This window comes from Phytophthora cinnamomi (assembly GCF_018691715.1).
Source record: "Phytophthora cinnamomi strain GKB4 chromosome Unknown Contig10, whole genome shotgun sequence".
In the NCBI taxonomy this organism is placed as follows: domain Eukaryota; phylum Oomycota; class Peronosporomycetes; order Peronosporales; family Peronosporaceae; genus Phytophthora; species Phytophthora cinnamomi.
In genome coordinates, this window is record NW_027150943.1 from 1,185,845 (window position 1) to 1,450,766 (window position 264,922).

General features: G+C 54.5%; 80 protein-coding genes across 85 annotated transcripts; 51 read left to right on the forward strand and 29 right to left on the reverse strand.

The window, feature by feature from the left end:
* Positions 1-12,175: 12,175 nt before the first annotated feature.
* On the reverse strand, positions 12,176-15,796 carry IUM83_05796 (Major Facilitator Superfamily (MFS); the record flags this gene model as incomplete). Its single annotated transcript, XM_067929953.1, has 2 exons — positions 12,176-12,653; positions 12,717-15,796. 2 exons carry the CDS (start codon positions 15,794-15,796, stop codon positions 12,176-12,178), a joined length of 3,558 nt encoding a protein of 1,185 aa, XP_067798185.1.
* A 759-nt stretch (positions 15,797-16,555) lies between these two features.
* Positions 16,556-19,336, forward strand: IUM83_05797 (anoctamin-like protein; the record flags this gene model as incomplete). The annotated part of the gene is made up of 1 exon (XM_067929954.1): positions 16,556-19,336. The coding sequence occupies one exon, from the start codon at positions 16,556-16,558 to the stop codon at positions 19,334-19,336; it is 2,781 nt and encodes a 926-aa protein (XP_067798184.1).
* A 174-nt stretch (positions 19,337-19,510) lies between these two features.
* Positions 19,511-24,611, reverse strand: IUM83_05798 (ULK/ULK protein Kinase; the record flags this gene model as incomplete). The annotated part of the gene is made up of 12 exons (XM_067929955.1): positions 19,511-19,793; positions 19,868-19,944; positions 20,021-20,182; positions 23,057-23,171; positions 23,244-23,348; positions 23,418-23,527; positions 23,595-23,669; positions 23,807-23,816; positions 23,895-23,947; positions 24,022-24,132; positions 24,209-24,379; positions 24,486-24,611. 12 exons carry the CDS (start codon positions 24,609-24,611, stop codon positions 19,511-19,513), a joined length of 1,398 nt encoding a protein of 465 aa, XP_067798187.1.
* Positions 24,612-25,020: 409 nt separating this feature from the next.
* Positions 25,021-25,972, forward strand: IUM83_05799 (GTP-binding protein YPTC4; the record flags this gene model as incomplete). The annotated part of the gene is made up of 5 exons (XM_067929956.1): positions 25,021-25,066; positions 25,162-25,301; positions 25,376-25,663; positions 25,742-25,810; positions 25,883-25,972. The coding sequence occupies 5 exons, from the start codon at positions 25,021-25,023 to the stop codon at positions 25,970-25,972; spliced, it is 633 nt and encodes a 210-aa protein (XP_067798186.1).
* A 264-nt stretch (positions 25,973-26,236) lies between these two features.
* On the forward strand, positions 26,237-27,944 carry IUM83_05800 (RING finger protein B; the record flags this gene model as incomplete). The annotated part of the gene is made up of 4 exons (XM_067929957.1): positions 26,237-27,209; positions 27,270-27,339; positions 27,419-27,458; positions 27,528-27,944. The coding sequence occupies 4 exons, from the start codon at positions 26,237-26,239 to the stop codon at positions 27,942-27,944; spliced, it is 1,500 nt and encodes a 499-aa protein (XP_067798164.1).
* Positions 27,945-28,163: 219 nt separating this feature from the next.
* On the forward strand, positions 28,164-28,472 carry IUM83_05801 (dna topoisomerase i; the record flags this gene model as incomplete). Its single annotated transcript, XM_067929958.1, has 2 exons — positions 28,164-28,255; positions 28,313-28,472. The coding sequence occupies 2 exons, from the start codon at positions 28,164-28,166 to the stop codon at positions 28,470-28,472; spliced, it is 252 nt and encodes an 83-aa protein (XP_067798163.1).
* A 120-nt stretch (positions 28,473-28,592) lies between these two features.
* On the reverse strand, positions 28,593-32,618 carry IUM83_05802 (Glutathione S-transferase T2; the record flags this gene model as incomplete). Its single annotated transcript, XM_067929959.1, has 3 exons — positions 28,593-29,412; positions 29,548-29,764; positions 31,709-32,618. 3 exons carry the CDS (start codon positions 32,616-32,618, stop codon positions 28,593-28,595), a joined length of 1,947 nt encoding a protein of 648 aa, XP_067798098.1.
* Positions 32,619-32,798: 180 nt separating this feature from the next.
* On the forward strand, positions 32,799-34,101 carry IUM83_05803 (uncharacterized protein; the record flags this gene model as incomplete). Its single annotated transcript, XM_067929960.1, has 2 exons — positions 32,799-34,006; positions 34,092-34,101. 2 exons carry the CDS (start codon positions 32,799-32,801, stop codon positions 34,099-34,101), a joined length of 1,218 nt encoding a protein of 405 aa, XP_067798165.1.
* A 344-nt stretch (positions 34,102-34,445) lies between these two features.
* Positions 34,446-35,794, forward strand: IUM83_05804 (uncharacterized protein; the record flags this gene model as incomplete). Its single annotated transcript, XM_067929961.1, has 4 exons — positions 34,446-35,020; positions 35,240-35,465; positions 35,531-35,589; positions 35,656-35,794. The coding sequence occupies 4 exons, from the start codon at positions 34,446-34,448 to the stop codon at positions 35,792-35,794; spliced, it is 999 nt and encodes a 332-aa protein (XP_067798101.1).
* A 7,643-nt stretch (positions 35,795-43,437) lies between these two features.
* On the forward strand, positions 43,438-46,227 carry IUM83_05805 (anoctamin-like protein; the record flags this gene model as incomplete). 2 transcript variants are annotated; one of them, XM_067929962.1, is made up of 1 exon in its annotated part: positions 43,438-46,227. In XM_067929962.1, the coding sequence occupies one exon, from the start codon at positions 43,438-43,440 to the stop codon at positions 46,225-46,227; it is 2,790 nt and encodes a 929-aa protein (XP_067798099.1). The 2 variants fall into 2 exon arrangements, with proteins under 2 accessions (XP_067798099.1, XP_067798100.1); XM_067929963.1 differs by having other exon boundaries at positions 44,746-46,227.
* A 1,259-nt stretch (positions 46,228-47,486) lies between these two features.
* On the reverse strand, positions 47,487-48,615 carry IUM83_05806 (uncharacterized protein; the record flags this gene model as incomplete). Its single annotated transcript, XM_067929964.1, has 2 exons — positions 47,487-47,495; positions 47,584-48,615. The coding sequence occupies 2 exons, from the start codon at positions 48,613-48,615 to the stop codon at positions 47,487-47,489; spliced, it is 1,041 nt and encodes a 346-aa protein (XP_067798167.1).
* A 121-nt stretch (positions 48,616-48,736) lies between these two features.
* On the forward strand, positions 48,737-49,385 carry IUM83_05807 (uncharacterized protein; the record flags this gene model as incomplete). The annotated part of the gene is made up of 3 exons (XM_067929965.1): positions 48,737-48,914; positions 48,983-49,151; positions 49,229-49,385. The coding sequence occupies 3 exons, from the start codon at positions 48,737-48,739 to the stop codon at positions 49,383-49,385; spliced, it is 504 nt and encodes a 167-aa protein (XP_067798166.1).
* Positions 49,386-49,553: 168 nt separating this feature from the next.
* Positions 49,554-51,548, reverse strand: IUM83_05808 (Nucleolar GTP-binding protein 1; the record flags this gene model as incomplete). The annotated part of the gene is made up of 1 exon (XM_067929966.1): positions 49,554-51,548. The coding sequence occupies one exon, from the start codon at positions 51,546-51,548 to the stop codon at positions 49,554-49,556; it is 1,995 nt and encodes a 664-aa protein (XP_067798162.1).
* A 385-nt stretch (positions 51,549-51,933) lies between these two features.
* On the forward strand, positions 51,934-55,605 carry IUM83_05809 (myosin-like protein; the record flags this gene model as incomplete). The annotated part of the gene is made up of 1 exon (XM_067929967.1): positions 51,934-55,605. The coding sequence occupies one exon, from the start codon at positions 51,934-51,936 to the stop codon at positions 55,603-55,605; it is 3,672 nt and encodes a 1,223-aa protein (XP_067798161.1).
* A 256-nt stretch (positions 55,606-55,861) lies between these two features.
* IUM83_05810 (Tubulin polyglutamylase) lies at positions 55,862-56,639 on the forward strand (the record flags this gene model as incomplete). The annotated part of the gene is made up of 2 exons (XM_067929968.1): positions 55,862-55,912; positions 55,980-56,639. 2 exons carry the CDS (start codon positions 55,862-55,864, stop codon positions 56,637-56,639), a joined length of 711 nt encoding a protein of 236 aa, XP_067798134.1.
* Positions 56,640-56,644: 5 nt separating this feature from the next.
* On the reverse strand, positions 56,645-61,667 carry IUM83_05811 (Gem-associated protein 5; the record flags this gene model as incomplete). Its single annotated transcript, XM_067929969.1, has 6 exons — positions 56,645-57,012; positions 60,434-60,810; positions 60,885-61,028; positions 61,100-61,284; positions 61,378-61,455; positions 61,542-61,667. 6 exons carry the CDS (start codon positions 61,665-61,667, stop codon positions 56,645-56,647), a joined length of 1,278 nt encoding a protein of 425 aa, XP_067798135.1.
* A 338-nt stretch (positions 61,668-62,005) lies between these two features.
* Positions 62,006-65,772, forward strand: IUM83_05812 (putative premRNAsplicing factor SYF1; the record flags this gene model as incomplete). The annotated part of the gene is made up of 5 exons (XM_067929970.1): positions 62,006-62,233; positions 62,308-63,029; positions 63,108-63,528; positions 63,612-63,747; positions 63,827-65,772. The coding sequence occupies 5 exons, from the start codon at positions 62,006-62,008 to the stop codon at positions 65,770-65,772; spliced, it is 3,453 nt and encodes a 1,150-aa protein (XP_067798337.1).
* A 181-nt stretch (positions 65,773-65,953) lies between these two features.
* On the reverse strand, positions 65,954-67,544 carry IUM83_05813 (Acinus (induces apoptotic chromatin condensation); the record flags this gene model as incomplete). Its single annotated transcript, XM_067929971.1, has 8 exons — positions 65,954-66,141; positions 66,212-66,293; positions 66,358-66,453; positions 66,535-66,630; positions 66,703-66,772; positions 66,873-67,252; positions 67,315-67,410; positions 67,482-67,544. The coding sequence occupies 8 exons, from the start codon at positions 67,542-67,544 to the stop codon at positions 65,954-65,956; spliced, it is 1,071 nt and encodes a 356-aa protein (XP_067798123.1).
* Positions 67,545-67,809: 265 nt separating this feature from the next.
* IUM83_05814 (Armadillo-type fold) lies at positions 67,810-69,222 on the forward strand (the record flags this gene model as incomplete). Its single annotated transcript, XM_067929972.1, has 1 exon — positions 67,810-69,222. One exon carries the CDS (start codon positions 67,810-67,812, stop codon positions 69,220-69,222), a length of 1,413 nt encoding a protein of 470 aa, XP_067798335.1.
* Positions 69,223-69,870: 648 nt separating this feature from the next.
* Positions 69,871-71,472, reverse strand: IUM83_05815 (phosphoenolpyruvate carboxykinase (ATP); the record flags this gene model as incomplete). The annotated part of the gene is made up of 1 exon (XM_067929973.1): positions 69,871-71,472. One exon carries the CDS (start codon positions 71,470-71,472, stop codon positions 69,871-69,873), a length of 1,602 nt encoding a protein of 533 aa, XP_067798336.1.
* Positions 71,473-72,696: 1,224 nt separating this feature from the next.
* IUM83_05816 (phosphoenolpyruvate carboxykinase (ATP)) lies at positions 72,697-74,298 on the reverse strand (the record flags this gene model as incomplete). The annotated part of the gene is made up of 1 exon (XM_067929974.1): positions 72,697-74,298. One exon carries the CDS (start codon positions 74,296-74,298, stop codon positions 72,697-72,699), a length of 1,602 nt encoding a protein of 533 aa, XP_067798133.1.
* A 912-nt stretch (positions 74,299-75,210) lies between these two features.
* IUM83_05817 (uncharacterized protein) lies at positions 75,211-76,671 on the forward strand (the record flags this gene model as incomplete). The annotated part of the gene is made up of 1 exon (XM_067929975.1): positions 75,211-76,671. One exon carries the CDS (start codon positions 75,211-75,213, stop codon positions 76,669-76,671), a length of 1,461 nt encoding a protein of 486 aa, XP_067798334.1.
* A 301-nt stretch (positions 76,672-76,972) lies between these two features.
* Positions 76,973-78,574, forward strand: IUM83_05818 (phosphoenolpyruvate carboxykinase (ATP); the record flags this gene model as incomplete). Its single annotated transcript, XM_067929976.1, has 1 exon — positions 76,973-78,574. The coding sequence occupies one exon, from the start codon at positions 76,973-76,975 to the stop codon at positions 78,572-78,574; it is 1,602 nt and encodes a 533-aa protein (XP_067798332.1).
* Positions 78,575-81,423: 2,849 nt separating this feature from the next.
* IUM83_05819 (phosphoenolpyruvate carboxykinase (ATP)) lies at positions 81,424-83,025 on the forward strand (the record flags this gene model as incomplete). Its single annotated transcript, XM_067929977.1, has 1 exon — positions 81,424-83,025. One exon carries the CDS (start codon positions 81,424-81,426, stop codon positions 83,023-83,025), a length of 1,602 nt encoding a protein of 533 aa, XP_067798333.1.
* Positions 83,026-84,040: 1,015 nt separating this feature from the next.
* IUM83_05820 (Crinkler (CRN) family protein) lies at positions 84,041-84,952 on the forward strand (the record flags this gene model as incomplete). Its single annotated transcript, XM_067929978.1, has 1 exon — positions 84,041-84,952. One exon carries the CDS (start codon positions 84,041-84,043, stop codon positions 84,950-84,952), a length of 912 nt encoding a protein of 303 aa, XP_067798159.1.
* A 1,054-nt stretch (positions 84,953-86,006) lies between these two features.
* Positions 86,007-87,608, forward strand: IUM83_05821 (phosphoenolpyruvate carboxykinase (ATP); the record flags this gene model as incomplete). Its single annotated transcript, XM_067929979.1, has 1 exon — positions 86,007-87,608. One exon carries the CDS (start codon positions 86,007-86,009, stop codon positions 87,606-87,608), a length of 1,602 nt encoding a protein of 533 aa, XP_067798158.1.
* Positions 87,609-88,622: 1,014 nt separating this feature from the next.
* Positions 88,623-89,540, forward strand: IUM83_05822 (Crinkler (CRN) family protein; the record flags this gene model as incomplete). Its single annotated transcript, XM_067929980.1, has 1 exon — positions 88,623-89,540. The coding sequence occupies one exon, from the start codon at positions 88,623-88,625 to the stop codon at positions 89,538-89,540; it is 918 nt and encodes a 305-aa protein (XP_067798157.1).
* Positions 89,541-90,593: 1,053 nt separating this feature from the next.
* On the forward strand, positions 90,594-92,195 carry IUM83_05823 (phosphoenolpyruvate carboxykinase (ATP); the record flags this gene model as incomplete). Its single annotated transcript, XM_067929981.1, has 1 exon — positions 90,594-92,195. The coding sequence occupies one exon, from the start codon at positions 90,594-90,596 to the stop codon at positions 92,193-92,195; it is 1,602 nt and encodes a 533-aa protein (XP_067798156.1).
* A 1,019-nt stretch (positions 92,196-93,214) lies between these two features.
* IUM83_05824 (Crinkler (CRN) family protein) lies at positions 93,215-94,132 on the forward strand (the record flags this gene model as incomplete). Its single annotated transcript, XM_067929982.1, has 1 exon — positions 93,215-94,132. One exon carries the CDS (start codon positions 93,215-93,217, stop codon positions 94,130-94,132), a length of 918 nt encoding a protein of 305 aa, XP_067798151.1.
* Positions 94,133-95,174: 1,042 nt separating this feature from the next.
* IUM83_05825 (phosphoenolpyruvate carboxykinase (ATP)) lies at positions 95,175-96,776 on the forward strand (the record flags this gene model as incomplete). Its single annotated transcript, XM_067929983.1, has 1 exon — positions 95,175-96,776. One exon carries the CDS (start codon positions 95,175-95,177, stop codon positions 96,774-96,776), a length of 1,602 nt encoding a protein of 533 aa, XP_067798363.1.
* Positions 96,777-97,791: 1,015 nt separating this feature from the next.
* Positions 97,792-99,075, forward strand: IUM83_05826 (Crinkler (CRN) family protein; the record flags this gene model as incomplete). The annotated part of the gene is made up of 1 exon (XM_067929984.1): positions 97,792-99,075. The coding sequence occupies one exon, from the start codon at positions 97,792-97,794 to the stop codon at positions 99,073-99,075; it is 1,284 nt and encodes a 427-aa protein (XP_067798155.1).
* Positions 99,076-99,752: 677 nt separating this feature from the next.
* On the forward strand, positions 99,753-101,354 carry IUM83_05827 (phosphoenolpyruvate carboxykinase (ATP); the record flags this gene model as incomplete). The annotated part of the gene is made up of 2 exons (XM_067929985.1): positions 99,753-101,065; positions 101,135-101,354. The coding sequence occupies 2 exons, from the start codon at positions 99,753-99,755 to the stop codon at positions 101,352-101,354; spliced, it is 1,533 nt and encodes a 510-aa protein (XP_067798154.1).
* Positions 101,355-104,322: 2,968 nt separating this feature from the next.
* Positions 104,323-105,924, forward strand: IUM83_05828 (phosphoenolpyruvate carboxykinase (ATP); the record flags this gene model as incomplete). The annotated part of the gene is made up of 1 exon (XM_067929986.1): positions 104,323-105,924. One exon carries the CDS (start codon positions 104,323-104,325, stop codon positions 105,922-105,924), a length of 1,602 nt encoding a protein of 533 aa, XP_067798152.1.
* A 535-nt stretch (positions 105,925-106,459) lies between these two features.
* IUM83_05829 (uncharacterized protein) lies at positions 106,460-108,177 on the reverse strand (the record flags this gene model as incomplete). The annotated part of the gene is made up of 2 exons (XM_067929987.1): positions 106,460-106,783; positions 106,873-108,177. The coding sequence occupies 2 exons, from the start codon at positions 108,175-108,177 to the stop codon at positions 106,460-106,462; spliced, it is 1,629 nt and encodes a 542-aa protein (XP_067798050.1).
* Positions 108,178-108,347: 170 nt separating this feature from the next.
* IUM83_05830 (Malate synthase A) lies at positions 108,348-110,657 on the forward strand (the record flags this gene model as incomplete). Its single annotated transcript, XM_067929988.1, has 9 exons — positions 108,348-108,545; positions 108,633-108,842; positions 108,916-109,089; positions 109,169-109,236; positions 109,314-109,365; positions 109,443-109,517; positions 109,600-109,808; positions 109,882-110,397; positions 110,474-110,657. The coding sequence occupies 9 exons, from the start codon at positions 108,348-108,350 to the stop codon at positions 110,655-110,657; spliced, it is 1,686 nt and encodes a 561-aa protein (XP_067798323.1).
* Positions 110,658-110,769: 112 nt separating this feature from the next.
* Positions 110,770-113,037, reverse strand: IUM83_05831 (swi snf matrix actin dependent regulator of subfamily a; the record flags this gene model as incomplete). The annotated part of the gene is made up of 1 exon (XM_067929989.1): positions 110,770-113,037. The coding sequence occupies one exon, from the start codon at positions 113,035-113,037 to the stop codon at positions 110,770-110,772; it is 2,268 nt and encodes a 755-aa protein (XP_067798324.1).
* Positions 113,038-113,268: 231 nt separating this feature from the next.
* Positions 113,269-113,721, forward strand: IUM83_05832 (uncharacterized protein; the record flags this gene model as incomplete). Its single annotated transcript, XM_067929990.1, has 2 exons — positions 113,269-113,469; positions 113,536-113,721. The coding sequence occupies 2 exons, from the start codon at positions 113,269-113,271 to the stop codon at positions 113,719-113,721; spliced, it is 387 nt and encodes a 128-aa protein (XP_067798325.1).
* A 1,197-nt stretch (positions 113,722-114,918) lies between these two features.
* On the reverse strand, positions 114,919-116,147 carry IUM83_05833 (uncharacterized protein; the record flags this gene model as incomplete). Its single annotated transcript, XM_067929991.1, has 2 exons — positions 114,919-114,926; positions 115,061-116,147. The coding sequence occupies 2 exons, from the start codon at positions 116,145-116,147 to the stop codon at positions 114,919-114,921; spliced, it is 1,095 nt and encodes a 364-aa protein (XP_067798326.1).
* Positions 116,148-117,455: 1,308 nt separating this feature from the next.
* On the forward strand, positions 117,456-119,560 carry IUM83_05834 (uncharacterized protein; the record flags this gene model as incomplete). Its single annotated transcript, XM_067929992.1, has 6 exons — positions 117,456-117,806; positions 117,905-118,047; positions 118,163-118,238; positions 118,318-119,048; positions 119,134-119,164; positions 119,240-119,560. The coding sequence occupies 6 exons, from the start codon at positions 117,456-117,458 to the stop codon at positions 119,558-119,560; spliced, it is 1,653 nt and encodes a 550-aa protein (XP_067798318.1).
* Positions 119,561-122,643: 3,083 nt separating this feature from the next.
* On the forward strand, positions 122,644-124,854 carry IUM83_05835 (Pleckstrin homology-like domain; the record flags this gene model as incomplete). The annotated part of the gene is made up of 1 exon (XM_067929993.1): positions 122,644-124,854. One exon carries the CDS (start codon positions 122,644-122,646, stop codon positions 124,852-124,854), a length of 2,211 nt encoding a protein of 736 aa, XP_067798172.1.
* Positions 124,855-125,200: 346 nt separating this feature from the next.
* On the reverse strand, positions 125,201-126,860 carry IUM83_05836 (uncharacterized protein; the record flags this gene model as incomplete). Its single annotated transcript, XM_067929994.1, has 3 exons — positions 125,201-125,683; positions 125,764-126,540; positions 126,591-126,860. 3 exons carry the CDS (start codon positions 126,858-126,860, stop codon positions 125,201-125,203), a joined length of 1,530 nt encoding a protein of 509 aa, XP_067798319.1.
* Positions 126,861-127,023: 163 nt separating this feature from the next.
* IUM83_05837 (uncharacterized protein) lies at positions 127,024-128,757 on the reverse strand (the record flags this gene model as incomplete). Of its 3 annotated transcripts, none has more annotated exons than XM_067929997.1 (6): positions 127,024-127,671; positions 127,753-127,794; positions 127,861-127,932; positions 128,024-128,168; positions 128,247-128,468; positions 128,537-128,757. In XM_067929997.1, the coding sequence occupies 6 exons, from the start codon at positions 128,755-128,757 to the stop codon at positions 127,024-127,026; spliced, it is 1,350 nt and encodes a 449-aa protein (XP_067798321.1). The 3 variants fall into 3 exon arrangements, with proteins under 3 accessions (XP_067798321.1, XP_067798322.1, XP_067798320.1); XM_067929996.1 differs by having other exon boundaries at positions 127,753-127,798; positions 127,865-127,932; positions 128,537-128,745; XM_067929995.1 differs by lacking the exons at positions 127,753-127,794; positions 127,861-127,932 and having other exon boundaries at positions 128,537-128,703.
* A 638-nt stretch (positions 128,758-129,395) lies between these two features.
* IUM83_05838 (rna-binding protein) lies at positions 129,396-131,680 on the reverse strand (the record flags this gene model as incomplete). The annotated part of the gene is made up of 7 exons (XM_067929998.1): positions 129,396-129,928; positions 130,007-130,097; positions 130,165-130,279; positions 130,356-130,438; positions 130,520-131,027; positions 131,111-131,228; positions 131,326-131,680. The coding sequence occupies 7 exons, from the start codon at positions 131,678-131,680 to the stop codon at positions 129,396-129,398; spliced, it is 1,803 nt and encodes a 600-aa protein (XP_067798327.1).
* Positions 131,681-131,865: 185 nt separating this feature from the next.
* On the forward strand, positions 131,866-132,488 carry IUM83_05839 (Molybdenum cofactor synthesis protein 2 large subunit; the record flags this gene model as incomplete). The annotated part of the gene is made up of 2 exons (XM_067929999.1): positions 131,866-132,028; positions 132,115-132,488. The coding sequence occupies 2 exons, from the start codon at positions 131,866-131,868 to the stop codon at positions 132,486-132,488; spliced, it is 537 nt and encodes a 178-aa protein (XP_067798328.1).
* A 109-nt stretch (positions 132,489-132,597) lies between these two features.
* On the forward strand, positions 132,598-133,245 carry IUM83_05840 (molybdenum cofactor synthesis protein 2 large subunit; the record flags this gene model as incomplete). Its single annotated transcript, XM_067930000.1, has 3 exons — positions 132,598-132,759; positions 132,849-132,932; positions 133,000-133,245. The coding sequence occupies 3 exons, from the start codon at positions 132,598-132,600 to the stop codon at positions 133,243-133,245; spliced, it is 492 nt and encodes a 163-aa protein (XP_067798148.1).
* A 160-nt stretch (positions 133,246-133,405) lies between these two features.
* IUM83_05841 (Uncharacterized protein family UPF0642) lies at positions 133,406-133,853 on the reverse strand (the record flags this gene model as incomplete). Its single annotated transcript, XM_067930001.1, has 2 exons — positions 133,406-133,647; positions 133,721-133,853. 2 exons carry the CDS (start codon positions 133,851-133,853, stop codon positions 133,406-133,408), a joined length of 375 nt encoding a protein of 124 aa, XP_067798147.1.
* Positions 133,854-139,879: 6,026 nt separating this feature from the next.
* Positions 139,880-141,495, forward strand: IUM83_05842 (2-oxoisovalerate dehydrogenase alpha subunit, mitochondrial precursor; the record flags this gene model as incomplete). Its single annotated transcript, XM_067930002.1, has 6 exons — positions 139,880-140,033; positions 140,112-140,209; positions 140,293-140,598; positions 140,670-141,131; positions 141,197-141,352; positions 141,430-141,495. 6 exons carry the CDS (start codon positions 139,880-139,882, stop codon positions 141,493-141,495), a joined length of 1,242 nt encoding a protein of 413 aa, XP_067798150.1.
* Positions 141,496-143,813: 2,318 nt separating this feature from the next.
* IUM83_05843 (Histone-binding protein RBBP7) lies at positions 143,814-145,333 on the reverse strand (the record flags this gene model as incomplete). Its single annotated transcript, XM_067930003.1, has 4 exons — positions 143,814-143,885; positions 144,091-144,138; positions 144,195-144,405; positions 144,591-145,333. The coding sequence occupies 4 exons, from the start codon at positions 145,331-145,333 to the stop codon at positions 143,814-143,816; spliced, it is 1,074 nt and encodes a 357-aa protein (XP_067798149.1).
* Positions 145,334-145,642: 309 nt separating this feature from the next.
* On the reverse strand, positions 145,643-147,343 carry IUM83_05844 (histone-binding protein rbbp4; the record flags this gene model as incomplete). Its single annotated transcript, XM_067930004.1, has 5 exons — positions 145,643-145,876; positions 145,963-146,248; positions 146,320-146,761; positions 146,842-146,987; positions 147,081-147,343. The coding sequence occupies 5 exons, from the start codon at positions 147,341-147,343 to the stop codon at positions 145,643-145,645; spliced, it is 1,371 nt and encodes a 456-aa protein (XP_067798143.1).
* Positions 147,344-147,591: 248 nt separating this feature from the next.
* On the reverse strand, positions 147,592-149,201 carry IUM83_05845 (Histone-binding protein RBBP4; the record flags this gene model as incomplete). The annotated part of the gene is made up of 4 exons (XM_067930005.1): positions 147,592-147,828; positions 147,900-148,185; positions 148,258-148,848; positions 148,966-149,201. The coding sequence occupies 4 exons, from the start codon at positions 149,199-149,201 to the stop codon at positions 147,592-147,594; spliced, it is 1,350 nt and encodes a 449-aa protein (XP_067798142.1).
* A 185-nt stretch (positions 149,202-149,386) lies between these two features.
* IUM83_05846 (Vacuolar protein sorting 55) lies at positions 149,387-150,038 on the forward strand (the record flags this gene model as incomplete). 2 transcript variants are annotated; one of them, XM_067930007.1, is made up of 5 exons in its annotated part: positions 149,387-149,402; positions 149,472-149,570; positions 149,651-149,720; positions 149,792-149,879; positions 149,949-150,038. In XM_067930007.1, 5 exons carry the CDS (start codon positions 149,387-149,389, stop codon positions 150,036-150,038), a joined length of 363 nt encoding a protein of 120 aa, XP_067798146.1. The 2 variants fall into 2 exon arrangements, with proteins under 2 accessions (XP_067798146.1, XP_067798145.1); XM_067930006.1 differs by having other exon boundaries at positions 149,387-149,396.
* Positions 150,039-152,251: 2,213 nt separating this feature from the next.
* On the forward strand, positions 152,252-152,458 carry IUM83_05847 (uncharacterized protein; the record flags this gene model as incomplete). The annotated part of the gene is made up of 1 exon (XM_067930008.1): positions 152,252-152,458. The coding sequence occupies one exon, from the start codon at positions 152,252-152,254 to the stop codon at positions 152,456-152,458; it is 207 nt and encodes a 68-aa protein (XP_067798144.1).
* A 1,901-nt stretch (positions 152,459-154,359) lies between these two features.
* On the forward strand, positions 154,360-155,721 carry IUM83_05848 (Sorting nexin; the record flags this gene model as incomplete). The annotated part of the gene is made up of 1 exon (XM_067930009.1): positions 154,360-155,721. One exon carries the CDS (start codon positions 154,360-154,362, stop codon positions 155,719-155,721), a length of 1,362 nt encoding a protein of 453 aa, XP_067798141.1.
* A 938-nt stretch (positions 155,722-156,659) lies between these two features.
* IUM83_05849 (Phospholipid-transporting ATPase) lies at positions 156,660-160,693 on the reverse strand (the record flags this gene model as incomplete). Its single annotated transcript, XM_067930010.1, has 5 exons — positions 156,660-156,907; positions 157,064-157,203; positions 157,287-157,355; positions 157,437-158,221; positions 158,297-160,693. 5 exons carry the CDS (start codon positions 160,691-160,693, stop codon positions 156,660-156,662), a joined length of 3,639 nt encoding a protein of 1,212 aa, XP_067798140.1.
* A 519-nt stretch (positions 160,694-161,212) lies between these two features.
* Positions 161,213-163,910, forward strand: IUM83_05850 (pre-mRNA-splicing factor SYF1-like protein; the record flags this gene model as incomplete). Its single annotated transcript, XM_067930011.1, has 2 exons — positions 161,213-161,254; positions 161,328-163,910. The coding sequence occupies 2 exons, from the start codon at positions 161,213-161,215 to the stop codon at positions 163,908-163,910; spliced, it is 2,625 nt and encodes an 874-aa protein (XP_067798310.1).
* Positions 163,911-165,758: 1,848 nt separating this feature from the next.
* On the forward strand, positions 165,759-166,254 carry IUM83_05851 (uncharacterized protein; the record flags this gene model as incomplete). The annotated part of the gene is made up of 2 exons (XM_067930012.1): positions 165,759-165,845; positions 165,916-166,254. 2 exons carry the CDS (start codon positions 165,759-165,761, stop codon positions 166,252-166,254), a joined length of 426 nt encoding a protein of 141 aa, XP_067798311.1.
* A 274-nt stretch (positions 166,255-166,528) lies between these two features.
* IUM83_05852 (myotubularin-like protein) lies at positions 166,529-169,634 on the forward strand (the record flags this gene model as incomplete). Its single annotated transcript, XM_067930013.1, has 4 exons — positions 166,529-166,545; positions 166,631-168,624; positions 168,697-168,938; positions 169,116-169,634. The coding sequence occupies 4 exons, from the start codon at positions 166,529-166,531 to the stop codon at positions 169,632-169,634; spliced, it is 2,772 nt and encodes a 923-aa protein (XP_067798308.1).
* A 99-nt stretch (positions 169,635-169,733) lies between these two features.
* Positions 169,734-171,329, reverse strand: IUM83_05853 (Rhodanese-like domain; the record flags this gene model as incomplete). Its single annotated transcript, XM_067930014.1, has 5 exons — positions 169,734-169,803; positions 169,882-169,996; positions 170,115-170,186; positions 170,247-170,304; positions 171,234-171,329. 5 exons carry the CDS (start codon positions 171,327-171,329, stop codon positions 169,734-169,736), a joined length of 411 nt encoding a protein of 136 aa, XP_067798309.1.
* A 114-nt stretch (positions 171,330-171,443) lies between these two features.
* Positions 171,444-172,774, reverse strand: IUM83_05854 (Rhodanese-like domain; the record flags this gene model as incomplete). The annotated part of the gene is made up of 2 exons (XM_067930015.1): positions 171,444-171,939; positions 172,029-172,774. 2 exons carry the CDS (start codon positions 172,772-172,774, stop codon positions 171,444-171,446), a joined length of 1,242 nt encoding a protein of 413 aa, XP_067798314.1.
* A 149-nt stretch (positions 172,775-172,923) lies between these two features.
* Positions 172,924-175,173, forward strand: IUM83_05855 (DOWNSTREAM NEIGHBOR OF SON; the record flags this gene model as incomplete). The annotated part of the gene is made up of 7 exons (XM_067930016.1): positions 172,924-173,061; positions 173,141-173,241; positions 173,303-173,570; positions 173,635-173,717; positions 173,783-173,797; positions 173,963-174,594; positions 174,671-175,173. The coding sequence occupies 7 exons, from the start codon at positions 172,924-172,926 to the stop codon at positions 175,171-175,173; spliced, it is 1,740 nt and encodes a 579-aa protein (XP_067798315.1).
* Positions 175,174-176,883: 1,710 nt separating this feature from the next.
* IUM83_05856 (uncharacterized protein) lies at positions 176,884-177,996 on the forward strand (the record flags this gene model as incomplete). The annotated part of the gene is made up of 1 exon (XM_067930017.1): positions 176,884-177,996. One exon carries the CDS (start codon positions 176,884-176,886, stop codon positions 177,994-177,996), a length of 1,113 nt encoding a protein of 370 aa, XP_067798312.1.
* A 990-nt stretch (positions 177,997-178,986) lies between these two features.
* On the forward strand, positions 178,987-180,525 carry IUM83_05857 (Myosin-I heavy chain; the record flags this gene model as incomplete). Its single annotated transcript, XM_067930018.1, has 1 exon — positions 178,987-180,525. One exon carries the CDS (start codon positions 178,987-178,989, stop codon positions 180,523-180,525), a length of 1,539 nt encoding a protein of 512 aa, XP_067798313.1.
* A 236-nt stretch (positions 180,526-180,761) lies between these two features.
* On the reverse strand, positions 180,762-182,559 carry IUM83_05858 (uncharacterized protein; the record flags this gene model as incomplete). Its single annotated transcript, XM_067930019.1, has 6 exons — positions 180,762-180,828; positions 180,893-180,984; positions 181,061-181,198; positions 181,282-181,950; positions 182,046-182,257; positions 182,328-182,559. The coding sequence occupies 6 exons, from the start codon at positions 182,557-182,559 to the stop codon at positions 180,762-180,764; spliced, it is 1,410 nt and encodes a 469-aa protein (XP_067798316.1).
* A 149-nt stretch (positions 182,560-182,708) lies between these two features.
* IUM83_05859 (uncharacterized protein) lies at positions 182,709-185,474 on the forward strand (the record flags this gene model as incomplete). Its single annotated transcript, XM_067930020.1, has 1 exon — positions 182,709-185,474. The coding sequence occupies one exon, from the start codon at positions 182,709-182,711 to the stop codon at positions 185,472-185,474; it is 2,766 nt and encodes a 921-aa protein (XP_067798317.1).
* A 136-nt stretch (positions 185,475-185,610) lies between these two features.
* Positions 185,611-187,234, reverse strand: IUM83_05860 (Ubiquitin-specific protease; the record flags this gene model as incomplete). Its single annotated transcript, XM_067930021.1, has 4 exons — positions 185,611-186,282; positions 186,358-186,774; positions 186,862-186,968; positions 187,033-187,234. 4 exons carry the CDS (start codon positions 187,232-187,234, stop codon positions 185,611-185,613), a joined length of 1,398 nt encoding a protein of 465 aa, XP_067798131.1.
* A 1,341-nt stretch (positions 187,235-188,575) lies between these two features.
* IUM83_05861 (AP-1 complex subunit gamma-1) lies at positions 188,576-191,556 on the forward strand (the record flags this gene model as incomplete). 2 transcript variants are annotated; one of them, XM_067930023.1, is made up of 6 exons in its annotated part: positions 188,576-188,910; positions 188,987-189,053; positions 189,131-189,877; positions 189,968-190,043; positions 190,124-191,382; positions 191,461-191,556. In XM_067930023.1, the coding sequence occupies 6 exons, from the start codon at positions 188,576-188,578 to the stop codon at positions 191,554-191,556; spliced, it is 2,580 nt and encodes an 859-aa protein (XP_067798129.1). The 2 variants fall into 2 exon arrangements, with proteins under 2 accessions (XP_067798129.1, XP_067798130.1); XM_067930022.1 differs by having other exon boundaries at positions 188,576-188,895.
* A 345-nt stretch (positions 191,557-191,901) lies between these two features.
* Positions 191,902-194,229, reverse strand: IUM83_05862 (protein farnesyltransferase/geranylgeranyltransferase type-1 subunit alpha; the record flags this gene model as incomplete). Its single annotated transcript, XM_067930024.1, has 3 exons — positions 191,902-192,704; positions 192,786-192,918; positions 193,579-194,229. The coding sequence occupies 3 exons, from the start codon at positions 194,227-194,229 to the stop codon at positions 191,902-191,904; spliced, it is 1,587 nt and encodes a 528-aa protein (XP_067798124.1).
* Positions 194,230-195,417: 1,188 nt separating this feature from the next.
* Positions 195,418-195,969, reverse strand: IUM83_05863 (putative protein farnesyltransferase/geranylgeranyltransferase; the record flags this gene model as incomplete). Its single annotated transcript, XM_067930025.1, has 1 exon — positions 195,418-195,969. One exon carries the CDS (start codon positions 195,967-195,969, stop codon positions 195,418-195,420), a length of 552 nt encoding a protein of 183 aa, XP_067798235.1.
* Positions 195,970-196,202: 233 nt separating this feature from the next.
* On the forward strand, positions 196,203-196,880 carry IUM83_05864 (Mitochondrial Protein Translocase (MPT) Family; the record flags this gene model as incomplete). Its single annotated transcript, XM_067930026.1, has 1 exon — positions 196,203-196,880. The coding sequence occupies one exon, from the start codon at positions 196,203-196,205 to the stop codon at positions 196,878-196,880; it is 678 nt and encodes a 225-aa protein (XP_067798238.1).
* A 1,417-nt stretch (positions 196,881-198,297) lies between these two features.
* IUM83_05865 (Calcium-translocating P-type ATPase, PMCA-type) lies at positions 198,298-201,501 on the reverse strand (the record flags this gene model as incomplete). The annotated part of the gene is made up of 1 exon (XM_067930027.1): positions 198,298-201,501. The coding sequence occupies one exon, from the start codon at positions 201,499-201,501 to the stop codon at positions 198,298-198,300; it is 3,204 nt and encodes a 1,067-aa protein (XP_067798237.1).
* Positions 201,502-207,233: 5,732 nt separating this feature from the next.
* IUM83_05866 (putative sodium-dependent phosphate transporter) lies at positions 207,234-208,784 on the forward strand (the record flags this gene model as incomplete). The annotated part of the gene is made up of 1 exon (XM_067930028.1): positions 207,234-208,784. One exon carries the CDS (start codon positions 207,234-207,236, stop codon positions 208,782-208,784), a length of 1,551 nt encoding a protein of 516 aa, XP_067798132.1.
* A 3,623-nt stretch (positions 208,785-212,407) lies between these two features.
* IUM83_05867 (Calcium-translocating P-type ATPase, PMCA-type) lies at positions 212,408-215,614 on the forward strand (the record flags this gene model as incomplete). Its single annotated transcript, XM_067930029.1, has 1 exon — positions 212,408-215,614. One exon carries the CDS (start codon positions 212,408-212,410, stop codon positions 215,612-215,614), a length of 3,207 nt encoding a protein of 1,068 aa, XP_067798236.1.
* A 651-nt stretch (positions 215,615-216,265) lies between these two features.
* Positions 216,266-218,534, forward strand: IUM83_05868 (putative fumarate reductase flavoprotein subunit; the record flags this gene model as incomplete). The annotated part of the gene is made up of 8 exons (XM_067930030.1): positions 216,266-216,320; positions 216,385-216,402; positions 216,475-216,523; positions 216,680-216,777; positions 216,869-217,083; positions 217,187-218,126; positions 218,199-218,381; positions 218,509-218,534. The coding sequence occupies 8 exons, from the start codon at positions 216,266-216,268 to the stop codon at positions 218,532-218,534; spliced, it is 1,584 nt and encodes a 527-aa protein (XP_067798128.1).
* Positions 218,535-219,588: 1,054 nt separating this feature from the next.
* On the forward strand, positions 219,589-221,888 carry IUM83_05869 (uncharacterized protein; the record flags this gene model as incomplete). Its single annotated transcript, XM_067930031.1, has 5 exons — positions 219,589-220,207; positions 220,279-220,454; positions 220,542-220,894; positions 220,986-221,382; positions 221,469-221,888. 5 exons carry the CDS (start codon positions 219,589-219,591, stop codon positions 221,886-221,888), a joined length of 1,965 nt encoding a protein of 654 aa, XP_067798118.1.
* A 97-nt stretch (positions 221,889-221,985) lies between these two features.
* On the reverse strand, positions 221,986-222,587 carry IUM83_05870 (Apoptosis-inducing TAF9-like domain 1 family protein; the record flags this gene model as incomplete). The annotated part of the gene is made up of 4 exons (XM_067930032.1): positions 221,986-222,087; positions 222,164-222,261; positions 222,345-222,443; positions 222,509-222,587. The coding sequence occupies 4 exons, from the start codon at positions 222,585-222,587 to the stop codon at positions 221,986-221,988; spliced, it is 378 nt and encodes a 125-aa protein (XP_067798299.1).
* Positions 222,588-224,537: 1,950 nt separating this feature from the next.
* Positions 224,538-226,239, forward strand: IUM83_05871 (THO complex subunit 5 B; the record flags this gene model as incomplete). Its single annotated transcript, XM_067930033.1, has 4 exons — positions 224,538-224,562; positions 224,640-225,064; positions 225,139-225,938; positions 226,026-226,239. The coding sequence occupies 4 exons, from the start codon at positions 224,538-224,540 to the stop codon at positions 226,237-226,239; spliced, it is 1,464 nt and encodes a 487-aa protein (XP_067798300.1).
* A 4,276-nt stretch (positions 226,240-230,515) lies between these two features.
* On the forward strand, positions 230,516-232,198 carry IUM83_05872 (uncharacterized protein; the record flags this gene model as incomplete). Its single annotated transcript, XM_067930034.1, has 4 exons — positions 230,516-230,594; positions 230,681-231,039; positions 231,113-231,918; positions 231,994-232,198. The coding sequence occupies 4 exons, from the start codon at positions 230,516-230,518 to the stop codon at positions 232,196-232,198; spliced, it is 1,449 nt and encodes a 482-aa protein (XP_067798269.1).
* Positions 232,199-232,362: 164 nt separating this feature from the next.
* IUM83_05873 (uncharacterized protein) lies at positions 232,363-234,175 on the forward strand (the record flags this gene model as incomplete). Its single annotated transcript, XM_067930035.1, has 4 exons — positions 232,363-232,486; positions 232,550-233,022; positions 233,101-233,906; positions 233,983-234,175. The coding sequence occupies 4 exons, from the start codon at positions 232,363-232,365 to the stop codon at positions 234,173-234,175; spliced, it is 1,596 nt and encodes a 531-aa protein (XP_067798301.1).
* A 158-nt stretch (positions 234,176-234,333) lies between these two features.
* On the forward strand, positions 234,334-236,165 carry IUM83_05874 (uncharacterized protein; the record flags this gene model as incomplete). The annotated part of the gene is made up of 4 exons (XM_067930036.1): positions 234,334-234,457; positions 234,529-235,001; positions 235,096-235,901; positions 235,967-236,165. The coding sequence occupies 4 exons, from the start codon at positions 234,334-234,336 to the stop codon at positions 236,163-236,165; spliced, it is 1,602 nt and encodes a 533-aa protein (XP_067798302.1).
* A 25,805-nt stretch (positions 236,166-261,970) lies between these two features.
* On the reverse strand, positions 261,971-264,016 carry IUM83_05875 (uncharacterized protein; the record flags this gene model as incomplete). Its single annotated transcript, XM_067930037.1, has 5 exons — positions 261,971-261,980; positions 262,058-262,181; positions 262,262-262,545; positions 263,480-263,529; positions 263,903-264,016. 5 exons carry the CDS (start codon positions 264,014-264,016, stop codon positions 261,971-261,973), a joined length of 582 nt encoding a protein of 193 aa, XP_067798303.1.
* Positions 264,017-264,922: the final 906 nt, after the last annotated feature.

Sequence of the window (264,922 nt, forward strand, 5' to 3'; positions counted from 1 at the left end):
CTGTTGCCTCTGTCACCGATGCCGACATCATGGAAGTCGCGGAGGCACGCTGTCGTACCCTCAAGAATGAGTTTGTACCCGACGTCTCGTCCTTGTTCCATGCGAGCTTAAGGATGGACCTGACGATCGATGACTGTGACCCGCGGATTTTCCGCTACTATGAGGACTTCAATGGGGTCGTAGAGGACAACGGTCTACAAGGGCTGGTGGGAGCAGATGACAAGGAAGATGCCAACTACAAGAACAGGATGAAGGCTCACTGCCGCATTCTGGCCGAAAACTTGCAGCCCACTATCCTCAAGGCCCAGATCGATCGACTTATTGAGTTAGAGAGGCGTGACTGTAAGTCAGATGATGTTTCCCTCTTTGATTTGATACTGGAACATGCGAAAGTCCAGCAGCGCTTCCATCGGATGTCGCACGACAACGCTGGAAAGACTGACGCCAAGGCGGCCAAGACCGACCGCAAGCCGCCTCGAACCACGGGCTCCAAGCCAGCGCCTTGCCCTGCAACTTCGGCACCACGAGCTCCAGGGGCCGTTGCACCGACCACGCGGTCTCCCCGCGCTCCCCCTCGTGATGGTTGTCTAGTGTGGAAGGGATCGCATTGGCTCAACGACTGCCCAACGGCAACGAAAGCGCAGCGAGCTGAAGCGTTGAAGAAGTTCCGTGAAGACAAGGAGCACCGCGCCAGTACCTCGAGATCTAAGGCTGCCCGGTACCTGGCCCCTGCTGGATCTGTTCGTGTCAATGGACTGCTGGAGGTTAAATACCTGCCTGATACTGGCGCTGATAAAAGTGTGGTTCCACGAAGCATCGTGGACTCACTCATCACTGCACAGTCAACGCTACAAGTGACCCCGCTCAACCCCCATGTGGAATTGGAAATGGCTGATGGACGCCGCTTGGTGTGTGTCCATGAAGTGCTGCTGGATCTCAAGCTATCTACCATTGCAGGATCCGTCTCTATGCGATCTGTGCCGTGCCTAATACTGGCAGGTGGACGCGATGAATTGCTGCTCGGGCGGGATGCTTTGAAAGAGCTCGGTATTAATGTTGAGCGCCAATTAGCACAACTTGCCGGCCCGCTAACTCCCTCTGTTGAAGATGATGAATTTCCGGTAGGCGATGGACTGGAGACGGACCAAGCAGTGGAGGAGCCAATCACGACACTGGACCAATTAATTGAACGTGCCGTCTCTAATGGTCTCCCTCAGGAGCACGCTGCTGTCGTAAATGACATGCTGTCCCAGTTCCCATATCTGGTGTGATGCCGTCAGTTCGGACCCGCCAGCCCGTGTGAAGCTTCTCCAAGTGACGCTGAAAAGCGGAGCGGTCCCACATCGCACGACGCCGAGGAAATACGCGCCACTACAGGCACAGTTTATTTGCGAGTATGTTAAATCACTCGTGGATAACAACCTGGTGGAGAAAAATAACGCCTCGCGATGGGCCTGCGCGGTTGTGCCAGTGCACAAGCCAGGCTCACAAGACAAGTTTCGCCTCACGATAGATTACCGACCAGTTAATCGTGTCACCATCCCAATCACTGGGGCCATCCCATCAACAACGACAATGGCCGAGGCCTTGGAGGGCGAGAAGGTGTTCGGGAACATGGATTTCACGCACGGGTTCTGGCAACTTCCTCTTGCCAAGGAAAGTCGTGAGATTTTCTCTTTATCACCGAAGATGGCGTCTTCATTCCCACCCGCGTCCCTCAAGGAGCCATGGACTCCGCCCTCCATTTTCAAGGCGAGATGCAACGAGTGCTAGCGCCGCTCATCCCTCACTCTGCGCTCGTGTGGGTCGATGATGTCATCCTGTACGCGCATACGGTACAGGAATTTGTTGGCGTGCTCAAAGAATTGTCTTCGCTAGTGGCTGCCGCCAATCTGAAACTGAACATGAGCAAATGCTCACTTTTTCTCTGGAGGTGCTATTGTGTGGACGACTCATTAGTGGAGTAGGCATTCGGCATGACCCCAACCCCGCGCAAGCGCTGTCCACGCTCCCGCTGCCGGTTACAGTTGCTGACTTGCCGTATTTCGTGTGCGCTACTACGTGGTTACAAGTCTCGCTGCCTGACTACTCTCGCATGATCGCACCCCTCCAAGAAAAACTTGTTGCCGAGAAGAAACGCGTTTGTGGCCGCAGCCGGAACGCGCTCAATGTGGCCACCGCGTGGTCTGCGTCTGAGGATGCAGCGTACCAGTCGATGTTAGCCCTGGTCCGTGACTCCGCCCTGATGGCTACCCCGGACCCCGAGGCAGAGCTCCTGGTTTTCACCGACGCCAGCTTCACGGGATACTCGATTATTGTGACTCAAGTCTCTGAATGAAAGCCGAATGTCCCGGTTGCACAGCAGCAGCATCAATTGATTATCTGCAAGGGCGGTACTTTCAAGCACAACGAGCTAAACTGGACTATCGTGGGAAAGGAGGCATACCCGATTGTCAAAGCCTGCCACGAACTGGAGTACTTGCTGCTCCGTCCCAATGGATTTCGCCTTTACTGCGACCACGCCAACTTAATCTACATATTTGCGCCCCATGACGAACTGAAGTAGCACGTTCGCGATCGCCTTCAACGCTGGGCGATGCGGCTGTGTGGGCTGCATTATGTCATTGAGCACATATCGGGCGAAAACAATGTCTGGGTAGATATTATTTCTCGCTGGCACGCCAGTGAAGTGGTCAAACTCGCTGCGGTGCAAACTCGCAGCCGCCGCACGCCGCCAATGACGGAAATCTCGCAGTTGAGACCGCTTGCGGACGATGCGTTTCAGATCCCCACTCTCGATGACATTCGGCAAGCGCAACAGAGCGCCGGCCGGGAGCAGTCTAAGCTACGAGTCGCTTTGGAGGAGGTGGATAGAGTGGTCACGGTCGACGGTCGCCCGTGGATCCCTAACGGAGCGAAGGAGCTCCTCGCACGCTTATTTGTGGTTGCACATGCCGGATCTCATGGCCACCGAGGCCAAGAACCGATGCGGGCCATCCTGCAAGAACGCTTTTGGATTGCTCGTGTCGGAGAGAAAACCGAAAAGTTTGTTCGAGAATGCTTGCTTTGCAAGCATATCAAGGGACCTCGGATCATTCCTCGGCCACACTGACGGTGAACAAGCGGAATGAATCTCTCCACTACGACGTTTTGTACCTGGGAAGTGGCTACCGGGACACGTCTTATCTCCTGGTCATGAAGGACCAACTGACTCAATTCTGTGAGTTGTTCCGGTGTGCCACGCCCACCGCGTTCGTAGCTGCCGAAGCACTAGCGTTCTGGTGCGCGCGCTACGGAGTGCCTGAAATGCTGGTATCTGATCAAGGGAATCACTTCCGCAACGAAACAATCAAGCATCTGTGTGCGAGGATGAAATTCCAACAAGAATTTTCCCCAGTGTGTTCCCCATGGCTGAATGGAACCGTGGAGCGGCTGAACAAGGACGTCCTTCAAGTGGTGAGAGCGCTTCTTCCGGAGTACAACCTGGACCTGCATGAATCGCCCTGTCTACTTCCGGTACTGCAGTCAAATTTGAATCACACCCCGGTACGGACGCTCGAACAGCATTCGCCCGTTGTTCTGTTCATGGGACTGCCAGCTGCGTCACCACTGGATGCGATCGTCGGACGCCGCGATGACGCTGATCATTTTGTGGTCGTTGACCTGGATAGTGTGGGTGAACAGCTGGAGTCCCTGCGTCGATCTCTCCAAGAGATGCACAAGGAAGTGGTCGAGTCCAAGGAACGTCGCCAGCTGCAGGACATAGCCGCTCACAAGGGCACTCCTGCGAATTTCGATGTGGGTGATTTTGTATTGTGGTTTGTGTTGACCAAAGACTCCCCACCAACAAGCTGCTGGGCCAGTGGGTCGGCCCCTTCAAGGGGGTTGAAGCGAAGCAACCCTCCTTCCTGATCAAGCACCTCATCACTGGACGAGAGTATGACGTGCATGCTTCCAGACTGCTGTTCTACTGCGATGGGAATCTCAACCAATCGGCTGAACTGCTAGAGCTTGTCTCCAGCCAGGGCATCATGCTAGGAGTTGAAGCGATTCCCGATCACCGCTACAACCAAACTCTAGGCCGTTGGGAACTACTGGTCACCTGGGTTGGTCTCCAAGCGATTGAAGATTCCTGGGAACCATGTGCTACGCTGTTGCAAGACGTTCCGACGAAGGTTAACGAGTATGTCGCCACCACGGACCCCGATGACGAGCTTCGTGACCAAGTCGACTAGCTCAACTCGGCTGCCGCATCCAATCTTTGGGAGGCTATGTCGGCAAGCGTACGGCACCGCTTCAAGCTTTGGTCGCGTCAGCACACAATGGGTCTAAGCCCACGACCAATGCAGGCGCTGGGGATGGCGAGGCACGTGCCTCGCTCCATCCCTATCAGCGAAGGAGAGGCTTACGCCACGGCGCTGGATTGGATCAGGGGCACACTGCACGGACGCCAAGTGGGCGTTGACGCACGCCCACGATTGCATGACTGCTGGGCCTGCATGAAGACACAGGAGAGGTTAGCTCATCTCAGATTGCCTGTTTGCATTTCAATCATTAATAAACTTTCCTCTTTGGAATCAAGCCCCGGGTAAACGCGACAGCCACAAACACTTTGGAAGCGTTCATGACGCAACACATTGAAGCCAACACTGCATACAAGTCCAATTCCCTAGGGTCATTGTTCAGGAGTTTCTGCAGTCCATCCAGACACAAGACGACCGTCATGTTCGTGACGTCAGTCATCTCCAGATCGGCCAGCAACTGGATAACCGTACCAATCGACAATGGGAGATGTCCATATCTTCGTTTCACGTCAGCACAAAACGCTGGCCAGTCTATTCTGTCTTTCGTGAGCTGGTAGAGCATTCGGTAGCTGACGTCGTAATCCGGGTATTCGGGATTGATCAACGATCCGTGTGCTGCTGTCCCATTCTCAAACGTCACATGGAATGTATACACCTTCTGCATCCTCCTGACTAACTCTTGGCTTCCAGATAGTTCAGCAGCTCTGAGCAGAATGCCATCCATCTCATCCAGCATGCGGGACTTCCCCGTGCCCGGTCCACTCAACACGAGGTTGATCGCGTGAGTCTGCTTGTCGTCGTTCCCATCTTTCCACGCGTTGAAATGGTCGACGAGTGGGCCCGCGACAGTAGCCGCAATCTTCTCTCTCCCTTGATACGGCCAGGCCTTTCCGAAAGTGTTACAAAGTGGATTTGGCTGCCTCCACTCCAGTGAATTCTGTAACTCCACCATGTCGCCGTCTTTCCTCACTAGCACGTGAATAGGGTCATACTGCGGAACTTCTTCAAAAACAGCACCAATTTGTGCATCTGGGTCGATTTCTTTCGTCAACATCCCCTTTATTTGCGCTGGAATGTCCCCAGTTCGCATTTGGAGCACAGCAGAGCCATTGCTCGCCAGCCACTCACCGTCTGGCTTCGCCAGGAAGAGCTGCAGGGCGTCGGCGTCGACTTCTTTCAACCTGTTCGGCTTCTTCTTCCAGATCAATTCCTTCTGCTTGCTCACCTTCGCATCATCGTCGATTTCCACATCGAACGAGCTTCCCACCTGACCCACTCGCGCAGTGTAGTGACAGTAGCACCATCTTTCCTGTAGGCGGAAGATTCTAGAATGAGCCTCTTACTATGCAACTCCTAAACTTCTCTTGCGGTTCGAAAACTGGAAGGACACCCGTGTAAGCGTTGATTTTGGTTTAGCAATTCGCGTAATTTACGAGCCAATCAACTCTTTGCAAAGCGGATTGGTAATTTGCCAAACTAAACCATTAAGCGTGATCAAAACCCGCAACGCAAGCATTGAAAGTGCAACCATAGCTGTTTTTGGGTGTAGAATAAAATTATCTGACGAATAACCCGGACAATCTTGGATCATCGTACAGCTCGAGCGAGCCAACTGGAAGATTATTAAACGGGTCTTTTGCGGGTCTGGTCTGGTGTCAGGTCGGGTATGTGTATATGGCTGGTCTGGCGCTGGTCAGGCAGACTTGCACCAGACCTGAAAAGTAGAACACAGAGTAATATAGAGTATAGCACTCATATACTATTTAAATGATTAATATTTCTTGATAGAACTCTGGATGATGTCTCAAGAACCTGCGATTATAAGCGTGCCTTTTCGCAATATAGTATAAGAGGTAGCGTCGTACTTGCTTTCGTGGCAAGTATCCCGGCTGGTTCTCGGAGCCGCAACCTCTACGCTAACTCGTGGTTTCCGTGCGTTGAAAGACCAAGAAATCAAGTACATACGGCAAGAGCGATAACCGACGTAGTGGTTGGATAGCGATTGCCCATTAAAGTGGATAGGCTATAGGCGAGGGGCTTAGTTACCTAGAAAAAGGATCGTTCATTCAAAAATGAGCGACGTCTAAGAACTATGCCCCTACAAGATAATCATGCATTGGAAGGCTACGCGTATACGATAGTGTACGCAAGACTATCGCGGTACCATGTGCAAGGCCAGTGTCGACGTCATGGCAGATGGCTCTTACCAGCATGTCATTCCCCATACGTGTGGTAAAACCACCAACGCGACCGCCACGAGTACGACGGAAGACGGTCTCGCTGGCGCTATCGAAGACGTCGTTGACAGCATGAAAGCTGAGGTGGATGAGCTCGCTTTGAAGAACATTATTTTGGTGCTAAGCAAGATTTGAGAGTTGATGAGAGAGGGGCCCACGACGATAAAGGTTATCCGCGGTCTCACCCGCGAGCAAGTTACCAATCGTGTGTACCGCACACGCAACCTTCACTTTGGCTCCACCATCTACGGGCATGTCAATGTACCGCCGCTCTCAATGACCAAGGACAGTGATATAGCATTCTTCCAGTTCCACTACTCTTATGTAGACAGTGGTGAAGCCCAGCAGGTAGTTGGTTGGGGACACCCTGTGTTGATTCGTCTGCTGTCCTATAACTAGATGGCCATCTACATTGTTGGGACATTCCATTGCGTGCCGAGTCCTTTCCACCAGTGGATTGTCGTGAAGGTTAACTATCGTGGATCCCAGTGTTTTGTGCCCTGCCTGTACGTCTTACTAACTAATAAGAACGAGTGAGTGTACAGGCACACGCTCCACTGTGTTCAATCTATGACGGAGATGACCATAGATGTGGGCGCCATCTCGTGCGACTTGGAGCGTGGTCTCATCATTGCGGTTTGGCGATCAGTTCCCGGAAGCCAACACAATGGGGTGCCTGGTTCATTTCAAGAAAGCCGTTCGACACAAGATAATCAACCTTCCGATTCCGAAGGGACAGATATCCGGCATGATGCAGCGAGGTTTTCTCGATGCGCTGACCGTGCTTCCTCACGATTACATCGACCCCCGTGGGATCGACATCGGCATCATCAAGTTCAAGCAGCATCAGTTCATGCATTCATAATTTTCACCGCAATAAATGAGATCTCCACGAAACAGAAGACACTCGCCAGCGTAAAGAACCCGCAACAAAGCCCTCGGCGGATCCACATTCGTAAAGCAGCCGTCCAAAACCTTCAGGGATGTTCCTGCCCCAAGCGCAACAACCATGCTGCAAGGGATAGTCTGAAGGCATTTCTTCACCGCTTTTGGAATCGCGTCTCGCGTGTAGTCTTGACGCAGAGGTTGAATGCGTCCATTTGAAGTTTGTCTCCATCTTTACCACCAACTTCTTTGAAGACAGGAACATAGCTACGGGCCTTTGCTTCCTAGTAACGCAGTTACAGTCTCAACAAAAAGTTTAGGGCGAAAGCGTTGTCAACCCTGTGGCGGAAGTGCATGGTACTAGCTTGTCATCGTGGAGGCCGTTTCCGAAATGCGGAGACGCGGCACAAAAGGTCTGGGATGCGGCCCAACAAACGATAATCCAACATAGTAATTTTCCCGTAGTAGTTCTATTAATACAGCAGTTCTCCTTTGGGTATATTAGTACAGTAGTTATTAATATTAATTATCGGATGTTCGTTACGGTCTCCCAGGTTGCTAATGACTATTTGGTGGGTCTGGGTCTGGGGCGGGCATGGAGGCATATTCGTGGGTCTGGTGCTGGTCGGACTGACCAGGAACCATACCAGACCCGGAGTAGACCTGTTTAAAATGTAACCAGCCAACTCATCAGTATAATTGCAATAACAAACCCCATACTTCGTACAACGAAGTACATACTTAGTGCAAGTATGCATGACAGTAGATATTCCAGGCTTACTTGATAAAATTGTATCTATGCGAAATTTCTCTGGTCGATTGGTTACCGATTTCTACAAATTTGGTCGGGATTCACAAATCAAAATTAGTTTAGTAGAAGTTCTCCGAATGAACAAATAAATCTAAATGTGATATAGTATGAAAGCAGTACTAAGCACGAATCTACCGCTAAGCGGTCTGCAAGTTGCAATCCAGAGCTGTTCCGGGCGAAGTACGGCTTCGTTTGTTCTTATCGCAAAGAATAGTGAGACGCCTTCATCGCATCTTCATCTCCGTGAGATTCTTCTCATTTTATGGCGCATCCACACAGTCATTGTGTTCTATGGCGTCTCCTAAACGATATCTATTTCCACGGTGTGCGTGCGATCAGCCCCAAACATTCCCCGTTTAAGCTGCTCGTTTCGGCAACACTACCAGCACCTCGCCGATCAACCAGGTTTAATGCTGATACTGTAGTGACGAGATCAGGACAGTTTTGGGCCACCTGAGGTCCCTCGAACCTGGTGATGACGACGTTCAACTCGCAGTTACGCGAGTGTGGATACCTCAGCCTTATGTTCGATTTAGGCTGCGCTTAGCCAGAACTAGAAGTCTACTAAAATCAACTTCTCCATAACATCTTCATTTCCGTTCAGGTACGACAGCGAATTCTCCACTTCCCGTCTTCCTCCAGAATTCGCCGCCTCGAGGAAAGATGGTGCTAGTGTCACTACACTGCGCGAGTGGGTCAGGTGGGAAGCTCGTTCGATGTGGCTTGTGGGTCAGGTGGGAAGCTCGTTCGATGTGGAAATCGACGATGATGCGAAGGTGAGCAAGCAGAAGGAATTGATCTGGAAGAAGAAGCCGAACAGGTTGAAAGAAGTCGACGCCGACGCCCTGCAGCTCTTCCTGGCGAAGCCAGACGGTGAGTGGCTGGCGAGCAATGGCTCTGCTGTGCTCCAAATGCGAACTGGGGACATTCCAGCGCAAATAAAGGGGATGTTGACGAAAGAAATCGACCCAGATGCACAAATTGGTGCTGTTTTTGAAGAAGTTCCGCAGTATGACCCTATTCACGTGCTAGTGAGGAAAGACGGCGACATGGTGGAGTTACAGAATTCACTGGAGTGGAGGCAGCCAAATCCACTTTGTAACACTTTCGGAAAGGCCTGGCCGTATCAAGGGAGAGAGAAGATTGCGGCTACTGTCGCGGGCCCACTCGTCGACCATTTCAACGCGTGGAAAGATGGGAACGACGACAAGCAGACTCACGCGATCAACCTCGTGTTGAGTGGACCGGGCACGGGGAAGTCCCGCATGCTGGATGAGATGGATGGCATTCTGCTCAGAGCTGCTGAACTATCTGGAAGCCAAGAGTTAGTCAGGAGGATGCAGAAGGTGTATACATTCCATGTGACGTTTGAGAATGGGACAGCAGCACACGGATCGTTGATCAATCCCGAATACCCGGATTACGACGTCAGCTACCGAATGCTCTACCAGCTCACGAAAGACAGAATAGACTGGCCAGCGTTTTGTGCTGACGTGAAACGAAGATATGGACATCTCCCATTGTCGATTGGTACGGTTATCCAGTTGCTGGCCGATCTGGAGATGACTGACGTCACGAACATGACGGTCGTCTTGTGTCTGGATGGACTGCAGAAACTCCTGAACAATGACCCTAGGGAATTGGACTTGTATGCAGTGTTGGCTTCAATGTGTTGCGTCATGAACGCTTCCAAAGTGTTTGTGGCTTGCGTTTGCTCGGCAACAGCTCAAACTCCTGTCAGAGATGCACTGTCAGGTTCATCGCAGAGGCGTGTGTTTCTAGTTCCACCAGCCATAACTAGTGACGTCTTGGGGGCAAGAACGCCATTGGAGAGACAGTTGGTGGAGGACATGGGGGCCATGGTCGAGCTCTTGAGATATTACATAAAGTGTTGGGCAAGTACTCGAGAGAAAATTTGGAAGAACTGGATCCAGTTGGCCTCGTTGACGAAGTGTGGCTTGTTCTGCACTAGTCCTACGATAACTTCTTGAACTACGGTTTTTTTTATTTCGTCAGCGAACTGCCAACAACTGGTCACCGCTATACCCTCTCGCCGCAGCTACACGATAGGATACCGTTTTGATGGTGAAGGGTACAGCCTCACAGTAGATGGTCTTCGAAGTTTGGGGTTATTTCGACTAACTACCGAGGGCTATGTGGAATGCGCCTTTATTGTTCTTCTGAAGTTAATAAGTACAGTCGCCGAGTAGCTAAGCGGAGAAGCCAACGTCGACGAGCATCTCACGCGCTTCGCGATGACATGGCAGCCATTTGAGAAGTTCGTGGCGTTCTACCGGTGCGTGAAATCAATCGCTTACTGTGAAGCTCCAGTTGATCTGTGTACGTTTCACGCTGGCGCCCGCTTTGGTCCCACCGGCGGCATTGGGATTGCAGAGACTAAGGCACGCAAGGTTGTCGGGTCTATAAAACAATATCCTACAAATTCCAGTGCGATTGCTGGCGGGAATAGCGTGGCGATTTCTACTGACGACGGAGTTGTTGAGATTTCAAAGATGGACGCCGTTGTCATCAACGCCCCTGCAGGTGTCATATTATCGCTTGTGCAACTCGTCATCGGCAAGCAGCCAATAGTCCGGTTGTGCAACGAAGTTCTTCAGTGCAAACTGCTGCAGTCGAAACGGAAGATAAGCGCGAAAATATACGACGAAGAGAGGGAGAAAGCCGTGGACCAGAACGTGGATGTGTTCTTGTTCATTACGATTGCTGAAGCAGACGATTCCCTCTTCCTCCGCGCTGCGGGCTGGTGTCAAGAAGCGAGTTTACCGACTATTTCGGACTATTCGCAAGTCGTGCGTACCGCGGTTTCTTGGAGGCACCGAACAACATCAATACCGCTTCGCAGTGCGAGTTATATCAGGTTGAAAGCACGGAGGTCACAGCTAAGAAAACTGTCAACGAGTAGATCCCCACCAGTTTCAAGCATTGACGACGCAATTGCACGCTCGTAACGAGAAGGGCGAAATCAGCTTGAGAGCGATGCATTGCGATCACATGGAAACTGGGTTTTAGATCGATTTGCCATTGATCCTTCGGACTTTCAATACCACTGCCTCGTTTTGAAGGTAGTTGCCTTTCCCTTCGACGTGAATGTATTCGATCGATCTGCTCGTGTATTTGTCCTCCATCGGAGCTGGCTAGCACTAACAACGGCTACCCATTCTCTGGATTTTATCTAGAGTCCACCACTGTGCCATTATTCTTCTATGCAATACCCTGCGGAATATGCTTCGACTTATAGGTTCAATACCCGTTTGGTTTGATATATCTGTTATTTTTAGTACCCTGTTCGTTTTTCAGTTTATGATGAATGTTTAATAACTTGCAATCGAGTGTAGTACCTATGATAGATGCTTTATCTGATCCTTCGAGCGATATCAGTCGGATTTTTCCTTGTTCAACAACATGCAGATCTGACGACTAAGTGGGGGTGGTCGCTTCCGCTCAATAATTTCAAGCTTTGGTTTACGCAGGACAGTAATTTTTAACACAAGATGGCTTATCAGTAAGAGACGCAACCTACAGCGAATGTGGGAATCTCTATCTAGTAAACGTCAAACTCATTTTCTACGGATTCAAAATGGCATGTGATATCATCTTAACGTTTAAACACCTTTTTTTTCACTGTACCGCGATGGCCTCGCCCGTGATCGTGTTTGGGTTCTCCTGCTTAATCGCCTCCTTCAATTGCCACACCTGCAGGGCAGTGTCGATCTTGACACCGAACGAGACTCCCGGCTCAACAACAACTACGCAGAAGCGCGACCATCTTTCCTGTAGACAGCGGATTCTGGAATTGCTAATTTGGTGCCGTAAGGATTGATGTTGCCAATCCATTGACACAAACTTCACAGCGTTAGTGCGAACTCAGTTTGCACACCCAATGAATCTCCTCACAACTCTTCGTGTTTGTTTATCCCTTACCACTCATTCAGCATATCACTGTTGTTGGCGCCAATATCTACAGTCCAAACAGTGTCCGGCTTCACTAACTTCGTCAGCGCGCTACGGTCTGTCTTGCCCGTCAACGGTTGCTTGCTCGGATACGCCAAAATGCTGATTTGCGAAGGCGCCACATGAGCCACCTCCTCGACATCATACAAGAACATAGCGCACTTCCACTTCACTTCGTCGAGACCTCCACTGATGGCGTCCAGGTTGAGCTCCATTTTCCGCACCTCCTCGCCTGATTGCCCTTTTCGTCGGAGGCATACGAATCGCGGACGATGCCTCGAGCTGGCAAAGGAAAAGCGGTCCTGGAACTTCTTCATCAGTCCACCGTTGCTACTGCCACTACCCGAGAGGTTCTGGCTCCGTGTCCGACTATCCCCAGCACTTGACACCGTCTCGGAGTCGCTCCCGCTACTGTGTCCCGTGTGGTCACTCCCTTCAGACCCCCTTTCATCTCCGCTATTTGCTCCACGCGGCCCAGTTGCAGAGTCGTCATGGCTGTTGGCGAACGAGAATCGGGCCAGTTTCTGAACGGAGGCACCAGTCGGAGTATCGGCCCCTGCGTGATCGGCTTTGTTGTCATTGCCGGCGCTCCCGGGGCCGTGTGTTCCTGCAGCACTTCCGCCGCGCGATAGCAAGTGACGCGTCGTGGAAAATAAGGACCCACCACGCGAAGTTGCTTGCTGCTGCGCAGCCTGCTCTGCGATCTTGGCCTTGGCCGACAGTGCAGCCTGCTTGGCTATCCGCATCATCGCGTCGTTCACGGAAGTGTGGAACAATGCATCTTGCAGCTCCTTGAGGGCAGCGCGCATGCGGTCGGCGTCCCCCGAAGCAGCAAACCCCACATACATCTCGTGCCTTTCAGAGCCGTGCGGGAAGATGCCATTTTGCCTGGAGGCTTCCTGTATCTTCTCAGACAACACATACTTTAAATATTTTGAAGCGCGAGTAGTCTTCCTGCCCAATCGCACGCGTTCTCCACCTTCGTTTACTTCCGATGCAGAAGACAACGAACCCGATGAAGACGAAGACTGCCGTCCTGTTGCTGCGACAATGGAGATGTACTCCTCCCACATACTCCGAAAAACGTATTGAATGAATTCCGATGATGGTTCTTGGACAATATCCATCTCATTCTCATCTAGACTCTCAGGCTGGTCATCCGGGATAGATGGGAGAGACTGCGTTGGAAATGCTGCGTTGAAAAAGGTCGACAACTCATTTTTTGAGAATGACGGGATAGGAACTGCTGGAGGAGTCGATGTAACTGAAGTAGTAGGGGCGACAGTAGGAGCAAAATCTCCGAAGTTATCGCCATTTTCAGCAAACGCGCCTGAATTTGACTTCTGGAAATCATCAAATTCGTCCGCTCCATGTGCTGAGCTCTGCGTAAAGTCTCCAAAGTCACCGAAGTCATCACCTCCACTAGTCTCACCGCTTTGTGCAAAATCGCCAAACCCATCATCGTCAAATGCAACTGATGGCGAGCTGGCGACGGCACTTGACGGCACAGGCTCCCCAAAGTCGCCGAAGGAATCATCATCCTCTTCAACTGCCATACTTGGCACTGGGGTTGGTGAAGGAAATGATCCCAAGGCAGCTGAAACATTCGGGGTGATAGTTGCACTTGCTGCAGGCACACCAGCTTCGAAGTGACCGAAATCTCCAAAATCGTCACCACCATCCGTTTCGCCAAGCTGCTCTTGGCTGTCCTTCTTGGCTTCCACCCCAAAACCATCGTCAAACTTGGCAGTGTCAGTTACTAGCTCGGCAGCAGCAGTAGGTGAAGCACTCATCACAACATGTTCAGCCGAAGTAGACGCACCAGAGAACATGTTTCTACCAGCTGAATCAGAGCTTCCGAAATCCACGTCTGTCACGGGTGCAGAAAAACCAAATGCGTCGCCTTGCTGTTCAATGCGGTCATTTGCCTCCGCCGAGCTTTGTTCCGACGGCCACACAACCTCATCACCAGACACCTCACCCTCGTCACTGCCAGATTCGTCGTCATCAAACGCGCCGTCTTGAATGCCAAGAGCATGAACCTCGTCATCGTTCTCCTCGATCAGATTTACTAGACCAGGTTTACTTTCGTTACTCTCGATACTCGTACCATGGTCCGCTGAGTCAGTGAATTGCATGAAGGAAAGTTCATCGGCTTTTCCTGAGTGGTTTGTACTTGCAGGAGACTCAACCGCGGCAACGTCGGTTGACTCTAACTCGGTAGCAAACTTGCCAGCGGTCATTTCTTCGTCATTGTTTGGCGATGAATTTGACGTGGCGGCACTAACATCTTGCCAACCGTCTAGAAGAGTTGTTGACTCGGGGTTCGCTGGCGGTGCCTGGTTAATAGCTGAAAAAACGTCAACACTTTCCGCCGAAGCAATCACACCTCCTTGGTCGTCGCTCGCACTTGTCTCCTTTTCATCAACAGCTTCATCAACAGCTTCCTCGCCAGCCTGTTCGTCGTCACTCCCCTTTCCGTCATCCGCATCAGCCGAGGAGCTCCACGCAGCGAGAGCCTCCGCCAAGGGCACCTCCTCGGGAGCAGCAAGTCCCGCTTCAGCGAACGGGTCCATCTCGTCCGAGTCATCGTCAGCAGCAGAAGCGAACCCCAGGAACCCATCCGTCATCTTGAACGAGCTGTGCAGCGACGGCGGGGCCGACGACGGTGACGGTGATGGCGTCACACTGGAGCTCTCCATTCCAACCGCACTAGTCCTCGTCGTAGCCGCCGCAAACGCTCCGAATCCGTCCTGCTCGTCCCCGTTCGCCCCCGCACTCACAAACGACGCGTTCAACGAGCCGAACGACCGCGTCGTGCGTTCTGCAAACGGGTCCCGCGGGGTCGTCACCCCCACGACCTCCCCGGGGGGCCTCACGGCCTCATGCAGCGATGCAAACGACGCTCGCAGCGACGTCGGCGCCGACGAGGGCGTCACCGACTGGGGCGTCGTCGCCGTCAACGTGAACAGCTCGTCGTCGCCAAACGCCGTCGCTGACGCCGCTGCTTCTCCCTCAGCTGCAATGCCAAAGAACGGGTCGCTCGGGGCCGCAGCCTGCACCGGAGAAAAGGACAGCAGGTCCGTCGTCTCCTTCTCCTTCTGCACTGCAGCAGTAGGAGACGGGAACGACGCGAACTTGGTCGCCGTCGGCGGCAGCGGCAGCGTCAAGCCGCTAGGACTGGACGCCGTCCTGCTGCGGCCTGAGGCACTGCCCACCGACGCTGCCAGGGGGTTCGTCTCCGTCTCGTGGCTGCTGCTGGCCCACACGAGGTCCAGGATCGCCGCTCTGGCCGCCGCGGGGGTTGCAACAGCCTTCTCCTGCTCCGTCTGCGGCGGCTGAGCGGCCCCCAGGCCCGCCGTGATGTCCGCGAAGGGGTCCGCCTCGCCGCTGATGGACGGCAGCAGCGCGGGCGGGAAACTCATGAGCGACGAGCTGTCGGCGGCCGCGGACGCACCGAAGTCCGCGTCCGCGCCGTACACGTCGCCGAAGGGGTCGGACAGCCGCTCGGCCGCCGCGAAGGAGCCGAACTCGTCGTCGTTGCTGGCCGCGTCGCCCGCCGCCGTGAAGCCCGAGGACGCCGCCATCGCCTGGAGGGAGTCAAGTGCCGTAGTACGTGGCGTCTATCTCGCTTCGCTCCCCTCTGCCCCCTTAACGGTAGTGACGCATAGTGAGGCCAAGTGACGCGGAAAATACTATGACACGGCATAAAACGGGGGAGGAGAATGGGTTAAGAAACTGTGGCGTGGCATACTGGACGAGAAGTCGGGATGATGGGGGAGAGGGACAGTTACCGGTACCTTAGTCGCTGACTAAAAATGAAACGGCAACTGCAACTTGGGGGTAAAGTATCTGCTGCTGCTTGTGGCGACGATGAATGGGGGGTATTGTCTGTGGAGATCTCGCCTTGGCGCTCTTTTGACCTTCGACCTCTGTCCGTTTGCAACAATGGCACAACGTGGAGCGCTTCGCCCTTGAACCCGGTGTCACGTCGTTGTCAGATCCGCTCCGGACTCTTCGACCGCGCAACTTGTCCGTCCACCGAAGTGTCTCTCTCCAGCACTGCCAGCGAGCACAAGACGTCCTCCTCCTCGCCATCAGCTCTCGCTGCATTCTCCAGCCTCGCGTCTTCCTCTCCATCGCAGCTGATTGATTGATTACCATCCATCTCCATCCTGGGCAGCTATCGATCTCGCAGTTCTTGGGCCTCTTGAGCGCGTGCACCTTCTTCGCCTGGCCAGCGCGTTACATCGCAACGCTCAATCAGCGGCGACATTCGTATGTATCATGGTACCGCAGCCCTCGCCGTGAGTCACTTTCAGATTTGCCTCGTGGGGCTCAAGTCGATGCCGAGCCAGCGCGGCGCCCAGAAGGACGCGTACGACGCGTTCGCGTCCCCCGCGGGGGCGGCGACGACCCACGCCGCCATCGACATGGAGTACAGCTCCATGCAGAGCGCGCAGTCGTCCGTGCTCAAGTCGTCGGCGTCGGACAAGACGCTGTACGACCACGACCTGGTCATGGTCTTCCCTCGGCGCGAGGGCGGCGAGCTCAAGAAGCCCGACGACTTCACGCCGCGCGCCTTCGTGCAGCTCCTGATGGGCAAAGACCCGGAGCGCAGCCAGCGCGCCAACTGCATCGTGGTGGACCCGTTCGCACGCGTGCTGCGCACGTCGCGCTGCTTCCTGGACGACCACGGCGTGGACGTGGTTATGGACACGAGCAACGACCACAGCGACTCGGGCGAGCAGCGCCGCCTCGAGACGCAGCAGCAGCTGCTCAAGAACGAGTACCAGGCCTTCGTGGGCTCGCTGGAGGCCACGACCGAGACGAGGTTCTGCGAGCTCGTGGCCACGGCCGTCGCGCGCCGCGTGCAGCTCGCGTGCGGCCTCACCACGCGCATGTTCCTGAGCTGCGACGCCGACGAGATCATCATGACCATCAAGGCCGACAACGACGACCTGCGCGTCGAGGCCGACCGCACCGACTACCGGCTGCAGATCAGCAACAAGCCGTTCGACACGAGTCTGCACGGCGAGAAGCTGCAGGCGCTGCGCCGCGAGCTGGGCGAGCAGGAGTGGCAGAGCTCTGTCGACCACCTGCGCCGCACACGCGGCTGCGCCGACGAGCGCGCCGAGCACCCGGAGACGGACCCGCTGCTGGTGTCACGTGGAGACGAGTTCCACCCGGAGCTGCGCAAGGCGCTGGACCTCTGGGGACACACGGAGGAGGCCGACGGACTGTTCATCGACGACGAGAGCTGCCGACGCGTGCAGGGCAACCACTGGGACCGCTTCTGGACGTCCATCTTCGCGCTGCCCTACGACCCCATGACGTACTTCGCGCCGTTCGCCGACTACCGCCACGAGGACAAGTACCAGCCGTACTACCGACGCTACCCGATCAAGTGGGGCAGGAAGAAGGAGGAGACGCTGTTCACGCAGAAGGACCGCATTCGCCTGGCCGAGGGCATTGTGGACAGGCATATCAACACGGACGCACTGGAGGCGGCGGGGTATTTGCAGGGCCAGATGTTCGCGCTTCATGACGCGGAGGCGCTCCACGACCTGCGCCACTCGTGGGCGCTGCACTGGACGATGCTGTACCAACCGCTGCACAAGATCCGATACTACTTTGGAGAGAAAATTGCGCTGTACTTCGCGTGGCTGGAATTCTACACCAAGATGCTCGTCTTCCCGACTATTGCTGGCATTATCACGTTCAGCTACATTGAAGCTCGTCAAGCTGTGACGGGGACTAACCAGCAAGGCTACATCCTGATTGCGTTCGCCGTCTTCGTCGTGATCTGGTCGTCCATGTTCTCCGAGCTCTGGAAGCGCAAGAACGGTCTGCTTGATTCGCTGTGGGGACTCAGCGGGTTGCACGAGTCATTCCGTTACCGTCCTCAGTTCCGCGGAACCAAGAGCTACCACCCGACGACGGATGCGGAGGAGGTGACGTACGAAAGCAAGACAAAGCGCCGCCGTGCATTCGTCGTGTCCATCATGGTCGTGACCTTCATGGTCGGAATCGTGGTCGTCGCACTGTTTGGTCTGTTCGTGTTGAAGCATTGGATCAACAACAGCGACAACCTGGAAAACCACCACATTAGTGCCAAGTACCAGTCTTCACTGACGTTTGGTGTGACCGTGGCCAACGCTGTCCAGATTCTGGTGCTCAATATGGTCTATCGACTCATAGCCCAAAAGCTGAACGACCTCGAGAATCACCGAACTGATGCCGAGTACGAAAACTACTTGGTCATCAAGGTGTTCCTGTTCCAGTTCTGTAACTCGTTCGCGTCATTCTTCTACATTGCTTTCGTAAAGCGCTGGGCCGAAGGCTCCTGCCTCTATGAAGACGATTGCATGCGCGAGTTGCGTGACCAGTTGCTGACTCTGTTCTTGATCCGAATTGTGGTGGGCAACACTACGGAAGTGGCTATCCCATACTTGAAGTATCGTTACCAGCTCTTCGCAGAGCGAAAGGCTGCCAACGGGGACGCCAACGGTGTCGCCAAGGAGACCGGCGAGGAGAAGGGTGGCCACAACTACATCGAAGAGCAAGCCAAGCTTGTGCCCTACGAGAGCAACGAAGCGTTCGAGGACTACAACGAGATGGTTATCCAGTACGGATTCATCAACTTGTTCGTGGTGGCGTTCCCTCTGACGCCATTGCTCGCTCTGGCCAACAACATGCTAGAGGTTCATGTTGATGCGGTGAAGCTCTGTTTTGTGCATCGTCGACCGTTCCCCCACCCAGCCAAGGATATCGGCGTGTGGTTTTACATCCTGCGGTTTATGACGTACATCGCACTTGGAACCAACTCGGCCCTCATTTTGTGGACGTCAAACTTGTTCGAAGACCAGGATGGAACAGTCAAGGCCTTCAGCTTCGTGGTTGCGTGTCAGATTTGCTTGGTTTTGGCAGTACTCGTCGAGCGTGCGGTTCCTGATACCCCTCACGAACTCAAGCTGATTATGGAGCGCTTCGAGCACGTCGTGAACGTGGTCTTTAAGGGATTGTTTGAGGGTGATTCTTCCAACCTCAACGAGGTTGCCGAGCGGTTGGACCTGGAAATCTACCCGAACAGTCAGTGGGAAGAACCGAAGGTCCACTACACGTAAACCATCAACATAACCAAACCAGTGAGTCGCACGGAGCAACCCGATGAATATCCAAAGACTCCGTTCACAAGCGAAGACATAGTTTAAACGTGGTTGGTGGCGCAGAATAAACAACTTTGTAATAAGCGCATCGCGCATTGGCAGTATCAAACTTCTTGTTTTGCTTCCATGAACTCACGATCGACACAGACGCACGATCGCTGCGGATGTCCTTGATATCTGCTCTCCAAGCGAAGGACCACTAGATTTATCGCTCTCGTTCTCCAATCGAACGTTTTGACCTTGCGACGCTAATACTTTTACAGCTTTGAGTACACGACTATGATCGGTCATCCAGTGGCTCACGTGGGCATTATTGCCTTCGCAGCGCAGGCAGTTCTTCAGCGTAAGCAGCACACGCAGCATAACCACTCCATCGATATTCAAGTCATTTTCTTGCAGGCACAACAGAAGCAAACTGCGCGTGTACAATGGATCCAGCGAATTAGTCACATCGACCAAGTAGAAGAAAACCGTTATCATGGTGCCTACCTTGACACCGATTCGTTCGGTGGTACAGACTCCTTGTTGCTGAGAAATACCGCTTCATTCAGCTGGTCGCCGAAAATCTACACAAACCCCACAAGTGCATTGAAATGTTTAGTCAGACCTTCTGCGGCGAACTTTTGCTAAGGCAGTATTTACCTGGGATAGAAACACGAGACATCTAGATGCTAGATCCGCAACTTTATCCTCAACGTTAGTTTTTTCGCGTGGCGAAAGATCGCTATCGATATCATCTTCCTCCGGTGATAGATCTTCAAGTCGACCGTGCACCTTTCTCTTAGTTTCAGCACCAGCACACAACTGTATCATCAATGACCCACAGCGGATCAGCTCATTAAAACCTTGTGGAGCTGATGCTAAGCTTTGTTCGCGCATTTTTTCGTATTGTTGATGAAGCAGATGCAGCAGAACTACCAACAAGTCCACCAAACTGTTGTCTAGTACCTTCCGCCTTGTAGCGAATACTAACCCAGAGACCATGCTTTCAGCGATTCCCGACTCATATAGGACGTATAACTGCCCCTTATACGAATCGACCAGCACATTCAGAAGTTGTGATGCATGCGAAGGCGGCGCCTGGAATTTGGGCGATACAGACACCAAACCCAAAATTGCGGACACCACTTGAAGTTCCTTTGCCTCACCAAGAAGTGATGAATCACTCGAGATTAAGCCAAATAGAAGCTCACTGGTAAGACTCCAAATACTTTCTACTTTAACACGTCCTCCATTTAGCATGGAATTAAGAGAGGGAAGCAGCGTCGATCGAATGAAGTGGTCGTATATCTCGTACTCACCATTGTCGTCCTCGTAGTCAAAATCCAGAAGCACAACGTGAAGGATCTTGAGGCAGTTCAGCTCAAGAGCATTATCCTTTGTTCCGAGGCTACCATAAGTTAATCCCTCGGTCGTAAAAATACGCTCAATCACTGCAGGTAACAAATGCGTAAATAGGACTTGCTTCTCCACTAGAACAATGTCGTTGGCCTCCCTGGCTGAAAATTCGAAGAGGTCCAACAAGATTTTGGATACGTACAAAGCGACTGTTGTCGTGTCTGAAACTTCAGACATGTTTAGTTCTTCATTGGGGAATGCGTTAAGCAGCTTTGCCATCAAGCGTAAGAAAAACGTGTACTGTTTGTTGTCATTGGCCACGAAATAATTTAGAAGCTGAAGTCGACACGTAGGGTTTCGTAGCAAGCCGTTAAACAGCTCAAACGGCACGGGTGATATCCTAGCAGAACGGTGGTCTGCGTTATTGTTGTTTGCACTGTCAGTAGCACTATGCTCATGCGACGAGAAGCAATCGGCTCCTAGCTTTAGTGCCATTCGAATTGCAAGCTTGCACAGATTCAGAGCGCTTTGCGAGAGGTATAATTCAAATGCCGACAGCTTTGATTCCGGGGATATTGAGCCAGGTTTGTCGTCATCTTCGTATAAATGTTCTGCGATTGGAAACAAAACCTGTTCCACGAGCTTGAGCGCATCACTTTGCACAAAAGATTGCAGAAAACCAGAATTCGACTGCATGCCCAAATGGAGCAGTATGAGACCTTTTGCTCGTAGAATCGTCGAGTTGTCATTCCCCTTGCCATCATCCCCACCACTCGTAGTTCCTCCGAGCTGCAGCAACTTCCGAATTCCAGAAAAAGTCACAACCCGATCGAGCAACAACTCACGACTAGCTTTTATAGCAGAATATTCCGCTTCTCTGTCAGCCCCGACCTTGATATCCAAATACGCGTTAATGATGTTTAGCGACGCAATAGCCAATTCAATTGCTCCTATTCCGTTCTGGACACCTCGCCAGACTGCATTCAAAACCTCGGGTTTCGCGAAAAAAAGTAACACTGACCGTTTTAATCGTGATGGTAGGTTCGCCACTGATGATGACGTGCGAAGGTGCCTTAATACTTGAGCGAGCGCCTCAGTTGTTGTAGTACGCAACGCAAGATGAGTGTGTGACGCCTCCCAGTCATTTTCTCCACCAGGATTTGGCTCAGCGTATTGCAGAAGACCTCGAGTAAGACTAAACACAATTTGCTCACTCATCAACTTTGGAAGCAAGGCATCTGTGCAATGAATGAGCATGTTGCCGAGAGTTCGGACAGCGTAGTAGCGAACACCAATATCCGGATCATTCACGCAGGCCAGCACGCCTTCCACACCCTCCATAGGAAGTTCCCACTCCTGTTGCGTAGATATATAAAATAACAATTCTCCCAGGCAGGCCAGCGCTAGCGGGCGAGATTCCAATCCATTTTCCCCAGCTATGTTCTTCTTAGTTGTCTCGTCCAAAGGGTCGTCCAGAACTTGCAAGAGTGTTGTCACCAGTTGGCGAAGTTGATCGGGAGAAGACGGCGCTATAAAAGTTGCAAACCGGAAGAGAACTCCAAGAACGAGGCACAGCATTGGTAGCAGTATTCTGTCCGATAACGCCAATCGAGATTCGTGAGCCAACATCCTGATCAGCAGCTTAAGGATCGAGCTGTTAACAATCACATGGGCTAGTCGAGCGTGGCAGCTAAGAGAAAATAAGTACGCCAAGACGCTGAGCTTTTCTGTGTCGTCAGCCTGCGAAGACTTGAGACTGATGTAGATTTCCTTAAGCTGGTTTTCCAATGCATCCGTTGTGCATGAGAGAAGATCTTGAGGTGTTGTTGGTTCAAAACGAAGATGTTCCGCACGTATACGTGGTAAGTCCCCGATCTGGATATCTTTGTTCCCGATGATTGACTTTACTCTGCAGTCAGCCGCAGTGAATATGAGTTTTGAGACTTTGCGCAAGCCACCTCCCGGTACACCGTCGCGATCAAACAGGCTATGAAGCTGTATTCGCCGCCGAGGAGCATTGCTGATCGCTGGAGGTGCGGAGTGAGGGGCGTTGGCAGCTCGCCATTGATGCCTCATATCAACATCCAACGGGATAGATCCAATGTGCTGGTCCTCTATAGCATCTGTCTCTTCGTCCAAAATCTCGTTATCACTCGTAGCCGTACGCATTCGTGAGCTCGGCGCACTCACCGGGCGTTTTACATCGAGACCCCTAAGCAAGCCGTTCGTCATTTCCTCCGAACTAGAATCCCCTGACTCTGAAAGTGCAGCCTGATCATCATCCGCTGTGCTACCAATTGTAGGGATATTTTCGATTGACTGCGGTTGGACAGGACCCACAGTAGTAGCGACAGCATCATTGACTTCGTTGTCTTTGTGTTGATTATCTTTTCGATCGGGCGAGCAATCTCCACAGCCGACGGAGTCGGTCGATTCAGCGCTGGTGTTTGGATACCTGCTCAAAACTACATGTGAAAACCACGATTTACATACGAACAAGACCACTTGCACTTCTATGATGCATTACCTGTATGTTGTAGGCGCTGCGGCATCAAAAATGTCTTGTGCAGGCATCACAACTTTCTCGAGGTGAGGTAAATCGGCCCAAAACGGGTGGTCGACTAGTTCATTCCTGGTTGTGATTCCCCGTCAGACACACTTTTCCGTTACTAACCTTGAACCTCGACAATGCACAACGCACCACGTGATTCGCTGGTAAGGGTCTTTCACTAGCAGCCGCGCGAGGAGGTTGCAAAACACCGGAGACATCTCATATCCAGGGACTGGAAGGGCAACGGTCTCTGTTTGAATCTTCCTCCACGCCGAGACCACGTTAGAATCCGGACAAGGAGCTTTTGAACAAACCACGTGGACGCACCATTCGCGCTAATTCGGAAAAGTTGGTATGTGTAAACGGTTGTCGACCTGTCCTCAGCTCGTACAACACGCATCCCTGAACAAGACATCCTTAGCGCGCCGGAGCATTTCTACAAGCTTGGAACTTTGACCGTACCAAAGCCCAAAAGTCCGACGCAAAGCTATGTACCGCTGGCTGCTGGAACAACTCCGGCGCCATGTAGTGCGGGGAACCTGGAGCAAGCTGCACACAAGAAAACACTTCTATCAGTTTTTTTATCCATGGTTGTATCATTCAAAGAATGCCAACAGGCGCTCATACTGGTCGTGTGGGTGCCGTGTCACTCCCAGGAATGCGTCGTGCAAGTCCGAAATCTGCCAGCTGAAAAAAAAAACATAAAATGTCAGATTTTATTGCCTGCGTGCAGTCTCACCACCACCCAGCGCACCTTTAGCGACCCAAACTCGTCAATGAGCACGTTCGCAGGCTTCAGGTCACAGTACAAGATGCTGTTGGCGTGCAGATATTGCAGTCCCGCCACCAGTTCGATCCCGAACGACTGCAAAAACCAAAGAAGATTATCAGCTACTCTTGCTATAGATCTAACAACTGCATTGCATTGCTGCATGCCGCACCTTGACGGCCGACTCGGGCAGCTGCTTGTCCTGCGTGATGAGGTTGAGCAGGTCCCCGCCCATGCAGTACTCGAGGATGAGCCAGATGTGGTTGGACGACTCGTACCAGTCGAAGAACTTGAGCACGTGGCGGCTGTCCAGCTTGTGCAGGAACGGCACCTCGTTCAATATCTGCAGCAGCAACAAAACAACACAAAACAACAACAAAAAACAGCATTCATTTCCATAAAATTAAATAAAATTAAAGAAAAAAGACACTATTATATGAGCTCCGCACCTTGTCCATGCGGCTCTTGGCCGTGGACTTGACGGCCACGTACTCGATGCTGCGCTTGCGCCGCGCCTTGTACACGAACGAGTGCGTGCCGCGCCCGATCTCGTCGTAGATGTTGTAGTTCTCCATCGCCTTTGGATAAATGGTAAATGGGTAAATGCGCCTTTTGGCGGAAAAAAGGATCTGGTGTGGCGCACACCACAACCCGCTGAGAATCATGTGGTCTCGTTCTTCTTCCTTCCCTTTCTTTTTTTCTCGCAGAGCCAAATATACAGCCAAGAGCGCACTTGCCTGCTTGCTGCTGTCCGTCGCCGCCTTCTCCGCCGTCCAGCGCCGCCGCCAGCCACCACCAGACCGCGACCAGGAGGTGCGTGCATGCACTGAGGGATTGTCTTGCATCCCGTGCCGGTTACACGCCTCAGCGACGTCTGCAGGCCGCGGGATATCTGATTGAAGCTCCATATCATGCCATTTTTTTATTTACTTAAAAACTTATTGTTTTTTACGGTTGTTTGCTAGTTATAACTAGGGGTCCAGGATGTCGTACGCGTACCTGTTCAAGTACATCATCATCGGCGACACCGGTACGCCACCAGTAGCGGAGGAGGCTCTGCCTGCCGTCGGATCAGAAAGATTCGGCGCTAAATTTCATTTTTTAATTTCTATTTTGCTGCTGCAGGCGTGGGCAAGTCGTGTCTGCTGCTGCAGTTCACGGACAAGCGCTTCCAGCCGGTGCACGACCTCACGATCGGCGTCGAGTTCGGCGCGCGCATGATCAACATCGAGAACAAGCAGATCAAGCTGCAGATCTGGGATACGGTGCGCTCTCGTCGGGCAGTTTGTTGATTGGGTTGAACTGGGGGCTGAGTGCGGGTGTATGCGTGTTGCTGCAGGCCGGCCAAGAGTCGTTCCGATCCATCACGCGCTCGTACTACCGCGGAGCCGCTGGCGCGCTGCTGGTGTACGACATCACGAGACGAGAGACGTTCAACCACCTGACGAGGTGGCTCGAGGAGGCGCGCCAGAACTCCAACTCGAACATGGCCATCATGCTCATTGGCAACAAGAGCGACCTGGAGCACCGCCGCGCCGTGAGCTTCAAGGAGGGCGAGCAGTTCGCCAAGGAGAACGGCCTCATCTTCCTCGAGACGTCGGCCAAGACCGCCGCCAACGTTGAAGACGTACGTGACGAACAGCTGTGTACTGCAATGATAGCCTATTGACGTGCGTGACTTGCTAATTGGTGTGCATGTGTGCAGGCCTTCGTCAAGACGGCGTCCAAGATCTACTCGAACATCCAGTCGGGTGTCTGCGACGTCACCAACGAGGTTGGTCCAGCACGCGCTCTCTGTGTTTGCTGCAACGGATTGAGAAGCTGACTATTCGTGTATTTGACGCAGGCACATGGCATCAAAGTGGGCATGACGGGCGCCCCTGGCCCTGGCGGCTTCGGCAACTCAAACCCTCCGGCCAACCGGGGTTGCTGCTAAAGGCGCTGCTAGCCGTTGCACGGGTCAAGTGACGTAGGACTCGCACACGAAGAGTCTCAGTAAGAGCCGAGAAAGCCGTTCAGACAGACCTAACTAATAGCTTTCCCTTCACAGACTTGCACTAAAAACAAGACTCAACTCACTCTTCCACTTCACGGATAATTAGCCCTCGACTACCACAAAATCAGATCGTACTTTGCATGACTCATGTCTCCACACATATTGTACATCAAAACCATTATCAGGTCGATAAGCTCGATCACCATGGCTCCATCGGCGCTCGTGGAGCTCTCGGCCGAGATCCTGGAGGTGCTGGAGCCTCTTCTGGACGTAGAGGCGTTGGTTCATCTGTCTATTACCTGTCGTTTCCACCTGGAGGCGCTACGGGCCCTCACAGAGGCGCGGTGTAAGCGCGAGTGCTTCACTACCTACTTGTACCCGACCGTGGCTTCCTACCGCATGCAGGCGGCGGTGCCAGCCACTTGGAGGCAGCTGTACGCAGCCTTCAGCAGCCTCAGAGGCCTCCGCTGGGAGGTCTGCAAGGCCGACGGCGCGTCGTCGTCGCTGCGCGCGCTCAAGTCCGACAACCAGGAGTACGAGTCCGACACGACCGCCTCGTTCCTCGTGCGCAGCGGCGGCCACTACTGGTTCAGTGTGTTGCAGGCCAGAATCGCTGGGGTGACGCTGGGTGGAGAGCAGCAGCAACGAGAAAACTCTGAAGCAATGAAGTCTAGCCGACTGGAGGCGCTGCCGTTCCTGCAGTCGCCGCAGCAGATAACCATGGGCAAGTGGGAGAAGATCCGAGCCGCGGGGAAAGGCCCGTGTCCACGACGCAACCACTCCATGACATGCTTGACCAATGCACGGTGTGCTAGGAAGTTGTTGATGAAAGCGGATGCTGCTGGGCACGGGACTGGTGAAGCTGTCGTAGATGAGGAGGAATCGGTCGTGAACGTTCGACGGATTATTTTCTTCGGAGGACAGTCGGAGGGCATTCCGTTTGAGGCTTTTGGCGACCTTTACTTGCTGTGTATTGAGGACGTGGCTGCAGGCAGCGAGAAGAAGGCTAAGGCTGCGTGGATCGAGCCGAATGTGGTGGGAAAAGTGCCGTCACCTAGATGCGGCCACACCGCGACGTTATTGTGTCCTGAACTGCTGATGATCACGGGTGGGAGCATGGGAGTGTCGCCTATTTTGACGTTGGATGTATTCCTGCTGCACATTAGCGGGTGCTCGGGTAAGTACTGCGTATAGTGAAAGTGTTCTTTGAGCTAACTGCGGGATTTTCTTGTGGCAGACTTCCGCTGGTCGACGCCATCATGCAGCTCGAGAATACCAACAGGTCGATCATTGCACGATGTTTATAGGTAAGGCACACGCTTAGCTTGCCAGCCTCTGCGTCAGCATGCAGCACTGATTGCTCAGTCTTGACACCCCCGATTTCAGAGTATCGGACAGTGAAGTGATCATTTTCGGTGGCCGTCAGGTGAGTATATTATGATCAAAGGCTTCATTGAGGCCTCATAACTTGAGCTAACTTCGATTTTGTGGATAGATTCGGCAATCGAACGGTCTGCTAGACGTCCACAGACTGCAGGTCACAACAGAGCATGACGATTTGGGCGACACCGCCTACTCGATCGAGTGGTCGGAACCTCGGTTGTCTGGTTCGCTGCCGTGCTCACGACGAGGCCACAGCACGAACACGATCGGCCCTCGCATGCTGCTTTTCGGAGGCCAAGACGAGTCCACCGGTCAGCTCCAGAACGACGTGCGGGTGCTCAACATCGCGCAGCAGAGGTGGCAGCGCCTGGATGTGCCCGGCGAGGCCCCGTGCCCTCGGCGCGGCTTCAAGAACCAGTATTTCGGGACGACGCTCGTCATCTCTAGCGGCTTCGTGCGCTCCACACAGGCAGGCAAAGTCGATCACCAGCTCCCAGATAGTGACGTCCACGTATTGTCCTTACTGTGAATGAATTTTGGCCCTGCGCAACGATGGAGCGGTTCGCATGTTGAAGTTGCTGAGTAGCACAGCGACCGTTTGGTCCTTGCTGGTTACGTATCCATCAAATAAGGAATAATTATGAAAGTAAACTTAATAAAGAACCTGTATAAGTATCGGATTGGTTTCGAACCGAGTTCTCACTCGGCATAAAAGTGCGAATACGCCCGGAAGACCAAGAGATCCCGGATGGTGAACACGAAGCTGTACAAGTTGTCGCCGTCGCTGAGCAACTTGCTGGGCAAGAACGAGCTTACACGCCCGGCCGCCATTAAGGAGTTGTACGTAATCTCTTGTGTCTAAAGAAGGATCCCAGCGTGTCCTTATTGCACGTGCAGTTGGGCTTACGTGAAGGAGCACAAGCTGCAGGACCCCAAGGACGGGCGCGTCATCCACCCCAACCAGGCGATGATCGACGTCTTCAGTGTGAAAGAGATCGGCTTCACGCAGGTCATGGGGCTGCTGTCCAAGCACTTGGAGAAGAAGCCCGACCCGTGAAGAGCCTCGGACCTGCCCATGGAGGCGAAGGCACCTGTGTACTGCGCACTCGGCTGCTGGTGCCCGTGCGTGTTCAGTTGATTTCTCGATAATATCACTGCTATCTGTCGCCCACTCTCGTTAAATCTCGGTAGTGAGCACTCCCTCATCGTTCAGATACGTCTCCGGGCCGACGCGGTTACTGTCGTCTTCGTCGTTTGTCGGGTGCTCGTGGCCGGTGGCTTCGGCAGTGATATCTTCAGGGCGACGTTCCGCTGCGAGCTGCATCTCTCGATTCACTTCAGCCATCATGCGATCCATGAAGCGCTGGCTTTCCTCCGTCGACAAGCTCCGTCCACTGAGGAGGTCGTCAGGAGGCATCAGGTAATGCTGGTGCTGATGCGGTTGAAGCGTAGTGGGCGGAGGCAGTGGCTGGTGGGCCACAGCATTGGCATTCTCCTCTGCTGCCACGCTCTCGATAGCCGGCACTGACGCACTGAACACGGGAGGCGTGGTCCTCCTCTTCACCTTCTGAGACCGCAGAGTTCGGCCACAAAACTGAGCTGCGAATAGCTCAAACGCCTCGGTAGATATCTGCGCCATGTTCTGCATAAACTCGTCCAGCGCCCGAGAGTACTGCATGTTCTGCTTGCCAACACCACGGCGCTCCTTGTCCTTTATCTCCACCATGCTTTTCATCAGTCCTTCAAACACAGGGTGCGATTTGAAGTGCCCGAACACGCCCATCCGAGCAAAGCGCAGCCAGAAGTATATTCGCTTGAGTCGCTCACCAGCAACTTCACTGCTTTCGCTTGGTCCTGGTGCTGCCAGGCGCTTGACAGTTTGGTAGAGTCCGCGAAATGCCGCGTTCTTGGATAGTTTACGCAGGAACGGGTCGCTTTCAGTGTACACACTAGGCACGTACTTGATGTTTTCAAGTTTCTTGGGCACCTTCGAGCGGCTAAGCACACTGCGAAAGTTTGGCACAGTGCGTAAATCGCGGCAAGCACGGCACACACCTTGGTATTGCGGGTTCGCACGGTCATGGTTGTCCGAAACTGGAACAAAGCGCTTGCAACGCAGACTTCGAACGCACCGGCCTTCCTTGTCCACGCGCCAGAGGCACTCGCTAAACACGGCATCCTGCAGTACTAGCCTTTGCTCGTCGTCTAGCTTGTCCACTATACGCACTTTCTTGTCGTTACCAAACACCCGCGGGAAGAGCTCGCGAGCAATAACGTAGCGAGGCCGGCTACCTCCGACAATTTGGACGGCGTTGGCAACGTAGGCCTGCACGTTTTCATCACGAAGTCCTGTGCATGGCACATGATCGCTTGGCATTACCACATCATAAGTTTTGCTGGCGTCGTTGTCCTCTGGAGGTGCCAACTCGGACAGAAATGCCACAGCAGCGGGATCACTTTCCATTTGTCCTTCTGCGTCAGCGTCCTTAGATTCATCCACGCCGTCATCGTGGTCATGTTCGCCTCCAGTAACGACAGCTTCAGAGCTGGGGACTCCTGTAATTGCATCTGCAACGCCATCGGTGCGGCACTCAGGCTCCTTGCGCGATACTGGCAACTGGTAAGAATCGGCCGCAAGTGTCGAGTCAGCCTCAATAGACGACGTAGTTGTCATTAATGTGTTGCTGGTGTGATGACTTTGCATCCCCGAAGAGGTAGGAAACGAACTCAAGTCAACATCTTGAATGTCGCCAATTGATAAATTGGGCATCCCGAGACCAACGACAGAAGGATCCAACAAGCTTACAAAGCCATCTTCGCTGGCGACACGTCCTGTGGCCGTTGAGTTGGAAACACCATCGTACAGTGAATCATTCGACTGTTGAACTTGAACACCTCTTAGCGTATGGCCGGTTGGGGGCAGCAGCTTACGCTTGCTAGGCAATAGAGATCTCGATGTTGCCGTTAGCAATTGACGTTGTTTGCGTCCACCTAAACATTTTTGAAAGAGCTCGCATGCTTCTGGTGAAAGATCAGCGAGCGAACGCATAAATGTGTCGAGAAGGTCACTGTATGTCATGTTCTGCAGCCCCACACCGCGTTGTTCTTTGTCCTTTAACCGCACCATCGCTTCGGTCAGACCAAGCAGTGCTGGGTGAGTATCAAAATCGCCTGCGAGTCCCATCGTAGCCATTTCCATCCATGTGTTGAGCGCACTGGGGATATCTGCAAGTGCCAGATCACGAAGCACACGTGCGTAAGGTTCTCGCATATCAAACTCGGCCTCAAGCAGCGAGCACACACGCCCTGAACAAAATTTCCGGTTAATTGGGTTGCGTGGAGGCCCAGGACGGGTCGCCATCTTATATTTTGTCGCGGCTGCTGTTCTCAACGCCGCATTGGTTCGAAGAGCAGTGCACGACGCACATCGGGTTTCACCTTTCCCTGCTTCAATGATTCCCAGGCAATCCAGACTGCGCACAGAGTTGCCATCTTTGTCGACGAACCAGAGAGCCTCGCCCTCGATTACATCATGCAGCAACATCTTTTCGGCTTCGAGAAGCTGTTGCTGAAGCTTAGGCTGACGCTTCTTCGAGGGGCCTTGTGTACTGCGGTGCTCCATATCGCTCTCTTTGCTTTCTTCGTCCGTGTGATCGTACTCCGAGTTATCAGGAAAGAGATGCGGAAACAACTCTCGAGCAATTTTCTGTCGTTGCCGTGCACCTCCTGTGAGTTGTACTGTGGACGTCACGAATGTGTTCATTCGTTCATCGCGCAGTCCAGGGCAAGGGAGCAGGCCACGTGCTCGAGCAATGTCCCATCGAATTTCACGTGGGAAACTTCTTTTAGCTTTGTGGGCTTGTAACAACGCATTTGCAGAGGTGGGTGGTCTCATCAGCACTCCGGCAGAAATCATAGTTCTTGCTGTAGGTGACGGTGATATGGCTGCCGGAGATAATCTCTTCTTTTTCCACCGCTCAGTTGTCGTTGCTGGAGAAGTAGCTTTCGCCCGCTTCTTTGGTTTCTGCTTGTCTGCTACGTGTATCAAAAACTGTCCGGGCTGCCATGGTCCGCTTAGCAGCACGATCCGCGAGCATTTGCACTCCGCAAAGCGCCCATCAGGGGTAATGCGCGTGAAATGAGCACTCTCGCGCAGTGTCATTGCACCTTTGAACATCCGGATACGGTCAGCAGGGGCATCTGTAGGAGGAGGAATAACTTCCTTCCGACCGTCTTGCACCACCCCAAACTCCCGCCGTAATATTACATCCACCGACTGCAGACAGTACTCACCACTCTCATCCGTGCCCTCCTCCTCGCCATCCTCCTGATCAGCTTCAGTTTCCACCTCGCCTTCGCCAGTAGTTCGCTCCTGACTCTGCGGGTGCTCTTGTCCAGCCCCTGAATCTGCCCCTGCCCCAGTCTCTTCCCCGCCATCTTGTCGTCGTTCACTACCAGCACCGCTTTCCTTCTCTCCTCCTGCGAGTTGCACGCCGCTGTCACTCCCAGTGTCACCTGCTCCTGTCCCCGTCATCTCCTTCCTCTTCCTCTTCTTGGAGCTGGGTCTGCTCTGCCGCAGGAACGTGCAGTTCCTGCTGGCCACGTGCTGCTCAAACTTGAGGATGTACCACGGCGGGTTGAGCCGCACGTTGCGGCCGCACTTGCAGCCCACGGTGCGGCCGTCCGCGGCCACGGACGCCACCGCCGGGTGCTCCTGCAGCGCGCGCACCTTGTCCTCGCGCCTCGAGTAGTGCACCGTGCCGTTGTGCATCTCCTCGTAGGCGCTGAGCTTTGGCGTCTGCTGCTGCTGCTGCTGCGGCCTCGGGACTTCCTGGCGCTGCGCCGCAGCGGCAGCAAACGCGCCGCCGCTCTCGCTCTGGGCCTCGCTGCGCGCCAGGAACGCGCGGATCTGCAGCGCGTTGAGCTCCAGACTCATGTCCATGCCGCCCATGGCCATGTCCGCGAAGGCCTCGGCGCCCAGGTCGTGCTCGTCGCCCTCCTCGATGATGCTGAGCGCGGCGGCCGCCGAGTCGTCGCGCTCCAGCGGGTAGAACATGCTCATGGAGGGCGGCGCCGGGGCAGCAGACGAAGAGAGCGACGCAGAATCTGTCGGCGAGTCATTGGGAGGCGCGGCGGGCGCGGCGGAGCCGGCAGACGCCGGCGCCGCGCTGGCTGAGGCCGCCGCCTTCCGCTGGTCGGCCATTCGGCACTTGACGCAGTTAATGGTGTGGTATGGTGTATTTTGTGTACGGTTTGTGTAGACGGCGAGGGACCACCAAAAGGAATACTTAAGTACATGGATATGTGTAAATTACCGACAAGCAAATAAATTACGACGTCTCTTCAAGATCGAGCACCTGCACTGCTGTTCATCTGCGTTGCCATGACGCTGCGCGTGTCGGGCGTCCGCGAGGAAATGCTGGGGATGAACGATCAAGTGAACATGGAGGCGCTGGGCTCGAGCTCGTCGTCGCTGCAGGGCGACCCGAACTGGACCCCCAGCCACGTGCGCCTGCTGTACCTGCTGTCGCGGTTCGCGCAGCACCCCAAGTCGACGGACGAGGAGGAGAAGTGGCTGCGCAGCCTGCCGCTGCAGGTGATGGTGTTCGAAGCCATCGTGCACGGGCTGCTGGCCTTCGACTACTCGCCTGTGTGCACGAGCATCGTCAAGGACGGCCAGTCGCGCAGGCTCTGGCTCAACATGAGCCACGACGCCCGCGCGGCCCTCGACGACCTGCGCGAGCACGAGCTGGTGAAGGCGCTCAAGACCTGCAGCGAGGACTTCCAGCCGTCCACGGCCTTCCAAGTCACGGAGAAGGGCATGAAGGTGCTGCTCACGCTGCTGCCGGCTCGAGACAAGATGCGGTTCGACGACTTCCTCGCCTCCCCCGGCGAGACGAACACGACCGTGTCGGTGCATGTGGAGTCGCCGAGGGCGTTAATCTCCGCGGTGACGTCCCCGTCCGGGCTCGTCCTGGTCGAAAACGCACTGCTCAAGATCACGTACGACCCGGACAAGGGTCACTTTCGGATTCGACGAGGTGACGGCAGTGTCTACATCTCGCGCGTGACGGACATCGAGGAGGTCTCGTACGTGTCGAGCCCGTACTTGCCGTCGTGTTTGATGAAGAACGGCACTGCGAACTTCTCGTCCAACGCCTGGCAGGTGGACAAGTGCCGCGAGGCCGCGGCGAACGCTAGGAGCAGCATCCAGGATGCAGACTTGTCATTCGCCATCGTGTTGGAAAATGTGCGGCTGATGGTAGGTGAGTGGATTCCGTTCGGACCAAACCAGATCGTGCTGCTCAATGATCGTCTGGGAGCGCTCGAGCGCTGTCAAGGTGGACTGTTCACGTCAGAGCTGGACGATGCGCCGACGTCTACCTCGTTATTCATCGCACCGGGACTCACAAAGATTGCGATCGTGGACTTTGACTTCGACAGCTTCACGAATTTCGAGGCAGACATCTACACGCCAATCGAGGATGGAATTATTCAGATCGAGAGCTTCGGCATGCATCTGAATGGAGATGGCTCCATCATGTACGGGATGGAGATTGACGCTACGATGGACCGTTCGGCCGATTTCGTGTGCGTCGATCATCTTGCTCGATTGCTCGTCGACGTCGATTTGGATTCCTCCAAGATTATTAACGACTTGTTGTCACCTCATCAGCGCGCACTAATGGACATACTATTCATGGGTGACGCCCGATCTCGAAACAAATTTGCGTTGCTGACTGCAAGCGGCATCTCGCCGAAGCTACCGGCGCGAGCGTACCTGGATCGTGGCGAGAAAGAGAACGAGCTGAAGCAGGTCCTGGGTGAGCTCCATTCCGTTCACGATATCGGTCTAGATGATAAGTTGTTGGTTGGTCACGACGGTATGCTGCTTGCTGGTCCAAACGCCAACAAACACGAGCCGTTGCTAGTGGCACACTTAGCACTGCTGTCACGGGAATTGGTCGTGCGATTTTTCTTTAAGCGCACCTTCATCTTGGGCGATGTATTGGCTCGAGCACGGAACTACATGACAAGCTATGAGATGAACCCTGAAGCAATGGACGATATGCGTGATAGAGTTAGTCGCTGTGCGCACGACCTGGTCCTACTGGAGGAAATTCTCGAACTTTTGAGAGAGTCACTCCATGGCTTGGCGCATACGATTCCCGCGCGCCCCACGCCTGCAAATGACGACCCCACTGGAGGAGGTGCCGCCTTGTACGATCACTTACAACTGCGAAAAACTCACAAGGACTTGGACCTGCGCTGTAAGGACCTGGCAAAGCTGTTACGGGGCTTCCGTGCCAAGCTGAAGCAAGTGCAGAGCCAGAATGGCACTATGGCAAAGACTATGCTTGAAGGACTCGTTCTTGGTGTCGAACGCAACGTTGGAGTACTCGCCGAGGCCACTCGTGCTAATCAGCGCTCGCTGACGGACTCTTTCGACGTACTGCTGTTCCTGTTTGCTGGTATTCTGGCCTTTGAGCTGATGGATCGGATCACGGATGGCCGTCTTCTTGGAATGGATGAAGATACCGCACCATCGCTTCACTGGATAAAGGACATGATCGTTGAGAACTTCATCAACTACCCGGCCCTGTGGTTTGTGGCGGATTTTTCTTGGTTGATCATCGTTGTAGTGATACTCCAAGCAGCGATACGCATTGCTTCTCGTCGCCTTGCTCGCACCCAAAGAAGGGTTTTCGCTGATTCCCCTCGCCGCATTAACGTAGCAGCTCTGGAGCAATTTATACGTACCCCGATCGATGAAGTAACTGCAGCTGTACCGGTCGCGGCACCAGCGACTCGGGGGTGTTGCAGTCGCCGCCGAAATCGGGCAATCGAGTCGAGGAAAGCCAGCGTGAGGGGTACGATTCGTGTTGTAAAGGTGCTGTGGAGTGAGCCAGCAATTCGGCCAAAATGCCAGACATGGATGGAGTTTCTTATGCGCGTGCGTCAGAACTGGGAGCAGTTTATCGCGCCACCCGTCCGCACTCAACTCACGTACGATGCTACCAACGGCTTCCTCATCGATGTCATCATTCATGTAAGTTGGACAAAATGCCGTCGAATTCATCCGAGCTAAAGCTTATCGTTTCCTTATCGTTGCAGGCGGGTCTGACAACGAATTGCGCGGAAGTGTATGAGCAGCTCGTGCGTCAAATGGAAAGGTGCGTTGCTCCATCGGAACCGACAGTGTATCATACATTTTTACTAACATCCGTGGCGAATTCCAGTGCTGGGTGTTTCGCCGAGCATTTCTCGCCGCCGACCGTGGTCAAGTCGGAGGTCTCTTCTCCACGCTCTCGGCAATGGTTTCTACCTCGCTCGTTTGCGCGGTGGAATGCCCCCGTGCACCCAACTCAAGGAACGTAGAAAGCTTCGCCTCAACACCTGCGTGTCCGTGCAGCGAATGCTGTACAACCCAAATGGTTAACTCGATCCACCCAGCTCCACAGGCAGTTCCATGATATGCATCGCCAAATACTCGCCGAATTGTCCAACATCAGCATGACTGAGCTCGACTGAGCTCGTGACAAACGACGAAGCCAACTGGAACCTTCGCTAAAGCCGGACCGTTACGCGGAAAAAAGTGTAAGGTTGCTCCAGGCGCGATATGCAAGGATTGAGGTTTTCGTGTCGTAGACTATATACCGGATAGGGAAGTCTATTGTTCAAAGTCCGAACCCATTCAAATCAAAAATCATCGGGCCATGCTGACCATGCCGCGTCGCAAACCATCTCCAGGTTGCCACATCATGCCGCCGTTGTGACACGGACTCGCTCTATCGTGTGCAGTTGTTCGCTGCGAACGCTAAGGTGCGAAGCCGAAGACGACGTTACGGTCGAGAACATTGAAACGAACCCGGCGCCGCTTGAACCCTGTGCGTCGTGGCCTCGCCATCAGTTTTCTTCACTTCACGTTTCCCTGCTTGTCGGCCGTCTCCTCGGTTGCGGGGCGTCATTTCGTGACGCCACCGCAGACTCGAAGCCGTCATGTTGGACAAGGGCAAGTCGACTCGCCGAGCTTCGCAGCCGGTGGCCATGACGCCGCCGATGTCGAACCAGGAATCGCTGCCCCGGTCCTCGAGCTTCCTGCTGGCGGGGCTCAAAGCGTTTCGGGAGTCACTAACCAACCGAGCGAATGGCGAGACTGTGGGTAAAGCGCGACGCAATAGCAGCACGTACTCAACGAGACGCATCAGCACAGGCTTAGGGTCAAGCGACGATGAAAACGATGCGGTACAGGTTCTCTCAATCCGGACCAGGGGTTGGAACCAAGGCGACAACAACCGTACTCGTGACGACACCGTCGATTCGGAAATGTCATCGAGTAGCAAGCGTTCGCTGTTGTGGCAGCTTCTAGCGCCAAAGGTCAAAACCGAAACGAACCAGGCCACCGTCATGTACTCCATCTCGTTCTACCCGTGGAAGATGGAGCCTCACGGCTACTATTCACATCCAGAAGCTGCAGCCAACTGGGTCCCCGATACGGCCAGTGCGCGCTGTCAAATTTGCCTCTCATCGTTCACCCTGACTCGCCGACGCCATCACTGCCGCCTGTGCGGCCATCTTGTGTGTGCCAACTGCTCTCACGATCGAACGTATTTGCCTTTTGCCGGCTCAGCACCCAGCCAACATCGCCTTATCAAGGACGGAGCTCCTCAGCGTACATGTAGCTCCTGTGCAAGTACGCTGCGTAACATGGCAGGACAAGACGATCCTCGCGTGAAGCGCTTTACGGTGGCTGTTTCTTCGACTAGGAGGCGCAAATCCACTACTTCAGCGACATCGATTTCGATGTCTGCGTCGCGGTCGGTGGTTGAGGTGGAGGTGGAACGTCCGTCCCCATGGTTGAGGCGTACTGGCATGGCTCTCACAGACAGCGACATCGAAGACGAAGAGTTTTTTATTGAGTCCACGAAAGCGTTGCAGCTTGACCAGCGTTCTCGCGGAACTACACACCATTTCCCCCTTCGTCTCTCAGTTACTAGAGCGGAAGAGCTTGATGAGATTCTGAGCGCGCGAGCGTGCTCTCGAGTGCGGTCAGCGGTGGATCAGGGCGAGAATCTTGGCAGTCGACAATTCGTCATCAGCTCAGCGTGGCTCGACCAGTGGTTGCAGTACGTACGAGTGGACTCGGCTAGTGCTGAAGCCGCATCGAATGCATTCTCTAAGGGCCAGCGTGGCAATCCAAGTACGAAATGCCGTATGGCGAGACCTCCACGACCGGGACCAGTTACGAATTATACGCTGCTAGATTTTGTGAACGGTGAGCTGGTGCCCAAGCCCAATCTGCAGAGAAGTAAAGGAAGTCACGGTGGAGGCGACTATCGTGTTGTCAGTCAGGAGGTCTGGGTCACCTTTTTGGAGCTCTACGGCGGGGGACCTAGCATCCAAGTGCCGCTCAATAACGATGTCGATGCTAACAACACTGCGATAGTCTCCGGGAACCGAGCCCGATCACCAGTACGACGTGCCAACCTACTGCAATGGATCATCTCGGAATTGGATGACTCGGCACCAATATTGGCAGCCTCTCCACCGATCGAGAAATACTCCGCAGCTACCAGAAAGGGGGCTAGTCGTGGTCTCGGAAACCAAGCTAACTGCAAGGCCGTCCAGCATCATTCGACAAGCTCCTCGAGGCCTGCGACAACAACTCATTCGACCTCTAGAAAACGCCTTGTGTCAGCGGCATCCATGTCTTCTCTCGTCAAAAAGACAACGGGACGCTTTGCACTGCGTTGTGAGTCTCCGCGATCAAACTCATCCAGTCGATGGAAGCTGTTCGAAGAGGGGAGTTCGCGAGTTCGAGCAGAGACGATGATGTGTGAACGAACCGCTGGCCTAGAAGAAGGTAACAAAGCTGCTGACAACAGTACCGATGCCGCGTCACGCAGCACTACGGGAGATGCCGGCTCCACTTTTGCTGCTGTGTCAGCTTTCGCTAATGCTGCTACGCTGGCTCGCAAGCGCTCGGCCATTTCTCTCACTCGCCATTCTGCAGTGATTTCGAGCCGAACGAATGGCTCCATGCTGGAAACGCAGTGAAACTTTCCACTCGCATCAATGCACTAGATTAGTATCTGCAGATGCGATAGTATGTATCGCCACTAAAGGACGATAATACTAGGCATGCGATGGCGAGCTGATATTTCATGCAAGAGTCCCGATACCTTTACACAACAGACTCAATTTCTTCAGCAGTCGCCGGGATCTCGAGGAGTTCCAATATCTCCTCATCGCTAAGGACACCTTCTAGTAAGATATCTAGTGGGGACGAGCACAATGGTTCGTTAATTGCTGTCTTCACGTTTTTCGCGCTCGACTGCAGCCCGTCTTCAAGTTTCGTATCTCCATCGACGACAACCGTGATACGTTGCTGATCGCTGCATCGGCAAGTATTGAGCCCTCGATCCGAGTCACCACGCGAGATCCACTGGGTAAAGACACAACAGTCCGAGCCTCTAGGATGATGCCAAGCCCTGGGCTCTCGGTTCTTCATCGATCCAGCATTTCTATCAGCTACTGGGTGAGTCATCGATGCCAAGAGAAGCTCTTCGGGTGTTAGCTTCCGCATTTTTGCTGGTGGCATGTGGCTAGAAGCGCTTAGTACAGAAGGTGCGGTAGGCCGTAAACTTGCTACATCGACGCTTGATGGGATTTTCACAGTTTGGTGACGTTTCTTGCGCTCCTCAGCTCGTTTTTCCTTTACCCGAATGCTCTGTGCGTGACTCATAACTTGACGTTCTGTTCGTGAGCCAACATGTCCTGCAATTTGCTTCCATGACCCGAATCGGTAGATCTCAAGCGCTTCACAGTATCGTTCGTGCTCGTCGCTACTCCAAACCCCGGACTTCTGCGAAATACCGTGACTTGGCGCAACTGGAGAAGTCTTTCTTGGTTTCTCTTCGCACCATTCAATCTCTTGGGCAGCTAGCCGCGCGCTTCGCATGTTCAAGTCGTCGTCATCATCGTAAAGCACACTCGGAGGGGCGTGACGTTCATAAAGCGTGAGACCTTCCGGAATAACGTGTCGTGAGAGCCTGAGGGAAGGAGACAAGTCCAAAGGCTCCTTCGCACGCGCGAGTTGTCTTTCAAGTTCGACTTCCATGTGACGAGAAGCTGCCTGCTCGATGTTCACGGCGTTCGGACGAACTTCGCTTGGTACCGATCGATCGCATTCAGCAGGTTTAGTCTTCGTAGCATTTGCAGTGCCGTTCGTGCTGCCATCATGGGCGGTGTGCCCAACCACAGGACTTTGCAGTGGTACATAATCCAAAGAGAACGAGTCACCCCGCTCGTTTGAGGAGATTGTCGGCTTGCTATCTAGCACCGGGCCTCCTTGACAAGTTGTATAGGATTCCGAGTGTCTCTGTTGTCGTAGGCAGCAAAGTGACAACGCCTTGACGCACCACTGGAAACTCGACTTGAGCCACATGTTGAATTGATTCCGCTTCACAGGAGCGGCCCCTGTGTCTCCGAGTCTAGGTGGCATTGAAGAGGGCTCCTTGGTCTTGACTGTCACGACTAGGTTGGGCAGCCTCTGAGGCTCAATCTTCGGGTCGCTAGCAAAGCGAGCAACGACGGAGTTGAACGTTTGCACGCTCGGGGTCGACGATGTCAGGTCATCTGGCCTTGACCTTCTTCCGTGGCTGGGCTGGAGGTAAGTGTTTCTAATGCTACTCATGGCGATGTTGGCCAAGTTGAAAAGTGAGCTGGGTATCAGCAGGCGGCGGTCGATGGCTACATGCATCGACTGCATTGAAAGTGGCACGCTGTACCCGTTGAACCCATGAACCCTGCCAGAAGAGCGCAATGCTGTAACGCTACTAGGATTTTCCCACGTCGAGAAAGATATGATATCTCGACCTCTTCACCTTCAAATTGAAGTCTTAAATGCGAGTAAGACGCCGCAAATGGGAACATGCATGTGCGGCAATAAGCAATTTTGGCTGTGTATATCGTCGTAGAGCTAGCGCCTGTCTTATGTGTGTAGGCATTCATCGTTCACTACAATACGGTGGCTGTGCGGTATATCGACTATCTTTTTGGGGCCGACAAACCAAACCTGCATAACTTGCCAACTCGTTACGTCGCTTGTGTAGGCGGGATATCCAGGAGATCGAGCAAGCTTTCATTGCTGAGGCCACTTTCCCGCAAAATATCAAGTGGCGGTGAGCACAACGGCGAGTCGGGATCGACACCAGCCTTTGGCTTTGGACGCTTCTCGGGCTGTGATACTGGGATTGAGGCATTGCCTCTGCCTTTCCGGAACGCACTTTGGACACCCGCGCGGTCTTCATCTCCATCGCCACAATACGGAAAATCGACGCCGAGCCTTATCTCTCCAGGCGTGGAATTTGCGTCAGGGTGGTTAGCCATGATAGTCGGGACACTTTCGCTATGGCCCGAATTGCTGCGTGTTGGCACCGGGGGATTAGCCAGCGACGCCACCAGGAGCTCTTCTAGCGTTGGATTTCGTACTTCTGCTGGTGAACTGCGTTCTGGGGCATTTGAAGTAATCCTTGTGTTCTTGTTGGACTTCAATGGGTCTCGATTTTCAGCCCGTTTCCTCTTGGCACGAATACTCTGAGCGTGGCTCATTACTTGACGCTCGGTTCTGGTTCCCACGTGATCCGCGATGAGCTTCCACGACCCATACCGATATTTTTCCAGTCCTGCATAGTATCGCTCCTGTTCGTCTTTGCTCCACACTCCACTGTTTTGCTTCGAAACTCGGTTTGCTGGCTCGGGCTCCGTCACTTTGTCGTACCACTCAATTTCTGCAGCAGCTTGGCGAGCAGATCTCATACACGAATCGTCATCTTCGTCTGCATCTAGAGCCTCAAAATCAGTTAAAGAACGTTCTGGTGGTGCACTACTTGTGTATCCTCGTGCTGCTCGAGAATATACCGGTGGTGCTCGATGTTGCTCTTGAGGGTATCGACGTGCTTCATAAAGAGGTGGCGCTTGTTGAAATGCACCTCTTGATCGGCTGAAGGAGGCTTTACCCGTAGAAAATTCTGGCGCGGCAGTAGTAGCGCATCGTTGATACATTGGCCCTTGTATCGGCACAGGCGCAAAGCGGTAACATGCCATGCCCACGTGCTGGCTTGTCGCCGGGGTCGCTTGGTTGTCTGGTAGATCAACTCCGAGCACTGTTTCCGCACCATAGTACCGCTGTCGGCGTAAGCATCGGAACGCCAGTGCCTCGATACACCACCTGAACGTCGCTCTCAGCCACTTCCTCAATCGATGCGGCTTCACAGCAGGCTCCACGCTCATAGAACTCATTGGAGAGGATTGTTCAATTTTCACTTCGTCGTTTGGCTGTATAACGTCAGATTCGGGAAGATTAACGCTTGTTCTTGACGCAAATTCACGAGTTTCGTGCTCCGCTTGCTGTCGTCTCGCAAGGACGCGTTGATACTTTTCACTTTCCCAGCACTTGCGTCCGTAGCTCTCGACTTCTGCCGCCGTTTTTGTCGGTATGTACTCCGCCACCCACTCGTACGATCCTCTCGGATACATTCGCAGCCTCCTCTCGAAGGATTCGTGCTCTTGCACAGTCCACGACGTGTCGATCGAAGACGAGTACGGCCGATTCATCTCCAGCGCCTCCAGAATGTCGACCATGTCGGGTGCCGCCACTTTCGCTGGCTCACGCTGCATTAGCGGCACCCATGTTCCATCGCTCCCCCGTCTCCAGGTGTTATTTTTTCTGTGGTCCTTCATAGCGTCGGCCTAAGAATTTCAGGACTGAACGGCTCCCGGTCAGCTCAGTGAACCCATTGAACAACCATCAATGCACGCTGTCTCTAATGCTGCCTTACAGTAGTTATTGTTCCCGCGATCCAACGTGCACACGTGATCTACAACAACAGACTCGGATAAGCGAAAACGAACAGGAAAAATGTTGTAGCCAATGTTTGCAGTGTATTATCCGTAAAAATCTTCACTCTGGCGGCCCCTCTCTTCGCGTACTTATGCATCTCAGCTCATTCATTTCTTCTCGTTCTCTTGGCGGTTGAATGTCATAGAATCTCTCGTACTCTCCAAGCCGACAACCTCAACAGAAGGCTTTGATATCGCCTGGTTATCTCCATTGGAAGCCACACGCGGGCTGTATTACGAACCAAAGTCGAAAACGATGGACTCCATCGACTCATTCTGCTTGCCGAAGATGTGTAAGGAAGATAGTGTACAGGGTCTCGCTACGTCATGAGACTCTCCCGACAAGTGCCTCGTCCTATTTCAAATGATGATATCCAAGACGCACAACATGAACGCGGAAGGGGTCCCACCTGTTAGACTAGCCAGGACTTCAGGAGAGCGTGGTAAACGCACCATGACGAGCTACAATAGTGTTCATCGTATTGAAAGAACGAATAGATAGCTTCGATCGACGCCAGCAAAACCCAGAATGTCCAAAGCATTACTGGCATCGGACAACGCACCGCTGAAACCTTGGCAACGTACGATATCAGCACGATAGCACTAGAGGAGGCTATTGCATCGCAAGGATCGATAATTCGCGATGGTGCGTGGGATCGAGTCATATTTAGAGACAAATGTAGGAAATCACGATAAGCCGCTTTTGCGCTAGATTTGGCAGACGTCCATTGTCTCGGCTAGACGAGAAAGGTGAACGCGATCCGGTACGCTGCATATGTAAATGCAGTGGTAAAGATTCCTCAATATGTTAGCGTATCAAACCAGCGCTATCGGCGCTGGGTCAGAAAAAAATGAGAATTCAAGCGATTGTTGTTAGCATGCTCGTCAATGATCTACTCTGAAGTAGGGATGACATTTTCTATCAAATGTTGGTGTCGGAAAATCGATGGTTTTTCACAGGAGGTGTGATTGGGAAGGTACTGTACACGTCGAATGACCATGCTACTATTTTCGTTCCCTGAGATTATGCTCTTCAGACAGCAACAAAGCTGGCGCTGGCCCATTCTTCAAACCGCTCCATCAAGCGATCAAGCGTCTTGGACGACCCTGCTTGAAACATGGAAGGAGGAGTTGAGGCGGTGGATGAACATGCTATCCAAGTCGACCTTCCGTCGAGGAACAAGCCCGGGTCAATTTTTTACAAGTACGGAGGAGTGTCGGATGCGTACGAAAACACCATGTACGAGAACGACTTGGTGTTGATTTTCCCATTGCGCGATGGTGGCGAAGCCAAGAAACCCGAGGCGTTTACGATGCAGGCATTCGTGGACTTGCTTTTGGGTAAGGACACGAAGCACAGTCGTCATCCGTTTCAACGCGTACTACGAACCCCACGCTGCTTTCTGGACGAGCACGGGAATGACATGGTCGAAGCTATCAGACCACGGAAAAGTGGTGCCGGAGATTCGAGCATTGAGATCGAGCGCCAACTACTCGAAGCCGAGTACGAGAAGTTTGTCCGCTCACCAGAGCCTACGACGGAAGCTACATTTTGCAAGCTGGTAGCCACAGCTATTTCGCGTCGAGTGCAACTAGCTTGTGGCCTCACCGCGCGAATGTTTATCAGTTGCGATGGTGACGAAATCATCATGACAGTGAAGTCAGAGAATGACGATCTGCGCGTGGAAGCAGACCGAACAAACTATCGCCTCCAGCTCAGCAACAAGCCATTCGACGACATGCTTCACCGAGACAAAATCCTCGACCTGAAACGCGAAATTGGTGCTGATGAGTGGCAAAAGTCTCTCGACCACCTACGAACGAAGCGTGGCACTGCAAGTGATACCTCCGACATCCCGGAGATGGATCCTCTCCTCATCTCGCGTGGTGACGAGTACCACCCCTTAACTCGTAAGGCTCTTCGCCGCTGGGGTCACCGAGAAGAAGCTGACGGCATGTTCTCGGACGACGACAATCATAATCAGACTGCATGGGATCGGTTCTGGACGTCGATTTTCTCGATCCACCACGACTCCATGACGTACTTCGCACCATTTGCCGACTACCGTCACGAACCGGAGTTCCAGCCATACTTTCGCCGCTACCCGTTAAACTGGGGTGGCAAGAAGGAGCAAACATTGTTCACCCAGAAAGATCGTATACGCCTCGCTTCAGGCATCGTGGATCGCCACATTAACCTGGATGCACTGCAGGACGCTGGGTTCCTCAAGACCCCAATGTTCGCACTCCATGACGAGGCTGCGCTGGCCGAATTGCGTACCACGTGGGCCAAAAACATGAGGATGCTGTACCAGCCACTTCATAAAATCCGCTTCTATTTCGGAGAGAAAATCGCCCTTTACTTTGCGTGGCTCGAGTTCTACACCAAGATGCTGATTTTCCCAGCAATTGCAGGCATTGCCACGATGATCTACGTCGAGCAACACGACGAGAAGAAAGATAACAACAACCGCGGCTACTTCCTGATTGCCTTCGCAATCTTCGTGGTGATTTGGTCGTCGACGTTTTCCGAGTTTTGGAAGCGAAAGAATGGGCTCTTTAGTTCGCTTTGGGGATGTCACGGCTTCAACGAAGTTTTCCGCTATCGCCCACAGTTCCGAGGAACCAAAAGCTATCACCCGATCACCGATGCGGAAGAGCTGACATATGAAAGTCGAGCAAAACGCCACCGTTGGTTCGCCGTGTCGGTCACCGTCGTGACCGTAATGGTTGGAATTGTCATTGTGGCTCTTGTTGGCTTGTTTGTACTGAAGCACTACATCAACGATGGCAACAACCTCCGGAACGTAGATATCAAGTATCGGACTCCACTGACGCTGGCTGTGACCGTCGCAAACGCCATCCAGATTATTATTCTCAACATGGTCTACAGACGTGTGGCAGGTAAACTGAACGATCTCGAGAATCACCGCACAGACGCCGAGTATGAAAACTATCTGGTGATCAAGGTGTTCTTGTTCCAGTTCTGCAACTCGTTCGCTTCTTTCTTCTACATCGCATTTATTAAACGCGAGGTAGAAGGTTCCTGCTTGTACGATGACAACTGCATCAAGGAATTGCGTGACCAGCTTCTTGTTCTGTTCATTGTCCGCATTGTGGTGGGCAACACGACCGAGGTAGCGATCCCCTATTTGAAGTACCGTTTCCAGTTGTACGCCGAGGACAAAGCGCAGGGAGACAAAAAGAAGCGAGGACACAATTTAATCGAAAACCAAGCGAAGCTGGCGCCGTACGGAAGCAACGAAGCATTCGAGGACTACAACGAGCTGGCGATCCAATTCGGCTTCCACAACCTTTTCGTGGTGGCGTTCCCACTGACACCGCTGCTAGCACTGGTGAATAACATCGTTGAAGTGCACGTGGATGCATCCAAGCTATGTTTTAGCTGCCGTCGCCCGTTCCCCCATCCAGCAAAAAGCATCGGTGTGTGGTTTTACATCTTCCGCTTCATGACTTATATGACCGTGGGAACGAACGCGGCGCTAATTCTGTGGACGTCGAACTTATTTGAAAACTACACTGGCACCGTGAAGGCGTTCAGTTTCGTCGTTGTTTGGCAAGTGGGCATGGCTATTTCGCTCTTCATCGAGCGAACCGTACCCGACTTGCCTCACCATCTTGACGCGCTCCGGGAACGCTATGACCACATTGTAAACGTTGTTTTCAAGAACCTGTCGGAGGGCGATGCCTCGCACCTCAACGAAGTTGCGGAGAACCCAGACTTGACGATATACCCGAATGATCAGTGGGAAGATCAGAGTGGCAAGGTAAAAGCGGTGGTTGGGATGCGTGACCACGAGAACGAGGTGAGAGCAGCCGGCTACCCTCATCACACACTTGAGACGGTGGCTGAATCAACTCGAAATATTGAGGAACCAGCAGGTTAGGTTCCATGCATACCTACATATGCACGCGTGTATACCTTTCTTAGGCGCACGCCTCCTCAAACGACACTGGCTGCGAACGTAGCTGTCAGCATTGAGTAGAGGGTAGTACATTTTTAATTCATTGGTTGCGATGCCCACTACATCGCCGCGATTTTCCCTTTTGTCTCAACATCGAAAGCAGGCTAGGAAACGATAATCCTGAGCTTGTAATATAGCCTCGAGCGCAAAGTCGGTAAGAGATTGTGAAAGCGGAATCTTCTGCCAGTTAACCAAGGAAAACTCCAAGTCTGTCGAGCGTTGAGTTGCCACAGCTGCTAAAGCGCCGCAAAACGAGCGGAGATTCTCGTAGTCCACACCAGCACATATTCCTACTTGCCAAACTTCAGTAAAAGAGTCGGAGTCCAGTTGCATATCAATTTCTTCGCGAATTTGGTTTTCTAGCAAATAAGAATTTCGTAAAGCACGATGTTGTGATTCAACTTTCTCCATTATCTCTGTCGAAAACATTTTCTCCAAACGCATTCTCTGCTCCTGCATAGTCTTCACAAAATCTTGATGCCGCATGCTGCACAGAGCATTCGGAAGAAAAGGTGGGAGATACTTTTGAGCCGAGTCCCCACTATCTTCATCGGTTTCATCTTTGTCTTCGGAGATAATTTGGTTGAGTTTAGTAAGCACTGCTAGTACGAATGTACTCGTCGCATCGACTAATACCTGGTATGTTTCAGCCGACACTGAATTAACCGCAGCATTTGCAAAATTACCCTGGGCTTTAAGGAACGTAGCAGTCGCAACAGGATTTATGGAGAACGAACCGATCACGATGTCCTCACAGGAAATCGAGAGGAACTCGGAAGCGAGGAAAGGGCCCTCCGCGCCCGTCATCATCGCGAGGTGGTTCATCAGAACCTCGATATGTTGAAGATCATGCGATAGCGCTTTGCCAGCCCGCACTTGCCGCAATAGATTATTTACACGGCCTGCCACGTTCGTAACAACAAGCGCACTCACCCACCACTCTGGCCCCGGCGTGCCAAAGTACCCGTGTTTCTCAATAAACTGGATCACAGACGTTTGATTCGCCAAAAGCCACTGAAGCGACTTTACTGCTGATTTCCAAGACCCTTCAACCAGTTTGGGACACACGAGCGCATCGGGGATATGCAAGTTGTGACGGCGTAAATGGCTCAACAGTGCCACCAAGGTGTTCATGAAGTCAGCGGTGAATACCGTTCTACACGCTTCGCTCATAAGTTGACTCAGTTTGCCTGCCAGTCCACGATCACCAAATATCGGGGATTCACACTCTTCCGCCAATCGGTTTGTAATCTCCCGTGTGCACGCGCGCGCCTTCACTCCCCCTTCATTCGCGTAGCCAACTCCTATCAACTTCGTTTTCCAGCTCGGCACAACAACGTCAAGGTATCTCAACACCAGCTCGCCACTCTCCTCGGCAACGTCCGCATCCTGAATCACGATCCCAACCAAGTGCACACTATGAATCTCGCCTCCGTGCTCGAACTGCACGCGCACGTCCAGAAACGGCGACCCAGCCGTCTTACTATACTCCATCACGACCGCGAACGCCCACACGCCCCCACCCGCCAGCAGATCCTTCAACCTCTGCAGATTCACCGCGCACAGCACTCTGCACAAGCTCCTCACGCGCTTCTCCGTCATGGCTCCATGGGTCTGGTCCAGCCCTGCCATCCCACGAAACAGCTGCGCCGCCTGCCTGAAGGCCACGCCGCCCGCCAAGAACTTGACGCACGTGTCCATCTCCAGCCTCGAGTCCACCGTGACGACATACCTGGCGTCGTTCTCGTCCACGTCCAGCTCCAGGTCCTCGTCGTCCGAGTCGAGCTCGATTCTCTGCATCTCGAAGGCCGAGAACTCGGCGTCGTCAGCTCCACGGGGGCCCAGAGCGCGCAGCAGGTCGTCCACAATGTCCCTGTCCACTTGGAACGTCCCTGTCTTCTTCACTGAAGCTGTAGGAGGCGCGTGCGGCTCCGCCACGGGCTGCAGGACGCACATCTGCGTCCTGGTCTCCATTGAGCCGGCGCGCGGCCGCGTGGAGATGGCCACGTCGGCCGGGAAGAAGGCGCGCTTGCCCTCGTCGCTCAGCTCCTTGTACTGCGCCCAGCGCAGCGCGTGCTGCTGCTCCAGGTGGCGCCGCATGTTGTCGGGCCGCCAGGGCGGCGAGAAGCAGTGCACCTTGGTCTTGGGCTTGCGGCGCTTGGCGCCCTCCGTCTCGTCGCGCGTGAAGGCGCGGCACATTAGACACACGGCTCGAGCGGGCAGGCCCGACTGCGGGTCCCGCTCGGCCACCGCCAGCGCGTACTGCAGCGCCCAATGCGGCCGGAACGTGCGCGATCGGCCGCCTGCCATGACGGACGATGGTGATGAAATGGAAGTGTGTACAGTTGGTGTACAGAGTTGTGTAAACGTTGTGTAAGTTTGAAGTTGAAGTTGATTAAAAAGGTGTCCGTTGGCGACTTTCTAGCGGCGGATGAAGAGTGCGGGGAAGGTGGCGCTGCTGCTTGCGGGCGGAGCGGCGTACTGTGCGCCGCTGAGAGGATTGGGTGGGATGGGCGATGTGGACGAGGTGCTGGTGCTCAGGACGTGGCTGACGCTCGCGGCGTCGGTGCTGGCGCTGACAGGGGTGGTGTCCACGCAGTTGCTTGTTGGTAGGAACGATGCTGGCGAAGGGATACATGAGGAGTGAGCGCTGACTTGGTGGTGGTGGTGGTGGTAGCGTCTTGTGTGCATGGAGCTCTGCACTTCCTCCGTTCGGTGATGCCGCAGTGGGTCGAGGGAAGCTCCTTGGGACTGGAATGGGCCACGGTGTTGGCGTTCCTGTGTGTGCTGAGGTACACGCTGTTCCCGCCGATGGAGTCCGTGCTCGTCAAGTTCCAGATGCACAGGTAAAGTTATGCGGTTCGACTACTGTGAGCTGTCAATCTCGCCACTCACACTAATGCCTTCTACTTATGTGTACCAGACGGCAACTGCGCGGGTTCTTCGACCGCCACGACAAGCAGTACGTTCCGATCGTAGACAACCTGCTGGAAGACTACGCTGGGCGTGAGCGCCTGCTGTACGCGAGAATTCGACGAGCATACCGCGACAGACTTGAGCAGTCAACTCGATCGGCGTGAAGGGACAGCTAAAAAAGATCGATATGAATGGAGTCGTCTAAAGGCAATTGTATTAGAAAGGGAAACGGAGAAATACATGGCACAAGAGAGGAAGAATTGATCTCCGTCCTCTCTGTCTCTCCACCACCATACGGCGCAATGAGGCAAAAAGCGAACCTAGGTCTAAGCTTAACGGGAGTGCGTGTTGCCCTGGCCACGCTTGCCCGAGTTCTGCCACTTCGCCAGCTTGGGAACCGATATCCGATCGGCCTCGCCTGCACGGCCCATCTTGGCGGCCTTGCGCTGCGTGAACCGAGTGGCGCGCTTGGCGGCAGCCATGTCGGCCTCGGTACCGAAACCGGACTGGTCGCGCGGGGCGACAAGGGACGCTGAGCGGTTCTTGGACTTGGAGCGCATCTGAGACTTGGCACGAGCGCGCACACGCAGATCCGAGCTCTCGGTAGCATCTTCCATATCCACGTCCATGTCCTCGCGTTCGCGCTTGCGGCCACGGCTCTCCTCGCCAGCCTTCCGCTTCGCCACGACAGCCTCAGCGTGCTTCATGCGGCTAGTATCCACGCCAAGAGCCTCCAGCTCCTTCTTCGTCTCCGTGAGCGTGCGAAGCTTAGCACGCACCTTCCGCGACACGGTAGCGTGGTTCTTGTTCTTGTTCTGACGGTGCTCGGCAACCATGATAGCCTTCTTCTCGCGGATGCGAGCGAGCTTGTCCTGCTGTTCGTCATCAAGGTCGCTCATCTCCTCGTCCTCATCCATAGGAGCGTTGTTGGCCATAGCCTCGTCCTCCTCCTGCTCCAGAGCCTCGAGGCGCTTAAGAATATCCGGGTCAACGAAGTCGGCAATGTTCTTGCCGTTCCAGATCTCGGGAATCGCGTCCTGCGTCCAGTCGTCGTTGCGGAGCATGCCCTTGTAGTGCTCCTTGAAGTCGTACGAGTACACGCCAGCACCACCGTTAGCGTTCATCTTGTCCTTCAGCAGCACGCGCGGCGCCACACCGTTCGGGTTCTCGCGGGCAGCAATGACGCTGGCCGGGATCGTGATCTCGCGCTTCACATCGTCACGAGCCACGGGCATGGCAACACTAAGGCGGTTCAGCACGTCCGCCACCTTGTTTCCCTTCACCTTCGAGTTGACGCGATGAGCCAGCAGCTCATCACAAGCATAGTTCCTAACATCCATGACGTTCTCCTCCGAGTGGTTCGACATGGTGAAGAACTTGGCCTTGGTCTCCTCCACGGCCGTGTTGATCATGCTCTGGTGGTTCTCCGACAGCGCCTCGAAGCGCATCTGATCAATCTTGTTGCACACGAGCACGAGCGGCTTGTTGGCGAACAGCGGGCGGATGTTCTCGAACAGACTCAGCTGCTGCTCGATGGTGAAGCCGCACTGCTCGGAGATGTCCATGAAGAACAGGATCGACGCCTGCAAGTGGGCCAGCGCCGTCACGGCCTGCATCTCGATGGTGTTGCGGTCCTCCAGCGCGTGGTCCAGAATACCGGGCGTATCGATGACCTGCCAGCGCAGGTACTTGTAGTCCAGGTGGCCCACGTACAGCGCCTTGGTGGTGAAGGCGTAGGGCTGCACGTCCACGTCGGCGCGCGTGACCTTGTTCATGAAGCTCGACTTGCCCACGTTGGGGAAGCCCGTGACCAGCAGCGTGCGCGTGTTGGGGTCGATGGACGGGAGGCGCGACAGGTGCTTGCGCACCTCCTCGAGGTACTCGAGCGAGGCCTTCTGCTTCTTGAGCAGCGTGCACATGCGGCCGAGCGCGGCGCGCTTGAGCTGCTTGCAGCGGTAGAGCGAGTCGCCGTACTTGATCATGCGCACGTAGTCCTTGGCGATGTTGTCGATGAGCGCGCGCGCCGTGTTGACCTGGCCGAGCGCCAGCTTGTAGTGGTCGCGGTCGTACAGGATGTTGATGAGGTCGGCGTAGAACGGGTGCAGGTCGTCCAGGCGCGGGAAGTCGTCGATGATCTGGCTCAGCTTCTCCTGGCACGTCTGCTGCGTGAACTTGACCTTGCGCATGTAGAAGGCGCGGATGCGCGAGATGGCGTACGTCGGGTGGATCACCGTCGGCGTCTTGCGCTGCGTGCGCGTGAGCACGATGTCGATGAAGTCATTGGCCGTGGGCACCGTCTGGATCTTCTTGAAGTTGTACACCACCATCTCGACCGGCCAAGGCAAGCGACAGAGAGACAAGAGAGACAAGAGAGGCGAGAAGACACGAGAGAGAGAGAGACGAGCTCTTCGGAGACCGGTGGCAATGGGCGAGTGACAGCCTTTCACGCACGGCGTTTGGTTTGGTTGGTTCTCGGTCCTGCCGCCCTAATTCATGTGCACGTGCCACACCAAACTATTCTTGTACCCATGTGCCGCGTTTCCGGTACAGTCTGGTTTTCGCGTGCGCCACACCAGAATCAGCCCGAAACCGCCGCTGGGCGCTATACAAACTCCAAGTGACCCGCAGTCCCGTCGTGTAAAGGGGGCGCTCGCTGTTCATCATTACACGCACGCGTCCGAAGGAAGGCCGCACTTGACCCCCCGCCCGCCCATGTGGACCGTGCTCTTCGGCGACCAGGAGGATGGCGCGCCCGCGCAGACGCAGCCTCTCCCCGTCGGCAAGACGCGCGCGGCCGCGCCGTCCCCGCAGCACTCGACGCCGCCCGTGACGCCGTCGCCCCTCGAGGACGCGCGGCCGCTGACGCCGCCTCAGACGCCGACTCAGACTCAGACTCAGATGCCCAGCAACATTAGCAGCAACCAGAGCAGCAGCAACTCTAGCGCGTCCGAGGACACGCCCATGGCCATGCTGCTCAAGCGGCTCAACCACCTCATGATCAAGGTGGGCGAGCACGAGTTCGAGAAGAAGACGCTGGTGGACCAGATGGAGAAGGAGCGGCAGCGGCTCAGCAGGCAGATCGCCGCGCTGGAGCGCCAGCTCGAGGACCTGAAGGACCAGAACGTGCAGCTGCAGTACAAGGTCGAGTACACGTCCGAGCCCATGCTGCTGGAGCGCGTGCAGGACGTCACGGACATGCGCGACGCGCTGGCCGCCGTCAAGAAGCAGCTGGAGGCCGAGCTGCAGGACAAGGAGCAGCAACTCAAGGCGCTGCAGACGGCGCTGGACGCCAAGGACAAGCAGCTGGCCGCTCTCCGCGAGGAGACCGAGCAGCAGGTCCAGGAGCTGTCCACGCAGTGCCACGCGGCCAAGCAGGAGGCTGCTGACGCACTCCGCGTGGCCAGTGAAGCTGCTGCGGAGAAGTACGAGCAGCAGCTGAGCGCCAAGGACGCGGCGCTCCTGGCGGTGACGGGGGAGAAGGACTCGCTGGAGCAGACTCTGGCGGAGAAGCAGCAGGCTCTGGATGACGCTGGAGCTGCGACGGCGGAGGCGCAGAGGAGCCTGGAGCAACTGCAGGCTCGAAGTGAGGCGGATGCGAAGGCGCTCGAGCAGCTGCGACTGGAGGTGGACGAGGCTGCTCGGGAGCATGAGCAGAAGCTGCAGCAAGTGAGGGGTGAGCACCAGCAGAAGCTGGAAGCTCTGGAGAAACACGCCCAGGAGCAGGAGGCTTTTGCGGCGGAAAAGACTCAGGAGCTGGAGGACTACAAGCACGACTGTGTGGAGTTGTGGAAGATCAACGAGGACCTGAAGCAGCAAATCGCCCTCACGTCCGCTGAGACGATGCTGAAGCAGGCGGAGCTTCGAGAGAACGCGCTGTCTGGTCAAAGTGTGCTCCAGGATAAGGTGACGGAACTGGAGAATCAGCTGGAGGAGCTGCAGGAGCAGCTGAACCGGAAGGCGCAGGAAATCGTGGAACTGCAAGCTGAAGCTGAAAGTCGTGCCATGGTTGATGAAGAAGCCTCGGGAGAGGATGAGGACAAGTTCGTGGTGGTCGGAGGCGACGATGATGCCATCAGTATTCTGACGGAGCAGGTCGCTACCGCTCAGCGCGAGCTGACGGAGGCTATGGAACTGAATCTGCACTTGAACAACCGCAACGCTTGGCTAGAGGAGCAGTACCAGATGCTCTCGTCTGTCCAGTCTGAGGGTGACGATGACCAGGACGACTCTGGAGACGCTAGACCCTCACTGGAGGAGCAAATCTCAGTACTGGAACAAGAGCTTCAGGAGGCTCAGCGTAATGCGAACGAAAAGGCCGAGCACGTGTCGAATCTAGAGCAGAATTACAGTGCTCTCTCGACTGAGTTTGACCGCCTGCGCTCTGCGCACAACGGTTTGATCGAATCAAAGCAGACGGATGATGCTACACTGAACGATCTGAGACGCGAAGTTGAGTCTCTTCGCGCTTCTCAGGCAAACGCTTCGGACAAAGATCAAGCCTTGTACGCGAAGGATCAGGAACTGGCTCAGCTTCGGACAACTAACTCTACGCTAGTTGGTGATGTTGACCGCTTGCGTGATGTCGAAACCCAACTGCAGCACGAACTTGACGAGTTGAGAAATATCTCTGCTGCTGCCTCGAAGACCGACGAACACTTGGCTGCAATCCAGCGTGAGCTTGAGCAGGTTCAATTTGAAAAGAGCTCCCTTGCTACGGAGCTTGCCCAGGCCCAGGCTTCTGTCCATGAGATGCAGCTAAAACTGCAGGAACTGGAAGGTATTGTGAACAACCAGCACTCTGAAAAGAAATCGCTGGAGCAGCAGTTGCAAAACTTGCAGGAGATGGCACAGGAGAACATGGAAGGCTCCTACGAGCTTCAAGCTAACCTGGAGTCCACGATGGAGGAGTTGGAACAGACTCAAGCCCAACTGCGAGCTGAGAAACAGAAGTGCGGAAGCTTACAGCAGTCTGTCGAAGATGCAAAGCAGTCGTCCATCCCTCGTGAAGAGCTGGAGCGCGCTCAAGGTGAAATTGCAAACTTGGAACAGCAAGTTCGTCACTTCCGTGGCTTGGAGCAGTCGCTGAACCAACAGTTGCAGGAGGCGGTGCGATCCAAGGATTCGCTGATTGCGGACGTGCAGGCCGCTCGCACGGAGCGCGTCACAGCTGAGAATGAGTTGAAAAACATCAAGGTATCGTACGAGCAAGCAACGGCACAACTCGCGTCGGTGCAGTCTTCGACCAATGAGCTTCAACGCACGAACGATGATCTGTCGAACTCTCTGGAGCAAACTCGCGCCAAGGCGATGCAAGCAGAGCAACAGATTAGCGCAATGCGTGTTGAGCATACCGATGCACAGAAGCAGGTCGAGTCCCTGACGAAGAAGAATCTTTCACTTGTGTCAGAAATCCAAAGCTTGCGCGATGAAGTTGACAAGCAGCAGCAGATTGCACGCGGTCAGCTTGAGCAGCTTAAGGTGGCGCATGCTGATGTTCAACGCCAGCTGGCAGAGGCGTCGCAGGCTCTTCAAGGCAAGGATGCCGAGGTAGCTGCGGCAACCCAGCGCAGCCAAGCCAACGTGGCGCAGCTTGAAGACCTGATCAGCCGTTACAAGGCCGAAAAAGAGTTATCGGACGTGCGGCTGGCACAGCTCAATGCGGAGTGTGAACATCTTCGTCAGGCCCAGAATGAAGCCACGGCTATTGTGGAGCGCTCACAGCGTGAGTTGGAACAAGTGCGCACGCAGGTGAACGCTACCCAGCAGGAGAAGGCTGCCCTTGCAACTGAGGTTGGCCAGCTGCGTGGCTTGAATGATGAAAAGTCCCACCTGCTGCAGGAAGTTGATGAGCAGAAGCGTGTGAACCAGCGATTGGAGGAAACGAACCGTGAGCTTGAAGGCTTGCTGCAGAAGTCCAAGGCGTACTGCGAGTCGCTGTCGCGTGACAGCGAGGACAAGGTTAGTCGTGTCCAGGAGTTTGCGCGTCACGTGGAGCAGGAAGCACGCGATGAGATCGACCGTATCGCACACGAAAATGGTGTGCTGCGGGACGAGCTGGAGCAGCTAGCTCAGGCTCGCTTCGAGGAGACAAACGCCCACGATGAGCTCCGTGTCAAGCTTGCCGAGCTGCAGGCCGAGAACAACGTGTTGTCAGCGCGTGCGCACCGCCTCACGCAGCAGCTATCGCAGTACACGGACCTTCCTGAGGACGACGAGCTGGGTGCTTCAGGGCAAGGCCAGACGCCCGATCTGTGGGAGTTGCTGTCCTCGGGAATGGAGCAGCTCAAGGCTGACTTGGAGCTTGCTAGCAAGTATGCGGCCAGCATTGATGCTAGTAGCGTAGACGGTGGCATTGGGGATGAGTCTTTCACTGTTGCAAACTAGTGGGGGTCGAATGTACATGCCAGGATTTTGACGTTAAAGAGGGTCAGGTGTATAAAGTTCATTTCGTAGAGAAAAAGTTGGCAAGATCGTCGTCGTCTTATCAGGCCAAATTTACTCGGATCAGTCCATGATGCTCATGGAAACACAGCCAAAATTATCCCATGCAATGCTGCTGTTCTCTTCGAGGCGACCTCGTTCTTCACTTGAGTACCGACCCCACTTCAATCAAACCGGTGCTAGTGTTGCTCAAAGAAATATGGCAGACACCATGGAGATCCCTAAAAGCCGACTCATCGAGGCTAAACAGGTAAATACAGCACCTCGTCCGCGATAACTATTCTGTTCTTGAGTATTGACACTTGACTTGCGCTCAGAGACGACAGGAGGCATCGAAAGATGCGTTGCTGCTGAAAAACCGCATCACTTTGCTCAAGGCTGAGGAAGACAAGGCGTGGAAGAAGATTGAGCAAACTCGTCGTCGGGCTGCTGAGCTCCTGAAGCTCCGAGAAGATAATGGTCGAGCTCACGCCATGCTGAAAGAATTGGCGATGGAGGTCGAACGCGAGACTCAGGCGTCGATCCAGATCAAACGGGAGCTCGTGCTGAGTATCGACAGCATCCCGAAGAAAAAGGAGATCAGCATGCAGATCACCGAAGCGCGCAGGAGCGAAGCACTGCAACTCAAGGAAGACAAACAACGCTGGAAGGAGATCATGGACCGACAGAAGCGCGACGAGTTAATTGACGCCATTCGCCGCAAAGAAGAGATCGAGAGTCAAAAGGAAGCCCTGCGCGTCAAGAAGATTCTGCACAAGCAGGACGTCGACAAACACAACCGTGAGCGAGCGTTAGAGAAGATCCGATCTGAGGAAGACCAAGCTCGGCGACACGAGGCAGAAGTGCAGGAAATGGAACGGCAGGAACTGGAGCTCATTCAGCGGCTGCGAAACACGCAGCACCTGCAGAAGCAAGCGTTCGAAGAGCTAGAAGCTGCCCTCAGTGGCGGGGGTGGAGTTGCTGCCAAGATCTATTAGGAATGTTACTTGACGCCGTCCTCGCTCCACGTAAGACACGACCGCAGATCGTCCGTGTCATTTATAAGGGCTTGCTTTCTCGACACGCACTTCTTGCTTTCGTCGTCTTGTTCGACTTCACCAGCTGAGCTATCCACGTTTTGAACTTGCGAGGTCGATGGTCCGTCCGGCAGCAGCTGTGAGGCTACCACCATCTCATTTAGCAATGTTTGTAGCTGAGACTGGTTCTCAGCATCCTTCAAACCTTCGCATAACTCTTGTCCGAGGAATGAAACGCGAAGTAGGTGTAGCAATGACCGGACCAGCGACTCCAGACTCTGTGCCACGTCCTCCGTAGAGCTGTTCTTCGCAGTCAATACGGCTGTTGCTAGGACTATACGACATTGCAAGAGCAATATCGAACTCCACAGCACGAGCGTGTCGAGCTGCTCGTCTGCGAGTTCACCGCATTGTGGTAGCACTTTTGGGGACGCAAACCCGCACGGAAACAGCAGTGTCATCACCGTGAGGCATAATTCACCAACTCCTGGAGCCGATGGTGTGTCGGAGGCTGAGTTGGTGTAATCAGCACGATCCATATCCCCGCTCTGTGCTAAAAGCCTGAACGTTTCTCGCATGTGCTCAAGAGCGCCAATAAAGCTTCCGCTCATAACGTCAATCATAAAGCGCAGCAGAGTCTGGGCGACTTGCAATAACAAACTAATTGAGCGGTCGGGCTGTTCAGTAGTTGCAGCGTCAACGGCCTTCTCAATGTCACCCAAGCAGTTAGCTTCCACTAACAAGTCCTGCGCTTCTTGAACACGGACATTTCCCACACCATCGAACCAGTAGCCACCTCCTCGACAAACGCTCAATATTTGAATCCAGAAATGATCGGCACGACCTGTTCTCGATGACTTCATTGACTTCCCTTCAATTTGGGTTTCTCCAGCAAACTCGTCAAGCACGCGAGAATACAGGATGTCGGCACTGCTTTCTTCTCTGTGTTGATGCGGACTAGTCAAGAACTCGAAAAACTCGCTGATACCTGGTGGGGAGTCGGGTTCTAGCAAGTCTCCGAGTTGGAGGCCTAACAACCCGTCGTTGTCATGAGAAATTTTATGTTCATCAATTGCTCTTACGATACCGAGTAGGCACCACGTCAAGCGGTGCAATGGTGAGGACGAAGCCCCCACCAGTGGAGATTGAAGCAACCGTGCTGCTGTTTCAGCGACGTCAAAGCGGGATTTTACAAGAGCTTGACCTGCGATAGAGATGAAAAGGCTCGCCGGAAATGAAAGTTCTTCATCACCATTTTCAAAATTCTCTCCGTGATGGTTGATCTTCGTCGGTGAATCGACTGCCGCCAGCAGAACGTCGAGAGCAGCTTTAACATAGATCATGTCACTTGTGTTCACGAGCATGTGAATTGCCCGGGTCGTTGCTTTTACTGAACCAATGCTCAAAAGTGCTAAAGCTGCCTCTCCATGCCGACAGCGCTTAACAAGAAACTGCGAGTATTTCTGCAAGGTGTCGAGAAGGAGTGGGTCATTGGGTCCCAACCTCGATCGAATGAGAGCAAGAGCTTCCTTGTAAGCGTCGCCACTCACCAAGCAAGTGACAGCCGACCGAACTTTCGCGATGCTGAGGAAATGCAACGCTAATCCAAAAGAATCAGTAGCATAACAGTATGGTGATGTCAGTCACGATGAGGTAATCAACCGGAACAAACAAAAACAAACCTGCAGCTTTCTTGTCTCCTTGCGCATCGAGCTGGTGGGCATACAAGTTCGTCATCTCCCGCCATACATCCATACCAGCCATAGGAGCATACGAAAGCCAGGCTGGCGATAGAGCTCCTTCTTTTGCAACGATACCTAGAGCCTCTATGACATTTCCCTGAAGCACTAGCGTGTTAGCAAGATTTTCCCATTCACGTTCCTCTCGAAAGCGCTTGGCTTCACTGGCGAAAAAATCCCGAAGTTGCACGCGGTCAGTATTCGTGAGAAGCGCGGCTTCTGCTGGTTTCATGCCGACAGCTACCTCGATGCTGTCGTTTGCTTTCTCCACACCAGATATCTGGCGACACGCAATAGCGACTTCAATTGGAGTAAGCTTGGTCTCCGGGTGGAAAATCGTCATCGCCTTCTTTTTGGTTTTGCTCGGTGCTATAGTCTTGCTCCTGTCAGCTGAAGAAGGCCCGAGCACGATATCCGTGGTGTTCGCCTCTACTTGCGTTTGCTGTGATCCATCGAATTGCTCGGGTAAAGCCGTAATTACTTCAACTTCCTGGGGCTGTTTCACCTTGCCAGGCTTCTTTAGCTTCGATGGTGGGTCTTGGGGCTGCTCTCTGCGATCCCAGAGACGAAGCGTTTGATCCTCACCTCCAGTAACAAGAGTGTATGGTGACACCCATTCCAGCGATAAAACCCGGCCCACATGATGGTTGAAGTACACTTTCCTCTGCAGAGATGTCGCATCCCAAATTTGAACACTTCCATCTGAAGAGCATGAGGCTAAGCATCCCTGAGCTAGGTCGGGGCACCACTTTAAGCCTGTGATTTTGTTCGAATGGGCTGCGATGCTACTGAGAACACGACTATCTTGACCGTGTTCAGCTGTGTCTGGTGCTTCCGGTGTATTAGCATTCCCACAACTGTACACAAATATTTTACCGTCTTCACCACCGGATGCCAGTAAGCCAGCGTCACTCCACGCCATGCATGTTACTCCCTCCAAATGTTCGTGAAAGCGAAGCTTGGCACGGCTCGTATCGATACCTTCGTCCCATTTCAATACTTCCGCGACGCCGTTCGAGCGCCCGATGGCTAGTAACTCGCGTTGTTCGTCCCAATCAAACGAAACACAACCAGACACAACTTCACGGGATTTTTGGTCGCTTGCATCAGCGTTTGATTCCAACAATGTACCACCAGTGTCGCAGCTCCATAGCAATACCCTCATGCCATCTCCATCGCGGGTCTTACCTGCCTGTTTTTCCTGTGCAGTTAGCACCTCCTCCAGACTCAGGCCCTTTGCTTGTGCAGCTTCCAGTTGCTTGATGCTCTCGAGAAACGAGCTTTCTCCATCATCAGCATTGTTACTCTTCTTTGGTTGCAGTACTATCCATTGGAGCTGCTGAACGTCGCGGTCGTGACTGGTAAGGAAATGACTGTACTTGTTGGTTTGAGTGTCGTAAACCCCAATTCGGCCGTCTTCCGTGCCATAAGCCAGCAATGAGTGCTGGAAGGGATGCCACCGAACGCAAGTAACCTTGCTTTGCAGGCCCTTCCAAAGCAGGTCGCACTGGTAGTCACTTGGCACTGAGGCAGCATCGGCACCCAAATTCCACAGCCGGATCGTCTGATCTCCAACCCCAGCAGCAACAATCCCAGTTGCTGCGTTGTAGGAAACACTATACCCATGTCCGCCCAACCCAGTCAGCTTTTCCACACATGTTGCAGCTGGTGCTGATTTAGAGGACGGGTTCTCCCTCCAAATTCGTAGTTCTCGATCCAGTGATACAGTCAACATCGACGCTGCACCATCTTCAGGTAGCGTAGTACCTCGTGGAGGTGTCATCACAATGCTGAAAAGCATTCGATTATGACCGCCTTTAAAGGCTACAGGCTTGCACGGAACGCGTTTCTTGCCTTTCTTCCCCTGGCCTTCTGATTTACCAGCACTCCATTCCCAACGAAGCAGGCTACCGTCGAATGACCCCGACCAAAGACAATGTCTACCTAGTCTATCGTTGTCATTGACGCTCCACGCCACGGGTAGCCACAATTGTTTTGTTTGGGTGAACGACATACCCTGTTTTCCTGTTGGAAGCCGCAGCAGCTGCTCCAAGACAGGTTCTTCAGCTGAATCCGATGCAAGTTTCCACAACTTGATAGTCTTATCTCGAGACGACGATGCAAGCCATACATCTCGCTCGGCACTGCCGGACTCAGCACCTTCCTCGTCTTCTGCTACGGAATGGTTGCTCTTGTCTGTCGCCTTCCACGCAACGCATTGAACTTCCTGGTCGTGGCCAGCAAGACGGTAACGTACTGTGCCTTGAGCAGCGTCCACCAGACATAGCACTCCACTGCGATATCCCACAGCTATCAGCGTTTTATCGTGCGGAGACACCGCCATCGAGTGGATACCGTCGCCTGAGATCGGCATGAAGACCGACACTTTTCCTCTGCAATCCACGCACAACAAAGTCAGGTTGAAAGTACAGGGAAAAAAGCATCACTAACTCAATCGTGCACTTACGCGTCCCGTTCCCACGCGCTGATGCGTCCCTGTCGATCGCCTGCCACAACAAAATTCGCGTCCAGCAAGCCGGACACCGTGACCGCCATCACTTCAGCCTTGTGTTTTCTGTGCTGCTCGATCATCGTCAACGTCGCCACATCCCTACCAGTCCACCATCACCACCCACACCTATCAGCACCCCGTCACACTCAGCGGTATTGTCACCCACCCACCAGATCTGCACGCTGCCTTCCTCTCCGCCACACACCAGACGCAGCTCGCCCGTCGTGTCCGTCAGGAATTGCACCGCAGTCACGCGTCGGTCGCGCTTCCCACGCACCAGCTGCGCGAAGAACGAGAGCTTCACTGCATCTCCACCAGAGCTGGAGTCTTCTCCTCCTCCACCTCCACCTGCCACCTAGCTCAAGCAGGTATGTACAGTACCATTGACACATCCGTCAAAACATCACTGTACTGTACCACCTCGCCTCCGTGCAACCCCGCAGCACACCTGGTAGATGAAGACGCTGTTCTTGGCTCCAAAGGCGAGCAGCAGCCCGACGTCGTCACTCCGACCCCAGTCGCAGATCTACCAACAAGTGAAAAATAAATAAATTACCCGGCCAACCTAATGACACATTACGCTCCGAGCGCCCTAACTCCGCAACCACTGACCTTGGCGCAGTACCAATTGGCAGACGGCGGAAGCAGACGCAGGTGGTCCTTGCCGTGTCGGATTCCGCTCCACACGCGCTCCCCTCGCCGCGTTCTGTCGCCGCGAAGCTGCTCGTCCGCCTCCATCTTCCGGTTCAAAACCTGCTCACCAACGCAGCGCGACACTGCGTCGTGGCATATGCCGCAACATAGGATAGCCAATCACAGCCGCGCATCCGGGTACCTTTCGTAGCTGCTCGCGCCATACCATGAGAAGCGGCGGCGCCAGTCTCTCCGCTGCCTAAACTCCTCCAGGACCGCGTGCAGCTCCGTCGTGGGACGCGACGCAGAAGCCGCCGTTAGCGCTCGTAAACCCCCGCGAAAAGCGCGCTCCAACGCGGCCCCAGGGGCCCAAGAACTCGCGTTTCAAGTCCGTCAGTCGGCCGCTGTCTGTCACATTGGCACATTCGCCCTTCAGTCGCGTCCTGTTGCCCATTGCGGCCATTGCGGCCATGAGCTCCGGCAGCCTGGGCACGTCGCCGTCCGCCGGGTGGACGCTGAGCATGCAGCGCCGCGACCGCAAGCTCTGGACGGCCATCGCCGAGCGGCTGCAGGCCGACGTGGCCGTGCTGCAGCTCACGCTCGTGGAGCTGGAGGAGATGCTGCGGCAGCTGCTGGCCGTGGCGCTGCCCAACCCACGCATCCGAGGAGACGTACGTGGAGTTAGAGAGAGAGAGGAGGAGGTGTACTGTACTGTAGTGACCGTTAGTTGGTTGTGCGTTCGTAGGAGATCGCGGCGCTGCTGACGGCGCTGGCGCAGATCCTGCCGCTGAGCTCCGGGCTGCTGTGCTCCGAGTACACGCGCTTGGTGCAGAAGTGCTGCGGTAAGGAGCGCGTGCTGCTGTCGAGCGAGCAGCTGCGCGTGGTCGTGACGTTCTTCCTCCAGTTCATCAAGACGTGTCCGAGCTGGTACACGGCCAACTCGATCCGCGCGCTGGGCCAGGTGCTGCACGACAACGCCGACCGCGCCAGCGGCGAGTTCGAGCTGCTGTTCGCGGTGCTGCTGAAGCACCTGGACCCGGCGGGCGTGGACATCGAGGCGCGCTACGCCGCCACGAGCTGCGTGTCCAACATCTGCACGCAGGCGGGCAAGACGCCCGAGGTGTACCACTACTTTTCGTCGTTACTGCGGATGGTGGTGGAGAACTTCCGGCAGCAAGCACAGAGCCTGACCAAGGGCCAGAACGACCGCATCCTCGTCAAGGCCTGCACGTGCAGCATGAAGTGCGTGTTCACGATCATCAACTCGAACTTTGACCGCTTGAACGACCGCATTGCTGCGACGCTGCCCAGTCTGCTGGCCTCGATGCGGCAAGTCGTGGGGTACGGGCTTGTGCTCAAGAACGAGCACAACGACGTGGTCTTCTCATGTCAGGAAGAACTACACCCCTCCGATTCCGACTCGTCCGTGTGCGGCTCTGACGGTGGTGGAGGACGTCAAGTCGGAGAGTAAGTTTTCGTGTTCTTACTTATCAACGTGGTGGTCGGTGCTAATTGGGTTCCATTGATTTTTTGTTTCTCTCGCAGCGGCTTGCTAGCGCGACTGCGTATCACCGTGCTATACACGCTGGAAACGATTGCGCAGCATTTCCCTAAAACGATCACGTCGTCGATGGGCTTATACCTGCCGGAACAGACGACTCCGTACATGACGCTTTTCAACAATTCTCCTTCTGTTCTCACTCTGCTGATCGCGGATCCGAGTGAAAAGGCTCGCATGACGGCAGCCAAGTTTTTGGATGCATTCTGGGAGAAGATTCCACTCAAGCTGTATTTCCGGCGCCCGTCTGGGGTCAGCGGGGCCACAACAGTAGCGGCAACTACGTCGTCGATGTCATTCGCCTCTATGCCCAAACGCATTTCGCTAATGCTCTATCAAGTTCACGTCACACTGGTGTACTGCATTCAGCATGAGAAAGAGTCCGCGCCGCTTGCGCAGATACTGAAGGTGAGCAGATGCGCCTGCGGGGATTGTTGTTCGAGTATCCCTTGTGGTTGCTAATATGCTTTTGGATGTTTGCTACATTGTAGAGTACAGCATCGGTGATTCAACATTTCCCGTACGGAAGTGTGGCTACGATTCTTGACCAAATGGAGCTGTCACCAACTTTGGGCGATATTTTGAAGGCCCTCGCCTCGAGTCTGTATGTGGCAGCCGCGTCAACTGGTAGGTTCATAGTAAAACATATCTTATCAGCTTGCGGGGTCGTGGACTAATGAACGTGGGCTAAATACTTTTGTTGTAGATCACGGTGTTCGAATGGCAAGTTTGTCGTGTATGTCCGCACTACTCAATATACAGGAAACTCTCCCAGCCATCTTGGAGTGGATGGTGCACACAAGTGATACTGATCGTGTGATTGAGGTGGCTCATATAACAATCGCGTGTGGCACGTGGTTACTGCGACGCCGGTCGTTCGTGGAGGAACTTCTATTGATGGCATCCCGTCCAGACGATTCATCGCGCACCCTGCTGCGCTTGGAGGCGATGTCACTCTTATCCAAGATTGCAAAGAACTACTCGCCAGCATTGAGTGCAAACTGGAAGAAACTGGCAGAGTTCATGTTGGCAGCTTTTCAAGACCTGGACTCGGGTGTTCGCTTGCAAGCGGTGAAGATATTGGAAAACTACATTAAGGGGGAAAATGGGAGTGCTGATAGCGCTTTGTCTGGTAGTCCGGACGCTCATGATGCTTGTCGCGTGGACTGTTTGGAGTTTATGGCAACGCATTTGGTGAGAGCATTCTATGACACCTCTCATCACGTCCGCGCTAGTGTCTGCGCCTGTTTTACACTATTGTCTGCTCATGACTGGTCGTGGCTTGGTGAAAGGAAACAACCTCGGCGTCTTCCAGTGTTGGCGGCTAAGAGTGGTGGCAATGGAGGAGGCCCAAACGTTTCGTGCTTGGATTCATACACGCGCATTTTCTTGCAAACGCCAAAAGACAGCTCGCCCGTCGTGCGCGCAGCGGGATTTCGATTGCTTGGGTCCTTGTGTCTAGCCCCAACATTCAAGACTCGCGCTTTTGCCAGTAGTGTGGTGGGTCTGGCTTTGGATGCGCTGAGCGACTCCACTTTAAACGTTCGCGTTCGCGCCGCGTGGGCGCTAGGCAATGTCTGCACTACCCCGGGTCCAGAGTCGATTGTCGAGAGTGATGCGCCTCCACTGCCCCCACCTGCGCCTCCGTCCTCGTTCATTGCCAAGCCCGAGACATCACAGGCGTATCCACCGCTTCCCCCCCAGGTGCTATACGAGCTTCTGCCAGCGTACCAGTTACGATTGGTCATTGAGAAGATGCTCGTTTACATCAACGACAACGACAAGGTGGCATCAAGTGTGGCTCGTACGCTGGGGCTTGTATGCCGCTGGATTAGCTTCCCGCCTTTCCGGCGCACTCTGAGCGCGCAGAAGGATCGTTCATGGCTGGACGATTTATTGGGCCAATCCATGGTTGTGCTGGCTGGAAAAATTAATGCGGGCTCGCCCAAGGTCCGGTGGAATGCATGTCACGCCATCGCCAAGGTGCTATTGTGCCCTAGCTTGCCACTTGCATCGGTAACCTGGGCACCGTCCGTCTTCCAAGCCCTATTGACTGCTGTGGCGCAGCAAGAAAATTTCAAAGTCCGGATCAGTGCTGCTACCGCGCTACGAGTCTCTCAAACGCGTAGTGCGTTTGGGTCTTTTTTCCAATCGGCGCTTCGAGCCACGGTGGATGCGTTAGAGACGGCGTCTGACCTGAAGGATGTGACTGAGTTTCGTTACAAGGAGCAGTTGGAGACGCAGCTATCGTTCACGTTGGTGCACTTGATTCATATCGCGACGGAGGAAGATGACCCACTAATACTGCAGGCGTTGAAGGCCAAGCCACGCGGATTTCTCTACGACTGGCTACTGCACAATCTCCATCGCATGGTCGCAGCCATTGAGCGCGAAAGCGAAGCGGTTGCTGGTACGAGCACGGTTGGAGACCTTGATGATGGCCGTGCAGGGGGGACTGGTGATGCTCATGACGTGAATCCCATCAAGAAAGAAGAATTGTTGTCGGCAGTGCGCTCGCTGTTGCGCATATTGGATCACCTTAACACGGACAAGGCGTACGCGACCAGCTGCGTGTCGCTCCTGTACGACACGAAGATCACACTCGAGCATGATGTACTATATTCAAACGAGGATATCCCCTTTGAGCTCTGAGAGGGTTATGCACTTATCGTCATCAGTAGCAGTAAGTATCAGCACATAGCGAACGATAAGAGCAAGGCCTGCGACGGATGGCCCCAGCAGACAGCTAGTGGTTCAATGGCAAGCAAGATTTCTTTAGTCGTCAATTTTCATCTTGCCGTCCTCGTGGTTGAGGCTGCTCGGGTTGTTGATACTAACGTCGCTGGAAACGACCACGTCTGTTCCTTTTGCGACCGCCGCGATGGCGGCGTTTGCGAGGTTGGGCTTCCGGTTGCTGGCTCTGCTGGCCCTTCCTTTCCTTAACTTGCTCCTCCGTAAGCGGCAAGTAGTACAGCACAGGCTTTGTCTCGGTCTTCTGGAAAAACTCGTCGATTGTTACCTCTGCACCAGCAACACAAAGCGAGTTAGTCCTAACTCGTTTCACCCAACAAGCACCGTCTTAGCTTCTCACTCTGGCGTTGGGTAGATTGTGTGCTGGTATCGCCTTTGCTCTTCGGCCGACTTGGTAAGTTTGCCTCGCCGAACTTCGACACCTGCCGTACCAAGAGTGTCAGCCTTTACGCATTTGGCATTACACGACAGCCACCACGCACATACCTCCATCGCTGTATGATCTACGAGCACTACTTTGAGCGACCGTCCATTCTCCGGAGGCCATACCTTGCCGCTCAGAGCAGACCTCGTCTTCTCCGCCTGTAGCATGCCGCACGAATATTCCAGTCAGCTAAATCGGAGATGTGCAACAATCAAAAGACCGACAAGAAAATCACGCACGATCTCGGAGCTCGGATACGTCACGAAGCAGTGGGTCTTGATTGCATCCATCCAGAAGCCGTCCTCCACGAAGTCGCCAAATTCTTGCACTAGGGCCTGCAAACACCACAGCATCTTGGTCAGCTCCAGGTCAGCTTGTGCCCTCTCCGAAAGCGCAAGGACGCGAACCTTGACGGCATTCAGCGTAAATGGCCGAACGAAGTTGTCAATTCGGAGCGTTAACCTCTGCTCTGTTTCACTGCCGGTCACACACAAGCACGCACCACCAATCCCGCACAAAACATTACATCAATTCGCTCCAGCATCGCGAAAACTTCCAAAAACCCGAAGCCACTTACGTCGACTCAGTAGCTCCATCCCCAGACTGTCCACCGCCCGTAGCATCAACAGCAGCGTCACCGTCCGCATCGGACGACGCTGGCTTGCCGCCATCATCATCTTCTGGCTGCGGACTGGCGCCGTCTTCATCTTCCGAGACTTTGACTTTCTTTGCGTCTGGCACGTCCTCCTCCTCCTCCTCCTCTGCTCTCTCAACTGCATCTGCGCCTCGCTTCACGCCTGCCGTTCTCTCCAGCGTCTCTCCATTCTCAGCACCGTCAGCTGCAGCTTCTTCCTCCGCCGCGTCTGCCTCTGTCGAAGTCCCTTCTTTCTTCTGATCCTTCTCCTTCTCTTTCTCTTTCTCCTTCTCCTTCTCCTGCTCAGCGTCTGCTGCCTCCTCCTGTCGGCAGAGCCAGTCAGTATTAAGCTCTCCACCAGCCCGCGCTCAGACTCCGCGCCAACCTGCTGCAGCTGCGCCTTCAGCCGCTCCAGCAGCGCCGCCTTCAGGCCGCCCGTGTCCAGCCCGCGCTTCTTGAGCTCGCGCTGCAGATCCTTCACCTGCCGCCAGCACGCGCGCGTTAGAGAGCAGTGGGCGGAGAGAAAGATGCCTCTGCAGCACACACACGGACCTTCAGGCTGCCCAGCGCGGCCACGTCCAGCGTCATCTCCGAGGCGTCCGAGTGCTCCAGCAGTTCCTGGACTCGGATCGGGGTCGGCGTAGCTTGTCGTGGGCGGTGCTAGATCCCAGAAAAAAGTGAACTCAAACCTAAATAGAGATCCAAAATAGATTTATTCTGCGTTTTATGCGAAAATGACGCAATCAGGAGCCATTGCCAAAACCCGTGCAAATTTCACAGAAATGACGCAATCAGGATAAATTCTCAACACCAGTACAATAACCAGAATCCGTATGCCCACACATCCCATTTTGCCAAAAGCAGGAGGTTAGAGCTCTTGATGGACGTCGCCGCAGCCGTGGCTGCGCTGGACGCCGCCGCGCTGGAGCGTTTGCTCGCCGATGCCTGTACACAACCACAGGAGCTCCAGCTCGTCGAGAATCTAGCGGCGGCGCTGCCGCAGGCGGCGGCCTCGGAGCTGCAGCGGCTGCTGCCGGACGTGGTCCGCGCCGTCAAGTCGCTCAGCCGCCTGGCCGTCAAGTGCGTGGCGGCGACCGCGGGGGACACACAGAACGCGGCGAAGCTGGTGGCGCTGGACGGCAAGTTGCTGCCGCTTCTGCGCGTGCTGCACGCGCTCGTGGGCCGCCTCAGAGCCCGAGAACTGCGCGAAAGCGTGTGCGACGCCGAGCAGCTGCGGCGCTGGCTGCCGTTCGTGCTCACGGCCTGCTGCAGCCTGGAGGCGGCGGAGCTGCCGGGCGCAGACCTGATGCAGAGCGTCGCGCTGGCCGCCGAGACGCTGGACGCCTGCGTGCAGCTGGCGCAGGCGGACGGCAGGGCGGCGTTGCTGGCGACATACGTCGCCCAGATCGTGGCGCTGTGCTCGCAAGACGTGAGCAAGGAGCAGTGGGTGGCTGCTGCGAGCGTCAACAAGAGGGTCATGCTGTACGTGGTGCTGCAGGTGCCGTTCCCGCACCTGGGCGGAGATCTGCTGGGCCGCCTGCTGGCGCTCACGTTCCCGCTCGTGGACGACCTGACGGACGCCACGCAGCTTGTTGGCGCGCGTCTGCTGCGCCATATTGTGCGGAACGTCACGCCGACGGAGCTGCGGTGGTACTCGGACGTCCTGCTCGAGGTGCTGCACACCGCCATGGTATCTCGTAAGCCAGCGACGCTTGACGTGCTGCTCGACTGCCTCGTGGAATCGCTGGACAAGGTGTCGCCCCCTGGCGAACTGAAACATTACGACCGATTTACGCCGCGGATGCTCAGCGACACGAGCCTGTGCAGCGATGTTGCTGTCCGAGTGGTCTTCGTCCGGCATCTACGGGCCCTTGTGGTCCGACAGGGTGCGCCTCACAGCCTCAATGTGATCCGCTACCTCCAGCCGCTGCTGAAGGTATTGATTGCAGGCTTCGAGAGTGTCAACGTTTCTCTACTGGAGGAGACACTCGAAACATTGCGAGCTACCATCCTCGCTGCGTGGCCCCGCGTCGCACCGCACACTGAGCAGATTCTGGTTGGCGTGCTACGTGCCGTGGCCTTCTGTGAGTTATTCGAATCCGGAGCAGATTTTACGCCGTCTCCAAAGGAAAAGGATCAACTCCTTGCACTTTGCGAGGATAACATCGACCTGTTACACCAAGTTAACGCTGAAAACCCCGTCGTTAGTGATATGCTAGCAACTGTGGGTAACCAGAGCCCGAAGCTATCGCCATTTTGCGATCGTATGCAACTGAAGTGGACACCGCGGTAGCGAGCAAGGAATCATACAGCCTGAGCGGCAAAATAGACTTTAACCTAAATTCTTGAACGTAAGCCGGTTGCTTGCCAAAGTGAACAATACCTGTAAATTGTGTGACACCGTAGCGCGGCGAAAGATCAAATGCTGGGTGCACTGCACCTTGATAGGCTTACCAATAGAAAACGATACTTCGAAATACATATTTTTTAGCTTTTCCTCCAAAGAATATCATCGCAGCAACGTTTTGGCGGCCAGAGTTGCCGCCGGATGAGGGATTACCAAACAACCCTTTCTATTTGCTAAAACTTCAGCCAATCACCACCCAAATTCACACTAACTTCAACTTGCCGACAGTCTTAGTTGAAGCGGGCAGTAGCAATGGTGCCATCGCTGACAGGAAAATCGTCGGTACGAAAAGCACTCCCGCATGCCATGTAGGTCAGCATGGCATCGACTCTAACTTCCACTGTACCATTCCAGCAGCATTCGCACCGGTTGTCATCGAAGAACTGCTATCCTCACTCAAAGTTCAAATGCAGGCCGATGGTGGTGCAAAAGACCATGCGTATGATGCTTTGTGTTTCTACGATATTCCTTCATGTGTGTTTATTTATTCGAGTTTGATGAAAGAGTACATGCACAACTAGATACGATGCCCACTTACACGCTCGGGCCGAACACCGACAGGTCGTTCTCCGGCAGGATGAACTGCTTGAAGTTCTCCTTGAACGACTTGGCCAGCTTCAGCGCCGTCTCGTCGAACGCCGCCTTGTCCGTCCACGAGTCCTTCGGGTTCAGGATCTCCGACGGCACGCCCGCCACCGCCGTCGGGATCTCGAAGCCAAACAGCGGGTCCTTCACGAACGTCGCCTCGTTGATGCTGCCGTCCAGCACCGCGTCCACGCACTTGCGCGTGTACGGCAGCTTCATGCGCTTGCCCACGCCGTACACGCCGCCCGTCCAGCCCGTGTTGATCAGGTACACGTGCGTGTTGTGCTCCTGCAGCTTCTTCTTCAGCAGGTCCGCGTACTTGGTCGGGTGCAGCGTCATGAACGCCGCGCCGAAGCACGTCGAGAACGTCGCCTGCGGCTCCGTGATGCCGCGCTCCGTGCCCGCCACCTTGGCCGTGTAGCCCGACAGGAAGTGGTACTGCGCCTGGCCCGCCGACAGCTTCGACACCGGAGGCAGCACGCCGTACGCGTCGCACGTGAGGAAGATCACGGCATTCGGGTGGTTGCCGCGCGAGTTCGGCTGGTGGTGCGGGATGTGGTAGATCGGGTACGACACGCGGCCGTTCTCCGTCTTGCTCGAGTTGAAGTAGTCGGGCTCGTTGTTCGCGTCGATCCAGACGTTCTCCAGCATGGCGTTCGGACGGATGGCGTTGAAAATGTCCGGCTCGTTCTCCTTGCTCAGGTCGATGGTCTTGGCGTAGCAGCCGCCCTCGAAGTTGAACACGCCCTCGTCGTCCCAGCCGTGCTCGTCGTCGCCGATCAGCTCGCGCTTCGGGTCGGCCGACAGCGTCGTCTTGCCCGTTCCCGACAGACCGAAGAAGATGGCCGTGTCGCCCGCCTTGCCGATGTTGGCCGACGCGTGCATGGCCATCACGCCGTTCAGCGGCAGGTAGTAGTTCATCATGCTGAAGATGCCCTTCTTCATCTCGCCGCCGTAGAACGTGCCGCCGATGATGGCCATGTGCTTCTCGATGTTGAAGATCACGAACACCTCCGAGTGCAGGCCGTGCGCCTCCCAGTCCTCGTCCACGATGTTGCACGCGTTGATGACCGTGAAGTCGGCCTGGAAGTTCTCGGCCACGCTCGAGAACTCCGGCCGGATGAACATGTTGGTCACGAAGTGGTGCTGCCACGCCAGCTCCGTGATGATGCGCACGTTCAGGCGGGACTTCTCGTTCACGCCGCAGTGGCCGTCGAACACGTACATGCGGTCCACGGTGCTGAAGTGCTTGGAGGCCTTGGCGTACAGCGCGTCGAACACCTCGGGCGTCGTGGGCTGGTTGATCGAGCCCCACCACACGTTGTCCTGCGACGGCGCCTGCTTCACGATGAACTTGTCCTTGGGCGAGCGGCCCGTGAACTTGCCCGTGTCCACGGCGAACGTGCCGTTGGCCACGAACGAGCCCTCGTTGAACTTCTTCTCGTGGTCCGCGAGCTGCTCGTACGTCAGGTTGTGGAACACCTTGCAGTCGTTCTGGATGCCGAGCTCGCCCAGCTTGAGCGCCGCGGTCGTGGTCTCGTGCTGCGCCATTCTGAAGTAGTTACTGGGTTCTTGACTTGCTGGAGCTCGGGGTGCTCGGGACGGTGCCAATTGGAAAGTGAGCTCCGGAGACCGGAGAGCAATGACAACCAAACCAAGCTCGGTGCTTCTCCGAGAGGGGTGCGTGAGGAGGTGTGAGCATTGAGGCAGGGCACGACAACCGTTTGTCGGCCCCCGATGTGAAGCACACTTGCATTTCGAGCGGAACCCTACCGGTTTGGCGCAACAAAGAGGCGCCGCCGACACGCCCTCGTCGACGCCGTTCGGTGGTCTTTTTCGGCCAATAAGCGGTCGGTTTGGAGACGCCTCGTCTCTGGCGACACCTAGGGCATACGCTGAGCAAGTGGGTCGGCGCTCTCGGCTAAGTTGCCGTGCTGACGAGACGCGCCAGCGACGGGCCAGGTCGCGCCTGCGTGACGTGTTCGGCGGTGCGTAGAGAGGCCATTCCATTTCCGCTGGTCACTCGTGAGACTCTCGACGTGGTGCTTGGTTTGAAGGTCATGTTCACAAACGGACCTCGGACTCGCGGCCATCTCCGTCTTTAGCCCACGTCTTGCGTTTCTCCCGGTTTTCGGCGTTTAATCCCATCTGTCGGCGCGGCCTCCGTCACAGGTTTCGAGTGGAGCCCTTCAACTGAACGTGAAATATGTACTCTTGCGGCGTTCAACCATCTGGGAGGCACGACGGCAACCCTGCTTTCCACGCTCACGACCGACGTCGAGATCCCAGGGCAGAGAAGTACCGGTAAAATCAGACCCTAGGGAGCTAACAACAAAGTGCTGTGTCAAGGCAGCAACTCGTCACTGAAGCAAACAGAGAGGCAAGCATAGCCGACTGACCAGGTGTTGAATGTACAACTTGCGCTCCGAGACCCTCAATACAGTGATGCAGTGTACCGATTTCTGCCCTACATGTACTACATGCAGCAATCTCCTCGCCACGGTGGCCGGTCCAAACGGCGGCAACAACCAACGCACCACGCCTGCCCTCGCTACGTACAGACTGCATTACCATCCAAACAAAGCTCCCCGGCTTCCATTCGTGGAGCTGCTAGCCAATCACCACCCTAATTCACGCAAACTTCAACTTACAGACAGTCTCAGATGCACTGGGGCAAGAGCAATAGAGTTTTGTAATTCTACGGATTTCCTTCATGTATGTATATTTATTCGAGTTTGATGAAAGAGTACATGCACAACTAGATACGACGCCCACTTACACGCTCGGGCCGAACACCGACAGGTCGTTGCCCGGCAGGATGAACTGCTTGAAGTTCTCCTTGAACGACTTGGCCAGCTTCAGCGCCGTCTCGTCGAACGCCGCCTTGTCCGTCCACGAGTCCTTCGGGTTCAGGATCTCCGACGGCACGCCCGCCACCGCCGTCGGGATCTCGAAGCCAAACAGCGGGTCCTTCACGAACGTCGCCTCGTTGATGCTGCCGTCCAGCACCGCGTCCACGCACTTGCGCGTGTACGGCAGCTTCATGCGCTTGCCCACGCCGTACACGCCGCCCGTCCAGCCCGTGTTGATCAGGTACACGTGCGTGTTGTGCTCCTGCAGCTTCTTCTTCAGCAGGTCCGCGTACTTGGTCGGGTGCAGCGTCATGAACGCCGCGCCGAAGCACGTCGAGAACGTCGCCTGCGGCTCCGTGATGCCGCGCTCCGTGCCCGCCACCTTGGCCGTGTAGCCCGACAGGAAGTGGTACTGCGCCTGGCCCGCCGACAGCTTCGACACCGGAGGCAGCACGCCGTACGCGTCGCACGTGAGGAAGATCACGGCATTCGGGTGGTTGCCGCGCGAGTTCGGCTGGTGGTGCGGGATGTGGTAGATCGGGTACGACACGCGGCCGTTCTCCGTCTTGCTCGAGTTGAAGTAGTCGGGCTCGTTGTTCGCGTCGATCCAGACGTTCTCCAGCATGGCGTTCGGACGGATGGCGTTGAAAATGTCCGGCTCGTTCTCCTTGCTCAGGTCGATGGTCTTGGCGTAGCAGCCGCCCTCGAAGTTGAACACGCCCTCGTCGTCCCAGCCGTGCTCGTCGTCGCCGATCAGCTCGCGCTTCGGGTCGGCCGACAGCGTCGTCTTGCCCGTTCCCGACAGACCGAAGAAGATGGCCGTGTCGCCCGCCTTGCCGATGTTGGCCGACGCGTGCATGGCCATCACGCCGTTCAGCGGCAGGTAGTAGTTCATCATGCTGAAGATGCCCTTCTTCATCTCGCCGCCGTAGAACGTGCCGCCGATGATGGCCATGTGCTTCTCGATGTTGAAGATCACGAACACCTCCGAGTGCAGGCCGTGCGCCTCCCAGTCCTCGTCCACGATGTTGCACGCGTTGATGACCGTGAAGTCGGCCTGGAAGTTCTCGGCCACGCTCGAGAACTCCGGCCGGATGAACATGTTGGTCACGAAGTGGTGCTGCCACGCCAGCTCCGTGATGATGCGCACGTTCAGGCGGGACTTCTCGTTCACGCCGCAGTGGCCGTCGAACACGTACATGCGGTCCACGGTGCTGAAGTGCTTGGAGGCCTTGGCGTACAGCGCGTCGAACACCTCGGGCGTCGTGGGCTGGTTGATCGAGCCCCACCACACGTTGTCCTGCGACGGCGCCTGCTTCACGATGAACTTGTCCTTGGGCGAGCGGCCCGTGAACTTGCCCGTGTCCACGGCGAACGTGCCGTTGGCCACGAACGAGCCCTCGTTGAACTTCTTCTCGTGGTCCGCGAGCTGCTCGTACGTCAGGTTGTGGAACACCTTGCAGTCGTTCTGGATGCCGAGCTCGCCCAGCTTGAGCGCCGCGGTCGTGGTCTCGTGCTGCGCCATTCTGAAGTAGTTACTGGGTTCTTGACTTGCTGGAGCTCGGGGTGCTCGGGACGGTGCCAATTGGAAAGTGAGCTCCGGAGACCGGAGAGCAATGACAACCAAACCAAGCTCGGTGCTTCTCCGAGAGGGGTGCGTGAGGAGGTGTGAGCATTGAGGCAGGGCACGACAACCGTTTGTCGGCCCCCGATGTGAAGCACACTTGCATTTCGAGCGGAACCCTACCGGTTTGGCGCAACAAAGAGGCGCCGCCGACACGCCCTCGTCGACGCCGTTCGGTGGTCTTTTTCGGCCAATAAGCGGTCGGTTTGGAGACGCCTCGTCTCTGGCGACACCTAGGGCATACGCCGAGCAAGTGGGTCGGCGCTCTCGGCTAAGTTGCCGTGCTGACGAGATGCGCCAGCGACGGGCCAGGTCGCGCTGCGGTGACGTGTTCGGCGATGCGTAGAGAGCCATTTCCGCCGATCGCTCGTGAGACTCGCGACGTGGTGCTTGGCTTTGGGGGCCGGTTCAGACAGCAGCTTACGCTGCTTTTTTCTGAAGGTGTGTCTACGATTACTGGTAGTGTTTTTGCTGTTTTACGCCACCGTGCCAAAAACGAGTCATCTGATAATCTCAACTTACCACCGGTACATTACCGGTTATTACCGGTTACACTCTGTGCTATTCTTGCTTTGCTCGTCGCCACCGCGATGTTCTCCCCGCTTTACGTGTTGCTTACTTGCGGTCAAGCCGTCCTTGATGACTATCTGTCCCTTATCAAGTTCCACTAAGAAGTAAAATCTCAAGTAAAACGCGAGAGTGTTTGCGTCACTTCAAGTACCGTCACTCCTGTTAATCTATTTCGAGGCTCGCTTGCTAGGAAGGTGGGCAGCTCTGGCCTGGTCTGGGAGCGCTGATTGCTACGCTGTCTCGATGAGCGGCTACGACGGACGCACCAAGGGCAAGCGAATCCGCAAGCCTCAAGCCGGCAACTCCAACTCGAAGGCCAGGTGGAAGTACCTGAGTGCAGACGTCACGGATGTCGTCGACAAGCCAGCGACCAAGCTCCGGGCAAACGCCCGTAGGAAGTCCAGCGTCAAGACAGGTGCAACGGGAAAGGGAGCGCTAAAGCTTGGCTATGACATCGATGGCGACGGCTTCGTGGACGTCCGCGAAATGCGCCTCGCGAAGTTCTTGGACGCGATGCTGCTCGATCGACGTAAAGACGTCGTCGATGAGGGCCCCGAACCGACCGAAGACGAGTTGCTAGCAATGCGCCAAGGCGCTGGACGGCTTCTAATTGCAAAAGAGTTCGTGGAGCGCAACCGCGACCGGCTTTGGCGATATGGCTCCATTTTCACTGGCATGAACGACGAGCAGGCTGCCCAGTTCATCGCGACCCACAAAAACTTCAAGAAACTCGTGCCATTCCTCGAGAGTACGGAACGCAACCGCACGGTGCGTTCATCGCATCAAATGCGCTCGTGCATCCACGGCGACATTGCTGTAGGCGCGTTGCCGACCTCAAACTCGTCTGCCGAGCGGCGGACGTGGGTGGAGACGACTCGAAAGCTGCGCAGCCCGTCGTTCACGAAGCACCCCTTACCAGACTTGCAGCCCAAGAAGAAGTTCGTGTCACCGGCGCTTGATCCGAATCAACTCGAAGCCTTTGAGACCAATCTAGCTACCAGCGCTAGTAGCCCAGAAGTGTTCTCTAACGACTACGGTGCCATCGACATCGACGGAGACGGCATCGTGGACGATGACGAAATGAAGATGCATCTTCGCCTGCAGGAGGCCACGGGTAGTGGCAGCAATAACCGCGACGAGATGAACGCGCGCCACTTCCAGCAGCTCGAAGGGCGCAAGATGATGGTGGCGGACTTTGTGCAGCGCAACGCCGGCCAGATGTGGCTCTACGACGAGAGCTTCCGGTACAAGTCCACGGAGCAGATCGTGAACGAGATAGCAAGTGGCGCCGGATTTGCCGCGGAATTCAACCGGCTGCGCGCCAAGGAGAGGCTTGTGAAGCTCAAGTCCTCTCTGGGCGTGTCTGGCTGCATCGTGCAGTTGCCACCGACAGAGCTGCCCATGGATCCGTCCAACGCGCTCGAGTTCCGCCGCGTGCGAGATCGCTCGGAGCTGCTCATGGCGCGCAAGGAGCTGCTGAAGCCGCTGCAGCAGCGCCGAGGCCTCGCCATGCCCGGCGGCGGCGATTCCGCCGGGCCGCTGCGCTACCGTCCACGAGGCATCCGTGAGGAACAGGGCGACATGGGCCGCTCCAAGAGCGATGGCAGCTTACTCATCGGCCTGCCGCGGATCTACGACGCCCCCGTGAAAATTGAGCCCGTCGGCACATTTTCCGTTACCAAGTGGCGCCTCGATGCTAATTAAAATCCTAACTTCAACATCAACTGTAGAAACGCGAAACACGCTTGGTCCCATCGTTCAGGATCGACTTCGTAAACGAATGCGTAGCATTGTTCGCTGAAATGCAAGGGGGTACGTCGCCAATCTTTTCTCCGAAAGGGGTCGCTTACTCGGCCCACGTGCCCGCGCGCTACTCTGCCCCACTCCGCATTGCTCAAACTAAACCGCGCGGTGGTCACCCCACCTCACTTTCCAATTGGCATTGGGCCAAGCACAAGATCCAACAAACCAAGAGACCAACAACTGCAAGCCAAGCGCTGAAGGCATGGCGCAGCACGAGACCACGACCGCGGCGCTCAAGCTGGGCGAGCTCGGCATCCAGAACGACTGCAAGGTGTTCCACAACCTGACGTACGAGCAGCTCGCGGACCACGAGAAGAAGTTCAACGAGGGCTCGTTCGTGGCCAACGGCACGTTCGCCGTGGACACGGGCAAGTTCACGGGCCGCTCGCCCAAGGACAAGTTCATCGTGAAGCAGGCGCCGTCGCAGGACAACGTGTGGTGGGGCTCGATCAACCAGCCCACGACGCCCGAGGTGTTCGACGCGCTGTACGCCAAGGCCTCCAAGCACTTCAGCACCGTGGACCGCATGTACGTGTTCGACGGCCACTGCGGCGTGAACGAGAAGTCCCGCCTGAACGTGCGCATCATCACGGAGCTGGCGTGGCAGCACCACTTCGTGACCAACATGTTCATCCGGCCGGAGTTCTCGAGCGTGGCCGAGAACTTCCAGGCCGACTTCACGGTCATCAACGCGTGCAACATCGTGGACGAGGACTGGGAGGCGCACGGCCTGCACTCGGAGGTGTTCGTGATCTTCAACATCGAGAAGCACATGGCCATCATCGGCGGCACGTTCTACGGCGGCGAGATGAAGAAGGGCATCTTCAGCATGATGAACTACTACCTGCCGCTGAACGGCGTGATGGCCATGCACGCGTCGGCCAACATCGGCAAGGCGGGCGACACGGCCATCTTCTTCGGTCTGTCGGGAACGGGCAAGACGACGCTGTCGGCCGACCCGAAGCGCGAGCTGATCGGCGACGACGAGCACGGCTGGGACGACGAGGGCGTGTTCAACTTCGAGGGCGGCTGCTACGCCAAGACCATCGACCTGAGCAAGGAGAACGAGCCGGACATTTTCAACGCCATCCGTCCGAACGCCATGCTGGAGAACGTCTGGATCGACGCGAACAACGAGCCCGACTACTTCAACTCGAGCAAGACGGAGAACGGCCGCGTGTCGTACCCGATCTACCACATCCCGCACCACCAGCCGAACTCGCGCGGCAACCACCCGAATGCCGTGATCTTCCTCACGTGCGACGCGTACGGCGTGCTGCCTCCGGTATCGAAGCTGTCGGCGGGCCAGACGCAGTACCACTTCCTGTCGGGCTACACGGCCAAGGTGGCGGGCACGGAGCGCGGCATCACGGAGCCGCAGGCGACGTTCTCGACGTGCTTCGGCGCGGCGTTCATGACGCTGCACCCGACCAAGTACGCGGACCTGCTGAAGAAGAAGCTGCAGGAGCACAACACGCACGTGTACCTGATCAACACGGGCTGGACGGGCGGCGTGTACGGCGTGGGCAAGCGCATGAAACTGCCGTACACGCGCAAGTGCGTGGACGCGGTGCTGGACGGCAGCATCAACGAGGCGACGTTCGTGAAGGACCCGCTGTTCGGCTTCGAGATCCCGACGGCGGTGGCGGGCGTGCCGTCGGAGATCCTGAACCCGAAGGACTCGTGGACGGACAAGGCGGCGTTCGACGAGACGGCGCTGAAGCTGGCCAAGTCGTTCAAGGAGAACTTCAAGCAGTTCATCCTGCCGGGCAACGACATGTCGGTGTTCGGACCGAGTGTGTAAGGCGGAAGTGTTGTGATGGTCATTGCAGCCGCAATATGCGGCTGGTAGCTTCCGCTTAGGCTTTTTCTAGCTAGTAGCGTCGTTTGTATGTACTCTTCTTCATCAAACATGAATCAATATATAAGCAAACTTGCCTTTTAACGTTAGTGTATTGAGATTATATCGTTGTAGTTCGTTTGCCTATCCGAGCACGCGCAGCCATGTCAGCGTTCTATCGACAACGGATGACGTTGGCTGCTGACGACACCAACGACTTTTGCTGCCGTTGCAACTTGAAGTGAGTGAGTATTCAGGCGGCGATTGGCTGGTATTTCCACGAATGGAAGCGTTAGTTTAGTTCACGGAATAATTGTATTTTGTGTTAATATTTTAAGCAGTGAGGTAATTGTATTTAACGGATATTACCGAACAATATACATGTACACGAAAGTGAGCCACACAACGACTTGGACTCCTGTTTCCAGCCGCGTTGATCCAGTAGTGCACCTCCTACTTTTTCTCAATGAAATAGCGTTGCATCTCAACACTATTTCCGAAATGTTACAGTAGTGCTGTTTTGGATCTGATACAGTCCCCGAAGACTTTGGGAATCAGGACACTTTTAAGCATTCTTCAAAATTAATGAGAGAAGAGCGATTTAAGACACGAAATTTTTTTGAATTTGAATATATTTGCAGCATAATTTCATCTGAAACCGTTTTTATTTGATAGATGGTTTTTATACAATGAGGACAGTTTTAGCTGGCTGAACAGCCTAACCAATATTATTTCATTGGCGGGGCCTTTAATTCGAGAATGTCGCTTGAGTCCATAGGTCACAGACTGCAGCTAACGCAACACAAACATACGTGTGGATGTGATGGCCGATGGCTTCCTGAATGTTACCCGTCTTCACACCTCGAAATTGTCAACCAACTGCTCGGAGCTCCACCATCATCATGCTGCCAAGAAGGCTTCCTCAAGTAGCCCACATTCTTCAAGCAGCAGGTCAAGCAGCGGTGGAATAGCTACACTTTCAAGGCGCCACTCGCGATGGCTTTCGGAGAGAAAGGGCCACACATCGCCTTGCCTCACGCGTCGTGATCATGCGACCCTCCAACGTCGGGGTGTTCTCTACTGATCTAACTGTTTGAGATGCAATGTATGATGTGTAGAAGACGAGTTTGAAGACTTGGGTAGGAAAGCGTGACGGACCGCTTGGGGCCGTCCTATCATGCGGCATCAGTCAAGGTCGTGCACGATTACTCTTTCTGCTCTAATTTGGTCAAGGTCAGACACGATTGATCTTGCTATGGCTACTCTCTCTGCTCTAAGTTACTTCTCTTGCTACTCTTTAAGGCCAGACAAGTCTACACTTTCTTCTTTATTCATTTGTACGCGATGACCAGATGTGCTGATCTTCTTACTCTAACGATGATTGCTGCTTCCTATAACACGTAGGTACAGATATGGCGTGTTCTTGACCACCACAGCCGCTCCGTAGGTGTAATGCATCCCAAGAATACTACTACAAGGAAACCAGGCAGCAAAACCCGCTAACAAATAATTAACTATAACAACTTCAAAGTGTCGCGATCCAAATCCTCGCTTCGCCACTATGACGTATCAAGGTTCGTCAACCGAGCATTGCTCTCCATGACGTTGAGTATCTTGTGTAGAAATAATTCACGGTTGACAATGTGGAAAGTAAACCCTTTCCCACTTTTGCGAATGGAGTATTGTGATAACTCCTCATGTTGCTACCCAAACAACCTATACTAACTAGATATACACACAATGTCCTCCCAGACTAAAGCTTCGCCTCTAGTTTTTCGACCATGGACCACCGGGCTTTTGATAAATACAGGGTTTGCGTTCCGTAAAATTCGTTTTTACTAAATATTTCATTGTGGAGTGACAATGGATACATTAGTACATCGTCTACACGACTATCGCTGCTCGACATAGTCCTAATGGCTACCCGTTTACCTTTATCAGACACCGCGGGGGAATCAAATCAGCATATTTAACTCCATGATCCCCCGATGATCTTGGTTCGAGGTTCGCATTCCGGGCCCAGTACTAGACAGCCTGTGCACAATGACTAAAGTTTGTTTCTCTCACTCTTCACTCCACAATAGCGTGTTCTAGTTTTCAACTTCTTTTGGACCTCAGATACCTACGCGATTTGCGTTGCTGTGCCAGTCTGGCACAGATATCTCACGTACAGTTGAAGCGCTCCACTCGAAACCTGTGACGGAGGCCGCGCCGACAGATGAGATTAAACGCCGAAAACCGGGAGAAACGCAAGACGTGGGCTAAAGACGGAGATGGCCGCGAGTCCGAGGTCCGTTTGTGAACATGACCTTCAAACCAAGCACCACGTCGAGAGTCAAGAGTGACCAGCGGAAATGGAATGGCCTCTCTACGCACTGCCGAACACGTCACGCAGGCGCGACCTGGCCCGTCGCTGGCGCATCTCGTCAGCACGGCAACTTAGCCGAGAGCGCCGACCCACTTGCTCAGCGTATGCCCTAGGTGTCGCCAGAGACGAGGCGTCTCCAAACCGACCGCTTATTGGCCGAAAAAGACCACCGAACGGCGTCGACGAGGGCGTGTCGGCGGCGCCTCTTTGTTGCGCCAAACCGGTAGGGTTCCGCTCGAAATGCAAGTGTGCTTCACATCGGGGGCCGACAAACGGTTGTCGTGCCCTGCCTCAATGCTCACACCTCCTCACGCACCCCTCTCGGAGAAGCACCGAGCTTGGTTTGGTTGTCATTGCTCTCCGGTCTCCGGAGCTCACTTTCCAATTGGCACCGTCCCGAGCACCCCGAGCTCCAGCAAGTCAAGAACCCAGTAACTACTTCAGAATGGCGCAGCACGAGACCACGACCGCGGCGCTCAAGCTGGGCGAGCTCGGCATCCAGAACGACTGCAAGGTGTTCCACAACCTGACGTACGAGCAGCTCGCGGACCACGAGAAGAAGTTCAACGAGGGCTCGTTCGTGGCCAACGGCACGTTCGCCGTGGACACGGGCAAGTTCACGGGCCGCTCGCCCAAGGACAAGTTCATCGTGAAGCAGGCGCCGTCGCAGGACAACGTGTGGTGGGGCTCGATCAACCAGCCCACGACGCCCGAGGTGTTCGACACGCTGTACGCCAAGGCCTCCAAGCACTTCAGCACCGTGGACCGCATGTACGTGTTCGACGGCCACTGCGGCGTGAACGAGAAGTCCCGCCTGAACGTGCGCATCATCACGGAGCTGGCGTGGCAGCACCACTTCGTGACCAACATGTTCATCCGGCCGGAGTTCTCGAGCGTGGCCGAGAACTTCCAGGCCGACTTCACGGTCATCAACGCGTGCAACATCGTGGACGAGGACTGGGAGGCGCACGGCCTGCACTCGGAGGTGTTCGTGATCTTCAACATCGAGAAGCACATGGCCATCATCGGCGGCACGTTCTACGGCGGCGAGATGAAGAAGGGAATCTTCAGCATGATGAACTACTACCTGCCGCTGAACGGCGTGATGGCCATGCACGCGTCGGCCAACATCGGCAAGGCGGGCGACACGGCCATCTTCTTCGGTCTGTCGGGAACGGGCAAGACGACGCTGTCGGCCGACCCGAAGCGCGAGCTGATCGGCGACGACGAGCACGGCTGGGACGACGAGGGCGTGTTCAACTTCGAGGGCGGCTGCTACGCCAAGACCATCGACCTGAGCAAGGAGAACGAGCCGGACATTTTCAACGCCATCCGTCCGAACGCCATGCTGGAGAACGTCTGGATCGACGCGAACAACGAGCCCGACTACTTCAACTCGAGCAAGACGGAGAACGGCCGCGTGTCGTACCCGATCTACCACATCCCGCACCACCAGCCGAACTCGCGCGGCAACCACCCGAATGCCGTGATCTTCCTCACGTGCGACGCGTACGGCGTGCTGCCTCCGGTATCGAAGCTGTCGGCGGGCCAGGCGCAGTACCACTTCCTGTCGGGCTACACGGCCAAGGTGGCGGGCACGGAGCGCGGCATCACGGAGCCGCAGGCGACGTTCTCGACGTGCTTCGGCGCGGCGTTCATGACGCTGCACCCGACCAAGTACGCGGACCTGCTGAAGAAGAAGCTGCAGGAGCACAACACGCACGTGTACCTGATCAACACGGGCTGGACGGGCGGCGTGTACGGCGTGGGCAAGCGCATGAAGCTGCCGTACACGCGCAAGTGCGTGGACGCGGTGCTGGACGGCAGCATCAACGAGGCGACGTTCGTGAAGGACCCGCTGTTCGGCTTCGAGATCCCGACGGCGGTGGCGGGCGTGCCGTCGGAGATCCTGAACCCGAAGGACTCGTGGACGGACAAGGCGGCGTTCGACGAGACGGCGCTGAAGCTGGCCAAGTCGTTCAAGGAGAACTTCAAGCAGTTCATCCTGCCGGGCAACGACCTGTCGGTGTTCGGCCCGAGCGTGTAAGTGGGCATCGTATCTAGTTGTGCATGTACTCTTTCATCAAACTCGAATAAATATACATACATGAAGGAAATCCGTAGAATTACAAAGCTCTATTGCTCTTGCCCCAGTGCATCTGAGACTGTAAGTTGAAGTTTGCGTGAATTAGGGTGGTGATTGGCTAGCAGCTCCACGAATGGAAGCTGGGGAGCTTTGTTTGGATGGTAATGTAGTCTGTACGTAGCGAGGGCAGGCGTTTGTTGCCGCCGTTTGGACCGGCCACCGTGGCGAGGAGATTGTGTAGTAACGGAAATTCCCGATTAATACCCTCTACCCAAATAGTACCCTCTCAGAGTAACCCGGTAGTAACCCTACAGTAACTCACGTACCCTACCCTGCTCTGATGACCAGTCATCTTGTTACACCTCACTTCACTATAGAACGCAGCCCCAGCCATTCACTAGCGCTGCCTGCACACGTTCGCAGGAGGAGAGCGACAAGGTCGAGTACACTCGCTTCGGCAACCCGCGCATGCCGGCGGTGGCTGTGGTTTGTGAGTGGGTAAGGAAGGCATGGCGCGACACTGACAGCAACACTGTCATTAACTCAGTCTCTGCTGCTGGGTTTGCAGACAGCTACCTGGACTGGCACGTTGCGAAGCACGACGTGTATGGTGAGCAATTCTGTACAAGCTGGGAAGCCGCTGACGAGGACCACGAGGATATGGACGACTTTAACCTGGACGAGCTGCACGACGCTCTTGATGATGCTGCACTGATCGACGAGTAAGCTAAGATAGCGATGTATTATTATTTTAATAACCTTTTGGTAATACAGAGTAACCTTTCGAGATTTTGTGAGGGGTACTATTAAATAGTGCCCGGGGTATTATTCCGTAATTTCCGTTAGTTCACCCTCACCGCCATTGGTTGGAAGAAAGTGTAACACGTCGTCATCACATCTTCATTTCCGATTAGGTACGATGGCGAATTCTCTCCCCCCTTCTCCCTCATTCCAGAATCCGCCGCCTCGAGGAAAGATGGTGAAGCTCTTCTGTGCGATCGTTGGCGTGGCGGGAAGCGCGTTCCCTGTGGACATCGACGCGGCCCAGACGGTAGGAGACTTGAAGAAGATGATCAAGAGAGACAAGCCAGACACCATCAAGGGCGAGGCCGACAAGTTGCAGCTCTTCCTGGCGAAGACGGAGGGCGGCGAGTGGCTGGCAGACGACGACCAAGCTGCGCTGGGTCTGGAGGACGGAAAGGTTCATGAGGACATTCAAGCGTGGATCGATGGGGAGAAGATGAAGGCGACGAAGACTTTGCAGCACTGGTTGTTCGAGAAGAACAAAATGCCTCAACCATCAACGGACCAGATTCACGTGCTGGCGGTGGTTCCGGAGGGGGCTGGATCGCAAGCTGGTGTGACTGCTTCAATCGAAGAGCTTGGAGAAATAGTGGAGACACGGGTCAACAAAGTGTTTGAGGACCGAGACAAGAAGCGGTCGGTCTACTCGCTGTCGGATCTTCATACGGAGCATCGCGATAAAATGGCGAAGAAGATGCGACTCGCTGACGACTACATCACTTTTGTAGAGCCCAGTCCCTCGCCTAATACGCGTATTTTGCCGTATACTTGGCTGGACGTCCCGGAAGGTGCTGACAATCAGCGGGCTGAATACATGACGTACCTGAAGACGCATCTCAAGACTGTACTGGAGGAGAAGGACCTATCTCTGCTGGATGTCGCCAAGAACCAGACAGTCTTGTCAATCACCGACCCTCGATTGCCATTCGGCATGAGAGGGACGACTGATGTGCTACTTGTCGACCGCAGATCAATTCAACACCGTGAGCCGCTAGCAGGTGTACGCATGGTTGTTGAGCTGAAGAAAAAGTGGAGCAGCACCATAAACCCCAAGCTTTTGGAGAACTGGTATCTGCCAGTTTGAAAGCACCCCTGAATTGCACTCCAATTGCGTTGTTGACGGATTTGAACGACCAATGGCACTTCTCGTGGTTCAATGAGAAGAAAGTATTGACGCATATCAGCATCGCGCACCCGGAGAACGCGTTTGACTTCATTGCGGCAGCTGTTGCTGATCCTGCAAGCTCAAAACCATTCAGCGTACCATTCATCGGTCGAGAGTTGACAAAGTTCAAGATCGACGACTTTCTGCCTATGCCTGATGATGGTGCAGACGAAATGATGGAGAGGTACGAGTTGATGGCCGATGTAGTGGAGCCAGAGTTTCTTATGGCAAGGCGGATGGAGTACGCAAGGCAATTGGTCCAGTCGATGCCCATGTATGCTCACATGTATACATAGTTCTTCGTTCCAGTTTAGAATTTAATCTAATCATGAACGAACTATCATTCAATGCTGTCTATCAAAATTGTGTAATGACCTTGCACCAGTTAAGAAACTAGCAGCCCACAACTGTTAAATGTTCATCCTGATAATATAAAGTTACTAATATACAACGATGGCGTACTCTCCTGAGCAATACCAAGCTAGTCGAGAGTCTCAAGAGTGACCAGCGGAAATGGAATGGCCTCTCTACGCACCGCCGAACACGTCACCGCAGGCGCGACCTGGCCCGTCGCTGGCGCGTCTTGTCAGCACGGCAACTTAGCCGAGAGCGCCGACCCACTTGCTCAGCGTATGCCCTAGGTGTCGCCAGAGACAAGGCGTCTCCAAACCGACCGCTTATTGGCCGAAAACGACCACCGAACGGCGTCGACGAGGGCGTGTCGGCGGCGCCTCTTTGTTGCGCCAAACCGGTAGGGTTCCGCTCGAAATGCAAGTGTGCTTCACATCGGGGGCCGACAAACGGTTGTCGTGCCCTGCCTCAATGCTCACACCTCCTCACGCACCCCTCTCGGAGAAGCACCGAGCTTGGTTTGGTTGTCATTGCTCTCCGGTCTCCGGAGCTCACTTTCCAATTGGCACCGTCCCGAGCACCCCGAGCTCCAGCAAGTCAAGAACCCAGTAACTACTTCAGAATGGCGCAGCACGAGACCACGACCGCGGCGCTCAAGCTGGGCGAGCTCGGCATCCAGAACGACTGCAAGGTGTTCCACAACCTGACGTACGAGCAGCTCGCGGACCACGAGAAGAAGTTCAACGAGGGCTCGTTCGTGGCCAACGGCACGTTCGCCGTGGACACGGGCAAGTTCACGGGCCGCTCGCCCAAGGACAAGTTCATCGTGAAGCAGGCGCCGTCGCAGGACAACGTGTGGTGGGGCTCGATCAACCAGCCCACGACGCCCGAGGTGTTCGACGCGCTGTACGCCAAGGCCTCCAAGCACTTCAGCACCGTGGACCGCATGTACGTGTTCGACGGCCACTGCGGCGTGAACGAGAAGTCCCGCCTGAACGTGCGCATCATCACGGAGCTGGCGTGGCAGCACCACTTCGTGACCAACATGTTCATCCGGCCGGAGTTCTCGAGCGTGGCCGAGAACTTCCAGGCCGACTTCACGGTCATCAACGCGTGCAACATCGTGGACGAGGACTGGGAGGCGCACGGCCTGCACTCGGAGGTGTTCGTGATCTTCAACATCGAGAAGCACATGGCCATCATCGGCGGCACGTTCTACGGCGGCGAGATGAAGAAGGGAATCTTCAGCATGATGAACTACTACCTGCCGCTGAACGGCGTGATGGCCATGCACGCGTCGGCCAACATCGGCAAGGCGGGCGACACGGCCATCTTCTTCGGTCTGTCGGGAACGGGCAAGACGACGCTGTCGGCCGACCCGAAGCGCGAGCTGATCGGCGACGACGAGCACGGCTGGGACGACGAGGGCGTGTTCAACTTCGAGGGCGGCTGCTACGCCAAGACCATCGACCTGAGCAAGGAGAACGAGCCGGACATTTTCAACGCCATCCGTCCGAACGCCATGCTGGAGAACGTCTGGATCGACGCGAACAACGAGCCCGACTACTTCAACTCGAGCAAGACGGAGAACGGCCGCGTGTCGTACCCGATCTACCACATCCCGCACCACCAGCCGAACTCGCGCGGCAACCACCCGAATGCCGTGATCTTCCTCACGTGCGACGCGTACGGCGTGCTGCCTCCGGTGTCGAAGCTGTCGGCGGGCCAGGCGCAGTACCACTTCCTGTCGGGCTACACGGCCAAGGTGGCGGGCACGGAGCGCGGCATCACGGAGCCGCAGGCGACGTTCTCGACGTGCTTCGGCGCGGCGTTCATGACGCTGCACCCGACCAAGTACGCGGACCTGCTGAAGAAGAAGCTGCAGGAGCACAACACGCACGTGTACCTGATCAACACGGGCTGGACGGGCGGCGTGTACGGCGTGGGCAAGCGCATGAAGCTGCCGTACACGCGCAAGTGCGTGGACGCGGTGCTGGACGGCAGCATCAACGAGGCGACGTTCGTGAAGGACCCGCTGTTCGGCTTCGAGATCCCGACGGCGGTGGCGGGCGTGCCGTCGGAGATCCTGAACCCGAAGGACTCGTGGACGGACAAGGCGGCGTTCGACGAGACGGCGCTGAAGCTGGCCAAGTCGTTCAAGGAGAACTTCAAGCAGTTCATCCTGCCGGGCAACGACCTGTCGGTGTTCGGCCCGAGCGTGTAAGTGGGCATCGTATCTAGTTGTGCATGTACTCTTTCATCAAACTCGAATAAATATACATACATGAAGGAAATCCGTAGAATTACAAAGCTCTATTGCTCTTGCCCCAGTGCATCTGAGACTGTAAGTTGAAGTTTGCGTGAATTAGGGTGGTGATTGGCTAGCAGCTCCACGAATGGAAGCTGGGGAGCTTTGTTTGGATGGTAATGTAGTCTGTACGTAGCGAGGGCAGGCGTTTGTTGCCGCCGTTTGGACCGGCCACCGTGGCGAGGAGATTGTGTAGTAACGGAAATTCCCGATTAATACCCTCTACCCAAATAGTACCCTCTCAGAGTAACCCGGTAGTAACCCTACAGTAACTCACGTACCCTACCCTGCTCTGATGACCAGTCATCTTGTTACACCTCACTTCACTATAGAACGCAGCCCCAGCCATTCACTAGCGCTGCCTGCACACGTTCGCAGGAGGAGAGCGACAAGGTCGAGTACACTCGCTTCGGCAACCCGCGCATGCCGGCGGTGGCTGTGGTTTGTGAGTGGGTAAGGAAGGCATGGCGCGACACTGACAGCAACACTGTCATTAACTCAGTCTCTGCTGCTGGGTTTGCAGACAGCTACCTGGACTGGCACGTTGCGAAGCACGACGTGTATGGTGAGCAATTCTGTACAAGCTGGGAAGCCGCTGACGAGGACCACGAGGATATGGACGACTTTAACCTGGACGAGCTGCACGACGCTCTTGATGATGCTGCACTGATCGACGAGTAAGCTAAGATAGCGATGTATTATTATTTTAATAACCTTTTGGTAATACAGAGTAACCTTTCGAGATTTTGTGAGGGGTACTATTAAATAGTGCCCGGGGTATTATTCCGTAATTTCCGTTAGTTCACCCTCACCGCCATTGGTTGGAAGAAAGTGTAACACGTCGTCATCACATCTTCATTTCCGATTAGGTACGATGGCGAATTCTCTCCCCCTTCTCCCTCATTCCAGAATCCGCCGCCTCGAGGAAAGATGGTGCTGCTGTCGTTGCAGTGCGCGATTGTGGGTCAGGTGGGAAGTTCGTTCGACGTGGAGATCGATGATGGTGCGAAGGTGAGCAAGTTGAAGAAGATGATCAAGAGAGACAAGCCAGACACCATCAAGGGCGAGGCCGACAAGTTGCAGCTCTTCCTGGCGAAGACGGAGGGCGGCGAGTGGCTGGCAGACGACGACCAAGCTGCGCTGGGTCTGGAGGACGGAAAGGTTCATGAGGACATTCAAGCGTGGATCGATGGGGAGAAGATGAAGGCGACGAAGACTTTGCAGCACTGGTTGTTCGAGAAGAACAAAATGCCTCAACCATCAACGGACCAGATTCACGTGCTGGTGGTGGTTCCGGAGGGGGCTGGATCGCAAGCTGGTGTGACTGCTTCAATCGAAGAGCTTGGAGAAATAGTGGAGACACGGGTCAACAAAGTGTTTGAGGACCGAGACAAGAAGCGGTCGGTCTACTCGCTGTCGGATCTTCATACGGAGCATCGCGATAAAATGGCGAAGAAGATGCGACTCGCTGACGACTACATCACTTTTGTAGAGCCCAGTCCCTCGCCTAATACGCGTATTTTGCCGTATACTTGGCTGGACGTCCCGGAAGGTGCTGACAATCAGCGGGCTGAATACATGACGTACCTGAAGACGCATCTCAAGACTGTACTGGAGGAGAAGGACCTATCTCTGCTGGATGTCGCCAAGAACCAGACAGTCTTGTCAATCACCGACCCTCGATTGCCATTCGGCATGAGAGGGACGACTGATGTGCTACTTGTCGACCGCAGATCAATTCAACACCGTGAGCCGCTAGCAGGTGTACGCATGGTTGTTGAGCTGAAGAAAAAGTGGAGCAGCACCATAAACCCCAAGCTTTTGGAGAACTGGTATCTGCCAGTTTGAAAGCACCCTGAATTGCACTCCAATTGCGTTGTTGACGGATTTGAACGACCAATGGCACTTCTCGTGGTTCAATGAGAAGAAAGTATTGACGCATATCAGCATCGCGCACCCGGAGAACGCGTTTGACTTCATTGCGGCAGCTGTTGCTGATCCTGCAAGCTCAAAACCATTCAGCGTACCATTCATCGGTCGAGAGTTGACAAAGTTCAAGATCGACGACTTTCTGCCTATGCCTGATGATGGTGCAGACGAAATGATGGAGAGGTACGAGTTGATGGCCGATGTAGTGGAGCCAGAGTTTCTTATGGCAAGGCGGATGGAGTACGCAAGGCAATTGGTCCAGTCGATGCCCATGTATGCTCACATGTATACATAGTTCTTCGTTCCAGTTTAGAATTTAATCTAATCATGAACGAACTATCATTCAATGCTGTCTATCAAAATTGTGTAATGACCTTGCACCAGTTAAGAAACTAGCAGCCCACAACTGTTAAATGTTCATCCTGATAATATAAAGTTACTAATATACAACGATGGCGTACTCTCCTGAGCAATACCAAGCTAGTCGAGAGTCTCAAGAGTGACCAGCGGAAATGGAATGGCCTCTCTACGCACCGCCGAACACGTCACCGCAGGCGCGACCTGGCCCGTCGCTGGCGCGTCTTGTCAGCACGGCAACTTAGCCGAGAGCGCCGACCCACTTGCTCAGCGTATGCCCTAGGTGTCGCCAGAGACAAGGCGTCTCCAAACCGACCGCTTATTGGCCGAAAACGACCACCGAACGGCGTCGACGAGGGCGTGTCGGCGGCGCCTCTTTGTTGCGCCAAACCGGTAGGGTTCCGCTCGAAATGCAAGTGTGCTTCACATCGGGGGCCGACAAACGGTTGTCGTGCCCTGCCTCAATGCTCACACCTCCTCACGCACCCCTCTCGGAGAAGCACCGAGCTTGGTTTGGTTGTCATTGCTCTCCGGTCTCCGGAGCTCACTTTCCAATTGGCACCGTCCCGAGCACCCCGAGCTCCAGCAAGTCAAGAACCCAGTAACTACTTCAGAATGGCGCAGCACGAGACCACGACCGCGGCGCTCAAGCTGGGCGAGCTCGGCATCCAGAACGACTGCAAGGTGTTCCACAACCTGACGTACGAGCAGCTCGCGGACCACGAGAAGAAGTTCAACGAGGGCTCGTTCGTGGCCAACGGCACGTTCGCCGTGGACACGGGCAAGTTCACGGGCCGCTCGCCCAAGGACAAGTTCATCGTGAAGCAGGCGCCGTCGCAGGACAACGTGTGGTGGGGCTCGATCAACCAGCCCACGACGCCCGAGGTGTTCGACGCGCTGTACGCCAAGGCCTCCAAGCACTTCAGCACCGTGGACCGCATGTACGTGTTCGACGGCCACTGCGGCGTGAACGAGAAGTCCCGCCTGAACGTGCGCATCATCACGGAGCTGGCGTGGCAGCACCACTTCGTGACCAACATGTTCATCCGGCCGGAGTTCTCGAGCGTGGCCGAGAACTTCCAGGCCGACTTCACGGTCATCAACGCGTGCAACATCGTGGACGAGGACTGGGAGGCGCACGGCCTGCACTCGGAGGTGTTCGTGATCTTCAACATCGAGAAGCACATGGCCATCATCGGCGGCACGTTCTACGGCGGCGAGATGAAGAAGGGAATCTTCAGCATGATGAACTACTACCTGCCGCTGAACGGCGTGATGGCCATGCACGCGTCGGCCAACATCGGCAAGGCGGGCGACACGGCCATCTTCTTCGGTCTGTCGGGAACGGGCAAGACGACGCTGTCGGCCGACCCGAAGCGCGAGCTGATCGGCGACGACGAGCACGGCTGGGACGACGAGGGCGTGTTCAACTTCGAGGGCGGCTGCTACGCCAAGACCATCGACCTGAGCAAGGAGAACGAGCCGGACATTTTCAACGCCATCCGTCCGAACGCCATGCTGGAGAACGTCTGGATCGACGCGAACAACGAGCCCGACTACTTCAACTCGAGCAAGACGGAGAACGGCCGCGTGTCGTACCCGATCTACCACATCCCGCACCACCAGCCGAACTCGCGCGGCAACCACCCGAATGCCGTGATCTTCCTCACGTGCGACGCGTACGGCGTGCTGCCTCCGGTGTCGAAGCTGTCGGCGGGCCAGGCGCAGTACCACTTCCTGTCGGGCTACACGGCCAAGGTGGCGGGCACGGAGCGCGGCATCACGGAGCCGCAGGCGACGTTCTCGACGTGCTTCGGCGCGGCGTTCATGACGCTGCACCCGACCAAGTACGCGGACCTGCTGAAGAAGAAGCTGCAGGAGCACAACACGCACGTGTACCTGATCAACACGGGCTGGACGGGCGGCGTGTACGGCGTGGGCAAGCGCATGAAGCTGCCGTACACGCGCAAGTGCGTGGACGCGGTGCTGGACGGCAGCATCAACGAGGCGACGTTCGTGAAGGACCCGCTGTTCGGCTTCGAGATCCCGACGGCGGTGGCGGGCGTGCCGTCGGAGATCCTGAACCCGAAGGACTCGTGGACGGACAAGGCGGCGTTCGACGAGACGGCGCTGAAGCTGGCCAAGTCGTTCAAGGAGAACTTCAAGCAGTTCATCCTGCCGGGCAACGACCTGTCGGTGTTCGGCCCGAGCGTGTAAGTGGGCATCGTATCTAGTTGTGCATGTACTCTTTCATCAAACTCGAATAAATATACATACATGAAGGAAATCCGTAGAATTACAAAGCTCTATTGCTCTTGCCCCAGTGCATCTGAGACTGTCTGTAAGTTGAAGTTTGCGTGAATTAGGGTGGTGATTGGCTAGCAGCTCCACGAATGGAAGCTGGGGAGCTTTGTTTGGATGGTAATGTAGTCTGTACGTAGCGAGGGCAGGCGTTTGTTGCCGCCGTTTGGACCGGCCACCGTGGCGAGGAGATTGTGTAGTAACGGAAATTCCCGATTAATACCCTCTACCCAAATAGTACCCTCTCAGAGTAACCCGGTAGTAACCCTACAGTAACTCACGTACCCTACCCTGCTCTGATGACCAGTCATCTTGTTACACCTCACTTCACTATAGAACGCAGCCCCAGCCATTCACTAGCGCTGCCTGCACACGTTCGCAGGAGGAGAGCGACAAGGTCGAGTACACTCGCTTCGGCAACCCGCGCATGCCGGCGGTGGCTGTGGTTTGTGAGTGGGTAAGGAAGGCATGGCGCGACACTGACAGCAACACTGTCATTAACTCAGTCTCTGCTGCTGGGTTTGCAGACAGCTACCTGGACTGGCACGTTGCGAAGCACGACGTGTATGGTGAGCAATTCTGTACAAGCTGGGAAGCCGCTGACGAGGACCACGAGGATATGGACGACTTTAACCTGGACGAGCTGCACGACGCTCTTGATGATGCTGCACTGATCGACGAGTAAGCTAAGATAGCGATGTATTATTATTTTAATAACCTTTTGGTAATACAGAGTAACCTTTCGAGATTTTGTGAGGGGTACTATTAAATAGTGCCCGGGGTATTATTCCGTAATTTCCGTTAGTTCACCCTCACCGCCATTGGTTGGAAGAAAGTGTAACACGTCGTCATCACATCTTCATTTCCGATTAGGTACGATGGCGAATTCTCTCCCCCCTTCTCCCTCATTCCAGAATCCGCCGCCTCGAGGAAAGATGGTGAAGCTCTTCTGTGCGATCGTTGGCGTGGCGGGAAGCGCGTTCCCTGTGGACATCGACGCGGCCCAGACGGTAGGAGACTTGAAGAAGGCGATCGCGGAGGATCAGAAGTATGACTTCGCAGCAAGCAAGCTGCAGCTCTTCCTGGCGAAGACGGAGGGCGGCGAGTGGCTGGCAGACGACGACCAAGCTGCGCTGGGTCTGGAGGACGGAAAGGTTCATGAGGACATTCAAGCGTGGATCGATGGGGAGAAGATGAAGGCGACGAAGACTTTGCAGCACTGGTTGTTCGAGAAGAACAAAATGCCTCAACCATCAACGGACCAGATTCACGTGCTGGCGGTGGTTCCGGAGGGGGCTGGATCGCAAGCTGGTGTGACTGCTTCAATCGAAGAGCTTGGAGAAATAGTGGAGACACGGGTCAACAAAGTGTTTGAGGACCGAGACAAGAAGCGGTCGGTCTACTCGCTGTCGGATCTTCATACGGAGCATCGCGATAAAATGGCGAAGAAGATGCGACTCGCTGACGACTACATCACTTTTGTAGAGCCCAGTCCCTCGCCTAATACGCGTATTTTGCCGTATACTTGGCTGGACGTCCCGGAAGGTGCTGACAATCAGCGGGCTGAATACATGACGTACCTGAAGACGCATCTCAAGACTGTACTGGAGGAGAAGGACCTATCTCTGCTGGATGTCGCCAAGAACCAGACAGTCTTGTCAATCACCGACCCTCGATTGCCATTCGGCATGAGAGGGACGACTGATGTGCTACTTGTCGACCGCAGATCAATTCAACACCGTGAGCCGCTAGCAGGTGTACGCATGGTTGTTGAGCTGAAGAAAAAAGTGGAGCAGCACCATAAACCCCAAGCTTTTGGAGAACTGGTATCTGCCAGTTTGAAAGCACCCTGAATTGCACTCCAATTGCGTTGTTGACGGATTTGAACGACCAATGGCACTTCTCGTGGTTCAATGAGAAGAAAGTATTGACGCATATCAGCATCGCGCACCCGGAGAACGCGTTTGACTTCATTGCGGCAGCTGTTGCTGATCCTGCAAGCTCAAAACCATTCAGCGTACCATTCATCGGTCGAGAGTTGACAAAGTTCAAGATCGACGACTTTCTGCCTATGCCTGATGATGGTGCAGACGAAATGATGGAGAGGTACGAGTTGATGGCCGATGTAGTGGAGCCAGAGTTTCTTATGGCAAGGCGGATGGAGTACGCAAGGCAATTGGTCCAGTCGATGCCCATGTATGCTCACATGTATACATAGTTCTTCGTTCCAGTTTAGAATTTAATCTAATCATGAACGAACTATCATTCAATGCTGTCTATCAAAATTGTGTAATGACCTTGCACCAGTTAAGAAACTAGCAGCCCACAACTGTTAAATGTTCATCCTGATAATATAAAGTTACTAATATACAACGATGGCGTACTCTCCTGAGCAATACCAAGCTAGTCGAGAGTCTCAAGAGTGACCAGCGGAAATGGAATGGCCTCTCTACGCACCGCCGAACACGTCACCGCAGGCGCGACCTGGCCCGTCGCTGGCGCGTCTTGTCAGCACGGCAACTTAGCCGAGAGCGCCGACCCACTTGCTCAGCGTATGCCCTAGGTGTCGCCAGAGACAAGGCGTCTCCAAACCGACCGCTTATTGGCCGAAAACGACCACCGAACGGCGTCGACGAGGGCGTGTCGGCGGCGCCTCTTTGTTGCGCCAAACCGGTAGGGTTCCGCTCGAAATGCAAGTGTGCTTCACATCGGGGGCCGACAAACGGTTGTCGTGCCCTGCCTCAATGCTCACACCTCCTCACGCACCCCTCTCGGAGAAGCACCGAGCTTGGTTTGGTTGTCATTGCTCTCCGGTCTCCGGAGCTCACTTTCCAATTGGCACCGTCCCGAGCACCCCGAGCTCCAGCAAGTCAAGAACCCAGTAACTACTTCAGAATGGCGCAGCACGAGACCACGACCGCGGCGCTCAAGCTGGGCGAGCTCGGCATCCAGAACGACTGCAAGGTGTTCCACAACCTGACGTACGAGCAGCTCGCGGACCACGAGAAGAAGTTCAACGAGGGCTCGTTCGTGGCCAACGGCACGTTCGCCGTGGACACGGGCAAGTTCACGGGCCGCTCGCCCAAGGACAAGTTCATCGTGAAGCAGGCACCGTCGCAGGACAACGTGTGGTGGGGCTCGATCAACCAGCCCACGACGCCCGAGGTGTTCGACGCGCTGTACGCCAAGGCCTCCAAGCACTTCAGCACCGTGGACCGCATGTACGTGTTCGACGGCCACTGCGGCGTGAACGAGAAGTCCCGCCTGAACGTGCGCATCATCACGGAGCTGGCGTGGCAGCACCACTTCGTGACCAACATGTTCATCCGGCCGGAGTTCTCGAGCGTGGCCGAGAACTTCCAGGCCGACTTCACGGTCATCAACGCGTGCAACATCGTGGACGAGGACTGGGAGGCGCACGGCCTGCACTCGGAGGTGTTCGTGATCTTCAACATCGAGAAGCACATGGCCATCATCGGCGGCACGTTCTACGGCGGCGAGATGAAGAAGGGAATCTTCAGCATGATGAACTACTACCTGCCGCTGAACGGCGTGATGGCCATGCACGCGTCGGCCAACATCGGCAAGGCGGGCGACACGGCCATCTTCTTCGGTCTGTCGGGAACGGGCAAGACGACGCTGTCGGCCGACCCGAAGCGCGAGCTGATCGGCGACGACGAGCACGGCTGGGACGACGAGGGCGTGTTCAACTTCGAGGGCGGCTGCTACGCCAAGACCATCGACCTGAGCAAGGAGAACGAGCCGGACATTTTCAACGCCATCCGTCCGAACGCCATGCTGGAGAACGTCTGGATCGACGCGAACAACGAGCCCGACTACTTCAACTCGAGCAAGACGGAGAACGGCCGCGTGTCGTACCCGATCTACCACATCCCGCACCACCAGCCGAACTCGCGCGGCAACCACCCGAATGCCGTGATCTTCCTCACGTGCGACGCGTACGGCGTGCTGCCTCCGGTGTCGAAGCTGTCGGCGGGCCAGGCGCAGTACCACTTCCTGTCGGGCTACACGGCCAAGGTGGCGGGCACGGAGCGCGGCATCACGGAGCCGCAGGCGACGTTCTCGACGTGCTTCGGCGCGGCGTTCATGACGCTGCACCCGACCAAGTACGCGGACCTGCTGAAGAAGAAGCTGCAGGAGCACAACACGCACGTGTACCTGATCAACACGGGCTGGACGGGCGGCGTGTACGGCGTGGGCAAGCGCATGAAGCTGCCGTACACGCGCAAGTGCGTGGACGCGGTGCTGGACGGCAGCATCAACGAGGCGACGTTCGTGAAGGACCCGCTGTTCGGCTTCGAGATCCCGACGGCGGTGGCGGGCGTGCCGTCGGAGATCCTGAACCCGAAGGACTCGTGGACGGACAAGGCGGCGTTCGACGAGACGGCGCTGAAGCTGGCCAAGTCGTTCAAGGAGAACTTCAAGCAGTTCATCCTGCCGGGCAACGACCTGTCGGTGTTCGGCCCGAGCGTGTAAGTGGGCATCGTATCTAGTTGTGCATGTACTCTTTCATCAAACTCGAATAAATATACATACATGAAGGAAATCCGTAGAATTACAAAGCTCTATTGCTCTTGCCCCAGTGCATCTGAGACTGTAAGTTGAAGTTTGCGTGAATTAGGGTGGTGATTGGCTAGCAGCTCCACGAATGGAAGCTGGGGAGCTTTGTTTGGATGGTAATGTAGTCTGTACGTAGCGAGGGCAGGCGTTTGTTGCCGCCGTTTGGACCGGCCACCGTGGCGAGGAGATTGTGTAGTAACGGAAATTCCCGATTAATACCCTCTACCCAAATAGTACCCTCTCAGAGTAACCCGGTAGTAACCCTACAGTAACTCACGTACCCTACCCTGCTCTGATGACCAGTCATCTTGTTACACCTCACTTCACTATAGAACGCAGCCCCAGCCATTCACTAGCGCTGCCTGCACACGTTCGCAGGAGGAGAGCGACAAGGTCGAGTACACTCGCTTCGGCAACCCGCGCATGCCGGCGGTGGCTGTGGTTTGTGAGTGGGTAAGGAAGGCATGGCGCGACACTGACAGCAACACTGTCATTAACTCAGTCTCTGCTGCTGGGTTTGCAGACAGCTACCTGGACTGGCACGTTGCGAAGCACGACGTGTATGGTGAGCAATTCTGTACAAGCTGGGAAGCCGCTGACGAGGACCACGAGGATATGGACGACTTTAACCTGGACGAGCTGCACGACGCTCTTGATGATGCTGCACTGATCGACGAGTAAGCTAAGATAGCGATGTATTATTATTTTAATAACCTTTTGGTAATACAGAGTAACCTTTCGAGATTTTGTGAGGGGTACTATTAAATAGTGCCCGGGGTATTATTCCGTAATTTCCGTTAGTTCACCCTCACCGCCATTGGTTGGAAGAAAGTGTAACACGTCGTCATCACATCTTCATTTCCGATTAGGTACGATGGCGAATTCTCTCCCCCCTTCTCCCTCATTCCAGAATCCGCCGCCTCGAGGAAAGATGGTGCTGCTGTCGTTGCAGTGCGCGATTGTGGGTCAGGTGGGAAGTTCGTTCGACGTGGAGATCGATGATGGTGCGAAGGTGAGCAAGTTGAAGAAGGCGATCGCGGAGGATCAGAAGTATGACTTCGCAGCAAGCAAGCTGCAGCTCTTCCTGGCGAAGACGGAGGGCGGCGCGTGGCTCGAGTCCGACTCAGAAGATGTGAAGAAGCTGAAGAAGGGCGAGAAGACTGTTGCAGTTGAGGCTTTAACAAGCGAAGAGAAGGATCTGCAGGGGGAATCTGGCCTGCAGAAAGTGTTGACGGGTATGCCGAAGCCATCCACGGACCAAATTCACGTGCTGGTGGTGGTTCCGGAGGGGGCTGGATCGCAAGCTGGTGTGACTGCTTCAATCGAAGAGCTTGGAGAAATAGTGGAGACACGGGTCAACAAAGTGTTTGAGGACCGAGACAAGAAGCGGTCGGTCTACTCGCTGTCGGATCTTCATACGGAGCATCGCGATAAAATGGCGAAGAAGATGCGACTCGCTGACGACTACATCACTTTTGTAGAGCCCAGTCCCTCGCCTAATACGCGTATTTTGCCGTATACTTGGCTGGACGTCCCGGAAGGTGCTGACAATCAGCGGGCTGAATACATGACGTACCTGAAGACGCATCTCAAGACTGTACTGGAGGAGAAGGACCTATCTCTGCTGGATGTCGCCAAGAACCAGACAGTCTTGTCAATCACCGACCCTCGATTGCCATTCGGCATGAGAGGGACGACTGATGTGCTACTTGTCGACCGCAGATCAATTCAACACCGTGAGCCGCTAGCAGGTGTACGCATGGTTGTTGAGCTGAAGAAAAAAGTGGAGCAGCACCATAAACCCCAAGCTTTTGGAGAACTGGTATCTGCCAGTTTGAAAGCACCCCTGAATTGCACTCCAATTGCGTTGTTGACGGATTTGAACGACCAATGGCACTTCTCGTGGTTCAATGAGAAGAAAGTATTGACGCATATCAGCATCGCGCACCCGGAGAACGCGTTTGACTTCATTGCGGCAGCTGTTGCTGATCCTGCAAGCTCAAAACCATTCAGCGTACCATTCATCGGTCGAGAGTTGACAAAGTTCAAGATCGACGACTTTCTGCCTATGCCTGATGATGGTGCAGACGAAATGATGGAGAGGTACGAGTTGATGGCCGATGTAGTGGAGCCAGAGTTTCTTATGGCAAGGCGGATGGAGTACGCAAGGCAATTGGTCCAGTCGATGCCCATGTATGCTCACATGTATACATAGTTCTTCGTTCCAGTTTAGAATTTAATCTAATCATGAACGAACTATCATTCAATGCTGTCTATCAAAATTGTGTAATGACCTTGCACCAGTTAAGAAACTAGCAGCCCACAACTGTTAAATGTTCATCCTGATAATATAAAGTTACTAATATACAACGATGGCGTACTCTCCTGAGCAATACCAAGCTAGTCGAGAGTCTCAAGAGTGACCAGCGGAAATGGAATGGCCTCTCTACGCACCGCCGAACACGTCACCGCAGGCGCGACCTGGCCCGTCGCTGGCGCGTCTTGTCAGCACGGCAACTTAGCCGAGAGCGCCGACCCACTTGCTCAGCGTATGCCCTAGGTGTCGCCAGAGACAAGGCGTCTCCAAACCGACCGCTTATTGGCCGAAAACGACCACCGAACGGCGTCGACGAGGGCGTGTCGGCGGCGCCTCTTTGTTGCGCCAAACCGGTAGGGTTCCGCTCGAAATGCAAGTGTGCTTCACATCGGGGGCCGACAAACGGTTGTCGTGCCCTGCCTCAATGCTCACACCTCCTCACGCACCCCTCTCGGAGAAGCACCGAGCTTGGTTTGGTTGTCATTGCTCTCCGGTCTCCGGAGCTCACTTTCCAATTGGCACCGTCCCGAGCACCCCGAGCTCCAGCAAGTCAAGAACCCAGTAACTACTTCAGAATGGCGCAGCACGAGACCACGACCGCGGCGCTCAAGCTGGGCGAGCTCGGCATCCAGAACGACTGCAAGGTGTTCCACAACCTGACGTACGAGCAGCTCGCGGACCACGAGAAGAAGTTCAACGAGGGCTCGTTCGTGGCCAACGGCACGTTCGCCGTGGACACGGGCAAGTTCACGGGCCGCTCGCCCAAGGACAAGTTCATCGTGAAGCAGGCACCGTCGCAGGACAACGTGTGGTGGGGCTCGATCAACCAGCCCACGACGCCCGAGGTGTTCGACGCGCTGTACGCCAAGGCCTCCAAGCACTTCAGCACCGTGGACCGCATGTACGTGTTCGACGGCCACTGCGGCGTGAACGAGAAGTCCCGCCTGAACGTGCGCATCATCACGGAGCTGGCGTGGCAGCACCACTTCGTGACCAACATGTTCATCCGGCCGGAGTTCTCGAGCGTGGCCGAGAACTTCCAGGCCGACTTCACGGTCATCAACGCGTGCAACATCGTGGACGAGGACTGGGAGGCGCACGGCCTGCACTCGGAGGTGTTCGTGATCTTCAACATCGAGAAGCACATGACCATCATCGGCGGCACGTTCTACGGCGGCGAGATGAAGAAGGGAATCTTCAGCATGATGAACTACTACCTGCCGCTGAACGGCGTGATGGCCATGCACGCGTCGGCCAACATCGGCAAGGCGGGCGACACGGCCATCTTCTTCGGTCTGTCGGGAACGGGCAAGACGACGCTGTCGGCCGACCCGAAGCGCGAGCTGATCGGCGACGACGAGCACGGCTGGGACGACGAGGGCGTGTTCAACTTCGAGGGCGGCTGCTACGCCAAGACCATCGACCTGAGCAAGGAGAACGAGCCGGACATTTTCAACGCCATCCGTCCGAACGCCATGCTGGAGAACGTCTGGATCGACGCGAACAACGAGCCCGACTACTTCAACTCGAGCAAGACGGAGAACGGCCGCGTGTCGTACCCGATCTACCACATCCCGCACCACCAGCCGAACTCGCGCGGCAACCACCCGAATGCCGTGATCTTCCTCACGTGCGACGCGTACGGCGTGCTGCCTCCGGTGTCGAAGCTGTCGGCGGGCCAGGCGCAGTACCACTTCCTGTCGGGCTACACGGCCAAGGTGGCGGGCACGGAGCGCGGCATCACGGAGCCGCAGGCGACGTTCTCGACGTGCTTCGGCGCGGCGTTCATGACGCTGCACCCGACCAAGTACGCGGACCTGCTGAAGAAGAAGCTGCAGGAGCACAACACGCACGTGTACCTGATCAACACGGGCTGGACGGGCGGCGTGTACGGCGTGGGCAAGCGCATGAAGCTGCCGTACACGCGCAAGTGCGTGGACGCGGTGCTGGACGGCAGCATCAACGAGGCGACGTTCGTGAAGGACCCGCTGTTCGGCTTCGAGATCCCGACGGCGGTGGCGGGCGTGCCGTCGGAGATCCTGAACCCGAAGGACTCGTGGACGGACAAGGCGGCGTTCGACGAGACGGCGCTGAAGCTGGCCAAGTCGTTCAAGGAGAACTTCAAGCAGTTCATCCTGCCGGGCAACGACCTGTCGGTGTTCGGCCCGAGCGTGTAAGTGGGCATCGTATCTAGTTGTGCATGTACTCTTTCATCAAACTCGAATAAATATACATACATGAAGGAAATCCGTAGAATTACAAAGCTCTATTGCTCTTGCCCCAGTGCATCTGAGACTGTCTGTAAGTTGAAGTTTGCGTGAATTAGGGTGGTGATTGGCTAGCAGCTCCACGAATGGAAGCTGGGGAGCTTTGTTTGGATGGTAATGTAGTCTGTACGTAGCGAGGGCAGGCGTTTGTTGCCGCCGTTTGGACCGGCCACCGTGGCGAGGAGATTGTGTAGTAACGGAAATTCCCGATTAATACCCTCTACCCAAATAGTACCCTCTCAGAGTAACCCGGTAGTAACCCTACAGTAACTCACGTACCCTACCCTGCTCTGATGACCAGTCATCTTGTTACACCTCACTTCACTATAGAACGCAGCCCCAGCCATTCACTAGCGCTGCCTGCACACGTTCGCAGGAGGAGAGCGACAAGGTCGAGTACACTCGCTTCGGCAACCCGCGCATGCCGGCGGTGGCTGTGGTTTGTGAGTGGGTAAGGAAGGCATGGCGCGACACTGACAGCAACACTGTCATTAACTCAGTCTCTGCTGCTGGGTTTGCAGACAGCTACCTGGACTGGCACGTTGCGAAGCACGACGTGTATGGTGAGCAATTCTGTACAAGCTGGGAAGCCGCTGACGAGGACCACGAGGATATGGACGACTTTAACCTGGACGAGCTGCACGACGCTCTTGATGATGCTGCACTGATCGACGAGTAAGCTAAGATAGCGATGTATTATTATTTTAATAACCTTTTGGTAATACAGAGTAACCTTTCGAGATTTTGTGAGGGGTACTATTAAATAGTGCCCGGGGTATTATTCCGTAATTTCCGTTAGTTCACCCTCACCGCCATTGGTTGGAAGAAAGTGTAACACGTCGTCATCACATCTTCATTTCCGATTAGGTACGATGGCGAATTCTCTCCCCCCTTCTCCCTCATTCCAGAATCCGCCGCCTCGAGGAAAGATGGTGCTGCTGTCATTGCAGTGCGCGATTGTGGGTCAGGTGGGAAGTTCGTTCGACGTGGAGATCGATGATGGTGCGAAGGTGAGCAAGTTGAAGAAGGCGATCGCGGAGGATCAGAAGTATGACTTCGCAGCAAACAAGTTGCAGCTCTTCCTGGCGAAGGCGGAGGGCGGCGCGTGGCTCGAGTCGAAGGACCCTGATGTGATTTCTATGCGAAGTGGAGGTATTCCTGAACAAGTGAAGATACTGCTGAACGGGGAAATGGACCCAGCAGACGAGATTGGCGACGTGTTTGGAGGTGCTCCGACGAAGAGGACGATTCACGTGCTGGCGGTGGTTCCGGAGGGGGCTGGATCGCAAGCTGGTGTGACTGCTTCAATCGAAGAGCTTGGAGAAATAGTGGAGACACGGGTCAACAAAGTGTTTGAGGACCGAGACAAGAAGCGGTCGGTCTACTCGCTGTCGGATCTTCATACGGAGCATCGCGATAAAATGGCGAAGAAGATGCGACTCGCTGACGACTACATCACTTTTGTAGAGCCCAGTCCCTCGCCTAATACGCGTATTTTGCCGTATACTTGGCTGGACGTCCCGGAAGGTGCTGACAATCAGCGGGCTGAATACATGACGTACCTGAAGACGCATCTCAAGACTGTACTGGAGGAGAAGGACCTATCTCTGCTGGATGTCGCCAAGAACCAGACAGTCTTGTCAATCACCGACCCTCGATTGCCATTCGGCATGAGAGGGACGACTGATGTGCTACTTGTCGACCGCAGATCAATTCAACACCGTGAGCCGCTAGCAGGTGTACGCATGGTTGTTGAGCTGAAGAAAAAAGTGGAGCAGCACCATAAACCCCAAGCTTTTGGAGAACTGGTATCTGCCAGTTTGAAAGCACCCCTGAATTGCACTCCAATTGCGTTGTTGACGGATTTGAACGACCAATGGCACTTCTCGTGGTTCAATGAGAAGAAAGTATTGACGCATATCAGCATCGCGCACCCGGAGAACGCGTTTGACTTCATTGCGGCAGCTGTTGCTGATCCTGCAAGCTCAAAACCATTCAGCGTACCATTCATCGGTCGAGAGTTGACAAAGTTCAAGATCGACGACTTTCTGCCTATGCCTGATGATGGTGCAGACGAAATGATGGAGAGGTACGAGTTGATGGCCGATGTAGTGGAGCCAGAGTTTCTTATGGCAAGGCGGATGGAGTACGCAAGGCAATTGGTCCAGTCGATGCCCATGTATGCTCACATGTATACATAGTTCTTCGTTCCAGTTTAGAATTTAATCTAATCATGAACGAACTATCATTCAATGCTGTCTATCAAAATTGTGTAATGACCTTGCACCAGTTAAGAAACTAGCAGCCCACAACTGTTAAATGTTCATCCTGATAATATAAAGTTACTAATATACAACGATGGCGTACTCTCCTGAGCAATACCAAGCTAGTCGAGAGTCTCAAGAGTGACCAGCGGAAATGGAATGGCCTCTCTACGCACCGCCGAACACGTCACCGCAGGCGCGACCTGGCCCGTCGCTGGCGCGTCTTGTCAGCACGGCAACTTAGCCGAGAGCGCCGACCCACTTGCTCAGCGTATGCCCTAGGTGTCGCCAGAGACAAGGCGTCTCCAAACCGACCGCTTATTGGCCGAAAACGACCACCGAACGGCGTCGACGAGGGCGTGTCGGCGGCGCCTCTTTGTTGCGCCAAACCGGTAGGGTTCCGCTCGAAATGCAAGTGTGCTTCACATCGGGGGCCGACAAACGGTTGTCGTGCCCTGCCTCAATGCTCACACCTCCTCACGCACCCCTCTCGGAGAAGCACCGAGCTTGGTTTGGTTGTCATTGCTCTCCGGTCTCCGGAGCTCACTTTCCAATTGGCACCGTCCCGAGCACCCCGAGCTCCAGCAAGTCAAGAACCCAGTAACTACTTCAGAATGGCGCAGCACGAGACCACGACCGCGGCGCTCAAGCTGGGCGAGCTCGGCATCCAGAACGACTGCAAGGTGTTCCACAACCTGACGTACGAGCAGCTCGCGGACCACGAGAAGAAGTTCAACGAGGGCTCGTTCGTGGCCAACGGCACGTTCGCCGTGGACACGGGCAAGTTCACGGGCCGCTCGCCCAAGGACAAGTTCATCGTGAAGCAGGCACCGTCGCAGGACAACGTGTGGTGGGGCTCGATCAACCAGCCCACGACGCCCGAGGTGTTCGACGCGCTGTACGCCAAGGCCTCCAAGCACTTCAGCACCGTGGACCGCATGTACGTGTTCGACGGCCACTGCGGCGTGAACGAGAAGTCCCGCCTGAACGTGCGCATCATCACGGAGCTGGCGTGGCAGCACCACTTCGTGACCAACATGTTCATCCGGCCGGAGTTCTCGAGCGTGGCCGAGAACTTCCAGGCCGACTTCACGGTCATCAACGCGTGCAACATCGTGGACGAGGACTGGGAGGCGCACGGCCTGCACTCGGAGGTGTTCGTGATCTTCAACATCGAGAAGCACATGGCCATCATCGGCGGCACGTTCTACGGCGGCGAGATGAAGAAGGGAATCTTCAGCATGATGAACTACTACCTGCCGCTGAACGGCGTGATGGCCATGCACGCGTCGGCCAACATCGGCAAGGCGGGCGACACGGCCATCTTCTTCGGTCTGTCGGGAACGGGCAAGACGACGCTGTCGGCCGACCCGAAGCGCGAGCTGATCGGCGACGACGAGCACGGCTGGGACGACGAGGGCGTGTTCAACTTCGAGGGCGGCTGCTACGCCAAGACCATCGACCTGAGCAAGGAGAACGAGCCGGACATTTTCAACGCCATCCGTCCGAACGCCATGCTGGAGAACGTCTGGATCGACGCGAACAACGAGCCCGACTACTTCAACTCGAGCAAGACGGAGAACGGCCGCGTGTCGTACCCGATCTACCACATCCCGCACCACCAGCCGAACTCGCGCGGCAACCACCCGAATGCCGTGATCTTCCTCACGTGCGACGCGTACGGCGTGCTGCCTCCGGTGTCGAAGCTGTCGGCGGGCCAGGCGCAGTACCACTTCCTGTCGGGCTACACGGCCAAGGTGGCGGGCACGGAGCGCGGCATCACGGAGCCGCAGGCGACGTTCTCGACGTGCTTCGGCGCGGCGTTCATGACGCTGCACCCGACCAAGTACGCGGACCTGCTGAAGAAGAAGCTGCAGGAGCACAACACGCACGTGTACCTGATCAACACGGGCTGGACGGGCGGCGTGTACGGCGTGGGCAAGCGCATGAAGCTGCCGTACACGCGCAAGTGCGTGGACGCGGTGCTGGACGGCAGCATCAACGAGGCGACGTTCGTGAAGGACCCGCTGTTCGGCTTCGAGATCCCGACGGCGGTGGCGGGCGTGCCGTCGGAGATTCTGAACCCGAAGGACTCGTGGACGGACAAGGCGGCGTTCGACGAGACGGCGCTGAAGCTGGCCAAGTCGTTCAAGGAGAACTTCAAGCAGTTCATCCTGCCGGAGAACGACCTGTCGGTGTTCGGCCCGAGCGTGTAAGTGGGCATCGTATCTAGTTGTGCATGTACTCTTTCATCAAACTCGAATAAATAAACACACATGAAGGAATATCGTAGAAACACAAAGCATCATACGCATGGTCTTTTGCACCACCATCGGCCTGCATTTGAACTTTGAGTGAGGATAGCAGTTCTTCGATGACAACCGGTGCGAATGCTGCTGGAATGGTACAGTGGAAGTTAGAGTCGATGCCATGCTGACCTACATGGCATGCGGGAGTGCTTTTCGTACCGACGATTTTCCTGTCAGCGATGGCACCATTGCTATTGCCAGCTTCAACTAAGACTGTCGGCAAGTTGAAGTAAGTGTGAATTTGGGTGGTGATTGGCTGAAGTTTTAGCAAATAGAAAGAGTTGTTTGGTGCTGGTTGATGACTGGTAGTGGCATTTTAATGTAAAAAAAACGTTACTGCGATGATATTCTTTGGAGGAAATGCTCAAATAAATCGAAGTAATCGTTTTCTATCGGAGGCCTACCAAGATGCACTGCACCCAGCGTTTAATCTTTCGCCATGCTACTGCTGTAGTGTCGCGTAGCTGGGTCCGCTCAAGAATCGCAGCTCGCTGATCTCGCTGATTTGGATGCTGCACTGTTCGCGGCTTGGTCCTTCGAGAAAGTTCACGGAATCACCATTGGTCTCAAGTGTCCACTTCAACAGCTCAATGCTGTTTCCTGATGCATCGACAGACTGCACTTGTCCACACTGCCAGTCGCTAACTACAGGCTGCCACGTCTCGAGGCACAATGTCAGCGTCTTAAAAGCAAGGATGTCCGCTGGCATGAAACCACATGACCCAGCTGTCGCGGCTGGATACGAATTTAATGCCGTGGTGAGGCCCTGTTGGTGTCGATATTGCAACAACAAAATGGCAGTTAGTCCATTGTATTTTCAATCGCGTCACAAACAATGCGCTGAAACGAACGCACCTCGGCCGACGTGTTTGATTTCTCAGCATTCCCATCGAGTACAGTCGCAACGATTTCGTATGGTCGCTTCCATTTCTCCTCATATTTGCCTTTCCCTTTTCGTTTCGGAGCACTGGTGCTGTTATCTTCCTCTCCGTTGAGCACATTCAACGATGCGGAAGATCGAACTTGGTTGCTCCGCAAAGATTGTTGACTTCCTGGGTACGACGGGCCATATTTTGCAAGTTCTGGTTCCCCAGGCCGTCGAATAGTCCGATTCTCATTAGACATACGGTCGTTGTGTTGAACTTCCACCTGATCCCCCGTCACTTCGTCAAAGAGGACGTGCGCCTTTGCACGAGGATAGCCACGAAGCCCAGCATTGTTGCTACCAATGCGAGTACCTGAAGTTTCGTTCGACTGCTCTGGTATTCCTTCTTGCTTCTGCAACGTTCCATTGCTGTTACTAAACGGCAAAGTTTGATTCGCTGAAGTTTCCGCCACGACTTCGCCATTTCTTTGGCGTCTTCCGTTCCGTTGTCTCAATCGCCGGCGTCTCCTACGCGGCTCCTTCGTAGCCGTTTCTGGCGCATTTGTCCTGCTTCCAATCCCATTAGACGCCGCTTTCCCTGCAGACGCAGTTTCCTTCTGTCTGGCCCTCTGCGTGCGCACAGAGGCAGCTCGTGTGGCGTGTTTCTGATCTCGCTGGCCAACATCTTCCTCGGACTCGCTACTACTGGAGCTGGAGCTTTCACTGCTCCTTTCATTCTCACTGCTTGAGCTAGAGCTCGAACTCGAACCCGAGCTCTCCACTGGACTGCTCTTCTTCGAGACTGCAGTATCCTTCGCGGCTCTGTTCTCATGGGGTTTGCCCAGTCGTTCTTTGGCCTCCTTCGGCGCGTCTCGACTCCTCTTGGTCCTTTTCTCGGGCTGCTCCACCGACTGCTTCTGTTTCTTCAGCTTCAGCTTTCGCTTCCGCTGTGTACGCTTGAACGTGAGCTCCTGCTCGCTCTCGGAGGACGACGGCGCGTTCTCACTGTCGCTGGCTGCGTCCTCCAGAGGTGGACACCGGACGACAATGGTGTCGTCATCCCGCACGAGGCGGATGCTCTGCGTGGCCAGCAGCGGCAGCTCTTCCAGCCGCAGCTCCAGCCCGTTGGGGCATCGCGCGCGCAGCTCGAACTCCCGCAGCAGCGCGTGCGCCAAGTCCCCCACGAGCTTCGCGTCCGCAGGCACCAGGTACCAGCACGCCGAGAACCCGCGCCGGCGCAGCACGTGGCGCCCCACCTCGTCCGCGAACACCAGCCGCACCCGCACGTCCGGCATGATCGGTGGCACAACTGATGGAGATAGCTGCCCAACCTTCCCATTGGATAAAACGCATTTCAACCAATCGAGACGCAGATGACGCGCCATGCGTCACACCCACGGTGAAGTTGAAAGCAAGTGAGAGACCACCTCGCCATTCCGAGACCTCCTCGCTCCGCATCAAGACCATGCAGCGCATCAACCGCTTACGTGGGCAGATCGGCGCGTCGGCAGCGGCCCCACCTCCAGCAGGCGAGTCTGCGGACGTGTTCGTGTCGCCCAGAGACGATTCCTGCCCTCAGCACGTCTACGACGCGGTGCTCTCGCCTGCAGCGCTCGAGTTTGTGGCGGAATTGGCTGCCGCGTTCCAGCCGCAAGTCGAGGAGGTAATGCAGCAACAACCATATAAGAATAATACCGGTAATTGTTGTATTTTTATTTATTTGCTTGATTCGTGACGTTGCGTGTATCAGCTGCACGCGCGGCGTCAAGCTCGTCGGCTGGCGACGGAGCAGCATGGCGCGACGCCGCATTTCCTGGAGGAGACGCGCGCGATCCGTGAAGACGAGACGTGGAGAGTTGATCCTCAGCCGTGGGCGCTGAAGGATCGACGCGTGGACATTGGAGACGTGTCCCCTGCGAATCGAGAGTTCCTGCTGCGTGCACTGAATTCGGGAGCTCAGGTGCGAGGCAAGGAGGTATCGTTGCTGTGGGCTTTGCACCTTAGTTAAGCAAGGTGTTTGATGTGCACTGCAGGGCGTGCAAGTGGACTTTGATGACGGGCACTGTCCCACGTGGAATAACACGATCCAGGGGCATTTCAACGTGCTGCAAGCTGCTCGAGGGCTATTGGAGGTGTCGGGGCAAGGGATCGTGGAGAACCCTGCACTTCTTGTCATCCGCCCGAGAGCGTGGAACATGGATGAACCGGTGTGTACCGCTGGCACCGCTATTTTTTATTGTTGATTGTGGGATGTTGCCGTCTTACTGACTGGCTTGACTTTTGTAGCACATGCTCGTGAATGGTCGCGTTGTGCCTGGCGCGTTGTTTGATTTCGCGATGCACTTGTTCCACAAGTACGTTGGGGGGGATGACTTATGATACCTTGTCGGATTAATAAGTGTACTGAAAACGTCTGTACCAATTTCTGCAGCGGCAAACACCTCCTCGTGACCAAAACGGGACCATTCTTGTATCTTCCAAAGGTACGTCTTGCTTTGGACATCAAGCTTTCCCCGACATAATTCCTTTGACAAGTACTTGTGTTTCGCGGGCGATGTAGCTGGAAGGATACACTGAGGCTGCACTATGGAGAAAAATCTTCGAGTACACTGAGAAGAAGCTCGACCTTCCTCACGTACGTTTATGTTTATTAAGGTGGTGCTAGCCAACACTTCTGAAGTCTAATGTCAGATCCCTGCACCGTTATGCCTTTTTAGGGATGCATCAAAGCGACAGTGCTAATCGAGAATATTTTTGCTGCGTTCGAGATGGATGAGATTCTCTATGAACTTCGTCATCACTCATCTGGTCTAAACTGTGGCATGTGGGACTACACGGCGTCTATCGTGGTCAATTTCCGCCAGCGACCTGAATATCTGCTGCCAGATCGTCAGCACTACGTATCGATGAAGTCTGACTTTCTCAGGTAAATTTAAGCTGTATTCCTCGAGGCTATACTGTGTGATGACAACGCCTGATTAACACTGCCTCTGATGCAGATATTATATGGACCTGCTGATTATCACGTGCAAACGTCGTCAAGCCCCGGCAACTACTGGCATGGTGCCATTTGTTTTGTCGGAATTGCCATCGGGGGTATCACATACTGAAGCGATTGAAAAGGCTACATCAGGCAAGGCCATGGAAGCTCTGGCCGGGTCCGACGGAGCACTTGTGTACGACCTAGCACTTGTTGAGCCGGTGGCCAAAGTATTCACGGAGACACGAGAGAAGATTAGCAAGACTAATCGTTCGACACCTCTTTTTGTTGACGAAGCTCTCTTTGCCGAAAAGCTGCTGACGCTGCCACGCGGGGATGTGACGTTAAAATCTGTGGAGATGAATCTTCGAGTGGCACTCTTGTATGTGCTTCACTGGTTGTATGGCCAAGGCACAGTTGTCGTGAATGGATGCGTTGAAGATTCAGCCACAGCCGAAATCTCACGAGCCCAGCTTTGGCAATGGGTATACCATCATGTTCCAATCGCAGGGACATTACAGCGCGTCGATGCCCCGTAAGCTTGCTTGTATTATTTTTTATTTACTTTATAGTGATGCCAAATGTCTGTTCTGCGTGCTTTGCTGCTACAGCCTCATCCAAGAGATGCTACTTAAAGTGCTCCACGGGGAAAGCGAAAAACAACGGTATCAGCCTCGGTACCTCGAGGCTGCGCGACACCTCGTCTTCTTTATGTCAACCATGCGTTTTCCTCCGGCGTTCATCACGACATTTCTCCAAGAGCAGGAGGCGCTGATGAGAATTCTCCAGCGTTGAAAAACGATCGCGTGAAAGATGAGCAGCACGAGGCGAAACAAAGCAAGACTGAAGTACTTCAAGTATACATGTAGTATTGGCATGGTGGAAGGTGTCACCCCTTCCTTAAAATCTATGCGAAGCTCTCCATGGATGATGAAGGTGCGTTTTCTACCACTTCATATCCGTTGCCCTTGAATGGAATCACACTTGCACCCGACGAAACCGCTGCCTCGTTCTCGCTCCTTGTGTGATTAACGAAACTCTTGACAACCATTTCGCGATCCAATATCTGTTGCAGCTCTTGGTCACTAATGCCTCCGCTCTCGACACCCTTACGTATTTCCACGTCATCCTTCAGAAGCAGCTCCAACTCGCTATTTGTGAGCTTAGCGTTCTCTGCTGGAGTTTCCCTCTCCTTAAACCCACCACGTTGGATGACAACTCGCTCAAGTTTACGCTTCTCGAACGCGCGCTGGGTCACGCGGTCTTCGAACGAGTTTTCAGTCACAAGGCGGTAAACGATAATTTCATTCTTTTGACCAATTCTGTGGCAACGGTCCATTGCCTGATTGTCTTGCTGAGGATTCCAATCCGAATCGAAGAAGATGACCGTATCAGCTGCAATCAAATTGATGCCGAGACCACCAGCGCGCGTTGACAGCATGAATATGAACACATTGTCGTCATCCGATACAGAAGTCGCCCCAGCAGACACCTTGTTAAATTTCTCCATCTGGTCAACACGATCCATCAGTTTTGTACTACCATCAAGACGGCAGTAGCTGTAGTCCCGCATGATGAAATAGTCCTCCAATATATCCATCATCCGTGTCATTTGGCTGAAGAGAAGCACTTTGTGCCCCTTGCGCTTGAGTTCTGGTAGCATCCGGTCCAACACCATCAGTTTGCCGGAGGTCTGGACGATGCTTTCGTCCGTGATAACACCACCGCTCGCCGTCAACGGCTCGTCGAACAAGTAAGGGTGTAAGCAGCACTTGCGACTTTGAATCCATTTGTTTCTCAACGTGGTAGTCTTGAATGCATTCTGGGCTTGATACTTGCCGTACTTTTGCTCCATAGCCTTTGCAAGTGTGCCATCACGGATCATCTGGTAGTACTCACGCTGCCTCACGGTCATCTTACAGTAAACGAAAATCTCCGTCTTCGAAACCATTTCCTGCACCACGTCCTTCTTCAAGCGGCGAAGTAGGAACGGGCGCAGAATCTCATGAAGTTTTGTAATGACTTCCACTTTCTTTTCACCATGCAGGACATCTTGCGCAGCCACGGACTCATTTGCCGCAGCAGCCGTAGCAACAGCGTCGGGCGTAAATGAGAACCAGCTCTCAAAAAGGTCGAGGTCGTCAAACACATCCGGCAGGATGAAGTTAAGCAGAGACCACAGTTCTGTCAAGTTGTTCTGCAGCGGGGTACCTGTCAGCAGCAAGCGGTTCTCTGATCTGCCGCGCTTGAGCTCACGCACCAGCAAGCAATCCATATTCTTCAGTCGGTGGCCTTCATCAATCACCATGTACTTCCACACGAACCCCGAGCTCGCAAAGCGTTTGGCATCTACCAACATCATCTCGTACGATGAAATGATAACGGGAAAGTCAACGTCGTTCTTCTTCTTGCGGTTGAGCTCGTTCTTCCTCATCTTGGCACGCTCGGCCTTGGTGCCGTGGTAGATCACCACCGGCATGCTAGGAGCCCATTTGCGGAACTCGGTGGCCCAGTTCATTAGCGTCGACAGCGGGGCCACAATAAGGTGCGGTCCTCGCACGCCGAGCGCCTTGAGGTGGGCCAGCAGGCCGATGACCTGGATGGTCTTACCCAGACCCATTTCATCAGCGAGAATGCCGTTCAGGCCGTTCTCGAACAAGTTGCACAGCCAGCGGATGCCCTCCAGCTGGTAGTCGCGCAGCGTGCCGCCCGTCATGAGCTTGGGCTGCTTGAAGTTGACCTTCTTGGGCTGCTGGCGTGTGTCCAGGGACGCGTCGCCCTGCACCTCGCGCAGCTTGTCCACGCCCTTTTTGGTCTTCTTGTTGGCGCCGGCCGCCGCCTTCTTGCCGCGCTTGCGCTTGCCCTTGGCGGGCTGCTGCTCCTCCTCCGCCTCGTCTTCCACCTCCTGGCCCACGGCCGCGTCGCTGACGGTGGCGGCGCTCTCCATGTTGGAGAAGAGGAAGCTCGAGTACAGGCTGGCCTTCTCCAGCAGCGAGTCCAGCTTGGCGATCTTCTCGCCCCTCTCCTCGGCCGTCTCGACGGGCGCAGGCGCGCTCTTGGCGGCGGCGGCGGCCTCACGCTCCTTTCTCGCCTGCTCCTCGATCGCCTCCATGGCCGCCAGGTCGGGCATGGCGCGCTGCGCAGCCACGTCGTCGGGGAAGGCGCTAGCGACCATCACTCTCGATTGCCTTCCGGACGTCAGAATGCGGAATGGAGACCGAGCCGTTGGCCGCCAGACGTTCTGGTACAGAAAGCGCGCCAAAGATACCCATTGGCCGAAAACGCGGCACTATGTTTTCGACAAATGGAACGCGAGTGTAGCCATGTATCGAAGTCGTTTCGGTCGTTACACGGGTGTTGCTGCTGCTCGTGTAGATGTTTTGCGCAGCTACAAGTGGAGGTGACGATGGGAAGGCGATTACCGCAAGTATGGCTGCTCGTATTCGTTGGATGTGCACTGCTCGCGGCGGAGACCGCGGGTTTTGCCTCCCAGACGCCGCTGGCCCGTCGAAGAGATGCCCACGTTGAAGTGGTCAAGCGGGTAGACTGGGGTCAGACCCACGAAGACCTGACGCTGATCGACGCCGATGTTCTCCCGGACTACTGGGTACGGCGGATGCGTGGTTAGCAGCTAACATACATAGCTGGGAATGTTATTAAACTTGTTGTTTAGAGGCAGGAGCCGCTGATTGGAGTGCTCTTTGAAATCGACCCTCGGGTGCCCACCAACGGAGCAGAACCGCCGGAGCAGCTCGTCAAGGTGACCGACCGCAGGCACAAGTTTCCAGTGTTCGCCACTATTTGCTCGATTAGTTTCCTCGTCACCGTGATCACGCTACTTATCGTTTGTATCGGCTAGCGAACAATTTTCATGAAAATAATGTGCTCGTGCATATCGTCGAGGTCACTTTGAAGCAGTACATGTATTCACTGTCCTTAGCACTCACGCACGCGTGCGAGATCACTATATTGTTGGGCATGTAATGCAGCTTCCAGCGAAAAGTCCACAAGCGAGAGGCCAAAGGGGCTTCTTCGCCAATTGATCAGGGATAATTCGGCCGACCTCCTCAGTGCCATGGGGTCGGTAGCAACACACGCAATTGCCCCACAAAACTTGCGAAGAAGGCGACAATCATTGCTTCCAAAACGCCCACCCTTCCACACCTCTCTAAACGAACTGGTTCTAGACAGCAAACTAATCTGCTGGCTCACGCTTTCGTCTAGTTGGTAGGCTGTTCGCAGTGCACGATGTTGGGCTTCAATCTGCTCAATCTGATCCGCCGAAAAGCGCTGCTGCAGACGGACACGTTGCATCTGTACATGAACCACAAAGTCTTGGTTTCGCGATTTACACAAAGTTGCGGGGAGAAATGGGGGCGTGCTGCCGCTGGAGTTTGCTGTGAGAGTCCCGTTCTCACCGCTATGACACATTATTTGGTGTGTTCTACCAATTACGGAAAGCACGAAGGCGGCAGTAGACTCCACGGCAGCTTGGCAGCAAGTGGGAAAGCTTTCCTCCAATTCATCCACCGCGTCGATCGCGAAGCTGCCTTGCTCCTTTAGAAATATGAGCGTCGCTTCTCGACTCAGCGAAAAGTCCCCAACCACAAAGTCGTTTTGAGCCGTGGCATGACGCTGCGAAGCCGAAACTGGTCCTAATGCACCCGTCATCATGGCGATATCAGTCACAAGCTTACTCAGATACTCACGCCGAGCAAAACCCGATGCAGTAGCCGGTCCGCATAAAGAATACAAAGCCGCATGCACACGGTCCACAACGCTGCTCACAGCCAGGACTGTGACCCACCACTCTTTACCGGGAGCCCCTGACAGCTGAGCATCCTGGACAAACTTGGTTAAACGCGCACGATTCTCCGTAAGCCATTTCAACACCTTTGCTATCGATCGCCACTGACCCTCCTCAAATTTGGGGCATATTTCTCCGTTCATCTCGCGGATAAGGGCACGCTGGCGACGAAAGTGTCCGGTCAAGACCGTCAAAGCAGCCATGAACCGTTCATTACACAGACCGTCGAACGTTTCTTGGATTATTTGTTCAAGCTGCTGAACGACACCCCATTCAAAGTACAGCGGGCCCACGCACTCACGGGACAAGCGACCTACCAGAACTCGTGCACTCGAAGGCATTGTAGCTAATGGATCACTGGTAGAGACCCCAAGCAGTTGCGTCTTCCAACCTGGCGCCACCACATCCAAGCACTTGACCATCGCGTCGCTCTGATGCTCGATGATCTGAGGTGAGTCATCTCGAACAGGGACAGAGACCATGTGAAAATCATGCAGCTTGCCATTGCGTTCAAACCGCACGCGAACATCCATATACGGCGAGACCGCGTTGTTTCCCTTTTCGATCGCGATCGCAAACGCCCACACCTCACGTAGCGCATCCTTCAGTGTCTGCAAGTTCACCGCACATGCCACACGACACAAGCACGCCAACTGCTGCTCTGTGAAAGTCGACCCACTAAGACTCGTATCCATCCCCGTTTCCTCCGCCGTCGTTTGAAAAAGCGGCACCACTTGGCTGAACGAGATGCCCATGGCCACATATTTCAAGCTCATGTTAAACCTCAAGAGTGAGTCCACACGCGCCACATAGCGCGACTCATTCATGTCGACGTCTCCAGCACCCGGACCCGCACCCTCCAGCAGCGTGAACGTCACCGGCACGTTCCACGCATTGCGATACTCGTTGTTTGTCGTCTGGAACAGGACGCCGGCGATGAGTTCCTCCACGATGTCCCTATCAATGAGATACGTGCGGAACTGAGCGGCCACCGCGTGTGCCTCGACGCTCGGGGTGGGCTCGCTGACTATCGGAGCCACAGACACGTCCCCACTTGTCGCTGGCATCACCATATCTTCTCGGGCAGCGCGGCCGTTGGAGAAGTAGGCACGTTTCTCGCCGTCGCCGAGTTTCTGGTATTCCTCCCAGCGCTGCGGGTGTTGCTGCTCCATGTGGCGCTTCATGTTGTCGGGCCGCCACGGCATCGTGAACGTGCGGACGCGGCTGGTCTTCTTGCGCTTGGCGCCTACGGTCTCCTCCCGCTCGAAGGCCTGGCACAAGCGGCACACGGCCTTCGTGGGCAGCTGCGTCAGCGCGTCGCGCTCCGTGACGGCCACCGCGTACTTGGTCTCCCACTTTGGCCCGAACTTGCGCTGCGACCCGGAAGCAGAGGGGGCAGCCGGCGCCGGCGTCCCCTCCACCGCCACCACGGTCGTCGCGGCTGCATCAGCAGCGCCCGAAGACTGATCGACAGACATTATTGTGGCGCAGGCGATAGTGGAAGTTTGGCAGTGGAGACCAATATCTGTACCATCACGGTACAATGTACCGATTCATTGGTACATGACAAGTTGCAGTCTTTCAGACACAGATAACCAATTGTACTGTACTGACTCGCGTTTCGGCATTCCAAGGGAAGTACAGCCCCCCCCCCTCTCGATCTAAACAACGTGGTAGAGGAGCGCTGCGTTCTCGGGTATGAGTAACCCTTTCTAGCTGTGGAAGAGGTTGCAACGAGTCAAGGTTGTGATGAGAGAGTGGAAACACAATTGCCCAAGCCGAGCAGTGGAAAAACACCACGCACTACTCTGCTGGGGGTAAAGTCGGGTACGATCGCTCGGGTTATCAATTCCAGCAGCAGTCATTTCGGCGTGAGCGTGGTTGCTACCAGCAGTTAATTCAGAACATGCCGTACATTGGCACGCGTACGTGGACTCGTTTAATTGATGTAGACGAAAACAAGGCGTACAACCCCTGTGTGCCGGTTGTCGTAATGGAGTTAATGTGGGGGACGGACAACATCGAGGGTTTACAAGCGAAGCCCGCCAAGTTTATCCAGGCTGGGTGTCGATAAGGTATTGTTGTCGACACTAGGCGTGATCGAATCTGGATTTACAATCGGAACCAGCGGCCACACTTTGCCGCCCTCGCACCTACCGAGTTTGACCAGGATTTAACCTTACACTTGATTGCATCGCGTTACGAGACGCACGGCTACGAGCTGCATGAAGCTACCAAGAAGTGGTATCAAGGCAGATGCAGATGTACCTTTGCAATGTTACAGTTGCCGCTTTTTCTAGCGTTAAATACAATCCACTGGTACCAGAAGATATGCTCTTATAACAGTTCCATGGGTGGCTTCATATCGTGAGGAAGGAACGTAAGAACCGTCAGTGGAGCCGACAGCGATCAAAAGTTTAGGCCTCCATCCTGAAAGTACCTACGAGCATTTAAAGCCATGCTCACATAGTACAGCCCTCCTCTGCTACTGTATAGGACAGTAGGGGCGTAGTGTCTTTCACTGTCTATCGACACGCAATGCTATACTTAAAGTCATAGCTTCGTGGCCCACAATGGTCACTTTCACCAAGCACACGCGAAATCAGGTGTTGGAAGTGATCAAAATCTCCGATGTAGGTCACCTGAACGGTACAGTGTACCTATCCGATCGCGCCGCCCGGTTTCTACGCCGTCTCGCGTCACCTCGGACCCCGAGCAGTTGGGATTTTGCAGCGAAGGCGGCGGCGTTGGCCCACGCGAAGCCTCCGAGGCACCGACCAGCAGCGATGGAGTCGCGGCGCAAGCGGGTGGAGCAAAAGGGCCGCTTTACCATCACCGAGATCATCCCGGGCTCGCCCTACTCGCCGCGCCTGTCGTCGCCCACCTTCCAGGACGACGAGGTGTCGGTCGCGGACTTCTCCGCGACGGACGACAGCTGCAGCGCAGCGGCCACGATCCAGCCGCAGCCGCAGTCGGCGCCGCAGCCCCATGAGCTGGAGAAGCCCTCCTCGATGGGGACCGTGCTCCCCCCGCCGCTGAAGACGGAGGAGCCGCCAGAGACCCACACGCAGCCGCCCGAGGCCGTGTCGGTGCCTCCTGCGCCGATAGAAGCGCCGGCGCTCACGATTGTGCCCGAAGTGCGTAGTAGTGTACTGTTGAAAGTGGCCGTTGTATGGCGAGCCGAAGGAGGAGTGTGGGTGGGTGGGTGTGGGAGACTGACATGGAATAAGTGCAGACGGAACCTTCTTCGGTGGTGGACACGATCAGCGAGGTGTCGACGCCCAGGGCAGCGAGTGCTGTCATTACCGGGAGTGCGGCGCCCGGCTCGCCGTCGAGGAAGTACTCGTCGCCGAAGAAGAGCGCGCAGCGCGCTCGCCGGTGCGTTTATGTGTGTCTTGTGTGGTCGCTTCGCGTCAGCGCGCGGAACGCTCCAAGCAGATTTTTGGCTCACTGCGTCCGTGTGGCTTTGTTTGCGGCCTGAAAAATTTAAAAGGGTCAAGCGCCGAGGCCGCTTCACCATTATTGAACTCGCCTCCGACTCCCCCACGTCGAGAAAGAACTCGGACGACGTAAGATGTGAAGTTGCTGCAGAGTGCTGAAAGGAGATCAGTGCTAACGCCTCGTGTTTGTATGGCTGGTGCTTTTTAGTTGTACGACCATCGCTTTGTAACCACGACGTCAATCGGAGGAAGCTCGGTTGAAAGTGCTCCACCGCAGCTGGGAGCCCAGCTCAGCCGCAGTTTCGATAGCATGGAGCGCCGCCCCAAACCGAAGCGTGCCACTCGATCTATGCCTCGCCTTCGTCAAACTTCGTCTGTAAGACGGTCACGACGACGAAGCGCGAGTCCGAATCGCGAATTTATCGAATCAGTCGATATGGTGGACCCCAGCGGGAACCAACAGCAGCAGCAAGAAGCGGCCGCGTATGCTAAACTCCAGGCACTACCGATCGTGGAAAACACGGATGTGCTGGCCAATGGTGCTCTAACAACCGGAATGTCAGCTTCTGCTGTCACCACGGTAACCGCAAGCACGAACACCCCCCTCCCGATTGGAAGTGTAGCGATTCCCGACAGTAAAACTACTGCAGTCACTATCGCTCCAAGCACTGTCACAGTCGCTCCAAGTGCTGTAAGGCCCGTCACCCCACCTACACAGCTTATGCAAGTTGCAGAGACAAACAATACCACGGTCAACCTACCGCAAAGCTCGGTCACCATTTCGGCCGCTCAATTTCTGCAGCAGCAGCAGACCATTGCATCACTTATCCGACAACAGCACGATCTGAAGCAGATTATCAGCGTGCTTCAGGAGCAGCAGCAACAACTCATGACGATCCCATCGCAGATCAACGAGCTCAAGCGCCAACGAGCAGGCCTGTACGTTCCTGGGCATGCTGTCTTTCCTTTGATGGTGCAGCGTGCCTTCTGTTGACACTCGTTACCGTTCTTCCTCTGAGTACAGCAACAACAGCGAGACTCGAGAAGATGAATTGGTACGCAATTTGTTTGCATGCTTTGCAGTACAGCATTATGCACTAACTGCTATTGTGTGTCTCTTGTCGATATAGCGCGAGTTATATATGCAGGTGGACACCCTAACACGCTCCAACGAGTCCCTGCATTCGTTGCTGAATGCGGCGGAGCGAGAATCTCGCCACCGCACTTTGGAAATAGAGTGTTTGTCAGAAGAGAACGATGAACTGCGTCACCGTTGCGGACAGCTCGAATCACGTTACATTGATGAGCGCAAGCAGAGCTTCATGCTGGAAGAGGAGCTGCAGCGTTTGCGCATTTTGTCGCTGACCCAGCAGGAACAGCAGCTTCGTCAGCAACAGCAGCAGCAGAATCAAAAACTCAACAATTCTCAGACTAGTGTCGCCGTCGAGTAGAATGCAGATGTCCCAAGGTTCCAGTGACTAATACGATCTCAGCGTTAGTGCAAAATACGTGAAGATGCCAACGAGGTGCCACCGTTAACGCCTCGTCGCACATAAGTGTCAGCCATCCGGTAGTTGACAGTGAGAAACAGGGATGAAGGAGAGAACGCAAGAGAAGTGTCTTGAAAATGGTGGTGACGCTAATAATGAAATTGAAAGTGCGTTCACGATCATGGTCGGGCAATGGCTTGTGAAGGGTGAGAATGGTAGGTGGAAACTGGCACCGAAGAGAAAGCTCAGAATGAAAAATCTACACGAGCCAGTTAAACGCTGCAAAATGAAGTCGAGTAAATTCACAAAAACAGGAAGCAGTGGCGCGAAGCAAGCAGAATCTCGACGTTGCCGAACACGCATCAACACCAAGTTGACCAAAGATTTCTTGAAACGCTCAAAAGAGAAACCTGCCACTCACCACCAGAACAACAACGTAGCTGGCCGTCCTCCAAATGGCGGACAACAACAAAACAAGAAGCTGGATTCGTCTTCACGCGCTGGCATAACTGATAAGCCTAACGTGAAGAGAGAATACTCTGAAGTAAAGAGTGCGTCGCCAACTACAGTGATAAGTTTGCCGAAGATACAGCGGCGTGTATTGGACCTAAATAACGAGACTTCTATCACCGGCAAGCCCCGACGTGGTAAGCATGACACTTCGCCATTACCACCAAAAACTGAAAGAAGATCTGAAGTTGTCGGGGGACTGAAAAACGCGGCTACCCAACCAATCTCTGGCGATAAGGACTGTCATGACACCAAACAGGAACCGAAGGTCGAAGAAAGAAGGCCCGCGATACACTCAAAGGCTGTAAGGGCAGCGTGCACCAACGGGATCCCAATGCTCTGCAACGGGCAGATGAAATGCAAGGTGGAAGGGTGCTACATGGCAGCGTACCAGCGAGGATTGTGTCCGCCCCATGGAGGTCGAGACAAGTGCCGGGTGCAAGATTGCAAGAACTACGCGTACGCACAAGAATTGTGTCAGACTCACCAGAATTCGATAAGCAAGAACACCGAACTGGAAGCGGCTAAGCGCGACCCCAAGGTTTCTGAGGGCGATAGCAACTCAAAATCGGAACCCTCGATATCCAACGTCGATGCTGTCAAGACGAACGCGTCTGCAGTACAAGTGACCATGAAGAAGCGGCCAAATTTGCAGACAACGAAGAAGCGCTCCAAGTCCTGCAAGGGCGATGCCTGGAATTCGTCAGATTTACCTAATCTATTCCGCAACGCTGGGCGCAAGCGTGCTCGGGAAACCGAGGACTGCGTTGTAAGCGTGAAGAGGGAAAAAGTTGAAATCGATACACTAGGCGTCGTGGAGGTCAAAACGAGTGCTAAGGCTAATACAAACAAGTCGCCGGCGGTGAGGGTGGCCCGCTCACGTCCTACCAAGACCGAAGTAGTTGTATGCAAGGTCAGAGGATGCAAGCTGCCTGTGCTGTCCGACGAGTTCTGCCAGAAGCACGAAAAGCGCCAGCGGTGTAAGGAGGATGGATGTGCGAATGTGGCAGGAAAGAAAAGCGCTCGGGGTTTCTGTTGGCATCACGCTGGAAAGCAATGCCTGGAGGACGGGTGCACGACCAAGGCGCGCGTGCGAGGGCGCTGCTGCAAACACGGAGGCAAATACTATTGTCGCGAAAAGGGCTGCAAGAAGACGGCGTACCTGCGCGGGCTTTGCGGAGCTCATGTTCGAGCAACCGAGAGCAAAACGTCGGGGAAGGCTGCAGCACCGCAGCGCGGCGGCCACCGTCGAGCGCCGACGAAGAAGGGAGGTAAGAAGTAGGCCCGCAGCATGGCGTCCATTCCGAGCACGCCTGCCGACCAAGAAGCGCTGCGAACCAGTGAGCGAGCTGTCGAGGTCGGAAGAGCGGCAAAATTTGCGCGTGATAGTGAGGTGCCAGCAGCAGGAACAACGACACGGATGTGTTCGTGCTCAGGATTTTTGAGAATGAACCGCGATTAGCACCCCGAAAGCACTTCAACGTTGCTTGTCCACATTGCGCCGGTTGTGTGGTCGTCCTGACCAGCAGTGGAGGAGTGAAAACTGAAGTCTGAGACGAACATGCTGTTGCCCCGATGCCAGCCTGAGGTGGCTACAGAGTGTATTAGCACACGCACATGTGGTTGCCGCCCACCCGCGACTCCATGCAGCTGCTTTGGGCCAGTAGTGTCACGAGGCCTGCCTGCCACGCAGTGCGTCCGCTCAGATCCGCACGGACACCTTGTCATCTTTCGCGCCGACATGTGCTCGGTCTCCGATGCGAACGCTCTGATATGCGAGCGAATTGCATGGCTGAGACCGGGCGCGCCGCATCTCCTGGCGTCAACAGCACTGACACCTTCCTTATAAAAGCACTGCAGCCAAGGGTAGCATATAGGAGCGCCTCGACACTGTAGAGCTGAGGTGTCGATGCAATAAGGACTCGTCGCGCCAAAAACCCGCGGAACGCCATCAGCAATGGCGCACCCTCAACAGAATCCTGCGGCGAGCCGAGGGACCAAATGTACCCATCGCCCGCCCGGCAGAGCCGAGGGCAATTTACTGTCTGGAATCTCAGCTCGATATCCGCTGGCTCGCTGTACCCAAGCTCACCTCGAACCGCCTCGAAAGGCAGCAAAAGACAGCAAAAAAGGCAACAAAAAGGCAGCAAAAGGCTGCTCCACCTTCCTCTTCACTTGAAGGCTTCAGCACCACCCTCGCTGAATACGCCGACTTTTTTTTTGCCACTCGCGAATTGTGCGCCTGTTTTTAGGCTAAATCTCGAAGCACTGCGTTTCACAGGTGGCGCTCGGGTCTCTCCGCGCACGCGGCCAGAGCCGGGCCGCGGCGGGATTAATCCCCGCAGGTTTCGCTGAGAAAATGGCGGTCGCCCTCTGTCCAACACAGCGTTCATTCCTGGAAACGCGGGCTCGGGCGAGGAAGCGTTAGTTAGCGGTGATTGGCGATCGCGCCGGCTAAATCGGACCCTGCACTTCTCGAATTAGACACGCAAGCAGCAGACCATCACTCTCGACCCCATACAACCGCCAAGTCGATGGTCACCCAGCGCGTGGCGCCCATACGACCCGACGCCAGCCCGTACCACGGCGGCAAGGCGGCGCTGGACGAGCTGCTGGCGCGCCGCGACGGGTCCCCGCACGCCGTGGAGCAGGCCGAGGCGCTCCTGGACGACGACGACGACGCGGCGCCGCTCGGGCTGGCCGTGAACACGCGCAACTACCAGGCGCTGCTGGACAGCCTGGCGCGCAGGAGACGCGCGGGCTCGGGCGCCTCGTCCGTCTCGAGCGGCGGCGCGTCCCCCGCGTACCGGCGGCAGACGCTCGCCATGGGTACAGTGTACCAGCAGCACGTGGACAACCAGCTGGAGAGCGACGCCGCTCTGAGGGACGAGAAGCTGGCGCAGACGGTGGGCGCAGAGCAGGTGGAGGAGGAGGGGGAAGAGGAGGAAGAGGAGGAGGAGGAGGTGCAGGACCGCACGGTCGTGGGGCTCCCCGTGGACACGCGCAACTACGAGGCCATCGTGAGCGGCAGCCGCCCCATTCGCTCGGACCCAGGCACCTTCAACCTGCTGAACAGACGCGCGACGGTCGCCACGATGCCCCAGATGCCCATCCCGCCCCGCGTGAAGGAGGCGGAGGAACCGCAGCAGACTCAGGCCGTGGCTGTACCTGTGGAGGGCGACGTGGGCGACGACGACGCCGTGATGGGGCTCCCCATCAGCACAGGGAACTACGTGGCGTATCTGGCGGGAGAACAGGGCTCTGGACTCAAGCAGGCGGGCCACCGGAACCGGGGATACAGCAACTTGGCGTCGGAGAAGGAGCCGCGCGTGAGCGACCCGTATCTGTCGTCTTCTCGACGGGGGAAGTCTCCGCCGGACTCGTTCACGACGGCGCCCAGCAATAACAACAACAACAGCAGCAGCAACGACGACCCGCGTCCATCCTGCTTCGACAACCGCCGCGCCTCGAATGCGGCGTTCGTCCCACACGCAGGATGGGTGTTTATTCGGCACGGCGCGTTCAAGACGTGGAAGCGGTACTACGCGGTGCTGTCCGGCACGGAGTTTAAGTACAGTAAAGGTGTCGGCCAGTCGCCCAAGGGATTTGGCCTGCTGAGCGCCGTGAAGCGAATGGAGGATCTGCGATATGGTCTTTCCCTCGAGTTTGGCGATGGCGGGACGCTTCAGATTCGCTGCCCTGGCGAGAATGATTACGATCAATGGCTGGAATTCATGGAAAAGACCGTCGAGCGCAACCAAACCATTAATACGCAGTCCAAGACGTCGTACACGCTGACGGCCTCGGAGCAGCACGAAGGCTATCTGTTCAAGCAGGAGAAGAACAAAGCGTGGAAGCGGTGTTTCTTCGTTGTGCGCATCGATGGCTACATCGAGTGCCGCGATCATGAGCACGGCGCGGCTGACCGCAAGTATTCAGGATACATCAAGGCTGTGTCTTTTGCGGACTGCCACGCGAATGGACTTGCGATTCAGCTCAGCACGGACGCGTCAATGGTGTGCTATGCAGATTCTTACGATGAGCAAATGCTATGGTACGGCGCAATTACGGCCGCTGCCAGTGCGAACGGCAAGACGGCGCAGCCCAAGACCTCGGTCAAGAGCTGCTACGTTCAAACAGCACTGTCGAACCACGCAGGGTGGCTCTATAAGCAGGCTGGACTATTTAAGGGGTGGAAGCGGCTGTACTTCACACTCCATGGCGTGGAGTTGGCATATGCAAAGGACACCAACTCGGAGACCGTGCTTTGCGATAAGGCACACACAGTGGAGGAGTGGGAGGGTCATGCGAACGGACTGCTGATTCGGCTGATGAGCGGGCGCGTCTGGAAAATTCATGCAGAGTCATACGAGACGGCGAAGCGGTGGCGATCCGTCATCAGCAGCGCGTGCCGGCATGCCGAAACGTTCAACCTCAAGAAGTACCTGAACAGCCGGCGCCGCAAGAAACTAAGGCCCGTGTTTGGCGGGTGGCTGACGGAGGTGAGCAAGGGCTCTCGCCTGCGTCGATTTTACGTGATGGACGGTTCCACGCTGGGAGTTGCCAACGATGTTGACAATCAGCTCGAGCGTCTCGGCACGGTTGTGGACGTGGGCTCGACGCGGGACCTGGAGTGCGGCATGGTATTCACGCTTGCCAATGGGAACAAGCTGAAGGTGAACTGTGACTCGCTTGCCGACTCCAGATGCTGGTACGAGTGCCTGAATTTCTCGTTCAGGCAGTGAGTTTTGTACAAAATAGTAGCTGTAGCGTCAGTCGTAGGGTATTAGGATCGCACGGAGTCAAGGTCCGGCTGAAGAGCTTTGTTTTCGCGGGTCATAGTGATGCAGGAAGGGAAAATATTTAGTTGTTTCAAAGTTGATCTGGTGTTGGCGCTGCTGTCTGCTCCCCATCCTGGCTTTGGGCGACCTGATACCGAGGGACCTTGAAGTTGATGGATACACTGCATGTTATTCGTGCGGTACATGTAGGCCAGACCCGACTTATGCAGCAGTTTACACGAACAGCTTGATTGCAGCGAGGCTTGGGTCCTGGTTCAATAGACAAACACGTGATTGCAGCCAGCCTTACCTACTTGCGCGCTTTGGGTGCTTCCTGTTTGAGCGGCAGGCTCCGCACCGCCTCCAGCGCGAGCTTGATCGCGTCTCGCGGAGGCAGCTCGTTCTCGTTTTCCAGCGCGGCCAAGGCAACGCGAGCGGTGACCTCGAGGAACTCGCTGAAGACGAGCATCCTGTCCTCGACGCGCTCCACTTCGCGCATGCCGGAGAAGCTCTGGTCCACCGCGCGGTCGAACATCGCTTCCTGCTCCTCCGGTGTGCCGGAGCAGAACATGCCGCAGTCGTACAACATGCTCTTCAACCCCGCAGCAGAGAGCAGTAGTGGCCATGTGGACGACACAGGTGGACATGTCGACGGTGCTGTGGTTGATCCATCTTCGGCCTCCGAGTTGTCGCTCTTCTTTCGGATAAATGGCTTCGGTGCATGGCCCTGTGCGTACTTTGCGTACAGCTTGAGGAGCTTCGGTTTGACTTCCTGGAAAATCGCCACCATTTTCTGATTGTGTTGCATGACGTTAGCATGAATGCATTCCGAACTACGAGGACGAATAACTGTAAGATAACGAAGCAACGTACATTGTGATGCGAGTGGTCTCGGAAGGGCCCGCTCGTAAGTCTCGTGATGGTAGGTAGGATCTGAGCCTTGAGCACGCTGTCCAAAGTCTCACAGAACGGAGCTTTTGAGGACGAAATAGCCTGCACCACTCGCAGTACGGCGTGCAAATAGCCGGCGCGGGACAGCGTGCCCTTGTCACTCATTGCAACAAGTCCGTCGTGGCGCAAACTCTGCGAGATCGCCTTCTCCACCACTTTCCAGTCGTTGGCGTCATGAAACTTGACAAGCTCGCATTCGTGCAAGAAGTGCGAAAGCTCTGCACCGTTCATGCCGTAGGTGAGCTCGCTGCTTCCGGTAGCGTAGTGCATGTATCCAGCGTTCAGCTCCGAGAACTGTGACAGCAGCAGCTCCTGGAGGAGATCACGCTCGCGAGGATCCTTTTCAATATCCTCAGCACGTATGCGACCCCAGTCGTACAGGAATGCAGCTTCCACTTCCATGTCGGTCAAGAACTGCCCCGAGTTGACTTGTTGCAGCATTTCCGCGTGAGCGTATTGCTTCAGCTCCTCTGCGGAAGAGTCTCCCTTGGCCTCAGCATCAACTTGGTCTTCAGCGGTGGCTGCTTGCTGTTGTTGTGACTGTTTTGCCCAAGTGCTAGAGATTGCAGTCGACTTCGAGTCGGCCTTAGCATCAGAAGCATGATCGGGGATATCAGCACGCTTCTGCGATGGAAAGAAAGCACTCGCCGTCCATGCTGTGAATTGAGGCGTGCCGATCTCGTTTACAGGCACTTCTTGCTGAGGGATGTTAGTAAAATCATTATGCAACCATGAAGACAGCTTCTTACCTGTAGCTGGACCGTCAACGTCTCGTTGTCCTTGCAAGCCTCAGCAATTCGCTTTTCGGGACGTAGTACTTGACCATTCGACTTGATGATAGCAGCAGGAAGGAAAAATCCTTGCTTGATGTGGGCGTCTTCGCGAGTACGACAGCGTCCATGAGGTGCTGCCAAAGCATATCGCTGAGCTACCGCTAGTCCGAGCCATCGACAGGTCTGGGAGCCTTCGCCACAGGGCACTACAAACTGCAAGCCGTGCACCTTGACATTTACACGCATATTCCCCGAAGATTGCGCTGCAGAATGTCCTCGCAACCTGTTCAAGGCCAGCAAACGGAACTGAGTGACTGTGAACAGACGCAACGAATAGCTTGCCTAATGCTAACGACCGATGAATTTATTCGTGTATTTTAATGGTGCACCTTCATCGCATTCGTTGAGGTTAATCCAACAACTTGGACTCGATGTGTCGGCCAGCGAATTTGCAGGGCCTTGACGACAGCTCGCGCTTCTGGCAGCAACTCCACTGGTAGCCTTCAAGAGGATACTTGCGCGCCACGAAGCGGCCCGGGTGGAACGAGCACGAGAGAGATGTGTTGGACTTGTTCGTGAACGTCTCGTTGCAGTTCTTGCACCTGCGAGGCTTGTGCATCGTGTCCAGCTCCTTAGAAATTTCGGCACGGTCGCGTGCGCGCTGCTTCTCGCGCGTGAGCTCGTCCTTCTTCACCTTGCGAAGATACTCTTTCTGCGTATCAAGCAGTTGCTGTTGCAGCTCGCTCACCTGGCACACGAGGTCTTCAATGCGCTCCTTGGATGAATCGTCGATTCGCTCAAGTGTTTTGACCTCCGTCTTCTTGTTGCGAAGCTGCTCAGTCTTGCGCTCAATCTCGGAGTCTTTCTCATCGATAACTTCACGTGTTGCAACCAAACTGGCAGAGAGATCCTCCATTCGAGCACTGAGACGCGCGACTTCCTTCTTCAGCAGTGCGTTCTTCCCACGAAGCTCGTCAATTGCACGGTCCTTTTGCCGAAGCTTGCTTTGAGCATTCTCGACTTCCACGTCCAAAGCGTGGATGCGGTAGCTCGCTTGCTGTGAATGAAAAGTAGACATGAGAATTGCGCCTATTGACTCCCTGTGATAACGTAAAGTGCAAAGGCATTCGTTGCTCACCTTGGTTTCAGATTTCACATTTTCGAGTTCCTTTGAAAGTGACTCCCTACATGTGAAGAGGGCATCTTGTTAGGGTAATGGCATATACACCACAGTAAGCCAAGCAGCGTACTTCTTCTTCAGCTCGTGTAGAGCAGTTTTGTTCTGACCGCGAGCTGCTTCCCACGCAGATTCCACAGCCTTAACGAGCATATTCCGAATAAATGTCGATCGTTAGTCACTACATTGTACACTAACAAAATGAGGAATTGACAAAATGATGCGAACGAACCGCGAGTCGGACAGCAAAATTCTTGGCCTCCTCTGCTTTGTCAGCAGCATCTTCCTCAGCGGCAGCGAGTTTACGCTTGAGTTTCTGGTTCTTTTCCTTCAGCTCGAGAATGGTATTCTCGTGCTCGATACTTACAACCTCCATCCTAAACAAATAAATTGCAAGCAGGATAGGTAAGTGAGTATTACAATCACTCGAGTCGATAATACGCCTCCAAACTCACTCTCGAAGTTTCTCCTTCTGTCGTGCGTTGCGCTTTTGTGAATCCTCTAATTCCTTGAGCAAGTCCAAGCGCTTCTCGGTTTCCCCTTTAATGTTGGAGACCTGCTCCATGAGGAAGGCGTTCTCTCTTTCTAGCGCAAAAGCTCGTTCACATTCGCGTTCGTACTTTTTAATATACTGTTCCAGCTTCGTAGTGGCCGACACTTTGTCTTTGTGTTCAACCCTGGTACCAAGCATTAGTCAGCAACCATATCATGCAAAATAGCTCCGATCTCAGTAGCTTGCACGTACTTTCGGTTTGCGACTTCGCGGCTGATGGTGTCTTCAGCCGTCTCCTTGTAGCGCTGGAGAACGCGTAACTCACCCATCATCTTGGCCTTTTCTAAACGCAAGTCCTGGTGATCGGATAGCAGGCGCTGATATTGGTCTTCCAGACCCTTGGCCTTCCGCTTCCACATTTCTTCCGTCACGCTCCAGGGCTTTTGAGTCCATCCATCCATGATATCAGGCATGGTGCCGAGATGTATGAAGCTGCTGCTGGAACCTTGGGGCCTTCCGCTCGTGAAGGAACTAGCAGCACCTGCTGAGAGCAGCAGGCCGCAACAACAATTATAGCGAGGAAAAAGCCAGCTCCCACCCAAGATGTTCCTGCCGCGGGGTCAAGTTCACGAGCTACAAAAAGATTCTGCGTACGAAGTCTATTAGCAGCAATGGCGAGAAGAGTGCAAAAGAGCTCGACAAAAAGATCAAAGATAGCAAGCTTACCTTGTCAAGATTTTCAGCTAGCTATATCGCTGCCAACTAAAGAAAGAGCACGGCAAAAGCGCACATACGGCCAAGAAAAGCTCACACGACAGCAGCTTCAGTGATAAGGGCAAGGCGCTTAGTCACTTACATTGGAGACTTGTCCAGTAATCAGGGTACCTGCTCAAAGCAACGCATACAATCGCATCCAAACTTACCGAGGAAACGGATTGAGCCTATCGCATTGAAAATAGCTGTTGTCGAAGGTGCTTCGCATTTGATAGGCTTTCCCCTTCAAGGTCAGAACACGAGAGCGAGATTTCAACGGGAACAATCTCACATTACGAACTGCCGCGGATCCGTTGAGACAACGGGTATAGATCAAAGTGCGGTCATGGAATGGATATTACTTGTCTCCGTCTTCACCATCAAGATCGTCAAGATCGGGCAGTACTCGACCAGCGTGCACCTCGTTTCCAGAAAACACGGGGCTAGCATCTTCATCTCCATTGCTTTCCACATCGCTATCGTCACTGTCCTCACCCAGGGGAGGTAACTCACGGCTTGCGTGGACTTCTTCGACGCTACTTCCTGGTGCGCTGTGATCGATCTTTCTTTCTTCCTCCTCAGTTTCGCTCTCAGAAGATGATGATCCTTCTTCCAGCCACTCATGGAACTTCTCAGCACGCTCTTTCTCCTCCGTCTTGCTTTCACGATGAGTGTAATCCGTGCCATCCCAAAACCCGCACTCGAGTTTGCGTCCGGCGAAAAAGCGCCCGTTCATGACCTCCACGCACCGGGCGGCACTGCCACTAGAAGCGAACTTGATCACAACCACGCCGTCGACGTGCTTAGCGAACAGGGTGATTTTTGAAACTTCTCCGATCTTTGAGCATTCGTCGTGGATGTCTTCCTGCAATTCCTTCTCATACTCTTCGTCTGTGACAGGCGATGCATTTGTTTAGTTGTCTTTATATTATATCACCAGCAGATATCAGACGTGAATGTAAGGCCTACCTTCAATTTCCGCAGGGGTAAACATGTGCTTGATAACCACAATACGCAAACCAGCAGGTTCACTGACCTCGCCTTCATTCCAGGACAACGCCTGACAATTTGGACAAGTTAGCTCAATCGCAAAATGAAGTGCTTGTAACAGTATACACTTCTCGTACCTTTTCCTTCTCAAACATCTTAATCTTGGCACGCGTGTCAATCTTTGGCTTCTTCCGCTTCACAAAATCGCCTCCTTTTTGCTTAAACTCGGCTGGCGATACATCGATAGGCCAACTACATGATGCGGAAGAACACCAACACGCATCAGGTCATATAATGAATAATGGAAATAAACACATCAACGGCTTACTCTGGTCGGATCTGGGACTTGTCAAGAAGCTGGACTGCTAACTCGACTGAAGCCTCCTTCATGTAACACACTGAACAATCACCCTGTGGTTGGGGAATCACACAGATCAAAAGATTAGCACACCAACTGAGAATCGAAGCTACCGTGTCATGACTGGAACTTACGTTTAAGCCGCCGCTTTCCTTATTGTGGTACATCTTGATGCGAGGTTCGCCGGTTGCAATATCGGACTGAATCACACCGCACTTGGCAAAGTGGTCATGCACTTCCTGCACTGTGATGTCCAGCGGCAGCCCGTTCACGTAGACCCACGTGTTCACTTTGCTCTTCTTCCACTTTTCACTCTTTTTCTTCTTCTTCTTCTTTCGCTTCTTAGCAGCGTCTGCGTCTGCCTCTGTCTGCCCGGCAGGTCTCGCCGCTTCCGCTGCAGTGGGTGCTGCAGACGGTTCTTCGTTCTTGCCAGCACTGGCACCGTTGTTGTCATTCTTCGTGTTATTTTCTTTACCAACCGGCGTATCCGCTCCTTCATTCTTCTCCTCATCCACCGCCATAGCAGCCTCCTGAAGCAATGCCAGCTCCTCCTCAATTTTGTCTTCCGGTGTCACGTACGTCTTCGACTCGGCATCGAACACATATTGCTTGCCATCCTCCGCAACCAACGCCTCCGCAGTCCTAGCAGCATCGCAGCCACAACAACCACTCAATCAGCCACCTCTCTCCAACTCCCTCTCAACAAACATCGAATCTCCTCGTACTCTTTCTCAAAAACCTGATGCTCAGCCGGAACCTCGCTGCTCTGCTCCTGCAGCTCCGCCTCGCGGTCCAAGTCGTCGTTGGCCTCTTGCAAAAACTCCTTCAGCGACGGCACCTCACCTGCAGACAAAACAAACAAATAAATACACACACAAAACAGCCACACAATTGGCACAATAACTATTGCAGAATGCAATTGCAATTGCATTGCGCGCACCGATGGGCTTCCAGTCGTCCAGCTCCTGGCTCCAGACGAGCGTCATGCCGTCCACCTCTCCGTCCACGAAGAGCGCCACGAGCTGCTGCGTGGCCACTGGGCCCGTCCGAGCCGCCGGCTGACCCGGGTCCGACGCGTTCTCCGCCATGTAGAACCACGCGGCCGCCCAGACGCGGCAGTAGGCGGCGAAGGGCTCGACGCTGGCCAGCGCCGTCCACTCCGAGAGCCGCTGGGTCCACGCCAGCTGCTGCGGCTGCACGATGCCCTTGCGCAGCAGGCGCTTGAGGATCGGAGCGCCCACGGGGCCCTTCTGCTGCCCCGTGGCGGCGTCCAGGTACAGCCAGCGCTCGGCCATGATGCGGTGCCGCCGTTAGTGGAGCTGCTCGTGATTGAGAGGATGCGATTGGCTGAAAAGTGAGGTTGATTTTCGACGAATGAACATGTAGAATGAACAAGGTTATCAGAGAACATGGCTACATTTTACATGGCTACACTTTTTCATGGCTACATTTTGCTCGAAGAGCTCTGCATTGCTCGACTATGGAGACGGTGACGTCGCATTCGAGCGGGGAACCTGGACGCGGAGACTTTGTGGAGGTCGGGTATGCGCCGCTGGACAACCAGAGAGCGGTGGGGCTGGTGACGCACCCGAGTGCAGGCGCCATCTCGACGTTCGTGGGCACCACCCGCGACAACTTCCAAGGTTGGTGCTGGTTGCATTGCATGGTTATTGACTCCATTGGTTCTGCTGTCAGAATGCTGATGCTGTTGATGCGGCTGCTATGGCAGGGAAGAAGGTGGTGCGGCTGGAGTACGAGGGCTACACGCCGATGGCGGTGTCGGAGCTGCGCAAGATCTGCGGCACGATCCGCGAGAAGTGGCCGGAAGTCGTGGGGGTCGCACTGTTCCATCGGCTGGGCGTTGTGGAGGTGGCGGAGGCCAGCGTCATTGTGGCCGTGAGTTCGCCACATCGACGAGAAGCGTTGGAAGCTTGTGCGTTCGCGATTGATACGCTCAAGGCCACGGTCCCCATTTGGAAGAGCGAACAGTACGAAGGGGACGCGAGGATGTGGAAGGAGAACGTCGAGTGGGAGGACGGAGCTGCTGCGCGTTCGTCTTGCTGTGCAAGCAAACGCGTTATGGTTCCTGTCGAAGATACATAAGTCATTGCAAGCTTATGACACATCACTAGCGATGGTGTTGCCTCGGAAGCGTAAATGCCCCACTAATTTTAGCGGTTGGAGGTGGCATCTTCGCGAGCGACTCGTCACTATGGGAGCTGTGCGCGGCATCGAGCCTCGGCGACTAGCGCTGCGATACGAACCCCCAGGGATTATCGTCGAGTACGTCTACCACGGTGATGCAGGAAGGCAGCTCTACCACCATGAAATTGACTTGAAGGCGGAGCTGTCGTTAGGCTCAGGCAGGTTCAGCGTAAGTGTTTCTCACCTTATCACAGCAGCAGCGTGATTGTAATCTCCAGCTTCTAAGAATCTTCATGACAATTGCGCCATTGCTACCAGGAATATCGTATTGAAGGGCTTGTGCACGATATCATCAAACAGCACAAAGAGGTTGTAGGGGACAGCAAGGTTCCGCCGTCGCAGGTAGCGCGTACAAACCGTTTAGTGCGTTAAAGACGACTAAATCTCTTCTGAATGGCTTCATTTGCAGCTTGTCCGCTTGGTACGAAAGCTCGTCGACCACCAACGAACACCTTCTGAGGTGGTGCCTTCGCCAGCCCCAACCTTACCACAGGCCGATTACAACCGCGTTTCTGAGACGCAACTCAAGCAAGTGAAGCAGAAGATGGACCTGGTCTTCGAGCAGAACATCGTCCGGCCTGACCAGGAAGGCTATCAATACGACAAGCAGGTCGAGTTCCAGGCAGCGACGGAAGCGTCCGACTGGGACGACTGACTAAAAGACACACCAACCACATTAAAATAAACTGGATAATAGCAGATTACAGAGTAACAGCGCCCAGCGCCAGCACGGCCTCTTCGCTTCTACACCTGTGCTGTCATCGCCCGCCATTCGGTCGCGCTTCGTCTCCAGGCTTTCCACAGGTCTCTTCAGCTTACACGCCCTTCTTGCGCAGCTGGTGGAAGTGCACGAACTTGGACTTCCGCTTCTTGGTCTTCTTCTTGTCCTTCTTGGCCTTCTTGGCGTCGGCCATGGAGGCGTCGGCCTCCTGGTTCAGCAGGGCGGCCTCGGCCTCGGCGGGCGTCTGCTCCTTCACCACGCCGGTGATTTCGCTGCTGGCCACGGGCACCGCGGCGCCCATGAGCTTCTTGAGGCTTGCCACGGACTTGCCGGTGCCTGAACACAATGAAATCAATTGTCAGCGCATTGCAGCTAGCCTGGAACGAGATATATCAGCGGTGGAACGCACCCTGGGCGGAGATGGCCTTCTTGAGGTTCTCCTGGATCTTGGCCTCCTGCACCGCCTGGTGCGGCACGCCGATGCGCTTGCGCAGCTCCGTGCGGAACTTTCGCTTGATCTTGGAGCGCAGACTCTTGGCCATCGTGACGGTCGGGGCTGGAGACGGCGGGGGTGACGCTCGGGGCAACTTCGATGGTGACCGAATGGAGCTCAACGGCTTTGCCACTGGCCAATCAACCGGCGCAGCAGCCGATTGGACGATATTGGGGGTAATAGAGGTAGACTATTGGATGAAAGAGGACTGTATGCGACGTGTGAGAATCGGCAGTGAAGATGGAAGTTGTAGTTGTAGTTGCAGTTGCTGCTGTGCTACTGGCTGCACCTGCAGCGCGTTGTTCGTCTGTACCTGCAGTTGTTCGTCTGCAGTGCAACCTGTGTACTGAAGACTATCCGATTCACGAAGTGTCACCGCTTCGACTCAAGGTATGTGGTGGTGTAGTGGCGGGCTATAGGACCAAGCCTTGTCCACGAGCACTGGGCCGCACAGAACGTGAGGCCAAGCTGGTATAGGTGTTTAGAGGACGAGGAACCTTCTAATGCTGTAGGAGATACATTGTAGCAAGATCAGTTAGTTTACATTCTACTTCGTAGGAGAGAAGCAATAGAAGAAGGTTTACCTGGAAGCGCCAGCTTCCCTCACGTGTGTTCAAGACCGGAACCCACTACAAAGATATCTTTAGTTGCAAAGGTTGCGACTGAACACGACAACAAGAACAATGGCTTCGACCCAAGTGAATGAAGCGCAGAACGCTCGTCATGCTGACGAGCAAACCGAAACAGGGTATGGTGGCTTCGGCCAGGATGACGACCGTGCCTCGCGTGCCCCAGCCCATCTTTGCCATCGTAAATCCGCCACTGATCACCGATGTGTCGCGGGAGGAGCTGTTAGAGTGGGTGAAATTGCGAAAGGAGTACGTCGCTGTCATCGAGGCAAGGTGCAAGGCGGCCAATGAAGAAGTAACGGCTGTCTTGCGTTCGGTGCGTGATTCCTTCGACACGAACCTGCTCGAGACAATGTGTGAGACGCGTTGGGATGTGGACCTGGAGCATGTGAACGATGCGTTTCTCATGGCGAAGATCACGGAGATCACGGCCAGCTTCAAAACAGGGAACTACCAGACATGGACGACCTGTTTAATGATGAATTGAAGCTCGACCTAACCATCTCTGATGTGGAAGCTCGGGTTACGGCCTATTTTCACCTCGCTAACGAGATCATTAAGCGCAATGGTGTGAGTGACCTTTTCCTTGGTGAAGATGGGACTAAGCGCAAGTGTAAAGTGTTGGTCAAGTTCCTGCCAGGACCACTAAAGAAGAAGGTGAAGAATGAACTAGAGTACCGCAGCGGCGAAGCAAAGATTGTTGTGCGCAAGCTGTACTCAGTTGTGAGCAACTTAGCGTTGGAACTGGAAAGGAGACCCGAGCCGTGAAGAAAGTGAAGGCCAAGGAAGCCAAGCTCGGCAAAGCCTTCGCGAAAGGTGGATCAGTAAAGCTTTTGGCAAAAGCCTGTGGTGGCGGTTGGTGTTGCCGCTGGTGTCAAGAGAAGTGCTGGGGCTGCACCGAAGAACGGGGACCAGCGTAAATTCGCCCGTCCGCCCCATCCTAAGAAGTGCTTTCATTGTGAAGGAGAACATGAGTACATTAACTGTCCGACAGCGACCGAAGCTGATAAAGCGGCGATCAGAGACAAACGCCGTGCCGAATACAAAGCTCGGCTGCAATTCGGATACCAGCAACGGAAACAGAGCTAGACTTTGCAGGATTCGCGAGTGCTTCCCGCCTGAAGGGGGTACAGTATTACTGGAGGAAGTTTTGGTTGTCCCGCTTTGTGCAGATAGTGGAGCGACGCAGACCAGCATGAGTGAGCGTGTGTTTCGACAGTTGAAAGATGTGTGTCCGGATATTGAGTGTGTGGAATTGGAGAAGCCTCTCCGTGCATTACGGTGGGTGGAGAGGTGGAAGTGAGGCGAGCAGTGAATGTACACGTCACGCTGAGGACGGCTGCAGGTCCTGTCTCTATTAGTTCGCCGGTGCAATGCTTGATAGTGCCAGGTGACCTAGAGGAGTTCCTCCTGGGAAAGGAGATGCTGGCTGTTTTAGGCATCGACGTGGACAGAGAGCTCGAGATGCTGGCTCAACTGAGTCATGAAGAGGACAGTGATGAATTTGATGAACCGGACGTGAGTCCAAGAGCAGAAGTAAGTGATGAACTGTTGGAGTTGGTAAATGCACTGGTGGAAAAAGCAAGTGGTCGAGGTTTTCCTGCCGACTACCTGGAGGAACTGCGTAGAATCTTCACGCGCTTTTACCTGTTCAGATCGAAGCTGGGTAGGGACCCTCCAGCACGGGTTCCACCAATGCGAATCCGACTGAAGACAGGAGCGAAGCCCTACAAGTGCAAGGCAAGGAAGTATCCTCCCGAGGTCAGATGCTTCATGGAGGAGTTCAACCAACAACTTGAAGAGCTTGGGTGGATCTACGAAAATCCTAACAGTAGGTGGGCTTGCCCAGCCTTACCTGTGAGGAAGCCTAGCGCTGATGGCTACCGCCAGACCGCAGACTACAAGCCGGTCAACATCCAAGTTGAAGGCATTGTGGGGGTGATGCCAAATCCGCAGGTTGACTTGGAGCTGGTTAAAGACTGTGAATTTTTCGGGTTGTTTGACTTTATTGAAGGGTACTGGCAAATTGCGCTGGATGAAGCGTGTCAGGAAATCTTGTCGTACATGACCGATCGTAAGATCTATACACCAAGACGTGTACCGCAGGGCTACTGCGACGCTGCACTATTCTTTCAGGCCACTGTGGAGAAGTGTTCGCAGGAGTTGTTGCATAAGCACCTCTTGGTGTGGATAGACGATCTGATGCTCTACGCTAAGGACGTGCAGACCTATTTGGTGAAGCTAGAAAGACTGTTTGAGCTCTTAGATTTCTTTGGCTTCAAGTTGAGCGTCACCAAATCGAGTCTGTACGAACCTCAAGTAAAGTGGTGTGGGAAAATTATCTCGGGTAGAGGTGTGAGTCATGACCCCGAACGCATCAAGGCGCTCACCACGCTGCCCTACCCGACCAACGCTGGTGAGCTGCAGCAATTTTTATGCGCAGCGAATTGGATGCGTGAGAGCGTGATTGACTTAGCCAGGGTGGCAAAACCACTACAAGAAAACTGGATGAAGCTCTCGCGACTGCAACGAGACGCACGAAGCCAGTAGCATCAGGAATTGCACTTGACTTGGGAGGCAGTAGTCGACAGGCGTTTGACGAGCTCAAGGGCAAGCTGCAGAACGTGGCCACTTTGGCATTCCCGGAGCCAGACGCCGTGATGTGTCTCATCACCGACGCGACCGACGTCGGATATGGTTTGATTGTGACACAAGTACGATCGTGGCAGACCAAAACGCCGGTTGCAGAGCAACAGCACGAGCTACTAGTGTGCGTCAGCGGCACATTTACTGGTTCGAAACGCAACTGGAGCGTGATTGAAAAAGAAGCGTACCCGATTATTTGTGCGTGTGATCAACTGAGTCATTTGCTTCTTCGCCCACAAGGATTTAGGTTGTTTTGCGATCATCGCAACCTAATTTACGTGTTCGCGCCTGGCAAGGAAGTGAAAAAGCATATCAGAGGCAAGTTACTCAGGTGGGCGATGAAGCTCATGGAATATCGGTACCACATCGAGCATATTGAAGGATCGAGTAACGTATGGGCTGACATGATATCCAGGTGGGCTGGAAACCACAGTGACACTGTTGCACTGCGCGCAATGGTGCTACGCAAGCGGGGGTGTCGGGGGGAAGATAGGACCCAGCGTACTGAGCGCAAGCGCCGGCGAGGGGAGGAAGATAGGACCCCGAATGCCCGAGGCAAGCGTCGAAGAGGGGAGGCAGACAGGACCCCGTCGACTCGGCGTGGGCGCTACGCACTCAGTGACGAGACGAGCACCGCTAAAAGGATGGCCAGCCGACCATTTGATGACCCGGATTTCACGTGGCCTACACTGGATGAAATCGTTTCAGCCCAGGAACGATATGTGCATACGGTAGCTAGCAAATTCTTGGTCAGAGGTGATTCTGGTCAGGGCTGGTACCACAACAAGAGACTGTGGATCCCGAGCCAATGCAACAACCTGCTTCAAAGACTCATGGTGATTGCTCATTGCGGTGCGCAAGGTCACCGCGGCCGCGCTGCTATGATGGAACACTTTCAACGTCACTTTCATGTGGACTATTTACGCAGGAAGGTGGACAGATTCCTGGCTTCCTGCCTACTGTGCCACCATGTTAAAGGTGGAAAGGTGGTACAACGTCCATGGAGTGAAACTTTCCGCTGTCATGAGCGTAATAGAGCACTGCATTGGGATTTTCTTACAGTAGGTGAATCTTTTGGCGACGACAAGTATCTACTAGTATTGAAGGATCATGCGACACACTACTGTGAACTTGTGCCGTGTGCCACGCCGTCTAGTGCGGTTGCAGTGGCTGCGATATTAGATTGGCATGGAAGATTTGGTATCCCGCCAATTTGGATCAGCGATCAAGGTACCCATTTTAAAAATGAGGTACTCGCGGAAGTTTGTAAGCGGCTCAAATGTGAGCAGAAATTTACGGTGGCCTACAGCCCATGGATCAATGGTAGCATTGAGCGTGTCAACCGTGACGTGATCCAAGTTCTCCGAGTGATGTGTCTGGAGTACAAAAAGGACATCCGAGACTGGACAATGTTTGTTCCGCTACTGAGAGCAAGCATCAACCACACACCTGTACCTTCGCTGGGCAACAAGGCACCTGTAGAGTTGTTCTGTGCACTACCACTGCCATCCCGCTCGAGTTCTGCGTCAACTTGGAGCAGAGAGGTGTTGGAGTTGACTGAACAGCCCGAATTGATAGAGCAAAAGCTGCAAGCGCTACGTGCTAGTGTCCAAACTATGCACAAGGCGGTCGACGAAGAACGAGATCGGCAAACTCAGCGCAACAAAAAGGCCAACGAGGTGCGAAAAGGCCAACTTTAGTGTGGGGGACTACGTGCTGCGGTCTCGTGTTGACCAAAAGCACCAGGACAAACTGCTAGTCACGTGGGTTGGCCCCTACCAGATTGTGAGAGCCGATACGCACTCCTTTGTGGTCAGACACTTGGTTACGGGAGCCGAGATGAATGTGCATGGTTCTAGATTGAAGTACTATGCAGACAAGGACTTCGAAGTAACAGAAGAAGTTCGAGAACACGTAGCATCCCAAGGAATTGTCCTGGCTGTGTCTGAGTTGAAGGAGCATCGCTGGTGTCCAAGGAAAAAGGACTACGAGGTTTTAGTGGCTTGGAAAGGGTTGGAGGCGATCGAGGACTCATGGGAGACTGTACGGTCCTTATTTAAGGATATCCCAGTCTTGCTGCGAGAGTATGTGTCCCGTGCGGCAGACACAGGGTTGACAAAGTACATTGAAAGGGCATCAAGATTTGCATCAAGTTGAAGTTGCAGAGTGATTAATCGGAGTGATGATCACGGCAACGTTTACATTCGGAAAACATTCGTGCAACATTATGTCTTGGCCCAACGACACAAGTCAAGCCAGATGTGGCCAAGGCTTGACGGGGCGGTGTAGTGGCGGGCTATAGGACCAAGCCTTGTCCACGAGCACTGGGCCGCACAGAACGTGAGGCCAAGCTGGTATAGGTGTTTAGAGGACGAGGAACCTTCTAATGCTGTAGGAGATACATTGTAGCAAGATCAGTTAGTTTACATTCTACTTCGTAGGAGAGAAGCAATAGAAGAAGGTTTACCTGGAAGCGCCAGCTTCCCTCACGTGTGTTCAAGACCGGAACCCACTACAGGTGGTAACTTTTTGACCGCATTGCTGCATGTGCTCTTCAACATGCAAGTAGCAATTCATTGCAGAGTGTCGCCACTCGCTTTCCTTCTCGCGGGCACCAGGCTCGGACAAACGAGCGAGCACTGCCCAGTGCGTTCGTAAGCTCTGCCGTCCCTACGAAACGTCATACGGTATCCCCTTGGCCAGGCCGTATTGATGCAGCTCTTGATTAGATGCAAAACGGCTGCTTGGACAAGTTCAACGTCGTGCACCGCCGCATTCGCCAAGTGTCCCGCTCGCCGCCATGTTCTCGCTCGCCCGCCGCGCCGCCACCCGCGCCCAGCGCCTGTCGCGCCTGTCGTCGTCGCTCGGCTGCTTCCCGGGCACCGACATGCCCTTCGTGCCCGACGTGGTCTTCCGCGACCCGCGCGACAACGACCCGATCCCGTGCTTCCGCAGTATGAGGGCGTGCAGTTGCAATACTCCCGTTAATTAATACCCTGCAATCGCTGACGCTGTCGCTGCCTGAATTGCAGTCCTGAACGAGGACGGAGACGTCGTGGAGGGCGCCACGGACCCGCAGCTGAGCCAGAGCCTCTGCACGGAGATCTACAGCCAGATGATCCGCCTCAACGTACGAATTCGCGGCAGTTGGCAATGGTCTGGTAGAGATTTAGAGCTGACGAGGGGTATTACTGCTTACTGGTGCCTTTGCAGACCATGGACAACATTTTCTACGACGCGCAGCGCCAGGGCCGCATCTCCTTCTACATGACGTCGTACGGCGAGGAGGCCATCTCGTTCGGCAGCGCATCGGCGCTGCGGCTCAGTGACATGGTCTTCGCGCAGTACCGTGAGCCCGGCGTGCTCATGTGGCGCGGCTTCACGCTGCAGAACTTCGCCGACCAGTGCTTCAGCAACAAGGACGGCCATGGCAAGGGACGCCAGATGCCTGTCCACTACGGCTCCAAGAACCTCAACCACCAGACCATTTCGTCCCCGTTGGCCACGCAGCTGCCGCAGGTGAGAGGTGGCTTGAAGTGGCGGCTTTCGCGGCGGGTGTAATGCTGACAGTAGTATAATTGTATTTGCAGGCTGCGGGCGCTGCGTACGCGTTCAAGCTGGCCAAGGAAGACCGCATCGCCGTGTGCTACTTTGGTGAGGGAGCTGCTAGTGAGGGCGATTTCCACGCTGCGTTGAACTTTGCGTCCACTAAGGACTGCCCCATTCTCTTCTTCGTCCGCAACAACGGCTTTGCCATCAGTACGCCCACTGCCGAGCAGTTCCGCGGAGATGGCATTGCGTCTCGTGGTAGTGGATACGGTATCCCGATCATGCGCGTGGACGGCAACGACCTTCTTGCTGTTCACGAAGCAACTCGTCGTGCGCGTGAGTTCATTCTGAGGGAGAACCGACCCGTGCTTATCGAGGCCATGTCATACCGTCAAGGGCACCACTCGACTTCGGATGATTCCACGCAGTACCGTCCTGTGGCCGAGATCAAGCACTGGAAAGAGACGTGCGATCCGATCGAGCGAACCAAGCGCTATATGCTGGTATGTAACTTTGCCGTTGGAGACTAAAACGCGATGTTCTAACGTGGTGAATCGATTATTTCTAGAAACGTGGATGGCTCAGTGAGGAGCAGGATCGCCACATGCAAGACAACGAGCGAACCAATGTCCTTGCTGCATTGCAACAAGCCGAAACCAAGGAGCGACCACCTCTGGAGACGATGTTTGAAGACGTATACGATGTCAAGACGCCGCACCTGCTTGTAAGTTCAACGTGTTTATTTGTCAAGGATATTCGTTGCAAAAGAGACTAATTCAAAGTTATTGGTCGATACAACAGGAACAAGAGCGCGAGATGATGGAACACGTGGCAAAGTACCCTGACTACTACACTGAAGCGCACTAGGAAGATTCAATTACTCAGTACAGCTTCGTATTATCATTCGTTTGCACTAAACAAGAAGACTTCGTATCCATAGCGCTGGCGTACTTGATTCCGCTTACGCTACACTCGACCTAGTTTCACCATGATGCGCCCGCTAGCTTCACGCGATATTTGTGGTCGCATGGGCCAGGAAGAGAGTGACAAGGCGAAAGTAAAAGCCTCGGTCGAAGATGCAGCAGCTTGCTTGACGTCAAGGTAGAGGGATCGCAAAGCCATCTCAGCCAGCTCGTCTTCGTCCTCTCCTGGATATTGCTTGCTGTGGGTGTGTGGAGTCACGACGAAGCAAATGTTTGACTTTCCCGAGCGAAGTGCACTAATCGCATTGTTCACAAGTTCCTCCCGATAGATTTCATCTTCGAATACCTGACGACAGTGCTCAACATGAACTGTGTGGGCAGCAACTGGCTTTTGTCGAACCGGTGATGGTTTCTCATTTAGCAGATCAATCGTTGGACCAGTAGTTTGTTCTGGTGTCATCTGATGATGACCACTTCCACCATTGTTGTCAACCCCCTCCACAGCCTTTGCGAGTTCTTGTTGAAGTGAAATTGAGTTGTAGCCTTGTTTGGTAGCAATGGTAACATCAATGTCGAGCCCAGGGTCGGTAAGTTGGCGTTCAATAGGCTTCAGAGTTAAGTTTTGCCACATAGCCTCGATTCGGGTGACACCATCCCATTTGGGGAAAATGCCATCAGGATTTTCCTTGATAGATGATGAACTGACGAATGCTGCTGTCGCAGTCATATCACGCTGGCGACGGTCCGAATACTGAATATCGCTTTTTGCTTTGGTCGAAAGTGAGGGTGGCTCGTGTGCCGCTAGTATTTCCTCCATTGCAGCGAGCTCATCAAGGTAGCTTGGTGCTTTAGTAACAACACACGTAGTTGTACCGTCTTCGTGCTTGCTAGCAGTCTTCGTTTGAGCATCGAGAGTTGAAACGTGAAGACCCAACTCCAACGATATTGCAGACTCATAGTGAAGAGACGGAAGCTTTCGAGGATGGAGCAGGATTCGGTTAGCCTGGTCGTGATCTAGCGAGTTGGAAAGAGTAGCTTTCTTGGAATGTTTTGCATTGCTACGAGGATTTGGTGTGACCTTCGGTGTTTCTATTGTCTCTATCCATTGCTGCCGAAGCGTATGATATCGTCGGAGGCATGCACTGCAGAGTGGTTGTGACTCGTAGAGCTGGCTGCGATCTCTCTTTGGAAGGCGGTGCTGTAAGTGAAAGGATAACGCTGAGTGGAATTCCGTAAAGCCTCCAGCTAAGCTCATGTCCTGTTGCCGGACGAAGTCATCGTAGAACTCGCAGCTCCGCAAGACCTTTTTGGTGAGATACCCACTCGGTTCTTTGTCATCACCAGTGTTATGGACATCCTCATCAATTTGCGGTTCTGAAAAGCTTTCTTCCGAGATCTTGGTGCAGTAGCGCCCAGCACAGCGCCATTTTTTCCACTTTGGAGTAGGAATCATGCCAGCTCCGAATTGATTTGGCGCCGAGAGAGTTCGCGACAGACCCCTTGAAGACTTTTTAGATAGCGATGATGCCGACGACGCATTCGCCGATGTAGGACGAACTGCACCAAGTGTGAATGCCTTCACTTGCAGTAGCCACCAATTACCCATCATGTCTTGAAGTAGATCAAGCACCAGTTCGTTAAATCGAATTCGCAGAGCCTTCTCCAGTGATATCGCACACATCGAAGTCAACAATCGGGGTTCAGGCCATGCTTGGTCAATGTTGCATTTGACAAGCTGGCAGTCTGTAGAAGTCGAGTTCGTGGTAGTGCTGTCAGTAGAATCTCCACCTGTAATGATCCAAATAGTGGATGACTTTTTATCGCGCTTGCGTGAAGCACAGCGTGCAACCCATGCCTTCCGCTCAGCTGGAGCAGCCAGACCTGTTGCAAATGCATTGCTCGATACTCCTTTGAATGGAATATACCTCTGGATAGCAAATAAATCTGTGTCTATGTTCGGACTTGTGTCTGTATCCGAGTAATCTACCCAAAGCTCATCCATCGCCTCCCCCACTTCCTGGCGAGATCGTAAGGATTTTATCTCGTTGCTTCGAGACTCGAAATCTTCTGCACATTTTCTCACTGCACAAACTTCGGTTGATGAGTTCGATACGATATCAAGAAGCGCGTTGCGATGCTCTCGCCAGTCGGAGGCTCGCGAGTATAAACGGCAATGCAAGACAAATGACGCAGTTCCATCGCTTACGTCGTGCTCTTGCTCCTGTTCTTGGTTGTGTTCCTGGCAAAATAATAGAGCGACAGCTAGACGATGCCGTCGGACGGGGATACGAAGTAGAACTGGCGCAACCGGTAAAGGAAATCCAGCCAACTCAGCTGAAACAACACCGCCTGACACATCGCTATCGTTATCTATGCCTGGTGATACTTTCTGGAGAACGAAGCGCACTAGCTGCTGAAAAAAAGCAAGCCCAGGCCGCCACGAGGGATGGTGTGCATATTGAAACGAAGAATAATTTGCTTCATCCACAAGCGCTTGGTGTCGCCGATTTTGTGACTCGTGAAGGGCTTGCTTATCAACTGGGGTGTATCGTAGCAACGATAACGCTGGAAGTTTGGCTCGCTCAGCCTGCACACGGCATATTCAATTAGATTGACAACCGGTACCTGCCACGTCTCCCGTACCTTTTTCAAAGCAACGTCTTTCAGTGCACTAGCTGCAGTATGCTGCTGCGCGTGCTGCAATCGTTGAATTTGTCGTGCCCGTCGTCCACCGCCGTTTTTCTTCTTCTTGCCGAGTTTTCGCAACAACTTCTCCGGTTTGTCATCGTACAAGTCCTTGAGCCAGCCGCGGTACGCGTCCTTCAGTTCCTCGCTCTGGAGCTTGGCACTTGCTCTGGTGACAGTCGCCATGAGGCCCTCTCCCCCCCTCAAGTGCTGTAGTGATGTCCTACGCGATAAGCACTATTTTTACAGGAAGGAAGCATGGGATGCTGGTAAGTCTGAATGAATGGAATGCAAGCCGAGCGTTCATATTGATGAGAGCACTCGGTAGTAGCTTGCTAGCTCTCTACTTCTCACAGCTGCCAGTCGTAGTTGTCGATCTGGAACTGCGTGAGCGACGTGATGACCTCGTCCGCCTTGCCGAACAGTTCGGCTCTCTGCGCCTCGTCCGTGTGGATGCGCACGTCCGGGATGGCGATGCTGTGCATGCCCGCCGCGTTCGCAGCCGTGTATCCGTTCACCGAGTCCTCGAACACGATGCAGTGCGGCGCCTGGTCGCCGTCCTCGCCCTCCTTGAGGCCAAAGAGGCGCTGGCCGGCCGTGCGGAAAATGTCGGGCGCGGGCTTGCCGCGCTTGACCGCCGGGTCGTCGCCGCACACGATAGTGGAGAAGTACGAGAAGAGCTTGGGGTGGTGCTTGATCTTGGCATCCACGACGCTGCGGCTGTTAGACGTGGCCAGCGCGATGGGGACGCCCCGCGCGTGCAGCGCGCTGAGCGCCTCGACGCCGCCCGGCAGCTCCTCGACGCGGTCCGACATGTCGCGCATGCTCTTCTCCCACTGCCGGAACAGCTCGTCGGGCGTGATGTCCGCCTCGCTGAGGCCGGCGGCGTCGATGGCCATGCGCGTCCACTCGACGGCGGGGCGGCCCAGGATGGTCTTGTGCATGGCCATGGTGAACTCCTTGCCGAACTGGCGCACGACGCCGTCGATGGCCAGGCGGCTGAGCTCCTCGGTGTCCAGCAGCGTGCCGTCCATGTCGAAAATGGCGCCGCGCACTGCGGGCTTGGGCGCTGCGGCGCTGGCGGTGGCGCTGGTCATGTTGTGGTGGGACTTGTGCTACACTGAGACTGCCAAAGGCGGAGTGACGTACGTGGCCGGCCGTTTCTGAAGTTGTTGACGCGTTTTGACGCGCGAATCGCGATTACACTGCGACATACAAAGTGCAAGTGTAAGGCGGGAATGATTGTGGCCTTTCAGGTTGTTGTAGCCATTTTGGTGGATGGTAAGATTCAAAGCGACTCGCTTGGCGACGTGTTGGTTGCTGCTGCTCGATTGCTGGTTATGCGTTTAGTTATCCATCACCATGAGCTACTTATGTAGTTAGGCGAGGCTGCAGCGGTAGCGAGATCACTCGAGCTCGTCCTCGGGGATCTCCTGTCGCTCGGTCTCCGCTTCGCCGTTGTAAATGTGCTCGGCCATCTGCCAGACGTGCAGGATGTTGTCTTCGGCCACTGAGGCCACCACCCACGGCTCGGTCGGGTGCCACGAGAAGTCCAAGACCTTGGAGGTGTGGCCGGCGTGGATGAACAACAGCTCCGACGGTCCGTCCTGTGAATCCTCGGCCGTTTGCTCTTCCCCGATCTACAGCATAAAACAAAGCACAACACCACCACGAGTTAGTCATCTTGCTGCCCAGTTACAGAGAATTGAAGGTTGTCCGAACTCGCCTTGGTGAGGTCCCAGATGTGCAGACGGCGGTCGGCGGAGCAGGAACCGAGGACGCCATCGTGGTGAGGAGACCACTGAACCTGGTAGACCTCGTCGCCGTGGCCCTCCAGAGTGTGAAGCTTCGTCTTCAAGCTACGCAAGTCCCACAGATTCACTGCCTTGTCCGACGAACCTGTCGCCACGAGATACTCGCTAGATGGACTGAAGGCCAGGCAGTTCACCTCGGCCGAGTGGGCCTCCACGATCGCGGACGGTTTGTCGTAGCTCTCTGAGCGGGTATCCCAACTGCATCCATCAAAGCAAGCAACACATTGATCATCACAGAACGAGTTTCACGTCGCAAGCAACCAACGTACAGAAGCATCTTCTTGTCGTCGCCAACGGATCCGAAAATCTTCGGGTGATGCCTGTGCCACGCCACATCTTCAATCACATCGGTATGGCCAGTGTACTTATGCAGCGGCTGCACATTCTTGCCGGCATTGCGGATATCCCACTCGCAGATGATGGCATCGTCCGAGCCCGAGACGAGGTGGAACGCCTCGTGCGGGTCCCAGCAGAGGCCGTAGCCTTCCTTGTCGTGGCCCAATAGACAGAAATCCGGGTCACAGCTCGAGTCCTCGGGCTCCGACTTTCGCTTGGAAATGTCGAACACGTGCACCTCAGCTCGAGGCGTCTTGGTAGCTACGATAAACTCATCGGACGGCATGCATCGAGCTCGATTCACCTCACCGTCATGATTAATTCGAAGCGAAGTCTTCACTTTCCGCTGAACTGCATTGTTGTAGTCGCCCAGTTCTGATCAACCACAACGCAAAAATAATCAGCAACACAGCCTTGGCACAGCACAACTATTTTATCCATTCTGCATCCTTCACCTTGAGTATCCTCGTTCAACTTGGGCGTGTCGTGCTTCTTATCGTTTGGCAGCCCCACCTTCGCCTTCATGAGTTGATTCTGCTCGGCCCCCGATGTGTTCGTGCCCAGCAGCAGTTCATACTCGGAGAAGTCCGATCCAGTCGCACTGCCCAATGTACAGCCATTCAACCCCAAACGGAATGAAAACCTTCACCACTACGGTAATTTAACTCAAGGCTGTGTGCAAAAGAGCACGTACGAGGAGGACAGCCACTGCACTGTGAGCGAGGGCCAGTCAAGCGAGTGGGTTATCACGACGTCGTACAGGAACGGCGTGTTCTTCTTCCAGGCCCGGTACTCGTCGCTCTCCAGCCGCGTGTCCGGCTCCTCCTCTTCCTCGCCTGCGGCGTCCTCGGTGTCGTTGGTGGCCGCGGGCGTCTCGTCCTCCTCCATCGGGACGGGCTCCGCGTGCTCAGCGACGTCGACCATCTCGGACGGAGAGGAGGCGGGCGAGCGAGACATGGTTTGGATGGCTGCGGGATATGCTAGTTACGGCTATTCGTTGGCTAAACTGACTCAGAGAGAGATTGGCAATTGGTTGTCGATTGTTGAGACTACCGCGGCCTGGTAGAATTGTTCTCCTTCGTGGTAGAGCAGTTCGTTAACAAGCAGGTGCTTTGGTCTAGTACATTCATTAATCAGTAATGAACCGCAATAGCAATAGCGGCGGCGCTGTATCAATAGCGTGGTCTTACGAGCCCTAGCCAACTTTACTCGAGGTCTTCCTCGGCGACCTCGGCCTGCTCCGTCTCCTCTTCCTCCTCGTTGTAAATGTTCTCGGCCATCTGCCAGATCTGCAGGACGTTGTCCTCGGCCACCGAGGCCACCACCCACGCGTCGTTCGGGTTCCACGAGAAGTCCGAGATCTTGGAGGTGTGGCCGCCGTGAATGAACAGCAGCTCCGGAGGTCCGTCCTCGGCGTCTTCCGGCGATTGCTCGTCACCAATCTGTTCGAAGAGAACCACACGCAGCAATCAGCGAGAGGTCTAGCACAAGTAGCAGCAAGGCAATGTCTTACCTTGCTGAGGTCCCACACGTGCAGGCGGCGGTCTGCTGAGCAGGAGCCCAGGATGGTCTCGTTGTGAGGAGACCACTGGATCTGGTAGACCTCGTCGTTGTGGCCCTCGAACGAGTGCAGCTTCGCCTTCATGTTACGCATATCCCACAAGTTCACGTGTTTGTCGGCGGAGCCCGTAGCCACGAGGTACTCGCTGAACGGGCTGAAGGCAAGGCAGTTCACCTCGGCCGTGTGGGCGTACACAGTCGTTGCCGGCTTGTCGTAGCTCTCCGAGCGCATATCCCAGCTGCAACAACCAAAACAAAGACCATCAGTATCACCACCTCCCACAGCCATCCCTGACACCAAATCAACGTACATGAGCAGCTTCTTGTCGTCGCCGACAGAGCCGAAGATCTTGGTGTGGTGCATGTGCCACGCCACATCCTCGATCACGTCGCTGTGGCCGCTGTACTTGTGCAGCGGCTGCACCGTCTTGCCGGCGTTGCGGATGTCCCACTCGCAGATGATGGCGTCGTCCGAGCCGGAGATGAGGTGGAAAGGCTCGTGCGGGTCCCAGCACAGGCCGTAGCCCTCCTTGGTGTGGCCCAGCAGACGGAAGTCCGGGTCGGAGCCCGAGTTCTCCTCCGGCTGCGACGGGCGCTTCGAGATGTCGAACACGTGCACCTCTGCGTGCGGCGTCTTGGTGGCCACGATCATCTCGTCCGACGGCATGTAGCGCGCGCGGTTCACCTCGCCGTCGTGGTTGATGCGGATCTTGATGTCCACCTTGCCGGAGACGCCGCCGAAGCCGCCGAGCTCCTGGCTCTCCTCGTCGTACTTGCGCGCGTCGATCTCCGTGTCCTCCAGCGGCAGACGCACCTCAGCCACCATCAGATGGTTCTGCTCTGCGCCCGACGTGTGCGTGCCCAGCAGCAGCTTGTGCACGGAGAAGTCGTCGCCCTGGGAGCTGTTCGTACGCAGAATGAGAGTGAAAAAACGCCATAACTCCGTCAGTTCCGGGCCGAATGCTCTCAAACAACCACGAAAATGTTGCAAATTGCACGCGTCAACTGAGGGAACCTACGTGTGGGAGTTGGGCAGCCACTGCACGCTGAGCGAGGGCCACTCGAGCGCGTGCGTCATCACCAGGTCGTACAGGAACGGCGTGTTCTTCTTCCAGATCTTGTACTCCTCGTTGATGAGCTTCTCCTGCATTGCGGCGTCGTTGACGGCCGCGGCGTCCACGGCCACGGCGGGGGCAGGAGCAGCAGCGGCAGCCGCAGCCGCAGCGGACTCGGGGTGCTCGGAGGCGTCGGCCATCTTTGGCTTGGATAAGACGGGAAGCGAAAATGGCGCGCGCTGGTTGGATGGCGGTTGTAATGTGTTCTTAACTGCAACTGATCCGATTAACAGAAACGACGCCAGTTACAAACCCACTCGCTCGCAGTGGGTTTTGAAAAAGTGGAGCTAAAAAAACCCGCGCGGGTTTTATTTTATTTCTCAGAATGAAGCGGAGTAAGTGTGGGTGGGGAGAAGACGAAGATGCTGCTTGCGGTTGCTGACGGGCTGCTGTGTTCGTGGTGGTTGAAGACGTCCAGTTGGCTGTGGCGGGGTCGCTGCTGCTACTGGCGCTCGTGGGCGTGATCGTGGCCTCGGCCGCGTACTCGACGCCATGGGGGCTCTTTGTCCGTAAGTGGGCAGCAGATATCGTGCTGTGCATTGGACGCCGAAGATATTTAGCACTGCGTGTTGTTACCGTGGCTATGCAGTGTTCCCGTACGTGCTGCTGCCAATGACGGCGGCGATTTTCTCGACTCTGTCCGGGGGAGACGACCTCAGGTGGGTGCACGCCGGTGGAGCTTGCGGAACGCTGGTAGGTTACTCTAAGCTTGCTTTGTCGCTCTGTGTAGTGCGTGGACAAGTTTTGGATGCTTCTTCGAGGCCTTCCTTTGGGTCACTGCGTTCGCTATCCCTTCCGTCTTGTACCGAGTCGATGCGGTGCGTTGGGGTTGATTTTTTGTGGGAGGCGGAGAGCGCTCACCGAGGGTCTGTCTGCTGTACGTGCAGATCGACGGCTCCCAACTGGGCTGGCTGCTGGCATCTGACGTGCTTGTGTTTGCGTCCTTCATGAGCTTGGCGTTAATTAACGCGGATTGAGTCAAGGAGGGTCTGTGGATGTGTCAAATACACAGCGCTGGTGAGGTGCTAGTATATTACGAGTTTGTACGAGTTTGTGTTGCACTGATGCTATCGGTATGGTACGAGTTCTCAAAAATAATTCGCAATTCCGGTGCCTATCTTCACCGATTTTGCTTGAAACTAAGGTATCAGTCGTGCAAGACGCAAATATCTATCACAGCTTCTATCACCCGGCGCCGTCTTCGTTGCTGCGGCTGCTACACTGCTGCTGGCAAATTTTGGCGTAGGAGAGAGAACCCGAATCGCGTTTTGTGTCGGCGTTGGCGTTGGTGTTGGCATTGGCATTGGCACGACCCGGAGGTGATTGGCTCACCGAAACAAGCTCCGGTGAGTGTATGAAAGTAGATTGCCAATGCTGCAGTTACTGCCATGACCGTAGTTGCATCACACGCACGCAGCAAAACAAGAAAGCACAAGGGAGCTGCTGGTTGGTTTGGGTAAGCATTAACCTTGGGATTTACAAACACGCTGCTCTATTACATGGACACGACACTATTGCCTTGCTCTTTCGGCTATGGAGGACTATGCGCAGACCTCGTCCTCAGCGTCAGCAAACCACCTCGTCTCTGCCAAATCGTGGATATCATAACACACAACTTCTCCATTTCCATCGTAGCGTAGACATTGTCGGTATCGCGTTTACACCACACCAGTCGTCTGGCATACGTACCTCACCCGGCTTGCAATTGATATGAACAGAGGTCAGATTGCAGTCTACTGCGTCATGCAGCTGCTATTACGGCCCTCAGTTATGCCCGTCGTCGGCTTGGTAGTGCACCGCGTAGAAACGTCAACACGTTTTCCTCCACGGCGTACAAGAATGCCATGAACAGCACGAAGTACTAGCAGCACGTTTTCCCCGCACAGGAGTGTTGGGAGCGGGGAGTTGAGCACAAGGGGTCTCTTCCGGTCTCACGAACGGGTTTGGTGCTTGCAGGGACTGCATGTCCTGCCTGACCTGCGAAGCGACAGTTGAGGCTAAATCGCAATGAATGATAAAATAGCTACTGGGGGATCGCAGTGGAACAACCTCGATGCTGCAGTGATCACCTCCGTCGCACTTGTACACGACCCCCCCCCCCCCCCCCCGATGTTTCGAAGTGAGCTTGGTTGTAATACCGTGCGTTGCTACCCAGTGCGTATTTGCGCAGAACCTTTTGTACTTCTGGTCAAGAAAGCACATACCCTTCACGACGCTGTCGTCCGTCAGACCTGGGGTAGGAGATGGAGGAGATGGAGAAAGAGGTAGCGCAGGAGGCGACTCCATGGTGGCCGCCGGCGCTTGGGGCTGAAAGGCGGACTCCGATTTTTGTATCAAAGGGTTCCGATTCGGAACTTCCGAATGCGAAAAGTTTCCGAATCACTCCCCTTTTGCGAGAAGCCCCATCTCGCCAAAGACTGTTATTGCCTCGCTCCGCGAAGGCTCTTGCTGGGTCGCGTTTGCAATCCTATTTCGCTCAGACAAGGCTGAACCCTATCCTTGAAGCTGTTGTTGCAGAGCGATCCTCTTTGGCGTCGTCAAATTTTGTCAGTGTGCAACGGTGTCTTCACTTGAAGAAGCGTAGCACCATTTCTACCACTTCAACTTCGCTAGCTAATCACCGATCGGATACTCTCGCGTCCACACATGCGCGCGGTAAGAAGTGCTAGCAAATGCTGCCCACTTTTGTGGCTTGAGCCTTGGCATAAGACCAACCCTATAAGGCCCTGTGATCCTAGAGCCACACGCTACCATCTCCAGCCACAGCCTATCTGGAGGTGCCTGGAGAAATGATCTAGCGTACCCGGGCGCCTGTGGAGGCTGTGAACGCGCGGAGGACTAGCTCGTTCCCGCTCATTTCCTATTTGCCTCTCCAGCATACCAAGAATCCACCAAGCAAGCCCCCACAACAATGATCGGCAGAGTCAAGACGCTTCTCGCCCTCGCACTCGTCGGCCTTGCCAGCGCAAGTTCAACCGTCGAGCGTGAGCTGCAGGTGGCTGACTTCAGCGCAAAAATGCTCGAAGCCGTCAACAGCAAGCGGGCCGGAAAGGGCCTCCTCGCGGTCTGCATCAACGACAAGCTCATGCGGACGGCTCAAGTCCTGGCGGACGACATGGCCCAGAACAACTTCGTCGACACCACCGGCTCCGACGGATCCAAGCTCTCCGACCGGGCTCTAGCGCAGAGCATGAACGTGTCCGCCTCGGCCGAGGTCGTGGCCGCGGGCTACAGCTCCGTCGAGAGGGTGGTCGCGTTGTGGTCCGAGGACTCGGACTCCTTTATCTATAGCAGCGTCCCGTTCATCGGCCCTGGCTACAAGTACGACGTGTCCAAGCGGTACAAGCACTACTGGGTGCTCGACTTTGCTGACGCTGAGGACGAGGTCTGCGCATAGTCCTCCATAACTGAAAAAGCAAGGTGATAGTGTCGTGTCCATGTAATAGAGCAGCGTGTTTGTAAATCCCAAGGTTGATGCTTACCCGAACCAACCAGCAGCTCCCTTGAGCTCCCTTGTTGTCTGTGCTGCGTGCGTGGGATGCAACTATGGTCATGGCAGTAACGGCAGCATTGGCAATCTTAGATTGCCAATCTACTCTCGTACACTCTACCGGAGCTTGTTTCGGTGAGCCGATCACCTCCGGGTCGTGGCGTGCCAAAGCCAACGCAAAACGCAATTCGGTCTCTCGTGCAAGTTGTACAGCTGTGCAACACGGGATCCGCCACGTCCGTCACGTCGAGCGCGCCGCCGCCGTGGTTGGAAGTTGAAGCGCCACTGCCCGAGACCGCGCTGCGAAGCTGATGCGAACGCCAGCGCTCGCGCCAAAATTTGCCAGCAATGCAGCAGCCGCAGCAGCGAAGACGGCGCCGGAACGGGCCATGTAACGGAGCTCAGCCTGATATGAAAACGGACGACCTCCACCAAGACAGGCCCGCAGCCACCGACAACGGGCGTCGCCGAATGAAAGGCGGCTGGGGCAGCGCGCTGCTCTTGCAGCAAGCAGGACGTGGACTTTAACACAGGACGGGCAGACCCACCACTTGGACGCAATAGACAGGCCGACCGGGTAGGGAACGCATTAGCTGCGCCAGCGTGGCAGCTCCACCAGCGGCTCCCCTCTCCGCGTATGCAATGCTGACGACGCTACGCTGCCCCGCGTTGCACATGAGCAGCCCATTATACCTCATGCGCGCGGCGCTCGGAGACGACCAAGACGCCAAGAAGCACGGGCACCGAGAGAGGTGGTGCCTGTAGATCAACCCCCCAGCTGCGTGGATCAGGCCGCGGGCAATGGATTTCGCCAAGATGTGTTGTCCTGATTCACGCGAGCCCCGCCACATGAACATGAGCGGCAACAACCGCCCGAAACGGCCCTGAGAAAATGTATCCAACTTCCTTGAGCCTCAACGTCCGCGCGTCGATAGGGATGGTGCCAAAAAGCTGCCGGCCTTGCTGGCAAGCCAACGCGAGCGCCGTCCGCAGTTTCCTGACCCCGGAGAAATGCGAACGGCTCCGGCGACGAACAACGGGGCTGACGCGATCTATTACCACCATAAACGCCTTCCAGCAAACGCTGCAAACAATACTACTGGCAGCCCCTGAACCAAACTTGGATTTTGGTGCACCAAGTGTATCAGTGTATCACTGTACAGCCTGTACTCCATGTACAACAGGCTGCAATTTACAGCAGCATCCTCCCGCGAAAAACACGCCTGGACGATAAGGGCATGGGGGGGGGGGGTTATCTTAAAAGTAGCGCTGATGAGATTGGGTCGCTTCCAGCAGTAGGTCCAATTGCGAGTTTTAACACCAGGGAGAGCTATGAGATCTGGTCTTTCAGTATTTTAAGACCCCGACGTAAACGAACAGCTTACAAAACTCCTCGTTCGTCGGTAACTATAAGCCTGGCGTTTCAAAGGCTCCACTAAGACTTAGGTTAGGACAGGACCTACCGTTCGAGATCACGCCAATGTCTGCATTCACGGCACAATGCTAAACTGTGTTAAAAATCTCGTTCCCAGCTGTGCCGCGACTGCGTTCGAGTCCAGAGTCTTGGAAACTCGGCAGCCTTGCGTCTTTGATCTCGACGTCGGCTTTTGGCGTGAGACCGTCGCGGCATCGTTGCTGGTCTCGTCGTGATGGTGAGCGAAGATCCGGCGGCCACAAGACGGCGCGAATTTCACGAAAGGCCGTCCGTTTTCTCGCAGCGCTTCTCCTCCCGCAGGCTTTCATTCCCGAATCCGCCGCGGACGCCGCAGTCACCTCCAGTCCTTCCAGCCAGCCACCCCCGAGCGAGCATGAGCGAGTCGGGCCTGAGCCCCAGCAGCCGCGCGGCCGACATCACCGTGGGCGCCGCCGGCAAGGTCGGCGACGGCGTCAACTCGTACTACGTGTACAAGGTCACGTCGGCCGAGGACGTGGTGGTGGAGCGCCGCTACTCGGACTTCCTGTGGCTGCACCACCAGCTGTCCAAGCAGTGCGCGGGCTACGTGATCCCGCCGCTGCCGGCCAAGGTCGTGGGCCTGCTGCAGGGGCCCGAGTTCCTCGAGCACCGGCGCGCGGGCCTCGAGCGCTTCCTGCGCAAGGTGGTGAACCACGACGAGCTGCGCAACTCCAACTTCTTCCGCAGCTTCCTCGAGTGCTCCATCGTGGAGCTCACGGCGCTCAAGGCCGAGGCCCAGCGCGCCAGCTCGGTCAACGCCACGTCCATGTCGTCCGTCGTGCAGCGCACGCAGATGCTCAACAACTGGTGGGGCAAGACGTACCAGCGCATGGTGGAGAACGACACGCTCAACCTCTTCGGCTCGCGCGGCGCCGAGGACGGCGCCAGCAGCGGCGTGATCGAGGACCCGGAGTTCACCAAGGTGGCCAAGTACGTGGCCAAGCTGCACGCGCAGATCCAGTCGCTCAAGAGCAAGGTGCGCGCCGCCAGCCAGCAGAACAAGCTGGCGGCCGGCGCCCACTGCGACCTCATCGAGTGCCTCAACTGGGCGGCCGACGCCGAGGAGGAGAACGCCGAGATGCCCACGTCCTACTACAGCGCGCTGCTGGCCATGCTGGACACGCGCGCGCGCCAGATGGACGCCGAGCTCGAGGCCTTCTCCACCAGCGTGGACGACATCGCCCGCTGGGTCAAGGCCGTGCAGAACGCACTGGACGTGCGCGAGGACCGCCGCTACCTGTACCAGGCGCAGCTTGCGGCGCACCGCAAGGCCGTGAACGGCGACGGCCCGGACTCGCCGTCCGCCACACGGCTCAGCAACGCCCTCGTGGCCGCCAAGGACGAGTTCGAGCGCGTGCACGCGCGCGTCATGCGCGAGGTGCAGCGCTTCCGCGGCCAGAAGGCCGTGGAGCTCAAGAAGCTCTTCCTCGAGTTCGCACAGCTGCAGCTGCGCAACTGCAAGGAGATGGAGAAGATCGTGGCCCAGAGCACCATGGAGCTCGAGACGCCGCTACCGCCCAAGCTCCTGTACGCCGCGCAGACCCCTGCCAGCATGTTCGAGTCGCGCGACTCGTTCGGACTGGACAAGAACGACGCGGTTGGCGTGTCCAAGTCCACGGCGTCGACCCAGTCCCCCACGGGCAGCAGCAGCGCCGACCTGCTCTCCAAGGCGGAGGCGCCCGTCGCCGCCGAGACCTACTCGGACGTCCATATTTAAGTTCGCGCGGACCCGAGACCACTCTGTATTGTGCACATATTCGTGTTGTTCCTACTTCTCTCAGCGACGAAGCAGGCGCCTTCGCCAGAGGTGCGCGGCTGTAAGCTAGCGTGCCGGTCGCCGTGAATTCCTCGTCGCCGTAGCGCTGTACATACATGTAACTCAACTATCAATCCTATCAACTTGATCGACCACCACCAACCAGCCATTCACTCTAGGGTACCAGTAGCAAAGCCTGCCAGCATGCGTTGACACGAAGGTCGGACTTCCGCCGGGCGTCGTCGGTGCACGCGCACCGAATTGAATTGCTCGTCAAACGCGGCGCGGCAGTGTCCTGTCGTCGCGCCGGAATCGAATCGATGGATAGGACACACCTGTCGGAACATCGACAACGTAGCGCTTTGAGCTCTGACGCCAGAGCGGATCCCACGGCGGTGATCGCCATGCATTTCAAGCGACTGGATGCGGAGGCGTGTGCAATGCCGGCAACGCGACGCTCGCGCTGCGACTGTGCTTTGAATCGCTGGGCACGAAGGCACGCTGCACCAGCGCAGTATCCAGCGTTCATCACCGAGAAAGTCTCACATCTACACACTCGCATCACCAATTGCATTCGCGCTAATTGCTCCATGCAAACGCGAAAACACAAGTTGATTCGGACGCTGCACTGGCTTGCGGTGAGCAAAACTCAAAATGGATTCCGATTCGCAAGATTGAGTTCATCATCACCAGCTTCGAATTGTGTCGATTGCCAAGCTAGAGAGCCGAGTACAGACATACTTGTGAGTCTGGCATGCAGACAAACAATGGCGTGGTGCATCCTCGGAGTGACTTGGTTTGACTGCCACGCGCCATCCAGATAGAGATATTTCACTGCTTGCAGTGGTGCGAATGCCAGTACTTCCAGCAAACTGTAGATGAGTTGGGCGGCACTAAGCTCACGTGCCGCGTTGCGAATGGTGAGCACTGAGATGGTCGCTGAGGTGGCTGCTGAGGTGACCGCTAGAAGTGGAAGGTCCAGGAACAATTGGGCCTGTAGTACTGAAAGACGCGGGCCTCTCTTTGGTGAAAGATGCTATGGCTTCCCGGTGGAATTCTAGGACCTTGAGCGACGTGAGCTCTCGTGTGTCGCGGTCGTCCTTGTCGCCTCCATCCGTCTCAGCAGAGCTGAACACGAAGCCTTTGTCTACATCGAGAAGCAAAGTCAGAGCAACAACACGGATGTGTGTGAATAATCTGCATTTCTTGATATTGATGGCTTGTCGGTCACTGCTCGAGGCCTGGCGCCGAAATCAGCCGCCAGTTTCCGAGCAGGCGACTTTGTAAGCGTTTTCTTTCTTACACAGTTCATAGAATGGCACCGAAAGGGACCCAGATTTCTGCTCACCGAGAGGATCACAGGCCACTTGGGCCGAGTTTGCTGACAGCACACATCTCTCTCTCAGGACATTCGCGAGTGTGGGGAAGTAGATGTTCTGAATACTACACAGCGATCACAAAACCCACAAAGTCAGAAGGTGAGCGTGAGTACCACACAAAAATGATGTTTGGATCTTCAAACGTACTACTTGATGCAAATATCGATCAGGTTGGCAGTGAGCGGCACCAACAGAAGATACAACCAGTAGACAGCACTGTAAACACGCACAAAACACACTACTCGTCACCACCTTAACTCTATAAGGTGAACAAAGTATCACATCGTAAATACGAACCTTGAGAGCAATCGAAGCGAGACTCCGTAAAGATCTCGTCCAAGCGATCCCAAGAAGGGGAACGTTAGGAGGAAGAAAAAGAATAGCCACAGGCTGAAAGCCAGCACGAGTCGATTGAATTTCGTCCACGACAGGGTCTCCAAGATGACTTTCAGATTGGCAGACATCAGCAGCACAGAGTAAATGACACTGCCTTGCAGATAGAGCCCCGCACTGAACCCCGCAACGTTAATTGTTCCGTACATTGCCAGCATAAAACACATGAACGCCTGAACAATAGCGTTGAAAAGCCACGTCGAAAAGCGCTTCATGTTGATTCCCTCGTTCTTTTGCCCAGGCATATACAACATTGGGTTGCGAAGGACGTGGTCAGGCGCAACATCCTCATCAAATATACCAATCGTGATGATCGGTAATGCCAGAAAGAAGTTCCAACCAGCCATGATAAAACTCTCGAACACACTCGTGCCTGACTGCCCGTTGTAAAAATTAAAGAGGAACAGGGCAATGACAAGGGCGACGTTTTTGTAAAACGAGTACAGAATGACTTTGGAGATCCGCTGGTAGTTGTACCGACCGTGCACTAGTAGAAGCCTCTCAAGGAAGCGGAACTGGGCGATTGCATAGTCACTGGCATTTACAGCTTGAACACCCTCTTGGCCTGATACACCGACACCCACATGAGCTGACTGAATCATATTCACATCATTTGCTCCATCACCAATGGCCAACGTAATTGGCTTTTGCGGCGAGTTATACCGAATGAGGTTGACGATGTCTGCTTTCTGAGCAGGGGAGACACGACACGCGATGACTGCTTGGCAAACGCTGGATATTTCCAAAAGCATTTGCGAGAGTACCTTCGCCGCGTGCAAAGCTCGCTCCGATGATGTGTTCTTCGGTGGGAAGACATGCACCATAGCTTTACCGTCACAAACAAGAGCGAGATGACTCGAAACCTTATTGGAGTTGATATGCGACTGCACGATGTCGAGTTTGTAGATCTTGTCAACTTGCCTGCCCAAATCATCCAGATCCTCACAGTTGACAGTGAGAAGCCGCATTCCATCATTGATCAATTGACAGGCATGCCCAATGTTTATGGCAGTTTCCTCTTTGTCGCCTGTAAGCATCCAGATCTTAATTCCTGCTTGGGCAAGATTCGCTATTGCTGTAGGAACACCCTTCTGCAGTTTGTCTTCAATTGCTGTTGCACCCACGATTTTCATCTCCGTTTCGATCAATTCGGCGACTTCCTCCAGAAGTTCATCACGATTCGTTAGAGACGTCACGGCTTCTTGGTACTTGATGTCCCATGCCAAATACTCTTCTTCCGTCAGCTCTTTACTGCATATCACCAATGTCCGAAGTCCCTCACTGGCAAACCGCTTCAACTCCTCGTCCATTGTCGCAGTGTGTTCGTCAATTTTACTTCGAGGCATCATGACATTGTCAGCCCCTTTGCAAAATAGAAAGTAGCGATCATCTTCAGTTCGCAGCGTCACTGACATCCGCTTTCTGGTGCTGTTGAATTCGTTCACGTTGAGAATTGTGTACTTGCGAATAGCTGAAGTTCCTCGCTTTGTAGTCACCTTTACCTCCAGTAGCGGAGCTGGCGCGGTGAAGTTATACCCCAAGCACTTTGCAGCCTTCACCAAGGCTTCTTCGTCAGGAGAAGAGGCACGGTAGTCAATTTGACCTGTTTTCGCGTTAGTCTCGGGAATCACCGTGTGGCATACGGAAAGCACCGTGAGGAATTCGTCAATCGCTGCAGCCTCCGGAGCATTAGTTGCTAGGACATTTACTAAGCGCGGGTCGTCAAAATGAATGAGCGGGTTAAAATCCACTTGCGCATCGCGAGGATCGTGATGTTTGTCATCGTCTCCTTTGCCGGTTAAACCGTTTGACTCTCCCTTTGCAGTTGCATTTTTCTTGGCCATTTCTGCCACAGCACGACCAATCTCTGTTGTACCGAATCCATACGACACACCAGCAATGAAGCACTTGCGAAATTCCATGATGTTGCACGTGAGAGTACCCGTTTTGTCGCTGAAAATATGATGCACCTGCCCCAGCTCTTCATTCAAATCAGATGTCCGTGCGTTTGCATAGGTTCCTTCGTGGCACATTTCAGGGTCACTGGAGATATTTTTCGCCTGAGCGACTTTCACCATGTCTAGGGAGACGTACAACGAAATTGGAACGAGATTGTTGTACAGGATGAGGAAGGTAAAGAAGCTCACCAAGTTGGCAGCAGATGATGTCCGCATAATGGCCGAGCTTAAGTACCATAACCTTTTCTCGTTTTTGTCCATCCAGATAGTATTGCAAATTGTGCTGATGATGCAAAGCACAAACTGCGTAATGAAGATCAGTAGAATGCAGCGGTTGACCATCTTGTACACATTACTCTGTTTTGACGGCGTTGCACGGGCGTTCTGCATCAGCTTCGTCTCGGATCCGGTGAAAATGACAACCCCGTAAATGTAGGCACAGCCGCGAACGCTACAGCCGCGCAGAATAATATTGGACGGGCCAATGGGGGCAGCCTCGTTGTTAGACCCGAATTCAATCCTGCCCGTGAAATTGTACAGCCGGTTGTTAGGTTGTTCATATTCCATCACGGCACTAAACTGCACGATTTGCTTGCTGTGTTCGGCTTCTTGCAACGCGGGGTCGTTCAGTTTCCTATAACCTACGTGCTGTGCCACTTGTTCAATAGCGGCTCGTCGCTTCAAATTAGTTTCACCGTCAAGGTTGCATGTTTCGACAAAGCATCGGCCTTCCTCTTCAGATGTGGAGAGGATAAACACATCTGCAGGGGCTTCGTCGCGGTCACCGAGACGCAAAATGTCCCCGACAATCACCTCTTGCCACTCCTTGGTCACAAGTTCTCCGTGACGCGCCAGAACTTGACAATGTCTCGAGTTCTGAACGCTGTCTGCATCGTGGCGCTTTTTGTCCTCGATGCCCTGCTTGATCATGGAGACGATTAACACGATCACTAATGGCCCAGCCGTGGTGTACTTGTTTGTCGGTGACCACGTCGTAGCCACTTGAAGAATCGATATCACCAGAAAATAGCAGTTGGCGATAACCCTGAAAAACTCGAAAAGCATCTTGGGGATGAAGCTTACGATGGTGTACTTGGACGTCGTCACGTAGTTGTCTGTGTACCTGCCTTCGCGCCGCAGCCGCTCATTTTCCTCGTCATTATTGAGATGGACCTTGCGAAAGTTTGCAGCTGCGGTAGCCATAGCGTCCCGGATGCAGGAGACCGGGATCTAGCCAGACGGCTGTGCTGCAGTCGCCGCAATGGAGCTTGTCGGGCAAAGTGGAGAGGCGCACGAATGGTGTGGAGGGGTTACGTCGTCGTTCCAACACAAAGTCTCTATTCATGGCGAGGTGGCAAGGAAGGTATTTTTGGGCTGCAGCTTGCGACGAGCAGCGCGGACTTGGACGTAAGTTTAGCAGGTGTGCCGGAAGAGTTGGAGCACTTACGAAGCGTTGAGGCTAGTGTCTACAACGACAAATTCCGTTCATAAGGGTGTTGTGTCAATGATGGGCTTCAGAGTGTGCTCCCACACTCTACAGCACCACAAGAGTGGCAACATGTAAATACAACCGCAGCCCAGCAGCTCAAAGCTCAAAGCTCAACTTCAAGTTGGCCCATACAAAATGCCAGTCACCATTATGTCCACCTTACGTACAATCCACGTGGCCCACCCCACCGTAACCCAGTTACGCAGGTTACGCGCCACTCCAGCCAAGAAGCTATGATGGCGACGCTGCCGCCGACTGCCACCGACGTGCCCATGGTAAGACGCCCCGCGCCCCACGCCCCCCCTCCCCATGGTAGCCACTAACCCCTCTCCCCTTCCCTCTCCGCAGCTCGACGGCGCCCTGTTCGAGTTCGAGGAGGAGGCGACGCGCCAGCCATTCGCCGTGCAGAGCTGGACGAGTTACATCCGCGCGCTGTCCGACGCCCCCAGCGCCGCGCGCTACGCCGTGTTCGAGCGGGGGGTACACGCCCTCCCGCGCAGCTACAAGCTGTGGAAGCTGTACCTGGACGACGTGTACGAGAGCGACGCGCGCGGGCGGCGCGTGGACTCGCCCGCCTTCGCGCGGCTCGTGGCGCTGTATGAGCGCGCGCTGGCGCAGCTGTCCACGATGCCGCGGCTGTGGCTGGACTACCTCCACGTGCTCCGTGAGATGCGCGTGGTGACCGCTCGCCGCCACGTGTTCGACCGCGCGCTGCGGGCGCTGCCCATTACCCAGCACCACCGCATCTGGACGCCGTACTTGGCCTTCGCCAAGCAGATCGGCGTGCCGCGCACGGCGGTGCGCGTGTACAGGAGGTACCTGATGCTGGAGCCGGCCAAGCGCGGCGAGTTCGTCGACTATTTGGTGAGTGTGGAGCACTACGAGGAGGCCAGCTTGCAGCTGGTGAAGCTCATCGAGGCCGCAGAGGACAAGGAGAGCAGCTCGGACCGCACGCCGCACAGTATGTGGATGCAGCTGTGCGACATGGTGTCGCAGCACCCGACAAAGGTGGCCAAGTCGCTGGACGTGGAGGCGATCCTGCGAAGCGGCATGGCCCGGTTCAGTGACGAGGTGGGCAGGCTGTGGTGCTCGCTGGCGACGTACTTTGTGCGTCTGGGCATGTTTGAATCGGCGCGCGACGTGTACGAGGAGGGGATTCGCACCGTGGTTACGGTGCGAGACTTCAGTATGATCTTCGACGCGTATGTGAAGTTCATCGAGGCCATGCTGACGGCCGAGATGGATCTGGCAGCTGGTGGGGACGAAGAGGATGACGACGAAGAAGAAGACGAAGTTGATCACCAAGCGCAGGTTGACCGCCTGTTGAAGGTCTATGAGGATGTAGCGGAGCGGCGCCCGCTGTTGCTTAACTCGGTGTTGCTCCGACAGAACCCGCACAATGTGCGCGAGTGGGAAAAACGCGTGGAACTTGTGAAGTCCGATCTGCAAAAGGTTATCCGGACATACGCTGAGGCTGTGAAGACAGTTGACCCGGTCAAGTCGGGAGGTCGGCTGCCTACACTCTGGATTCACTTCGCGAAGTTTTACGACGAGCACGGGGACTTGAACAACGCGCGCGCAATCTTTAAGAAAGCTGTGGACGTTGAATACCGCAATCCACAGGAACTCGCCAGTGTGTATTGCGAATGGGCGGAATTGGAGCTCCGTCACGAAAATTTTGACGAGGCGCTCGAAATCGCGCGGGGTGCTTGCTCTATTCCGGCGTCACGTACGATTCGTCTTCGCAAACAACAGTCGTTGACTGCGAAGGACAATGTCCATTTGAGTGTAAAGCTTTGGACGCTGCGCCTTGATTTAGAGGAAAGCCTGGGCGACCTCGATTCAACACGTGCTGCATATGATGAAGTGTTCGAGCTGAAGATTATCACACCGCAAATGGTTCTAAACTTTGCGACCTATTTGGAGGAGAACAAATACTTCGAAGAGTCTTTCCGCGTGTACGAGCGCGGCTTGGCGCTCTTCCCGAAATTTCCACACGCGGGAGATTTGTGGCAAACCTATCTGGCAAAGTTTGTTCAGCGGTATGCTGGCACCAAGATGGAGCGCACCCGCGATCTTTATGAACAGGCTATTCGTGCTGCCCCGGCGAAGTCTGTTCGTGGTTTCTACGAAAAATTCGCTGAATTTGAAGAGCAGCACGGCATGCTGCGCAATGTGATGACTATTTATGAGCGCGCATCCGATGCTGTGCCTGACGACGACAAGCTAGCGATTTACGACAAGTACATCAAAAAGGCACAGAAGTTCTTTGGTGTGGCGAAGGTGCGAGATGTGTACCAACGTGGTATCACCAAACTACCAGACAAGTGCGTGCCGCACTTGTGCCTGAAGTTCGCGCAAATGGAAACAAAGCTGGGTGAATTCGACCGTGCTAGAGCCATTTATGCGCACTCATCACAGTTCTGCGACCCTCGGCAACACGAAAAGTCTTTCTGGAAGGTGTGGCATGAATTCGAGGTTTCTCACGGCTCTGAACACACATTCCTCGAGATGCTACGTATCAAGCGCTCTGTGGTGGCCCAGTACTCGCAGGTGAACTATGTCGCGTCGGAAGTTGCCCCGCAGGCGGAAGAAACAGCGAAGATCCCCGGAATGGTTGCAGCATCTACACCAGCCCCGACTGTCCCTGGTGACGCTATGGCTGCTTTGGAGGCGCAACTAGATGTGCCATCAACCAGCGACGGGGATGAAACAAAGAAGAGGAAGGGCGAAACGATGGAGTCTGAAACCGAGCGGAATGTGCGTCAAAAGCAGATCGTCGAGGTGGCCAACGAGGAGGAGATTGATCTGGATGACGAAGATGAAGACGACGAAGAAGGACAAGCCGAAGCACCAGGTGGAGATCCTGATATTGAAGAGCGGGAGCTCCCGTCGACCTTGTTTGGCAACAGCGTCAAAGCGTCGGAATGAGATTAGTCAGCGACCAGTAAACCAACTTGATAGACAGGCTTTCATCAACATTTCCAGACCTGGCCCCAACTCAATGATTCCAAGACAAGAGCAATAATGATATAGAGCAATGAGTCACAAGATAATCCGCATAAGGTGAGATTGTCGCAAGTCTATTTCTCGTACTACAGTAGTATCATCTATTTTGGTTGAGCGCAGTGTTGGTGTTGCAGTTCAGTGACGTTGGCGGGACACCGAGCACAGTAGATAGACTCGCAAGCTCCTGGCTCGCTGATGGCTTACGATCCGTATAAATCGTTGCTGGCCAACGCGTCTCGAGAGCACGTGAAGCGTAGCGCCGACCTTAATACGCACCTCGTGGGGAATGTTTTCCTCCCGGCCATTGATTCGCAGCACAAGAAGCTGTCAAAGTCGGCGGCTTCGCTGAAACATCTGAAGCTGATTGAACAGTGCATTTTGGCGGAGAACAAACGCGAGGAACGATTGGCAAAATGCGCAACAATCAAGGATCGGCGAATGTTGACCAAGAAGTTTCAAGCGCAACGCGAGCGTGAGAGGGAGTTGATACAGGCTCTTATGCTGGGGAATTACCCTGAGCGACAGCACGATATCAAAATTCTTGAGACGGATGTGGTAGCTGCGACTACTCCTCGACAACAGCTCAATCAGGAAACAACAGGTCTCAGCGCCAGGATTCCTACACCAGATCGCGTATTCCGCAAATCTAACGTCACTGGAGGTGTTCCGAAGGCAAAGCCTCATGCACGCAAGAAGTTTAAGCTTCCAGAGTGTAACGGGTCACCAGGCAAGAAGGCCGACGTAAGAGCACAGATTGATGCATCGATTAAACTGTACTCTTCAGGTAGAAAGACTCCTCCAGGTGTACGAGAAGTTCGAACAGAAAATAACGACTCGCCAACTCGGAAAAAGCGAAGCCCATCGCGGTCAGCAAGTTCTGAAATCCGTGTTAGATCTTCAATGGAACGAAGCCCAGCAAAACCCAGCCAAAGTGAAAATTTAATGAAAGCAGTGGAAACCACCGAGGCTTCTCCTACTGGAAGGACACAATCCCCTTACATTTCGCTGCAACGACACCAATCGCGGGCCCCGCATCTATCAACCTTGCCGGGCAAATCCTCAGAAACACAAAATGCTAACGTGGTGGAACCGACGGCAGACAGCAGAAGCCAACAATCTAAAAGTTCGTCCGTGGCATTCGATGGAGCGCTCAGTTTTTCAGAAGCGCAACGAATGGCTATGGGCGGTGAACTCAATCAATTGCACGCGAGGTGTGATAAGATTCTTGCTGAAATCGCCACACAGACAACGCCACGCCTGATCAACGACGCTCCAAAAGATGATGGCGTTAAGAAAGCGCCGTCACGATCAGAGCTACCTCCGATGAATCCGTCTCTATTGGTTAACGAGTTAGCTCAAAATGCATCTGCCACCACACCACGTCGTCCGCAGTCTAGTCGAGCCACACGATCAACCCGCCAGGCTTTCCTCGACAGCCTAACGAGGGAGCCCAAGAAGACCCCCAGAGCCGAAGAAGCAAGTATACAGAGAAGCGCTACGATCGCTGTAATTAATGCTGGAAGGGACACTGCGCACGACCAACACATTCTTGCCGAAGGAGAAGCCAGCTCTAGCGAGGAAGAGGAGCCTACCGTAGACAGCAAAGGTGCCGCTGTCGACAGTCCCACCACTGAAGCGGAATACAGCGAGGATGGAGACCATATTGCCGACGACGGTCTCTCAGACGAGGGTGTTGATGCTGATCCCGTTGCCGCGGTGGACGAAGAGCTGGAGACTGATGTAGCTGAAGCGTTGTTCGATTTGGTCGACATGGTGGAAGCTGCCGTCGAAGAGGAAGAGCGGAAGAAGGTGTTGCCAAGTCCACGTACCGTGTCGACTCGACCGCGGTCCTCTATGGTAAGATGAACATATCCTTTGCGTCGCTCGTCGCGTATACCTCACCCCAGACTTTTGTATTTGTGCCCAGGGCCAAACGACCAAGCACGTGCTGCGCATCCAGTCTTTATTCCGCGGGTACCGCGCCCGCATTGCGTTCCGCCTAGCGCTGTACGAGGACGCGCTGAGCTGCGGCGTGCTGGGGGCCATGCCCGGCACGACCCAGGGCCGCTCGGGCTGGTACCTGGACCCGAAGCGGCTGATGGCCTACTACTTCGTGATCCCGGATCCCGACGGCGACTGGGAGCAGAAGTACACGCTGCGCTGCAGCCGGCTGGTGCTCACGCCCTACGAGATGCAGCACGAGGTGCTCAGCAAGGTGCCGGCCGACCTGCAGCAGCAGCAGCAGGACGAGGACGGCGAGGATTAGAACCCCAAAGTCAGAATGATTGTTCACTTCAACTTGTACCAGTTGTACCGGTACCACACTCGCACGTCACCATCTGCTTTGGAGCCCGAAACCAAAAAAGACGTCGCATACTATTGGCCATATTTCCTTCCCCCTTATACCTGCACGAGCGTCGTTGGTTCCGTCGCTCGAGAGCTCCCGGACGCCGCGCCGCCCTCCGCCACGCGCCACGAGAGCGAGAGAAAGCGATAGAGGTCAGCCAAAGACGTACTCATAGAGAGCCGCTACGTCCCTACTGCCGGGTGTACTAAGGTACGTACCGGTTTGTGTCAAGCGGCTGTCGCTAATCAGAATAGAGAGACCTGACTTTGGGTGTTATGCATATGGCCTCGTGCAGCTTATTGGACTATATTAAGTTAGAGAGACCCCCAGAGATGGCCAGCGAGCGAGACGGCGACCTGTTCGTGAACGTGACGAAGAACGGCTGCGACGCCCTGGACGAGCGACTGAGCAGCGCCAGCGCCGGCACGCGGCACCAGCAGCAGCTCGTGGAGGAGCAGGACGACGCCGAGTTCACCAGTGTGCTGTACCCGCGGCCGTCGGTGGACGCCATGTCGCCCACGTCCTCCAGCAGCAACGGCTCTGCTGCCGAGTTCTACTCGGCGGAAGGAGCCCTGAGGACGTCGCCGACTGCTGCTGCCCCCACGTCCGCCACGGCGACAGAGACGGACTCGGACCTGGAGGAGAGTCGCAGTGACGCTGACAAGGAGAAGGAGCACGTAACGCGCGCCATGAGCGCCGCGGAGGACAAGCGAGCAGCGGATAGCGGCGACGCGGAAGCGACGGATGACGAGGAGTGCAAAGGGCTCGGCAGCGCCGAGGAGAAAGACCAGGACCGGTTTAAACTCGCCATTGCGCTGGACTTTGAGACGGATACGAATGGAGCTGGGAGCATTGGCCCGCCCAGCGTCACGCGACAGACGTCCAGCAGTTTTTCTGACCTGGGCGACTATGATGACTTTTCGTTTTCAGATGCGATCACAGTAAGTGGAGGAGGCGCAGGCAGCGTCGAAGGTGGCAGTAATGCGGGCACGCCCACCACGTTCTACCCGATTTATGAGAACGACGCCTTTCGGTTCACGCACGGAAGTGTGAGCAGCTGTGGATATGGCAGCTACGACACAATTGATAAGATCCCTGGTGCGTTCATGAACAGTCCCGCGAGAAGTGCGCGCAGCGCGAATTCGCCTACAGTGCTGCGCCTCGACAGCTATGGCTACAATGGAGGTCGAATCACGCCTACTTTTCAACTGACACAACCGGCGGACGAGTCGCAGCCGCTGATAGGAGATATCTATCCGGTTTCTGGTGAGGTGGTGCGTCAGCGAGTTGACAATGCTGCTTATATTATCTTTTACAAAGGCGACGACAGCGGCGAAGAGCAGAACTCGAAACAAGACATATTAGGCTTGTCCTCTTCATCAGAGGATGATGGCGATGGAGGTGAGTGGAGCGAAGAAGGCTCCGGGAGAGTAGTTCCACCTCGTTCGTACGCGTCGCTGGGTGCTGCCGGTCACAAAGTACAGACTGACAACTGCTTTGCACGAGATTACAATCATCCAACACGGTCTTTGGGCAGAGGTCTTTTTCGTGCATCTACCAGCGTTGGTAGTGCATTCCTGAAAGGTGCGGCCGGCCTGGTGAACAAAACATACCAAGGCGGAGCAAGTGGTGGCGTATTTGGTTTTGCTAAGGGATTAGGCATGGGAATGCTGGGATTGGGAACTCATACTGTGAAGGGCGCGTTCCGGGGAGTCGGACAGGTGACCCATCTTGTTGGCGAGATGGTGTTGGGGACTGCGCCGCATTTCAGCATTGATGGCACGCTTGTACTCACCAACTACCGTATCATTTGGCAAGCGCTTAGCACTAAAGATGCGATGGAAATTCCTCTGGCGTCCATCCTGTCCGCTGAAAGTTCGACAACAGCGCCCCACGTCGCTAATATCGAAGGCAAGCATCTCTTGCGCGCCTCCTTGGCATTCCAAGACGAAAACACGTGCTCCGAGTTCTTGAGCTGTATTTGGGAGCTCTACTCGACGGGTGGTTCCCCACCTCATTTTTTGTTTGCGCACTTGCATTACCAGGCACTGCGACATAAGGAAGAGGTGAAGACAGTGACTGGAACGGGACTTGAGACGCCAAATGATCAGTTCTACGATGCGGAGGAAGACTATCGACGGCTAAAGTTGCTAGACGAAGATAGCTGGATGCGGCTATACGACAACTCGGACTACACCATGTTCCCATCATACCCGGAGACTTTTGTGGTCCCGTCGGTACTGGATGAAGATGATCTCCGCGAGCTAAGCGCCTATCGCAGCGCTAGTCGTATTCCTGCAGTAGTGTGGCGTCACCCACACACTGGCGCGCTTGTATGCCGATGTGCACAACCTTGTACAGGGCTAAGTGGATATGTTGTGGAGGCTGACCAGAAAATAGTATCGGCGCTTCAACACGCAACAAGTGCTTATGGTGACGCAAAGTTTCACTTCTTCGATGCGAGAAGCCAAATGGCAGCTGCAGCTAACTCAGCACAAGGCAAAGGAACGGAGGACCCGCGCAACTACCCGAACTCGGAGCTGCACTTCTGCGACATTGCGAATATTCACGCCGTTCGCTCGTCGTTCGCCTCGCTAGCATCGGTATGCCAGCCAGGCCAGGAGCGTGAAAGCAGTGGGTGGTTGTTTCAGTTACGGAATACCTTTTGGTTCCTGCATTTGTCGAATATCCTTTCCACTTCGCAGGAAATTTGCCGATACTTATGCCAGAGCGATTCCGTTATGATTCATTGCAGTGACGGGTGGGACCGTACTCCTCAGCTTACGGCCATGGTTCAGCTCTTGTTGGACCCGTATTATCGTACAGTCCGCGGTCTGCTGTGTCTGATTGAAAAAGAATGGTGCTCATTTGGACACATGTTCCGGTATCGTTATGGTCAAGGCGAAGGGCCAGGCCAGCAGGAACTCGAGGAGCAGTCCCCCGTGTTCATCCAGTGGCTGGATGCACTGTGGCAGATTTGGCGTCAGCAGCCGTGGGCGTTCGAGTTCAACGAAGCGTTGCTCTCTGCACTCTACGAGCACATCTTTTCCGGGTTGTATGGCAACTTTCTCTACAACAACGAACGGCAGCGCAAGCAAGAAGAGGCGGATGCCCCCACACGATCCCTGTGGTTCGTACTTTTGGAGCAAATGGACAAGTACATCAACGTGGAGTATGACAGCGCGAAGAACTTCAACAGCATTGGGCTAATCCTCCCTTTTTCGTCCGAGGAAAACGATTTGGTTATGTGGGCAAACCACTTGGTCTACGCTGACCCTGTCTGCCGAAAGTACGAGTGATAAAATGTCAAGCACGCTGACCAGTAATGCTGCGATTTTCTTCTTGTACGGAGACAATGTAGATTGATATGACGCGCAGTTCCCATGGATGCCCTCATCCTAGGCAAGCATCATGTCAAGAAACTCGAGTACCGGAAGCTCAAGCTTGCCGTCCAAAAGATGCTTCTCGCTGAAGAAAGCATGTCGAGGCCATCGATTTGTCAGATCTCACTATGGATCAGCTCAAGGTGGTGGAAAGATGGCGTACATGAATTCGGCCGTTGGGTCGTGTTGGTTACGAGGTGGAGACAATGCAGGGCGTACTGGATCTCGTCCGTGGCAATTTGTCGTTTTGTTGGAATCAGCATTGTTCCCGGGTAGCGCTGGCGAATGCAATTAGGTAAAGTAGGTTAGCAGTAGGTTAGCAAGATAGGTAAGATAGGACAGACTGTTAGTTGTGTAGAAGTAGTAAAATGAACTGCGCGTAGCAATGAAGCTGACCTGGTGGCGACGTTGCTTCCAGCGGGCGCTTGTGAGTTTTCTCATCGTTGCATTGGTCGACGCGTTGAATTACTGTAAGCAGAAGATGTCAGTTCCATTGTTTCGAAGCGATCAAGGAGGAGATTTGTCTACCTGAAGGGAGCTCGTGCTCATTTTCCCACTGAATGATTTCTGCAGCGGCGGCTAACTCCTGAGAAATTGAAGGAACGCGTGAGGCTGCAGTTGGTCGCGACGCTTGCTGTCCGCGTGAAATATCAAACTCCCCGTGAAGACTCTGGGAGGCACCGGTAGCTCGAGGATTCTCCAGAGCTACCTCTGCCATGTGCTCATTTTCCCACTGAACAATCTCTGCTGCCGCCTCCAAGTCGTCCCATAAGTACTCTGGCCGAGCTTGTTCTGTCTCGCTTACTGGATTCGTCGTTGGAAGGTTGTCTGGGGTAACGACTCGAAGAGTTGTGTTGGTTGGTTGATAGGGAGGTCTGTTTGAGCCCAATCTCGAGACTTGTGGTGGAGGATAGCATCGTCGCTGCTGAAGCTCCGGCACGCGAGCAGCCGAAGATTGCAAACAACCGCGCGCACTTTCAACCGCGTTTGTCTGTGTGGCAACGGGAGGCTGGACGAATCTCTGAGCGCGTTTTCGTCGTTCGAGGGCGTCCCGCCTTCTGCGTTCGATAAGCTCTTGTTGCTCCTTAGTGAGCGTCTCCGGTGAGTTGATGGACGCCACTTGCTCTGTCAGATCAACCACCGGCGTGTTCCCGCGAGAGCTTGGCCCTGTGTTTCTCGTTGCCTTTAAAGCTGGCGCAGTTTTCGCTGCCGGCTGTGGAGCTACCGGAGTATATCCATTCTTGAGCAAGATATCACGAGCAATCTCTTGCGGAGTCTTCGTCACGCGATGCTTCTCCGCATCTAAACCATTTCTGTTAGTCGACGCATCAAATGCAGGCCTCCAGGTCCTTTATATGTCTTGAGCACATACAGATCTTGGCCTTGGCCACCATCTTCTTCCCGTAAAATCGCTCAATCTACAATAGTAGATCCTTCACTGAGTATGTTGGGGGCTTTTGCGCTCTAACTGTCACGGACCTCAGCCCATCGCCCCGTTCTCGCTAATTCCCGCACGTGCTTCTGCTTAGCTGCCACCGTTTGCTTTTTCTTAGGCGCGGAGGGCGCTGGAGCCGCGCGCTTCCGCTTCGGCGCGGTCTTCCTGGAAGGCATGTCGATTCCGCACTTACTCCAATGAACAAGTTGAAGTGGCAGATAAGATGTCACAAGTTGCAGCTAATGGAAATGGCTACATTCTTTTGTCAAAAACCTACGCGCTCGTGATGCTCAGTTCTGGGGAGGAGGGAGCACTTCGTCGCTCCAAAAGCCCCAGCAGTTGCCCATGCATGCGTCTAGACCGCAGGTGCGGCAATGGATGGGGCGAGGGTTCAGCGCCAACACCGCCGCTGCAGCCTCCGGGTCGGCGTCGATCGCCTCCAGGCGAGTTGCGATTTTGTTCAGCTGGTTGCGGATGGAGCGGCGCTTGTTCTTGCTGCTGCTCTTGTCCTGCAGTAGCTCGGTCAGGATCTTCTCGAGCGCATTCTGGTGCTCGAGCAACTCGGCGCGCGGCAGGTACTGCAGGAACGTGACGTAGCAGTGCTTGAGGTACTGGTGGTCCGTGCAGTGCACCTCGCCGTGACGAGCGTAGTAGCAGCTATCGCACACCAGCACCAGGTCTCGGCAAACCGTGCACACCTTGCGCCCGCTGAACTCGTCGTGCGGCGTCTGGCACTCGATGCACTTGCCGACGACTTCGTTGCTGTCTTGCGCCCCCATCAAAACACTGCGTAAAAAGCGAAGCAGCAGCACAACCTGTCATGAATCCTCGATACTAAACAGACATCTATCTCAACAACACACAGAAGAACGCACCGCTTGTCGAAGACGAAGTTCTTGCCTCGGAAGAAGCCTCCGTCTTGGTACGCCTCGAGGTACTTGTGGATGCCGCCCTTGAGGTGATGCACGTCGTTCACGCCCTGGCTGCGCAGGAAGTTGGACGCCTTCTCGCAGCGGATTCCGCCGGTGCAGTACATCAAGACCTTCTTGTCCTTCATCTCGTCCACGCGGTTCTGCAGGAACGTGTAGTACTCGGAGAAGTTCTTGACCTTGGGGTCCACCGCGTCCTCGAAGTGTCCGATGAGGTACTCCTTGTGGGCCCGCACATCCAGAACCACAGTGCCCTCCTTGTCCTTGACAGCCTGGCGCATGGCCTCGTGGAACTGCTGCGGCGTCAGGTAGCCACGTTCCTCGTCGGACGCCGTCATGTCCGGACGAGCGACGACGCCGCCCGTGGACACGATCTCCTTGACGTGCTTGACAATGAGCCCCACGAACGGCGGGCTCTCGTGCGCGTGGAAGCTGTGCTTGAAGTCCTCGGCGCGCATGGCGAACACCTCGTGCGCGCACAGGAAGGCGATGTACTCGTCGATCTTGGCCCGCGACGGGCTGGAGAGCGTGGCGTTGATGCCTTCCTCGCTGATGAGGATGCGGCCCACGAGCCCCAGACGCTCGCACAGCCGCTCCTGCTCCTGCTTGAGCTCCAGCGGCGCGGCCACCTCCACATACTTGTAGAAGAGGATCACGGCGTGGCCCACGGGCTCCGACTCGGTTGTCACCATTGCTTTCCGGTTGTGTGACGCTTGGGTGACGAATGGGTACGGATTCATTCGTACTTACCTGAATGTTCCCTTAAGACTTGATGCGACGCATTTAACACCCTGCCACACTTGATACTTTGCGCGCGAAGAGCTCAATTGCCACTGCAATCATGGCGACCGAAGACGCCCCAGCGCCCGAAGACGCCCCAGCGCCCGAGCCCAACAAGGAGCCCACGGCGAATGGGACGCCCAGTCCGGGCAAGCGCAACGCGAGCAAAGCCAAGAGGCTGCTGCCCATGGAGCTGCGGGTACGCTACAGTCCTTTGTTGATTGTGTCTAGTGCCGGAAGATCGACTGATGGAAGCGCGCCATGCTGCTCTGCCTTAGAAACGCCGTCGGGCCGCCAAGCTGCAGGTGTCTGCTGAAAAGAAGCGGCGGGTAGCATTAGAAGCAGAGTCGTCGCTTCAGACGCCGCAAGAACCTGCCAGGTGAGACCACTCAGCAGAGGGCATCAGCAGGAGATTTCTTACCATTGCTTTGGTCTCCTAGTAAACCGACGGAAGAAGATGGAGTTGCCTCTCATCAAAACCGTGATAGTCACGGATCTGGTCAAGAGAAGTTGGTCGCTGCTGTGTCATCGCCTGCGTCAGCATCGAAGAAATCCTCATCATCAACGAAAACAAGGTCGCCGCCTCTTTCCGCGGCTGCGGTCCCTACGTTGAATCGGTTGCAGTCCCTTTATGCGCCGTCCTTGCTGAATCAGCAGAGACAGAGACAACGCCGCCCTGCGGGTGCAAACGTGCCAAACACCTTCCATGTGAGTTGCTCTTGATGTCCGCAATCAGCGCTTCGTTGCGTTGACGTACAATTATGATCACCAGGTTTCCGAGCTACCTATCGACATTGTGCCCAAATCGAAGTTGGCCATCCTGACAGCATTTCCGTATCCTTTTCAACGCTCCAAGTAAGTGGATCTCACTGTGCTTTGTTTTGAAGGGACTTGAGCTAACAAAAAAGGTCATGCTCCAGCTCAAGAATCAAAAGGTTGGCACTCCAACGCTTCATTACCAGCGGTGAGAGCAGTGTGCAACAGTCTGCTTCGCAAAGCGCGGCAGCTCGATGGCACGAAGCTCTGCACTATTTTGTACACCCCGCAGCCTCGGTGCCAACGTCGGTCTTACTCAATCGCGCTACTGCTGCGAGCACCAGCGATCCTTTACTGGGAGGCCCCAAAGGCGAGCGTAAGCGGGAGGAGAAGGCATTTTTCACGGTGCGGTGGAACACATGGCAAGAAGCATTTCGTGACGTGTACATGAACTTTCGCCGGCAGCCAACTGGTGCCAGTATCGACGGATCATTCTACGTCCGCTCCAGCGATTTCATGGTTTGCTTTCTGTACGATGTCGGTGCAGTCAGGAAGGAAGGAGCTTCTTCTTCGATCATCAACCTTTGTCAGCAGCACGGTAATGAAACAGATCCCTCCGATGAAATGGAGGGAGAAGCGAAGCCTACAAAAAGTATCAAGAAAGCCAAGCTCTACGCAGTGATGTCTCAATCGAATTCAAGAATCCGCAAGGTATTGCACCATCTTAACGTGGAGTACAGCATGCCTTACGTCAATGCTAACGAGACTCAACGCGAGGCTGGGGAGTTCCATCTTCTGGAGGAGGAGCAAGAGGCTAGCAGATCGAGGAGCAAAGATGCAAGTGGCGGCGGTGTTATTGCACCTGTGACTCGTGCAGCACCCACCCAGGAGAATATGCACGGTGCCGACTCGCTGCTTCTCTTCCATGGCCACGATTCTGTGCACGGGCTATACGAGTTCCTCATCAACCGAGCGCGTATGTACTGCAGTATTGTGTCGTTCATTGCATTGGAGACGATCTGTTCAACTCACATCAACTATTGTTGCTGCAGCCATGTCAAACCAGGACGTCCCCGAACTCTACGCTTTGCACCCGTTCGCTAACGCGACGATCCAGAGTTTGCAGGTTACGTCGCACGGGCGGGTTGGCGGCGTTGCAACTGGGTCACTTTCAGAAGACCAGTCATCTCGAACAGCTACGCTCTTTCGGACGGAAGTGTTGGGCTTTTGTTTCCCTTCCAGCATTGAGAAGCTGCTGGGTCTGCTGAAGGATGAGTGGGAAGCAGCGAAGACATCTGATGTGACCTGCTCCGCAGATTCGGAGGTTGCGTTGCGTACGTACATGGAAGCAGTGTCAGGTGCCGAACGATTGAACGCGGCCAGGCTGGACGAACAAACTGCTGTCGGCGAGAAGCGTGGCGACCTGCAGCAGCGACAGAAGCGTCAGGACGAGCTCGAATTTTCCAAGCGGCGAGTGGAGGCTGTGGTAGTGACGAAACTGGAAAGCAGCTACGTTGTGGAGACTACAACCCGGCCGATCGTGGTAAGGCGGTAAACATGTCCCGATCTTTTGCCGGTCGTTTGGCTTCATTGGTGTACAGCGTTGACGTGGCGGCTGGGACGCAGGAAAGTGCTGCAAGTCGCACTGCCCACTCCACCGAAATCGAGCGGGCAGCTACAGGGCGTAGGTAACTTGGCGACGGTGTGGCTCGGAGCTCGTCACCGGCGGAACGACCGGACGTTGGGCAACCAGCGTTGAGTTGTACGTTCACAAGGAAGGGGCCTCGGGGCAAGCGAGACGCAAGATGGTCACTTGCGACTGCCTCCGCGAGTACAGCAGCAACGTTCGGCGTCCATCGGCAGCAGCTCAGCCACATACTCGCCGGTTTCGACGCAGTTGTCGCACACAACAGCGAAATTTCAAGCAGCGTCGAGCCCGGACGCTACTGCTGCTGCTGCTGCAATGGACGCGAATAAGATTGCAACAGCTTTCACCAGTGCGAGACGTTGCAGTTAATGCAGCGTGGCAGCAAGGTGGTCCACTTTCCGTCGACCGTGGACACATCCAATTTCTCTCGGGGTGACAGCGCCCACGTTTGCCCGCGTGGTGTCTTGAGTTCACGCCTTCTCGCCGTTGTAAAAGCCAAGGCTTTTGACATCAGAGGCTTTTACAACGGGCGAGAAGGCGTGAATAACATTCGGTGCAACCACCCGCCAAGCTCTTCTTTGTAGTTATCAGCGCGCGTTGGCCCGCTCTGGCTTGCCCGTAGGCCCGTGCTCTGCGACGCACAGTCTGCGTGGGCCGCCACGAACGCTGAGCGCTGCCCATCGAACGCGCAGTGCTTGATGGCTGCTCGGGGAGTGCCGAGAGTGGCCACGTCACTTCTACGAGCACTGCGTGGCATCTCCGCTCTTCAACGGGCAGCTTTCGTTCGCAGTGCTCCTCGGCTTTGCCGAGTTTTTCCAGCAGCGCCTCCCGCTCGATCGGTTCGAGACGGACGTGAGTGGACTTAGCCGCAGCGCGGGGCCGATCGATGACCGGGCTGGATACCTTCCTGCCTCCGTTGCTCATCTTGTGAGCAAACTCCTCACCGCGGAGCTCTTCGAATCTGCACACGCGCAAGCAGTGCTTGAAGCACTGCTTGTTTGTTCTGAGTTCGGGGTGCAGCAAGCGGACAGCGAAGCCCGTCGGACAGTGAGGCGTACGCTGTCGGCGGGTCTCCACACTTGCGGTTTGTATGCGCACATCTGAACGTGCGCTTCAAGCTGTTTTCCCGATCTCGCGAGTGAGTGCGCGCGGGAAGCACGTGCGCCAGCGGCCCAAGAGGAGCTCCGATACATTGTATCATGGCTGCGGAGACTTCAACAACCACAGCAGCAGCGGCAATGGCAGCAGAGAACACACTCAAGGAGGACGCCGACCCGTTATCTGCAGCTGCAGCAGCAGCGCATGGGCAACTTGCCCCTGCGTCCCTGGCACAGTTTCCGCTGATGTTTCGTGCGTGACCGTCGCCCGGCTGTGTCGGCGGGGATGGGCGATTCGTCGATCGGCAAAGCCGAGTCACGCACTGACTTGCCGTCTCTATGCTGGCTCCTCAGTCGGCGATTTCCCCTCACAGCAACAGCTCAGCCCATCCGAGAGGAAGAGGAGTTGGGGCGGAGAGGCGCAGCTTACCACGGGAAGCGCAGGGGGAAAGCGGAACAGGATCGACCGCGCCGAACCCGCCGCTGGTCATTGTCGCTTCACCCCGCAACAGCGCGGTCCATGGGGCTCATCGCGTGGTTTAGCCTCTTCAAGTTCAGCTGGCTGCGCAGATGTAGGACGTGCGGCGTGCGCGGCTCCAAGTGCCTGTGTCGGCGGCCGTCGCTGGCGCTGGAGCACATCTTCTTCCTCGAGGAGCGCAAGAACAAGTTCGGCGCGCGCAACTTCAGCCACGTGAGCGACACCATGATGACCTCCAACAGCACCATGTTCGCCTGCAGCACCGCCGGCGCCGGCCCGCCCAGCAACCTCAGCGGCTCCACGGTCGTCATGCGCGGCGCCGGGTCCTTCGCGGACAGCGACGTGAACCCGACCGACTACTACTACCCGTCGGCGCTCGCGCCCTCGGACGACAGCGGGGAGCTCCTGACGCCCCGCGTGGACAAGAAGACGGAGATGCAGCTCCGCGCCGACCGCCGCAGCCAGCGGAAAAGGCAACGCAGCCTTAGTCACAGAAACTCCAGGGCCGCGGGCTCGACGGACGTCGCCCCCGCCGCCCTCATCAGGAAACAGTCGGGCCGCATGCTGTCCAAGGCAAGGCACACCGGCGACAAGAACGTGCAGCCGCCCATTAAGGAGATCGTGACGGGCGAGTACATCCTGTACACGGACGAGAACATCCCGGTCTCGCTCCCGCACCGCCAGCAGCACCAGCAGATCGTGCCGCACAACCGGCGGCGATCGCGCTCGCAGCCCAAGAGCGTCAAGATGGGGACGCGCCCGCAATACAAGGAGGAGCCCGGCGTCTCGTTCCAGTTCTACGGCCGCGGCGGAAACGGCCGCGCTCCCGCGCCCCCCGCCCCCGTTCCGACGCTTATGTCGTCGAGCAGGAGCATCAGCATGCGCAGCAGCAGCAGCACCAACGACTCGTTCATCATGAGCTCGAGCTCCATCTCGTCCACGCGCGGCTCGACGTACTCGGACCGCGTGAGCCTCGAGACCAACTTCGGCTCGTTCAACCCCCCGACGGCGCTGGGCAACAACGGCCGCCTCATCGAGAGTGGGTACGCCCCGAGTATCCAGGAGGACGATGAGGCGCACGCGCTGGAGCAGCTCAACGGCTGGCTCCACGCGTCGTCCGTGTCCACGCAGGACTCCTTCATGTTGTCGCGGTAAGTGTGTGAGAAGTGCCGGAGCAGGAGGAAAGGCAGTGCCTGCCCATTTTGGATGGAACAAGATGGAGATCGACCCTGGACAGCCCCCGCCACCTTCTCCTCCCCAGCAGCAAGACAGCGAATTGATTGTATGGAAGAATACCCCTTGCGTGCCGGGACTATTAACTTAAATATTACTACTACTACAATGCGTTATGTGAAAGCCACAAACAGCTCTTGATGCGTGGAGGAAACCTCGGTGCAGCACTCGCCTGTCCTTCGACGAGAGAACCCCGTCGTCGATGTGCGGCCAGTTGAAGGGCAGGAGAAGGAATCTTAGCACCGACAAGAGAGCACGCCATGGAACTTCCATGGAGACCATGGCTACCATGATGGCACGAGGATGGTCTCATCAAGGCACTCGCCCTCAAGTGGCCAAGACCTTTACTGTGTAAAAGACGTGCACGGGGTCACTCAGGCATCGCGAAGCAAATTGTATTTCGATTCTCAGCGAGAGCAGAGCTGTATTCTCTGCATGGTGCAGCCAGGCAGCAACCTGTCATTCACGACACCGGTGTGCTGTTGTTGCTGTTTGCGTTGCAATCTTCTCGCACTTCGACGTGACAGCGCAGCGTTCTGAATGCTCAGGGCGGTGATGACGACTTCGCTCAAGATTACACAGCGACAACCACCGAAGTGGTCTTCTGAGATATCCATCCAGTGGATGGATGGCATCCACCCAAACGTTGGATGCGAGTGCCCGCTGCGCGGCAATGCCAATGCATGACAGGAATACTGACAGACAGACAGCAATGACCTTGCCTTCGGTCGTCGATCGGTATTTTGGTGTGAAAGTTGGTGTACCAAGTCACCCTCCGTAAGTGCGTTTTCGTGTGGCGCACACGGTTCTCTGCGGCGACGCCCTCGCCACGCATTACGGCGAGACCCCCAGCACGCCCCGCAGCCGCAGATCCCGCGGCTCTCTGTCCCTGTGCCTGCAGCCCCCCTCGCGATGGCTTCCACGTCTTCCTCGGCCGCAGTGGCCGCCATGGTGCAGCGCGCGTCGCAGCAGTACCTCGAGTGCCGCCGCAGCGTCACGGCCAAGGTGGACGAGGTGAAGCTGCTGGACGAGCAGATCGCCGCCGTGTTCCAGCAGATCTCGGCGCTGTCCGAGGCGCCCGAGGGCGAGGAGGAGCTCTCCGAGGAGGCTAAGGCCGCCGCCAAGAGCGTGGGCCGCCTGGAGGTCACGCTGGCCGGCGTGGAGGGCGAGGAGCCCGTGCCCAACGCCACCATCACCGTCGCCCTGGACCCGGAGTACGAGGCGGACGAGTACGAGACCGTGGAGGAGGTCGTGGAGAAGAAGAACGTCGTGGTGACCGACGAGCACGGCCACGTGGTGGAGGACGGCCAGGCGCCCGAGGAGGACGGCGAGAGCACGCCGCGCAAGCTCAAGACCACCACCAAGATCACGCGCACGACCATCAAGAAGCGCGTCAAGAAGGAGAAGGAGCCGGTGGTGCGCACCGTCGCCTGGACGGCCGCTGCCCAGGGAGAGGAGGGCGAGGAGGAGGAGAAGGCCGCGGCGCTGACGTTCCCCGCCACGTTCGTGTTCGACCCCGTGCAGTCGCGCGAGGCTGTCGTAACGATCACGGTTGCTGCTGCTACCGCGGAGGAGGATGGCGACGAGGACGAGGAGCCGGAGCCCGTCAAGGAGATCGAGTTCCCGATTTCGTCGCTGTTCCAGGGCAACGCGCTCGACAAGTGGTACACCACCACGGACGAGGAAGAGGAGGAGGAGCCCACGACCATCACGGAGCTGGTGGAGGAGGCTGTGAAGGAGGCGATTGAGGAGGAAATCGCTGCTGAGAAGGCCGAGGAGGCCGAGGAGGCTGAGGAGGCTGAGGAGGCCGAGAAGACCGAGGAGGCCGAGAGGACGGAGGAGGCCGCTGAGGAGGCCGAGAAGTCGGAGGAGGCTGCTGAGGCCGAGAAGACCGAGGAGGCTGTTGAAGAGGCCGAGAAGACGGAGGAGGCTGTTGAAGAGGCGGAGGAGACGGAGGAGGCCGCTGAGGAGGCCGCTGAGGAGGCCGAGAAGACCGAAGACGCCGCGGAGGAGAAGACTGAGGAGGCTGAGCAGGTGCAGGAGGAGCCCAAGCCGGCGGTCAGCCGTTTCCACGTGAAGGCGAACTTCGTGCTGTCCGAGGCTGAGAAGCTGAGCATCTCGGTGGTGGCTCTGTCCAAGAAGAAGCAGGAGGCCGAGGCAGCGCTGCTGGCGCTGGAGCGCGAGGCTGCCAGCCTGCGTACCAAGTACGAGCGTCTGAACGCGAGCCAGCGTCAGCTGAACGCCTCTAGCATCTCCAAGCCCAAGTCCAGCCTCCTTGGCGGCCGCTTCGGCGCCGGTGGTGTGCCTGTGCAGCGCAAGTCGTGGTACCAGAGCTCCCGTGAGCGTGCAAACGCCTTCATCACGAAGCACCAACAGCTACTCGTTAGCGTCGCCATGTTTACCGGCAGTGTGTGTCTCTTCCACTACAACGGCGAGAACCTGTTGGCTTAAGCGCAAAGCGAAGATGGTGTATTGCTGTTCTCTACGCTTAATGCGCTTTTGTTTTTTGTTGGGTGCTGGACGACGATGCACGCAACCCAGCATGCTAGTGACGCAAAGCTAAGCTGAGCTGCAGTCGTCTTTACTAATAGATATCAACAGGTGTTCGGCCTCACGCTCATTCTTGTCGACATTCCACCGTATTGCTATCGATGCAACTCATAAAGTGCTGGTGAGGACTTGTGGTCTCAAGATGTGGAAAAGCGGCCTCCACTGTCCTCGTACGTGCGATAGGCAACGTAATCGGTGACAAGCCTAAATGTAGTTAACACGCAAGTGAGCTCTATGGAGGACATATATAATTCGTAAGCTAGCTTACCGAACGACATCGTGGCCAAGCTTACACCGATGAAGATCCTGCCACGTAATTCGGTTTGGATGTGCCGGTGCGATGGCATCGAATACCTGTGTCTAAAGTAGACGGAATATCCAAGGGAAAAAAGTAAGTTTTGTGCAAATGTTATCACATCACAAGTCATGGCCATACTCGTAGACGGTCTATGGTAGGTGCATCGTCCTTGCCTTCACGATCATGAATTTTTTCAAGCAGACTTTTCAGGAAGAAGTCCAAAGTGAAGGCGTCCAAGAAACCCTGCTTGTGAAAGTCAAGAATTCCCCAAAAGAACTAGAGACGCATTATCCAGTGCAGCTGTCAATGCAACGGAAATTGGAAGCATGAGAGGCATACTCGATGTACGTACGACTTACCCGCAGTGCAGCTGTAGATGCCTTATCGTTCATTACTATGGTAAAGTCCAGATACGCGTGATAATCCATCTCGCCGTTAAACGTGGGCACCTCAGCAAATACTTGCGTTACGAAGGCGCTTGTCAGGTCATGCGTAGGTTCGTATCCTGTAGGGTTAAAGGCACGCTTTTTCCCATAATCCTCGAGCTCGTTGATATTGAGCATGCCATTGCCATCGCGATCTAGTTGAAGATACTGGCGATGCACGTGCCGAATCTTTGCGGGGTGAAACGCGTTCGATTGTTGGTCGTATCTGTCGCGTAGCGAGTTATCCACGAGGCGAAAGAACTCTGCGAATCGATTACATGTTACGACTTGGTGAATCGACAGCCCGCGAGTACGAATTTGTTGCATGCCATGAGGGAGCAACAGCATACGAGCACAAATAAGCTCGTAGTATTGCTGAAAATCCTTGTCATCGATCAGGCCAAGTTCATGGTATGCCGCTCGAATTGTCTCCGTAATTAGAGAGGCGTACATCTTCTCTGATAGCATTTCATCGTCTTTGTCAACTCCTTCCTGAGAAACGCGCTCGAGTACGAATTGAGCTACCCGCAGCGACAATTGCAACTGGTGAAGATACTCGAGGACTGTGTATCCACTGACCCGCCCCTGTGTGTCTTGAGGAAACTACAACAACAGCGCACATGCAAATAACAATAAGTCTACAACCCGTAAGCTATTGACATATCGAGCACTCTGGTGATTGCTCAATTCAAATTTACCATGAGAAATCGCTGAGCACATAGCAACACGCCCAACTTGGCTCGCAAGTCCACCGAGTCACACCAAGAACCTTTCGCGACGGAACAATAGTCTTCGTACGAAAGCATAAGTGTCATCTGATTGTTTAGTAAGCGGTCGACTTCCACGATACCGGTCTTTTTCGCCCGGTGCTTCATCTCTTGCTTCAGGTCGAGCGACATCGTCGAATTACCTGATTCAGCACGTCCGAATGGGTAAACTACCCCACCAATTCTTCCATCAGTATAATGTGAACCACGTACGAGCATAGGAGCTAATGCACTCCACAAGCAGAGTAAACTCTGCACTGGAGAGAATTACAGCATCCAAACGAGCGGCCACCCTGCCTCGCCGGATGCGCTCGCCACACGTAAACGGCGTGCGTTTGCGTGGGAAGAAGAAGCGGGGTATACTTGATGACGTACTCTTCACAATCGCTGCCTTAGAGACGTCAATAGCAGGTGGTGGCGCTGAAAGCCGCGATGAAGGCTCCATGCTTGCAGCAACGTGAGAGCTCTTCAATGCTCGCGCCGTTTCGTCGAACATGGCTACACCGCTATCCTCCAATCAGCTTCGAGTAATGTGGCGCACATAATATTGTGTCGTGGGGCATCGCTCCCCATTATTGCTTTGGGATCAGTAGTATGGAGCCTGATGGACCTGCAGCGAGTGCCGGCGACACCGTGCCGGTGCAAGCGTCGAGCGAGCAAGCGCCTGTGTCTGATGCTGAGCTGACTACTGTTGCCATCGATACTGCTATTACGGCGCACGAGGAGACGCCGAGCGAGGCGCAAGAGGCGGCGGGGGACCCCGACCACCAGCTCGTCGATGGCGCGTCCAACCAGCCAGTGCAGAGCGACGAGGCAGAGCAGAGCGAAGCCTTCGCTGCAGCTGAGGAGGGAGACGTGGCAGACGCACAGCAAGTAGACGTGGAAATGGCGGGGCCGACGGAGGACGCGGCGCCTCCCGCTTCGGATCCGGCTGCTGTGTCTGCGGAGGCGGATGAAGCCGATGCTGAGGCTGTGCAGCAGGAGAGCGAGGCTGTTGCGAGCAATGGCACCGCAGACAGTGATGACAACGACGAAGCATTGCACGCGTCCACTGAGGAGACTGCCAGTACGGCAGAAATCCAGGAGAGCCTGCCGGAGGAAGCAGCACCTGTGGATGCATCCACGGAGCAGACGGACAATATTGAGCATGACCCTTTGGTACAGGCTTCTGCTGCTGATACGACGGAAGTGAGCGAAGCAGGGGATGTGGCACCGGTGGACGGTGCTGCTGCCTTTGCTGCAGATGGAGAGCGTGCATCGCCCCCTCCCACGCATGACGAAAGCGAATACAATCCGTCCGCACCAGCCATTGATACGTCTGCTGTCCCGCACGGAGAGGATGAGTATGACCCAGCTAACCCGTCTCCTGCCGGGACACCAGTTGCAAGCAACACCGCGACGGGTTTCGCGGATCAACACCCCGCAGCTGAGCAGGAAGAGTACGACCCGGACCATCCGTCTATGACGTTGTCGGCAGCAACAGCTGACGAGCCTACCGCGATGGAAGTGGACGAAACTGCAGCAAGCACTGCAAGTGCTGAGCAGGTTGCTGTGACTCCTGCAAAGAGGAAGGCCGCAGATGAGCCTAGCTCTTCCTCTAATACACCAGCTAACGGAGACACTGACCCTAAACGGCCACGCATCAGTAACAACGAGAACAGTCGCCATGAAGATGACCACAAACATGCAAGTCGTCGCCGCAGTAGCAGTGATTCTACTGCTTCCCCTAGCATCAGCTTGCATAAGCGCCACGAAGAAGACCACAAGGGTCTCTCAGCAGCGGCGTGGGACCGACTCATGGATTTCCAAACGAGCGGCGAGTTCAAAGTGACTCAAGTAAGCCGTGCTGCGTTTGCATCCGTTGGAGCGATGCCGGAATTCGCTCAGATTGCTATCATTGCTCGGTTTGTACGCACTCCGATGCGTGAGGTGCGCGATAAGAACGGTCAGCTTATGCGTATTTACCGTGAGTACCAGAAAGAAAACCCTCAAGTTGCCGCACTGCAGCCCGTAGACGCCTTCATCTCGGACTACAAGAGCGACCCTGGTCTTTTCCGCTTTGGGTACGCCCCACCGCAACCTGCAACGGGTGTGTCTAACGTTCAAGTGCCGTACCAACGCGATCAGCCGGAAGACGATGCTCCGGTTAGACATTGTCCTCGTCAAGCACGGGCTGCATCTTCTCGAACTGATCCCGAGCCAAAGAAGCAAAAGGGTGTGGATGAATTTGGTCGCGTTGCACACAGCGACAAGCCAAGTGTACATGATTCGAATGCATCTGCCAACGCACCCAGCCAGCGACCAGCTGCATCGGACCCTCGACTAGCTTCCCAAGCAATGCCGCGGTCAGCAACTAGCGCAAGAGCTGAAGACCCGCGTCGGCGTGAACAGCCGCATCCCCAGAGTACCAGTGCTGTTCGCGATCCTCGCCGCCGGGCCTCTTCGACAAATCAGCAGCCATCTCCACGCAGTCAGCCCGGGCCATCTCATGCCGCAGGGTCGAGTGATCTGTACGATCGTCTTCCAGTCGCCGTAAAATCTGTTGTGGACAGTATGCGCCGGGAAGGACGATTGCAAGAACCTCTAAACGACAACGTGGTCACCCGGCTGCTGCATTTGCCGGAGCGAGTGGCTTTGCAGGCTGTGGAGAATTTTAGCAACGTGGATCTTTCGCAAGTGGAAAACTTGCAAGGGTTTTTGGTGGGAATTATCAACCGTGTCAACGAGAAGGCAATCGCTTCGGAGAAACAACAACACCGACCTCAGGCACCTTCTCCTCATGGACACCCCCAAGCAGCTATTCCGCGCGGCGGAGGCTACGCCGCAGCTCCACCACAAGGTGGGTCTGTTCTTGGTGGGCCTCCTCAAGGTGGTCGTTTGAGTGGTGGCAATGGCGCGAATGGTGGTGGGTACCGTGGCCAAGTCACTCCCATGGCCGCCGGTCCTGGTCCTGGTCCAGATCCAGCGTTGTATGAACGTCCCTATGAAGCTCCTCAAGACCCACGTGATCCTCGTCGTCGACAACCAGCACCACAGGGAGCCCCTCAGCAGTATGGGGGAGCAGTGCGAGGGCCACCCCCAGTTGGGGCTGGACGTGGCCCTGGAATGGGAATGCCATCCTTTACAGCCCTGCCGGTGTCTGTGCAGAATCACATTCATTCGTTGGTGGCCAACCGAACACTGTCGTCTCTGGAAGAGCTTGGAGGCAAGTGCTACGAGGTGCTTGGTCAACTCTCAGAGCCGCTGGCAAACCAGGTGCTCACTCGCTTCGCTGGCGCCAACCTTTCCAATGTTCGCAACAAGAGTGGATTCCTAATTGGTGTCGTCAAGCGAGCTCGCCAGGAGTATGGCTTCAACTAAATAGCAGCAACTAAAGCATTCAACTTGGAACAGCCCCCATTTCCATCTGCTTCGTGTTGTTCTCATCAATAAGCACTCGCTGACCCAGCAAATCTTACTAACCAATATATTTACGTAGTTCTTGCACTCGAATCGCTCAATAGCGGCCGTTTGATAGCAGCAAATGAGGTTCGAATGGGACGTCTGGCAAACTGTCATCATCATCCGTGGTCTCCTCTGTCTCCGAGCTGCGTGTTGTTCTTTTGGCTCGGTACTTCCGCTCGTAGAACAGCATGTAGGCGCAACTGCTCAAAACCTCAGCTACTGAAGCCTCGCGTACACTCTCGTCGGAGACGAAAAACCACTGTGAGGGACTCGCACGACGATACGCTGTGAAATGACCGCAACGTTCGTTGCCATGATGCAAAATGACAGCTGTTAAATCATACAGCAAGTACTGCTGCTTTGATGCCTCGCTGCACGATGAAGGGGGCGCCACAGACCGTCGCACAATGCCACTTGCCGATCGCGAGCTACCATTGCCCAGCTTCTGGTCAGCGACGGAGTCGAGTTCATATTGGCAGTAGACGCTCATGTCCAGCTCGAGAGGAAACTCCACGTAATTTTCGAGCTTGAAAGCACCGCCTGTCCTCCTGAACACCTTGCGGTTAAGGTGGAAGCAAAACACGTCGGGGCTGCGAGAGAACTGGAGACGCTTGTGGCAGTCTCCACGGGTGCGTGGGATCGGTCGTTCAAGCTGCTCCAAATCGAAACTGACCGAAGAACTGGCCAGCTGCTCCAGCGTATGAATCCAATCCTTCCGCTCGTGCTGAGCAATTTCCAAGTCCATCACGTCGGTCAGGTTCACACTGGCACTACTTGGCTTGATCTGCTGCCTACTTGCCTCAGCACACTCTTTGCGTGTGACTTCTAGTTCATCGATGACGCTGCAGTAGCTGCACTCCACTCCTTTGATTACCTCTGGCTCAGTGTACAGATGCAGTGCGTCCGTCAGCCTCGCCACTTTCCGGTCTCCAGGAGTCACAAGCGACAGCGACACGTCCAAGAACGGCTGGTTGTTCAGAGGCCGGAAGCGGCGGCAGCGCGTGCACTGCAGCAAGTTCACCTGCAGGCCCTGCAGCGGATTCCAATTCCGCTCGTCAACTGCTTGGGACAGCCGGAGATCACTAATGGACCTCGCCGTCGCCGGCTCGATCTCACTGCCCGCGTACAGGTCCACCAGTCCTCGGTCCTGCACGGAGCAGCGGCGCTGCTCACTGTTCACCAGCTTGAACAGAAACTGCAGCAACTCTTGCGAGTCCTACCGTCAGCATCACCAGCAGCAGCAACGAAACACCACTAGTCAGCGTATAAAACAGCAGCAAGGAAGCTTGAGGCGCCCCCGCACCTGCTGCTTGTTGCCCCGGAAGGCCCTCAACTTGCTCGTGAGCTCCGCGTTGAGCGTCCTGGGCGCCACGACGCCGCACGGCTCGTGCTCCTCCCTCGGCGCGAGAGCTGAGGCCAGATGCAGCACACGTTAGCGCAGACCCAGCAGCACGGAGACGGACAGCACACGCACCTTCCAGACAGTCGCGCAGGGCGCCAGTGAACGCGATGCTGCGGCGCGTGACGCGCGCGCGCTGCTCGATCTCCTCGAGGAACTCGTGCACGCTGGGCAGCGACGCCAGCGCCTGCAGGATGGCGTTGAAGAAGCAGGTGTTGCCGAGGTTCTGCAGCCCTGGCACGACTAGCCGCGGCGTCTTGGCCGCGAGACTCCGCATGGCGCCGGAGGTGGACGATCGCTGGGCTTGGGCTGGGCTGGCGCTTCCGCCGGTGATGCTGCCCGAAGGGAGAGGATGAGTTTTTCAAGGGGTTTCTACCAATGGGAGGGCAATTTGGCCAGAGCCAATGGGAGGACAGGTGCCAGGCAAGTTGAAGTGGACGGTGGAGGGAGGACAACTAGTAGCTAGCTTTGCTGGAACTTTGCTAGCTCGGCGAGGTGTTATATCTGTGCTCGAACCATGGTACTACATGTACTGACGTATTCGCGAAAATCTCGTATGATACCGGACGAGCTGCAGAGCCAACGTTATTAGGGCGGCAGCAAGTCCGCAGTTCAAAGGTCTCTGAAGCATGTCAGACAGGCATGCGCACCTGATAGGCTTCCTCTCGTTGTGCCTCATTGATGTCGACTATACGCTGCACTCTATGATACTTCGGAAGTATATCACACTCTGGTTTTATTAACGATCTTGGGTAAACGCGCTGTTGTGTCAATGAAAACGATGGTACATGTATGCCGCTGCCATTACCGTCACCATTGGTAGATGTCGACGACACGCTGCTGCCGTTTTGTCAGTGTGACACAGACCAAGTACGCTGCCACAGCTGGAGCAGTCTGACTACTCAATGCTATGCTAGATTGAGACCGAAGTTGAGGGCATTCCAACAATATGTAGTAGACCGATAGGTTATGCTTAAAATTTTCCAGCTCGCGCTTTCAGTTTCTTAGAGTTACCCAGCCTTTTTTTTCTTGAGGGCTGTGCATACCACGCAATGTAATCCCAGCCCCACGTACTTACACGATCCGAGGCAGAACTTGCACCTTATCAACGATGCAATGAAGCCAGCCGAGAATGCCACGTTGAAGTGGTCTTTGCAGTAAAGCAACTTCCATTTTCGAGTAGTCCAAGCTGCTTCTGCGCCAGGATCAACTTCGCTACTTTGCGGTGAAGGGTAGTGTCCTTATATCCCGGGCCATTCGCTGCAAAGAGCAACTCAGTGCTCAGCATCAAAAGTGCTGACATTGTTGCTCCCAACTCAAGTCAACGGCGTCACACGTCGCAGATTTCCGCTTTTCCTCCAATCCGGCGTCGGCACCGGTATCTTCCCTCCCATTGGCCGATATCGAGGTCGCCCCCTTGCAAGCTCGCAGAGCTGCACACGTGGGGAACCCAAGCTCGCCCTGCCAAAGCTCGAGCCGCTCGCCGCGCCCCCTCTGCTCCGGGCGTCTCCCCCCTCCCCCGCCCAGCTCCGCAGCCGTCCGCGTGCCTGCCGTCGCTCCCTTAGCCTCCCCGCCCTCCAGCACCCGCAGCCAGACAGGCGAGAGATCTTGCGCCCCAATGAGCCAGAAGCTGCGCGACCTGATCCGCGGCGTGCGCGCCTGCAAGACGGCGGCCGAGGAGCGCGCCGTCATCGCCAAGGAGAGCGCGCTCATCCGCACGGCCTTCAAGGACCAGGACAAGCAGTACCGCCACCGCAACGTGGCCAAGCTGCTGTTCATCCACATGCTGGGCTACCCGTCGCACTTCGGCCAGATGGAGTGCGTCAAGCTCATCGCCAGCCCCTACTTCGCCGAGAAGCGCATGGGCTACCTGGGGCTCATCCTGCTGCTCACGGACCAGGAGGACGTGCTCACGCTCGTCACCAACTCGGTCAAGAAGTGCGTGCTCGCTCTGCCAATTCGTTCGGCTGTGGTTCCTGGTATTTTACTCTAATTTCCTGGTATTTTTTCCCTCGCTGCTGCCGTGCAGTGACTTGAACAACCAGAACCACTTCATTGTCGCGCTCTCGCTGACCTGTGTGGGCAACGTGGCGTCGGTGAGTCCCAAAGATGATGATACATAACTGTCAGGCGGAGATTTTGATGTTTTTTTTCTTCTTCTTGATCAATGCAGGCGGATATGGCCCGCGACTTGGTGATGGACGTGGACCGTCATCTGCGCAGTGACAATGACCATCTGCGCAAGAAGGCGGCGCTGGCTGCGATTCGCGTGTTCACGAAGGTGCCGGATCTGGTGGAGGACTTCACCGAGTCCATCCTGGGACTACTGCGCTCCAAGCACCACGGCGTGCTGCTCGCAGGAGTGCAGCTGATTACGGAAGTGGTGCTGCTGGATGTGGAGAACCTGAAGCGCTTCAGCAGTCTGGTGCCGAAACTCGTGCGCCAGCTGCGCAACTTGCTGTCCATGGGCTACTCGAGCGAGTACGACGTCAGCGGCATCGCCGATCCCTTTTTGCAGGTGGCAATTTTGAAGCTGCTGCGTCTGCTCGGCAAGGACAACGAGGAGGCCAGCGAAGCCATGAACGATGTTTTGGCGCAAGTGGCCACCAACACGGAGACGGCCAAGACTGCGGGCAACGCCATCCTGTATGAATGCGTACAGACCATTATGACTATTGAAAGCGATAGCGGACTGCGTGTGCTGGCTATCAACATCCTGGGGCGCTTCCTACTCAACCGCGACAACAACATTCGCTACGTCGCGCTTAACACGCTATCCAAGGTAGTGGCTGACGACCTCGCCGCAGTGCAGCGCCACACCAACACGATTGTGGACTGCCTCAAGGACCCAGACACGTCCATTCGTCAACGTGCGCTGGAACTTATCTACGCGCTTGTCAATTCTTCCAACATTCAGTCGGTAGGTTCACTCCTCAGAGTGCAACTTGGCATTTGCTCTTGTTTTGGGAGATCCTGACTCACTTATGGCTTGTGGTCGTACGTTCTGTAGCTTGCGCGTGAGATGCTGAACTACCTCGTGATTGCTCCCAACGAGCAAAAGCCCGAGCTGTGCTCGCGAATCGCAGGTACTGCCTAGACGTACTTTTGTTTGTCGGAAGTTTGAAGTTGGGATTCTAATCGTACGCTATGACATGTTTCTATGTAGATGCGGTTGACCGCTACGCGCCGTCAAGTCGGTGGCATATTGATACTCTGATTACGATGCTATCCATCGCTGGTTCGACTCTGCCTGACGAACGGATATGCAGCTCTCTCATCACGCTTATCCAGCGCAACACTGACCTGCACGCATATGTGGTTCACAAGCTCTTCTGGGCGCTGCACGACGATGTTTCACAGTTATCGCTTGTCCACGTTGGTATCTGGTGTGTCGGCGAGTACAGCAAACTCTTGTTGCTTGACGCACCTGCGTCCGAAGAAACGTTGAATGATAAGAGCCGAGTGGACGAGAACAGTGTTGCGGAGCTTTTCAAGACTATTCTCCGCCACCACGGATCCACGGACATCACGCGCGCATACTCGCTGAACGCTATGGTGAAGCTCACGACTCGCTTTAGCTCGCCGGCTGAGATTGCTAAGCTGAACTCAATGATTTCCTCCTTCAACACGTCCATGGTTTTGGAACTTCAGCAGCGTGCTACCGAGTACACGACTCTTGGCCAGCCGCAATGGTCGTCTCTGCGCAACGATGTTCTCGCTGGAATGCCTGCCATCGATGCGTCGAAGGTGCGCAGCCGCAACGACAACCTCGCGTCATCGGCGGTGGGCTCTGCTGACCTTCTGGGTGACGAAGATGCTGGTGCGAACTTAAGCAGTGGAACTGCTGCTGCCCCGAAGCCTGTACAAGCCGCTCAGTCGAGCGCTGCTGCCAGTTTGCTGGACCTGGACGACATTTTTGGCGGTGGTGCATCGACTTCAAGTGCTGGTACTGCAATGTCGGCCTCGTCATCTGCTCCTGCGGCACCACCTGCCGTTGATTTGCTTGCGGATATTTTCTCGAGCGGCCCGGCGGCACCGGCACCTGCTACAGCTCCATTTGGCTCAAGCAATGGTGGCGCCCCTGCATCGGGAGCTAATGATTTGCTTGGATTAATGGACTTCGGTGCTCCTGCGCCAGCGCCGGCACCTCCGGTAGCAAACCCTCCGCTGCGTGCCTATGAGAAGAACGGGTTGACTGTGGACTTGGAGATCACGAAGCCCAACTCTGATGACAAATCTGTGACCTACATCACGGCGACTACGCGTAACTCGACGGCCATGTCGATTGACAAGTTTGTGTTCCTTGCTGCGTTCCCCAAGTACATCAAATTGAAAATGGAGCCTCCGACTGGCGACGTGGTGCCTCCCAACAACAGTGGAGCGGTCACACAGGTCGTCAAGATCCAGAACAGCATGCAGGGCGAGGTAAGTTTGCTGTTGAAGTATTGGTGAGCTAGGCTGCAAGGAAAATATCCTAATCCTCGTGTATCTCCTGTGTTACAGAAACCCGTGCTCATGCGAATCAAGCTCGAGTTCTTCGTGAATGGCAGCAAGGTGGAGGATATGGCGACAGTGAACAACTTCCCGTCCAACATTTAATCAGTCCAACTAGAGACGAAGCGGGCGTTCATGTGTGTGCAGCCTGGCTAGAGCTTATGACCGCAGCATCGTTCTGCGCTGGCAAGCAACCGGATGACAGGTCTGCCAGCTCAAATCGAGGCAAAAGCTAGAGGATGAATCTCCCAACAGCAGAATGCGGCGGATTCACCTCTCGCCTGACAGATGTCCCCTTTGAGGATGCCAACTCGAAGAGATCAAGACCAAAACAATATAGCTGTGCCTGTTTCGTGTTGATAGTCGCCGTACTACCTAGAATCACTCATACTGCCAAGATAAGCGTCAACCTTACAAGGTGGTTTATGCTGAACAAGCAAACAATCCTGCCTACGCGCGCCGTTTAAGCGTGGTGAGACGGAACTGCCAGTACGCCTTCCTGACACGGTCTGTATCGTTCATCAGGGTCTCCAGCAGCTTGGTGGCCGCCGCAACAGCTTCCTCCGTGCCTTCCTTCGCGTACAAGTCCACCAGCAAAGCCGCCGCAAAGATGCAGTCCGGTGTCGCAGCCAGGATCTCCTGCGCCTTCTCCTTGAGCTGTGCAGCGAACGTAGCTTCATGGCCGCGGACGAGGCCGCGAATGTAGTTCCACGGACTCTCGTTGTGCACCGCGACGGAGACCTTGTCCAGCGCGTAGTCGATCTCGCGCTGGCGGTCCGCCGTCGTGGCCAGCCCCGCCGTGTTGCTCAGCACGAACCAGCGGTAGTTCCACGCCGAGTTGTTGCGCACGTCCTCGAGCAGCAGCTTGTCGACGTACTCGAGCTCTCCGTCCCAGAGGCCGAAGGTCTTGACGGCCCACTGGCGGTGCGCCCAGGCGTGGTAGTTCTTCGAGTCGCCGTCGATGGAGGCGTTGCACAGCGCCTTCTCCTCGCCGCCGTCGCGCATCATGTTGCAGATCTCGCGGCGGTAGTGCCACACCTGGTAGTTCTTGGGGTTCTGCAGCGCCATGTCGGCCGTGAACTGCAGCTCCGCGCGCAGGTCCGAGCCCAGCGCCTCCAGCACGCGGCGCCGGAAGTACCAGACCGTGTAGTTGGCCGGGTTGGCCTCGATCACGTCCAGCGTCAGCGCCAGCGTGCGCTCGCTGTACTCGTTGGTCTTGAGCACGCCGCGGAAGCAGTCCATGACGTCCGTGACTAGGAAGGGCAGCAGAGAGATGGCACGCAGCGTTAGAATGCTGGAGGGAGGGAGGGAGGAGACAAGGGCCATGCACGCACAGTCGGCGGGGTACGCGATGCTCACGATGGGGTCCGGGCCGTCATCCTGCGGGATCTTGACGACGTCGGCCCACGCGGGGTCCTCGCTGTACTTCATGTCAAGTCGGAATGGAAGCGTCGGGCGGATTGCAACCTGGAAACAACCAACCAATCAAATGGTTTATTAGTGAGCCTAAGTTCATTGTAGGTTTTCTAGGTTGGAAACTGAAGATACGAGATGGCTTTCGACAAGGTTTGTGGTAGGGGGTCGCACATCAAACAGAAAAGTATAGATTGGATATTTCATTTTCTTGCTATGTAGACATAAGACCTCGAGGTCAGAAGCTGCCTACCCTGCACGGTAGGGCCTAGTTGCCCAAGCACAACCTTTGTTCCCTTTTCCGCCTGCTACTGATCGAGAGCACCATGACGATGACACGAGCTCAGCTACTCCATTTATTCCACTACGGCTAGCACAATACGAAAGATTCCGAGTTGGACGATCGGATTCTGATTAAATGGGCAGATCGTGATTTTCGTGCAGTGAAAGTGACGGTAAAACTTAGTACGCGGTACTCTGATCGCTGGAAACATCACTATCTACGACTGCCTCTGCAGTCTCGAGCCGCAGTTGCCGACGCCTTCGAGATCGTCGATTAGCTTCAAGACGACGTGCTCGCCTCTCGGTTCCAATCGAATTCAGGCTCCTCAGATAGTCGCGGTAGTGTTCACCATCCTCCGCACGCAGAGGGTGATCTCGCACGTGAACGTTTGTTAGTGCAACACAAGCTCTAAAGAATACCTCATACTTTACCTCTTGCCATCGATACTTGTCCGAGCAGAGAGACCACAAAGTACACAACCTCCCAAAGTAGTTTTCCACGACGACGCGGTCCGACGAGATGTCGTGGTTGACAGCTTCCTCCTCGACAGTCAGTGGAACTGCTGGGCGACTGCGCTTTGGAATGAGAACGCGCATCTCACTAGCCAGTCCCTGGTAGCCTTTGTCCGCCAAGATCATCCATGAGTCTGGATAGGTCTCCCGAAGCGGGCCGTCGTCCGCCATGCTGTCGTCCGTTGCCGGTTTCGTGGCAGCCGCGACATGAAACGCCTTATTTTTCCGGAATATAGTGATGTCAGCTTCGGAGCCCTTGTAGTGGCGCGAGCAGTTGATGGCGAGCCCCGTTGGAAGCACCGAGACCTCTGTCTTGTATCCGTGAAGCTTATGTTTCTTACTGTAGTAAGAAGCTCGCTCTTGCTGCGTCCCACCCGGCATGTTTGCCTGCTGGAACGTCACGCCGACAGCATACCTGGCCTCTGGGTAATGCTGGAAAGCGTGGCCTTCCAGCACCTCGCGCCTCATGGTTCGGTCACGCTCCGCGTGGTCCACGTAGATCTTGAACAGGAATGGAGAGAGGATGTCCAAGAAGTGCACAACCTTCTTCTCGAACGTCGGCGCCTTCATGTTGAAGGTGGAGGCCAGTAAGTCCCAGCGCCCCCCGTTCTTAAGCACACAAAGACTTATAAAGAGAACGTCGATGCCCGATTCGCGATGTTTGTTTCCCTTTCCTACATTCCACCGGGTAGCCATGTACCCACTGACACGACTCCACAGCCTTGAGATCTCCGCAACCGTGAAGTTGCAGAGCTTCAGCACGCTGTCCGCCCCAAGCGCCTGGAAGTTGTCCAAAATGGCGTGGTCCGCGTCTTCATCTTCGTCACTATCAGGCAATGGATCGAAGTGATGACGCGCGCGCTTGCTCGCGCGTAAACACTCCAGCTCCTGGAGCTGTAAGAAACCCCGACGAGCATTGCGCCTCTCTTCCGAGGCTTCCTCGGGACGAAGAGAACTCGAAGTCGGGCCAGAGCGGGCTGAAGAAAGCGAGGATCGGGTGCTGGGAGTGGAGCGAGCCATGATGATCGGTGGCGAGATGGGATTTTGAAGAATGACATGCAGCGACTGAGTGAAAAGCAGAGAGAATTCGCGCGATTCGTGCACGCACGAAGGAGACGACCAAGTGAACGACTGATCATATCTTCTCAGCTCTTTCAATATCGATCCCTTGGTCAGCTCTCGGCCGAGAGATGAATACCCTAAAATGTCGCACCTTCGTTTTCCCTGATTGCACAGAGTTGTCAAATTCTGATTTGGAGGTCTATACAGTAGAAACCTTTGGTTTATTGCTTCACTTTGACGCGCTCGTCTTCGAAGACCACTCTTGGTCGGTGTGTAATTTTATTAATCTCCCTCACGGCTACAAGACGGAGACAACCTTCTAGTTTGGGCAATGTCCGACACCTAGCATGCGGGTTTTATCATCACGCTTTTGTGCGCTGCTGTATATCAACGCCAGCCACGCGCTCGTGTTCCGTGACCACAAGAAGTACATGGATACGCACCACGGCAGCCCGCCTTATCGCGGTACACAGCAATCGAGCTCTCCGGCCCGATTTCAAACGGTTGGCCCAACCGATATTGCGTGCATTTTCACCACCTACTCGCAGTCTTCTCTCTCTCTCTCTTCTTTAAAATGGGAATTCACTATTTTCGCTGTTGTCGACGATCTGTCCATTCTCCCGGAGCAAGCGCTCCGGGTAGTCTATTAAATCCGCTCCCCGCCCCCTACCGTATTACCCCTAGTCGTGCAGTAGCTCACGCGGCCTTGCCCTTGAGCACGGCGCGCATGTCGTCGGCGGTCTGCTTGGCGATGTCCTGCGAGCGCATCATGAAGCGGTCCGAGACCCAGCACACGACGAAGTAGACGAGGCCGAAGGGGATCTGCTCGGCCAGCAGGTCGCCCGCCTGGCGCGGCAGCTCCATGAAGCGCGCGTAGTAGCTGGCCACGAACCAGAAGGCCTGCAGCAGCGAGAAGGCGAAGGCCACCTTGAAGGCCAGCAGCGCGTTGAGCCACCGCCGGATGAACAGCACCGTGCTGGCCGCGATGAGCACGGACAGCGCCTCGAAGCCCGCGACGAAGCCGAGTCCGCGCGCGCTGTGGCGCATGCGCTGCACCTCCAGGTAGCTCATGAGCGCCACGAGGGCCGCCATCTTGCTCAGGAAGGACACCCACAGGTCGTTGAAGTACACGGTCTTGGCGTAGTGCTGCAGCACCTTCTGGTTGGCGGCCTCCTCGGCCGAGAGCTGCACCGCCTGCTGCTTGAGGCGCTCGGCGCGCTGGCCCGCGCTCGTCTTGGTCGGCGCCATATCCTCCGAGTCTCTTGATGTGACAGGCTTGGGCAGGTAAACGCACACTTGCGCTGAGTATGCGGGCCAAAAGCACCTCCCGCTTCCGATGACGTTCTAGACCATCGGGTTTGACGGGTAATGAGCTTCCCGCCTAGTTCCGAGCGCGAGGTTCAACCGCAAGCTGTGGCTGAGCGCCAAAGCCCAAAGAGCGAGCGAAGTCCATTGCGCGCCCCTCCCCGCCGTCCTCCAGCATGCTCCGCCGTGTCGTCCTGTCCAGCGCCGCCCTCCGCGGCGCGGCCCGCGTGTCCCAGCAGGCGCGCTGCGTGAGCCAGTCGGCCGCGCGCTTCGCCGACGAGAAGCCCGCGGACGAGGCCGCCGCCAAGGACGAGGCCAAGCCCGAGGCTGAGGCTGAGGCGGAGCTGAGCGAGACGGAGAAGCTGCAGCAGGCGGTGGACGATCTCACGGCCAAGAACAAGGACATGAACGACCGCCTGCTGCGCGCGCTGGCCGACGCCGAGAACGTGCGCCGCATCTCGCGCGTGGACGTGAGCAACGCGCGCGAGTTCGCCATCTCCAAGTTCGCCAAGGCGCTGCTGGACGTGTCGGACAACCTCAAGCGCGCGCACGAGAGCATCGACATCGAGGCGCTGCAGCCGGAGAAGCAGCTGGACGCCATCAAGGTGCTGCACGAGGGCGTGGTCATGACGGAGACCCAGCTGCAGAAGGTCTTCCGCGAGTTCAAGATCAACCAGGTGGGCGCCGTGGGCGACAAGTTCGACCCCAACGTGCACGACGCGCTCTTCGAGTACGAGGACGCCGGCAAGGAGGCCGGCTCCATCGGCCAGCTCATGAAGACGGGCTACCTGCTCAACGAGCGCGTCATCCGCCCGGCGCAAGTGGGCGTCGTCAAGGCCCCCAAGGCGCAGTAGAGCGCCCCTTGAGAACTAGCCCGGGTCCTGCTGAGTCGTTGCGTCTGCAGTTGTGCTGCCAAACGTTTGGCGCGGAGCCGCAGACGTGGCTCGGGATCTTGGAGCTGGGGGAACGACACGGTTGACGTATCGTGTCGCGCGACGACGTGATTTTTGTTCTCCATAGACCAAAAAGCTGAAAACGTGCATGGAAGCGGGTCCAGCGGATTGGGAGCGCTGCCAGCGGTTCGCTTTTGAACGGAGGGCGAAGTTGCGACGGGAGGTAGAGCGAGCTCGTGTCCGCCCGAGGCGTATTATATAGACGAGGTCTTCAATCGATGCTTTCATTTTTGTTTATGGTGCACTTCATGTGTCAAAAGCGCGTTCAGGAGCAAACCATTTTCACAGTGAAACATACGCCGAAGTGGATGGTTGAAGTGGCGTAACTGCCAAAACCATGCAAGGTAGTGGGGATCGATGGGATCATTGGTAGCAGCGTCCAGCGAATCTTGCTGTTTGTGGGGGATGCCTTCGTATGTCATGCCTAGCAGAGAACGGCGCAGCGTAAGCACCAACAAATACTTCCTTCCATAATGGTGAATACCGATCAATTATGTTTTCGATTTCGATGAGAACGAATCTTGTTAGGTTTCGAATGACCGGTAAGCCCCCACCGCTCACCGAGCCGTTAAGCCTTTGACTGGAAAACTGAAGTTGCTGATGTAGTTTTTTGTGGGTGATCCCCACTTCGTTTTGCTTCGACGCTTCCTCGCACAAGCTTTTAACCAGAGCCGAAACCCTGCTGCATTCGGCCGTATTCGGTGCAGCTTCGTGCCACCCGGGACCAAGCAGTGAATGAGATGCTGGTCTTTGACTACAAGCCGTCTTGACAATTGTCACGAGTTGTACGATTCACCCGTGCCTTCTTCCTTACAATCGAGCTCAGGCGAGGAGCAAGGATTGGCGTTGCTGTTTTCTCGTAGTCGGTTGTACTGTTGGTCATCTTGCTTTTGAGCGTTAAATCGAAGGCTGAAGTTAGGCAACAGAGTCTCCCTGCTTCAATTTCTTGACGAACGCACCAACACGTCTCGTATTTTATCCCCCGCATCTAGCGTTGCCTACATTTCGTGCGTGGGGAATCTACCTTTTACATGCTAACTTGGCCTCTGTATAGCTTGACGTTCCGCGTTAATCACTTTTTTTTAATCAAAATTGGCAATGGAAAGGCTGCAAAGCTGGGGGAGATTTTCGAATGAACTGTAGCGCTGCAACTCTATCTTCCTGCATGTAAGCCTTGCAGTGCACTCTGTGGTGTTGCAAGCCGCAACTTGCTGCTCATGATCACTCCTTACGCTTTTACAAAAAAATAAAAACATCATTGAGAAACGAAATGTTACACAAGCAAAGAGAACATTATATTCCGCACATCGATACTAAACTACCCCTTGATAAGAGCCTTAGACTCCAGACCCTTCTTGAAGGCCTTCACGACGCGGATCTGCGCACGAATACGGGCGAAGCCACGCACCCAAAGCTCCTGGCCGCGGCCGGAAGTCATCTTGTGCACCTCAGCCTCGTCAACCTCGCGGCAGATGGCCATCCAACTCGGAGCGTTCTTCATCGAAATGGAGCGCAGCACGAGGCCAAGGGGCATCGACACAAAACCCATAGCGATACAGGCGAACCACTGACCCACGCTCAGCGGGCTGCACTTGAACCAGTCGCCAGTGTGCTGAACCATCACGTACTGCATGACCACCTGAAGGACGCACACGTACAGGAACACGCGGTTCTTGGTGATTCCCGTGAAGATGTTGATCTCGTCGTGGATCTTGCGGCAGTTGAGCTCGTTGAACAGCTGCGCCCACACGAACGTGTTGAAGACGATGGTCATGTGCACGGTCGGGTCGTCCTCCACGTCGTCGGCAAGGTCAGTAACGCGTCCAGACGGGATGTCAAACCACTTCTCACCCGTGAACACGATCGCCAGCAGAAGAATAAGCTGGTAAATAGACTGTCCGATGATGTGCTTCGTCATCTTCTTCGAGATCAGAGGCTGCGTCTTCGGGTACGGCTTGCGTTCCAGCAGTTGAGGCGTCGGTTCCTCGGTCGCAAGAGCGAGCGAAGCAAACGAGTCCATGATGAGGTTCACCCACAGCATCTGCACAGCTGACAAAGGAGACTGCTCCAGAACAACGGCACCGATAAAGGCCAGCGAAATAGCGACGACGTTCACCGTCAGCTGGAACTGCAGGAACTTGGCGATCGAGTCGTACACGTTGCGACCCCACTTGATGGCGTTCACGATAGAGTTGAAGTTGTCGTCCATCAAGATAATGTCCGATGCGTCCTTAGCCACAGCCGTGCCGCTGATGCCCATGGCAAAGCCCACGTTCGCCTTCTTCAGAGCAGGAGCGTCGTTCGTGCCGTCACCAGTCACAGCAACCACCTGAGGGCCGTGCGGAACGACGTTGCTCTGCATCAGACCAGAAACCAGGGTGTACTTGTCCTTGGGCGACGAGCGAGCGAGCACACGGAGCATGGGCCAGATCTTGTCGAACTCCGACTGGATGATGTTGCCCTGAGCGTCCAACACGCGGTTGCGGAACGTCTGGCCGTCCATGACAAGCGATCCATCGCCCGGCTTGGTGATGCCGCACTTGCTGGCGATCGAGCGCGCAGTCGTGATGTTGTCGCCCGTCACCATGCGCACAGTGATGCCGGCGCGGTTGCACTGCTGGATGGCGCCAGGCACCTCTGGACGAACGGGGTCCTCAATGCCGACAATCGCCACACAAGTCAAGTTCTTCTCCACATCTTCGTCCGACCAGTTGATCGTCTCCTCAGCGGGCACATCCAGGTCGCGGTAGGCCAGGCACAGCGTACGGTACGCCTGCGAAGCGTACTTTTCAATCACCTCGGCACCGATCTTCGCCTTGCGAGAATCGTCCAGACCCTCGAAAGAGCCGTCCACGCGCTGCATGTTCTGGCACAGGCCCAGCACCACCTCCGTAGCACCCTTCGTGTACACACGGCAAGTCGTCGCGCTGCGACGCACCACCACCGACATGCGCTTCTTCGCACTGCTGAACGTCAGCATGTGCACCACCTCGTTGTCCGCACGGAGCCCAGGGTACTCCACGCCACCGTCACGGATGAACTGCAGCAGAGCACACTCCGTCTTGTTGCCGGTGTGCTCGGGCAGACCGTTTTCCACCTTCGGCGGCAAGATCTCGGCCGTCGAGTTCACTGCAATGCCAGTGCAGAACGCCTCCTTCGTTGACTCCGACAGAGCACCGATTCCAGCCGAAGCGGACGAGAACTCCTGGTCGCCGATCCACAGCTGCATCACCGTCATGCGGTTCGTCGTCAGCGTGCCCGTCTTGTCCGAGCACACGGTTGTGGCGCTGCCCATAGTCTCACAGGCGTCGAGGTGACGCACCAGGTTGTTGTCCACAAGCATCTTCTTCACAGAGTAAGCAAGAGCGATAGTAACAGCGAGCGGCAGACCCTCGGGAATGGCCACCACCAGCACCGTAATAGCGATGATGAAGAAGTTCAGGTAGTCGCTGATGTAGCCACTCTTCCAGGACTTGTTTTCGTTGCCGAACGTGTCAATGGAGAACCGGATGGACATGATGACGAACACCAGGAGAGCCACAAGCGTGCCAAGTTTGCCGATCAGCACAGTCAGGTTGTAGAGCTTGCCCTCGAGCGGCGACTGGCTCTCGTCTTCCTCCTCACCGGCCTTGCTGGGCTCCTCATCGACGACACCAGCGTCCTTGGGGGTCTCGATCTCGACGTAGATCTGGTCGTCGGCCGTGTTCTTCTTGTTCTCCGCGGCGGCCTTGCTGTCGCTTCCACCGGCAGCAGCAGCGCCCGGACGGTTGCCGTTGATCAGGCTCTTGATGATGCCCGCCTGCGAGTGCTCGCCGACGCACACCACGAGCATCTTGCCCACGCCCTCCATGACCTTGGTGCCGGAGAGTAGGAAGGGGTTCTCGGCGTTCTTGGGGAGCAGGTCGGACTCGCCGGTCATGGCGCTCTCGTCCATCTTGATCTCCTTCTCGTCGAAGACGATGCCGTCGGCGGGGATGATGTCGCCCAGGTCGACGCGCACGATGTCGCCGACCACGAGGCTCCACTTGCTGACCTCGGCGGGCTGGCCGTTGCGGATGACCTTGATCTTCTCGTCCTCCTTGACGGCGTTGAGTGCACGGAACTGCGCCTCCTTCTGGTAGTCGTTCATGGCCGTGACGATGGTCACGACGACCACGGCCAGGATGATGCAGGCTCCCTCGACCCAGCCCGTCTCCGGGTGGTCGCCCACGGTCGCGGACAGCACGATGGAGATGAAGCCCGAGATGGTCAGCACGATGATGGTGATGTCCTGGTACGCGTCCCACATGAGCTCCAGGAAGCTCTTGGGCTTGGGGGGCTCCACATAGTTCTTGCCGAAGCACTCCTCGCGGCTGGCCAGGTCGGCGGTGTTGCCCGAGTCCAGGCCCTGGCGCGGGTCCACGTTGAGCGCGTTGGCCACGCCCTCCAGGCCGCCCATGGAGGCCAGCACCTCCTGTTGCCTTTCATGGGGCGTCTCCACGAGGCGGATGAGGTCTCCCGTGACCAGCTTGAACGAGGTCATCGCGGAAAAAGGGAGAGTGCGGTAAGGCTCAGAGGCGAATCTCTCTCTCTCTCTCTCGGCTGTTTTTAGCCGCGTGCGGGGCTCTTAGTACAGCGCGTGTTTTGCGTGTGGCTGCGCTGACTTGACTTGCCTCCGCCGTGGGAAGTTCGGGAATGACTCGGAGACTTTCGGCTCGGACACTTTCGACTAAGCGAGGCCTGACGTGCTGCCCAGTCCCCCGGATGGTGTGTCGTTCGTGTGGTGGGAGCCAGCGCGATGTGACGGGCAAGGACGGGCCCAGGGCAACAACTGGCGAGCGGCAGGTTGTCCAACAACCTGCCAACAACTTGTTGCCCTTGCCGGCAGAGTGCGGCCATGGAGCGCATGTGTCGATAGGCGAGCGGTGGAGAGGCCTGGCCTCAATGCCATCGCCGCGTCTTGCAACTTTACGCGCGCCGAGTTTAGCGCTTCTTGTCGCTAGCGAAGAAGAAAGTGTAGGTGCAAGCCGATCGTGGGTATTGGTTCTCGGCGACAATTGAGTTTCGGGGTCGGGATCCTCGAACATGACTTGAATGCACTATTTCCCGCGGGTGGATTTTCGGACTGAATGTCCCACCACATATTTGTAGAGGTTCGGACCGCTGCGCAAACTCAACTTGGACAAGTGGTGTCGCCCCCGAAATGGCCGATATTTCGGCGAGATATTAATATTGTGTTTGGTTGAAACAGAAATCGCAACCCCGGCGTGGCTGCATTGTATCGACATCTGTTGCAGCAATCTGCACTGCAGCCGTGCGCTGCAGCGCATCGAGAGCGTTGCACGAAGAAGCATCAAAAGATAGAGGCTTTTGATACAGTACCGTCAACATGACCACGTGGTTTAGGGCACGTTTTCGATAGTGATTACACAGGTATCACATCAAGGCGGACTTTTCTGGTATTCATGCTATATTTATTTTACGTAATCACTAACATATACCACAGGGTATTGATATGTAGAGATAATTATAGTGAGGGGGTAGTATTGACTCACCCAAAAGTGGCATTCGCGCGATTCACTGCGCCCCAGTATGCTCCCGAGAACCCCTGCCCTGTGATTGGCCGATGGCTGGTTTCTGCCCAATTGTCCCGTCGGTGCGCTTAGTCGAATGCAAGGGACCCAAGTGACCCGCGCCTCTGCCAACATGCGTGGTGGGCTACCAACGGCGTCCGGGCAGTAGGCATGCCTGCCCAATGTGGCGGCGTGTACCGCGCAGATTGCCGGGTGTCCGGCCACGTGTTGGTGGCTACCGGTAGGCACGCGCCAGGTGAGGCAGTATCTGCGCTTCTCTGTCCTGCGACCAGTCTCACGTGGCCGTTGCAATGCATAGTGCAACCTGGGTTTCATTTTGATGAAGCTTGCACGGACCGCGTGATATGTTGGCAGTTGCAGGCTCTCCGGCTTCGCTAGATCCGGCAATAAAATCCAGCGGAGATCAGACGTGCGGGCGGCGCGTGTTCCTGCCTGCTGCGTGCAGGCTTCTTTTGATAGCGCTGAACGCTGCAGCAATGAGTCGATCCTCCCAATGCCGAGAATATTCTAAAGGACTTGAAAGATTATGAGAGCAATAGCGTAATGCGCCGGACAACCACTGCTGGGAGGTGGCGGTGCTGAACGACATACACGCATCTCGCTGCGGTACGCTGGCGAGCGGGTGGTTTGCGCTTCACAGTGAAGTGCCATATCGATTAAGCGGTGATTTGCCCGTTCTATGGGACCGTGGGACTAAACTGAAGCAAGCCATCTGCTCTCTACTTTACACGCTCTGCTTCGCTCAGAACATTTGAGTGAGAACTTTGAAAATATTAATACTGTAGCGGCAGAACTGGGAATCTCCGCGCTACTGGAGACTATTGCGAAGGTATATCCACCTTGCCTTCATCCTGTACAGTATTTTATCGCGTCCGCCACCGATCCACTTATTTTGTGCCGGCCATGTTGTCCCTTTGCTGGGGAAACCTTATCGCATGCGCTGGCTTTGCGTGCGAACTCTCCGAGCAAGATTGGACGAAGGTACATGTACATGCATTCATCCAGAATGACAGGTTCCGGAATTGGCGAGTCACAGACTTGTTTTGGAGATCGTCACGTTTAGCTGCGGGCATGAACGAGCCGCCCAAAAGTTACAGCGCTGGGCTCTGCAAAGCTCGCCGTATCTAAAGCGCAGCTCGGTTCCGATGATCCACATGTGTGCGACCGATATTTTGGCCGCGATTTGCCAAATGTACTGATGTATAATACACATATGGCTGCCTTCGGCGCGACGAAAGCACCATACGTGAATTGTACCGGTACTGGGGTCGATACTGCTGCATACATGTACTGCGGCACGGGTACGCGGGGAATAAGCATGTTTCTAAATTGCCTTGTAGTGCTGAAAGATTGCAACGAAGCATTTTTCGATTTGTTAGTTTAATCGAAGGTACAGGTACTAATCGACTAAAATGAGTTCTGCCGAATGAGTGGCGTGTAGCGCTCGGAAGCTCGTCGAATTCCCTGCTGTACATGTGCAGTACTCTCATGAGGTTCTGGTGTCAAAAGATTCGACATATGGTCCTGTGATCATCGTGCATTGATCACCGTTTGAATCTTCATGGCATCTCGAAAGGAAACTTTTTTCGCTGAAAAATGGGTAGATCTTCAAATTGGGTATTGCCAACACGAAGTGCAACCTCCTGCTTGGCAACGTTGGTTGCTTCAGCGGTATACATGTTTTCTGCGCTACATAGGTGACAGTGTCGATGCCAGGGTGAGGTCCCTCGCCGCTCCCCTCGACGGCATCAACCTACCCCAGAAGATCCTGCTGCAATCCATTGCGTGGCACTGGTGCTCTGCTGTACCGGTAACCTTGTATTCATACTACAGCTCTAACATTACGCGGGTGCCGCGCTCAAGCGAGATCAACGCGGTTTTGCCGGGCGGCTTGGGTGGCAAGCTTCTCCTGAAGACGCGTGCAGCTGCATCTTCGCCTATGGAAATCCTATCCCGTGAAACGAGCCGCGTATGCGCCCGCAATACTGTAGGATATGAACGACAGTAGGTGAGCAGCTAGAGGTCGCATAACCCGCACCAAAAGCTTATGAGTAGTACTCATTGAGTACGAGCGGGTGAGAGAAAACGTTTGGTTCCCAATATTGCCAACGAAGCGAACAGCGGTAGCGTCGAAGGGGGGCTTCCAGCAGCCTGCTATGAGACTTGAAACTTGTGAGTGCTGGTTTATTAGCATGAGCAAAACCTGCTCGAGCAAGACCAACAACGATAGCGTACCATGTGGCTCAATTAGGTCTCTCGAAGTACTCCATTTTTACAATGTGTAGAGACTGAAGAACACAACAAATAACACTTTCTCGGACCTTTAACTGCATCAATGCATCAGCATTATTTATTTTGAGGGCGACGACACTGGTGCTACATTGTCAGACTTGTCGGATTTTGTTGAACATAGACTTACCCAAGAACGGTAGGTATTTATTTTCGTCGAGGTATCAAACAGCAGGGACAGAAGCATGAACGCTAGAGGCAATTCGTGGTCAGCATCACCAAATCGACGTTACTGATACAGCGCGATGCAGGTGACGGCAGCGTTGGGTTTCGGCGTGTCGTCAAACGCGATTGGGTGTGGGCTACTGCCATCACGAAACTTTCGGCGGAAGTCGGAAAAAGTTTAATTCGGTGGTGTGTGCAATTGGAAAATAGCAGATTCAGAACTTCCGATCGAGTGAGACGGTCAGGATATCCATCCGCGGGTGTTTTCTTGTCGTAAAGAGCACATATGAGAGGACCGTTCAACCTCAAAAACGTTTTTGTTGTTGTTTTTAGCGTCCGCCAGTCGTTGGTTCCCAGCGTAATAAGTCATGGATACCAACGACCAGCCAGTCCTTTTGCAGTGGATGGTCCGCAGCAGTGATCGGCAAAATATATGGAAGAAGCGGCTTGAGAGCTTGGGACAGTCGATACTCTTCTCTACTTCAGCGGCATACAAAAGCACGATGGCCTGAGGTCTTGTTGGCACCGGCTAGCTCTCCTTGCTGGGCTTCCCCGGCGGTCTGATAGACGCTTGTTATACAAGCGTTCACGAAGGAAGCACAATAGAAGTGCGAGAAGTAGACGCCTTGAAATTTCAATTCTACATGCAGTGTCTGATCTCTACGTGTGGGGTGCTATTAATGAGTGGAGACAGGCTTCGCCCCACTGATAGTCCTATTAAAGTAATTATAACAACAGCATCGATGTGGTATTATCGATGCTGTTGTTTTCTTGCTATGTTATGGGAACTTTTGAGAATAGGTGTACCGGGACTTTTATGCACAAAGCTCCATTTGGTGAATCTCCCAAGACCCACGAGCGCAGCAAATTGCTACATGTAATCCCAGCTGGGTGTTCCGAGTGATAAACTCGATGTGCTTCGGAGGGACGCAAGTGGATCCGATGATTCGGTACAGCGTGCCCGAGAGACTCGCCAAGCTTTTCAAGGAGAACATTTTTCTCTCCCCCAAGCATCCTGAACGCTGAGCGCCCTTTGTGCCCCCACTACATGTACTGCACTCCATCCGTTCGGAATGGTTATCAGCTAACAGTCTTAAGAAGGTGCATGTAACGTACATCCCTGCATTGGGGTGTACACCAGTGTCGCCTGTTGCAGTCGGTTCGGTCAGACATGTGCCTCGAATCTACTGATTCACCTCTTGCTATCGAGGGACAGCAAGGTATCTTGCGAGGAGGTGTCATAAAAGATGTGTAGCACTCGTGCTGGCGTGCGGAGAGCCTCGTTGCCAGCGTCCCTGGTGCAGGGCGATCCGTGAGGCAGGCCGAGAGCGGCCCCGCCACAGTCACGGCGACTGGCTCAGCAAGCTGAGCTCGTAGTGTGCCTTGGCTTTGGCTGCGTTCGCCCGGATATGGAGGTAAACGCTATTGTAGGTTGGGATTGAGATTCGCAGCTCTTGCGTCCCTTCGTGATTGAACTGACCTTGAAGTTGAATGCTGTACATAGATCGTACGATAAATTTAATCAGCTACTCGATTTTAATCGATGATAAACGTCTTTTCGGTGTGAGGTACATGTAACCGAATAAAGTTGCAGGTTTAGGCTCGCTGTGCTCTCAGAGGTTTAAACAAAGCGCCTTTGCTGCACCGAAGAGATGTATCAGGCCTGCAAATGCATCTTTGATAGCTCTGTGGGAGGTTCTCGCGTGCCTGGACGATTCTCAAGTAGCCCGCACTCCGAGATTCCTTGTTCGCGCGGTAAGCTCCACCAAACCACTCTGCTATCACACAGCGGTCGCAACCAGCTCGGCGAATCTCGCCGTTGAATCTTGTGAACGCTGGACGATTAATTAATCCGGGTGGAAAGGCTGGTTCTTGCCGCAGCTTTACCCGAGCGAAATGGCGATTTTGACATGAGCGTTTCGTTTATGCATTGGTTGTCCTGGTTCGCCTCCTTCGACGTCTTTTGTCGCGCCCCAACGCGCGCTGTAGATTCTAGCACCGGATGCGAATAGTTTCGGCTAGTTAACGCAGACAAATAGAATCGTGACCATCGGATCTATGCAAACTAAGCGAGCCCACACGCCCAGGTCACACCAACTGAGCTTGCATGCCAAGTGGCCCATGGTCGGATGGTTCCTGACAAGTAGGGTTCCTCGACAGCTCCTCGCCGCCTCAATGTCAACCTCAGTTTTCGATTTGACACTCATCTAGCAAACACAAGCACGCAATGATTCACGACACTTCAACCGACTACGAGAAGGTGACCACGCCGAACCTTGATCCGCGAGCTAGCTCCGTCGCCAGTGACTGCCACCAGAAACACAACGTCGACGAGCAAGATGATGAAGAAGACTCCTACTCGAAGATGTCCCTGCAGGAGAAGATCCTCTGGGGCATCATCTACGGCTTTGCGTCGCTCGCTGCGCTGTACTTCTTCATGGTGGCCGTCAAGCTCATCGGCGATGGTTTCACATTGGCTCTCGGTTGCGACACCAAGGGTGCCTTCGACTTTGCCGACAACCCGGTGGCTGGTCTGATGATCGGTACCATCGCTACCGCGCTGCTGCACAGCTCCGGCACCGTGACGTCCATCGTCGTGGCCCTCGTGGGATCCGGCGGCATGACCATTCGCCAGGGCGTGTACGTGATCATGGGTGCCAACATCGGCACGTGCATCACGTGCATCATGGTGGCGTTCGGCCAGGTCGGAGACCGAGCCCGATTCCAGCGCGCCATGGCTGCTGCTACCGTGCACGACATGTACAACCTCTGGTCGGTCTTCGTGCTGTTCCCTATCGAGGTTGTTCTGCACCCGCTCGAGGAGCTGTCGATCGCCATGTCAAATGCCAAGACCAACAGCGGATCGTTCAAAAGCCCCGTTGACGCCGTCGTGAACCCTCTCACACAGGAACTCCTGGTCGTGGACAAGGACGCCATCTATGACGTCGCCACTGGCGACGTCGTGTGCGAACCCGGTCAGTCGTTCGTCACCTCCGGTGCTTTCGAGGGCTCCAGTTTGAGCGACGGCAGCATCGGCGCCATCACAGTCGTCATTGGTTTTTGTATCCTGGTCTGCTCCCTGCTCACGCTCGTGAAGATGCTGGCGAAGGTGTTCATGGGCCCCACGAAGCGCCTCATTTCTAAGCTGCTCAACTACAACGGCTACATCAACATCATCGTCGGCACCATGATCACCTTCTGCGTGCACTCATCGACGGTTGTCACGTCCACCCTTACCCCACTGGCAGGCCTGGGTGTTATTACGCTCGAGCAAGTCTACCCGCTGGTGATCGGAGCCAACTTGGGCACGACCGGCACGGCGTTGCTGGCTGCCTTGGTGACGGGCAAGTCCGACTCGGTTGCCATTGCGCTTGTGCACTTCTGGTTCAACGTGTTCGGCATCGTGCTCTTCTACCCGATCCCGGCCACCCGCAAGCCCATTCTGAGCTGGGCTCGCTCGCTAGCGTTCTTCAGTGCTGCGTGGTCGATGTCGGCGGTGCTCTTCCTGGTGATCCTCTTCCTGGTAGCCCCCGGTATTTTGCTGGGACTCGTGTACATGTGCACCGCGGATAGCACAGCGGTGGAGGTGCTTGGGTACATCATCGCAGTCCTTGTGGTGGCCGCACTGGTGGGGCTCGTGTTCTGGTACTCGAAGATGGGTGGCCGCTCGGTGTGGCACGGCTTCTTGGAGAGGAAGCGGTTGGAGCGCGAGGCCAAGGAAGCCCGCGAGGCTGCCAGGTCGCACACCCAGTCGAACCTCCCCCACAATGCGGTTTAAGCAATTGTAATTAGTTTGTCCAGTGATTCAAATACATGTATCTCACCTTATTTTTATCATACCTGGTATAGGTATGTATCTATATGGTAGCGGGCATTTTGCTCGTACATATAGGGTGTACTTTACCCACTGGGCAACATTTATTATATAATAGTAGGCAAATGCTTATTTAGGCAGCGACATCCGTCGGATTTTCTCTTCTCGAGCAACTACTCTTCTGCTTTTATCAAGCTTCCGACTCAGATGTTTCTTGCTACCGTTTTCTCCACTGGTAAACCGGCAAGCTGGAGACAGATAAATCATTTGTCACATGTATTATCATTGATTTGGTTATATGTAAAAGAGTAGGTATTATGCTTTGCAATGCGTTTGTCGTTTTCACCTAGTGTTTTGACCGAGTTATAATATCTGGCGCCCGATATAAAAACAGATGGCCATTAAATCCTCCAAGTTATAATCGCCAGCCTCGATATCGATCTCGATTTACGCTATCTGTGGTCGAATTGCCGATCCAAAAACGAAATTCGGGCCGATTTAATTTAAATCGCGATGTCTGTGTACGGATTAAAATGCCGCGCTTTATATATATAAAATATGCAATTGGACACTTACATCTGGACACTTGACGAGTGGTCGGCAGATCGCGCTGCCGATCTGTCGAAGCACCGCAGTTTCCGAAAACCTTCACCTTGCAGCATGTACTCTCTCGCCTACCGTTGGCGAGCCGTTTTTCTTATGCATGTGTATGGAATATGTATGCAGTATGTTAGTGATATATTTGGGCCTAACGTGCGAACACTGCAACGTCGGTACAAGTTGTTTTTGACCGATGGTGTGGTTGATGAAGGAGATCGAACTAACCGCTCGTCGCGTTGGCCGAACGACGTGGTAACCCGTGTTCGAAAGTACGTGAAAGCCCACCCTACATTTTATTTAGAGGAGCTACAGCAGTTCATACGAAACGCTTTTCCTAAAGTAAAATGGTAGCGTAGTATCAACATGTGGTCTTACATGGCGGGGAGCTGCTCGCGCCACAGAGAAGCGGAAAGCCCAGCGATACAGGAGCCGCTAGTGCACTCACAGACGAAGCTAACGAGCCGTTAAACACGTCCAACAGAGCCGTATCGGAGTAGCAGTAGCCGGCGACGTTACCTCGGTGTCCTGAGAACCAACGATGCGCCCGTTATATTTAGTAGGAAGAGGTGGTGCGACTTACCTACACCTGGAGGTCGATTTACTACCATGTCGCATGTTTATGTCTTCGAATTATTTTATCTCAGAGATCGATCTAAGCCCTAAATCCGAGCGACAAAATATCTGCAAACCACAATATTAATATTTTATTTCGAATGGGTCAACATAGCAACCTAATTTGTAAAACAAACAGGCTATTCAAAATAGCAGGTATTAAACTCGGATTGATCGTCAACATCACATATCACATTAAACAGGGTATGTGATGAGCCAATAATGGCACTTGAGTGGCATTCAACAAGGTTGCTGCGTTTTGGCATTTTTCATTATATGTAGGCATTTCATCCACACACATCGCATGCCCCTGAATAGCGGCTGACAGCGCACTTTTAATATAGCAACTGCAGCGCATGGAACTGTTTCAGGCAGCCAGTACCGCGGAGCGACGCTCATGCAGCCCTGATATTTACCTAGCAAACAGTGCGGTCCACGTGACCTATTCAGACAGTCATCTGCTGCCCACCGAGCTGTTGTCGGCGACAGCTTGTTGCCGCCGTGAGCATCTACGGTAGTATGAGTTGTTACCTTTCGCTGTCTCGCTAATTGCGATATTTCGACGTGGCCCAAATGTTCACTGTAGCTGGGAATACATTTCGTGAACATTCGTACATGGCGATGGCATACTGTCCGAGTGACGGCTCATTTCAACACTGAAAATCGGTCTCTGTCCCTGAAGGGCTAGCTGGGTCGAAATCACTGATAGAAAGGCCTTCAACATTGTAAAACACCGAGCCATTTATAAGCGGGTCAGGTAGGCACGAATGAGAGTAGCAGTTTCATTGGAGCAGGCTAGCTTTCCCGGAGCCTTTTTGCCATCCTGCGTAAAGAATTTCACCATTCGTCCTGGCCCATGTAGGTGACGACCAAGGACAAGTCCTGCTGACATCAAGGTGAAATACGTTTACATTTAGGCAGCTAGACTACGTTGCATTCACGTGTAATTGAACCTTCCGTACATTCAATTTGTCCCTGTCACGCATATTCGATGTATTCTAAAGCGGGTGTTAGACGCAATTGTGTGGCTGTTTATTGTAGAGGATTGGGTTACTTCTACCCCCGAGTTACCGTGTTATTGTAATTCAGTTGCCTTACCATGTTATGGTATTATCTTGACTGAAACCGGTCTCGCCACTGTCCATTATGATAGTTAAGTGAGTACGTTGCCTCGAACGGCATACTTTGGGCACCAAATCCACAAGGAATACTGCTGGTATCATACCATGGCACGTGAAGAGTATCGCGCACCCACGCAAACGTCCTTCCTTCGGAAAATTGTGATCTCTCGTTAGTTCATTTATTACATTACAGCATAATCTCCCCATTCATAACTCACACAAGTTTTTACGTGTCAAGTCTGCGACTACGCTATGAGTGATCGCTTCGTAAGCAACAAGTATCAATTCGCTATTAGGCGCTGAAACCGGTAGCATGTTTTACTTTTGAAAGATTAAACGACGACTAGTGGGACCCCGATCTACGACTAAATAAGCTGTTGAAGGTGCCCCACAAACACACACACTCTCACACACAAATCGTACTGTGCGTTGACGGGATGTACTGAGGTATTTTGCTGCTGGTTGTCCGCTGCAATCCACTTCTTCCACCGGATCGAACCGAACATTATTCATATAGGAAGCGCTGCTGCTGCTCGGACTGCACTGCTTCAAGCAGCCCAGAATCTAAAAGCCGGTTCGCAGGCAACAAGTTGCTGTGCTGGTCCACAGTCTTCGCGCACACGAGGCTCGCGCTGAGGCAGGATGGTGAGTGTGTCCGACGAGGCAGGCACGCGCCTCCGACCAATGGCCTCGCAACGCAGTCGCGTGGCCACTCTTGACGGCGGCCGTTGCCCCGTCGACCGCCGCCCCCGTACAAACATTCCTGCTCGTGATCCCCTCGATTAGAGCTGTCGTGCTCGATTAATACGACCCGATTAATCGGTCGAGCTTTATTCTCGGTACGTTGCGCGGCGAAACGCTGGATAGCGTATCTGCAGCAGGAGGACACTCCGATTATTTGTTTGTGGTCGCTGTCGGTGGGCTGTGGAGTCCGACCACGCCGGTCTTCGCGAAAGACACAGGATACCGTGTGCCTGCATTTCGCGTGCACGTTTGCGTAGATTTGCGTAGATGTGCAATCTATACACTGCACAGTGTTGCCATTCGCGCGGTAAATCCTTGAAGAACTCTGTGGTTATAATAACTTTTCGTGGCAGCGCCACTGCGGGGTGGTAATCCCAGGGAACTGCAACACCGTGCGCGCGCACCACCAGTCCTCACTTTTGTTTCCTCCTTCGAGGTCACACACTTCCGATCGAGCGAGCCCAAGTCGTCGTGGAAGAAGCCCCAGCACACTCTGTCCCTCCCCCAGCCATGGCGCCATTCAAGTTTGTGACGGGGGACCTCGTCCGACTGGTGGAAACGCCCCAAGAGAAACAGCACGAAGTGCTGTCCAACCTCGGAGGACTTGAAGGGGTGGCTGCGGCGCTGGATGTCGACCTACAACAAGGACTAGACTCTAGTAACGCTGGCGACCTTCAGAGCCGCAAGGATACATTCGGCAAGAACTATGTGCCGCCGCCGCGATCAAAGAGCTTCTTGGAGTTGATGTGGCTCGCCTTCCACGATATTACGATCGTCATCTTGACCATCTCTGGTTTCATCTCCATTGTCTTGGCATCCACGGTGGGCGACCACAAGGAGACCGGCTGGCTCGAAGGAGCTTGTATCATCCTAGCCGTTGTAGTGGTCATTCTCGTGACGGCCACGAACGATTACCAAAAGGAAGCTCAATTTCGTACGCTGAATGCTGTGAAGGAAGACGAGAAGATCAAAGTTATCCGCAACGGTCAGCCCACCGAGGTCACTAAGTGGAATTTGTTGGTCGGGGATATTGTTCGGGTCGACCTTGGTGACATCATCCCAGCGGATGGTATCGTCTTCGACGAGAAGGAGATCAAGATGGACGAGAGTGCTATGACGGGTGAGTCCGATCTGCTCCCCAAAAACCGTGACCGCCCCTTCCTGCTATCTGGTACCAAGGTGATGGAGGGCCTGGGCAAGATGCTAGTCATTTGTGTGGGCGAGAACTCGCAAGCCGGCATCATCAAGAACCTAATCAACAACGCCGCTTCTGGTAAGAAAAAGGAGCCCGTTGCGAAGGAGGCGGCAAACGCAAATATCGAGGGTGAGGTCTACGTGGAGATTGCGACACCGAAAAACTCCGTGATGGAGATGAAAGAAGAGCAAGTGAAGGAAGAGCAAGTTAATTCCGCTAAGGACATTTCTGGAAGTCACTCACCGCTGGAGGGCAAGCTCTACAACCTGACCATCTTGATCAGCAAGTTTGCCGTGTTCGTAGCGCTCTTGGTGTTCGTGATCATGTCCATTCACTTCTCTATCGATACCTTCGGAAGAGAGGACAAGCCCTGGAAAAGCGGATACATCAACGACTACATGAACTACTTCATTATCGCCATCACTGTACTTGCAGTGGCCATCCCGGAAGGTCTTCCTCTCGCCGTGACTATTTCGCTTGCCTACTCTGTGAAGAAGATGCTTGTGGACAACAACTTGGTGCGTCACCTCGATGCCTGTGAGACCATGGGCAGCGCCACGACCGTGTGCTCGGACAAGACGGGCACGCTGACGACGAACCGCATGACGGTGATGCAGCTGTGGATCGGCGACCAGGAGTTCTCGTCCGCTTCGGCTGGAATCGGTGCTCTGTCGGAGTCAACGAAGGAGGCGTTCTGCACTGGCATTGCAGTGAACTCGACGGCCGAGATCTTGCCGCCGAAGGTGGAAAACGGTCTGCCCGAGCACACCGGCAACAAGACGGAGTGTGCTCTGCTGCAGTTCATCCGTGACGGTGGCGTGGAGTACCCTGGGCTCCGTGCGGACAACGAGGTGGTGCACATGCTGACGTTCAGCAGTGCGAAGAAGCGCATGTCGGTGGTGGTGCGTCGCAGCGCGACGACTTGCCGTGTGTACACGAAGGGTGCTACGGAGGTGGTGCTGGGCCTGTGCCAGAACATGCAGCGCGTGGACGGCTCTTTCGAGGGTCTGGACGATTCTCGCAAGGCGAAGATCGGTGCCGAGGTGATTGAAAAGTACGCTTCGCAGGCGTACCGTACGCTGTGCCTGGCCTACCGCGACCTGGATGTGCCCGCTGAGGAGACGATCAACTGGTCGGACGAAGATGTGGAGAAGAACTTGACTTGTGTGGCGATTGTCGGCATTGAGGATCCCGTTCGTCCAGAGGTGCCTGGCGCCATCCAGCAGTGCAACCGCGCCGGCATCACTGTGCGTATGGTGACGGGCGACAACATCACGACTGCGCGCTCGATCGCCAGCAAGTGCGGCATCACTAAGCCGGGCGATGGATCGCTTGTCATGGACGGCCAGACGTTTCGCAACCGCGTGTTGGACGCTCAGGGCAACATCATCCAGTCGGAGTTCGACAAGATCTGGCCCATGCTCCGTGTGCTCGCTCGCTCGTCGCCCAAGGACAAGTACACTCTGGTTTCTGGTCTGATGCAGAGCAACGTCGTTCCGCACGGCCCTCAGGTGGTTGCTGTGACTGGTGACGGCACGAACGACGCTCCTGCTCTGAAGAAGGCGAACGTGGGCTTTGCCATGGGCATCAGCGGCACGGCTGTAGCCAAGGACGCATCGGACATTATCTTGATGGACGACAACTTCAACTCTATCGTGAACGCCATCAAGTGGGGCCGCAACGTGTACGACTCGATCGCCAAGTTCCTGCAGTTCCAACTGACGGTGAACGTCTCCGCAGTTGTGCTCGCATTTATAGGAGCTGTCATTTTGGATCAGTCTCCGTTGTCTGCCGTCCAAATGTTGTGGGTGAACCTCATCATGGACTCGTTTGCTTCTTTGGCGCTGGCAACGGAGGAACCGACGCCTGCTCTACTGGAACGCAAGCCGTATCCGAAGACGCAGCCGTTGATTTCGAAGAAAATGGTGAAACACATAATTGGGCAGTCGATCTTCCAGCTCGCGCTCATGCTCGCGATCGTGTTCACGGGCGAGAAGTGGTTTGACATCCCGTCGGGCCGTGTCATTGACCTGGACGAAGAGGTCAAGAACGACCCGACCGTGCACATGACCATCGTCTTCAACACGTTCGTGTGGGCGCAGCTGTTCAACGAGCTCAACTGCCGCAAGATCCATGACGAGATCAACATCTTCACGGGCATCACCAAGAACCGCGTGTTCCTGTACGTGTGCGTCCTTCAGGTGGTAATGCAGTACGTGATGGTTCAGCACACTGGCGACTGGTTCAAGTGCAGCCCGCTGAGCGTGGGTCAGTGGTTCGCCTGCATCGGAATGGGCTTTATCTCACTGCCGCTCGGCCTCGTGCTGCGCTGCATATCCGTCAAGAATGCGCCCAATTGGATGGCTTTCTGCCGCGAGGACAGCAGCGAGCCACTGCACGACACCAAGTCGTCGCGTGGAATGGAACTCTGGGTGGTTACCATCGCCCGTGTGCTAGCGCAGCTCCGCGTTGTGAAGGCCTTCAAGAAGGCGCTCCAGTCCAAGGCAATTACTGAAGGGTAGGCACAGTGCGCAGTGTACATTTTGTTTCAACAAGAACGATGGCGATGAACGTAAAGTAAACCATTTTCATTTCTGCGGAGACGCTCTTTGCACAACTTCAAGACCAAGTTGAAGTTAGAGCTGGTATACCAGTAGTGATTTAACAGAAGGTGTATGTATATGCGTGGGCATGTCGAACCGGTGCAGTGCTTCGCGGGTAGCTCGACTAGACTTTCTAACTCGCATTGTAATGTTTAATTTATCATTCTATGTGTGCGAGGGGTTCGGAATTCATCAATCTGCGAATCTGCCTCTACGAGATAAATACATGTACCGGTATCATTGAAGCATCTTTCAGCGAGGCAGGCGCAGGATATGCCCGTAAAAATATGAAATACCCTTGTAACCGAACAAATTAATTCAGATCCCTCCTATCCCAGCACCCTAGTAGTCTGGCTTGCAGAAATATCCGCAAGCACAGTATGTTTAGCCATTCAACGCAGTAGTCCATGGTATCGGTAACATACACCATTGGTATGTCAAGAAAACGGCGATAGGTACCCTACGTATGTGGTCATTTACCGCGTCAAAAACACGAAGAGCCGCGCATCAAGTCACTCATCACGCTGCATCTTCCTGGCACCCTCGCCGTCCATTTCAACACTTGCCTCCATGCTGGGCAGCACGCGGTGCTTGCGGCGCTGTCTGCTGCAGCCCAGCAGGACATGTACGTCCACCCGCCCACTCTCCCCTCGCCCTTGAAGGCGGCCGCTAACCGACACTTTGCATAGGTATACCCCTTTTAACCGGTACGCGACGCAAAGATGCGCGCCTGCAAAACGGTTCTTTGTTACGACTCTCATTTCGTGGCGCGCGCGCAGGATCCGAAGTCAGCAGCGCAGCGGCATTCAACAAGGCTCGAGTCACCTGGTAAGCTTAGGTGATGATGGTTTATTCCTCTATCTTCCCGGGCCGGCAGCAACGCCGCTCGCCCGCCTTCGTGCTGCTGGTGGCGCTCCCCGTGCTGCTCAGCCTCAGCCTCGTGTCCTATCTGTACCTGTACCAACTGCCCACCATGGCCGGCAGCTCGCCTGACCAGCAGGTCACCACTCAACAGCAACAACAACGCTCCTCAGCCATGGACAAGCACGTGGACCTCATGATCGTCGGCGCCGGACTGGCCGGTGCGTCACTGCAGCAGGAAGTTACTGCTTAGTGTAGCTACAGCATGATGTTGAAGAGACTAAGCTTAACCGTTGGTGCAACGGCCGACAGGACTCACGGCCAGCCTGGAGGCGGCCAACCTGGACCCGTCCCTGAAGATCCTGCTCGTGGAGAAGGAGAAGAAGGTCGGAGGCAACTCGGCCAAGGCCTCGTCCGGCATCAACGCCGCGCTGGACGCCGCGGACGAGCCGCTGTTCACGCAGGACACGCTCAAGTCGGGCGGTGGCCTCGCGGTCGAGAAAATCGTCGACACGTTCATCCCTAAGGTGCGTGGATGAAGGAGTTTGGAGCGCCTTGCTTGGGGTTTGAGCTGATCAGTGGTGGCTGGGTGTGTTGTGTTGTGTTGTTGTGCGGTGTGCGTTTCTGCAGACCCCCGGCGCCAAGGAGTTCTTGGAGGGCTACAAAGTAGACTTGTCGGTGCTGTCGCAGCTCGGAGGCCACTCGGCCAAGCGCACGCACCGCAACAAGAGCGGACCGAACATTGGCTTCGCCATCATCAGCACGCTGCAGAAGGAGATCGCGACCAGATCCAACATTGAGATTCTTACCGGAGCCACTGCGAAGAAGCTGCTGCTGGCAGATGAGACGCAGGCCCCGCCGACTGTGACGGGTGTGGAGCTCAAGCTGACGGATGGACAGACCCTCTCGGTGTTCAGCAAGGCAGTCATCTTGACGACGGGAGGCTTTTCGGCGAGCCACAAGATGCTGAAGCGGTTTGCTCCCGGTATGGAGGTATACCCGACCACCAACGGCGTTTGGGCTCAGGGCGAGGGTGTTTTGATGTCGGAGGCTATTGGTGTCGACCTCACGCTTATGGATAAGGTTCAGCTTCATCCGACGGGTTTTATCAACCCGAAGGACCGTGAAGCTGGCACGCGTTTCCTGGCCCCCGAAGCCATCCGTGGATCTGGCGCAGTGCTGCTGAACAAGAACGGAAAGCGCTTTGTTGACGAGCTGACCACACGTGACAAGGCTTCAGCTGCTATGCTTGCCCAGCCTGGCCAGGAAGCCTACATGCTGTTGTTCGAGGACGGCGCGAAGGCCATGGCATCAGAACTTCCTTTCTACAAGCACATGGGTATCGTGACCCTGACGGAGTCGGTGGCGGACGCGGCTAAGTTCTGCCACTTTGAAGACCCCCAGTCTCTGCTGAAGGAGTTGAACGACTACGCTGATATTGCCGCTGGCAACAAAGAGGACCCGTTTGGCAAGAAGACGTTCCCATACCCCATTCAGCGCATCCCCAGCATCGACACGCCAATTCAGATCTATGCTATGGAGGTGGCGCCCACAGTTCACTATACCATGGGTATGTTTGTGTTCTTTAGCCTTGAAGTGTTTTCGTGGTTCTAATCCGTGGGTTATCCGTGTTGAATTTCAGGCGGTGTCAAGATCACTGAGAACACAGAGGTGATCCACAAGAACGGCGACATCGTGCCGGGTCTGTTTGCGGCCGGCGAAGTTTCGGGTGGCCTGCACGGCGCCAACCGTCTGGGTGGCAACTCGCTCGCGGAGTGCGTGGTCTTCGGCCGCGTCGCGGCCCAGCAGGCCGTCAGCACGCTACGTCAGTGAACCATGTACCTTCAATTTGTGTTGCATGTTCCCCCCGCTTCCTCCTACGAAGTGACCGCAAAAAGCTTCAAGAAGCAAGAAAATTAAATGGAGGTCTGCTTTGGTCTATTCCGTAACAGGTGCTGCTGCGGCTTCCAGACTTTGAGTCCCGATGTCGCCACCACTTCCATGAAGTAAGGAGGCGTAGAAAGTATCGCTAAGGTTATCGTCGTAGGCTGTGATCTGATCAATGCACTTGCCGCCGGGAGTTCAAATGCTGATCTCACAGCCGTTTCTTGCTTTCGTGGAAACGTCGCCCGAACGATGTTCGTTATCGAAAAGTGTTCATTGCAGGAATGGATTCCACCGCTGTGTACGACTCGGGAAATGCCGGCGACAGCGAGTCTTGGTCCTCATCGGAAGGCGAGCAGGTCATAGAGATCTCCTCGCACAGCCGAATCCTTATTTCTCCGCGGAAGGCTCGGCCCTCAGCATGGGGTGAGCGCAGCAGTCGCAGACGCACCAGTACCAGCAAAAAGAGGTCACCTCAAGCGCCACACAGTATCGTCGGCAGTCCACACCCCCAAACCAGTCACCGTTCTGCTCAACCTAAAAGGATAGTGAAGTCGTACTGGCCTGGCAGCCCACGGAAGACTCCAGCGAACAACCGGCCGGTGACTTCTAACAACCTTGACAAGCAGCAACAATCGGGAAGTGATAGTAATGGCGATATTGGTTCTGATCGAGAGAGCGATGACCTCAGCTCTGACAGCTGTGGCTCATTAGAAGGCGTGGAGACGCCTGAGCACCGACGGGTTCCACGAATGAAGTGTCCTGTCGGGATCAGTAAGACAGGCATAAATGCGTACAAGTGTGCCACAGCAACGTCACTGAACGATTCAATGCAGTCACTCGATTCGCCTGCGACACCAGGCAAGGAAATGGAAGAACTGAAGGCTACCTTGAAGAAGTTGGCCCGACACGATGACATTGACTACAATCCCATTTTACCAAAAGCACCGAACATATCATCAGCAACAGCTTTACACGAGTATCTAACCGCGGCAACGGCATTAGGAGGGGTGGACACAGTCTCAGAGGTTGAACAGACTCGCCCAACGGAGTATCCTGGGTTGATGAAGCCTAGGCATGCATCGTTTCACCCACCACGTAAAAGTCCCTTTATGGCAACCGGGTCAGCAAAACCCAGATCAAAATCTATGCGGGAAAGCGGAGATGACCTCAAGCTCAAGCGTGGTTCATCTGCTGACAAGCTCAATGACATGCAGCGAAATCCCACTACTGGAAATGATCGATTTAGCTTGAACAAGAGACTATTCAGCACGCCGCCGCCACCATTTGGAGGACCCGGAAAGTATGTTCCAGGTCTGACTTTTCCTGTTCCAACCAACACTAAAACAAGTACTGGAAATGGTGGAACGGGTGGTGGAGCTCAAGGTAGTCGAGCTATTTTATCTGCCCTGAAGGCCTTGCAGGACAAGATCGGTCGATTGGAAGAAGAGCGCGAGACCTTGAAACAAGACCTCTCAGAAGCCAAAGTAAGCGCAAGGAAACGTGAGGCGGAGCTTGCTTCGTCGGAGAAGAAATTTTTGTATGAACTAGGGCAAACGAAAGAGTCTGCGAGAGCAGCCTACGATGCTCTACGTTGTGACCGTGAGGAGCTAAAGCTGCAGCTGGTGAAGTCTGAAGAGCGAAGGAAAGCTACACAGGTTGAGCTGCAGCATTTCCAAGAGCTCACGAAGACATTTTCGGCAAAGGCAGACGACTTAGAGGCCCAGCTGCAGATTTCCGAGTCGCACCGAACACGCCTAAAAGCTGGTAAGAGGAATGTGGCAGCAAATAAAACAGGACCTTGATGATGAGCTAACTCAGGATTGATGAATCTACAGAAATGAAGGAATTCGAAAGCGAGCACAAGCGAGGCATTAACGAGTTACAAACAGAGCTTGCTCAGGTTCGCCAGGATCAGCAAGCTGCAGTTGAACGGAATGAGCTGCTTGAAGCACAATTTCAACGTGAATCCAGCAACCATGCTGAGAGCAAAGAGCGGCTGAAGGACTCCGAGGTACTACGAAGTACAGCCTTTTTGTTGATTGCCAGCAGGAGTGATCGACTTGGTACTGATTTTCGTTGACTAATGTCTCTGTACTAGCAAACTGTAGCGTCGATCTCGCAGCTGAACGAGAAATTAGTCGCGAAAGTGATGGAGGCTACTGATGCCGCAAACCAGGCTATCAAGAAGAACAAAAAGCTCCAGCAGCAAATACGCCCGTCTACACTCCTTCGACCAACCGCTGCAAGCCGTGCGAGCGCAGCAGCAGCTGGTGAAGCGGCTTCGAGAAGAGCAGGAAGTTCAACAGCGCACCAGAGTAAAATGCCTGCGCGATCTACCAAAAAGAAGAAAACATCGACAGGAACATCCTCATCAGCCCCATCGGTGAAGAAGCCGAAAAAAGCAAAAGGTGTTAACAACATGACACTGCTACGTGAAGCAAACCTCGGGAAGTACGTTGTCGTCACCGCCTGAACTATCTGAACGACATGTTGTCAAAGTCTGACTTGCTCGTGTTCTGCTTTATCTACTTTATCTGCTTAGGGAAATTCCTTTTTTGCTAGGTAACTCAGTTCACCCGTCATTTTCACTCATTGGAAATGTCCAGGATGCACTGCGACGATGTGACACGACGTACGTGATGCCAACACTTCTCAGTGAAGTTCCAATAACTCCAGGGTCTACTTCAAGTCATCACCAAGCAATGCTGAAGACTCATAGTTCCTCACACACCGAAGCAGAGGTAATTAGCCCGGAAAAAGAAGACGCGGAGCAGATACCGCACTCTGCTTCATCACCATCGCCTGGAGAGGCTACTGCTACACCAGTTTCGGTGACGCCAAAAGCAGGTACAGGTGGTCATCGGCGGAGTACCAAGCCCAAGCCACCGGCTATCAAAGTGCCGACGGCTTCGCCAAAACCGTACGCGAGCCCTATGCAGGTACGCCAGCCTTCCTTTTGTATCCATGACTAAGCCAGACGATTAGACTCACCCCAACTGACGGTCTTCAATCTTGTGTTCTGCAGTCTCAGATTATGGAGGATCTTGGTGCTGCCGTTGAAGCTGCTGAGAAAGAGTTTAAGGGGCTGAATAAGCGCTATAAAGATCTTGTCGCCCAAATGGAAGCAAACAATCGACGAGGGGCCTCCGGATCTGAAGGTGCGAACGGCAATAACTCAGCTCAACTCTCACAAACTCTTGGCCCGCTACTTGACGACCTGGAAGCCAAAGCGAAGCAGCTCAACTTGCTCAAACAGGTTTACCAGCAAGCATCCAACAGTACCATCAATCCGCCAAGACACGTGGTTCTCAGCCCCGAGGCAATTCGGCGCAAAACAGCATCTCTCCGACTGTTAAATGAGTACCGTCAGCTCGAAAGCGACACGAAGAACAAAGGCAGTGGCAGGTCAGCATCACCTTCCACCGCCAATGGTTTCTTCCACTGACACACTCAACATCCCACGTAGTCCAAGCATACCAATAGAGAAAGTGTCTTCAACACCCGCGGTCGAAACCCAATAGAGCAATCGTAAAACAACTTCATTAGTCCGAATCTCTAAAGTTCCTGCGCCGCTTCTTGGAGCTTGCCGAGCTTGTGGAGGTCGAATTGAGAGTCTCTCGCTGGTACTTTAGCAGCATGTTCGTCTAAGGCAACCACAGAATAAGTTTGGTTTCTTGCTTGCAATAAATATGTAGTGATCGTTCCCACTGCAGTGGGTACCAGGTTGGGGTGCTTCCGGGCGCAGAGCGTGACGTCCTCCGTTTTGATGATCTTCCGGTTGGCGTGGCGTGCGAAGAACTGCAGCTCCGTCGCCATCACTAATTCAGAGCGACCAACAAATGCATTAGGCTGACTACTAGCTCAGATAATATTATTTTATAGTACGCTGAAGCGGGCGCACCCTCCGACTGCTTGTAGACGAGGTCGGCCAGCAGCGCCATGGCCTCCTTGGACATGGCTGGTCGGGAGCGCGCGTGGTGCTCGCTCTGCTGCTTCTGAGCTGCGAGTTCACGACCACGGGTGAGTGCAAGGCGCGGAGGGGTTAGACGCAACGTTGCAGCACACCTTCGTCGTCGCAGATGCGGCCGACGGTGTACAGGATGCTCTGGCGGACGCGCAGCTCTTCACTCTCGAGGCCGCTCATGACCGTTGGCCGACAAACTCGTCGATTGTGTGGCGTACACGAAATATCCACTTCAACGAGCTGAAGTTTACAAATACGATATCGCGACCCGCCCATGTGATACTGGGCAAGCTGCAGGTAAAAGCGACCGCCAGCAATCAACCACGGCGGCTGGTTCCACCGTGGAACTTCCACCACACTGTCTCGGCGTGGTGGATCTCGAAACAATAAACGTGCTCGAGTCGTTCAGCTCGAGTATTTTTTGGCGCGGTGATGTCGAGCGCTGTTCCAGACCAATGCGGTGTGGCTGTTGTTGTTATAGCCACCAAGTAAAGCCGGCGTGTTCCTTGTCGGTAAAGTGAACCGGGCGCCGCCCCCGTGGGCTAAGCAATATAATATGTACTTATCAATCGCAGCGCGTGGTACCCCCACGGGACGCGATGGCGGACCTGTTCCCGGCCGCGTTGATCGTCGAGGACGACCGAGGCGTGCAGTCCACATGAATCGCAGCAACTATAGGCAGCTACGTGAAACTGGCCCCCCATGTTGTTGGGATACCTTCGGCAGCGCCGCATGACGAACCGGCTGAATTCTCAACGCGCGATAAAACCAAGCAGCGTGGACCGGGGACATCGAATTTCACCAGTGTGGGACATCGCCCAACGCTGATTGGGCGAGAGCAGTGTCTCATCCCGTGTACGCAATCAACACGCCCATACTGAGGAATTAAGCTATTCAAGTAGATTGGGCTTCGTTTGTTGCAACGCAAGTAGCTTTATGTTACTACTTGAAATAGATTGAAGACCAACCTACTTACTAAGATTTAGCGACGAAGCACGGACACCTCCTAAATAACCCTCGCTAACCCTATCTGGTTAAGGTTCCTTGTCTGCACACGGGAATATATGAATTTCACTATGGTCGCTCTCTGAGTGATCAAAAACTTCATTGTTCTATAACTAATGGATTTCACCGATGATAAACCCTTCATAAAATAGAAATCCTGTCACGTTTTAAAAAGTGGATCTGAAAATAAAAGACCCTGCACAAATATAAACCCGGTGAAACAGTTGGTAAAGACGAAATAGCATACACGGTATTTGGAGTATTGTAGCACAGTCAATATTGCGAACCAGCACATTCTAGTCCGATACATTTGTAGCGGAGAATTTTCCCTGCGGTTGTTATGGAGTGAATCTGAAAAAGTATTCTTTGTCGAGATGGAGTTATTTCTCAGCGAGTGTCTCTCATAAAGGCATTTCATCTCTAGTAACCCTACACAGTTTATAAGTCCCCCTCCCTCCCTAATGTGATTGCTTCTTGTGGGCAAAAGTAAATAGTGACCCGGGTGAAATTTGTCAATCACTAGAGTTAGTGTTTTAAATGGACGTCGTTTGCGTAGGGTTCCTCGATTGCATGCCTACCAATCGTTGATGCAGCGTCTCTTTCAACGCTCTTACCCCAGTCGTCAGCTTGCACGAGTAGTAAAACTCTCTTTGCCATGCAAATACTTTAATTTTGCTTCGTTTGTACGAGTCGTACGCCATTACAATATTTAAACTTGCTGTTATAACTTGACAAAAAAACTGAAGTCGTAAAGTTTTACACTTTTATATAGTCGTAGTTTTCTTAATAACTGGTACGGTTTGCAAATTCGTTCAATTTTGGTAGACAGCTGAATCGCTAAATCTTAGTAAGTAGGTTGGCCTTCAATCTACTTACAAGTAGTAACATAAATCTACTTATGTTGCAACAAATGAAGTCCAATCTACTTGAATAGCTTAATTCTTACGCCCATACTGGAACCAAGATTGCCATCTGTCTCTTTTTCGCAGGAATCCTGTGTGGCGCACACGAGTCCGTCAGCGGCTAGGGCTGCGCTCCCTACTGAAAGCCTATCGCGATAGGCCAAGCTCGCTCACTCTTCCTTTTGCTCACAAGTGACTCGGACGAGTGCAACCTTCTAGAACGATGAGCCAGGCCTCGATCGAGCCAGGTGAGCCGCAGCTCCACCTCGTACATTCCATGCCTTTGCATATGCAACAGCCAACTCACTTGTGCCAATCGGTGCAGACTTCCTGCTTAGCGCGGCGGACATGGATCTGCACGTCACGGTGGACGGGCTGGACGACACGCTGACGCTGCTGGACGTCGGTTCAGTGGACGGCGGCGCGATGCTCGGCGCGTCGGTGGACGACATGGACCTGAGCTTCCTGTCGGAGCTGCTGCACCAGGGCGAGGAGTCCGTGCCCGAGCCGACGTCGCCCCTCTCGACGGCGTCGTCGAAGGAGCTGGCGGTGTCGTCTCCCGGCGGGAGGAGCGACACCACGGAGAGCAGCGACGACGACGAGGCGACGCTTGAAACAGAGCCCGCCACGGCCGTGGTCGTGCACAAAGCTGCGCCTGGGACTGCCGGGGACACGAAGGCGGAGGACCGCAAGGCCAAGCGCAGAGCGCAGGTCGCTATCAGCGCGCGTCGGCACCGTTCCCGCAAGAAAGTGAGTTGTTGTTGTGTGGATCCGTTAAGGGAGATATAGGGTGAAGAGCTAACTTGTGGTGCCGTTGATGGTAGAACGAGATGGTCAACTTGAAGAAGGAGGCCAGCTACCTGAACTACCAGCTGGATTTCCTGCGCTCCAAACACAAGCTCATGCGCGTGGACGGCGCCGTGGCTGAGTGGGAGGAGAAGGCTATTGCTCAGCGCCACAAGCGCCGCCAGGCCGAGGAACTCAACGCCCAGCTGCGCTATGCACTATTCCAGCAGAGCGGCTATGTCAACAACTTCAAGGCCATGTTCTCGCTTGGCCTACCACAACAGAACCTGGAGCTCAACATGCGGCGCTACCTGCACTCGTACACGCATCTGCGGAAAGACCCGCACTCTCGTGCGCGCGACTTGGCATCCATCTGCACGGATGCCAAGCTGGAGTTGGGAATGCAGACGGTTCTCCGCGAGACGGAGGGAATTCCGGTTCTGCGTCCCCACATCAGCACGCGGCAGATCAGCACGAGCTCAACGGAGTTCGGAGCGTCCACCGTGGCAGTGTACGCCTTCGATACTATGAACATGGTGCAGATCTTCCTCGCTGCGTGTGGAGCCATTCTCGGATGCGGCAGCGCGTGGCCCAAGTACACTCAGCTGGACTCGTACGGCAAGGTCGTGGACTCGCCGTCGGACAGTATTCGCTACGGTGTTTCAGGCTGCCGCTACCGCAGCGACGATGGCCAGGACGAAGTGGCTGTCGAGAGTCGCGGGCTCTCGTATTTCAAGATCATGGACCGATGCGCAGTGTTGCTGTGGGACTACGCGGACGATGACGACTTGTACCCGATGAACAAGAACACGCTGGTCAAGCGCGACATCATTGGAACGTAAGTTTGTCGCTCTCTGCTGTAGTATTTCTTTTCATCAGTGCTATGAGCGGCGCTAACTTGTCTGCTTGTTGTGTTCTTTTACAGTGTCGTGGTTCGCCCCGAGATCTGTGAAGACGGCATTGAACGCGTCGTTTGCCGTAGCATTTGCACCAAGGTGCACTCGGCGAGCATGACTCAACTGTCTCCAGACATTCGCCGCTTCTCCGAGTCGAAGAAGATGGGTGCACAGATCTGTGGCTCGATGGTGTACCAGACCATCGTCGGCCACTGCCCCGATGCCCGGCCAATTTCCGCGTAAGATGCGTTCTTATCTCTACATAGGTGAATATTTAGTCCATTCTTGTGCGTGTTGACAAAAGGAGTGCAATGGAAGGAAACTGGAGTTGCAGCAAGTAAAGCTGAGCATCACGTTCTGCGTGAATCGCTCAAGACTCAAGGATGTTGCAGCAAAAAAAAGTTCAGTAGCAGAGTATACCTGTACCGGCACTTTTGATCTTGTACTGTGTAGTAGACTACTACTACTAGTAGTACACCTTTGTGCGACCTACTTCGTACCACCGTGCAATCAAACCCGAAAGTCGCAAAGTTCATATTGCAAATGTTTAGTTGGCAACTTCAAATACGCATTCAAAGCTGGAATTACGGCAATCAAAGTTGGACCTCTAGGTCTTAAAAGCAGGTTTTAACTTCATGAGGTCCCAAAGGATGAGACTCGGGTCTTAAAATAAGACTCGAGTTTTAACGCCGGATGGGTGCAGATTCGAATCGTCGCGGGGAGGATTGCAGCAGCAATGGAGAAGGGCGTGGTGTGGAGCGAGCACGAGACTCTTCAGCTGTGTCTCGCGTGACTAGCGACTTCAGAAGACCCAATACGCGGAGCTGGTCAGAAGAAGGCAACATTCTTTGAGCGCGTTTACCAACAGTGGCTCGAAAATGTAGGCGCCAACGCAGAACCACGCTCGGAGAAAGCCATTGCAGGTCGCTGGAAGAAGATGCAGCCAGAAGTGACAAAATTCGAGGGGATCTACATGAAGCTGCAAAGCCAAGAGCGTTCGGGTTGGAGTGAGCAGACGTACATCGAGAACACGGCCAAGATATATCAAGAGCGCACGAAACAACCGTTCGAGTATCTTGCTGCTTGGAAAGAGCTGCGCAACAAGCCAAAGTGGAGCGGTAAAACGACTACATCTCTTCCGGCCGGTAAAAAATGCAAAGCAGCTGTAGACGGCTCTTTGGCGCGTCCAGGGGGCAGAAAGCAGCTAAGAAGAAGGCTCAAAGCGACACCAGATTTCCGGTGGACGTGCATTTGCGCTTTGTAAAAGCGTCAGAGAAAAAGGCAGATATATTGGAGCACCAACTTCACTACAGCCTGTTCATGCAAGCACCGGACAGCGAGGAGTCGAAGGAGTATTTTGCCCTACGACGCAAAGCCATTCTTGCGAAGCTTCGTGCTGCTGGCAGTAAGGCCATGGTGGCCGTGAATACTGGCTTGTTGGAGCATGTGGAGAATCATGATGCGACTAACCACGTTGGCGAAGACAGCAACGAGCAATTGTTGTGCAATCACTTGTACAACGCCACGCAAACCTCAGCCGCCAAAGGGAACAATCCGAACGCATCTTTCGTCTTGGATGCAGCGACTTTAACTTAGTTCATCCACGACCACGGTAACTTCGCTATTTGCTATCGCCAAACATTTGCCAAATGTGCTCAATCAAGTCGTTTTTCAAAGCGAAGTGTGAGTTTTCATCTTCCACAGCAAGCAACTCTTGTATGATGTTTGTGACGGGGCATGTTCCGTGGGGGGCTGGTGGCGCTGGGCCCACCCAACCATCTTCATATAGATAGTTGTTGTTCAATGTACTGTCACCGATTTCATCTTCGATAATCATGTTGTGAAGAATTATGCATGTCATTACAACTTCACCCATTGCATTGACACTCCACAGTTTGCAAGGCACAGCGAGTATACGAAATCGTTGCTGCAATACACCAAAAGCACGTTCAATATCTTTTCGAATTGCTTCATGAACTGTTTTAAATTTCTTATCCTTTTGGCTGTTTGGCTCAGATATACTTTCTTGAAAAATCTCCCATGCGGGATAGATTCCGTCTGTCAAGTAGTACGCTCTATCATACACTGCACCATTGACTCGAAAATGCACTATCGGAGCAGTACTATTCACCAAGTCATCCAATAATGGCGATCGTTCCAGTACATTTAGATCGTTGTTAGAGCCTGGCGTTCCGAAAAACGCATGCCATATCCATAGTGTTTGCGATGCCACTGCCTCAAGAATGACTGTCTTTGACTTTTCTTTGCCTTTGAATGCTCCAGCCCAAGCAGTTGGGCAGTTCTTCCACGACCAATGCATGCAATCAAGGCTCCCAATCATTCCCGGAAACCCGCGTGCAGCATTCTCTGCTAGCAGCATTTCCAAATCAAATCGGGTCGGTTTACGAAGATATTCGGGCCCGAAAATTCGCATTATGGCGTTGCAAAAGTTTTTCATCGTTTCCAACACTGTAGATTCACCAATGCGTATCAATTCGTCAAGCTGGTCTGCACAGGCACCGTAAGCGAGCATGCGCAAAGCGCAAGTTACTTTTTGCTCAGGTAGGAAGCCAAGGAGACCAGTGGCATGAGACCGTTGAGTGAAATAGTTGCTCTTGCTGTCCTCCACTAGAGCATCAACAATTCGCTCAAAGAGATAGCGGCGCATCCTAAACCAGCGACGAAAATCATTTGCACCAACACAGCACATTAGCTCTGTACATCATGCACTTCTAAAGCGTGGTCTCGTACGCTCGTCATAGGTTGGATTTTCACCAAAGTAGTCTGCCATCAACAGCTCCCCCCGTTTGGCCCGCTTTCGCTCCTTGTCCGCACGCTTCCCGGGCTGTGAGCCCCCGTGCTTGCGCTTGGTGCCAGCTAGTATCGTTGGTAAGATGAACAGCCGAAAGTATTCGTCATCCGAGTCGTCTTCTCCGTCAAAAACACCGGGCACCAACGATGGAAATGCCGCCATTGATCTTGGTGGTTCGCGAGGCAGGATACAGGGGCGAATAAGACTGTGAGTTAAGACCTTCCGCTGGAGAATCCAAAGGGCTGCCAGGTCTTATTTTAAAACTCGGGTCTTAATACCAGCGAAGGGTCGCAGTTAAGACTCAGGATAAGACTTGCCAGTGGAGATGCCCTAAGAGCATCTCCAGCGGCAGGTCTTAAAGGCAGTTTTATCCTAAAAGTAGCGCAGTTAAGACTTGGCCTAGTCTTAAAGCTCCCAGCGGCAGGTCTTAAAGCAGGTTTTAACTTCATGAGGTCCCAAAGGATGAGACTCGGGTCTTAAAATAAGACTCGAGTTTTAACGCCGGATGGGTGCAGATTCGAATCGTCGCGGGGAGGATTGCAGCAGCAATGGGGAAGGGCGTGGTGTGGAGCGAGCATGAGACTCTTCAGCTGTGTCTCACGTGGCTAGCGACTTCAGAAGACCCAATACGCGGAGCTGGTCAGAAGAAGGCAACATTCTTTGAGCGCGTTTAAGACCTTCAGGCCTACCCAGAATGCGTATTTGAAGTTGCTAACTAAACATTTGCAATATGAGTTTTGCGACTTTCGGGTTTGATTGCACGTTGGTACGAAGTAGGTCGCACAAAGGTGCAGTAGTACAATTGCACGATTTCAAAAGTACCTAGTAGTAATACTACGTAGACCTGAACTCGGGCCAAAAGCTTGTATCTAAGTACTAAGTAGAAGTACTATAGCATTTCGGCTCTACATTTCCATAAACCAGGCTCTAATCACTTTTTATCGTTAGCGCTAAATTACGTTGCAGTTGTGTTTGACGAATACTTCTTTATCGGTGCGTCTGTTTTCCGTTCTCATACGTCGGCTATTCAAGATAATTACGCCCGTATATAAAAATCCTACATAGAATTGAAAGCATTTGAGAGCAGTCCAACCTTTCACAGTTAACAATCTTGTATGGATGTATACCTTTAAAAATAATAATTATGATTACCTAAGCGGCTGAACCACTGAAAACAGCACACAAAAGTGTCTAAATTGCTGGAAGATGTAAACGTACTGGCAGTTTTCTACGAGCAATTTCGATACGAGAGGTCATGATTCGGATACAACTTCAATCACACAAACCAATTTCTATACTATGCCGAAGGCTACGCGCTTAAGAGAAAATCAGTCCTTCTCGTAACACAGCGCCAACTGAGGTTGAGACCACTTACAACTAGCCATAATTTACCATTTTCGCCTTTCTACTTTTAGTACTGTTATAGTACTTTGGGCTCAGAAAAGTTGAACTTGGTACTAGGCAATTTCTGCGGCTACGCATTGAAAATGTAGATAGTACTATATTAATAGTTCTATTACTATAGTACTTTCAAAGTTCTACTATTGTTCTGGTACTTTGATTACGACGAGACCTTGAGTCGATCACGCCACCACTCTCACATGCTGACTCGAGATTTTGAGTCACAAAAACACTAGTCAGCACCAAAAATTGACTTTTTTGGCGCCGTTTTGATCCACATCAAGCTTCGCTTCGAGTGCTCTAGGCATGGACGCCCGCAGCAGCAGCCCGACTGACGCGCTTCTCGGCCTGACCGGCAGTTCTGTGGACCCCGCAGTAGCCGGCGGTGCGTGTCGTTCACTCCATACATGTACATGTATCGATAACGAGCTGCCCTTTAACTTACCTCGTTTGATCGATTCGCCTCCCTAGAAACCCTAAGCGGAGCCAACCAAGCGCGTCGAGGGATCGGGGGCCAAATGGACGACGCCGACTTGAATTTCTTGTCCGAGCTGCTGTCTCCAGACCCGAACGCTCTCAGCATCGTGCCCGTGGTGAATGCAGCGTCGTCGCCGCCATCGTCATCGTCATCGCACAGTGCCGACAGTAGTAACAGCGCCAACAGCGCGAGCTCGCGTGACGAGTTGCATGGCACACGGGACGCACAGCGGAAGCGGAAGCTAGCGTCATCCCCGGGGTCTGCAGAAGACGACGCTCTGATGGGGGACCGGGAGGAGAGACGCCGATTGCTTGGCGCTAAGAACGCACGCACATATCGCTCTCGAAAGAAGGTACGCTCTGCTGGCTCTACTTACTCTATTCTGTGGCATTGTGATATTGAGCTGGCTGGTGTTGGTGACTTAGAACGAGCTGGTGACGCTGAGGGAGCAAGTGCATCGCTTCGAGGACCAGCTGAAGACGCTGCGTCTAAAGCACAACGTCCTGCGAGCTGATAGCGCGGTAGCGTGCTGGGAAGAGAAGGCTATCGCACAGCGCCTTAAACGCCGTCAATCGGAGGAGATTAACGGGCAGCTACAACTGGCGCTATTCGCTCACACCGGTTACGTCAAGAACCTCAAGTCGATATTCACCGACTCGGCACCTCCAAGCACGGCACTCAACATGCGGCACTTCCTGCACAAGTACACGCACTTGCGAAAAGACCCCCAGCTTCGTGCGCGTGACCTGGAAGCTATCGGAACGGCTGCGAAGATAGATCGGGCGATGCAAGTGGTTCTGCGTGAAACTTCGACGGTCCCAGTGTCGACATCTCCAGAAATTTTGTTCCAAGAGCTTAACCTCGGCACAGAGGGTCTCGGCAAGACGAGCACCGCGGTATATGCCTTCAACACGAGAAACGCAAGCAAAGCATTCAATGTGGCATGCAAGGCTATCCTGAGTACGTGCGGGGTTTGGCCCGATCATACGCGCGTAGAAACCTCCACCAAGTTTATCGAGGTGCCTCCAACCCCGTTCAACGTTCTGTACGGCATGACAAAGCATCGCTACGAACACAATTTCACGAAGGAGCAAACTTGCACTGAGGCAAGGGATCTTTACTACTCACGCATGACCGGATCGTGCGGCGTAATGGTCTGGGACTTTGTCGATGCGGACGACCTGTACCCGTTGAAGGGTAGCACGTTCATCAAGCGTAACACCGTCGGAGCGTGAGTTTGCTGCATTGCTTCTTCTGTATTACGTTGGCAAGTACTGACCTCGTACTCGACGTAAATAAAACTCAGGTTGGTGCTACGCCCCGAGGTGTGCCCGGATGGCGTGGAGCGCATCGTTTGCCGAAGTATATGCACGGATATGCAAATTCTCGTGAATATGCCCAAACCGCCGCTGAAAGTTGCCGAGTTCGCCCGATTGGAGGATATGATGCTGTTCGAGGCGATCAAGGAGGGGGCAACGGACTGGCAGGATGCATGCATTGCTGCTGTGTGAACTTTCGAGTCAAGTAGAGTTAAATACATCCAATTACTGACAGAGTGTAGAAAAGTTTGCTGGCATGACTAAATCGTTGATTACCGAATCAAACCATGTGGGGTAACTGAATCGATGCTAAAAAATAGGCGACAGTTCTTGCAGTAATTTGAAGCCCCACAAACATGGAGGAGGATGCCGGCATCGTGCGACGTGAGCCGCTGACGGTGGCCAACGAGCAGGATGTAGGCGAGCACTCGACAGAACTACAAAATCCTGCGTCCGTAGGTCTTGGCACATTCGATACTGGTGCGGAAATGCAGTCTAAACCCGCGCCTATTCCTGTGAATAACTTGCTGTTTTGATGCGCAGACTTCCTGGTACCGGGGTATATGGAGATGCAGGCTGGAACGATGGAGGCAATGGCGCTGCCGCTTAGTGATTCTGGTCTCATATCACACAACGGAGAGGGGGGAACATGCAACCAGGTGGAAGACCTGGACATGAACTTCTTGTCGGACTTGTTCCAGCCGGACAGCAGCGCCGCAGTGGAATCTTTTCCCACACACATCGAGTCAGTGGAGTTGTCGCCGACACCAGACAGTCTTAGCAGCGATGTAGCTGGTAATAGCAGCGGAACCGATGAGGTGGTTGGTGCTGGTGCTGGTGCTGCAAGACCAAAGAGGGCGATGGAATCCCTTTCGTCAGGCTCATCATCGTCGGCTACGCCGGAGTTTGTGGAAGCTGGACCCAGTGGTGAACAAGAAGGACAATTAGTAGACCGGAAGACTAGACGCCGAGCGCAGATTGCCAGCAGTGCGCGCCGAGTGCGGAGCCGAAAGAAAGTGGGTTGGTTAACGCATAGCTGACGTTATTAACTCTTGGCTAACTGCAGCTTGTGCTTTTGTTGCTTTACTACTCAGAATGAAATGGTGGCACTGAAGACGGAGGCTACCTGTCTTGAGCAACAATTAGAAACTCTCCGCTCTATACACAAGCAATTGCGTGCGAATAGCGCAGTGGCGGCGTGGGAGGAGAGGGCTATCGCACAGCGCCTTAAACGTCGCCAAGCGGAGGATCTTAACGAGCAGCTACAACAGGCACTGTACGCTTACAGCGGTCATGTTAAAAGCCTCAATTCGATATTCACCGAGTCGGCTCCCCCCAGCGCAGCACTCAACATGGGACTCTTTCTTCACAAGTACACGCACTTACGGAAAGACCCCCAGCTTCGTGCACGTGACCTGGAAGCTGTTGGAACGGCCGAGAAGCTAGATCGGGCGATGCAAGTGGTTCTGCGTGAAACCTCGACGGTCCCAGCCACAACATCTCCGGAGATCTTATTCCAAGAGCTCAACCTAGGGATAGATGGTCTCGGCAAGACAAGTACCGCGGTGTACGCCTTCAACACAAGGAATGCAGGCAAAGCATTCAATGTGGCATGCAAGGCTATCCTGACTACGTGCGTGATTTGGTCTGATTATACCTGCGTGGAAACCTCCACCAGGTTTATCGAGGTGCCTCCAACCCCGTTCAACGTTCTTTATAGCATGTCGAAGCACCGCTACGTGCACAACTACATGAACGTGCAGGCTTGCATCGAAACAAGGGATCTTTACTACTCACGCATGATCGGTTTGTGCGGCGTAATGGTCTGGGACTTTGTCGATGCGGACGACCTGTACCCGTTGAAGAGCAGTACGTTCATCAAGCGTAACACCGTCGGAGCGTGAGTCTACAGTAGTATTTATCCTGCAATGGTAGCGGTAATTACTCACCTCGTGCACGATGTAAATGAAACCCAGGTTGGTACTTCGCCCTGAAGTGTGCCCGGACGGTGTGGAGCGCATAGTTTGCCGAAGTATCTGCACCGAAATGAAAAACTTCGGGAACATGCCCAGACCGGCCCTGAAAGTTGCCGAGTCCGCCCGACTTGAGGACATGCTGATCTTCGAGGAAATGAAGGAAGGAGCAACCGACTGGCAGGAGCAAATGTAAATACGGGGTTGAGCCAGAGTGTGCAAAGTTTGCAAAAGTTTTGCACTTGCTTTACAAAAGTTAGCAAACTGTTGATTAGCAAATCATACATCATGTGGTACACGGTACCAGCGTTAATCGTCATTTCTTTTTCGCCACTTTTGTATCGGAGCGCTAGCATGGACGAGAGCTTCGACACCGCGCGACGTGAGTCGCCGATGGCTGTCACCGAGCAGGACGGGGGTAAATACCCGACAGCACTGCGAAACGTTGCACCTTCTGGCCTCGGGGCGCTCGATGCCGGTGCAGAAATGCAGCCTAGAAGCGCCGTTATTCCGTTTGATGTTAACTAATTGTCTCAATGAACTGTGCAGACTTCCTAGTGCCGGGCGATATGGAGCTGCAGGCTGGGCCGCTGGACGAGACGCCTCTGCAGCTTAATGCTTGTGGACTGATGACGCTCAACGGGGAGGAGGGGGCGTGCGGCCAGGGGGACGACCTGGACATGAACTTCTGGTCGGACTTGTTGCAGCCGGACAGCAGCGCTGGAGTGGAACCTTTGCCCACAAACCACGGGTCGGGGAACTCGTCACCGACGGCGGACAGTCTCAGTAGTGACATGACTGACAACTGCAGCAACACTGACGAATCAAACAAAAAAGAGAGTGGTGCTGGAAGACCGAAGAGACCCAAGAAGTCACTGTCACCGGGCTCCTCGTCTTCATCCTCGCTGGAAATCGTAGAAGCTGAGCCGGATGCTGAACATGAAAGAGGGCCGGTAGATCGCAAGGCCAGACGCCGAGCGCAGGTTGCTAGCAGCGCACGTCGACTGCGTTGCCGAAAGAAGGTGGGTGGGGTTTCTGAATGTAGGTGACGGGGTTCTATCGCCCATCGACTAACTCTAGGTTTTCTTTTCTGGTTGCTTCTGCCTACCTACTCAGTATGAGATGATGACACTGAAGACCGAGGCTACGCTCCTCGAGCAACAATTGGAAACCCTCCGGTCAAAGCACAAGCAGATGCGCGCGAATAACGCCGTGGCGGCGTGGGAGGAGAGGGCCATTGCGCAGCGCCACAGGCGGCGACAAGCTGAAAATCTAAACGAACAGCTCCGACAGGCACTCTTTATGCAGAGTGGCTTCGTGCGCAACCTCAGGTCGATGTTCTCGGAGGCGATGCCTTGCAGCATTGAGTTGAACATGCGTAACTTCTTGCACACGCCCACACGCTTGCTAAGTGACCCGAATTCACGAGTACGCAATTTGGAGCGAGTCTGCACCGATGCGAAACTGGACATGGCCAAGCAAATCATTTTGCAGGAGACTGGTGGCATTAAGCCATGGACGACACCCCACATTGCCTGCCAGCAGATTGATCTAGGACGCGATGGTTTCGGGATGACCACGGTCGCGGTTTACGCAATGGAAACAAGAAACGCATGCAAAACGTTCAAAGCCGCATGCAGTGCCATCATGAATTGTGGGGCGGTGTGGCCTAACTATACGCTCGTGACCTCCTCGCTGAAGGCCGTTGAATTGCCCCCGACGAAGCTCAACATTCGCTACGGAGTGTCCCGCAACATCTACCAGAGCGACACCACGGGAGACCCCGTTTCCGTGGAGAGCCGGGAGATCTCCTACTTCCGAATGACCGAGGACTGCGGTATCTTCGTGTGGGATTATGTGGATTCTGATGACCTGAACCCTCTGCAAAAGGATACGAAGGCTATGCGCTGCACTATTGGAGCGTAAGCACTACTTGTTCGCATCGCCCGTTGATCCAAAACTAACATATTGATTTTCTGCGCTGTAGGGTGCTGGTGCGACCGGAGATCTGCATGGACGGTGTGGAGCGCATAGTTTGCCGCAACATTTGCACGAAGGTGCACATGGTGGATTCAGCGGTGGTGACACCAGCCCTGGAGCGGTTTTCGAAGTCAAGACAACTGTGCGCACAGATCTGCGGCTCGTTGGTGTACGAGAGCATCAAAACTGCTTCTGCAGCGAACTAAATTGGACGCTACCCGCCGCAATGCGTACCATCATTTACGCACGGCCTCAATTTGCCAACAATATGGGACGGGAACTTCTTACGAGTGTTGCAATGAACCGTGGTTTACGGTACAAGGTTGGCTGAGAGGCCATTTTCTTTATGTAATGTAAATCGTGAGTTTAACGCCATAGAAACGTTCATGGGAGATAAGGACTACAACCAATTTCGTGTTGCGTCTGTACCCATCTCTGTTTCTTCGCGTTGCTCAGCAACTGAGACGAATTTGCAATTAAAAGTGGCAGGTCCGGAGAGCAGAAGTTTTGTACTTTTTGGTATTGTTTAGTGAAATGACTACAACAGCAGGATTACTACAATCCGCTACGCCGATGCTAACCAGTCAAAACGCCTTCCAACCAGTTTCGTATCACTTTTTATCTTGAATCCACTATACTCTCTTCAGAATCTGGCAATTTCCGGTTTCTGCAGTGATGAGACACGCCCAAGGGGTAGGACTGGTCCAGAGCGTGTATTGACGGGGTATTATGTTGTGGAGGTGATGGCATTTTCTAACGCTGAAAGCTCGGCTGGTTAACTGGCACGGTTTATTGAGGGCCGTTGTGCTTGACGTGGGTTCGAGTCCCCGCGAGTCCATCGGAGCAGGGCTTGTCGCCATGCAGTAACACACGGTTAATTCTTCGCGCACAAGTGAACCCTCGCTACAGCAGAGTCTTAAGTTTTTTGTGTGCACTTGGGCGCCATATTGGCAAACGAGCACCCCACAAAAAAAAACAGATATAGAAAATGATAGGTTCTGCGCCGTTCTAGTGTTCTAGGTAAACATCAAACGATGGCTTCGTCGAGCATCTGAGCTCCTGCTCGCTTTGTGCGGCATCTAGCTTCACTTTCGTCTTCGTTGAGCGGCTCTTGTTCATCTGCTGTCTCGCCGCCCTCTTCGGTTTGCTTGCAAACTCCTGGATGATCTCCTGTAAGTGAGGGAAACGCTGCGTTGCTGACCATGTTCCGTCAACACCAAGCGTTAAGCCACATCGCATCATAGTGATGTCATGGGAATGGATGAGCAGGAACCAAACTACTTGCCCAAGACGAGCCCAGTTCAGACAGACTAATTATGAATATTTGTGCCCAGACTAAATATGGACATCGTGATTTCTGTAGCACATGAATTAGTCTGGCCTAGACTAATTTTGAAGACTGGCTAATGTTGAGCCCAGACTCATTACTGTAGGCACTGTAGTACCAAGCATGTTGACGCGGCAAGGTATTTCTTGGCCTTAAACTGGACGATGGCTCAAAAAGTAGGCATCTTGTTCGTAAAGCCGTCACGAGGCAGGAAACCGTGTGGCGACAAACTGCAACTGTCCAAAAATAGTTGTATTTAAGAGCATAGATTCCGTAAGGACTACAACGAATTTCGTGTTTCCAACCACTTTCGTGTCGCTGTAATTTGACCTATAGCAGCTTGGCATTCAGGCCAGAGCAGTTCTATTGGTCAGCCTGTGAATTACATAAATACATCTATGTTCAAAATTAGTCTGTCTGTTTGGAAGACAGACTAATTGTTGTGAGTGGGGAAAAATCGATGTTCAATTTTAGTCTGGCCCAGACTAATTATTGTAAGTACTGTACACTATAATTTATGGTAAGTGCGATTGTAGACGTGTAAACCTATACTGATGACACTAACGCAATTATAGAGGCTACAGTCAGCGCGGTCACTTCCGACGGGGGGGGTATGCCAATAAAATAACCCGCTTCACATTAGGGGTTGTCAATTGTGCAGCAGCAAGCAAATTTTTTTTTGCAGCATGACCAGATTTTTTTGCGGCCAACTGATTGGCTGAGAGTGCTTTTTGCTACCTGCACAAAAATCGACTGCAGCAGCAAGTATATTTTTTTTCCGCGGCCGCCGAAGATCGTGCGCCATTTGAACACCCGCAAGAAACTCGATGACGCGCTTCACTCGCACTGTCCGCGCTGATGTGGCCAACAACGATGTCGGGGATGAAGATCCTGAAGCAGCAGGCGTTCGTGGTGGCGTTACGCAGGCTGGCGATTAATCGTCTCGTGATTGGCGTAAAAGGATTCGCGAAGAGTCGCCAAAAACAATTCTACTTGCTGCTGCACAATTGACAACCCCTACTTATATAAGTCCGAAAGTCATTTTTTAAAGGTAATTTTGAGCTGGAAAATGGTAAGCACTCAGGACTGCTCACTCGCGCTCGCAATGCATTGACGCTCACTTAAAACAGACCAAGTCCGACGGACTGCTGTCTCAAAATTGCGCACAAGCGAGCCATTATACGAAAGTCCGAGGCCTGTCCGTCCATGACGCACGCGGAACAGCAGCGTGGATGGCGACTCTCTTTCGCTTGCGCATTAAACCTGCTCGATACACAATCAGCGGCACCAAGCAGAACGCGTCAACCCCCACGATCGTCACGTACGGCCACGACAGCCAGCGTAAGCCAAACAAAGTAACATCGCCTCAGCTAGAAAAGTGACGATGTACAAGTGGACGAGGTTATCCTTCGCCTGTCAAACATACACAGTAGGCAGTATAGGTTCGTCAAATCTTGTCTCCGCCAATAATACATGTCACTTCAGACATTTATGCGTGTACCCATGTGTCGGAAGCGGGCGCGGTGTCTGTATAAGTAGCGTTGTTTGGGAGCAAGTTCGGAGTGTTCACAAATCTGTTTGGAATGCTTGGATCTTTTTCGAGCAAATTAATGTACTCCGATTTGCACACTGACTGCATTCGATTGTAGCGGTAGGTACGCAGTACAAATCTAGAATATCCCTTCTGTCATTCTCTTACCAGCGCCTCTTCGTCTGCGAAGGCGTAAAGCCATCCGTTCAGTTATTCCAGGACCGCAGTGTCTGCTTTTCTATGGCTTTTTACGCGACGCACCAGCCTCAATGGGTAGGGAGGGTTTAGCTTGATCTTGTCCTGGTTCAGGTGTGACGAGGCTCGCTCAGATCTTTCCAGCGAACCCGTCAATAGCCTGCCGCCAACGCACTCTATGTCCCACGCACGACCCTTAGTGGATGGGAGAGGGCAGCTGGCTTCAAGGAACCGCCGCTTCAACAAGAACTGGCTCGGAGACCATGGACACACTCTCGGCCGAAGCCCCAGGTCTCAGCTCAGCTATTTCGCTGAGACTATTGCAACTCTGAAGCCACGATGACTGAAGTTGACTATGGATTGGCTTGACCCCTGTGAAGTTTGGATTGCGGTCACCCCGCTGAGGTCAGACGTCCCGAAAAAAAAAACACCTGTTGATGGCTGGATGCGCGGCAAACAGAGCCGACCTGGTCTCAGCTGAACTCGCTGCAGCTTGGCTGAGAGTCGGCCAGCTTTGGTGGTGAAGGCGCTGAAGTCTCCAAGTCTCAGCTGGAAGAACTGAAGTCCCCGGGTCTCAGCTTGGATCACTGAGACTAGCTGGTCTCAGCTGAAGCCAGTTGGTTTCAGATCTCACTACTCTGAGCTTGGGTGGTCTCAGCCGGAACAGCTGGAATCTGTATGTCTCGGCTCCGATGTTTCAGCGGGATGTGCTTGGGCTCAGCGGACGCTCCGGAGTCTCAGTTTGGCGACCCAGGTCTCAGATGATGCGGACACTGGTGGACATTTATGCTGGGTGTCTCAGTTGGAATCTCGCCTGAGACTATGGGGGCTCAGTGTGGCCGATGGGTACACGGTGAATGCGCGCTGCTGGAGGGTCGCGTCATCAATGACGACGGACTCATATATCAGCCGGGATGGGACCAGCTGTACCCAGGTTACGGCACACTTTCGGCCAATGAGTCACCGGGGATCAGCCACTCATCACTGAAGCTTCGTTGAAGATCTGCTGAACCCATGCCTGACCACGCTGGATTTTGCTGAGCTCGGCCCAGTATTGGCTAAAACTCAGGTTGAAGCGCCGAATGCCTTAGGCACACTGGCAGCTCTCAAGATGGTCTTAGCACCCTTTGTGGGTCCTCTCTGAACGGCGCTGTGCGCCCCCACTTGATAGGTCTTTGTTGGCATGTGTGATAATTGAATCAGAATCGAATTTGCCCCGAAGGACGCAAGTGGGAGTGTTTCCTTGTGTAAAGGGGTGCCCAGGACCGGTTCCATCAAAACTCAACCCCATATAGTATTTTTGGGTGTGACTCGGTGTGAGGAGGAGCTTAATTAGCTATTTTATATTATTACGTGATCTGGACGACATTACCGACACGTATTTCGTATTTTCGGTGAGTAAGTGACTCTCCTGAGGTTTCGGCGAAGCGACTACGCGGGGGCTGAGATAGGCTCAAGTCTTCAGTGCGGTTGCTGAATTTCGCTCATTTTGGAGCGCGGGCGTCCCTGGGTGCAGAGCGAGAACCCAGACTACGGACAGGCTCAAACCGAGCCAATTTTCTCGGGGCCACTCTAGGTCTGAGGGGCGAGTGAAGACCTGTGGAAGCGGCTCTCAGCTGGAGCCGCCGGAGGAAGTGAAAAAGCTACGGAGACCAGGTCCAAGGTCTCGGAAGGGGTGGACAAGTTACGTGTGGAGTGTCGTGAAGTGAAAAAGCTACGGAGACCAGGTCCAAGGTCTCGGAAGGGGTGGACAAGTTACGTGTGGAGTGTCGTGTTTTGTATTGGAGAAAACCCGGGGCAGATTGGGTTGGACACGTGCGAGCTGAGACCTGTTGAGTGGGGAGCAGGTTTCGTTTGGAGAGCGCTGGAGACATTTGAAGTGGGAACAAGGTTGCTGTGGCTGGCTGACGTCTGGGCCCAAAGCATAGCCCTAGGAAGAACCGTCAAGGGGATCGCAAGGGAGGTGCACACGCCGCGCCTGACCAAGGACCGGAGCTGGGAAATTTCATCCGAGCCGTTGTTGGGCTCAGCTGATATATTTCAGCTGAGACCCCAAGCCTCTGAGCCTTCTGAGCTCTAGTCCGACGTTCGGCGGTCTACGTTTATTCAAGGTTCGATCTGGAGAGCCGGGAATTGCCCGCACCTCGCCACATTTAACAGATAAGATATCTGTTAAAAGTTTTAGATACTTCCTCACCTTGGTGTAAGTCACACCAATGGATACATTGAAGTGGGCCACCACAATGAGTGGTCCACACATACCCAAAGATCCTATTGGTAGAAAGATGCTGCTTTCTACCAATTAGAGACGTGCATATGTGCGGGGTCTGACAGCCAGCCGCTGCCAACCCTTTTCATACATGATAAACAGTTTTAGCAGTTAGGAGGAAGATCAATTCACAAACAATACAGTTTTCATTTTACCTAATCAAGTCACTTGGAATCCTATCTTACTTAACTTATATTTGTGCATTCAAATATAATTAACCTAAGTAATTACGAAGTACTTACGCTTCCTCATACACGTTGCGCAACGTGTAAGCTAAAGTAGTGAGTCAGGTTAGACCCACTACACCTGGTAGCACTTTGTAGTCCGTCCAACGACCGACTGCTTGACGTTCGTACGCGGTGTACGAACGCGGAGCCGAGAACCACATGAGCACGGAGGTGCCCATGGAGAGCTCCAACACGCCTGCAACGCATGTTGCACGCGCTGACTGCCCCCACCTGTCTGACCCAGAGTGGGAAGCCCTCCAACGACTGTCAACAGTCATAGGAGAAGCGGCGATAGCTACGATGCTGCGTACGCTATCGCCGACGGAGCAACATGGTGTTGCTCTGGGGTTCATCATGAAGGAGCAGCGTGATGCTGCTTCCTCAGTGACGGCGTCGTCACGGACGACACCGCGTGCTCAATCATTGAAATTGAGCGTAAGCAATTACGTGGGAAGAGAGGGCGAGCCTCTCCTCCGGTGGCTTATCGAGCTCGACACAGCCATAGCGGCTCGACGCATCGTCGACCCGCTGTCGAAGGTCGCGTTCGCCATGTCCTGCCTTGGCGGACGCGCAAGGAGTTGGGCGTATGGGCGCCGACTCTCCGATCCTACGTGCTTCCGCACGTACGAAGTATTCAAAGAGGAGCTCAGACAAGCGTTTGAGCCCCCGCAAAACGAGTTCCGGTCGAGGGCGGAGTTCCTCGACCTTCAGCAGGGTAAGCATGACGTCCATGCTTACGCGCAGCGCGCACGATACTTGGGATCAAATATCGTGACTAACCCGATTGACGAGGCGACCAAGGTCGTCACGTTCATGAAAGGACTTAGAGATGGGCCCGTGAAGACCTATCTCTTCCGAGAGTACCCGAGTACTCTCGAAGCTGCAATCACCCTTGCCATGCAAGAAGAGTTTAGCCTGCGGCAGGCTAAACTCCATGCAAATGTACCGAGGCCGCAACCGCGCCCGGTAGCGAGGACGGGAGGTCCGGAGCCAATGGACCTCTCGAACGCAACAACTGCTGGTTACCAGCAGCAGGGAGGCAACGTGCGATGCTTCCGTTGCGGAAGGATCGGTCACTTTGCACGGGAGTGCACAGCTCCCATGCCCCCTGGAGGTGGCCGTCGTGGCGATGCTAGGCATCGCCGCGGACCAAAAAAAACGCGAACATCCAGTAGGCGCGGGGCGCCCTACTGGTAATGCAGTCGCGCGTGCCGACATCGGGCACGCGACACTGAGGACTGCAGCCCCCAGTGAGACCTGCTCTCACTGCAAGAAACAAGATGGCAGGCCGAACCTAGTCATCTTGAAGGTTTACTCGAAGAAAGCAAGTGACTCTCTTCGAGCTTTGGTAGATTCAGGCGCGTCGAATAACTTTGTTCGACTACGAAGCCTGTCGAGACTTGACTTCGAGGAGGTAGATACACCTCGAAGTCTTCTGAAGGCACGACTGGCAACAGGTGCCATCGTGAAGACCGAGAAGCGCGTCGTGAACGTGCGCTTCTCGTACAAACAACGAGTGTTTGTCGAACACTTTATCGTCCTGGACCTGGACGATAAGTTCGACGTAGTAATGGGCATGCCGTGGCTTGCACGGCATGATCCGGTGATAGACTGGAAGAAGCGCACGCTCGTGCGCTTCGGACGCGACAGCGGAACAGAGAGCGATGGCCCTGTTACCGCAGCGCACGCACCAGCAGGTGCGCGCGGCTCACCAGTCGAGACAGCGCTTAATGCTGCTGTCCCGGAGTGCCCGAGAAGTGCGCGAGGGCGCGCACAAGTGAAACCAACGCCGGCAATGCTGCCGACGCCAGAAGAAAAATATGTATTGGTTCCGGGAACCAACCCCCACGTTCAAGCGTGTAAGAACAGTCCCTGACCCGAAGAGGTCAGATCGACAACGATGCGTCGGCTCCGGGAGCCGACGCACCCTCGGTCATGAGGGGCTCCGCCAATGAATGGCGTCGAGGTGACGAAGGCGTGTCAACTCCGGGAGTTGACGCTGCAAACAGTGCGGACGGTTGCAAACGTACCGCACTGACGCAATTTGCATGCTGTCGTGCAACCGGGCTGCACGACGAAGCGCCATGCGATCAAGTCGGGCTTGATATCGCGCGCCCGCGGACAGGGTCCGCCGGCGGACAACTGTCCACGGCCGGGCCTGGACCAGAAGAACAACTGTGCGAAGCCGGGTTCCGCACAACATGAAGACGGCGCACGCGGAGAACGCTGCGCAAGTCTCGGTCCGGGACCGAGACGCAACAGGAACAGTCTGCTGGGCAGACTGGGGCGATGACGCCGAATGTCAAGACGCTAAGCGTCTTGACGCGCACCGATACTGGATTCCAGTATCATGAGATGGAACTCGCTAGTCCTCCGACGACGGCGTCAGAGTTGACTTCGCTTCCAGCCATGAGCTGGAAGCGCTTCACGCGCGACTTGCACGATGGACGCATCGAGCAGGTCTGCGTTCTTTCGAACAGCGAAAGAATGGAGAGCGAGAGCGAAGAGCTGAGCCAGCTCTTCATGGGAAGTACCACTGAGAGTGAAGACACTCTCAGTGCGAAGACGAAGCGAGAGCGCTTCGAAGAACAAGGTTGGGACTCGCTGAAGTCGAGTCCCTATTACGAATTGTTGAGGGAGTACGAAGACGTACTCCCGGAAGAGATTCCTGCGGAGCTTCCGCAGGATAAGGGCATACAGCACGAGATTGATCTCGTGCCGGGCACGAAGTACTTTGTCACACGGCAGTGGCCACTGCCGCGAGAGCAAGTGAAAGCGATCGACGACTTCTTTTGAAAGTCGTCGCAAAGCAGGACAAGTGCGGGAATCAAAGTCCCCGCACAGTGCTCCGACGTTCTGTGTCAAAACGCCACAGGGCGGATGGCGCATCGTTCATGCCTACAACAAGCTGAACGATGCGACGGTACCGGCGCAGACGCCGATACCGCGAAAAGATGTTATCATCGATTCGATGGCCGGGAGCACCGTTTACAGTGCTCTCGACTTGCGAGATGGATTCTACCAAATCCTAATGCGTGAGAGCGATATCCCTCTCACGGCAGTGAGCACGCCAAGCGACATGCTCTGGGAATGGCTAGTAATGCCACAGGGGCTTAAGAACGCCCCTGCGACCTTCAACAGGTGCGTGACGCACTTGTTGCGCTCGGTGCGCGACTTCGCACCGAGCTACTTCGATGATGTGTTCACCCACAGCCGAGCTGTGGAAGGGAAGATCGACGTCGAGATGCACAGGGTGCATCTCCGGAAGCTACTTGAGCTTATGCGAAAGCATAAGCTCTACGCGAACCTGAAGAAGTGTATCTTCGGGGCGAGCGAGATACCCGTCCTCGGGTGTCCCGTAGGAACGAATGGTGTTCGACCTGACCCAGAAAAGGTCAGAGTGATTAACGAATGGCCAACGCCTTCAAGTGTCAAGGAACTGAGGCAGTTCCTTGGCTTGGCCACGTACTTATGCAAGTACGTGGAGGATTATGCGGGCAAGATCCGCCCGCTGTCACAGCTTCTTAAGAAAGAAGCTGTGTGGAATTGGAAACCCGATTGCCAAAAGGCATTCGATGCAGTCAAGCGGGGCTTGACTGAGGCGCCGATCTTGGCAGTGGCTGACCAAGATCGTCCATTCCACATCGTATGTGACACATCCGACTTCGCGATCGGATGTAGCACGATCACGAGGGCCGTGATCGTGTCGTCTACTACCAATCGCGTCAGCTGAAGCCAGCTGAACGCAACTATCCGGTGCATGACAAGGAACTCCTTGCCACGAAATACGCACTGGCAAAGTTCCGAGTGTATTTGCTTGGGAGTAGACCATTTGTGGTCTGCACCGACCATGCATCACTGCGCACCGCAGTGAAGTCGCCACACATATCACAAAGAATGGCGAGATGGCTCTCATTCTTTGCGGAGTATATCTTCCGGGTCGAATACAAACCCGGAAGATTGAATGTGGTGGCCGACGCGTTATCACGTCGGCCAGACTACACAGAAGATGCTGACGTCAATACCATTGACGTCACGCGATCGAGCAAACCCACATCGTCTCTGCTAGACGATGTGAAGGCCGCGTACGCGCACGACGCGGACACGAAGCTCTTGCTGGCCTATGGCACAGCGCCTTCTGACAAGTCCCATCAGAAGCTGCCCAAGCACCTTCGTCCGCGTGCACACCGCTTTCGAATGCACGACGGATTACTGCTTTACAATGCAGTCGACGACAACGCGGATCGCGTTGTCGTGCCGAACGATCGTGACCTGCGACTCAGGATCATGTACGAATATCATGATGCCCCGACTGCGGGACATCTCGGACGTGAGAAGACATACGTCCTTCTCACCCGCGACTTCTACTGGCACCACCAGTATAAGTGGGTGCGCAAGTACATCCGTGCTTGCGAGGTATGCCAACGCGTAAAGCCTGCGCCATTCGCGCAGGCTCCGTTGCAATCACTACCGGCTCCGTCGGAGTGTTGGAAGTCCATGTCTTTGGACTTCATCTTTGGTCTTCCCCCGGATAGCGGAGGGAACACCGGTGTTGTGGTCTTCGTTGACCGCTTCAGCAAGATGGTACATCTTGTTGCGGTGCCGGCAGAAGTGACCGCGAAGCAGACGGCCCGTCTGTTCGTCGACATGGTGTTCAAACACCATGGCATGCCGTCCGACATCGTGTCGGACAGAGACCCGCGCTTCACAGCGCACCTGTGGCAAGAAGTGTTTACACTTCTTGGGAGCCAACTTTCAATGTCGACTGCGAATCATCCGCAGACGGACGGCCAAACCGAGCGCGTGAATCGCGTGCTCGTCGATATGTTGAAGAGCTACGCTCACTCGTTCCAATACTGGAGCGAGTGCTTATCGATGGCAGAGTTTGCCATCAATAACTCAGTGCATGCCTCGACCGGGCATACACCGTTCTACGTGAATGCCATGCGGCATCCACGCCTACCGAGTGTACTCGGAGTGATGGCTCCCACTTTAAGTGGGGGAGGATCTACGACTGCAATACAGCAGCCGCAGAAAACCGCTGACACTTGCACAGTGTCAGCTGCAACAATGGACAAACCACATGAGTCTGCGCAGGGCGCAGACACCGCAAAGAACCACGCAGAGGCCGGGCCTCTAGCGGAGAACGAGCTGAATGACTTCAGCTCGGATGCAATCAGTTTCATCACCAAAAGACAAGCCGTAATTCGGTTTGTCCAAGACACAATAGCAGCTTCTGTTGATCAACAGAAGCTGAACGCAGACAATGCGGGCAGAGGCAACACAAATGAATTCAAAGTTAGTTCATTGGTCTTGTTAGCTACACAAAACCTGTCTAAACATGCCGTTTCGGACTTCGGAGCAAGCAAGCTTGCTCCGCGCTTCATCGGGCCGTTCACTGCGTTGGCACGGCACGGCAACGCATACACGCTAGACATACCGTCTAGCATGCGCCTCCATCCGACCTTTTACGTCGGACGGCTGAAGCCATACCTGCAGCACGAGCCATCTAGCTCGGCTGACTCGAAGCCTCGGCAGGAGCCAAGGCAGAAGCGGAAGCCTTGGCCTCGGCAACGAGCAGCATCTCCTCCAGCGCGCGGACGCGCTGGAGCAACCCCTTCATCCGGGTCCCCAGCTCGACCTGGATATTCGAGGCGGTCTGCGAGACCACCGCGACTTGGGCCTTCTGGTTTGCCAGCTCCTGCTTCAGGGCGGCGAACTCAGCGCTCCACGGCGGTCACCCGGTCGTGGAGAGACGTGTACTGATCAGCCCGGGGCTGATCATACCCGGGGCGAGTTCCCACCCCCGCCGCCGCCGATCCGTGACGCCCGCGGCTCAACCCGCTGGAATGTTGAGCGGATTGTTGACCATAGTATCCCGAAAACGAACCCTCAAGGGGCTCGTTTTCGTATTCGTTGGAGAGGATTTCCTCTCCGTCAAGATACATGGGAGCCGCGGAACGTCTTACTGGAGGACGTTCCGGAAATGGTGAGGGCGTACGAGGAGCAGTACGCGCTGGCGCAGCGGAAGTAGTACGAGCGCTGCGATCATCGCTAGCGTCCGAACCCTCACGTGCTAAGAACTTAGCACGGAGCTCTTTGAGACTCCCGGGCACACGGAACGACGTGTACCCGTTCAGGTCGCAGTCGCTCAAGCGGACCGCACCTGGGAAGCACTTCGTGCGCTGAAAGCCCTCGGGCACAGCGCACGGCACATTTGCCTCCTCAGCAGCAACTTGGAGTTGCTCCAACTTTCCACGCATCGAGTACGTCTCGAAGCGATCACGCGCTTGCTTAATCCGATCACGGTAAGCACTCGGTCTCTTGTTGAAATTTTCAACAAAGGCGTTCCAGCTTTGACAAAGTGCCTGCCATTCGGGCACTTTGCTGCGAGAAGAGGTCTTCTTGCTTTGAAACCATCGGAGCTCATGAAAGAGTCCGATGTAGTAATCGCGCCTTTGATGCGTTTCCGCATCAAAGTGCAGCTCGGCAGCCACAGCGTCATCTTTGATGGCGCTGCATACGTACAGCGGCACCTCATTCGGAGGTACCGAGTTCCCATACCGGTCCGCGATCTCGGACACGGACGGCATCCATGGATGCAGCAGCAGCACGCGGAGTACTGATAGCCCCAGAGGAAGCGAGTGGGGTATCACTCTCAGTTCGCGAACGCTTCGAGCTCGAAGCGTCCGATTCGTCCCCTTCACGCGGGCAAATGTTCTTCGCATGAGGGTCGAGCGATTCGCTCGACACTGAGTCTTTACGCTTTGAGGGCGAGTCCTCCTCGCCCTCCATATCTTCATCGTCGTCGTCGAAGTCGACGACGTCGCCATACTTCGCCTTCTGGCGTTCGAAGTAGTCGTCGATGGAGAGATGACTCCCCACCGACTTAGAAAACTTCTTCTGAGGCGCGCTCATCGTTGAATGAGCTCGGATTTCTTCTCCAAACGCGGAGAATTGACAAATGGCCAATTCCGAAGATTGACGTGCGGAGACCCCGCGCGTCTAACCTTAAGGGGGGGATGGCGTAACGGGGTTACACGTACAAGTGGCTGCAAGCTACTTGTGAATTTAACAGATAGGTTATCTGTTAAAAGTTTTGGATACTTCCTCACCTTGGTGTAAGTCACACCAATGGATACATTGAAGTGGGCCACCACAATGAGTGGTCCACACATACCCAAAGATCCTATTGGTAGAAAGATGCTGCTTTCTACCAATTAGAGACGTGCATATTGGCGGGGTCTGACAGCCAGCCGCTGCCAACCCTTTTCATACATGATAAACAGTTTTAGCAGTTAGGAGGAAGATCAATTCACAAACAATACAGTTCTCATTTTACTAAATCAAGTCACTTGGAGTCTTATCTGATTTAAATTATATTTGTGCATTCAAATATAATTAACCTCAGTAATTAGTAAGTACTTACGCTTCCTCACAACGTAGCGCAACGTGTAAGCTAAAGTAGTGAGTCAAGTTAGACCCACTACAACTAGCAACCCCAGAAACCACTATCCCAGGTGTTGCTCTGCCGAAACCTCGGAGCGGAGCACGCCGAAAATATGAAGCACCGCCAGGAAACCAGCCAACCAGCACGAAAACCCAGCAAAACTAATGTCCCGCGTGTGGAAATACAACAGCGAAGGCAACCCGGGCCGAATCACGAAAAGGCTTGCTTATTGAACTTGAATTTATTTGGAGTTAGCTGAGTACGACCGTAGACACTCGTAGCTACTCCGTTTGGCCTTGCGTGGGCGACGGGGGGAAGGAATTTGGTACGGTGAAGCCACATGCCTGTCGACGCAAAACGAATTCCGCAGAGAGGGGCCCTTGGGGCAAAACAAACTCTGATGAATATCATGTACATGCACATGCACATACAATAGTCTTATCAAGTAAGGGTGCAAACATCTCCTGGGTACACCTTGCACAAGGGTGAGAAACCCACTAAGCTACTGGCTTGGCAGCGCCTGTGAATGTGCGTCGCTGCCTTGGCGCCCTTCCATTGGCCTATCTGGGTCAGTCATCACTTGATTACACTGATTACACCTGGGTGCAAATCAGTGATATCTTGATTACGCCAGGATGTTGTGGCCGGTTTTGGCCGGACTTGGTCTGTCATCACCTGATTACACTGATTACTCTGGGTACAAATCAGGTGTAATCCGGATGACGCCAAGATCCTGTGGCTCCAACTGGCCCATATCCATAGGCGACTGGTCAGGCCGAATCTTGTGTGCCTGACACCAGGTGCCGAAAAGCCACAACGGGCGACCCTTCAGAGCGACCCTCCAAACGACAATCGCCAACTTCAAAGAGCAACTACCGCAGATCCCAGACCGACAATGTAGCCATCGCTTGTGTACCCACTTCATATGCGAGACGACGAAGTCGCACATCGGGCCCTGCAGGCACGCCGCAGGCTCTTAGTCACGTTCCAGGCTTGGCGCGGCAGCTGTCTTTCACCAGTTTCCACTTTTCCTCACGAACATCGTGCATCCAGACACCAACTTGCGCCCACAATCACCGTGTCTCAGTTTTGGCACAAGTTGAGGGTCTGCTGGGCTGAAAACCTGAGCTGGGGGCAAAATTACGATGTTGATTCCATATCCCGGCTGTCCAACCGATTTGACATGTCTCAATTCTGGGTTGAATTCTGGGAATCTGAGCTGGGGGCAAAATTACGATGTTGATTCCACATCCCAGCTGTGGCACCCCAGACCAGAGATGAAATCAGACGCCTCACGCCACACTCTCTTCCCAGACCCCAGACTGCACATCTCAGGGTCTGGTGCACAGACAAACCTTAGATCGCGTTCCAGATCCCAAAGTCTCAGACTTTCGACATCACTCTCAGGTCTCAGATCTGCCGGCACTCCAAACTGTTAGGTCACCAATCTGAGGTCTGGGATCAGAGACTTATGCAACCATGTGACTCCAAATCACAGATCCAAAAGGTCAAAGCTCAGTTCTCTGCCCATGATCCGATTCAAGGCCTGGAACCTCAGATCTGTTGCTTCTAGAGCGATTCTCAGACCTCAGCCTCCAGACCGAATTCAAATCTCAGACCTGGGGATCTGTGGTCGCTGCAACTCGACGTTCGCAGAGCTCAGTTTCCAGATGTAGCCAGCACAACTTGAAGTATGTACAAAAACCAGTCAAGAAATATCCACGTTTCAAGTGACATGTGGCCGGTACGTGATAGGGTTTGGGCTTCTGACTGATGGGTCCTGGCCTAGAATTGGCTCGGACCTCGTCACACTTTCCGACTCTATATCGGACCTCTATTTACCAGTTTGGTACATCCTCACGACTAGAAGAACGTATCAAGTCTACGATCGTCTGTTTCACAACATTTACGTCTCGTCAAGAAAAAAAGATGGCCCAGCAGCACATGCGATTTTATGTTCGCCATCGTTAAAGCCGTTCAGAACCTATTTGCAGAATCAAGAATCGTTGGATGTTTGTTTCACCACAAGCAAGCCCTCCGTCGGAAGATGATGGAGTTGGAAAATTACAGAACCTGAAGTTGATTTGGCTATGCGGGAAGGCTGTATGGGCAGGTTGACACTCAGTCGACGCGTGGATATCACCCTTCGAGGCGTCCGTGATGTCCGGTCGGTGATTAAACGCGACTACCGCGACAGGGGAATCAGTTACTTTAGGGCCGACTGGAGAAAGTTTTGGAAGTATTTCAAGAAAGTCTGAATCCACAAGATTCCCCCCGAGTAGTGGGACATTAACCGCGTGAGCGATGATATCGTAAATCGGACTGATAATCCACTCGAACGCTACAAACGCACCCTTAATCCAGCCTTATCTGGAGCTCATACCGACAGCACCCAATTCATCAATGTGATCGAGCAGCAAAGTCACGAGAATGGTCGTCTACCGGGAGACATTTCGAACCGCAGAGCCCGTGCATGCTGACTTCTAGCGTGCACCAGGGTTTGAATCTGAATCGGAGTATGAAATGTATTCTGACTCTGACTTGGAAGTCAATGACTCTGACGCTGATGAATCCGACATATGTAATGATTCAACCCGGTCCATGCCACCTTAAAATTTGGACTCAAACTTACTAATTAGTTAGCGTACTAAGCATTTATTTTATTGTGGTAGACTCACATTTTTTCTGATTTAGTCAATTCACAAAAATACATCATCAAAAAGGCGTAGGGCTAACTGTTTTGTACCGTTGCACAACATGGCTTGATCGATATATACTAGTAGTTTGCCCATTTCAGAACTGAATACCGGGTGTAGACCTTCAGCAATTTGCATCCAACTAGCATTGTGTAGAAAAATCCGAGAACCCTGCGGAGTGCCACGACTTCTTTCTCAGCTGGGTGGCATCTGAGCTCCTGATCATGAAGCACCCTTCCAGTGTAACGCACCGGATGAATTACTCCATCGTACTCTTGTCCTATCACGGCATAGATAGCCCAGGGATTAGCGTGAACTTTGATCCCAAATGGCTTCTCCCTGTCTGGGTGTCTGAGCAATGGCGTCGAAACAATTTTCTCCTTCAGGATCCCTAATGCTTCCTTAGCTCGGTTGAGGTCTCGGCCTTCCCGGACTCGATCGTCAGTCAACTCACAGAGGACAGAGGCTACAACTGGGAGGTCCTTAATAAATTTGTTGTAATAATTGAGACTTCCCAGAAAAGACTGAACTCCCTTCAAAGTCGACGGGAACGGCAAATCCCGGACTCACTTCGCGATTTTCGGCTTAGCTCGGATCCCCTCAGCCCCAATCTCGTGGGACAAGTACGAGGTCGTCGTTTTACCAAATTTGCTCTTGGGTAGGCTCACAAAATTCCCCAGTACCGCAATCGGTACAACAATCGATCCAGGTCGATGCACAATTGATCCCAGGTCTCAGCTCCATAGGCGATGTCATCGATATAGGAACTTCGTCCCAGAATAGGGCTCAACTGAGGAGGGGCTGGGGTGTTCCTGCGGAATACTGTCCGCTCTGCAGACAACACTGGCAATTCATTCTCGGCTTCATCTGTGCCTTCTGGCTCAAATCCCAGAAACCTCAGCACATCTGGGTCCACCTGAGCCTCTTCCCAGACTGGGAGGCGGACAAATCGCCACAGCCAATTGTCCAACATTTGTTGGTATATCAGTGGGGCATTTTTCAGCCCAAACGGCATGCGGGTCCACTGGTAATGGCCTAACTGGCAAATAAAAGCTGAGATGAGCTTAGCTCTGAGCGCCATAGGCACAGCCCAGAATCCACTAGCCATATCCAAGCTGAGAAACCACATCGCACTCTCAAACCCAATCAATAAGTCATTGATCAAAGGCAGAGGGTAATGCATTAGCTTGATCAGCTGGTTCACCAGTCTGTAGTCAATGCGAAGTCGAATATCAACTCCATTCTTCTTCATTACAATGACAATGGGTGATGCCCAATCTGAGTGTGAGGTCTCGATCAGTCCAGTTTCCGGTAATTTCTCGAGAAGATCGTACACCTTCGGCATCAGATGTGGAGGAATCGATCTCGAGCACTGAGCTGTAGGCTTGACGTCATCAACACCCAAATCACAGACAACACCTCGCGCAGGGGCTGGGACTGCATTCCCATCTCCCAGAAAACTTGCGTGGTGCCTTTCCAAGATCTCCCGGATCTGGGAGTCCATATCAGATGTGGTCTCACCAACTTCGCCAATGTTAGCTGAGCTCAGGTCCGCTTTGGGGTTCAGATCCCTCAGTTCGGGGAAAGCTGCAAGATGATCTCGGAGACCGCTCAGCAGCGCGCTTCCTTCGCGATAGAACATCGTAGCTTCTTCATCTATCCCAGCTTCCATTCTCAGACATCGAGCAAAGGTCTCGTCCAGCTGAGATCTGGGGTTGCCCACAAAAGTCTCAGATTGTCTCGGAAAAACTTTCTTCAGTTCCTGATCAGCACTCTCAGAAGTTTCACCACCCCCAGTAAGTGACACGGGGCATGACCGGATCTCACACTCATCACCATCCAAGCGTTTCTGAGATTCGTCGCTCTCAGGCTGAGAAACATCTGTACCCACAATCTGAGCGCGGCCTTCATTACTTTTGGGACTCTCCTCCTCAGGCTGAGAAGGAATTTCCGGTGGCAATGGCGGGCAGGACTGATACTGAACTGAAGTTAGATCCATAATCTGAGATCTCGGCTCAGATTGGCCCTTAACGACATAGGCCGCCGCTATCTTAGAGTCTTCATTGATTTCCGGCTCAGATTTGCTCGCAAATCTCGGGTTCGTTAGGATCTTCTGAGGCCAAGGATCAGAATACTTCTCAACGGCAGGGGGTTCGTTCAACTCCCGGAGTTTCTCACCTTCCTCTTCCCGTCTCAGAAAACCTCAGAGGGCTCAGCTTCAAAGATCAACTGTACCCATTCCCTATACTTCCGAGATCGCGGACGCACAAAAAAGTCTCCTTGTGGCAAGTGGTCCTTTTCCACCAAACAAGCAACCACAGTGTGTTGATATACTGGGGTCGACCGGTCTGAGATATTGACAATCTTGACTACTTTCGGCTTCCGTCCAGCCCCGTAGATGAATTGTGTGACCCATTGCTTGCCCCTCCCAGTCCATTCCTGGGCTTTCTGAGGGTCGGCACGGTCGTACTGCACAGGGGGAATCACAGATTCTCCTGGTTGTAGCCCGGCGGTTTCCAACATTCTGACTCCGATCTCCAAACCAATATGATTCACCTCAGATCCCCCAACTAAGAAAAGCCTTTCCTCATCTGGGAGTTGGGCCATGCCTTCGCGGGCACGGAGGCGAACCCCAGCAGCAACCGTGAAGTCCATTCCCAGAAGACAGTCAACACCTTCTTCAGCATTGCCAACCCAGATATCCATGACGTAAACAATTCGGGTTCCGAGTGTCAACTTGATCCTAGCTTGTGCTGAAACGTAGTGGGAACGTCCCCGACCCCAGTTATTTTGAGTCTGTAACCACATCTGAGCTTGAGCCTTAACCTGCGTGCAAGGTCTAAGCTCATAAAACTCGTAGTAGCCCCAGAATCCAACATAATCTGTAATCTGTGATCGAAAATCGCTCCATGCACCTTTGCCACCGCCCGTTTTTCACCAAGTAAGGTGGGATTGCTCCACCAGCCATATCTCTGACCTGGGACTAGGGCAAACTCGAGATGGTTCTCAAGCTCAGCCTCAGTGTCTGGGTCTTCGAGGTCAGCTCCAACGGAATAACCACATCCTTGCTCAGATGAAGACATACATTTGGGGTTATTACTGCGCCAACATGGAAGGACAGAGCCCACATATGCATATGCGCAGCATGCTTGGGACTTCGGCCCGTCACGCACTGGTTCCCAGACCAGCGAGCCTAGTGGTTTAACGGCATCCCAGACTCCGGGCCATCCAATAGAGCTTGGACTACCTCAGGAGCGAGGCCCTCGATGGAACCCCCAGCACGGATGACATCCTGTACTACTTTCAGAGCCGACTACATGTCGCATAAACCCCGGAGATGGTATTCGCCGCACTTTGAATATGGTTGGCGTCGACAGAACTGAGTCGGGTGACCCTCTTCGTGACAACGTCCACAGATGAGCTTGCTCCAGCATTTCTCCGTAGTATGGCGGCTGCCGCCGCATTCTCGACAAGTCTCAGCATGCTGGTACTCATCACTTCTGGGCTGGGATCTGGGCTTCCAAGCCAATTTCTCAGCAACTCGGTAAATCTCCTCATCCAGCAGAGCTGTTGTACGGCTGAGCTCACATGGTTCTGTGATATGCGCCCCTGACATCTGTGCCTCTTTGGGGCTCAGATTCTCAGCTCAGGTCTCGGTTTCGGTCTCAGCTTTACTATCTGAGGGGGCCTCAGAGAGTCATCCTTGAAAGGGCCATGTCGACTCAGATCTGAGTCGAAATTTTCTCCATCAGCCAAGAACGCCCGGCCCTCAGCTCGTCGTTGCTGAGGCTTAAATCTGCCAAACTGCACAGTCTGAGATGGGCTTCGCTTTTGCTGAGCATCTCGGCTCTCATCTCGCTGCAGAGCTTCAATACGTTTCAAAGTCTCCTCCAACTAGCTCAAGGTGTCAAACTTCTGACCTTGCAGAGTGGTTCTCAGCCGAGAATCACCCACAGCTTTGATGAATCGCCTAGTATGCGCCTCACGGTCTGGGGTTGGCTTCGGATAAGCGATGTTGGCCTTCTTCGCAGCACGGTTGAGCCGGTAGAAGAACATTCTGGGGGTCTCCCGGTCTCGGATCCTCATCTCATAGTACCGCTCAGCCTCGGAACCAATGCTTCGGCACCATTCCTTCTTGAAAACGTGAGAAAGCTGTTTCCAGTCTGAGCGGACATCATCTGAGAGCTGAGTGCACCAATCTTTCAGAGAACCTGAGAGTCTCATGCGAAGCTGGACAATCCGAGTTCGTTCATCCCGGGGTGCCAAGGTGGCGTAGTACAGGAAAAGCTCCGATCAGTTGACTCGATCTTTCAGGGGTGCGTATTCGTTAAGCTTCTCCAGAGCATCATGGGGAATCATCGTTTGGACTGCCACTCGAGTCCCAGAGCTGGAATCGGCACTCTTGGACTGGGCCACAGCTCCAAACCGATTTTCGAGCTCGTCCTGAGAATCGTCACTTGAGCTCGAGTCATCTGACTCAGATCCGCTATCGTCTGGGCCTCCTGGCGGCAATGTCCGAGATTTCTGACTTCGACGAGACGTTGAACTTGACTTCATCTCAGACTTGGTCTCAGATTTTGTCTCAGAAGTCTTGGTCCTGGTTGAAATTTGAGCCTTCCCAGCTGAACTTGACTTGCTTTGACTGATTGTTGCACAATACTCGTCAGCTGAGCAAGCTGGGCCGTCACAGAGTCTCCAGGGGTCTGAGATGTAATCGGGATGGCTGGAGTAAGCTGAGCTGGAATCTCAGACTGAGATCGAGGAACAACAGTTTGGCGAAGCTGGTCTTGAGCCGCTTGGAAGCACCGGATTTTCTCTTCTTGGATTGCTACTGCCTTCTTGTGTTCGATCTGAGCTTGGGTATATTTCTCATTCATCATTCTCAGCTCAGCTTCGTATCCGGCCCGGATACGACTCGCTTCAGCTGCCTCAGCTTTCTTCCGCTCAGCCTGCCGAGCTCGATCCTCAGCTTCTCTGAGACTTCGTTGCACACCCAAGGGATACTGAGCTCGTGTTTCATCTTCCTTGCGTTTCTGAGATCCTCCTCAGTCCTCTGCTTGGCCAACCGCTCAAGTGCTTCCAACTGAAGTTGTTGCTCTGACTTCTCAGATCTGGGAGCTGAGTTTAAACTTGTTTGGGGAATGTACTGCTGAGCGCGGTGATCAATCGTCTAAGCTTCTTGCTCCGCAAGCAGGGCTCTCCCCTCAGCTTCAAGCTCGGCGCGTCTCGCTTGAGCCACAGCAATTCTGGCTTCCGCCTCAGCTCGGACTCGGGCAATCTCGCGTAGATACAAATTCTCCAGTTCAGTGTCAATCACAGGAGGCTAAAAAATTTCTGAAAAAGCGTATTGAGGAGTCTGACGAATTTCCCAGGTCGGCTTCACAGTTGGGGTCGCCGTTCTCTGAGGTTCCACGTCATTCATGCTGCTGAGAGCGTTCTTCTCATATTCTGGTGTGCCAGGCAATGGCACGTGCGAGGGGTTCACGTCCCTGGCCGTCCCAGCCTCAGACCGAGCTGAGGCTGAAGTAGTTTGGGGTGTAACTGAGACCATTACAGCTGGGAAATTACTCCGCGCGGCTGAGATCACAGATCCCATCATCACCGTTACACTTGAAGTGGGTCCAAACGTTCCAGCTCCAACACCATAATCTGAGAAGGACATCAGAGACGATCCCGAGGAACTTAATCCAGACAGGTCCGTCCCTTGGTCATTCCCAGCCATGGAGGTGTCAGAACCAGCTTTTGACCAACCACACTTGGAACTGTGCGTGATCTTGCACTTCGCATAGCATCCGAATCACTCCCGGAGCCGTGCCAGGACAGCAGAGATGTTGAGGGGATCGAAGGATCTGAGTCAGCGGAATCTCAGTCGATTCATGGCTCAGCTGGGGTTTCTTGCGAATTGGTTCTTCATTCAAGCTCGAAGCTGGGCTTCTCGACCGAAGACCAGTCAGCTGAAGACGCATTACCACTTCTGGGCCAAGGAACAGCTGGGCATTTCACCCATAACCATATCTTCTTCTCGATCAACTGGGAATCCGAGTTGGGTCTCACATCCCTGAGCGACAGACTGGGTCTGAAGTGAATCTGAGGTTTGTCGAACATAGTATGCCGTAGTACCAACCACAGATTTCCAAGTCGCCAGCTCAATACCAAGGAAATGTGCAATTCTCTCGATCTCAACTCGGACCCGAGAATCTGGGACCCCAGACACTTCATCCAAGCTGGGACAAGCTGGGACTCGATTCACAAATTCATACCCAGCTTCCCAGAGCATTGTCTGCAACAACGCCACACAGGCAATCGGTGGAAGCAATTTCAGCGAAACTTTCACAGCTCTCACGACTGAGTTGATTGGGAGACGACGTCGCTTAGCTCGAAACACGTTCAGCCACCTAGCGGCAGGCGACCGGGTCACAGAAAACAGTGTCGACCGGTCGACTCAGCAACTTTGATGAATCCCCACAGGTTGTAACCACCGTGAAACGGATTGTACGCGATGTCGAATGGGTGAACAGTCTCAGCTGGGACTCCCATCCACATCTCAAACTGGGATCGCGCATAGCTTCGTCAGACATTTCTGGGAGCGGGGCCAAAGCCCAAGTCTCAGCTTCTCCCTCAGGCACACCTTCCAATCTGCGAGTACTTCTCTGCCCAGGCCACAGAGTACTTGACCAAACATCGCCACCGCTTGCATAGCTGGGAAGTGCGACACCAGGCGCATAACTCAGCCTTGTAGGGGTCGTCCCAGCCCCAGAAACACTTTTCGTCCTCAGATGTAGTTCGTGCTTACCCAAAAGGCTGAGCGCACCACCCTCGGTTTGGCTACCGGGATTACTCCCAGTGGTTGGCTCCGGATTGGGACTCGGCGCTTGAGCAGTGGTCATCTCAGCTGAGAAACTTCCTCGATGCACCGAACTGTGACTCGCTGGAGGTAATCCCAGACTCGGACCATCATTTCTCGGAACATCTTGCCTTGGATCCGAATCTCGACCAGTCTCAGCTTGCTTCTTCACAGGCGAGCTGGGCGGCGGCTCAGCATCCTCAGTTTTGGGCGCAGCTTCAGGTTCAGCACTCATCTCAGCTTCTTCCTCAGCAGATGCGCTCAGATCATCACTTTCTGGGACCCTTTCCGACTTCCTGGACCCGGGCGTCCCAGCATTTTCCGGCATCACTTCAGCCGGCAAACCAGCAACTCTGAGACTTCGCCGAAGCGAAGACTCAGGCATCTCACCACTTGTCATGGAAACTTTCGAGTCGGGAGCAGTCGACATGACTTGCACACGTCCGTCACCAAAGTCGTTTCCGGATCTGGGCACGCGCACCAGCTGTGCTGATGCGGGCTCCAAAATCAGGGAATAGCCTCGCGGTGAGACCTCGATCTCAGACCACTCAACTCAGAATCTGAGATTAGATCTCAGATCCCAAGCTGGGTGAGGCGTGAGCTCCTCACTCTTGCAATCCCTTGCCTTAGTTCTTCCTAAGGCTACGCTGGGTGCCCAGACTTTCGTCGGCCACACCAGCTGCCTCCGAACTCGACAGCTCCCAGATGTCCCCAGACGAAGCTTGCTCCTTGCTTGGAAGGCCCTTGTACGCACGTGCGAAGTCCGCTGTGCCCCGTTTTCTTGAATATAAACACATCCACTTCACACACACTTAGTCCACTTCTCTTCTCAGGCCCTTGGACTCTGGGCCTTAACATCGTCCTCCTTGCTCAGCGACTCCGGCTTCGAGTCGCTTCTAGTCACGACACTTCCTCCGGCGGCCCAGCCTGAGAGCCGAACAACGGTTTTCACTCGCCCCTCAGACCAGAGTGGCCCCGAGAGTTGGCTCGGTCTGAGCCCGCCTTCATCCAGGATTCTCGCTCTGCACCCTGGGACTTCAGCGCACCACGCCTTGATGTAGTCGACACAGCGAAGCCGGGGACCACAATCCCAGACTATTCGTGCCACACGGATACAACTAGCAACCCCAGAAACCACTATCCCAGGTGTTGCTCTGCCGAAACCTCGGAGCGGAGCACGCCGAAAATATGAAGCACCGCCAGGAAACCAGCCAACCAGCACGAAAACCCAGCAAAACCAATGTCCCGCGTGTGGAAATACAACAGCGAAGGCAACCCGGGCCGAATCACGAAAAGGCTTGCTTATTGAACTTGAATTTATTTGGAGTTAGCTGAGTACGACCGTAGACACTCGTAGCTACTCCGTTTGGCCTTGCGTGGGCGACGGGGGGAAGGAATTTGGTACGGTGAAGCCACATGCCTGTCGACGCAAAACGAATTCCGCAGAGAGGGGCCCTTGGGGCAAAACAAACTCTGATGAATATCATGTACATGCACATGCACATACAATAGTCTTATCAAGTAAGGGTGCAAACATCTCCTGGGTACACCTTGCACAAGGGTGAGAAACCCACTAAGCTACTGGCTTGGCAGCGCCTGTGAATGTGCGTCGCTGCCTTGGCGCCCTTCCATTGGCCTATCTGGGTCAGTCATCACTTGATTACACTGATTACACCTGGGTGCAAATCAGTGATATCTTGATTACGCCAGGATGTTGTGGCCGGTTTTGGCCGGACTTGGTCTGTCATCACCTGATTACACTGATTACTCTGGGTACAAATCAGGTGTAATCCGGATGACGCCAAGATCCTGTGGCTCCAACTGGCCCATATCCATAGGCGACTGGTCAGGCCGAATCTTGTGTGCCTGACACCAGGTGCCGAAAAGCCACAACGGGCGACCCTTCAGAGCGACCCTCCAAACGACAATCGCCAACTTCAAAGAGCAACTACCGCAGATCCCAGACCGACAATGTAGCCATCGCTTGTGTACCCACTTCATATGCGAGACGACGAAGTCGCACATCGGGCCCTGCAGGCACGCCGCAGGCTCTTAGTCACGTTCCAGGCTTGGCGCGGCAGCTGTCTTTCACCAGTTTCCACTTTTCCTCACGAACATCGTGCATCCAGACACCAACTTGCGCCCACAATCACCGTGTCTCAGTTTTGGCACAAGTTGAGGGTCTGCTGGGCTGAAAACCTGAGCTGGGGGCAAAATTACGATGTTGATTCCATATCCCGGCTGTCCAACCGATTTGACATGTCTCAATTCTGGGTTGAATTCTGGGAATCTGAGCTGGGGGCAAAATTACGATGTTGATTCCACATCCCAGCTGTGGCACCCCAGACCAGAGATGAAATCAGACGCCTCACGCCACACTCTCTTCCCAGACCCCAGACTGCACATCTCAGGGTCTGGTGCACAGACAAACCTTAGATCGCGTTCCAGATCCCAAAGTCTCAGACTTTCGACATCACTCTCAGGTCTCAGATCTGCCGGCACTCCAAACTGTTAGGTCACCAATCTGAGGTCTGGGATCAGAGACTTATGCAACCATGTAACTCCAAATCACAGATCCAAAAGGTCAAAGCTCAGCTCTCTGCCCATGATCCGATTCAAGGCCTGGAACCTCAGATCTGTGGCCTCTAGTGCGAATCTCAGACCTCAGCCTCCAGACCGAATTCAAATACCAAACCTGGGGACCGGGGTTGCAGCATCTTAACGTCCACAGAGCCCAGTTTCCATTATGAGCGATTCTAGCGTAAGAACAGAATCGTCTCAAGCGTCAGCGGCAATAGCCCATGTCGGTGATGGCCAAAGGTTACCTTAGCAATGCTGAAGAAGCGTTTTACCACGTTGGACGTGGGCGGGATGCTCTTCAGTTGCTCGTACGTGACACAATCCTGCTCAAAACGTCGACGTTTGCGTAGACGCTCTACACAAGACCCGAATGCGTCATCTTCTTCCGCATTACTTGTCTCTTCAACCAGCCTGGTCGCTTCAAACTGCTTTAAAGCGGCCTTATCAGCCCTCATCAAGTGATGCGTTTTGCCTCGGAGCACGCGAACACACCCAGACTTAAAGTATGGTCTGTGCACGATGTTAGCTCGAGATCCTCTATAATAAAAAAACAAAATTCAGTTATTAATATGATAACAAATACGCATCCTCCAAATACAAACTTGTCAAGAAAGCGTGCATATTGTGGATTTATAGAATTAGCTCGCCAAACCACTCACGGACGTCGAGCAGATCAACATCTTGACCTTGTAGGACTTTAGAGACGGACTCAAAGTCGCGCAACTCTTGATAGAACGCGCGCAGGCGTTTGCTTGCTGCCGGCGAAGGCAGCAACTCCATGATGTCGTCGTCTTCGACGTCGAGGAATTCGAGTAACTTGATGTACCGCTGTACCATATCGATGGTGGTGCTCCAGCGCGTGTCCTGGCGAATTATAGACCGAAGTGGAGTTTCAATCTTTCCTAAAATAATTACAAAAGTGAGCATGCTTGTGTCAGGAACACATTGCTACATCACAAAGACACGATATAGCGCTTACCGTAGTTTCGCCGATTGAGTCAGGGTACGCAGCTTAACCATTATCGCCTGGACGGCATCTGAGCCCTCTTCGTGTGATGCCATCTCCGCTTGAATAGCAAGATTCAATCCGTGGCTTGCGCAACCTACAAGCGCTACACCCATGAGAGTTGCAAGTTGTCAGCTACAAGGAAGCAACACCGCTCCAGCTGTACGCCATACTCACGCGGCAGCATGCTAGCTAGGAGTTCGAGGTGCCCTTGCGCTGACAGGACATCGTCTTGCGCGTCGAACAGCGGCGCCATAGTCAGCTGCGGCGTCTTTAGACAGCCATTTACCTCATAGCGGGCAAACACGGCGATGCAACGCTCCGATGCATGTGTCCAGCCGTTGAGCATGATGCTGAAACGTGCAGGGATTTCCGCCGCGATTGAACGCTCAACCGCGAGGATGACCCCGTCCTTGCCAGCCCGCAACATCTCCTGCGAGATGGGATCCAGGTTGGAATAGCTGAATAACATCCAGACAATATTGCTGTTAGTTACATAAGCAGCATAAGAACAACAACAACAATATGAAGTACAAATATATCGCCTAGCTTCTCAACTCTCGCAGAAAGCGAGAGGAAGATTGCACATGACGATCCATGTCATTCTGCCATGGCGATTGAGTGCTGAGTGGCGGAAGATGTTGACGAGCGACCCTGTCTCCCCTGTTGTAGCGTCGAGCATGACTGTCTCGTAGTCAGGGTGCTCCTTTCTGACATGTTGGATCAGGTTAGAGTAACCATTCCGACGTGTTTGCGTCCGCACCGAGCCGCATCGGCAACATAAATATTCCAGAATCATCTCATCATTATCATCGCAACACGGGCGGAAGTAAAAGCCCGAGACTTGGGCATTGGTGTAGGTTGGGCGAGGGGGGCAGACAGCACGAACCACGACGCGGGTGGGGACTGGGGCTTAAGCAGTAAAAATTGAAAACTGGGGGCTGTGAGCTAAGCGCAAACCAGCTACAGGACGTACCAGTAAACCCAGCCTTTCGGAACGACTAGCAGCAAGTTGAGATACAGATACCGCTGAGAAACTTTGGCATATTCAAATTTTTGGTTCATAGAGGGTATAGATAAGCCAAGAGTAATGTGATATTACAGTTTAAAATAGCTGGTGCAGTTTAAAGCAATGGTATCGGCGCTTACCTCCCCCCACGCCTCATCAATCCAATCCATCGCTTGTTGTTGTTCAAGTGGTAAACGCTCTTACCAGGAGGTGCTCGTTCCAGTGTGGATAAAGCCGCACCCTTGTGGCTTTATTTCGTCCAGGACTCTGTAGCGATTTGCTAGATAAAGCCGCAAGCAAATTCAAAAAGCCGAATAGAGCCGGCCCTATAAAGCCGAAGATAACTCCGCGAGATTGGCTATACAACGGTATACGAAAGGCTATACCTGCTTGTATACTCGACTAATTTGTGTGGGGTTTGTGTTTCGGACAGTTCCTGCTCAGGTGAGCACCACAACACAACCCCCCCCCTCAAGTTCCCGTCCAAATCAGCTTTCTCATACAGCAAGCCTACCCTGGCATGATGGGGCGCCTCCAGGGCTACGAGCGGCAGCATTTCATTGAGACGGGCTTACCGAAGAAAGGCGGCAGGCTCCAGCTTTGGTGCAAGCATTGTCATGCAGCTTACGGCGACGAACAAAGATCTGATACTGCACCCGCGCCCAAGATCGTCATAGGGCGAGATACCGGTTATTTTTTCAGCGAGAGAGAGGCAACATCAATTTTGAGAGAATTGATACTGCCTTTGCGAATGGAATCCCAAGGTGGCTGGAGCAACAAGATGGCGTTCGTCGTCGAACGACCGGTACCTCCGTCTTAGACTTGCCCATCTTGCCCTTGGTCTCCATGCGAAGCATGGGCGAGCCGTTGGCGGTCGTCGCGATCAGCACGAACACGGCGAGCGCAGTGGCGAAGAACCTCATGCTGCTTCGGTGGGTGCGTGGGAGGTGACTTGGCGGTGAGGTGGGGAGACTTATTTGCAGGAGCTTGCTCGGCTCGGTGCAAAATGAGAAATGAGGCCGAGCAGCGCTCAACGAAATGGAGCGCAATACGCTTGAGTTGGAAGCCGTCCGTTGCCGATGATTCAGATAACGTTCGGGTTCAGGATGCCCGAGGGCACCAGGTGGAACTTGTTCGGTGTGGCCCGCGTAGGAGCCCGCAAGAGCTCGGTGATGGCTTCTTTCGGCTGTGTAATCTACAAAATATAACGCCAATCAGGTACGATTTGTCCGGTAATGTCCGGATATTGGCCACCACTTGCCCCACCAATAAAGCCGCGGCTTTATCGATAAAGCCGCGGCTAAATTATAAAGCCGATCGGCTAAAAAAATCGATAAAGCCGAAAAGCCCAAAATAAAGCCGCGGCTTTATCCACACTGCTCGTTCGGGCGGGTCGTCGGGTGAATGTGTGCATGTTTATGTGTACCTACCGAACATGATTTAATAACATATTTGGGGGTACAGCTAATCGTGTGCCAAAGTTAATCAGCGGTAGCTGTAGCTGGTTGGCAGCAAAAATAATTATACGTAGGTCTCTGTCATAAATTATGATACATCAAAAACCAAGCAATAAATGATGAAGTTAGCCGTCTGTACCTACCAAAAGACGTAATCTATTGTTATTTTCAAAAATAATGTTATTGCCAATGCTATTTCCGGAGTCCCTGCCAGGGATACTCACGCCTAGAACAAACCAAACCAACCAAAGTGCAAACTATTGGTTCGAAGTTATATTTCATGACCTTTGAACCAATTTTCGCCGTTACTTTGGTTTGAACGTTACCAGACCCACGCTCTTGAACCATTCCTGAGGTTTGGAGTTTCGTGGT